At 37.6% G+C, this 265,742-nt stretch overlaps 2 protein-coding genes and 1 pseudogene across 3 annotated transcripts; 2 read left to right on the forward strand and 1 right to left on the reverse strand.

Moving 5' to 3' along the window:
• Positions 1-30,495: 30,495 nt before the first annotated feature.
• Positions 30,496-31,023, reverse strand: LOC101536847 (programmed cell death protein 5). Its single transcript, XM_004608473.2, has one exon. It carries the CDS (start codon positions 31,000-31,002, stop codon positions 30,622-30,624), a length of 381 nt encoding a protein of 126 aa, XP_004608530.2. The 5' UTR covers positions 31,003-31,023; the 3' UTR covers positions 30,496-30,621.
• Positions 31,024-70,277: 39,254 nt separating this feature from the next.
• On the forward strand, positions 70,278-213,357 carry RNF180 (ring finger protein 180). Of its 2 annotated transcripts, none has more exons than XM_055147164.1 (7): positions 70,278-70,530; positions 98,099-98,233; positions 115,307-115,399; positions 118,110-119,069; positions 173,510-173,735; positions 185,129-185,254; positions 212,303-213,357. In XM_055147164.1, exons 2-7 carry the CDS (start codon positions 98,099-98,101, stop codon positions 212,500-212,502), a joined length of 1,740 nt encoding a protein of 579 aa, XP_055003139.1. In that variant the 5' UTR covers positions 70,278-70,530; the 3' UTR covers positions 212,503-213,357. The 2 variants fall into 2 exon arrangements, with proteins under 2 accessions (XP_055003139.1, XP_055003142.1); XM_055147167.1 differs by lacking the exon at positions 70,278-70,530 and adding an exon at positions 70,722-70,841.
• LOC129400827 (60S ribosomal protein L36a-like) lies at positions 195,813-196,155 on the forward strand (annotated as a pseudogene).
• Positions 213,358-265,742: the final 52,385 nt, after the last annotated feature.

Below are 265,742 nucleotides of genomic sequence, written 5' to 3' on the forward strand. Positions count from 1 at the left end.
GGGAATACACTGAGGACATTGGTAGTAGAAAGTGTGCACTGGTGGAGGGATGGGTGTTCAATTATTGTACAGCTGAATCTCAAACATGAAAGCTTTGTAACTATCTCACGGTGATTCATAAAAAAAAAAAGGAATGTGGAATTCATGCCCAATTCAATCTGCTTAATCAATGGCTGAATAAATAGCAGTACTCTTACACAAAAAATAAAAAAGAAAGAAGACTATACAGTTAATATGTACACAGGCTTTATCATGAAAAACAGGCATCAAAAGCACTTTATTTAAAAGTTACAAAAACCATTGATTAAAACATAAGGAAATGTGACTTTTAAATTGACTTGTGTAACAAAAAGTCCATTTAATTTCAATGTTTAAGGAGGGCTGTTGTTTCCTTCATAGTTATTTTAATAATCATAGCATGAGGTTGCAAGGACCACAGAGAGTGCACAAATAACAGTTCAAACCTTTCCTCTGGGGTAGTATAAACCTTTCCTCTGGGGTAGTATAAGTAGGGCAGAATATAATCAATCCACTAGATGTTCCTCAAAATAACTGTTCTACTTATTGGCTCTAAAGCCACTTACTGGGCATAAATGCCATTATTAGAGACAAATCCGTTCTTCCCTAATTAAGAGAAAGATAACATGGTAACTAAAATTAAAAAAACTAATGTCTGGTATCAACTGTTCCTCTTAGAGCATCTTGTGATAGAGATAAATAAAAAGAGTTCTTCATTCTTTCCATTTACTTCTTACTTTAACTCTCTTTTAATGTTTCTTGTGGATGGCAAAATAAGAAAACAGGTTTTCCTGAGATCAAAAGACTGAATAACAGAATGAACTATTGATGCATTTCAGATGAATGATCGTAGCTAAAAGTAGAAGTTAGCTGATAAAGTATTGACAAAGATAATGAAAATAAATGTGAGAGTACTTTATAAAGTTTAAGTACAAATGTAATAGAACATTGTTGTAATCATTAAACTGGGAGACTCCAAATGGGGAAAACTAGAAACTTTATGGACCTCACTCTAAATAGATAAACTAGCTCTTTTTTTTTTTTAACAGTACCTTAAAATTCTTTCATTCTTGTATGTTGAATAAGACTATTTTGAAGTGGAAAAAAAAATCTGACCTTCCCAGACTTATTTTCAGCTATGTTCATTCTTAAGATTCCATTTTCTGAAAACAATGTACAAACAAGGTGGCCTCACAAAATGAGCATCATCTAAATATCCACGGTTAGAGGACTGAGTAGTAAAAGAAACCGATAAAACAGAAGGTGACTCACAGTTTTCTCTCGCCTCTCCTTATTTTCTCTCTCACTGTCTGACACCATCAACTATGTATGCCCCTAAATCAATTGCTTGCCCCAGTGTGGTAGTGGAGAAAGAACAACATTCAACTCTGAGTCACAGTTTTACCCCTGTGTAATGGCATGCCAAACAAATCACTTGTCCTTCTGTGACCTCAGTGTCTCATCCCAAAGTAAAATGCTGCTTCTCATCACCCAACAGAGAAAAATTACCAAGTGTCCTGTAGTCACTGATGTTTGGATTAGAAAATCTTCATATTAACCTATCAGGTCTGAGACCTTAGGAAACCATTTTTTCAGAAACATCTCATTTTAAAACTTCATAAGGCAAACTAAAGGACAAGGCAATGCAAGAAATACTTGTATCACTTGTCATCCTGTTGGTCTTTGATTTGCTCAAGTGGGCGCCAGTGACATCTCCACTTGTCCCTGTCTCATGCTAGTGTAGCCTAATGATATCTGCTTGCTCCAGGAACAGGAAGAGCCTCAAATTGTTCATTCAGGGTTTTGACGAAGAAGTCTGACCATCTCCTTGGTGAGCGGCCACGTGTTCTTTCAATGACCAGTGGAATCCAGTCGGTAACAGCTCTAGTCCAGCGGTCATCTCTGAATCGCATTACGTGTCCAGCCCATCTGATTTTTTGATGCCTTGGCAAATGAGACAGCATCCCTGATTCTTGACCGTTGACAGAGGTCGGACTTCCGGATTCCTTCTCTCACTTGCATTCATATTTTTCATATTTTTAATTATTCGTAAAATTAGTGTAAGAACTGTTAAGGCTAACACCTTCTTACTCCTTTATAGGATGCTATGGCACAAATCAAGAAAGTAAATAAAGTAAGATAATCCTTTGCAAATAAAATAAATCAAGGTGGTTAACTTTCAAGTCAATAGAATTCATTCGATATATAATGATTTTTAACTATGATTTAGGAATGCCAACTATGGGATCTTTGGGAATAAAAGAGGTTCTTTGCTTCACATACCAAGAGTAATCTCTTCCTCTTACCCAATTACTATGTAAGACAAGCAAGAATAATAAAAACTAGTGGGTCTGAGGAAGTTGACCTGTGGCCAAAGGTATTCTGCCATTATCTTGAGGAGAGAGCAGGTCTGATAATTAGTGAGAGAGGATGAAGAACTGAAGGAGAATGGAGGGAGATGGATGTGGGGGTGATTTGGGGGTTCTTTCCATTTTCAATTGGTTGAAGAATGTTGAGTCCACACAGACTGAAGCCGCAGGCCTTCTAGCTGCTGTTTGCATACTACTTTAGGAAGCTGAGTCAGCAGCCCCAAAGGACACCTGCAAAGGTGGGCAGAATTACTTTCAGACTTGAATTTGTGGAGAGGCCTTTGGGCAGCCATTCCCCCTTAGTAGGATGCTGTTTTCCCGACTCTAGAGACTCCATGTGCTGATTTCAGAAAACCAAGGACAGGTGATAAAAATGAAAACTCACAAAAGAAAATGCAATCAGGTGAAAGAAAACAATTAGGGTTTGAATGTTTGTTGCCTCTCCCAATGTATATATTAAAATTCTACCTTCCCAAAGTAAAGGAGCTTAAAAAAGGAGGGATTTGAGGAGATGCTGAAGTTAGGCAGGTAACAGCTTCTTGAATAGCATTGATGTTCTTATAAAAGATATCCCACAGAGTTGAAAGATAATACAAGGAGTTAAAGTGTTTGCTTTGCATGCAGCTGAACTGCTTCAATCCACAGTATCACATTTGGACCCCTGAGCACCACTGGGTGTGATCACTGAGCACAGAAGCTTGTAATAAGCCCTGAAAACAGTCAAGATATGTCCTAAATAACCCACTCCTCCCCTACCAAGAAGAAATTCCATGGTTGTATGATGAGAAGATATTATATGATATTCAAATGATAGAAATAATAAAAAACTAAACACATTTATTCAAAAGTTTTTTAATTCTCAAAAGTTCCTCAAAAACTGTCTAACATAAATTGACAAAACTGAAAACAAAAGTTAAAGTCAACAGAGAGGAATAACCCCATTGCCACTATTTTTTTCCATGTAGTTCTCAGTGTTTCAAGATAAAACAGTAAGACAAAACTGAAATGCTTAATTTATATATGGAATGAATAGATAAATGCATATCTATTGCCATATCATCTTCTAAGTAACAGGAAACACAGTAGGCTCTTATAAACAGTCTACAGTGAGTCCTCGATGTTATCAATAGAATCCTGGAAACTGCTACTTTAAGCAAAACAGTTTAAGGAGACTAGGATTGCTGTTGTCATAAGTATTACAACAATATGTTAAAATTATTCATTATTCAAGAACCATCTATAATATAATTTTGAAATAATTTGGTACAATAATTTGACTAAGCATAAACTAAATTAGTAAAAAATACAAAATTCACTCTATACTAATAATTAGTAGCACTGTAGCACTGTTGTCCCGTAGTTCATCAATTTGCTCAAGCAGGCACCAGTAACATCTCCATTGTGAGACTTGTTGTAACTGTTTTTGGCATATCAAATACACCACAGGTAGCTTGCCAGGATCTTTCATGCAGGCAGGATACTCTCGGTAGCTTGCTGGGCTCTCTGAGTGGGATGAAGGAATCGAACCCAGGTCGGCCGCGTGCAAGGCAAACTCCCTACCTGCTGTGCTATCACTCCAGTCCTAATAATTACCTATTTAAAATTTACTGATGGATTGGTTGGTTGATGGTTGGTGATCGACTCAGTGTTGGCATTCTCAAACCTTGTCTATTGAGGTAGAAGGTAAAACCTCCATATTTAGTGTTCTCCCTAACATATCCCTAAGATCAAGCTAATGAAACAGGTGCAAGAATTAATCAGGAATCTAGACAAACCTACCACCCAGAAAATAAAAATCTATCACCTCTAGAAGACATCAACTCCAGACAGGATTTTAAGAGATACTGTTTTTACACTCAGAATGCATAGCCCCAGAGTTAACTGCACAAACTTTTTGACACTGAGTCAGATCGTTATAAGATGCATCAAAACAAAAACTTTTGAGAATAGACATTTTAAGAAACATGAAAACAGTGAGGTTTTCACTTTCCAGAGATTAAGAAGCATTTTAACACTACTGAATGGTACACTTAAAAATGTTTATTTACGATGGTAACTTTTATGTGATACTTTAAACCACAATAAAATAAAGCTTTGCAATATCACAATTTTTGCTTAGTAAGATTTCCTGAGATAAAATTGGGGTTCTCTTAGTAAGAAATAGGGACCCTCTGCTCCTAAAGACTATGATCAAGAGGTCTTCTAACCCATTTTGGCACCCAGAGTGGCTTCTTGCAGAAATGCATCTAGACTGCGAACTGAGCTACATCCTTGTGCCGCCCGGGGAGGGACTTTCCCTCTCTGCACTGTTTTTCTGAGCGGAAAATGGTGGCGGTGGTAGCATCCACGTGGCAAGAGCCACCCTCTAAGACCCCCAACCCAGAGGTAGAACTTTTTAGTGACGTAGCCTGTAGGTGGTCCTGGGAGGGTGGACATTACTGGCACACCTTCCGCCCAGATAAGATCCGGAGCTGCGGTGCGAGAAACGGACCCTCTGCTCCTAAAGACTATGATCTGAGAGGTCTTCTAACCCATTTTGCACCCAGAGTGGCTTCTTGCTGAAATGCATCTAGACTATGAACTGAGCTAAAATATTAGAAACCTAAAACTGCACGGCCACTGTTGCAGCCACGCAAACTCAGAGTCTTCACTCTCAGCAATGAAAAGAAATTATTAAATGATGCCTTTTCAGCAGGCCTGATTGTTGGGGGAAAATTCCAAACCATAATAGTGAGATCCCTATTGAAATATTGAATGTATTCAAAGTATAGAGAGAATAAAGTGAAGATCATTAGCTACTTAGGTGGGGGATGGGGGGGTGGGGTGTATATTGGGGTTCTTGGTGGTGGAACATGTGCACTGGTGAAGGGATGGGGGTTTAATCAGTATATGATTGAGACTTAAACCTGAAAGCTTTGTAATTTTTCTCACGATGATTCAATAAAATAAAAACTTTTAAAAAAAAGAAAGAATATAATAATCTTTAAAATAGAAAATCAGTAATTTTAAGGTGGAATAGTCTCCCTAAGCAGTACAAGAAAGCCAAGCATGACACTTTTGGCTATATAAACAATTTTGTATGAAATGAATCTATATATAAATTCTAAAAAAGTAAACTTTAAAAATGAATATTGGCATCATGTAAGAGAAAAATTATTTAGTATTTCTAAATATCTCAGAGTTTTGGCAAAAATTGTGGATCATTACAAACAAATGATTTACCCCATGTAAAAGCAAGCAAGGAATTAAAATCCATGGGGAGGTAGAGGCAGAGATTTGAGGTATTTATGAGTAATTGGCCAGTGTTAAGGATTGCTAACTTCCAACAGAAGCAATGAAAATATCATGAAGGAGATTATCTTTCTCTTTCATAGCCTTGGAAGAAATTAACCCTGCTAATACCTTGATTTCAAACTTCCAGTCTAGAGGAATGCTAGAAAATAAATTTCTGTGGTTTTAAACCTCATAGCATTTGTGGTACTTTGTTAATGGTGACCCTTAGAAATGATGGAATGGCGACGTATTTGTTTCTGATTAATGCAATTACTAGAAAGCACAGTGGGTAGGGTGTTTGCCTTGACCGTGGCCAACACAGGTACAATTCTTCCATCCCTCTCGGAGAGTTCAGCAAGTTACCAAGAGTATCTCGCCCGCACGGCAGAGCCTGGCAAGCTACCTGTGGCATATTCAATATGCCAAAAACAGTAATAAGTCTCACAATGGAGACGATACTGGTGCCTACTTGAGCAAATCGATGAACAATGGGACAACAGTGCTACTAGAATATTTAAATGCATCTGAGAGATAGATATATTCAATGCTTTTTCTCTCATTTATATTTTTAAAAGTCCAGTGCTCAAAAAAAAAAGACAAAACAAAGATTCTTGATGGCTTACTTTCTTTGTAACTTCTTATTTAGAACTCTATGAGCAGACCTTTTGTAAACCTCCATTTTATAAGAAAAATTAAAGATCACCAAGAAAATAACTCTCAAAGCACTGCTTCAATTTTTTAGCAACATGGAATCTTATTACTAAAAATTATTGTAAACTGTTTTCTGATTGTATGATTTAATTCTGCTAGGTACAATTGTTTGGTGTATACATGAGGCACTGTGCTTGAGTCTCAGGAATATAACTAGCCAGTCTCTGGCCTTAAGCGACTTACAAGCTAATGGAGAACACATCATATCCTATAGTAGGGATAAAAATAAGTGAAGGGAGAATAGTTATGGCAGGTTTTGGACAGTATTTTAGGGTAGGTTCTCCCCTGAAGAAAGCAAAATCTACCTTTGTGTAAAAACACAAAAAAGAAAAAGAAGGGGGCGAGGAGTACCTCAACACACTGGACACAGGGCAGTGGTGCTGACTCTCCCACCACCCGCGTTCGGTAGTCTCCAGCCGTTTCCCCCACCCCGGAGAAGTTGATGGCGATCATGAGGCAGGCGAAGGAAGGAACGGAGGCAAGCTGGTTGGTCTCAATCGCAGTTTATTCCCATCTCCTCTCCATCCACTCCCGCCTCTCTCTCTCTGCTTCTCCCTCCCCCATTCTCATTCTCTGGATCTCCCCTGGAACTCACCAGCCCCCGTATACAGCCACCTTAAATTCCCCCCCCCCATACAGCCACCTTAAATCCCCCCCCATCCAGCGCTGGGGCTTATGCATAGGTGTGGTTACAATCAATAGGGGGTAAAATTCTATCCCTTAGGGGATGCTTTTACTAGGATAGAATCTCTTTCAGCAGGACATCCACCCAAGAGGGGAATCCCATGGGTGTATTTCTCCTCTCTTTGTCCAACTAACATATAAGTATTCATATTATAAATCATTTTGTATGGACATAGCAAGAGATGCATTAAGCTTATAGAATTGCTCTCCTGGGGTCACCTTGATCTCAGACTACAGTGCTCAGGGCAAGTTAGTCTTTCCTAGCCCTAGCAGGGTCCTAGTCTCGTCGTTGCTTTTGGATCATGACATGACATATCCGTGACCAAGCTCTTAACATATAGTTAAGCATTAGGCGCTTTGGCCAAGCCCATCTTGATATCAGGGTAGCACATAATTCACCGCTTGCCCTGGGTCCGTCCTGTCCCTCGTCGGGACCCTGCTTTTGGGGGTGCTAGGAAGTAAGGGCAGCTGAGGCTTAAGTCGAGAAAGCAGATGCCCGGGAGTGAACAATATTTGAAGTCAATTAAATCCCATGTTACCAAAGCATATTAATAAATGTCTTTCTTTGTCCATACAAAAAGGATATTGTTTTAAAGTAAACTATTCAAAAGACATGAGAGGAGAAAGACAATATTAACTTACAATACAAGTACACTGTACTAGCAAGGTCTGACCTTACAAATTAACAGAGTTTGATTAGAGGAAGAGCAGATAAACTGGTAGAAGTGGTTACAGATAAACAAAGGAATGGGAGTGACTCCGGAGCACTTTGATGGGCATGACTGATATACCAAAGTTCCTAGTGGCAAGGGGAGCAGGACAAACCAATGTAGTCTAGAATTGTTTAGAGATTATTACCAAATAAACCCAAACTCTGTGGCATGGGAGAAAGGACAAGCCAATGATATCCAACAACCTTGAAACTCAAAAATAAAGAGCAGGGGTAGGAGACATAGTACATGGGTTACGGTACTTGCCTTGCATGCAGCTGATGCTAGTCAATCCAGAGCACCACATATAGTCTCCTAATCACCACCAGGAGTGATTCCTAAGCACAGATTGGAAATAAGCCTTGACTTTTCAAAAGCCAAACTAAAATCAAATAAAGAACAAAGAAGCAAGTGGACTTGGCTACATTCCGAACAAATGTGCTCTTAGGGTAGGGTCAGGCCAAGAAATTACTTGAGTTTACAAAAAAAAGCCCTCTCGTGCTAGTGACAGAGACAGAAGCCAAACAGGTGGGTGAGATCAGGAATATGGCCATTACTGAAAGGAATCCCCTGCTATGGAAGGTCACAAGGGAGGACTAGGTGGTGCCTGATAACTTGGATAAACTAGGCCCTGTGGGATCAGGACACCAGAAAATGATCATCTCAGCATATCTCCTCTGTTTTAATGCCCCACATTTTTGGACCATAATAAAAGCTTACCCACCCACCTTTGTTAAAAAGGTATGAAAGGAGAAAAGCTTCAGTCTTTTTTTTTTTAATCCTACGTTAGGAGAACCCTCCCATAATCTGGGGGCTTCCCCATATTCTTTTTCTCTCCATGCCTTTCCTTAAATAAAGTCTTTGACTCAATTTAGTTATTTGCTCTCCTGTCCCTAACTTTCAGCTTTGACTGATTGAGGATAGAACCTGAACATCTGCACCTGCTACAAGATCACCTGGATTTAAGAACTCCAGCCACACACACACACACACACACACACACACACACACAAACACACCAGCTAATACAAAAATGAGGGGGCGGAGAGATAATTCAGTGGGCACGGTGTTTGTCTTTCATGCAGTCAACTCAGGTTCAGTTTCTGGCACCACATATTGTCCCCTGAACCCTGCCGGAAATGTCCCTGATGTGCAGAGCCAGGATTAGTCCCAAGTAACACTGGGTGCAACCCAATAATAATTTAAAAATATTGAAAAGATAAAAAAAGACCATCAAAGACCATCTGCTCCCTCCACCTTGCAACAATCTAGCAAGAGGTGGCAGGAAAGCCAGATTTCCTCCCCTAGGCTCTCTCCTTCCCACTTCACATAAAGCACCTGGGGAACCCTCTCCTCTGACCTGAGGGTAAGAAGGGCAGGTGGAGAGTCAGAGTTTACTCATTGTCATCATCATCATCCCATTGATCATTGAATTTCTCGAGCGGTCTCATAACGTCTCCATTTGTCCTAGCCCTGAGAGTTTAGAAGCCTCTCTTTACACGTCCTTTCCAATGGTGTCACATTGGAGGCTCTTTCAGAGTCAGGGGAATGAGACCCATCATTGTTATTGGTTTTGGCATATGAATACAACACAGGGAGTTTGCAAGGCTCTCCCATGTGGGCAGGAAACTCTTGGTAGCTTGCTATAAAATGTCACTTTCGGGAGCTTGGTTTTATAGTCTCTGGATGTTGGCCATTGGTGAGATTACACAGGGCACGGAGGCAGTCCCTGGGTGTGACCGCCTAGCTACTGGAAAATGGGAATTCTGGGTGGAGGAGGCCCAGCCCCGATCCGAGCAGGCTTGGAGATCTCAGCCCCGGGTCCCACACACCTGGGTTCCTCTGCCAGTTCCTTCATGTGTGAGGCTCCTCTGAACATGTGGAGAGGGGCCTTGAGCATGGCTGTGACTAGGCTCCGGAGGTCTTTGGCTTCGGGGTCTCTGCAGGGGTTTCAGTTTCCATCCCCACCCCAAGCAGAACCCCCGCAGAGTTTACTACTGGCAACAAAAATTGAAGTTATTTTCCAAAGAATATAGACAAAGTATGTGTGTGGAGAATGGGTGGGGAGTAGATGTGATCTGGGAAATGGTGGATAAAGCCTAAAAATCAACACCAAGAACCTTCTGGTAGAGAAGATACAAATGAAGGGAGTGGCAAGGAAATCCTCCAAGGATTGCTGCACTATGAAAACCAGAGACAGGCCCTGGAAACCTGAATGGTTCACAGTAGGAAACACTCCTAAATGGTCACAGTAAATAAGAATTAGAAAGTGGGACGGGCTGTGGGTAAGACACTTGCCTTGCATGCAGCCAACACAGGTTCAATCCCTAGCACTATATATGGCTTCTGAGCCCTGCCAGGAGTGATCCCTGGGGGCAGTCAGGACTGTGAACCCTAATCCAGGTGTGGCCCAAAAACAAAACAAAACAAAAAAAATTGGATAGTGTTTTGAGGATTAAGCAAGGAAGCATTGGCTCACCGCCCTGGGAAAAACAGGTTTAGTGGTTTGTGTATCTAGAAACCAGATTACTGAGGGCCAAGTCAAGAAGCCACAGGTTCAGTTTTAACCCAGAAAGGAGGGGAGACAGGTGAGCCACTGACTCTCAGCAAGGGCAGTGTGTCGTTTTGAAGGTAGATCAGTTAATGACTACTTTGAAACAGGAGGGAGTAAAGTGTGAGAGATGAGAGGTAATACTGAATTTTCAGGAGACGTGTCAATGATTGTATGGTATTGAAACTTTAGTCTTCCCATTTGTTTGTTTAAAACATTGTCATCTGAGTCTGCCAAAGTCATTTCTAAGTGGGAAGTCGAAGAAAGGAAAGAAGGCTTAATCCTGAACATTCGACAGTGACAGAAGCAGGTCTACAAGCTTTGTGAGATATATGAGATAGATTTAAATCATGTCTGGGCTGTGCAGCCTCGCATCAAATAAGAACCTACAATTGAAAGTAGTTGTAGTTAAAATGAAGTGTCCTGCTTCCTGCTAACAGACTTTTTTAGGAGCAATACCCCAAATTACCACCAGGTGGGGATAATATCACAAAAAGATCACTTGTCTCCACTACCATCACAAATTAAACACGTGGTACCATGTGAGAATACAAAGTGAGCTCCAAAGGACCCGTGACGCTCCTTATTTTCCCAGCACAAAAGAGGTTTCCTTTTTTATTTTTCAAAACAATGAGAAACAATTATAAGTCGTGGAACTGAATTTGTCGAAAAATTATGAATGTTAAACAGAATAATTATGAATGTTTTTTTCTTTTCATCCAAAATTATTGGAAATTTGTCACACAGTACTTTACGAATATTGAACATATAAATAAAAAGGGAATGTAACATAATTGCCTTCTCCCATACATTTATTTCAAAATGTTAACTAGAAATTAAAAAACAATTCTAAGGCTGGAGCGATAGCACAGCGGGTAGGGCAGGTGGCCGACCCAGGTTCGATTCCTCTGTCCCTCTCCAAGAGTCCAGCAAGCTACCGAGAGTATCCTCCTGCCCACATGGCAGAGCCTGGAAAGCTACCCGTGGCATATTCGATATGCCAAAATCAGTAACAACAAGTCTCACACAACAAGTCTCACAATGGAGATGTTACTGGTGCCCGCTCGAGCAAATTTATGAACAATAGAACGACAGTGCTACAGTGTTATTCTGATCATGCTGGTATCACTGGACCATGGTTCTAGGTTGTTTGCACATCTATGGCATGTATGAATTTGTTACTTATATTTTACAAACAAAAAAGTTTCTCTGTTACAATTACTGCTACTCTGAAAATACTTTAATAAAGCAATTTTAATCTTTAATTTTTGCATAAAACTGAGTTGTACTTTTAAAAACAAGACTTTGATTTGACTTGGGAGGAAGAAACAGTAGTAATAAAGTTCTGAGGAGCATGTTTTCTGTCCATCTCATCTAATGTAGTGATGTTGTTGAGTAGGAGTGCCTGCAGCACTCATCTGAGCCATGTCCATGTGGCAAGCCTCCACTGACATTTCTGCAACTAGAGCTAATAATGTGACTTACCAGCCCTTGTGATTATTAATCCGATTGCAAGATGCACCTCAGTAACAGCCATCAGGGAACTTTAAAAAGAAACTAAATATTCACAGGTCCTGAGGTTAATTGGCAAGCTCAAGAGCTAGCAAAAGCAATTGATATTCAGTAATGTCACAGGTAAGGGGGTGTGGGGGGTTGGGGGGAAGCAGAGCCCGGGCCTGAGTCTTCTCCTTTACCAGAGCATGACACTGAGATGTCTAAGATTTGGTGGGGGGAGGGGTCTTCTCTTTATGGTAAATTTAAAACCCATAAGCTGGAATTAGAGTGTGGGAGGGGGAGGAAGCAGAATCATTCAAGCCATTGTTAGGGCTTTCTTTAAGAGGAACCTTTCTTAGGGTGAGGTGACCTGTTTTCTTATCTACCTGATTTGCTAGTAGCTATGTTTTCACAGCTAATTCATTTATTCAGGATGCATGTCTTTGATATGGATGAGTCATCGAAAGCTTAATATTAGACAATTATATCACAGGTTACTTATTTAGGAAGATTCGTTTGAGGGGGGAGTTGTGTATTTTCTGCCTTGTCTAAACAATTTATGTATGGCTTAGTTTAGGCAAATTGCTTTGGGCCTTATAAAAGTTTTAAAGACTGATAATCATTTTATAGGTTTGCTGTTTGGGTGGGTGGGTGGATAGGTATTTGGAAGCTGGTAAGTTGATTTTTCCTAGTCAGTCTCAGGACTTCAGATCAGGAACGGGGAAACTTTTTTATGTCAAAGTCCATTTGGATATTTATAACATTATTCTTGGGCCATAAAATATAGGCAAATGGGCCAGTGAGAAGGATATCTTATAATGTACCAGGGCCAAACCACATGATTTCATGGGCCTTATATGGCCCACAGGCATGACATTACCCAGTCCTGTTTAATAAAACAATTTTGTATATTTTTGAGAGAAAAAATTCTAGAGATACTCTGATTAAGTAACAGGAGAATCTGGGTATTATTGCCTTGAAATTTTATGTATTAAAAAGCAATTTTCTGGCAAAAGCATTGCCAAAACAAACAGAAATAACCTTTTTCAGATAATTTAAAAGATTTAGGAACAATATTTTTAAAATAAATTAATTTCCCAATATCCTTTTAGAGTTTAGGGAAACAATAAATATTTTCTAATTAATGTTTATAAGCCTGGTCTTGTTAACAACTAAATTTTTATAATTATAGAATTTAGGATTTTCTCATTAAGCATTTTGCCATGTATAGTGATAACTGAGAAGTTAAAAGACACATTTCATGTGGTTGGAAATCCCGCTTGGGAAGGGAAATGTGTGCTGGAAGTAGACTAGAGATTGAACACAATGGCCACTCAATAGCCCTATTGCAAACCACAACACCCAACTGGAGAGTGAGAAAGATCAAAAGGGAATACCCTGCCACAGAAGCAGGGTGGGGTGGGGGGGAGATAGGTTTAGGGGGGGAGGGATACTGGGTTTATTAGTGGTGGAGAATGGGCACTGGTGGAGGGATGTGTTTGTGAACATTGTATGAGGGAAAAACAAGTTCTAAAATGTGTGAATCTGTATCTGTACCCGCATGGTGATTCACTAATTAAAGAATAAAATAAAAAATAATAAATAAATAAATAAATAAATTCTTCCTTATACATAGTATTTAATATTGACCCCTAGATTAACTGAGTCCTACTTGAAATTCCCAAAATTAAAGCTCTAAATTTCAAAAAAAAAAAAAAGACAGATTTTATTTAATTATTGGGATCTATTGTGGGGAAAAGGTGTTTCCTTTTGCTTTTCAACATGAATCTCTGTTTTAAGTACTGCAATTCCAAATATTGAAAGGTACAGTTGTAAAAGATTATAAAAAAAAACAAAATAAATAAAACTTCGCTAAATTAGTCTTTTGACAATACCTTTCATAGCATGATGGCTTATCTTTGACAATAGAGTATGAAATGTCCATGTTCCAGGAAATGGAGAGAGGAGGGAAGAAGGAATAAAGAATGCCTGTGTGTCCTGCAAACCTCTCATCTAAAATAAAGCACAGACTATTATCTGGGTCAACTGACATTCTGCTTTGCTTGATCAAACACAGCAATTATGAGGCAATGGTTAATGAGTCTACTGCCAGTCAACTGGTGGACATTTTATTACATCTAGTTTGTAAACAGAGTACAATTATATCAAAGTAAGGGTTAGAATGTGGCTTTAATTTTACTAATTTAACGAATTATTTGGAGGTTTTGATTTGAATTTGTTTTGTTTTATTTATTTATTTATTTATTTTTGTTTTGTTTTTGTGTTATCCCAGCAGTGCTGGATTTACTACTGGCTCTATGCTCAGGGATCATTCCTGGTGGAACTTAGAGGACTATATGTGGTGCCAGAGTTAAAGCCTGTGCAAAGTGCCTCACCTGTTGTACTATCTCTCCAGCCTTTTGTTTTTTAAAAAATCTTTATTTGAAGCTAGCGTACACTCAGTAAACACTGCCCTATAGACACTATATCCACACCATGCAGGTTGTAATATGTATGAAACTTTAAATATCTATGAAAACACTTATACTGACCAGATGATATTTAAATTAACTCTCACTCTCAATGATAGGCCTAAAGCAGTCATCTTCAACCCTGAATTTTTACCTTTTATTTTTCACTTTTTAGCATCTGTTAGTAAATGTCTTCTTCCCAAGCCAGAGGGATAAAGAAATGAAATTCCTCTGGAAAAATATATCACCACCCGTGGTATTCAAAAGCACCAGCATTGTAATGTTTGGCTTCTATGTGTCACTTGAAGTAACTCTGATGTTCTCACACTAGCTGAAATGTTGGCACTTCTGCACCATGCATGTAGATGAAACAATTCCCTAAAGAATTCAGGCAAAAGATCAGCTTTGTTTTATTTGTCAGATACATGCTCTGGGGCTATGGATTTTTAGGGGTGTTACCATAAAACCATGTCTAAACCACCTTATGTTCTATTCAATGTGCTTTAAATGTTATATTCTGTAGAATATCCTCTTGAGGGGAAGGAACAATCAAAGCAGTCTAATTCTATACCATTTAATCAAGGGATTAATTACTTGTATTTAAATTTGTAGATAATTGAATGGAGAGAAAAACTTGCAGTCATTTAAAGTCAGCTGGCAGGGAAAGCACAGATGGGGGATTTGCATAGTGTCAAGAGGCTTCATGAGTAGAAACAGCTGCAATGCATTTTAACAGCCAACGGAAACTTAACAGAAAAGTCTTATTCTACAACTTGAGGCTTTTTTTTGTCTTATATTCTGACATATTCGAGAGAATATGTCAGAACTACACATTAGTGTATTAAGTGAATGCAATATTAGAAATGACAGCATGAATTGCAGCATTGATTTCTAATGCTTATATATTACCTATATTATATATTGCTTGTATATAACTAGAGCACTGTAGCACTGTCACCCCGTTGTTCATCGATTTGCTCGAGCGGCCAACAGTAACGTCTCCATTGTGAGACTTATTGTTACTGTTTTTGGCATACCGAATATGCCACGGGTAGCTTGCCAGTATATAACTATATAAGTATTTATATTGAACACAAAGATGAATTAGTGGAAAAATAGAAAAACAAATTGTGCCTAACCACACATAATCACCAGATATTACAGATAAAAATCAATGCTGTAATTCATGCTGTAATTTCTAATGTTGCATTCACTTATGTTTATCTAACTCCCATATTTTCTAAAATCACTACTGTTGTTATCTCAATTTTCTTTCCTTTTAAAATTGAGGATAACGTACATTTTAAAAATGAGTTTGACAGGACCAGAGAAATAGTACAGTGCATAAAGCAGACAGCCTACCTGGGTTCAATCCATGGCACTCCCTGAGGCCCATCAGAAGTTAATCCAGAAATAAGCACTAAGCATACACTATGTGTGTCCCTTGCCCCCCAACAAATGAGTTTGATAAATGCATGCAAGGTATAAAACATTTATCATCCCCCAAAGTTCCCTCATTTCCCTTTCTAGAAAGGTTCCCTTTCCAGAACAATCTCCAGAGGCAACTACTTTTCTGACTTCTATAACTACTCTGGTTTTAAACTACATAAATATCAAGTAATGCATGATATGTTCTTTCATGTCTAGTTTACTTTGTGAAAAGTAATGTTTTTGAGATTTATCCATTGTATAGCATATATTAAACTATGTGTGTTTAGGCACAATTTTTTTTAATTTTTCCACTAATTCATCTTCACGTTATTTCTAATTTTGAGTTACTGTTATTAGTTAGTGCACTTTCTATTTGTTGTGTTACTAGCCTTGAACAAATATTTTTGTGAACATGTGTGATCTCATTTCTCTTGAGCTAGATAGAAATTGTTGATCCATACTTGCTCATTTCATTGTATAGGAAATTGCCAGACATTTTCCCAAAGTAGTTGCACCATTTAACATTCCCACCAATGATGCATAAGAATTCCGGTTGTTCCACATCATCATCTTTTAAAAATTTATCTGTGCTTATGGGTGTGTAGTGCTATTTCATTTTGCTTTGAATTTATATTTCACTGATGAATAATGATGTTGAGCAAATTACTACTAGCTTACTAATCATTTGTATTCTTCCATTGTTAAGGATCCATTATTAAACATCTTTTACCTGTTTTAGTTGATGCTGTTTATATTATGGTTACTATTATATTAAGGGTTATTAAAATTATGACAATAAACTTTTTGTCAGAGATAAATGACTATTTTCTTCCTGTGGGTGAAATGGCTGCTCATTATGTTACTGAAATGTTTTTTACAGTGGTTTTTTTTTTTTTTTTGTATTGAGGTAACATTGGCTTACAAGACTGCTTAAGATTTTAGGAGTATTATCTTACAATTTTTATAAATAATATAATACCATACTGCCTCTATCAACAAAGTGCCAATACATCTATGTCTCAATCCATTTTATCCCCGACCTGGCTCCTGCTCTGATCACCTCAGTTCTCCAGTCTGGACCTGAAAACTTTGTTTTGTTTTGTCTCTTCCCTTGGTTTGCTTCTCTGCATTTCATGTATGAGTAAGTTAGTCCGGTATTTATCTTTCTATTAATAGAAATTAATTTACTACCTCAATTAAAGTTGCAAAACTTGTAAACATCTATGAATCCTAGTGGGAGAAACTCAAGTCTAGAAAAATTCGTTCAACTTTGTGAATTGTTTGCCTGTGTACCTGTCTGTACTTTGAAAATTCTATAATGTTTATAAGAAACTAGTATTAATAAAGCTACAAAATCACACACACAGAGAAATTAAAATTTTAATGAGACCAATTTTTTCTTTTTATTTTTTTTTCTTTTTATTTTATTTTATTTTGCTTTTGGGGTCACATCTGGTGATGCACAGGGGTTACTCCTGGCTCTGCACTCAGGAATCACTCCTGGTGGTGCTTAGGGGACCATATGGGGTGCTGGGAATCGAACCCGGGTCGACTGCGTGCAAGGCAAACGCCCTACCCACTGTACTATCGCTCCAGCCCCAGTTTTTTCTTTTTAGAATGAATATTTTTTCAACATTCTGTTTAAAAAAACTTCACCTACACCAAAGAAACAATGCTATCATTCTATATTTTAGCATATAATATTTTTAGATTTAAGTTTTATGATTTAGTTATCCATTTCAAAGTATTTTTCTTTATTGAATATCATGCCAGATACTACACACACTTGATCTTAGCCAAATGGCCAAGAAACAACAAGTCTCACAATCGAGACATTACTGGTACCAGCTCAAGCAAATCGATGAACAAAGGGATGACATTGACAGTGATAGTGACAGTGCCAGATAAAAAATACTTTCCAAAAAGATTAGTTGTTTTAGAATGAATCATTAAGGGGGAAAAATACTTTCCTTCATTGCAGTACTTCCATGCCTTTGTCATAACTAACAATTTAACTGTGGCATGAGACTATTTCAACATTTTCTTTTCTGTTTCACTGATTTATTTGTATCTTTAATCCACACTGAGACTTGTTTTTCTTTCAGAACTTATTTTTTCTTTAAAAAGTGTAGTACCATTTGCTCCTGGCTTTCATTACTTCTGATCAACAGTAGTAATATATGTTCTTTGTATAGAATCTTTGAAAATTTCCCTTTTTATCTTTGATACTCAGTAATGTGCCTCGCAATAATTTTTAATATATATCCTAGTCAGAATTTGTCTTGCACATGTAGGTTGATCATTTTATTAAACTTGGAGAATTTTACCATTATTTTTCAGATATTTACTTCAGTCTCTCTTTATCTCTCACTGTCTCTCCACTTCTGTTTTTGTCTCTTCCTCTCATACTTTGGATAGTCAAGTTTCAGGATGTAGAACCTGGTAAAATGGTACACAAACACTGAGTATTTTCATTTTTCTGTTTTTTTTTTCTTTTCTGCTTCTTCCAGTGTTTTAGTTTGAACAATTTTTATCATCTGTGAATTTTCTGGTGCTTTTTCTACAGTGTCTAATGTATGTTCAAAGTATATTCCAGAAAACTTTTATTTCAGGTACCATATTTTTTTCAGTATTGTTCATTTGGTCTATACTACAGTATCCTTTTCCACGAGATCCCCACCTATTCTATTATTGTGGCTATGTTCTTATTTAAATCCTCTAGCATACTTTAATAACTATTTTAAAGTCTTGTAAAACATCTTTAACATGTGTCATCTTTGGTTCTATCTCTGTAGATTATCTTTCTGGTTACTGATTATTTTTGCTTTTCACTGTGTACAAACATTTTGGGTGGCTGATATATTTTTGAAAATTTCAATACACTTACATCACTTGAATGTGACATTAGGGTTGAGATTTATTGTCATGTAGCAAGATCAACTTGATCCTTCTGAGACTTGATTTTAAGTTTTGTTAGCATATTGAGTATTCCAGGACAGAATAATCCTCTTCTAAAATGTAGTGTTTCTGGGAAATCAATGGTATGTCTAAGATTAAAAATGGCATCTCTATGCTGTCCTACCACAAAATCTCCCAACACAGCATAGTATACCTGCTTTTTTTTTCCCTTTGTCTCATTGAGTCTTTCTCTGACTTTACATAGCCAAGTATTTCATCAAATATTTAAGAAGTAATCTCTGAATTTGAGTCCCTATTCATATTTATACATCTTATTTGAATCATTCCTTCTACTCAAATCTCCTGTCCAAAATTCCACTTGTCCAAGTTGTTCCAAGCACAATCTGTTTCTTCTTTTCAACTAGATTATTGGATTTTGGGTTCTGCCTGCAACTACCACAGTTTAGAAAGTGGTCCCAAGCAGAGAGATGGTATAAATACACAATGTATTTTCTTTCTCTCAAGAACTGCACTGACTAATGTCCAGTGCTCTGAAACAGAACTTTTGTATATTGTTTCATTATTAGTGACCTCTTATTTTCTAGTTCTCCCTCTTAGAGAATCTGGCAAGCTACCAAGAATATCCTGCCCACACGGCAGAGCCTGGCAAGCTCCCCATGGCTTATTCATATGCCAAAAATGTAACAATGATGGGTCTCATTCCCTTGACCCTGAAAGAGCCTCCAATGCGTCACCATTGGGAAGGATGAGTAAAGAGAGGCTGATAAAATCAAATGGAGACATTACTGGCGCCCGCTTGAGCAAATCGATGAACAATGGAATGAGAGTGATACAGTGATACAGTGATGATTATTTATTGTGGAAGGGTCTGTATAATGACTATTATTAGGTCACATTTGGAATCAGAAGTCCTTTTATTTTTTTAAGTTGAGGAAACAAAGAAAGATTAAATAACTCCTAGAGTTTGGCAGTCCCAGCATCTGAATTTATTCCAGCTCCAAAGTCTTACAGAAAGCTTGAAATAGTGTTTGGGAATTTTCTAAAGTTGAAAATGAAAAAAATATGTACGTGATACACTATTGGTAGATATGCTATGTGCTTAATGACAAAGAAATGGAATGTGGTGTTATGTAATTGGCAAGCACAGCTATACTTTAGTCCCTTTCCTAGTCAAAGAGGTTTTTATAAAATGCAACAGTACAGTTTTATTGCTTTTCTAACCTTGTTGACAGTAAATCCATGAATCCAACTATACTCACTAAATACCAGTCCTCTCCAAAAAATAAAAATAATAATAAATAATAATAATAATCCAACTAGAGGCTTTTTTGAGGAACTATCCCAACTGTATTATTTATATCTTTGATATCATTTATCCTGCTTACTGGTCTAGAAATAAATCATAATGGAAGCAGTTTCGGACAAGTTGATGCTATTTTTTTTTCAGTCTTGTATCCTTTTTTTTATGGCCTTATATATCCAGAATCAAAGTAATATGTTTAATTCTTTTGTAAATCATTTCTTTCACAAATTTCTAATTAGATTTTTCGAATTTAAACAGATCAGAGATACTTTCTATAATAAAGTCCAAGTTATGAAAAGTTTCCAGTTGTTCAGGGGTGGGAGTGATAATGCAGCAGGTAGGGCACCAGCCTTGCACGCGGCTGACCAGGGTCCAATTCCATATGGTTCTCTGAGCCTCCCAGGAGTGATCCCTGAGTGTAAAGCCAGGAGTAAGCCCTGAGTACCAGGTGTGGCCCTCAACCTACAAAAAAAAGTTTCCAGGTGTACTGCTCACAGTAATATTAGTGTTTCTTTCAATGAGACATCACAAATAAAATTGGTTGACGTTTCCCTCCTAAGAATTTAAATTTTTATTTTGTCTCAGAATTCTTAAACCCTATAAATCCACATTTTTATTGCTAAATTGTAGGTCATTTCCTTGATTTATCAGTTATGAATAAATACATATTTAAAAGAGATTTTACGTGTTCCAGAAGTTTCCCTCAAAAAAATTCAATATTTTCTTCAAGGTAATCTATGACAATACATATTGTATCAACCGTTTTTTAAAGAAAACTAAGTTGATAACCTTAACATAATCCAAACTCTGCAAATAGTATTCCTAGCCTTAATGAGAATAATGAAGATTATAATTATAAACTCACAAAGGACATAACTGTTTTCTGTTTTCAACACCATTTGTTACATGCCTTTTGTAGATAAAGTAGAGAGTATTTACTTTATTCATTAACTCTAACTGAAAAGAGACAATGTGTAATGTAATAAAGTTAAATAGAAAAAACCTTGGTCAGGGGCATAAACATCAGATAATTGACTCATTTTTCAAGTTTAAGGAAGTCAAGTTTTAAGTGTGATGAAATATAGAATCGTGTGTTGAAGTGCTTTCCTCCCCTCCCCCCACCACATAAATGTCTTTCTTGGAACAATACAATTACTATACCACAGCTCATTGAACTAGGAATTTTCAGAAAATATGGCATATCCAGTTCTATACCTAATGATTAATCATATTCTCTATACTTAATTTGAACTAAGAGATTCGACTACATGACAACTGTGCAATTAGTTTGTGCAATTGAATTCAATGTATGTAGTACTAGCCTGAGAAAGTTACTTTGAACTATATGAATGCTAACCACCAAATAAAGAAAACAGCTTGATAGTGGAAAGTAGGAAGTAAAGTATTATCTTAGGAACAGCAGAAGGAAGTAATCAAAGGATCTGTAAAATATGGGTGAAGATACAATGGCTTGCCATTTCCCAATTCCTGATTTCACAAACCTAACCATACTTTATTTTTCATTTTTTTTTTAATTTATACATTGCTGGTTCACATGACTGAATGTGCTTTAAGGGTACAATTTTATACCTCTTCTAAATATATGTTACCACAACATATCTATCCTCTACCAATATTCCTCTACCAAAATCTCGTATTGGACCCCATTTATATGTTTACTGCTATGCGTCTCTGTGTACCACATATGTGCGAAATCATCTGGTATTTATTTTACTATTTCTCAGTTCATTTGACATGACCCCTCCCAGGTCCTTTCAAGTGATCACAGAGACAAAATTTTATTTTTTTTCTTACAGTTGAATAGTATTACATGGTGTCTATAAATTTTCTCTAAGATTCTCAATCACTTCAATCTGATTGCTCACTAAAAAAGAAAGAACAAGCTGACATAAACTTAAAAGTATAAACATGATGACATAATTGGGTAAGAAATAAGCAGTTATCTTTTATTACTTTGCTGATAACACTGAGTAGCTACTGGTGCTTGCGAATTAACAGAATCAAACAGAACACAAAAAATAGGAGGTAAAATCTGCATTTTGCTTGGCGCGGGGTAGGGGGACTTGTCATTCTTTCTTTCAGGCTTGGAGTATCAATGTCAATGTATCAAAAATAACCAAGACCTGCTCTGACATCCAACATTGCTACAAATTCATATTTGGGAACTTGGGGGTTGGGGCCCCAGCAATCCCTAGTATAATAAAAAACAGCCATGCCAGTGATGGGCATTGCTCAAGACTAAGAATCAAAGAATTAAATGTATGCTTCTTTTGTGAAGGTAACCTCAACCCCAGTGAAGCAAAGGGAAACTCATTAAATACTAATGCTAATGACCCATTTAAAGAAGGCAGATTGGTTGCCGAGATGAGCAGCTCTAATGCCGTGTGCATTTTTCCTGCAACAAGAACTGAAGAGGTAAATGCCATTATATTCCATGCATTTATAATTAAGATGGCACAGTTTACTGCCTCTGAATGGTAGACTGATTGAGGTTAGTATTCTATTTGCAGAGTTTATAGAATAGGAAATGATCTTAATTTTTACCTGATATACTTCTGTAGGAAAGTATAGTCCATCATGACATCTGCTGGTGCAACAGACCTAACATAATATGACAGAGAAGCAGGAACAAGAGCCCAATAGCCATATCTAACCTCTTTGTTAAGCTGCCCTAGATTTGTTCAAGTTCATGGCCACGTAGAGCTCAGAGTTCAGGAAGTGTTGATTTGTTTCTTCCTTAGGGATGCTAAGTTCCCTGCCAAGTTGAAGAGATGAAATTAGTGATTAGAATATAAAGTAAGTTAAATTAGAAGCCAGACACATAAAAACTATCAAAATCCAGTGGAAAGACCTAAAATACATTGAAGAGTATCCCTACCTTCAAATAAAGAACTTTTATTTATTTGGTATTATTAGTCACTTAAAAATTGGCCACTAAATTTTATTATTTATAACAAATAGGACAGTCATGAGTACTCAGATACTGAGTTTAGTTAACAAATGTCAATTCCTATCCTCATGGTGGCCACTTGTTAGTTTTTTATTGTTATTGTTAAAATTCCAATACATTATAAAACTTGTATTTTACACATGAATTAGTATTTTATATATGTATTTTACATATGAATTTTACATATGAATTAGCTCTGCTATCTATCATTATGGGCTGGAGTGATAGCACAGCGGTAGGGCATTCGCCTTTCATGTGGCCGACCCGTGTTGATTCCTCCGCCCCTCTCGGAGAGCCCGGCAAGCTACCGAGAGTATCACGCCTGCATGGCAGAGCCTGGAAAGCTACTCGTGGCATATTGGATTTGCCAAAAACAGTAACAAATAAGTCTCACAATCAAGAGATGTTATTGGTCCCCGCTCGAACAAATCGATGAGCAATGGGATGACAGTGACATCTATCATTATAGTCCTATTCAGAATAATACTTATTAGTAAATATTGATAAATAAAACTTGTTTTATGTACCTAGTTTGTGGAACAATTTTCAAATAATTAAAACATGTAGCAAATAGTTCGGATGAGCCTCACACATGAAGGAACCAGCAGAGGAACCCAGGTGTGCAGGACCCGGGGCCGAGATCTCCAAGGCTGCTCGGATTGGGACTGAGCCTTTTCCACCCAAATCCCCCATTTTCCAGTAGCTAGGCAGTCACACCCAGAAACTGCGCCCGTGTAATCCCATCAACAGCCAACATCCAGAGACTATAAAACCAAGCTCCCAGAAGTGACATCTAATAGCCTAGTTCTCCCTCTTGGAGAACTTGACAAGCTACCCAGAGTCTATTGCCCACACGGGAGAGCTTGGCAAGCTCCCCATGGTGTATTCATATCCCAAATACAGTAACAGATATATACATACCTTTCAGAGAGCCTGGCAAGCTACCCGTGGCATATTCGATATTCCAAAAACAGTAAGGATAGGTCTCATTCCCCTGACCCTGAAAGAGCCTCCAATCATTGGGAAAGACACGTAAGGAGAGGCTGCTAAAATCTCAGGGCTGAGTGTAACAGAGACGTTACTGGTGTCCACTTGAGTAAATTGATGAACAACAGGATGATAGTGATATAGTGATACAGCAAATAGTTGTGTGTATATCAGATGTATAAAAGTTTAGTCCCAGTTTTGTTGTTGGATCATAACCACGATCATTTCTTGTGCTTATACTTAAGCATAAATAGTATCAATTTAAATATTTTAACTAGTATCAATTACAATCACCAGTTGCATAATTTTGAGCAAACTAAGTTTTTTGTACCTCAGTTTATCCTTTGTGAAATCGGGACAATAATAGTATTCCTGCATAATAAATTTGAATAGTATCTGACACAGAGTAAACTCTATGAAGAGTGAGTAATAGCATCAGTTAAATGCCAGAAAATTTGCCACATATTTTTTTTCTAAAAAAATATATAGGAAAATGTGAAACTAATGTCTTTATAGTCTCTGAAGATATACTTTTGGATAAAATAAAAATATAAGGTTAAATGACTCTTCAAGGAAGTATAATTTCTTAAAAACCAAATCACAAACATTTTAAGGAAAAGATTTATATGAAAGATAAAAAACCTTTGCTGCAATTTTCAGAATTATGCATCCATATATTACTAGTTAACTGAATAAACATGTAAAATATTTTTCAAGTAAAATTTTTAAATATAGCGACTTCTCTTTATAAAAATGATAAAAATAACAGAAAGTTAGGCCTATAGAACACAATGTAATGGGCAAATTATATGCATTCTTTGTGATTCATAGGACTGTCACTAGAGCTTGACACTACTAGCTCACATAACAGGGCATTTGTAAATCCCTACATTTTCTTGCTTAATAACAAAGCCCTCAGGGAATCCACTTGCTCCAATCTCATCTGTAGTCTCGAGTCTACATCAGAGTTGTATAAGCCAGTGGCTATGTGTCACCTCAACATAATCATCTGGAAACCTGCTAGAAAAAGCAAATTTATGTGTTCAGTGCCAGATCCAGTGAATCAGAAACTTTAAAGGCTGGGGGATGGTGGAAACTGTTTTAACAAGTCCTTGAGGTGAATCTAATACATAACTGATTTGAGACTACTGCCTTAAGCCAATTTCATCATCTAATATCCCTTATAAAACACAGTTCAATGATAAAAACCCAAGCAAATATATGTAAGGAGAAATCTGAGAGGACTGTACAAAACTTTTTTCTCATAAAGAGGAAGCTTTTAGAAAAACAAGCCCCTCTCTTGTTTGTGAATATTTTTATGTTTGCAATACATGCATTGTGGAAGCTATCTTGAGCCATTGTGGAAATGAGCCTACAAAGAACATGTTGAATGCAGCAAAACAAGAAGGTGGAAGGAGTCTAGAGCTTGGTGATATTTATCCACCAATTTACCAAAAAAATGAAACTGACTCATCCCCAGACTTCTTGTTCTGGGTAATATGTCCCATTAATTGATCATTCATCTCAAATTGGGAGTTTCCAACAACTAAAATCAATAACATCTTAAGCAATATCATGTAATTTCACCATAATCAAACTAAAGCTCTGTTAGATGAAATTACTTTCACAAATTAAATATTTAAAACTATTATAATATAGACCCTGAGTGTGGAAAGGTCAGACTGCAGCTGAATCCCACGAAGACAATGTTCATGAGAAATGGACTAGTTCCTGATGTTCTATTTGCCCTCAATGGAACAAACATCTCTGAATGCAGTAGTTATGTGTATCTAGGGAGAGAACTCAACATGACGAACGACCTGGCACCTGAACTGAGCAGGAGGAAGAGAGCAGTGTGGAACACGTTCAAAAGCATCAAAGAAGTGGTTAAGAGGACAAAGAACCTCCAGCTCCGGGCACATCTTTTCGACTCCACCCTTCTTCCTGCACTAACATACGTCTCAGAAACCTGGGCCCTATGAAAACAAGATGAGAACACTATTGCTATTTGGATATCCCAAAGAGGAATCCAAAGAGCTATGCTTAGGGTATTACATTTCACTCAAGTGAGAAAAAGTATCCGGAATTCTGACCTCCATCAATGATCAGGGATGCTGCCTCATTTGCCAAGGCATTGAAAATCAGATGGGGTGGACACATAATGCGATTTAGAGATGACCGCTGGACTAGAGCTATTACAGGCTGGATTCCACAGGATGTCAAAAGAACACATGGCTGCCCACCTATGAGATGGTCGGACTTCTTCATCAAGACCCCGAGTGAATGGTTTGAGGCTCATCGTGTTCCTGGGGCAAGCAGATGCCATTGGACTACACTAGCACATGACAGGGACAAATGGGGATGTTACTGTTGCCCGTTTGAACAAATCGATGAACAACAAGATGACAAGTGATACAAGTGATAATACAGCAGACCTGTGGGCATGAGTCTGCATAACTTGGGAAAGGGATGGAAGCAAAGATAAAGAGATACAGAAGTTAGGCATAGCCTAAAATGCGTGTGAGAAAAATGGGACCTAAGTAATCCAGATGTATAAATCAACAGGGTTTCAAGTTATATTGTTTTATAGGGAATGGGTTGTGGAGGACTAGTTTATATAATCTGGGCCTATAACAATAAAAGTTTGCAACATGGCTTTAACAAGGGAGAAAATATTCAACTGTATTACATACTAGACATTTATTCTCACTTAGAGGACTAATACTAAACACCCAATTTTCAGAGACAATGACTATTGGCAGTAAAAATAATGTAGCATGATTCAGAGACTAAAAAATAATAATTCCACAAAATTTTAACTAAGAAAAGATTAGCACTGTAGCACTCTCATCCCATTGTTCACCGATCTGCTTGAGCGGACACCAGTAATGTGTCCATTGTGAGACTTGTTGTTACTGTTTTTGGCATATTGAATACGCTACGGGTAGCTTGCCAGGGTCTGCTGAGCGGGCAGGATACTCTCCGTAACTTGCTGGGTTCTTCGAGAGGGATGGAGGAATTGAACCCGGGTCTGGCTACATGCAATGCAAACGCCTTACCCACTGTGCTGTCACTCCAGTCCAAGAAAAGATTAAGGCACAAAAATCTAATTATTTTTAAAGACTAAAATTTTAGGGACAATTTATAGAAACTGAATTAAATTTATGTAAACATAATTTTTGCTTATTTTTCAAAAAAATTATGAAGTAATGTATCTCGAGGTATGGACTGGCTCCAGGTCTCTAACACTAAGGATCTATTCCTCTTTACCCCAAGACTCTGTGTTTTGGGGGACTACCTTCATTTGTAGTACCTTGAGGGACTACCTTCATTTGGGGGATGCTCCAAGCTTATAAACCTTGGAATCTTAGAAATTCCAAAATGTGGACTGCTTCTCTTTTTTTTAGTGTTTTCTTTTTTATTAAAACTTTGATACAGAATTCAACTCAATTAATTTAAAATACTTACTAGGACCAAAATAATCACTGTGGCCAAGGGAATGCAATTTACTGAACAAAAGGGTCTCTATTATATAGACCCCCCAGAGGGTGGGGAAAGAAACATTTCACCCATGATTAACCACATCATTGGAGAACAGATTGAAGATAATTTCCCAATGGAAGTATATTATTATGAGAAAAAAAGGAAACTGAATCCTGGGAAGACACAAACTGATATGACCACCTTAAACATTGATGCTGGCAAGTACCATTGATGACTCACACTTAAATGGTGCTTCATTAAAACAAATTGCAGCACCTGCATCAACATGTTAATAATTCCTGTGTCCAAATAATTTGAATCTTTGAAAAATTAAAAACCAATCTAGCTTATTCTGTAAGTTTTCACTTGATCACTGTATCACTGTCATCCTGTTGTTCATCGATTTGGTCGAGCAGGCACCAGTAACGTCTCCATTGTGAGACTTGTTACTGTTTTTGACATATCGAATAAGCCATGGGTAGCTTGCCAGGCTCTGCCATGTGGGTGGGATACTCTCGGTAGCTTGCCGGGCTCTCCGAGAGGGACAGAGGAATTGAACTCATGTCGGCCGTGTGCAAGCAAAATGCCCTACCCACTGTGCTATCGCTCCAGCCCCCAATTTATATCATTTGATTTAATAAGAATTATTTATCGACATATCTGAGAAACATAGCTGGGGATGATAGGGAGTTTTGTCTATACCAGGCAGTAATCAGAAACTATTATTCGCTCTGAGATTAGAAAATATTTTGGATGGTCTTTGGAGCATTATTTGAGGTTTTGAAGATGGAATCAGAGTCAGCCACACTCATGGCAAAGATCTTAACACCTGTTAAGATTCTGAACCTATGAAACATTTTTAATCAACTCAAAAATAAAATTTATAGCCCTTAAAGCTATATATAATGATGACAAAAATTTAAACTTCATCACAAAGGGAGGCTATCCTGGTTTGAAATATTTCCAGGTCAAAGTCAAATGATCAAGTTCAAATTATAAAATACAGGGAATTTCCCAAAGAAATTGAGCAATTGAGCAGAACGGTATAGATGAACTCTAAGGTCCTTCCAACTAGAAGTCCAAAATATAGTCTACTTCATAAGAATTCTAGGTGAAAATTGCTCCATTAAGTAATTTTGAAAACTAAAGTGATATTTCTGAAAGCCCTCTGTCTGACTTATAAAGAGACTTGATAACAATGTTTTTTTATTCTGCTCTTCAGTTCCTCTGGGAACTAGAGAAAAGGACATTATAAAAAGTAATGGCTAGTGATTAGAGTTTTTAAATAGCAATTACTGCAAATGAGAGTTAATAGCATGTAATAGCACTACTGGAAGAGCAGTAAGGTTGACCCATCACTTGACAAGGAAAAAATCAGGACGAGAGATATAACACCACAGTACATATGACATCACAGAAATACCAAATACAAATACTTATCTAAACAAGAGGAAGATATAAAGAACTCTAAATAGGTGCATACTGGTGCAAGTTTAGAGTTAGATGTTGTTAAAAGAAATTGCTTTGAATCAGTAAACATGTTGTTTTAAACATTGATTCATAAAAATTATTTCTTTTCAATTAAGTGAATTGAGTGAAACTTCATAAACCATCTACAGATTCTATTTTGATGGCTTTAACAATGCTTCAAGAAGAGAAATTGGCTCCCTCTTATGCACATAATCCTCCCCCATCAGTCAGCAGATAGACAAGGGGCGGATAGCCAGTCTGCACCTGTTCAAATATACTTAGCTGAGACAAATATAGCTAAGTCTAATCAATAGTCTAAGTGGATCAAAAGTCTTCCATGTAAGAAAGAAAGTGAAATGAAGCTTATTTAAACAACTGTTAATAAGCTCTCCCATAAAACTTTTCCCCCATAATCTTAACTTTCTTCTTTAAAACTAAATAAGAAATTGGACTATATTTGATACTATTCCAAGACTGGGCAAAAGAATATCTGAACTTTTTAAAAATATGTATAAAATTAATGTCTATATTTGCTTAGGGACAATGTTCCACTGTTTCCACCAGGCTTTCTTTCCTTTTTAACTTGCATAAGTTTTTTGGGGGGGTTACAATTATTTATACAAGTATTAATAGTAATGTTTCAGGCATACAGTGTTTCAACACCCCACCCACCACCAAAGCGTCAGCATCTCTCTACCAATATCTCTAGGGCCCTGCCACCTGTGTCTGAATATGCATACTTAGCAAATTCAGTTCATCTGGATTGATTCAGGGTCTTTTACTATCGGCCATTTTTTGTTCACTTACTGTGTTTATGTTTCACATATGAGAGAGGCTCTTCTGCATGGTTTTTTTCCCTCTAATTCACTTTGTCCAGACTAATATTCTGTATTTTCATCCACATATCAGAAAACTTCAGGACTTAATCTTTTATTATAGCCGAATAATATTCCATCATGTACCGCAGTTTCTTAATCCACTCATTCATTCTTGGGAATTTGGGTTGTTTCCAGATCACAGCTATTGTGAATAGTGCCTCAAGGAACATAGGCATTCTCAAATCTACATTGTTAGTGGCCTTGGGGTAGATTCCAATAAGTAGAATAGTTGAGTCATATGAAAGTTCAACTTATTTATTTATGTTTGTTATAGGTGAGATGGTTATAACACTGTTAGCTTCCATAGTTTTGATATTCTTAGCTACTGGACCTTCACCACTGCAAGAGTGCTCAAGACTCAACTGCTGGACTTCTCCCTGGCACAACCCTTGACCACTAGAGGTCACTGGGCCTATAGGGAATACCCCAGGTCCTGACTTCTCTGGGAACTGGGCTGTTGCCAGGGGAACCTGACATTTCTAAAAATAACTTTAATTAATTGACCTTGATTTGCCAATGGCCAATGGTGTGAGACGTGGGAAACAGACATCTTTGGGTGTCTGAGTACTTCAACCTTGCCTTAGAGCATCAAGGACAGTTCTCCAGCAGCTTCTTCCTAGTCAAAACAGTACCCTGCCTCCCTCTGCCACCTGCTCATTAATGCTCAGAAGCATTCTCCCTCAGCCTCAATGGTTAAAGGCAATTTAACCATTGCCTTTCTTTTTTTTTTTCATTCGGCAACTATGCCTAAATTATTTTGTTTTCCATAACAAGTTTATTCTTTTTAAAGGCATATACACAGTAAACAAAGTAAACATTTAATTAGATTGGGACTTCTGCCAAGTATTATTTGTCCTCAAATTGCTCCATTAAGGTCCAGTCTCTAAATATTTTAAGTTCAGTAATCGTCGTCATCTTCATCAGAGTCCATTACTTTTCTTCTGTTGAATTTAATTGTTGTTTTCTTTTCTGTTTGTTGACTAACTTTTTCAAGGATTTCTATTAAACCTTGTTCTGAAAGCTTCCAGCTTAGCTGTCCATATCTTGCCATCTGTATGAGGTAATTCTCTACAGCTTTAGATTTTTCAGGTTTTACAAGTGCTGAATTACTTAACTGGGCCCGGGCTGACTGATCCAGAACTTGGGCTAACATATTGTTTCTCATTTCTGCTTCCCTGTGCTTTGCTTCCTGCTGGGCTGCATCTCCGGGATCCCTGTGCGTGGCCTGCAGCTCGGCCATCCGATGCTTCCTCAGCGCCTCCAGCTCCTCGTCTGCCATGGCCGGGGGTCCAGCGCTCCCACCCACACTGGCCCCGGGGCCCTGCCGCGCCCCGGCCGTCCCATTGCCTTTCTTAATAAACTTTGTCATATGACTACAAGTCTATGGACCATGTGGGTGGCTATGTCTCAGCGAAGCTGTGCGTGAGTCTTTAAGCATCTGTTGCCCTAGATGATGGACTGTCTCCTCATTCCTGGGGTCCCCATAGTCATGAGATAATTACATTCACCTCTTGAAGAGCCTGGCAAGCTACCAAGGATATTCTGCCCATATGGCAGAGCCTGACTAGCTACCCGTGACATATTCAATATGCCAAAAACAGTAACAACAATGTGTTCTTCATTTTTCTGGAGCAAGCAGACACCATTGGGTTACACTAGCACATGACAGGGACGAATGGAGACATTACTGGCACGTGGTCGAGCAATCGATGAGCAATGGGATGACAGTGATACAGTGATACCACTGTCCTCATATTATTTCTAATTTGCCTTTTGCTACTTCCTCTCCTCAATTCCTTCAGTGCTTGGTAATCTCAGGTTTGCAATTAAAGACCAGGGACTTTTGTTCACCCAACACATTTTAAAAATAAATAGAATCACCAAATGACTTAAGTAATCCCTGTGACATGTGATTAGCTTTTGAAGTACATACACTGAATTCTATGTGAACAGCAATGTTCCTCTTAAGCATGAGAAAAAGAGAAAAGAAAATTGAAGTTAGTTACAGCCATAGATTCCGGAATCTATGCTTGGATTTTAACAGGAAGTCTGTGCACACTTCCACTCAACATAGACAAACTAGAAGCATCTTCCATTTCAGACTCGGATGATAGAGGTGGTTTGAATTGCTACTGGACTACCACAGAACATTATAGACCACTTCAACTATTTTAAAATTTGGAAATATGATTTAAATTATCTAGAGTAGACATAAAAAGTAAGTGATACAGTGACTATATATTAATTAGTTAAAATATTGTAAGGTATAAGTTTGTTAGCATTTCTATACAGGGTGAGTCAATCCGCAAGGCTACAGAAGAACAAGTAGACACACTACAGTGAGAGGCAAAAGTTTGAAACTATGAAATAACTTCAGAGCATCTACAAATTTATGATGTTTCGCTAAATTTTCTGAAGCTAGAGTTCTTTTTCTATTTTTCTTTTTGCTTTTCAGTCACATTGATAGTACCTGGCCATAATGCCCCATCTTAGTGTTTAGAGGGCCAGGATGTGCTAAGGCTCAAACCCAGGACTCCTATATGCTAAGAATGTGCCCCAGCCCTCTGAGCTATCTCCTCAGCTCTGAGTTTAATTAGTTTTTTTTAAATTAAGTTCATGATTATCATGCTATCTCCTCAGCTCTGAGCTTAATCAGTTTTTTTAATTAAGTTCATGATTATTATTAGGAAAATGACTAGGAATGAAAATTAATCTACCATTAAGAAAAGTACTTTTTTTAAATCACAGAAACAGTGGCATTGATCAGCCCATTATTAGCCTGCAGGAAAGAAAATTTCTGCTCCACCTGTGAAGTTGGTGAGACCCCAACCCTCCCTCCTCTCTCTTAACCTCTGAGTTGAGTTTTTAGGCTACACCCTAGAGGTACTGGGTTGCTTTTGTTGGTGTTGGTGGAATTATGAGATGCTAAGAACAATTCACACATCAAAGTAACATCTTCCCTATAACAAAATAAATGAGTTTTCAAGACTAGTTACACTGGTGTAGGCTGAAAACTATCAGAAAACTTCTTCCTCAATAGACTTGTCATTCTTGGGAAATAGAGACTAAAAAAAATGATGACTCACACTTTGATAAATTGTCCATTGAACACAGTGACCTTCACTGATGTCACTGTGAGCTTCATCCAAGAGGAACGAATGTTACTGGACCCCACTCAGAAAAACTTCTACAGAAATGTGATGCTGGCAACCTACCAGAACCTGACAATAGTAGGGTATGATAACTTAAACCCATTGTGTCTCTTGATTGTAAGGGGACTTGAGGACAGTAAAAAAAGATGTCCATACAGGCAGGTGGAAAAAAAAACAGAGACTCTGGAAGAACTTGAGGATTAACACCCAAGACCAACCTGGTTAGATTGCTAAACAGGAACATATGCTGTCTGGCTAGTAATCTGCTCCCCATGTCTCAGAGCCTTATAAAGAGCTTATGACTAGACACACCACTGACCTGCATAGAGGTGAAGTTCCTGTCCCCTTGCAGGTCATGTTGGAAGTCACAAAATATGCAAGATCAAACCTTAAAAAAAAATCACAGAAAAAAATGTTGTTTCTGAAGCAATAGGATCTGAGGACATGTTTCTGAGTGATCTCTGCATTCCTGCATGTTTCAGCAGTACTTACGTCCTTTCAAAATATGAGCAACTTGTGAATGCAGCTGTTTTCTATATATCATGAACATGACTTCATTAAAATATTTTCCAGTAAATGATTTAATATAAATTTTCCTTAGGGAATCATTTGGGAATGAACTTCATCCTATTCTGTATATGTAGGTTTTGCTTTTATTTTAACTTTTAGCTAAATTCCAAATTCTATTCCCAACTAATAAGTGATTATCATTTTCTCCATGATTATTTTTATTCTCTTCGCTCCACAAGCCCTAAGGTCCTTGCCTTCTGTTCCTGCCTGTAACTGCCTGTGTTTCTTCCCCACAATGCATCAGATACCTATCACCTTCCTCCTTGTGGGCCTTCAGTTCCAAAGGGATTGAGGTTGTATTTTTTACTTTCTTTCCATATAGAGATACCATATTCCTTTCCATGCCAGATTTTCCAGGGACACTAAGAAACTTATCGCTCTCAACTCCAGAATCTCTCTCATTGCACAGTATTTAACAATGCTTCCTCTAGACTATATTTGATCATTTTTGTATTTTGTTATTATTCATTTTACTTATCAAAACAAACATCTATAAATGTTAATATTAAGTGAACTGAGCCTGATCATTGAAACCCCTGTGGTAGGGTATATTTTCTTTTCTTTTTTTGGGGGGGTCACACCCAGCAATGCACGGGGGTTACTCCTGGCTTTGCACTCAGGAATTACTCCTGGTGGTGCTTGGGGGATCATAGGGGATGCTGGGAATCAAACCCAGGTGGGCTATATACAAAGCAAACATCCTATCTGCTATACTAGCACTCCAGCCCCATAAGGTATGTTTTCTTATCCTTAATATGTACCAATGATACTATATTTGATTTAGTAATCAAACACTAAGAAATTTAGAATTATCCAAAATCATTGATCCTTTTATGCAGCTGTTAGTGCACTGCTTATTTTCTTAGGTAGCTGATTATTCTATTTGTTTTTGGTTTTTCTTAGTTTTAAAACTTTGGTGTATTATGAAGAAAGTTTATATGTTTCTTAAGGTGGTTAAAAGCAAGAACATACTATTCGATCGTGTTATTTTTATCTTCTTTTTTTTTGCATTTCTTTTATTTTCTTTTCCCATTTTAAAGTAGCTGCAAAGTTAAGAAAAGACTGGTGATAATACCTGAATGTGCTATTCTGTAACTTCTTTCTCTCTTGTTTTTGGGCCACACCAAGTGGCCGTGCTCATAGCTTATCTGCTCAAGAGTACCATATGGGGGCCCCAGGGATGGGTATAGACTAGGCAAATGCCCTACCCACTGTACTATGTCTCTGGCCCCCAGCTTCTTAAAAAAAAATTTTTTTTTTACTTTCCCATTTTCAATGCTGATTTTTAATGACCTTATTTTGTTTGAACAAGACATGTTCTGTTTCTATTTAATATTTGTTCATAGACCTCTAATTTAGTGATTTGTTTGCTGCCTACTGAAATGATGTTTCATTCTTTGTCTGAAATTTCAAGCTGGTTTGCACTCCTTGTAGTTAAGCTGCCAACTTCTTACCTGCTTTGGCTCAGTTCCCCTCTGCCTCTGAAAGCAGCATCATTGTCTCCCCTCACCTCTGGGAACTGTGTTTACTCTGAATCTCAACTTCAAATGGAATTACCCTAATGACTTTTTAGTATAACACTGCCCAAATATTAGGCAGCATCACCATTTCTGTACCATTATTCTCTCCTAGTTCTTGCCTATTTATCTTCTGGTAGAAACAGCCATGACAGAAGAAATAAATTAGCAGAAATACCTGAAGGTTGAGTGCAGGACAAGGAGGCACCTTTGTGGAAGAGAGACTACTCCTTAGTTTTCTAAGTGATTCAGATCTTGGGTCTCTGATTCCAGATGACAATACTAAAGGAAGCATCAACTACCTATATTTTAGTTAGACTATATTCCCTGAACAAGAAACTAGGTGTTTCATAAAAATAACTAAATATTATGTCACAAGTTGATCTTAGTGTATTAATGTAATGAGAATTTATCTCTTTTTTTATCTCTTTTACCAGAAATTTGGGAGGAATGCAGAGAGCTTTCCTCCCAAAATGTAATTCCTCCAGCAATGTAATTGAAGCTTCTAGACAGAAACTGAATTAAATAAGACTTTTTCTTATGAAAGCTTATCTTCTCAAGGTGCCTTTGAATTTTAATCCCTTTTTCTCAAGCACAAATTATTTTTCTGAATTTTGTGTTATTCATGAACCTGATTATTATACATGGCAGACTGCGTTTTCCAAAGGTGGTCATAAAAAATATCTCTCATCTCATGCTTTCTGAAAATATGACCTTAATATTTACCACAACCAAAACAGGAACTGATTTATTAACACCCTTGAAACTAGATAAGATCATAGTGGATTTTTTTAATCTAGTTACTTTTCTTGTTGTTTGTGTTTATTTTTTATTTGTTTGTCAAAGTGTCAGGGATTGAATCCAGAACTTCACAAAAAGATGGGTAGAATAACTGTTGAGGCATAGCCTTTCTTTCTTTCTTCTTCTTCTTCTTCTTCTTCTTCTTTTTTTTTTTTTTTTTTTGCTTTTTGGGTCACACCCGGAGATGCACAGGGGTTACTCCTGGCTCATGCACTTAGGAATTACTCCTGGCGGTACTCGGGGGATCATATGGGATGCTGAGAATTGAACCCGGCTTGACGGAGTACAAGGCAAACGCCCTACCTGCTGAGCTATCACTCCAGTCCCCTAAGACATAGCCTTTCTTAACTTGGCACTTATACTACTCATTTTTTGAAAAACTTTCTTTTGACATGCTCAGTCTGGAAACTATTTTTATGAGAAACCAGAACTACAAGGAGAGATTAAGTGTAGTTGACCTAAGGCAGAAACACCCACTGAACTCCCAGTCCCCAGGAGTCATGAAATTACAATTACTATGGTACACCTAGAATACGATCTGCACAGCTGAGATGAATCACTTCACAAACTAGGAGGAAAAACCCTGTGTTTAAATCATCATGGTTTGGAATGATTTTTTTGGTGGAAGAGATAGCACAAACAATATATTAAATGGAAATGGATCCTTTTAAACTGTTTTACTTTCTTCAAACTAGTTTTAAATTAATTTGATAATAACTTTTGGAAAAACATCTATTAGGCTTAACATAGCTTCTAGATTAGGAATAAATTTCGTTTTCATGGTCATTCCCTTATCCAATAATAAGATATTCCGGTCTAATACCATTAGAAAGATAAATTTTGGAATCTTAAAAACTTTTTTCCCCATATTAACTAATAGTAGTAGAGTTTTTTTAAAAAAATACTATGAGAACACACTGAATAGGAACATTCTTCTTTCATATAGCAACTGATTTAACATTTAACAGTGCTTGTTTAAATGGTGATATAAAAGTGTGTATGTGAGAGAGAGATATTAGTTTTCTAGGATAGATATCATTGCAAATTGGCAACTTATAAATTTATAATGTGACACAATATAAATTTTCCTCTTACAATCTAGAAGCCATAAATCTAAAATCAAGGGACTGTAGATAGAGACATACTTCCTCCAAAATTTCTAGAGGAAAATCCTTCCTTGCCTTGCTTCATGAGTGAAGGGGAGAAGGCAGATGGATTAGAGAAGGGATCGCTAAGAAAATGATGGCTGGAGGAACCAGTTGGAATGGGAAATGCATTACGAAAGTAGATAATGGAACAAACACGATGGATGACCTTTCAGTGTCTGTGTTGCAAGCCATATGCCCAAAAGTAGAGAGAGAGTACGGGGAAAATAGTCAGCCATGGAAGCAGGGGGAGGGTGGGAAAGGAGTGGTATACCCGGGATATTGGTGGTGGAGAATGTGCACTGGTGGAGGGATGAGTGTTTGATCATTGTGAGATTGTAACCCAACCATGAAAGCTTGTAACTATCTCACAGTTATTCAATAAAAAATAAAATAAAACAGAAAACAAAAATCCTTTCTTGTCTTTTCCAGCTTCTGGGTAATGCTTGCATTCCTTAGCTTGTTAAGATCTTAATCTCTGCTTTTGTCTTCATGTTTCCTTTTCACTCTTTTTGTGACTTTTCTATATACTCGTCTGTCTCTACTCATAATCCAGGATTGCTTCTCATCTTTAGATCCTGAACTTAAATACACCTGTAAACATCCATTCCGCATATTGAATAACCTTCTTAGCTTCTAGGGATTTGACATGAGTATATTTGGGAGGACAAATGGGGAAGAGGTGGTGTGATAAAAAGTCCTTATCACACTGAAGTTCACTGTATCACTGTCATCTCGTTGTTCATTGATTTACTTGAGTGGGCACCAGTAACGTCCCTAGTCGTCCCAGCCCTGAGATTTTAGCAGCCTCTCCTTACTCATTTTTCCCAATGATTGGAGTCTTTTCTCAGGGTCAGAGGAATGAGATCTGTAATTGTTACTGTATTTAGCATATCAAACATGCCACAGGGAGCTTGCCAGGCTCTTCCATGTGGGCAGGATACTCTCGAGAGATATAGCTATAGCTATAGATATAGATATAAATCCCTTTATGATGATATGTTGCACAGCTGCGTGTCCAGGAATATGTTCACTCATGCACGAGGCTTGGCCCAAGCATGTGGAAAGCAGCCTGGAGTGTGGCCGTAGTGTGGTAGTGGAGGTCGGCTTCCAGGACTGGGTCCCCTGGGGTGGGGAGGACTCTCACCCGCCCCCCTCTGGGCACCCCTGGTGCAGAGTCCAGTACCATGGTTATGGGGGCCTGGGGGCCTCATTTTATGCTCCCTTCTGGGAGACACAGCTGTGAGTTCTGGAGGGTGGCCGATGAGGAGATTATCTGGCACCGGCAGGAGGTGGCTTATGGATGTGACCCCTGGGTCAAGGGAGATTGGGGGAAGCAGGCAGAGGATCTCTGCTCCCAGGTCCTGTTGAGCCCAGAGTCCAAGATCACAAAGTTCCACATTACCTGGATTTCGTGGAACTTCGCTCATGCATGAGGCTCAAGCGTGTGGAAAGCGGCCTGGGGTTAAAGGGAAGTTAACACACTGAGGTTAAAGGGAAGATAAACAAAGTTTATAATTACAAAACAAGTAAATCAGCTCATTGCTTAAAAGTTTCAAAAACAGATGGTAGTTTATGCTGCAGTACAAATTCTCCCATAAGATTGATGATCACATGGGGGACCCTCATTGGATCTGCCTTCTGTTCAATTGTTGTGATCACTGAATATTAGTGAGACAGTAATGGTAAAAAAAAAAAACTTACTGTGAGAGCAATATAGACTGACTGAGTTCTTGTAAATATATTCAAATCAATTTAAAGTCAGAATGACATAAATACTAACAAGGTTAAATTTATTAAACAAAAAAGAGTAACTTTTTTTGTCATATCATTTTAGAATTTCCCTTGGCAAACTGCTTACACTGACCACAGTTGGTATTTTATCATTTTTTGAATTTTGATCATCTTCCGCATAAAACTACCATAGATATATTATTATTATTATTATTATTATTATTTTTTTGCTTTTTGGGTCACACCCAGCGATGCTCAGGGGGTTACTCCTGGCTTTGCACTCAGGAATTACTCCTGGCAGTGTTTGGGGGACCATATGGGATGCCGGGGATCGAACCCGGGTCGGCCGCGTGCAAGGCAAACGCCCTACCCGCTGTGCTATCGCTCCGGCCCCATAGATATATTATTTATATCCTTGGCTTGAACTCTGGTTTTGTTTTATTTTGTTTTAATTCAGGGTGGTAGGGAAATGGGGGCTTCTTTGCTTATTTTATTTTTCTGCTGCCCTGTTAAACTACTTCTTTTGGTTTAAAAAAAACATGTTTTTAAAATGCAGAGAAATCTATATGCACATATATACATACACACACAAAAAAAAGAAAGAGAATTTTAAGTTTAGATATTAGAATTGTCTGTTGAGCAACAAAATTATTTTATGGATAGCTCAGCATAGGAAGTTAATTGTTGATTCTCGTCTCAAACTTTACACAAGTTTAATCAATTGAATTTGTCAGCAGACCACCATGGCTACTTTCTCTCTCTCTCTCTCTCTCTCTCTCTCTCTCTCTCTCTCTCTCTGTCCTCTCCCATCCTGATAGGACTCTGAGATGATGGTATGATGGTATAAACTGCCCCCAGCTACTTATTAAGCTCCTACAAGGCCTACAAGATCATTCCAAAGACACACACATACACATCTCGGAACTGAGCAGCTTGCTGCAGAGATCTCTCCAGACCCTAATTATTAAAATTTTAGAATTCCTAGGGCACGAGGTCACTTTCACGTCCGCGTGACATTATATGCTATTCATAACAGGCAATAGAAAATAAATTGTCTAGCATTGCCTTTTCGGCAAGTTTGACTGGTGTTGAAATATTGAATGTAATCATGGTAGAGAGAGTATTGTGGAAATTGTGTACCACACGGGCAGGGGAGGGTTGAAATGGGGGCAGGGTGGGGGATGCTGGGGATTTTGATGGTGAAAGATGTGCACTGGTGAAGGGATGGGTGATTGATCGTTGTGTGACCAAGGCTCAAACATGAAAGCTTTGTGGCTGTATCTCACGGTTAATCAATAAAAAAGAAAAAAAAGAAAACAACCTATAGCTCATACAGTTTTTTTTTGAGGGGTATCCATATCCTGCTATTTTGGGGGCTTCTCTGGGCAAGGTCTGGCATGCATAGTATAAGTACTAGTCATTAAAGCTATTTTCCTAAACCCAAGATCAGTTATCTTTAAGCCTTTGAGGTTCATAACAGTAATAAGTTCTGTTACCCAAAGAAGCAAAATGACATGAAGCAAAACTTGCTCTTCTTTTTTTTTTTTTTGCTTTTTGGGTCACACCCAGAGATGCTCAGGGGTTACTCCTGGCTTTGCACTCAGGAATTACTCCTGGCAGTGCTTGGGGGACCATATGGGATGCCGGGGATCGAACCCGGGTTGGCCGCGTGCAAAGCAAACGCCCTACCCGCTGTGCTATTGCTCTGGCCCCAAAAACTTGCTCTTCTAATAAGTCTCAAGACGATCCATGAAAGCTCTCCATGCAGCTGACCCAAGTTTGATCCTGGGCACTGCACACGGTCTCCTTAGTAGAGCCAGGGATGATCCCTGAGCACAGAGCCAGAAATAAGTCCTGGTGTGTCCCCTCCCCAAGCCCCTCAAAATAAACGAAATTGTGCACATATCAAATGTGAATTAAATTAACTCTCCAAAACCATTCACTCTCAAGTCATTTTCCAAAAGAAGCCAATCTGTCATTTACTTCATCCAAGGAATTCCTAGGTATTGACAAATAGAAGCATCATAATATGAGGTTGGAAATATAATGCAGGAAGTAAGGCATTTGTCTTGCAAGTGCCTGACTCTGGTGGTCTAATCCCTGGCACTGCTTATGTTTCCCCAAGCACTATCAGGAGTGAGCCCTCAGCACCATTGCATTTCCCCACCCCTCCACCCAAAAATTGTTATCACATTATATGACATTCTTGTTCATTTGTTTTTGGCCATACCCAATGTTACTCAAAGCTTAATCCTGGCTCTGCACTCAGGGATCACTTTTGGTGATCAGAAGCAGAGTGTTGAACATTCTAAGAAAAAATCAGAAGGAAAAACTAGAAAATAGAAACACATATAGAGCATAAAAATAAAAAATGTCTGGCAAAACTGTTCATAGATTGGATATATCCTAGGAAAGAAACAGTGACCATGGATATTGATCAAATGGTAGTATATTTAGGGCTAGGTCTAAAAGATCAAGCCTGCTTAAGTGCCCAGAAGGCATTTTTTTCAACCACCCAGTAATGTCAGAGATAAGCATCACTTTTAATCGAAAGAACAGGATGGAGTAAGATAGTCAAACATGGCATTTGTTATCAGGAACTTCATGCTCACTCCCCTTTCATCCATTTCATAACAGGATATCTGGATCAACTATTACGCATTTGTAATAGTTGAAAATGTTCTTTCTTAGTTGAAATATTCTCTCACAATATGTGTTTGTATTACATAATTTACATAATTGTGGGTTTAATATTCAGGCTCCAGGGAGAGAATAAATGATGGGGTGTCTTCTTATTAACTCTGAAATTCCATCTTTGCCCGTATTTATAAAGAAATCCTGCAGGGCATTGTTATATACAGTGCTCTCCAGCACAAGGGAGAGAGAGATGTGAGAATAAGTGAGAAGGTGAGCAGCAGGAGACCCAGGGTAAGGGGTAGACTGAGGCTTAGGGACTAAAGAGCCATGAATATTACAGTATCAGGACAATCTTAAGAAGTTTTTGCATCAAATAAAGCAAGAAACTGGGGACAAAGTGTTTGGAAAATTGTTAGCATGAGTTCAGGGATGAGAAATTAAAATTCCCTGTGAAGAATTTACATATACATGGATTGTTGAGCTGAGAAAATATATGACAATAAAAAATGTAATATTAATTAATGAAAGTTTACAATCTGGTACATTTTCATATAACAGAAACAGAAGGTTTTATAATACACTTAAATAAATTCAGAGCATATATTGTTACTTGTTAATATGGCTATATGAAAGACTATGGAAATAGAATCAATTTTTATCAACTATGGATGGCTTTACCCTTCCCTGAAGATTAGAGAAGATATCTAAACCAAAGTCCAGACTTTGATCTAAAGGTATGTCTTGACCTGCATTCTATTAGCAATTTGCTTTTATTTGCACAAGAAATTCTGGCACTAAATTTAGGGGCAAAAGGTTAGTAAGGTCAGCATGCAACTGATCCAAGTTTGATCCTGGGCACTGCAGGGAGTATCATTAGCAGAGCCAGGAATGATCCCTGAGCACAGAGCCAGGAGAAAGTCCTGGTGTGTCTTCCCCACCAAGCCCTCAAATAAACAAACAAACAAAAAAAGTTCTGGCACCTAATTTGTGTATATATATATATATGAAATACAAATAGAATTAACTCTCCAAAACCATTCACTATCAAGTCATCTTCCAAAAGAAGCCAATCTGTCATATACCTCATCCAAGGAATTCCTAATTATTGATAAATAAAAACAGCACAATATGAGGTTGGAGATATAATACAGGAATTAAGGCATTTGTCTTGCAAGTGCCTGACTCTGGTGGTCTAATCCCTGGCACTGCTTATGTTTCCCCAAGTACTATCAGGAGTGAGCCTCAGCAACACTATGTTTGCCCCCCCCCAAAAAATGGTTTATCACATTATATGATATTCTTTTTAAAAATTTTTTTTGTTTTAGGTCACACCCAATGTTGCTCAGGGTTTACTCCTGGCTCTGAACTGAGGGATCACTTTTGGTGGGGCTTGCAGGACCATATGGGGTGCCAGTTATCAAACCTAGTTTGGCAGTGTGTAAGGCAAGCACCCTACCTGCTATACTATCCCTACCTGCTATACTATTTCTCTGGCCCCTATAAGATATTCTTATTTATAAAACAATCTCCTGGTACACAATTGAAGAGCAGTGCTACAATATTTTTCTTCACTGGAAACATCTCATAGGAATTATTGCCAAGATCTTTAAAAAGGAAAAATACTTTTGTCATCTAATCTGATTTTGTTTTACAGCATTCCACTAAATTCCTTTCTTGAATGCTTCAACTACAACATCCCTTTAGTGCATTCATAGGACCACCAACTATTTATCCTGCAATTCTTTATTGGGTGTGGGGTGTGTGAATGCAGTGGGGGTGCTGGGCCATACCTGGTGATGTTCATGCACTATGTCTAAGTCTACACTTAGGAATTATTTCTGACAGTGCTCAGGGGTCCATATGGGGTGCCAGAAATGAAACCTATGTTGGCTACATGCAAGTCAAGAGCTGTACCTACTGTACTATCTCTCCAGCATCACCACTCCTTGCTTTTTCACTCTGCCTTCTTAGATTTTTATTTTTGAATTTATGTATTATTTACTTATTTGGGGCTTAGAATCACCTGTGGTAGAGCTCTAAGGAACAGCCAGGGATCAGTCAGGGACAGTCTCATGCCCAGCAATTCTTAATGATGAATTTTTAACATACTTATCCCCAAAATATTATATTTCCCTTCATTTCAATGACTTAATAAGAAATTTCTCATCTTGTTTTTTGTTGGTTTTCTAAAATTTATAAATTGGAGAAACTATTTAAATTAACCATATCACACAGTATCCAAGAAGTTTTCAAATTTTGGTGTGTTTCATTTTCCTGTGTTGCCTGGACAAAAAATATTTTTCCCTGAGACAATCTATCTCGTTAGTACATCTCTTTCAAGACTCCTACTACAATGCTTTGAAAAAAAATTCTGATGAAGCAGAAAACTTTACAAGTTGCAAATCTTAGACTTGGTTAAGAAATCTATTCAATCCTTACCTTTCACTCTAATGAAAATAATATATCAAAGGGACAGTGGAGGAGAAATAGGATCATTAAACCTCAATGTGAATCAAAAGATATGAAGTATGCAGTATTCATATGCACAACCAGAAGCATTGACTGATGAGAACAAAAGATGATGAGAGATGATATCTGAAACAAATGTTGCTGAAGTAACTCAGGAGATTTAACTGAGTGGTCATTCTTCATTTAATTCTCTAACAGAGGATGTAGAGTGGAAAGTGAAGATGAAAAATCATCTGGTTTTATTAAACACCTTCCTAAAGATAATATTGAATATGTAGCATAATATTAAATATTATCAAATATTAGAGAGGTCATCAGGTGTTCGCAATAAACTGGCAGTGATTTTGAAGGCTACGCAAGCTACCCGTGGTATATTCGATATGCCAAAAACAGTAAAAACAAGTCTCACAATGGAGACGTAACTGGTTCCCACTCGAGCAAATCGATGAGCAATGGGATGACAGTGATACAATGATACAGTGATGCATAAAGTTTGAGATACTGTTTAGATACTGACTTAAAACCTATACTACCCAAAAATGGAACAGAATGCTCATGTAAGTTATTTTAAAATGATGTTTCAAAAATAGATACTGTAAAACAATAACAAGCCAATAAGACATAATAAAATTTGCTGCATAAATCAGTTGTTCCAAAGGCAGAAATTCTGAGAAACTTGCAATAATAAAGAAAGCATAATGGGTGGGGGGCTGGGGAGGTGGGGGGAATGGGGGAGGTATATCGTGATTCTTGGTGGTGGAATATGTGCACTGGTGAAGGGATGGGTGTTTGAGCATTGTATAACTGATACTTTAACCTGAAAGCTTTGTAACTTTCCACATGGTGAATCAATAAAAGAATTAAAAAAAAAAAAAGAAAGCATAAGAAGGAACACCTGATTCCTATCTGACACTGGTCTGGTTCTTAGTTTCTTCATACCCATCATCGTGGTGTTATTAGACTATACATTCATAAAGACATTTTAAACTTAAAAATTCCATAACCCTATACAACACACACTAAAATTAATATTTATGTAGGGTTTTATAGAAATTTATAGTAACTTCTTAAAATAACTCTGTAAGAACTATTCTTTACAATTTATTACTGAGGAAATGCAATTGAATGGAATAAATTGATGAAGATTACTGAGGTTTGAATGCTCATAATAAGAGCAGAGATAAAATTTGAACTGAAACTCACTGAGGTTAAATGCCTATTCTCCTCACTGCATCATTCTGCTTACCAAAAAATCTCTAAATAATATTTTATATTGGACCAGTTATATGGTACAGGGATTATGGTTCTTGCCTTAAACACAGAAGACTCTGATTCTATCTCTTGCACCACACATGGTTCCCCAAGCACAGAGAGAAATGATCCCTGACCGTAGAGCCATGAGTAAGTACTGAGTGTCACTGGCCCAACCCTTCCCCCACCTAAATAATAATTTGACATCCTACTTAGGAGGACTTAGGTGATCTGTATCATGCTAAAACTATATATATATATATTGTTTAGCCCTTCAGATTAGGAACACATGATTGATCCTTTAACTTTACTGAGAGGATATAAGCTTTTGTATGGCAGCTCCTCCAAAATTTTACTTACCAGAACATTTTCCCTTTTCTCAAAACAACCATATTTTGCTTTTGCTCTTAAATTTCTACTGCTGAAAAATGTACAAGTTCCAGAAGATTTGAAGATAAATCTTACAACTGCCTAGAATACTTTACATAAATTCCCTTCAGCCTCATATTTGAAGGCTGCCTCCCATTCTCTCTATACCACTCTATATTCTCTCTATACCAGCTACACTGGCCCCTTTTCAGTCCTTTGTAATAAGCTCATACCTGGCATAGGAGCTTTGCACTACACAATTCTCTTGTTCTGGAAAGATTTTTTTTTTTTGCTATAAAATCTATGTACCTTCATATCTCAATGATGTCATATACATAAAATATTATTAAACAATAAAGACAATGAATAATGTATCCTGGGAGAAAGCCAAAGAAGACTTCCCAAATGTCCTGAACTTCTAGTCTAATTCATAAAGCTGAGTCAAGGGCAAAAAGCACTCCAGGCAATGGAAATTTAAGGGCAACGAAACAGAGAGGTACTGTCGAGCCCAAAGTTGAAGAATAGTGGGAAGGAGATAAAATTGTATAAACTGAGTGGATCAGTTTACAAAGGGCTAACAAAGTTAAGTTATAATCTATTGCCTTCAACTTTACATTAGAAACTTTAAAAACTGAAAAATAGGGAATTATTGAAAAAAGATATTGGTCCCCAGTGCAAAGTTTCTGATTCACCAGTCAGGTGATTCTGATTCACCAGGTCAGTCCATGAAGTCTATTGATTCCAGATATTACTGAGGTTATTTGTCCAGGGATTTTCAGAACCATTGCACTAAACCGTATCACTCAATTTAAATATAGTTATTCAAAGAAATTTGACTCCAAAAATTAATCTAAGAATCATTATATTTGTCTTGGGTATTTTTTAAATCCAAATAACCTTCTATTTTTTGTTTTATTTATTTATTTATTTATTTATTTATTTATTTATTTATTTATTTATTTATTTATTTATTTATGGCTTTCACCCGGCAATGCACAGGGTTACTTCTGGCTATGCACTTAAGAATTACTCCTGGTGGAGCTTAGGGGACCAAATGGGATGCTGAGAGTCAAACCTGGGTTGGCTGTGTGCAAGGCAAATGCTTTATCCACTGTACTACAGCTCCAGCTCTTATCTCGGGTATATTTTTAGCAGCCAACATAACGTGGGCTGCAAATTAATTTCCTGTGTTTTATTTCCTTTGTATAAAAATAAGGTAAATTAAGCCAAAAACCTCTCACATTGCCTCCAGTTCTACACTATTACATGATTAAAAACTTGCCTCTTAATTATATTTTATAGAGGTTTTCATTACTTTGTAAATTTGGGGGTAAAAATAAGGAGAGAAGTCTCTAACAGATTTGTTGGCTTAAAATAGTAATTATATTCATTGCTAATGAAAAGTGATTAGATTATCATATAAAAGACAGATGTATGGGACTGGGGCAGTTGCTCAATGGCATATAATACACCATGTATGTGTAAGCCACTGGGTTTTATCCCAGACACATATACACACAGACACATATGCCTAAAATTGATGGTCATAAATAAAATATAATGAAGATAATATTAGTTCATTACTAATTAATAGTATTATAAATGCTGCTTTACAATATTGTAAATAGTTTAATAAACAATTTTGAATTTTAAATATTTAACAACTCAAGTTTTTGCACTGTCCTTCTACATGATTTTCTTTATTTGAAACATAATCCTGTTGTTATTTTCCTTTTACAAACACCTTAAACAAACTTCTTTATGAAAAGCCATCTTATTAGCTAAGATTCCCATGGTGAGATAAATTTTAAACTACCACACAAACAGTATATAATGTTCAGAATCTATGTAATATTCATGAATGGTCATTTTCTTCCTAGAAGCAAAATCAAAAGATGTTTGTAATGATTTTACAAAAAAAATAGTTTTTTTCTAAAGTTTTATTCTTATTACATTTTAAGGTTAAAAGATTGTTTTTGATATTTTTATCTTACGGATTATATATTGGGAATAAAAAGTAATCATTTACTTTTGCTCCATTGATTTGCTACCCAATTAATGTGTTCTACAAAATTATATCAGTCACACTAAACTGATCACAATACTCTAAACAAATATCAATTTTATCATAATGTAGGACTGGAGCAATAGCACAGAGGGTAGGGCATTTACCTTGCATGCGGCTGACCCAGGTTTGATTCCTCCGTCCCTCTCAGAGAGCCCGGCAAGCTACCAAGAGTATCTTGCCCACTCGGCAGAGCCTGGCAAGCTACCCATGGCGTATTCAATATGCCAAAAACAGTAACAACAAGTCTGACAATAGAGACATTTCGAGCAAATCGATGAACAATGGGACAACAGTGCTACAGTGCTACAGTTTAAATTGGAGAAACTGAATAATGGGCTGGGTTAGTGGTTATGTGTAGGACAAAGCATGAAATAGTGTCCAGAAAAGTAGAATTATATTTAGAACTCAGAACTTCTAGAGAAAAATCTATCTTTTCATTAGCGAAATAGTTTGATCGGTTATTTTCTTTCTTTTGTCTCTCATGAATACCTGTTTTAATTTAATTAACAAGTATTCTGCTCTTTTAACATGCTTCCCCCATCAACATCATAAAATCACATACTTGAAAGAGTTTCTGATATTGAGGGTAAAATGCAAACTCTGGCAGTCTTACTAATTATAAGGAACACTCTGGAGTGAGAATTCTTTTTACACGAAAATAGAAAAATTATTGAAGTGACGTCAAAGGAGCTCTCTGTAATGGTAAGTTCTAGGAGTAGAGAGACTTAGATGAATTTAATGTCCTGAGCCAGAGCTCCAAGTTCAGTCTCTATCACTTTATCCTCTAACTTTTGTCTGTCTCTCTTCTCTCCTTATCCCACTACCCTCCTTCTCTCTTCCTCTCCTCTTTGGACTTTTCCTTGTGGTGATTCATGCATCTCTATTGCTGGGAGGTTTTATCCACACTGTGTGAACGTGACCATGGGATATTTGCTAACATGGTTGACCAAAAAGTTTCCTTCTCTATCTTTAATTAAAATGATAGTAATGGACCTACATTTTCTCTGGTCAGGTCATGTGCCATTAATTTAATCCAACCATTTTAGTTATGGGGATGTACTGTTATGATGGGCCCACTGCACACCACATCCCACCTTTATTCTGGTAAACATGGTCAGAAGGGAAGAAAGGAAGAAATGGTAATTCCTCACTGGATTGGGGAGAAGTCAAAGGGATACTTTCTAACACAGTTTATTTACTGCTGTTCTAATTACTATTATGAAATAACAATCCTGAGTGTTTTATTAATCAAAGCAAATACTGACCATGGAAAATGGTTGTCTTAGTTTATATTCACTGAACAAGTCTAGCAGAAATTCTATAGAAACCCTATAGTCATCCTCAGCAACTGTTCCAAAGGTAATGGTAGCTCCATGATGGAGCTTTCAGTACTAACTGTTGGCCATTCCCTTCACTCTTCCAAAACAGCATTCCAGTTCTTTCTACGACTCAACTTAGTAGAATTCTTCCAGTGCAATCTTACAGAGAAAGTCATACATACAATTTTGCTAACAATAATTTCAGGGACTTGCTCTAAGTATTCAAGACCTGATTTAGCGAAGTCAGCTAATGAAATATACAAGGTATCACTCCAGAGTGATATTTTTGGGCAATGTTGTACTCAGTCCCTGGATAGGATAGAGATGAGATCGGAGAAATGATATAATGGATAGTGTTATTTCCTTACATGGAACCAACAGGGTTCAATCCCTGGCACTCATATGATCCTCAGCCTCATTAGAAGTTATCTATGAGCACAGAGACAGGAGTAAGATCTGAGGACCTCCAGGTGTGGCCCCAAAACCAAAAAGGAAGAAAGAAATGGGACACCAATTTAGATCCATGGGTTCACAGAGCAACTTCTTCATCACTAAACAAATCCTAAAGCTACATGTTAAGTTTCACAGAAAACGTAGTCTATATCCAAGTTTCCAGAGGATTTTCTAAGAACCAGATTTGGATTCCATTTGTCTCCACATAGCTAAGCAGATTATAGTTTCTCAGCCAACGATTAACATATGTAATGAATTTATAAGAGAGAGTATTATAAACTAATGCTATTCTAGTAAACCCAGAATATTTCCAAACATTGTGTAATCCCTACTATGCAAACAACTTTTTTTTTTTTTTGCTTTTTGGGTCACACCCAGCGATGCTCAGGGGTTACTCCTGGCTTTGCACTCAGGAATTACTCCTGGCGGTGCTTGGGGGACCATATGGGATGCCAGGGATCGAACCCGGGTCGGCCGCGTGCAAGGCAAATGCCCTACCCACTGTGCTATCACTCCGGCCCCGCAAACAACTATTTTAAAGAAAAGATTATGGGTAATAATGCATGTGTAGATTTAATGCTTACACTTAAAGCCAAAATTTCATCTTTAAATTGAAACTGCAAAAGGTTGCCCTTTCCTATTAACAAAATAATGACAACAAAAGCAGAGAATTGATGGCTACTTGGGAGGTGTTGACAGATGACGGTGAGCTCAAGGACAACGAGGCATACTGCACATTACTATGACATGTTCAACAATGAGGTCAGATAGTCAGTTATTAATAGTAGTATTGAATCAAGGGCCTTTCTTGTTATTAAAATTTATCTAACATTCTGTTATCTCAAATTGGTTTTATGTTGCTTACTTATGACCTTCCGGTAGCTATTCTAGATGCGTTATCTGTGTATGTGCTATCTAGACATTTCAAAGACATATTCATTGATCAACAGAATGAAGGATAATTAGTTCATGTGACTCTAAACATAGTAATCTTTCTAGTTTATAAAACTGATTTTAACTTATAAAAAGACAAATCATTACAACAGACCTTTTAATTATTAAGAATGACTCATTACACAATAGCCCGCTTAGAAGCTGCTGCTTTCACAATTTCTTTGATAACATTCATATAATTCTACTAATACTCAATAATATCAAACTAGTTTATTATTACCAAACTTCTTTTTGTGTGGCACAACTTAATTTTCATTCTTTAGGACTCATTAGTGTATTAAGAACCTTAATAAATCTTAAACGTAACTGGTTTTTATACTTCCTGAATTTGGTGTCATTTTATTAAGAAGAAACACATTGAAATAATGGAAAGTACATTCAAGTTGCAACTTGCCCTCTTGGGATGGCCAATGACTAGTTCCACACTTTATGAAAAGCATATATTCCTTCTATGTGGTTTGTTTAATGACTATTGTACTTAGAAAGTTCTAAGAATTCCAACTACTACATCATTCTAATATCAATGAAATCAGAACATCTGTGAGTTAAAGTCCAAGTGCCCCAAAGTTTTTGGAACAGGAAAACTTTGCTAGGTGAAATAAGGTCCTTCAGTTCTAGGATTTCATTCCTATCACTTGCTATTTCTGTGATTTTCTCTAAATTTAGAGAAAAAAAAAATTAAGAAATAGTATTGTGTTAAGGCATTGTACTGTGTCAAAATATTAAGTAAAAAAATTAAAGGTCCAACAAAAGTTGAAGGATTTGTGTAAGAAACTGAACTTATTTATGATCTGTGGTATAGACGACCCTTCCATTAGATGCTAATGGCAGAATAAGTCCTCTTGATAAATGAATTGCTAGAATAGAGATAATTTTTATTTTGTATTGATCATTTCTGCCAGAAGATAAGTAGAGAAACTTCAAGAACAAAACTACACTACAGAAAGAAACTGTTGAATCAAGGGAATATTGAATTTACTATGTGGCACACATACTAAAATTACTTAAAGGGAAAATACAAAATTTTATTATTAATATCTTGTCAACATATCCCCATCTTATTATCCTGCTTGCTCTCATTTCTCCTTGTAGGAGGCAAGAAAGATGGTTCATCCAGGTATTGGTTCTGAAAGCTTTTGATTTTTTCAGTCAGAATTTTGTTCTTTAAATTAATATAGATAGAAGAGTGGTCAAATTAGTCTTGCTCAGGGTAATCAAGGACTTATGTGGATATATGTACTACTGGCAGGAAGAGATAGAATAATGGTTTTAAGACTATTTCATTAAAAAGCAAAACAAGTATTTTTAGAAATACACAAGTAGGACATAAAATACTGTTCAAAGAAATCCATACATACCTTTACCTATATTAACAGGTTGGCAGCAGTCAATTAGCGTAATGGAAGAATCTATGTACATTTCTTTCCTATGACTAAAGAAGAAATAAACCCAAATCAAAACTTTTATTTCATACCAACCAAGTTGTATAAAAGTCACTGTCATCCTGTTGTTCATCGATTTGTTCGAGCGAGCACCAGTAACGTCTCTCATTGAGAGACTTACTGTTACTGCTTTTGCCATATCCAATATGCATGGGTAGCTTGCCAGGCTCTGCTGCGTGGACTCGATACTCTTGGTAGCTTGCTGGGCTCTCTGAGAGGGGCTGAGGAATCAAACTCGGGTCAGCCTCATTAAAGGCGAAAGCCCAACCACTGTGCTATCGCTCCAGCCAGTATAAAAGTAAAAATAAAAATAATCACATTTATCTAGAAATTCCTTCAAGGTTTCATTTTAAGTCGTTACAGTGCCTGAGTACATTTATAGCAATAAATGCTTCTTAAATAAATTGACATAGTGAGAACATTTTTAAGGTATCTTTTACCACTCTGAACCATTTTTTGCTGTTTTCTCTAAATCTATAGGAAATTATTTAGGACATGTATCTGCACTATCCCTTTTCTACTATAGATATTTAAAGTTTAATTTACATATAATTAATATATAATAAGCTACTATCTCTAAAATGTAATCTTTGATAAGTTTTGGCATACATAAATACTTATTAAACTATTATCCATATAATATGTATGCCATAATTTTAAGGATGCCTTAATCCCTTTTAAGATTCTTCCCTTTTGCTTCTTCTAGACCTTCCTACCCTCTGTTCCTGACAAATGCTGATACACTTTATGCCATAAAGACCAGTATAAAAGTACAATCATGTAATGTTATTCTCTACATATGATTTCTTTCACTAAGCAAACTTATTTTGAGATTAACCTATGTTGTTAATATGCATCAGTACTCATTTCTTTTTCATTTTAAAACAGTGGTTTAGTATAAGAATATATATATTTTTATACTCTTGTTGATATTGCAAATATTCAAGTTATGCCATGAAAGCAAACAGTATTATCTTACTTGCTACTATGTCTTTAGCACCCCAAATAATTCCTGAAAACATATTCAAAGGGGGTTCAAGCTTAAACTATATCACTGTAACTCTATTGTATCTTAGATATGGAAGCAAAGTTCCCCAAAACAATTGAGTGCATAAAGTACATTTCTCCACTATAAGAAAAGTTATATCATTCAATTTTGCCATTTATTATAACTTTTACTATAACTACAAATTGAAATAAGTCAGAAGAATAATTACATATGTGTGTGTAGTATGACGAATAAGAAAAAAGTTCTCATACTTCATCACATGACATACATCAGTACATGGAAAAATCACTGGTGGGACCTTGCACCATTAAAGTTAGAGTCCTGTTCATACTTAAAGTGTTAATTTAAGTTTAGTAACAACTTCTGATGTAATTAATTAATTTGGTTTTTTTTTGCTGTTTGGGTCACACCCGGCAATGCACAGGGGTCATTCCTGGGTCATGCACTCAGGAATTACCCCTGGCGGTGCTCAGGGGACCATATGGGATGCTGGGATTCGAACCCGGGTTGGCCGCGTGCAAGGCAAACGCCCTACCCGCTGTGCTATCACTCCAACCCTATAATTAATTAATTTTACTTCAGCCAATAGAATAGTAACTCTCTACATCTCCAAAATGTGTATCATTACCCTTGATTTCTCCTTTGGTATATGTCCTTTAGTATATGTCTAATAGGCATCCCTATAGATATATTTTTTCTATTAATTTTTTATTTTAATTTTTTAACATTGAATCTCCATGTGATACACAGTTACAAAGCTGTTCACAATCATGTTTCAAACATATAGTGTTCCAACACCCATCCTTCTATTAGTGTACATTTCCCACTACCAAGGTCCTCAGTTTCCCTCCCATTCCCCCCCACCGCAGCCTGTCTCTAAGGCAGACACTTTCCTTGTCTCTCTCCTTTTCTTTCTCTCTCTGTCTCTTTCTCTGTGTCTGTTTGTCTGTCTGTCTGTCTCTCTCTCTCTTTCTCTCTCTCTCCTCTCTACTATCTCTCCCTCTCCACCCCCTCTTTTGGGCATTATGGTTTGCAACACAGATATTAGAGATTATCATGTTTGTTCCTTTACCTACTTTGAACATGCAGTTCTTTAGATGTTTTAAGAATTTTTGTCGACCTTTGTCCTCCAAACTTCCCTATGCTATTCCCTATTCCCTATCTCAAAAAAATGGCAATTCTAACTATTTGTTTAATCATCTATTCATCAAGTCCATTTTTTCAAACCATTCACTCAATGAATCAACAAACTCCCTCTATTCAAAATATACTCAGAACTTGACTATATCTCACTACCTCCATTGTATCATGCTTGGTAAGTCACTATTATTCCTTATTTCCTAAGAAGTCATTTCTACAGTCTATGAATCATGTAATATTCAGAGTGGATTTACATCAATGCGACATTTCTTCTCTATTAAAAATTCTCCATTAGTTTTTACGTTAATCTAAAGATGCGATCTGAAAGTAGACTATAGACCGAACATGAAGGCCTCTCAATACCTCTATTGCAAACTACAACACCCAAAAGGGAATGCCCTGCCGCAGAGGCAGGGTGGGGTGGTGAGGGATGGGGTGGGGGTGGTGAGAGGATACTGGGATCATTGGTGGAGGAGAATGGGCACTGGTGGAGGGATGGGTAAACTATCACTGTATGCCTGAAGTGTAAACAATAAAGTTCATAAGTTTGTAACTGTACCTCACAGTGATTCACTGATAAATTTTTTTAAGTTATATAGAGACTTATGTATTGGTATATATATGTGTATATATTGGAGTTGCCTACCAGGACCTGTATTATCATTTTCCTCCAGCCCACCCATACTTAGCTCACTGTCCTTAGCTCTCCTGTTCCCCCACCCCTAGACATTTTGCTCCAATGCTGCAGCCATGCTGACTTTCTCAGTGCTCCTCAAACATACTGACTTCCTGCTTCATTATTTATTATTCTCTTTGCTATTTAGGTCCCAGAGAGATCTTCCCTAAATTTACCTAAAATGTGGATGACCAATTCCCCTTTACAACCCTTTTTGTATAATTCTGGATTGAACATGTTTTGCCTATTTATAATTTGCCTATCTTCTCCTGACTCAAGGAGACACACATTTCCATATCACTCACTGCTGTATCCCCAGTGATTGATATCTCTGGCACACAGATAATGCTCAATAAATGTTATTTCATTGTTTTAATAAATTATGTAGCTTCTTATTTTATACTAGCATTTGAAAAAGCATGCAATTAGGTAACACATTTCCAGAATTTATTAAACAAATATTTGCTGAGCATTAGAACCAGAAGGGGGCAGCAAAACGTCACTGGTTTAGCAACTAGACACCATGCTAGGTCAGCAATCAGGAAACAACAGATGAACACTAGCCTGACAAACTACCTGGCAGTCTGAGCTGAAGAGGGTGAGGACTGAGACTGTGTAAGGAATGTGTCCTCAGGACAAGTACTGTGCTACAAGAAGCAGGGAGAACATCGGAAGAGAGGAAGACAACTCCTGCACAGGATAATGAGACCCTTACTGAGCATCCATGGTGTAAACAGGGAATGTGATCACAAGATAATCCAATCAAGTGGCAAGAAAATTAAGCAAATTATCCCATCATTCGAAGGCAGACCTGTTGGTCTTGGCCACCAGGAGATACTCCTCTCAATTACTAACTTGCTTATCTTTACAGTTTGTGTTCAAAACACATCTGCCTCTAGGAAGACAGGTGGGTTGCTTTAAATTCTAAATTACCTTGTACAGGTTCCAGCAAGTGTGGTACCTCTTTGCTGAAGGCCATCTTTCTTCTAGTCTTGAACTGTTCTAAATCTAATACTTAGTTAATATAAACAAGAATGCCAAATGTCCATGTCCAGGTTGCTGCCAAAGAAAACCAATTTTTGCTGTCTCTGAATCACTAGGCAAGTTAAAATTTTAATCACAAATGATCAGAAAAAACAGAGGCTTTCCCCAACCATGCATTCAAATTCTCTTATTCACTGATTAAGATACCATCATTCCTTCCATTTAAAAATGCTTTTTAGAAATTAAGAAATTAATTTTAAGAATGCATATCATATTGAACCATCACAAAATTCATCTTATTTTTTTCCCTCTTTTAATGTGGTCACTAGAAAACTGCATCTATCAGGGCTGTAGCAATAGCTACAGGTAAGGTATCTGCCTTGCATGCAAGCACCCCAGGTGTAATACCCGGCACCCCCTATGATCTCCTACATATACCAGGACTGGTCTCTGAGCACAGAGCCAGGAATAATCCCTGAGCACCCCCAGAAGAAAGACACATACATCTTACATTATATTTCTATACCATGATGCTGATCTAGAGTCCCACTTCTCAAAACTGTAATCTCTATCATAAAGGTATCACTCCAGAAGTTCTTGAAAATATAAATTTATTGTTGTTTTGGAGTCACAGACGTTCCATTCAAGAATTATCCTGACTCTGTTCAAGGCATCATTCATGGCAAGGCACAGGGGTCCCATATGCTTGCTGGAAAGCAAATCCAGATAGGCTGCATGCCAGGCAAGCACCTTACCTACTGTACTATCTTTACAGCATAGAAAAATAGACTTAGAATCTGCATGTTCTAAAACATCATTTTGTTTACACATTAAGGCTTGAAATGCAATGATCTATATCGTGACCAGCAATCATCACCCACTCTTTTCATTAATAGGGTATAATTTTAAAACAGTTTGCAGCTTTACATTACATGCTTGTCATTCCCATTAAAATGACTGATGTATAGAGCCAGGATAAGCTTTCTATTGACCCAATTGCACTGACTTAAGGAAATTGTTTACTCACTTTCTCCTGTTCTTCCCTGTCCTTGAGCTACCCATAACCCAGCCCTAACTCTGCCTAAATATTATATCGCCATAGACTCATAGGATGCATGAAGTAGCCGATGGCTTTACAGCTTCATTGCCAGGGGATCTGAGCAAATATTTCTATTTAACTCATTTACTCAAGAAGTAACCTCAGGATAAGATTGGTAAGAGAAGAATAAAAGGGTAGTGAGAAAAATACAAAGCAAGGATATAGCCTTTGTATAAGACTAGCTCTACCGTAATACTACAGGTACGATCTGGAGCCCAAATTACACTATTGTTCCCACATTAAGGTAAATGTCATCCTGAATTCAGGTCACAGCTTTTATGCTGGGTGACTTCCTTTTAACCTATTGTTGGTAGAAAGCAACACCTAACTTACCTTAGACCTACTGAATGGAGCATACCTCAGTCTTGAAAGATAATTGTGTTGATCATGGACACCACTGGCTGCAGTCAAACCCATTGTGCAATTGAAATTTGCCTGCTTTTCATATTAAGTCTACTTTATGTAAGTACAGGTTGTCTAGGATTCTAGTTGGACACAATTTCTGGAAAATTTATGAAAAGATTTTTTTTAAATAAAATTTACTTCTATTTACTCAGACTTAAGACCAAATCTCATCTCTTCTGCCTTTCCCAACACATGAAGGAAAGAAAGAAGGAGAGAAAGAAAGAAAGAAAGAAAGAAAGAAAGAAAGAAAGAAAGAAAGAAAGAAAGAAAGAAAGAAAGAAAAAAAGAAAGAAAAAAGAATGAACTTCTGCTAGTCTAGGTGGCCTTCCTGTAAACGTGACCCAAAACTTTATCCCATGTAGTTTCCAGGTCATGAATACTCTATTGATTATTTATGATTATAACTGGGCACAGGTGTATATATATATTTGTGTACATATATATCTATATATATCTATATATATATATATATTCTTTTTGGGTGACACCCAGTGTTGCACAGGGGTTACTCCTGGCTCTGCAATCAGAAATTACTCCTGGTGGTGCTTGGGAGGGACCATATGGGATGCTGGGAATGGAACCTGCGTTGACCACATGCAAGGCAAACACCCTATTCGCTGTGTTATTGCTCTTGCCGGAGCACAGGCATATTTTTAAAAGCTCCTATAGATCATCAGACCACCAAACATCCCCACTCTTTCTTTATTATATAGCAGCATACCTTCATCTTCCTGATCAGTAACCTTTACCCACACACCAAGCTCTTTCCTTCTTTGTCATCTGTTATGGAGATACAAATATAACAGAAGTTGCAAACTCAAATTTAGTACAACTCTTGCTTTGCTTCTCTGGGAACAACAGTCACCAAACCCATGAAGCCTAAGGTTAATACTCTAAGTGAGTCACTTGGGATGTGACTTCCACTTCAACTGATTTCCCAGTTCTCAGGATAACACTCCTACCAGGGCACTCACTTCGATGTAAGAGCCATGCAAGGATTGAGAGTTCACTCTTTTCTGAATTTCTGCTATTATTACAATTTGGGTCCGAGTCTTGGTTCAACATAACATTCTGCTGAATGCAGAACATAAAGGTCACTTTATTATTTTTATTTTTAATTTTTTATTAATGAATCACCGTGAGGTACAGTTACAGACTTACAACTTTTTGTGCTTGTGTTTCAGTCATACAATGCTTGAGTACCCATCCCTCCACCAGTGCCCATTTTCCACCACCGATGATGCCAATATCCCTCCCACTCCCCCGTCCTCTCCCCTACCTCACCCCACCTCTGTGGCAGCACATTCCCTTTTGTTCTCTCTCTCCTTTTGGGTGTTGTGGTTTGCAATAGAGGAATTGGGTGGCCATTGTGTTTGATCCAGAGTTCATTTTCAGGCCGCATCTCCCATCCTGAGCGGGTCCTCCAACCACACTTTACCTGTTGTTCCCTTCTCTATCTGAGCAGCCTTTTCCTCCTGCGTGTGAGGCCAGCTTCCAACCCGTGGAACTAACCTTCTGGTACTTATCTCTACTATTCTTGGGTGCTAGTCTCCCATTCTGTTACTTTATATTCCACAGATGAGTGCAATCTTTCTATGTCTCTCTCTATTTTTGACTCATCTCACTTAGCATGATACTTTCCATGTTGGCCCACTTATATGCAAAGGTCATGACCATCTTTTCTTGCCTAACTGCGATTGTGAGTACTTTCAGTACTATGTTGAACAGAAGTGGTGAGAGTGGGCATCCTTGTATTGTTCCTGATCTTAGAGGGAAGGCCATTAGTTTTTCTCCATTGAGGATAATGCTTGCCATGGGTTTGTGGTAGATGGCTTTGACTATTTTGAGGAAGTTCCTTCTAAACCCATTTTGGTGAGAGTTTTCATCATAAATGGGTGTTGGATCTTGTCAAATGCTTTCTCTACATCTATTGAAATGATCATGTAGTTTTTATCTTTACTTTTGTTGATAAGAAGGATTATGTTGATTGATTTCCGAATGTTAAACCATCCTTGCATCCCCAGTATGAATCCCACTTGGTCGTGGTGTATGATCTTTTTGATGAGTTGTTAGATTCTATTTGCTAATATTTTGTTGAGGATCTTTTCATCCTTGTTCATCATACATATTGGCCTGTAGTTTTCCTTGTTAGAGGTGTCTTTGTTTGCTTTTGGTAATAGGGAGATATGTGCCTCATAGAAACTGTTTGGGAGAGTTCCTGTTTCTTCAATTTTCTGGAAAAGCTTGAGGAGAACCGGCAACAGGTCCTCTTTAAATGTTTGGAAGAATTCGCTAGTGAATCCATCTGGGCCTGGGCTTTTGTTTTTGGGAAGACTTGATTACAGTTTCAATTTCCGTAAGGGTCACTTTAAATACTTTCCAAAAGATACCTTTTGGAAAGATACCTTTACTATTTGTTTTAAATTGCTGATTAATAGATGTGAGTTTTGTCTTCTCCATTATAATTAGTGGTATTTTTAAAAATACTACAATGTTGTTTCTCAAATTAATTTTACCTCATTGTTCAATCTCACTGACACTGTTTCAGTAGCAGATAATTCCCTTTATACCCATATCCTATTCCAGTTCACCAGGGTGAACTAAATAAAGTTGTAGCAGTTGTTTGACTGCTACGTACCAGGGATTATCAAACTCAGCTTACCATCTGTGCTAGCATACTTGTTAATTTATAATTCCAGTTAACCACGGAAACCCATCCAAAACGAACTTCTTAGATTCACAAAATGCCAGAACTCAAGATGCTTCCCACTTCATTGTCCCCAAATAAAACTTGATATACAGTCTTGTTCAAATGATTTTTGCTAAGTGCTCTGAGCAGAGAGAGAATAGGAAACAAGGTTGAGGGAGAAACAAACTCACTTTAGTTTAACTCCACAGTGGGCATTCTGAATCACAACAAATTAGAGCCCAGAACAGATCCCACTGAGGTAAGACAAGGACCTGCTTCCATAAGGCAATCGAATTGGGCTGTGGCCAGCCCTGCCCTAGATTGGAAATTGGGGTGTGGTCTGCATAATCTTCCCCACAAGCTGGCTCCTATTTCCCTGAGGCCTTTCTTTAGAAGAAAACAGCTGTAAGTTTTTATCAATCAACACAGGAGCCAAGAGAAGACTAGTCCATAAGCAGGGCCTAGGAAGTTTCCAACAACATTTATAGTCTTAAGAATTAGCTAAACGGGGCTGCAAGGTGAATGTTCAAAGGACTGGAGCCCTTTATAGCATGTGGGAGTCCATGATGAATCCCAAGTACCACCAGAAGTGCTCCATCCAAGCTGGCTAGATCAATGATTTTTAAACTTTTTTTACTTCCTCTGTATCACATATTTCTATAAAAGTGATTGAAATTTCCAAATTTTCTCCACAGAAAAAAAATAGATGACCATGCATAGACACTTGTGTACAACAGGAGATTGACATAAAAGTTCATTATGACCCAAAGAATTTAAGAAACTGGCCTATAATTTATGCTGTAAATTGGAGAAGCTCTGACTTGGATGAAGGGACAGAAAACTGACACTTGAAACAGCAAGACATTATTACTATTACTGTGATTATTATGTGGTGTCAGGGATGGAATCCACAGCTTCAAGTGTGCAAAGCAAGTGCTCTACCATTGAGCTACATTCCTGGCAAGCAATAAGATTTTTATGACATTTTAAATAATATTTTATACATGCTTGTGGTATGGTAATAACAAGATAGCAGAAAAGTTCCCTATGAAAGAACTTACAGACGTCAAAGTCCCAACTACATGATCCTCAACATATGTTATGTTTGGGAAATGGGGATAAGATAACCTAACGTATAGCAATGGTTCAGAAATGTCTTTTATTAAACCAAAGCACAAGTCTTTTTTTTTCTCTTTTGTCTCATTAACAGTATCTAAAGTATGGGGTCAGAGAGACACTCAGCATGCTGGGGCATATGCTTCGAGTGCAGGATCCCTGGGATCCATCTGCAGCTCTGAGCACAGTGAGGAAGAGCCCCCAAGTACAGTCAAATGTCCCCCAAAATCAAACAACAAAAGAAGTATAAAGTATAATGAAAGTTTATAATGTTTTTAAGAATGCTTATACATTTTAAATTCTCTATTTTCTCATACATGATATTCTCTACAATATTACACTGTAGTTACTATATGTTAAGGAAAGAAAGCTTTGATTTTAAAAACTTTTTAAATAGGCCTCCTTTATAATAGAAGCTATTGACTAGTCCTTTTAAAATGTCTTTTAGTTCTCAACTTACAACTTTGGAAGTCACAGGGAAAGATATATAGGTACATATACATATATATACAGATATACATAACTGTATCACTGTCATTCTGTTGTTCATCAATTTACTCAAGTGGTCACCAGTAACATCTCTATTCCTCCCAGCCCTGATATTTTAGTAGCCTCTCCTTACTCGTCTTTCCCAACAATTGGAGGCTCTTTCAGGGTCAGAAGAACAAGACCAATCGTTACTGTTTTTGGTATATCGAATACACAATGGATAGCTTGCCAGGCTCTGCCTGTGCGGGCGGGATACTCTCAGTAGCTTGCCGGGCTCTCCAAGAGGTATGTCTGAACTCCATCAGATATGGCGTGGTAATTATGGAAAATGGGTAGGAAGTGTCTTATAATGTGTTGTGAGGCCGTGAAGCGGAAGTGTGGCCCCGGAAAGTGGCCCGGAGCTTGGCGGCAGTTGGGTAGTGGAGGTCGGCTGCCTGCTGGAGCTGGGTCCCTTGGGTGGGGGTGGGGGTAGGGGTGGGGGGTTCTCACCCAACCCCCTCTGGGGCACCCCGAGTGAAAACAGCCTGGCATGGAGTCTCACATTTTTATACACCCTCTTTTAGGAAGAAACAGGCCAGTTATACTAGATTGAAGTCCACGAAATTGCTGCTTTTGGCCACTATTTTGTTCACGAAAATAGTCACTTCCCCTGAATCAATCTAGGAGTAATCATAGGGAGGTCTAGAATTCTCAATATGGTTTTCTATACTCAGTTTTCAACTTAAATGGAGATGAGGAATAAATTGAGAAAATACAGCACCTATCATATTCTCCATAAATATCTGTTGAACCTTCAAGTGTGAGAATTCCAGTGATCTTGAAGGTCTTTTGTCTGTCTTACATAGGTTAGGGACAAACTTTCTTGGCCGGGTCGATGCCACTTAACACTGTGAAATTTAATTTCAGTAAGCCTGAAATAATCAAGACTCCATTTGATTTATTTGAGACCTTTGGGATTTAAAATTTTCTTGTATGCTATAAATCCTTGAAATAAATAGTCACCTATTTTTAACAGAATGAATTTGAGGGAAAGCATTGATAATTGTAGTTTCAGAGTGAGTATTTGAAACCAAGGAAAACTTGGATCTGATTCTAGCATTTAAAATTATACATTTGTGAGGCTGGATAGATAACTTACCTAGCACATGGCCAATCCCAATTTAATCTCCAGCACCCCAGTTGGGTACCCAAAACCCATTAGGAGTGATCCCTGAGCACAGAACCTGGAAGAAGCCCTGATCACAGCTGGGTGTGGCCCCAAAACCAAATAAGTAAATAACTAAATTTATACATTTGAACTAGGAATGTAGCTCAGTGATAAAATACATGCTTCACATGTAGGAGACCCTGAGTTCAATACCTGGCACTTAAAGATACATATTAAATTTTGACTTTCTAAAAGTCATACATAAAATAACAGTATTTCTATATACATATCCTACATACACATTCAACTCTAAATTTTATGGACTTACATACCTCATGTCTGTCCTTCACTTTGCCATTGAGTGTGTTTAAGTATATAAAGTGATAATAAGCTCTATTTTCTCTAGCACATTATTGAAAAGAGCTCAAACAAAAGAAAACTGTTCTGTCAAAAGATGCTTTGGGAGGTTGAGTTTCACATTATGCGGTTTTGAAATAGGCACTTAGAAATATGCTTTGGTTGTCTGCCACTGGTTACTCACAGCACATAAGAGCATAGCTACAGAAAAGGGAAGAAAAAGTAACATTGCATACTGAAGGAATCTTTATAGAGCAATGGCCGTGTCACAGCTGAAATCTCTGTGAGAAACATGGGCTTTTTGGAAGCTGTTGTGCCATTTATATGGGCTTTATATACTCCATATTTTGCCACTAAAAGAGCATCCTCTAGATAGGCCCACTTTCTTTATAGTGATAATACTATTCTGCATTATGATGACCTGCATAGATAATAATTCTATCATAATTTCTTAGTATTCCACTGAACAGCTATTTAAAAAAAGGTACTGTTTGTTGAAAGGGTCTAACTCATGGTAATATTCAATATATATTAGTTTTCCTTCCATATAAGAAAAGAATCCCCTGAAATTAGAAAACAATTTAAATTAAAAAATTAATTTTTTGTGATTTCAAAATTATAAATTATTTGCACTTAGATCCAGGATATGAGTCTTCCTTGGACTCTTTTAAAATTGCAATGATATTGCAAAAAATGACCCTTTATATTCTAGGAATATGGGCACATTTTATAAGTAATTTTATTCTTTAATTCCAGCTAAAAGTAATGGGAATATCTGAAAAAATTTAATTTGAAACAAATTTTTGCCATATTTCTAAAGAAATAAATACAGGGACTGGAACAATAGTCCAGTGGGTAGGGCATTCGCCTTGCATGCAGCTGATTTGGGTTCAATCCCCAGCATCACATATGGTACCCCAAGCACCGTCAGGAGTAATTTCTGAGTACAGAGCCAGGAGTAACAATGCTGGGTGTTACCCAAAAAGCAAAAAAAAAAAAAAAAAACAGACTGACTTTATTATTAATCTAAATTCATACTTTAGAAAATTACTTAATTACTATATTCAGTAAAAAGTCTTCAAATGGATGCATAAAAACAGTGATAAAATAATTTAATGAGGTTCTTTAATTCTAAAAATACCCTACCTACTTTAACATAAAATGACAGTTCACTAAATATGGCTTCATTTTTTCTTGAGATTTGCTTTATAATCCTGAGATAACAATTTTATGTCAAATTGAAAACTGACCTAGATGAATTTTATCATTCCTAAATACATGTTTTAGTAAATTGCAATATCCTGTTTCAAAGAAGTATGAAAGAGTTCCAAGTCTCTTCTTGAATTCTTTAAAAATTACTTTGTTATTAAGGCAATAAGACATACTAGTAGTAGTGTTCATGTTTATGCTTTTCATGTACAGTTACTGCACCTCTCCAACAGTGACAAAAACCCTTTACCACTGTTCTTATGTAGCTGCTATCCTATAACAGCCCCCTCACACACACACACAGAGATTTGGGCAAATCATGGTTCATCCCTCAAACTTTTGCCTGGATTCTTTCCTTTGTCTGTAATGCTCTTAACTTTTTCTTTCACCAAATTGTCCACTATTCCTTCTTTACATATACCTCAGTCATTACTTCCTTTGTGAAACTTCCATGTATTCCCAGAGTTAGCAAAATTCTCTAGATATGTTCTTTCATTCTGCCTTGGTAGCACTTAGCAATTAAACTTTTTCACCTTAGTTTTGTTTTTGACTGTTTCCTACATTAAACTGAAACTACAAGACAGGTAGGCATCATTTTATTATAATTTACCCTGGGATTTCAGCACATTATTGTAGCACATTATTTGTCATTTAGCAGTTGTCTATTATATGTATGTTTAATAGGGGGGAAAAAAGGTAAAATAGATGTAAACTTTGTATTTTGTTCAAAATCTTAATGAATCGGAAAATATTGGATTTGAGTTTATGACAAGCTAATTATAAGCAAATAATATGGTTGCCTGGAGAAATGTACTGCAATCCTTTATTTCTTTTCAAAATATATAATGCAATGGTGTAGGGAGAATACCGATCTTATGCACTCTGCACTATGTAGCTATGACGTCATTGTACTTGCTGGTCCAGGAATGCTCAAGTCCTCATACATCCAAATCACTTTCCCTTATTTCTTTCATAATCTCCACTCAAATATCATGGCATCACTCGATTCTCTCAGAAATAAACACCCTTAAAATAGAATTTTTCAAGAAAGGCTTATGAACACAGGACACTATTTTCAGAAGTGTAGCTAGAGATGAAGCACAAAAGGTAGTGCAGTAACTTAGCACTCATCACCCGTAGATCTAAAAGGACAAGAGGTATTCATTACAGGAACCAGAAGGGAAGTGAGAGTCTCATAGTGAATCCAGCCTGAAAAGGCTCTGAGCTTTTGATTCAGAAATACAATCAACTGCGCATTCTCAATGCCTAACAAGTGAATAAATATAGTTACCTCACTTTCCCTCTAGATTCTTAACTCTGGATTCCCAACGGCTTAACTTAAACAGAAGGCAAATGATCCAAAAACCATTCATTTTTCAAGCTCTCCTAAGATAGAGATGAGGAAGAACATGTGAAAAAAGTCCGTTTCAGAGGTGAGACTGGGGTGGGTGTCCAGTGTATAAGGCCTGAGAAATCATGTTATCTGGTTCTAATATATGACAGGACAGACATGTATGCTTCTTTCTGATTCCTTGAATTGTATGACTTGAAAACAATGTAATAAATATACAATTGACCCTTAGAAGGAAAAAGGTTCCCCTACTTCTGAATAGAAGATAACTAGCATGGCCACCTCAGTAAGGCCTTTCATTATTTTAAATTATTATTTAAAACACTATTTTAAATTATTACCCTACACCTATTTTTTAAAGATCCTATTTCTCTTCACTGCTTAGGTCTCTTTCTCCATAGTCTTTATTACTCTTTATCATGGTGTACATTTTACTTTTCTCTTTGTTCTCTTTCCTCATAAGGACAAAAGCCCTAGGGTAAGAATTTTTTATTTCTTCCTTGGTTTAAGGAGCCACACCCGGATTTGCTTAGAGTTGATCTTTATGGTACTTGGGGAGTTCTGCTGTCTCTGGATTAATCCTGGGGCTGCCTTATGCCAGGCAGGCACTCTGGGCCCTTTAAGAGACTTCACCAGTCTTATAGGACAAGAACTTTTATCTGTCTTATTCACCCTGTATCTTTCTACAAGAGTTCTACCACACATTTGTTCAATAAAATTCTCTTGCGTGAAAAAAAGCATAGGCCCTAAGTTTTACACTTTTAGGTGTCTATTAAATATTAGAGGAGAGCTCTATGATTGAAGGGTCTGACCAATATATGTCATAAATGGTTGGAGGTTCTGATCACATAGCCTGGAAAGAAATGTGAAAGCGGTTACAAAATCAATAAAGGCCTAACTCTTCAAGATTAGACCCATAAAATAAACTTAATCTATTAAGTTTTCAGTATCAAGATAAAATTAAGGTAATAGATAAAATATTATTAAGTAAGAAGACTTGGGGTTAATAAAATAATTTGGTTAATTAGAGCTCATCCATTAACAAAAACTATAGGAATTAACCTTGTTCAAGAGTGAATGTCTCATTGCTGAAAGATCCCTCATCTGAATGAACATCTATCTTCTCTTAGGTGTTCTGTGAAAGCAGCTGCTGAATTGGATTGGAATTAAGTTCTCCAAGGAATGTAGAAAATATACATTTTGACTAGTAACTAAATGTTTGCAACAGCATTCAATGCCAACCAAAGTCAAGGCAAAATTGAATATGAGTGTCAGAATGAAGCCAAAGTATTGTTTTAAAATATTACTGTGAAGTTAGGGTTAAATTATAGTTATTTCAAAAGTTTAGCATCAAAACACAACCATTACTCCACTTAGTAGTATAGCTAATAGTTGCTTATGGGTTGCTTATGTGGTCACTGCATTGTACATTTAAGATATTAAATGCTCACCTTCAAATGAGGTTGGTAACCGTGTAAGAGCTGTTTAATAGAAAGCTGTCACTATCACTGTCATCCCATTGCTTATCGATTTGCTCGAGTGGGCACCAGTGACGTCTCTATTGTGAGACTTGTTACTGTTTTTGGCATATCGAATACCCCATGGGTAGCTTGCCAGGCTCTGTCATATGGGCGAGATACTCTCGGTAGCTTGCAGGGCTCCCCGAGAGGGATGGAGGAATTGAACTCAGGTCAGCCGAGTACAAAGTACCCTAGCCACTGTGCTATTGCTCCAGTCCAGAAAGCTGTCATTAGTTATTAATCTATAATAATAACCAACCGAGATGATCGCCTCTTAACTTTCTGTCCTCAAATATTTTATTGGTAATGGTTAAATTTTGATGATAATCCCAAACACACATTCTTTAACTGAACAAAATGCTGCCCTGAGATAGACTTAGGAAATAGACTTTTGTAGCCCTAGTATCCCTCTCCCACTACCACTGCATTCTTTTTGTATGAAATACTTTACTCGGCCAATCTGAGAGAATATTTTTTCCTTTTTCTTTCTTTTTTTAAAATTTATTTATTTTTTAGAAAATTATTTTTTCTTGAATTGTGTATCTGGTGACATAGCAAAATGGTCCATCTAATTTGTTTTCAAGATTTAAAAAAAATTCTCCAAAATTACATGCTACTCACTATTTGACATTTGGTCCTCAAAATACTGAGACAGCCACTAAAAATGAGTTCTTATTCAAGTCTGGACTTGAGTTCAGATCTAGATCTGGATTGGATGGGCAGAGCTAAATTTTTATATGCAGCCCAAGTTTTCAAGATCAGTTTTAAAATTCTATTTCTTTGTTTTCACAGATAAGGGAACAGTTTCACATAGACGAAGTCATTTGACCAGAAGCAACACATTGTTAATGAAAGATTTAGGCTTAATTCTTCCATCAGAATGGCATTCATATTGTTCCACTGAGCATATTTCAAATGATAAAAATTATACTACTTACTCTAAAGTCTATGTTTATAGATGTTCTAGAACTTTGATCTATAATGTGTCTAGAACTTTGTCCTATGATTAATACCCTGTCAAAAACAAGTTTCAAACCATAATTTTTAAAAAACTATTGACATGGGTTTGTTTAATAGTAAAGTTAATGGAAAGAATAAATCCCCTCATTAAAGGATAGAAGTTACAGTCACTCTGAATATTAGAGAATATGAGACAGACAGAGAATATGGACTGGAGTAATAGCACAGCGGGTAAGGTGTTTGCCTTGTACTCGGTCGACCTGGGTTTGATTCCTCTGTCCCTCTCAGAGAGCCCGGCAAGCTACCGAGAGTATCCCACCCGCAAGACAGAGCCTGGCAATCTACTCATGGTGTATTCGATATGCCAAAGACAATAACAGCAAGTTTCACAATGAAGACATTACTGGTGCCTGCTTGAGCAAGTTGATGAGACAGATATGTAAAATAGCATTTTACTAGTCTGATCTTATTTTTAAATTTCATGTTCACAGTGCCCAAGGTCATAAAATTACGGAACACTGCCATCTTGGCTTTTTTTCAGGGAAAACAATATATGTAACAGATTCAGACTTTGATGATGCCAGAGAGTGAGCTATAATGAGAAATATTACAATATTTAAGAGGTTACATTTGTTTGAATTGCTTTGGGAAGGCAGCATATATAAATGATGGCTGTTTGCTTTTTCTTTCATCTCCCTCTTTTTATTTTTCTAATAACAATGATCACTTCCACAAAATGTTTCAATTTTGAAAACAAACAACTGACAACTAGCACTGGAAGATGAAAGGGATAACATTTCTGAAACCCATACTACATAGGCAGTGTAAGAGAAATGAATAAGTTATACAAACTTAATTTGAATTAATAACTTTCAAAAAACAACTCTTAGGTGAGGAACAGCAGACACTACTTTGGGGTAGTTACTTTACTCATCTAAAATTAACCATTTACAAGAAAAGTTAGTGGTATAAATGTTCACTGTCATCCTGTTGCTCATCGATTTGTTGGAGCGGGCACCAGTAACGTCTCTCATTGAGAGGCTTATTGTTACTGTTTTTGGCATATCCAATACGCACGGGTAGCTTGCCAGGCTCTTCCAAGCGGGCTCCATATTCTCGGTAACTTGCCGGGCTCTCCCAGAGGGGCGAGGAATAGAACACTGGTCAGCCGCGTAAAAGGCGAACGCACAACTGCTGTGCTATCGCTCCAGCCCATAAATGTTCATTATATATACATATATACACATATATACATATGTATATGGACTGGAGCGATAGCACAGTGGGTAGGACATTTGCCTTGCACGTAACAGACCTGGGTTCGATTCCTCTGTCCCTCTCCGAGAGCCGGGCAAGCAACCCGAGTTGTATTTGATATGTCAAAAATAGTAACAACAAAGTCTCACAACGGAGAGGTCTTGAGCAAATCCATGAACAGCGAGGCTGGATGACAGTGCTATAGTGCTAATCTTGAATTGCTAACTAGCAGGATTTATCATCCTGCTAGTTAGCAATTTATCATCATCCCAGGGAGAATGTTCATTTTGCCATACCTTTATCTAACACTAGACTTCTTTCTTCGCAATCACTGACTGGAACACTTCTTCTTATTGTTTTAAACTGTATTTATATCATTAATGATACAGCATGTGGCGGGGGAGGCGTTTGGGACACACAGGTGGTGTCTGGGAGCCTAACCCTGGCTTCATGCTTAGGGTTCAGGGTCACTCAAGGTAGTACTGGTGTGTGTATGTGTGTGGGGGGGCATTTAGCCCTTCAGCCTTGAAGGACTAGCTTTTTAGGGAGGGGGGGAGATTGGGTTGGTTTTTGGTGTTTGGTTCCCACCCAGCTGTGCCCAGGGCCTACTCCAGATTCTGGTTCAGGAATCATTCCTGGGGGCTTTGCGAGGTTGCTGGGGATCAAACACGGGTAACCCAACATGCAAGGCAAGAGCCATCCCGGGTTGTACCTTTTCTCTGACCCCAAAAGACCGATTCATTATTCAGTCTCCTGATATCGATTTTCTTTGCTCCAAATTGGGGAGTTTATGAGCGACCTATCCGCGTTGACCAAGTTCCCCGTCGTTTCCCGAACAAGCACCCGTGGGGCCGACCGCAGGCATCACCCCGGCTAGCATCTGTAATTTGCCTAGAGTCAAGCACAGTCAAGCACGCCTCGGCGGTGCATCCCAGGCGCGCCCGGGTGGGACGAGGAGCACCCAAGGTAAGCGAGCAAGTCCGCGAGCAGGAGAAAAAGCAAAAAAACAAAAAACAAAAAACTTCATCCTCTACAGGGGTTCTCGGTGGGAGGATTCTCCGGCGTGGAGCAGGGTGTGTGTGTCGGGGGAGACGGGTGGGTTCTCGCCCACCGAGCAGGTGAACTCCTGGAGGCGGGGCGCGCCGAGGCGAGGGGCGAGCAAGTTTCCCACGGCGTCTCGGGGCCCCGCGAGCGCGCGCGAGGTCAGCGCGGGGCGCCGCCCACACCCGCCCACCGGAACCGCGGCCGCGGCGAGGCGGGAGAGCTCGGGGCGCCGGCTCTCCTAGGCCGAAACTCCGGCCCCCCGGGCTCGGGGCTGCCCGCGCCAACCCGAGCGCTTTCCGCGGGGTTTGGCTCCTGTCGCTTCCCGTCTCCTCGACCCCGCATCGCCGCCGCCGCCGCCGCCGCCGCCGCCGCCGCCGCCGGAGCCGCGGCGCCTCCTCAGAGCCCGGCTGCTGGCGGCGGGGCGGGCCGGGAGGGGGCGCGGAGGGAGCCGGCGGCTCCGGGACGCGAACGCAGGTGAGGAAGGAGCGGCGCTGAGGCGGGGAGGCTGGGGAGCCCCGCGGGGCGCGGCGGCGGCGGCGGCGTCTCGGCCACGGGCTCGGCCCCGGCCCCGGCCCCGGCCCGCTCAGGCCCTGCCGTCCGCGGCTCGGGCCCCGCTGCCCCGGCGCTCCCGCGACGGCCGCTCCGAGCCCGGCCCGACCCCACCCCGCCCGCCTCCCGCCCCGGCCTCCGCTGACGCGGCGGCCGACGCTTCCCCCGGAGCACCTGAGGCTCTTCGCCGTGGCCTCGGGTGGAATTACGCGGCCGTGGAAACGCGAGCCCCGGCGGTGAGGCTCGGAGACTCGGGGGCGCGGGGAAGGGCCGGGCGGCAGCCCCGGGGAGGAGCGGGCGGGCGGGCGGGCGGGGGGCGCGGGGCGCGGGCTGCACGCCCTGAGGCCCGCGGGCGGCGGTGGCCCCGGGTCTGGCCCGCCACCCGGCCGGTGGCGAGCGCCGGCACACACCCCCTTCGGGGCCTCTTCCCCGGGCACCGACCCACTTTCTTTTGTCTGGCCCGTTTCGGTATCGCTCTTTCGGCGGCTTTTGTTGCCCCGTCGGGTCCGGAGGGTCCAGACTTTGTGCCAGGCAGATGTCAGGCGTGAGCTGGGAAAGGCGGCCGGGGCGGCGGCGGGGACAGGGTCCTGGGGGAGGGGAGGGGAGGGGAGTATTATTAGTGTCTGCACAAGCACCGCCGTGGGCACGCACTACCTTGTGCTGTGGGAGCTAGTACTCAATCTATTTTCATTATTATTTTTTTGGTAGCATCAAATAGTCCTGAGCGCACCCACGAGAGCATTAATTAGTTGACTTCAAAGCAGCATTGTGTGGGCCGGTGACTATTAAATTACCCTCATTTTATAGCCCAGACGGCTGAAGCACCCACAAAAGAAAAGTGATTATATCAAAACGAAGCTGTCAGCCCTCGTGGGAGCGCTGATTAGAACTTGTCTGCCGAGAGTTGTCCCCCGTCCAGTCATGCAACAAAATTGAACGCTTAAAAGAGAGCCAGTCTGATATTCATGAGAATTTTAAAAATTTACTCATTACTGATTTATTTAAGAGTTGAGGCCTTTCAGGCTTCTGGGACAGTTACTCTAAAAGTGCTACTTAGAAGGACAGAATGATTTCTGTTGTTACAGTAGGAGTAAGTGCATGAAGTTAGGAACAAATTCCTTTGTCTTTCATCTGTAAAAAACTTTAATCTCTTACAGAAATGTGAAGCCACTGGGATCTCAGAGATAACTTAGTGGTTGTCATAGCCGAGACTGTAATTAGCAAATAAATCTAGTGGGGTTTTTGAGCTACTGGTGTCTCTGAATATTGAGCAAGTTTTCTCATGCAAAAAACTTTTAAAATGTGATTAATGACTTTAATAGTTTTAATGAATATTAACCTGCATGTATGTGTGTTACAGTGTGTTTGTAAAGCTTCATCATTTTGCTGGTTTGTCAACTGTTTGCTTTTAGTTGATTTTGCTAATCATTTATTGTCTCATTTCACTCCCCTCTTTTTTCACTTACTTGGCTTTCCAAAGTTTTCCTTTACTCATAAATTCAAGGAAGAGTGTCTTTGAAAAACGAGCTTTATTTCTTGGTAAAATGATTTAACTGGAACTTTTGTTTTGGGGACATACCCTGAGGTGCTCAGGACTTACTTCTGACTCTTTGTTTAGGGGTCACTCCTGGCAGTGTTGTGGAACCTTATGTGGTGTCAGGGATCAAACCTGGGCCTGGTGCCTACAATTGGAACTTTTATGAGGAGAGATACTAACTTCACTAGGGGCCTACAGAGTCATGCACTCTCTGCCTCCACCCAACCTGTTGGCAGTTAGGTCTTTTCTTTGTTTTTGTTTTGGGGCTATACCCAGCTGTGCTCAGGACTTTACTCCTGACTCTCTGCTCTGGGATTACTCCTGGTGGTGCTCATGGGATAATTTGGGGTGCCAGGGATCAAACTGGTGAGCTGTGTGCAGGGCAAGCTCCGTACCCCACGTACTATCTCTCCAGGCCCCACTTTTATTTTTAAAGGCACTGGTCGTTTGAATTACTGCTTTAGATGCTGGAAACCAGTTTCAAAAATGCTGCTGCTTTCACGATCATTTTGAGTTTTTAAAATTTTCAGCTAGTTTACATAAACTAGCTTTTATAGGCACTTAGGGTTTTCTTTTTTAATGACAAAGTCGTGGGGGGAATGGGAGGGTCACACCTGGCTGGTCTCATGTGCTACCACCAGCTCTGTGCTGGCCATTGCCAATGATTGAATGCAGGCTTCGAATTAAATCACGTGCTCAGTCTGTTGAGGTGTTTCTCTTGCCTAATCAAAAAAATTATTAATTCAGTTTGAGTACCGACTTATTTGCTAAACTTGGCAGCATGATTTCATCATGGTTGCAAAAGCGGCCTACCTTTAAGATTTAACATGATCAAGGATATTTAAAAGATTACCCTGAAGATGAACTCATCAAAATATAAAATTTCTCTCTTCAAAAGAGTCATTAGCAAGTTGTTATATATGCAACAGAATTTCCTTATCACACCAATTACCAGATAATTCATCTTCTTCATTTCTGGGTTGTTTGAAAAATTTTGTATATAAGTGCCAGTCCATAGAAACTGTACTAGCAGTTAAGCAGGTATTTGTTTGGTCCCTAAAATCATCACCAAACAAGAGTTCTATCGCAAATATATTAAGTAGTTTTTTGAAGGAATTGTAATATAAGAAAAATTTTGTGCACTTTGTAGCTTAAGAAAATGGATAATACTGTGACTGCAAATGTATCCTTTCCATTGCATAATGTTCATAATATATAATCAGCGGTGGGGGGGTGCTGTCCTTTTGATATTCAAATGGAAAATCATTCCATTATTATTCAAATCTGTCAACTGATAATGGATTGCTTTTAGAGAAGTCACAAATTTTTAGATACAGACTATTGAAGTGACAAATTATCAATAGAAAACTAGCAGTTTTCCCTAAGCATAGAGCAAAGGTGAACAAATGTGATGGTATTCTCCTAATTAATGTTCCATTTCCATTGTACCCCCATCCATTTCTTCTGATCATCACTCTTCTCTGACCTTCATCATTGATTTCCATTGTGGGACAGAGAAAATATGGCTCATGAGGGAAGAAGGTGCAGGGAAGAGATTAAGGTTATTCATTACTTATTAGCATATTCTCAATTTGGAAAAATAGCTCATTGTTAAGGACAGTTTTTCAATTTGAAAAAATTAATCATTTTAAACGTTTTATCAAAACTAACCCAGCAAGTCACGGAGGCCCCAGTTAAATTTGGAACTGTAGCACTGTAACACTGTAGCACTGTTGCCCTGTTGTCCCGTTGTTCATCAATTTGCTTGAGCGGCCACTAGTAATGTCTCTATTATGAGACTTGTTACTGTTTTTGGCACATTGAATATGTCACGAGTAACTTGCCAGGCTCTGCCGTGCAAACGGGATACTCTAGGTAGCTTGCCAGACTCTCCCAGAGTGTAGGATAATATAGCCTCAGTAGTTTAGGTTTATTTGGTTACTCCCATTACAGTGCTCCTATTCCTCTTTGTTTATTTGTAGCTTCTTTCTTAGTGTTCTGTTGACTTGTAAATAATGTTTTTCTCTTCTCCTTGAGTCCTTTGCATACTTTATTCAGAGCAAGTCCTTTTTGTATGGACACAGGAATACTTAACAAATGCTATGCTTTTGTAACCTGGGAGTCATTTGACTCTACATGATATTTTCCTCCAGGGCATCTGTTCTCTTGACCTAAGCCTCAGCTGCCCTTACTTCCTAGCACCCCCAAAGCACGGTCCCCGACGTGGGACAAGAAGGACCCAGGGCAAGCGGTGAGTTGTGTGCTACCCTGGCACCGAGATGGGCCTGGCCAAAGTGCCTAGTGCTTAACTATAAGTTAAGAGCTTGATCATGGACAAATGTTGTCATGATCCAAACAGTGATAACTAGATTCGGACCCTGCTAGGGTGAGGAATGATTAATCTGGCCTGAGTGCTGTGGTCTGAGCCTGTGGCAAGATGTTGCCAGGAGAGCTGCCTTGCAAGCCTCAATGTATCCCTTGCTATGTCCATACAAAAATAACTAGTATTAAGATGTTAATAAGTTCCTGGACTAAGGAAAAGAAAAAAACCTTAAGAGTGAGGAAGGGCTTTGGAATGCCCTGCCCTCAGGAAGGGCTTTCTTATGTTGATTTTGCTACCTGGCGGGGTGTAGCCCAGAGGGCTAGGTGAGAGAGACAAGAAGGGAGAGAAGCCAAAAAGAAGCAGCAGTTGATCCAGAGAGAGGCCGGTGCTGGGAGTGCGGGAGATGAGAAAGATGGAAGATTGAATAAATGGTAACTAATCAGCAACCAGCTTGGTCCTCGTTCTTCCTTCGCCTGTCCTTGACCACTGGCCGTCCCGATCCGGTCCACACACTGCGGTTCCGGGGCACCGAACGCGGGCGGTGAGACACAGCAGCCCGGAGAGCTCGCGAGTGCACTCGCCCCTCGGCGAGCCTTAGTTTTTTACACCAGAGGAACGGAGGAATCGAACCTTGGTCGGCTGTGTGCAAGGCAAATAAATGCCCTACCCACTGTGCTGTCGCTCCAGCCCCAAAATTTGGGGCATAAAAATAAATGCCTACATCAGAAATGCTTATTTTGACACTGGTATAGAACACAGTGTACAAAATGAAATCCTACTGACCAAAGTTTGGTATCTTTGATAATTAAATAATAACTCATTAATTGACAATATGGCTTCCTTATTAAAATTTATGGATGTTTCTGCCTGAGAAATTGAAGATCCTGCTGTATTAAATTTTGTGTGTTGTGGAAGGAGGTTGGCCCACAACCTCTGATGCTCAGGGTATATTCCTGGCTCTGTGCTCAAGAGTGACCCCTGGTGGTGCTCTGGGGACCCGCAGTACTAGGGATTGAACAGGGTTGGTGCGTTGCAGGACTAGTGCCTTATCAGCCTGTACTATCTCTCCTATTATAAAATTTTGATAAATTTCTCTGTTGCAAGAAGAAATATTAGAGATTATTTTTAAATAACAGTACATATTTATAAAATGTAATTATAAAACATGACTGAATAGATGCATCAGGGATCAATCCCCTTACAGCACAACCAAAAATTATATATAAATCTGAAGCAACATGCATCATTTCATTACCATAAAACTGATTAACTCAAGCACCTGTATTTAAAAATTTTTTTTTTCATTTTTATATGACTCACCGTGAGGTACAATTACAGTTTTACAAATCTTAGTGATTTCGTTTCAGTCATACAATGATCGAGTACCCATCCCTCCACCAGTGCCCATTCTTTACCACCAATGATCCCAGTATCCCTCCCACCACCCCACCCCTTCCCCCCTACCCCACCCTGCCTTTTTGGCAGGGCATTCCCTTTTGCTTTCTCTCTCCTTTTGGATGTTGTGGTTTGCAATATAGGTATTGAGTGGCCATCATGTTCGGTCTATAGTGTACTTTCTGCTCACATCTCCCATCCAGAGCGGGTCCTCCAAGCACCCTTTACTTGGTGGTCCCTTCTCTATCTGAGCAGCCTTTTCCCCTAGCATATGAGACCGGCTTCCAAGCCGTGGAGCAATACTCTTGGTACACATCTCTACTATTCTTATGTGTAAGTTTTGCGTTCTTTTACTTTATATTCCACAAATGAGTGCAATCTTTCTATGTCTGTTCCTCTCTTTCTGACTCATTTTACTTAACATGATACTCTCCATGTTGATCCACTTACATGCAAATTTTATGACTTCATCCTTTCTAACAGCTGCATAGTATTCCATTGTGTAGATGTACCAAAGTTTCTTTAATCAGTCATCTGTTCTCAGGCACTCGGGTCTTTTCCAGATTCTGGCTATTGTAAACAGTGCTGCAATGAACATTTGAGTGCAGATGTCATTTCTACTATAATTTTGCATCTCCAGGATATATTCCCAGAAGTGGTATTGGTGGGTCAAAATGGGAGCTCAATTTCTAATTTTTTGAGAATTGTCCATATGGTTTTCCAAAAGCGTTGAACCAGTCAGCATTCTCACCATCAGTGAAGGAGAGTCCCTTTCCTTCACTGTTGGTGGGGACATACTCACCAAGTCTGGTTGCTTTTGTTCTTATGGATGTAGGTCAGTCTCTGGTGTGAGATGAGCTCTCATTGTTGTTTTGATCTGCATCTCCCTGATGATTTGTAATTGCTCCCTGATGATTGCTCCCTTTTTCATGTGCCTTTTGGCCATTCGGATTTCTTCTTTGAGAAAATTTCTGTTCATTTCATCACCCCAATTTTCTGATGAGGTTGGATGTTTTCTTCTTGTACAGTTCAACCAGTGCCTTGTATATCCTTGATATCAGCCCCATATCAGATAGCATTGGGTGAATATCCTTTCCCATTCTGTAGATTGTTTTTGTATTCTAGTCGCAGTATCTTTTGAGGTGCAGAAGCTTAGTTTAAGATAGTCCCACTTGTTTATCCCTGTTTCCACTTGTTTGGTCAGTGGTGCGCCATCTTTGAAGATACCTTTAGCTTCAGTGTCATGAAGGGTTTTGCCAACTTTGTCTTCAATGTACTTTATGGATTCTGGTCTGCTCTTGAAGTCTTTTAATCCATTCTGATCTGAGTTTTATGCAAGGTGTTAGGTAGAGGTCTCAGCCCATTTTTTTGCATGTAGCTGTCCAGTTTTGCCACCACCATTTGTTAAAGAGGCTTTCCTTAACTCCACTTCACATTTCTTGTTCCCTTATGAAAGATTAGATGTTCATACATTTTAGTGTGGGTGTAAGGATATTCTACCCTGTTCCATTGGTCTGCAACTCTGCCTTTGTTCCAGTACCATGCTGTTTTAATTATACCGCTTTGTTCTAGAGTTTAAGGTAGGGGAATGTGAAGCCTCCTATCTGCTTTTCCCCAAGATTTGCTTTAGATATTCATAGGGGGTTTGTAGTTCCATATGAACTTCAGGAGTGTTTGATCCATTTCTTTGAAGAATGTCATGGGTATCCTTAGAGGGATTGCATTGAATCTGTATAATGCTTTAGGGAGCATTGCTATTTTGACAGTGTTAATTCTCCCAATCCATGAGCAGAGGATATCTATCCATTTCCTCGTGTTCTCTTTTATTTTGTGAAGTAGTGTTTTGTAGTTTTCTTTGTACACCTCCTTAGTTAAGCTGATTCCAAGGTACTTGATTTTCTGAGGCATGATTGTGAATGGGATTGCTTTTTTCATGTTGCTTTCCTCACTTTCATTATTTGTGTATAGGAAAGCCATGGACTTTTGAGTATTAATTTTATACCCTGCAACTTTACTATACAGGTCTATAGTTTCTAGGAATTTCTTGGTAGAGGCTTTAGGGTTCTCTAAATCATTATCACGATCACTGTCATCCTGTTGTTTGTCGATTTTCTTAAGTGGGCACCAGTAACGTCTCTATTCCTCCCAGCCCTGAGATTTTAGCATCTTTTTACTCGTTTTTCCCAACGATTGGAGGCTCTTTCAGGGTCAGGGGAATGAGACCTATCGTTACTGTTTTTGGCATATTGAATATGACACGGGTAGTTTGCCAGGCTCTGCCCCTGCAGGTGGGATACTCTTGGTAGCTTGCCAGGCTCTCCCAGAGGGGATATATACTCTAAATGTAGTATCATATCGTCTGCAAATAGTGAGAGATTGATTTTTTTTCTTTCCTACCTGGATGCCCTTAATATCTTTTTTTGCCTATCCACTATTGCAAGTACTTCCAGCACTATATTGAACAGAAACGGTGAGAGTGAGAAGTCTTGTCTTGTCCCTGATCTTAGAGGAAAGGCTCATAGGTTTTCCCCATTGAGGATAATGCTTGCCATAGGCTTGTGATAGATAGCTTTGACTGTATTGAGGAAAGTTCCTTCTAAATCCATTTTGGTGAGAGTTTTCATCATAAACGGGTGCTGGATCTTGTCAAATGCTTTCTCTGCACCTATTGATGTGATCATATGGTTTTTATCTTTTTTTTGTTGATATGATGGATTATGTTGATTGATTTCTGAATTTTAAACCATCCTTGCATTCTGGGATGAATCCCACTTGGTCATAATGTATGATCTTTTTGATGAGTTGTTGGATTCTATTTGTCAAGCACTTGTATTTTTGACGATCAACAGCCCAAAGTTCATGGTGCTGGTAGAATAGAGAGGGAGGTTGGAATTCCAGCACAGTCTCATTAGTGGAGAGCCGTGGTAGCAAAAATTGGAGATCAGGCAGTTAGAGTAACAGTACTTTGAGGAGAACTAAAATCACCAGTATTTTTTTCACTAGGCAGAGGAGAATCATGTGGCCACTTGTATTGGGTACTATGACTGTTGGTCTAAACTTTAGTAAATGTAGCAACCATAGAATGGCAGTGTAAATCCAAGTTTTCTCTTTACCTTTGCTGATACAGGAAGGTAATAAGTGCCAATAAAATGAAGTTTCCTTGGGCTATGTAAACCTTCTCTACTGCTCAGAGCAGCAGAGAGACAACCTAACAGGAAAAGACTTTGGACTGTATTGATTGTGTCCAAGGAGGAAAAGGACAGGATATTGGGGTTCACAGATCTATGGGTCTCCAGTGACTGCCTACATAGAATAAAGAAATATTCACATAGCTGGCTGCCTGAATTCTGTGTCAAGATAAGATCCCATCAACTTTAGCAGGCATATCTTGGCAAGTAGAATCCCCTCCCTTTGCACCTTCAGAGCTAAGAAGTTGCCAGGACTTTGCAGATATGCTAGTCTTCAGAACTCCAGGGAGCTTCTTTGCAGAGGGGAATCAGATTCAAGCAGCTGTTGTGTACTTGGGTATTGCCTTTGGACATTGAATGTAGTGGTTGTAGCATGCATAGCCTGACAGGCAGAGGCCTCTCTCCACTTTGGAAATTCAGGAAAGCCTGTCTCCAGAGTAAGCTACCAACTGCAACAGATATGTGCAACTATGTTCTAGAGAAGGGAATAGAGACCACAGACAATAATTAAGTCAGAACAGGTATGGTTGTGAAGTGAGGGTATAGTGATAAATTTCATGGCCCTCATCTAGGGAAGCAATGTAAGAGTACCGCCAACTTAATAAACTCTCTGCCCCAACACATCTTAGGTCCTGTAAAACAAGATCTCAAATCTAGAGCCACAGTGTCTCCTACAGAAAAAAAGATACATAGGTCTCACCCCCCCAAACCCTAAAAATAAATTTAAATCCTGAGACATGAAAGGAAAAAAATCCTCAGAAATCAATTATATTGATACAGAAATAGGACGCCTAACAGGCAATTAATCTGAAATGGCTATTATGAATAAAAGCAACCAGATAAAGCAAATATACAAATATACAGTGAATACAAGATCAAAAATAAGAAAAATATAAGGATATACAGGGGCAGGAGTTGTTTTACAAATACATTGAAGTGCTAAAAAAATTCCAAACAGATATTCTTGGAATGAAAAACACAATGAGTGAATGTAAAACTTCCATGGAAAGGAAAGAAAACTCAATCTCAGAGTGAAGAATAATTAAAACTGAAGGCAGCATTCTAGTAATCAATCAAATGGAGGAATAGAAAGGAATAAGATTTAGGAGCTGTGAAGAAATTCTTTGAGACGTATCAGACTTCATTAAAATAGAAAGCTTGAGTGTAATGAGTATTACAGAAGAATACTCTTTCAGAGTATTTAATAATCTTTCAGAAGAAAGATCCCAGAAGAGAGGGGGAGAGAGAGAAAAGAGAGACAAGAGATATTGTTCAAATAAATAATAGCTGTTAACTTCCAAAACCTAAGGAAAGAAATAACTTTACCTAGAAAATATTCTCCTTCCAAGTCTAGGAGTTGGTAGAATACCTGGATTTCTCAATTAAATTCATGGTTTTTCCCTACTGTGTTTCTTTATATAACACCTATGAGAGAGACTATTCATAGTTCCTCTCTTTCAGACTAACTTCACTCAGCCCGATACTCTCTAGATCCATCCACATAGCAGCATATTGCATGCTTTTATCTTTTCTTAGTGCCAAATAGTATTCCATTGTATATATGTAGCATAATCTCTTTATCCAGTTATCTGTTCTTGGGTACCCAAGAAAAAACACAGGGATCAGAGAGATAGAATAATGGGTAATAGTGCTTGTCTGGCAAGTGGCTGACCTCGTTTGATTCCTTGTCCCTGTGCATTGCCAGGTGTGGGAAGGAAGGAAGAAGGGAAGGAAGGAAAATAAAGGAGAGGGGAGGGGTAGAAGGCATTTACATGAACAGGAATAATATAAAACGAGGAAGAATAGGACAGAATCTTTTAATCTGAAGATGGACGAGATGACCAGCACAGGAAGACTTCTCAGACATGTGATCACAGATACAATATGCATGATAGATATGAAACAAATATATGTGCCAAAGATATTTAGAAAAGAAAGAAGTTTAGAGAATCACCAGGGAAAACACTCTGAATGAAAAGGCACACAGAAACTCATAGAAAAGAAACACCAGAAACACAAACCCACTAGAAAACAGATAGAATTGCAATAATGACCTCCAGATATCAATAACCACCTTAATAGCAAATGAACTGAACTCACTAATCAAAAGACCAAGAGTGACTGTATAAATTTTAAAAAGCAGGATTCATTTATACTATGCACACAGGAAACTCATCAGCTCTAAAGACAGATTCCTGGAATAATGTATTTCAAGGACAACTAGAAGCTCCTCATATAAGGTATTTCAGGACAACTATAGAGAAAAAGGTCAGGGAATGTCTATATTCAAACCTAATAAACTACAGTTATGGTTTTCAGTATTTTTACCTGTCAGCTCATGCTTGCCTCTAGCTCAAGGATAACGCCTTGCAGTACAAAGGGGTAGCCTACATGAAACATTGGGAATTCCAGCTGGTTTTGACCATGTGCAAGGCAAGCAAGCACCTTGCCTCTGTACTATTTCTCTGGCCCCCATAACAGCATTTACAAAAGCCAAGGATCTGGAAACAGTCTACCTGCTGTACAACAGATATGTGCTTAAATAAGTTGTGCACGTATGGAATAGAGTATTGCTCAACTGTGAAGAGTGTGAAGGATGTTGCAGTTTGCTGAAACTTGGATGGAATTGAAAAAGGTGCTGCTCAGTGAATGAAGTGAGACAGAAAACGATGAAGACCAGATGATCTTACTGATGTAGAGACTAAAGAAATAAAGCAATGAATACATAATTACCAATAGAAACAACTATGAAACAGTGGAACTGAGGTCTGAGGATGATAATGGGTTGGGGGAAGGGGAAAAGGACCTTGGGTTAGTGGTGAGAGGGAACATGGTACTCATAGTGGGCATGGTATAGCAGCATCACAATTATAAAAATGATAGTATTGTGGGGAAAAAAGTGAAAAATAGCTCTTTTTGGTTTGTTTTGGAACTACACCAGGCTGTACTCAGGGCGTAGGGCTTACTTTTGACTCTGCACTTAGGGATCTTTCCTGACACACTGGGGGAGCCAGCCATGTAATGTGCTGCTGATCAAACCTGGGTTGGCTGTGTGCAAGGCAGGCACTGTACTGTCTCTGGCCCTGGCAAACACATCAAAAATAGATAAAATTAATGTAAAAAATCTAACAAGATGTCTGCTCTCATGATCTTTGTTTAACATAGTTTTAGGAATACTGGACAGAACAATTACTCAAGAAGATTACAGATTGGACAAAAGGAATAAAACTATTACTATTTACAGATGACAATAATGTATACAGAACACTAGCACAGTTTAAAAGTATAAAAGTATAATTCAATACAAGTATGTAGCAGGATCAATTCACTTGTATCACTTGTCATCCTGTTGATCTTCGATTTGCTCGAGCAGGCGCTAGTAACGTCTCCATTCGTCCCTGTCGCGTGCTAGTGTAGCCCAATGGTATCTGCTCACTCCAGGAACACGAAGAGTCTCAAACCATTTGTTCAGGGTTTTGACGAAGAAGTCTGACCATCTCATAGGTGGACGGCCATGTGGTCTTTTGACATACCTTGGAATCCAGTCGGTAATAGCGCTAGTCCAGCGGTCATCTCTTTATCGTATTACATGTCCGGGCCATCCATGTAGCAGGATATAAAACTATAATAGCATCTGTCGTATTTCAAATATTCAGATTTGTAAAGGAAAGAGAACATTACCTCATTTACAACTGCATCAAAAAAAGTAATGCATCTGGAAGTACGTGTAGAAAGGAGGCAAAGGAATGATGCACTTGGAATAACACATTGTTAAAAATAGAAGAAATGAAGAAATGTGAAGATATTTTTATATTCATATATTTATATTGATCACTAAGTGTGGCCTCAAAGCAAAGACAAAGATACATCCTATTAGAATTTTTCAAGGAAATAGAACAAAAATTCTAAAATTTGTAAGGAATGATAAAGACCACAAATAGCCAAACCAACCGATGCTGAATGAAAGAAGATGGAGATACTTTGGTCCCTGACTTTTCAACTTGGACAGCTACAGTGTGTGTGTGTGTGTGTGTGTGTGTGTGTGTGTGTGTGTGTGTGTGTGTGTGTGTGTATGTGGTGAAAGAGATGAAGAATGTTTTGATTAGTTATATAAGCCTGTTTTGTTCTGTGTTTATTTCATAAAAGTGACACCTTATTTTTAGTTCAATTTAATTACTGATGTAACTCAAGGACTTTTTTATGATTCTATATTTCCTATGAAACACTTCTCTACTTTGAGGTGTTAGCTGTTATTGTATTCTTAAATACATCTTTCAGTTCTTTATTTTTTCATATTTTGTGTATTTCTTGTAATGCACAGATGAAAAATATAAGCGAACAGCCACTGGCAAACCTTTTACCATTTCGACCTAGTTATTTTTCTGGATCAGAATTTCTCATTTTTCTCCTTGAGCCGTTTTCATAAATCAGTGGTTTTCAGTGTTGGTATATGTGGTTTAAATATAGATATATAATTATTCAAATAGGTTTAGATTATACTAACACATTATTCTTTTAAAAATCAGTCACATAATCCAGATACACAGTGAGAATCACTCATGCAGATTACTATTTGACCTAAAGATTTTAAGTTATATATTTGCATGTGTGCATGTGTGTATATATATATGTGTGTATGTATACATATATCTTTATGTATATATGTGTATTTAAGCATATTAATAAAATGCTCTCTTATGTGAATTTTAAATGTTTCGGAGTTTTTAACCCTTCAGGTTGAGAAATGCTTGTGATACAGAATAAAATACATGTGATATCCATATTGTAGATAAGACAAATAACATATTGTAAAAAATTATAAAATATTTTAACATACAATATACAGAATAATATAAGGATATTCATGTTCTACCATTTTGTCTTATAAAATATTAACAATTTTCTCAGGTTTTTTAAAAAAGAGAGAAAGCTTTCACAAAAACTTAAGCTCTTTTAGATTTGTCCTATTGGTTACCATTATTCTAAGCCTGTTCTCATACTTAGTCATATTTTTACTTTTGCTACATATACATACATCAGTAAGCAAGATAAAACATTGTTTCAAAAACTTTAACTTTTAATCTGTTACAGCCATTTGTATAACATTCTTAAATGTATATATTTCTGTGGACTGCTAAGTGTGTTCAATATGCATTTACTTCTAAATACATAAACCTTTATTAACTTGAATTGCTGTAACAGAATACTACATAGTATTCCCTTGAATGCATGAACAGAAACTTATTTGGTGGGTTTCCAATTGATGAACATTTGGGTCATTTTCAGTTTCTTGCTATTACTGCGAAGTGTTTCTAAAAATGGACGTGTCTGTATGATAAAATATTTTCTAATACATACAGAAACCTGAAGTAGAACTGCAATTTTATGGAAACACATGTCTGTCTTATTAAATCTTGCCAAGTTGCTTTAATTATACCTCACCATTTTGGTTTGTGAAATTTTTTATTGTTGTCAGATTTTAAAGATTTTTCCAGTGTAATAGGTGTGAAATGATTTCTTATTTTTATTTTCCTGATTTCTGGTGATATTGAACACTTTTCATATTTGTGTTCATAGGTGATTCTTTTTTGAAAATTGCATTTTTACATTAAATTTTAAGCTTTCTATTAGATACTTGTGTATAAAAAACTTGTAGAATTGTATTAATCCTTTGTAATATTGAAGATTTTTATGGCTATGATTTATCTTTTAAATTTTATTTTATTAGTCTATTTAAAATTATATGAATATTTTGAATTTATTCTCTTCTTTGTGATTTGGGACCATTTTGACCTGCATTAACCACAACTGTGGTTTCCTAATGTTCATAACTCTTAATCTCTGATAATTCTTTAAGGTGGTAAGGGATAAATAGAGGAAGAAATAAACATCTCTATGGTTTAATACTGAAGTATACATGAAATGATTATCTGACACTGTAAAAGAATTTCTCAGTTCAAAATTGGGATCTAAATACCTTTTCTCATTTTTCATTAACTTCCTGTGAAGATACAGAATAAACTCACCACTAAACTAAAAATCAGAAGACACTAAAAATATTTGAAGGTTGCCTTGAACATGTGACTCTCTAAATCTGACTTGAAAATCTACATTTTCTCTGAATACTGCCATTGCATAGCCCTGGTGGCCCTGGAGACCCTCCAGCTGTGGGTTCTCCAACAGTTGTTTTATTGTTTGTTTGTTTTGTTTTTAATTTAAAGGGTGAGAGATGCCCTTAATTAAGCAATGGTTATTGTTTGATGGGAATGTCTTTTCATTTGCTTCTGCATTGATTTATTGTCCTTTTGCCTCAGGATTCATGTGGACTGCCTGAAAATAAAGACTAAGAGTCTTTTCTCCCTACTCCGCCCCAGTCCCCACTTCATCAGTTCCCTCCTCTACCAACCAGGAAATTAGGAAGACATTCTTCTATATCCCTTGGACACTGTTCTGTTAAGTGAGAGCTACTGAATTTTCATTCACTTTTATTCCACTCTTCTTCCCCAGAAAATTCTAGGATACCACTAAGCAAAATATATTGGGTTTGGGATGGGTGTTACAGAGTATTGGAGACTTGAGACACCAAATGAACAGCAATAATTGCACTTATGTTTTTTTTTCCTGGATTATGTCATTTTATCTCCCAGGATACTGAATAAAGGACAGTAAAGGTGTTGTTTGGAACAGAATAGAGAACAAAGAATCAGGTGGTGAAGGCCTGTTAGAGAAAGGGAAACCAGAATGAGTGCTTTGAATAGCAGCAAATCCTATCTTGGATCTCAGCAGGTGGGATGATCTCAGCAGAAAAATTGGGCAGGGGAGTTTCCTTACCTTGAGTGTTTTTACACTAACTCTGTGTAGATCTCTTCATGATTGAAATTATAGGTTAAAAAATATGGTAATAATAATAATAAAGAACCCTAAAATGAAACCTCTAAAATACTGCAGGACAAAGGAAGATTTGTTATTAAGAGGAGTTTTAATATTTAATTTGAAAGGTGTATCAATTATAATATATACATATATACGCATAAATATATCTCAGATTGTACTTCAGGGATGCTGCAAATAGTGAGCATCTAACCCTTCTTTGAGGGAAATATATAACTGATGTTCCTGAAATTATGTGACTGACAAAGATTTAAACTGTCAAGAAATTTCACAAATTGAATAAACCTAATTTTCACTAGAGTATTTTACAACTGATGTTAAAAAGTTTGTTGTGAAACTATGAATGTTATTTTACTAAGAGTCACAACTGAGTAGTGCATCAAGTCTAGAAACACTTAAAGAAAGCAATCTGAGTATTCATAGCACGTAAGAACTTTAAGTGGAAAATCAGAAGAAACTGATGGAACAGTGGAACTTGTTTTAGAATTATAAGCATTAATGCATTTTGGGGCGATTCATGCAGAAGGATTGTATAGAACAGTTGTCTGCCAGTGTGATACTTATGGTTTATATGGTTTATGGTTTATATTATTTTTATGGTTTATGTTATCCTGTAAGATCAAGAGAACTGAGTAGATGTAGCTTGTAAAGTGCATTACTGTATGCAGGAGAACTGAGTTTAATCAATTAGTCTCTGGCACTGCAAACAAACAACAAAAAGCAAACCAAACAAAACAAAAGAATAAATGATAGTAAACTCAGTATGTTATATTATGCCTACTGTACTTTGGAGAAATGGGGCAAAGTACCAAAGACAAGCAAATGTTAATGCTAAACCGGCTGCCAGACTAGGTATGAGGAGACTGCAGAATTTTTGTTTTTTTTTAAATTTAATTGGAATCTGTTTTATTTTTATAATGGCTATGGGAACTTCTTCAGATACTACCCCCAAACTGATCAAGACAAAGTGTAAATCTGGAACCTGGAGCTAGTTTCTGCTTTTAGCTCTTCCTTCTGCTTTTCTTACCATAGTTAACTTAAGATGCCCGTATGTAAAGGAGGACAGTAGATGAGAATCCTTTCATCATTGCAACATCAAACTCTATAGAAGCTTCAGTCTACCTTATTCCTCTTGTCCTTAGAAACTTTTATACTTCAGAAAATGAGAACTGCCACACAGAAGGTGGGAGTAGTTTGGGAACATTGCTACCTTTTCTGGGCCTCAGTTTCCTCATCTACAAAGTAGAGTTAACAGTCATTACCTCATAGGAGTGTCTTGATGATTAAAGGAGTTAATGCTACTTAATAAGTACTTTACTCAAAAATAGTAGCTAGTATTTAAAATAATATCAGACTTTTGACTTAATGGCTTCTGTGTAGGCATTTCAGTTGGAAAATATGGAAAACATGCCATGTTCTGAACTATTGCTACTTCAAAAAGGTATTAATCTCTGGTGGGTAGCTTTATATAGAGAATAAATAACTTGAACACATTTTATAACATACATCCATCAAACCACATATGATAACATGAAACAAAGATCATCGTCTATAGTGGAGTCGCTAAAAAGTCTACCTAAAATATCTTTATGAGGCTAGTGAAACTGGCTTCATTTGGTGGTGTTTCTAAATTTATCCTGGTGATGCCAATTAACTATGCCCTGAATATAGGAGTGCAAGGAAAGAATGACTTTTTTGCATATGCTTGCTTGCTTGTTTGCTCATTTATTTGATAAGTGTTTAACACTGTGCTAGCTACAGTAAATTAAACTCCAGCAGTTTGCAACTCAGCAAGGAAGACAGATAAAATAAGTAATTAAAATGCCCCTAAGGACAACTGAAATGTCGTTGGAGGAAAGTAAGGTTAAAGAAGACCCCCCCCCCCAGTTCCTACTCCCTTGATTTGCAAAAAGAACTTTAAACTGAGATTTGCCATTCATGAGAGTCTAGAAGCTGTTAGGAAGGATTCCTGTTTCTTAGTTTTATGAAACAGTTTGAAAAATGTAGAGAGTAAGTCTTGTGAAGATTTGGTCAAACTCAAAATTGAACCCAGGGATTTTTTTTCCCATGGGGAATCTTTTTTTTTTTTCCTTTTTTGGGTCACACCTGGAAATGCACAGGGCTTATCTCCTGGCTTTGCACTCAGGAGTACTTCTGGCGGTGCTCAGGGGACCATATGGGATGCTGGGAATCGAACCCGGATTGGCCTCGTGCAAGGCAAACGCCCTACCCGCTGTGCTATTGCTCCAGTCCCTCATGGGGAATCTTTTAATTGCTGTTTTTTTCCTTTCTTTTAGCATTAACTGCTTTCCTTTCTTGTGATTGTTGTACTCCTTTCCCCCCCCCACACACACACTTCCTCCTGTTTGAGAGGTTGTATGATTATCAAGAGATCAGTATGCCAGAGGCAGAGCTATAGTCCAGTGGGTAGGGTGTTTGCCTTGCACGCAGCCACTCACCATTCAATCCCTGGCATTCCATATGGTCCCCCAAACACTGTCAGGAGTGATTCCTGAGCACAGAGCCAGGAACATTGCCTGGCATGACCCAAACACACAGGCACACAAACACACAAGGATAAAAAAAAAAAGGATTTGTCAGTAAATTATGTCAATGCCTGTCTCTTTCTTTATCATGAATACTATTTTGTCTGAGAAAAGTATGGCCATCCCTTGTTTTTTATCTACCATTAACTTATAGTAGTATTTTCCATCTTTTCACTTGAGTTTGTTTTTCACAAAAATTCAGGTGTGTTTCCTGTAAGAAGTAGAAGACTGGGTTTTGCTTCTTGATTAATCCAGCCTCCAACCCACCCTCTGCATCCCCACATTTTATCTTTTATTCAGTTCATTGATGTTTAGGAAGATGTCATGTGAAGGGTTTGTTGGAAGAGTTTGTCCCATATCTGTATGAGAATTTGCTCTTTGACATTTGTTTTGCATAGGAGGTCACTTAGTACTCCTTGAAGTGCTGGCTTGCAAATGTCTTAAATTGTTGATTAATCAAGAATGTTTTTATTCTTCTCTCCACTCTGAGCAATAATAGCCTTGCAGGGAATAGACCTATTAGTTGAAGGTTCCTTTCATTCGATTCTTTCATCTCTAAAATTTATTTTCTATTTTTACTGATTATATCCTGTGCCTTGTGCTCATGGTCATAATTTAGTTTTCTACTTCTTCCATTTTTTTGCTGAGACTTGTACTATTTTAAGTTCTTGCATCTGCTTCAATGAATTCTTTCATTTCCCCCCATTATTTTTCTATAAGTTTATTAAGTTCTCTTTCAGTTATTTTTTATTTTAGTGAACTTTGAGAGCTTGCTGTTCTGTAGACAACCTTGGAGCAGCTTCAAAAGTTCTAATTTACTTCAGTAATCACTTGTATTTCTGTTTGCATCTGTTGAAACAGCTGAATTCTTTAATTTTTCTTCTTTTTTTGGGAGGGGTTCACACCCTACAGTTCTAAGGGCTTACTCCTGGCTCTGCACATAGGGATCACACCTGGAGGGATGTGGGGCACCATACTTCGTGCCAGGAATTGAACCCAAGTTGGCTGTACCCTGCTTACCATATAGTTTCTCTGGCCCCTCATTTTTCAATTAGTTTTCGTGGGTATAAGGCTGGAGTTCTTAAATCCGGCTTGTTATAACAGATACAGGTAGTCAGGTTCTTGTCCTGAGTTTATCAGTCAGAACTGAAAGCTAGGGGTAAGAGAGTAAATGGACAGTTCACTTTAGGGAAAGGCAAAGGAGGCAATAAGAATGCAGGGAAACTCCCAGATCATGGATGGGGTCTCCTAAAGCAGGATTCTAAAGAAAGGCTGAAGCCCTTCCCCTTTTATATCTTTTTTAACAAAGGTGGGTGGGTGAACATTTCTTTACTATGGTCCAAGAATCTGGGCCATTAATAAAGGGGAGAGGATGCTAAGATGATTACCTTCTGATAGCTTGATCCAGTTGGACCTAGGTCAACCAAGTTATCAGGAATCACCTAGGCCTCTCTTGTAATGTTCCATATCAGGTGATTTCTTTTCTTAAGGGCCCTACTACTAGTTTTGCCCTACCTGTTTCCCCTTGTCTCTATCAGTCTCAGCACTAATCAGGGCTTCCCACTCATAGTATCAGTTTAGAGTTTATGGCATATTTACAGCAATTACTGCTGCATTCTGAGATTTTTTAGCAGGAATAGTAGGGACATAGTGGTATGGGGCCAAAGTCAACCTTCAAGGACTCATACAGGGAAGAGAGCATGTTGGGCTGGAGAAGCAGATCTAGTGGTGTGTGGTGATGGAGTTTCTGGTCAGGGAGGAAGGAGGTGGGGTTAACACAGCACTTTGAAATCATTTCCATTGTGCTGGGTGAGCAGCAATGGGAAAAGGGAAACTCTGGGCCAATGAGCAAGTTGGGACTTGGCCTAGATTTTTTTTAGGTCGCATTTTCTTATTGTTTATAGAGTATATGAGATGAAATTTTTTTCTGCTCCTCAGATTTCTGACTTCAGTCTGTTAAAGATAGAGATTTCCCCCTTGGTTTTGCTTTTGAAAGAGTTTGTCCTCAGAATGTAATACATTTTCCCCTTTTGTCCCATCCTTTCAGGATTCTGTAATTTTCTGAACAAATGCTCGAAAACAGGGCTTGCTCAGAGTAGTTTCAAATAACTGGGACTAAAAGTTTTACTTGAAATAGTTTGCACAATAGGAGACTTCCGGACATGATAAGTTAAAAATCTATACTATATATACCTAGAGCTTCTCATGAAATGCTTCAATACATACTATGTGGATACATAGATAAGCACGTTGCAAAATAAAGCATCAGGAGTCGGAAAAAAAGCAAGAACGGGGAGCTTGGTAAGCACATGTAATAACTCTGGTGTGAGATAAACCTAATCTCGTATAACTACTTAAATTCTTTTTCATTGATTTCTCATTGGTTTACAACATGATGAAATTTCTGAGGTTTAGACCCACGTCTGTATATGTGTATACTTCTCACCATTCCCACCACCAGTGTTCCAGAAATATTACCACTGAACAAGTGTACTGTTTCGTCAAAGATTTTGGATATTATGTTATTATTATTATTATTACTTTTGCATCTCATCACATCTACAGCTTTAGCTAATGTGAGGTTTTTTTTTTTGCATGTTTAAAATAAGCTAGCTGCACCTATCATGGTAGATAGGTGAGGTGTGTTAAATGAATTTTAAACTTAAAATATTTTCAACTTAGGATGGATTTATTGCTACGTAACCCTATATAAGTAGAGGAAACCTAGATGCAGTCAGGTGCAAAGATATGTGAAGGGCTGTAAAGACTTGGGGTACTGCTTATGTCCTTTCTCTTAGGGGTTTGCAACTTGAGGAAGAATGAAGTCTACACATTACAATAATACCTGGTGGCATAGTGATATGAATAAAATACAAGCTTAATTAATAAATGAACTAGTCAAGGCTGTTCAGGAGATACAGCGCAAGTGCTGGAAGGCTTGCTTTTTTTCTTTTTGTCCATGGAGAGTAGTAAATAAAGCAAAGTTAATAAACTCAAGTGTTTTGGTTCCAGGTCCCTGCTTTATCTTTTAGAAGCTTTATCCTTCTATGTTTCCATTTTTTACTAGACTTGTGTATAGCCTGTGTATCTTAACAAAAAGTTTCTTTGTGTTACTACTTCTTTTGCCCAGAAGCAGAGCAGGTTTTGAAACCACATGATGTTCTTATCTTTGCTGACTCTCTCCTTTCTGAATCTTGTCTTTATTATGGATACTTGTCTCATCAAAAAGAATATAACTATGCAATAGAAACCATGAAGAGTTAGACAAACACTCTTTTAGTCAACTTTTGGTTAAGACCAGACTTCATATCAGGTTAACATTTTCACATAAATATGTTTTAGCTCTTACATTTAGTCTACTCAGAATTGTTATTTGTATCTTTAAGATTATTGCATTCTGAAGTTTCTCCAAATACACAGAGCAAGAGAGAAGGCAAAACATTCTCTGCTGAATGTGAAGCAACTCTGCCTTTTGCCATTGATTATTCTCTTCCTTGGAGTGAAGTTTATAGGGAGAGAACTCATATTGACTGACAAGTGAATGAATAGATAAGTTTAGAAATAACCTAGATTGCTAAAAAAGAAAAAATCCTTCAGATGATTAAACTCATTTCTTGAAACAGAAACTTGCGGACCTTTGATAATGATAGTTGGAATTGATCATTCTGGACGAGAACTGGATACTAGGAGGTAAAGTGATATGCATGCTATCCTTTCAGTAAAAGTATTGCAAACCACAATGTCTGAAATTTTTTAAAAAAAAGAGTGAAGAGAGAGAGAAAGGGGGGGTGTGAGAGTAACTGAGCACATTGGTGGTGGGAAATGTACACTGGTGAAGACATGGGTGTTGAAACATTGTATGACTGAAACTCAGTTATGAATAATTTTATAACTATCTCACCATGACTAAATTTAAAAAAACTGGTGGACTTACCACGTAATTTTTAAGGTTTCTGTACAAGCGTAAGTATACATTAGCCACTGTTGAAAAGCATATTTCAACTTTGTATCTCTATTGTGTCTTTATTTTTTTGAATTTTTAATTTTTTTTAATGTAGACAAAAGCCACAACTGTTGCTATAGTTCTAAAGTTGAAATTGATTAGATAGCAAAGCTCCAATATTGAAATCAATAAGTTTAAAAATCGATTTCTTATGTGAAAATTGTTGTATCTTACCACAGGCTAAGTCCTTATCTACAGATTCACTAAGCTGTTTGTTGTTACCTGAGCCTTCTGTGTTGTAAGGTTTTATTGTTTTTGTTGGTTGATTTTAGTTGACTGTTACTTTCCCATCAATTTGATGTACTCCTATTGGAATTTCAGAGAAATTTGGAGGTGTCTCATGGCCTTGTATGTCGCCATACATGGTCCAGTGACTTAAGGATCTATGATCTAGAACAATGAGTTGACGTGGGAGGTGGGGTGGCTGCCAGGGCATCTGGAAGTATGGAGGATAAGAGGAAGCTGCCCACCCCCAATCCAAAAAGACTCTAGCGTTCTCTGCCAGGAGATCTGAATTTTTTGCAGTTTGGTGTCTCTGCAGAGAGTTTCGTTAAAATAACTACATAATGAAGCGATGGAGTTGAGTCTACAGCGTGCTGCAGTGGTGGGGTGTGGATGTGGCTTCTGGGGCTTAAGCAGGGCCTCTTTGCCCATCCCACCCTCCTAAGGCTCCCCAGAGTTTTCAGTCAAGAGAGGTGGGACATCAGTATGTGTCTGGATTTTGGTTGCTTAACTTGCATCTCCTCAGAGATTTAGTAGTGAATTGGTACAGCAGGGCCAGTGGGTGGGTGAGTCAACATCACAATGACAGTGGGAGTGGGTGTGGCTGCAGGGACTTTTGTGATTGCTGGGTGGGATAGGGTGGGGGATGTGATTATATTTTTTTCTTATATTTTTCTCAAGTATGTGAGAAGTGAATATATAAATCTTATGTGCTATTTTATTTATCTTTAGAATGGATTTCAAAGATTGGTAAGAGAAATTACATACAGACAAAATTAAAATGGGCAAAAGTTACACAGTTTTTTAAAGATCATCAAAGTGTCAAAAAAATTAAAATAACTGCATTCATTCAGTTATTTTACCTGGATTGAATGACTGCAGTGAGCATTATATTTGTTCATTTGTAAAGAAAGTAAAGTGGAAAGCAGAAATTTCAAGAGCCAGAAGTATTTAACTTTGTAGTGTAAGAAGCTATGTGATAGTGTAGGAAGTACTTGCTGTGACTAGAATCAAATTTATATTACCTTTTTTCTTTACGGTTCTCTATCCATTACGCCATGCCCAAGAGTTCAGCAAAATCCAGGGAAAGTAGAGAAGTAAGAGAAAAAAAGTACATGAGGGGAACTGGAAGGTGCAAAGGTGTTTAAATTATTTCATACTTTTTTTTTTTCGATCAGCGAAATCTGTGTGTTACCAAGAAAAACGTTTGTCTATGTGAATACCAAAGTGTATACAGAACCACTTAAACATCTAGTTATGAGTTGACTTTAATGTGTTCAGACCCAGAAGAATGTAACATCAGTAATTTTTAATGAAGACAGAGGTCTCTGTCTCTCAATAATTTATGTTTTAGGCAATTTGGGAATTAATGGAAATTTCAATCATCATTTTAGTCATTGCAGCTACCAAGTCTAGAATTAGTAGAACTGATCATTTAGTAGTCACTGATCTTATCTTCTGCTTATACATACTAAGCATTTGATAGCCTTGACAAAGAGCGAAACCTAATGTGAGAGGTATCAAGCTACTATTCATTTAAAATAGAATATGCTTTAGAAATATATGTTAAAAATGGGCACTGGTGGAGGGATGGGTGTTTGATCATTGTATGACTAAAACTCAAACGTGAAAGTTTTCTAACTGTAACTCAGTGATTCAATTAAAAAACATGTTAAACACAAGCATATTAATGCCATAGGAATTGAATCATATATAAGAGCCCACTTTAATTTCTGCTTAATGTAAGTTTGCGGACAGATTTTGTGCCTCTTTTTGCTCTGAAAATTCAGGCATTTATATATAAAAACTTTAATGGACTATTTATTGTAGTGTTATTAATACTTATGTTGTTTGTTTCAGTTTGGTCATATTTTTATTTGAGTTGTTGAGTGGTCACAACACATTTCCATTGAGAATATTTAACATCAGTATGGGGAGCTGATACGGTATCAGTTTTACAAAATAATATTACTGTAACTTATTTGTAACAGAGTATTACATGCTCACTTGGACCTCACTTGTTCCAAAGTCCATTGCTATAAAATAATCTTAGATTAATTTCAGGGTTACTGTGTCCTACATAGCCAGACAGTTTCTCTTACATTAAGAAAAATTACTTTATTTTAATATGAATGGAATACACTTTTTATAGTGTTAAGTTTCAGTATACAATCTTTATTTGACTAATTCTGTTTGATCTTAAAGGTTACAGATACAGCTTGGTGAGTTTAAGCAAAATAAAAAGTATACATGCATTTTTTATTTATTCCCCGAGGGCATGAACAACATATTTCTCAGCCTGTAGTAGAAACTTGCTATTCTGAAAGTCCTTTTCTCTGATTTTAGCAGCCATTCCTATAAAAATCTTACTGTACATCCCTAAAGTTTTGTTAATCTAAACAGCAAAGGTATATGTAAAATAAGAATTTTTCAATTTTTCTTAGTAATTTTGCAACAAAGTATGACTGGCAGCTCATTTGCCTGTACAGACATCGTACCTTTTTTATACAAGTACATATAAGGTGAAAGGGGTGCTAATGAAATTAAGGAGAGCTTCAGTAATGAAAAACGATATGTCAAGCAAAAGGACAGGGGAATTACAAATTAAGATATTGATGGTCATAGAGGATGGAGCTTAAATAGAGTATTAGACTGGGATAAGATGGGTTCTGAGGATGAGTCGAGAGCTAGATTAACTGCAAGAGCAACCCACTGAGACTTCCCTTATAGATTTCATGTATTCTTCCTTTAAGTTCCTTTAACACAACGTCTATCTTCCTCTCACAATACTTACAGTCTTGGCATTTTAGTTCATTGTTTATGGGTAGTTAGTTCATTAGTTCATTTCTGTCTTTATCATGACTGAAAGATCAGCTGGGAACTGTTTATTTAATGGGATTTTCCAAAGATTCCCATCCCTAACTTTTCTCCCCATCTTTTAAGTCAGAATTTCTGGGAGTAGGGCATAACCTAACTACTTTTTGTTTGTTTTGTTGGGGGCACACCAGGCTGTCATGGGGCTTCTTCCTGGCTCTGTGCTCAGGGATCAATTCTGGGCAGGAGGTGCATATGGAGTGCTGGGGATTGAACTCTGGTTGGCCATATGGAAGGCAAGCACCCTATCTTTGTAGTAGGAGCTCCAACCTCCCTATCTTTTAAAAGCTTCCCAAGTGATCATAAAGAAATGTGCTAGGAAATTATCTAGGTCATAATGAACACTTCATTGTATGGCATAATTACTGGTCAGCAAATGTGCATTGGACATTTTTTTTTATATTTTTATTTTATCACCATGTGGAAAGTTACAAAGTTCTCAGGGTTATGTCTCAGTTATAAAATATTCAAACACCATCCCTTCACCAGTGCCCATATTCTACCACCAAAATCCCCAGTATACCCCCCGCCCACGCCCCCCAACCCCAACTGTATAACTGATGAATTTCACTTCATTTTCTCTTTACCTTGATTACGTTCCATATTTCAACTCAAAACTCACTATTGTTGTTGGAGTTTCCCCCCAAGAAAGACAGCCCTACTAAGGAAGCATTTGATAATTAACTTTCCATTAAAAGATTGTATGTTTTCAGTTTTTAGAAAAGGTTGCGCGGCTGCATTAGTGGCCGCGCGGTTTGGATGTGTCCCAGTCCCTCATCTGGGAGCTGTCTTAGTTGCTGCTCAGTGTCGCCGGGGCTCCATCTGAAGAAGGTGTGCTAGCTGTACCTCCTCCGTCTGGATACCCAGTGTTGCTGGCCCCGATTCGGGTCCAGAGCATTGTCCGGGACTGCATTGGACATGTGAAAATTGAAAAAGTGATAAACTAAAATTAGTGTAACCTAATAAATACTCCCCCCCCCTTCAAAATGCACACACCTTTTTTGTTTGTTTTGCCATACCCAGCTCTGCTGAGGGCTTACTCCTGACCTGGCTTTGCTCTTAGGGATTACTTTTGACATGGTTCAGGGGACTATATGGGATTCTAGGGATTGAACCAGGGAAAGCCACATGCAAGGCAAGCACCCTGCCCACTGTGCTATTTGGCCCCAATATTGCCTTTTTCTTTGAACAATGGACAGCTACTAGGCAAATTATTAGATACACTATCTATTATGAGATTTGTGATTTGTGAGATCCATTGCTTATTAGTATAAAACGGTAATCTTGGGGCTGGAGCAATAGCACAGCGGGTAGGGCGTTTGCCTTGCACGTGGCCGACTCGGGTTCGATTCCCAGCATCCCATATGGTCCCCTGAGCACCGCCAGGGGTGACTCCTGAGTGCAGAGCCAGGAGTAACCCCTGTGCATCGCCGGGTGTGACCCAAAAACCAAAAACAAACGAACAAACAAACAGTTATTCTTAAGTGGTCCAGCGCAAAGGATTAGTAAAAAATAGAAGATTTTAAAAGGACTACTGGACCAGAGAAGGTAGTGCATCAGGTTAGGTGCTTGCCTTACATGTGGTCAACCTGGGTTCAGTCCCTGGTACATGGGCCCCTGAACCTCCCAGCAGTGGTCCCCTGAGCCCTCAGTGATCCCTTAGCACTGCCAGATGATCCCAAAACCAAAAAGTAAATAAATAAAATACAAATAAAACCCAGTTGCACATACTCAGTTGGAGCCAGAACAATAATACAGCAAGTAGTGTACTTGCCTTGCATATGACCAACTTGGATTCTATTCTTGGCACACCATATGGTTCCTCTATCAACTCAGGAGTAATTTCTGAGCATCACCAGGTATGGCCCCTAAAACAAAAGTTAATAATTAAAAAAATTAAAATAGGCTACAAAAGGTAAGGATAGTCTTTAAGTCTTAGACACTATGTGTGTATGTGTATAAAATTATATATAAAGATGTAGTAAAGTTACCTATTCCACTGAGTATAATATAAAAAAATTATTGAATCAGGGCAAAAGATTTTTGCTATCAATTTAAAGTGCTTCCTGTTTTCACAGAATTATCTATAACTCTATAAATCTTTATTTAATATTTAATTTGGTGACTATTCTAAGCATACTATTTACAAAACTAGGCCTTGTTCTTTGTTATGACCTTTTAAGATTATTGTAGTAAGTTAATGACTCTTTTAATAGTTGTCATTTGGCACTTTTATTCAGAGACAGATGGAAAGAAATCAACATAAATTTTTCTGCAAAAATAAACTAAGTTTATGGTCCCAAACACAGCAGCAGCGTCACAGTTAGGTGAAAATTAAAATCACACATACAGTTTGAGAAGTGTCCTGTTTTAAGACATGACACACTCCTAAGTACTTCAGTAAATGCTAGGTATAGACCTTCTGCTACACACATAGCTAATGCATGCTCATGATTTTTTTTATCATGTTATGACACAGTTTAACACTCTAAAAGTGCATTATATTTTCCGCAGATGAAAAGAAGTGAAGGATTGATAACGAAAACTCATAATCAAGAAGAAATAAGTGTTCTTCGTTGTTGGAAATGTAGAAAATCTATAGCAAGCTCTGGCTGTCTCATGAAATATCTTGGGAGTCAGACACTAACGGTGAGTACTGCTAACTTCAGTCTAGTTTTCCAGAGTGAGGATTCGGTGGCTCCCCCTCACGGGTACACAGGTGCACAGGTGCATCTGTTTGTTTCTACCCCTGACTTAACCTTTATATTACTTGACCTACTAAAAATACTTCAAAGTAGTGTTCAAAAGGAATTTCACTTTCCACAGTTTTCTTTTTTTCTTTTCTTCTTTCAGTATTCATTTGTGTACTAGGAGAGGTTCATGCATAAGTTATTTGGGGGAAGCTTTTCATGCTGTGCTTAAGAGGCCTGGGAGCCACTCCCATGATATTTGACCAACCAGGTGAGGATCAGTTCTTGAATCAGAAGATATAGCAGTGCTTCGACCCAATAGTGCTGAGGGTCACCAGCGATCCCAAATAGTGCTCAGAGCCTCTAGGGATGCTTCTAGCAGGACTTAGGTGGCATTTGGTGCTAGGGATTGAGCTCTGGTCTTCCTGTGTCCTTCATCCATGACCTATCTCCTGGCCCCTTATTTAATTACAAGTTAATGAGACTTGGGGTTGGAGTGATAGTACAGTAGTATGGCACTTGCCTTGCATGGGCTGACCCAGATTTGATGACTGGCCTTGCCAGGAATGACTATAGAGCCAGGAGTAAGTCCTGGGTACTGCCAGGTGTGCCCAAAAAGTAAAAAAAAAAAAAAAAATTAATGAAATAAGAAAGCCTGAACAGTAATTCAAAGCCTTTACTTGGTCTTTCTGATTACAAAAAAGGTTTTGAAATCATATAGACAACTTCTAACTTCTAGGAGCAATATGAAGGAAACAGTATAAAGAGGTGTGTCTAGATTTTGCGTCTAGAAAATTCATGGATTTTCCAGGGTATTCTTTTCTTTTTCTTCTTTTTCTTCTTTGTCTTTTTGGGTCACACCTAGCAGTGCTCAGAGCTTACTCCTGACTCTGCTCTTTCCTGTGAGGCTTGGAGGACCATGTGGGGTGACAGGACCAAACCCAGGTCAGCTGTGTGGAAGGCAAATGCTCTACCTGCTATTGCTCTAGTCCTCCAGGGAATTCTTCATTCAATAGTGTCTATAATCATTATTTTCTTTCCATTGTTTGAGAGACGCACTCAGCTTTTGCTTGTTTATTTTTTGACTTTTTCAATTTTGATCATAATTTCTTTCCATTCTTGGAGGGATGGGTAACAGATCATTGTATGACTGAAACACAAAAATGAACATTTGTAAGTATGTAACAGTACCTCACAGTAATTCACTAATAAAAATTTTTAAAAAAAATTTCATTCCATTCTTTTTTTAAAAATGTTATTGAATCACTGTGAGAAAGTTACAAGCTTTCATGTTTGGGTTACAATCACACAATGATCAAACATCCATCCCTCCACCAGTGTACATTTTTCCCCACCAATATTCCTGGTATACCCATCCCTTCACACCCTCCCCCTGCCACGATGGCAGACAATATTCCCCATACTCTCTCTTTACTTTTGGGCATTATGGCTTGCAACAGACACTGAGAGGTCATCATGTTTGGTTCATTATCTAGTTTCGACACACATCTCCCATCCCGACTGATTCCTCCAGCCATCATTTTCTTAGTGATCCCTTCTCTATTCCATCTGCCTTCTTCCCTCCGCTCATGAAGCAGACTTCCAGTTATGGGGCAATCCTTCTGGCCCTTATATCTACTGCCCATGGGTGTAAGCCTCATGTGATGTTATTCTATACTCCACAGATGAGTCCAGTCCATCTATATCTGTCCCTTTCTTTCTGACTAATTTCACTTAGCATGATACTTTCCCTGTCTATCCCTTTATAAGCAAATTTCATGAGTTCATCTCTCCTAACAGCCGCATAGTATTCCATTGTGTAGATGTACCAAAGTTTCTTGAACCAGTCATCTGTTCTAGGGCACTTGGGTTGTTTCCAGATTCTGGCTATTTTGAACAGTGCTGCAATTAACATATAGGTATAGATGTCATTTCTACTGTGCTCTTTTGCATCCTCGGTATATATTCCCAGAGTGGTATTGTGAAGTCATGTGGAAGCTCAATTTCTAGTTTTTGAAGGACTGTCCATATTGTTTTCCAGAAAGGCTGGATCAGTCGGCATTCCCATCAACACTGAAGGAGTTTCCCTTTTCCCCCACATCCACGCCAGCACTGGTTGCTTTTGTTCTTTTGAATGTGTGCCAGTCTCTGTGGTGTGAAATGGTATCTCATTGTTGTTTTGATTTGCATCTCCCTGATGAGTAGTGATGTGGAGCATATTTTCATGTGCCTTTTGGCCATTTGTATTTCTTTTATGAGGAAGCTTCTGTTCCTTCCTTCTCCCCATTTTTCATGGGGTTGGAGTTTTTTTCTTGTACGATTCTACTAGTGTCTTATATCCTGGATATTAATCTCTTATCAAATGGGTATTGGGTAAATATTCTTTCCCATTCTGTGGGCTCTTTCTGTATTTTGGTCACTGTTTCTTTTGAAGTGCAGAAGCTTCTTAGTTTGATGTAGTCCCATTTGTTATGTTTGCTTCCACTTGCATGGTCAGTGCTGTTTCATCCTTAAAGATGCTTTTAGCTTCAATGTCATGGAGAGTTCTGCCTGCATTTTCCTCTATGTACCTTATAGATTTATGTCTGATATTGAGGTTTTTACTCCACTTTGATCTGACTTTTGTGCCTGACATTAGACAGAGGTCAGAGTTCATTTTTTTGCAGGTAGCTATCCAATTTTCCCAGTACCACTTGTTGAAGAGGCTTTCCTTGTTCCACTTCACATTACTTGCTCCTTTTTCAAAGATTAAGTGGTCACATGTTTGGGGGTTTGTAACAGGATATTCAACTCTGTTCCATTGGTCTGCAGGTCTGTTTTTAGCCCAATACCATGCTGTTTTAATTACTACTGCTTTGTAGTAGAGTTTGAAGTTGGGGAAGGTGACACCTCATCTTCTTTTCCCCAAGTATTGCTTTAGCTATTCGTGGGGGTTTATTGTTCCATATGAATTTCAGGAGTGTTTTGTCTATTTCTTTGAAAAATGTCATGGCTGTCCTGATAGGGACTGCATTAAATTTGTGTAGTGCTTTGGGCAGTATTGCCATTTTGATCATGTTAATTCTCCCTATCCATGAGCAGGGGATTTGTCTCCATTTCCTAGTGTCCTCTTTTATTTCTTGAGGTAGTGTTTTGTAATTTTCCTTGTATAAGTTCCTTCACCTCTTTGGTTAAGCTGATTCCAGAGTACTTGATTTTCTGAGATACTATTGTGAATGGGATTGATTTTTTTTAATGTCTCTTTCTTCTCTTTTATTATTTGTGTATAAGAAAGCCGTGGACTTTTGGGTATTGATTTTGTAGCCTGCCACTTTAGTATATTGACCTATTGTTTCTAGGAGCTTTTCTGTAGAGTCTTTAGGGTTTTCCAGTATAGTATCATATTGTCTGCAAATAGTGATAACTTGATCTCTTCCTTTCCTATCTGTATGCTGTTGATATCGTTTTTTTATCTAACGGCTATGGTCAGGATTTCCAGTGCTACATAGGAGTGTCAAAAATGGGCAGCCTTGTAGTGTGCCCCATTTTCGAGAGAAGGTTTTTAATTTTTCCCTATTGAGAATGATACTTGCCATGAGATTGTGGTCAATAGCTTTGACTATATTGAGGAAAGTTCCGTCGATGCCCATTTTGCTGAGAGTTTTCATCATTAATGGGTGCTGGATCTTGTCAAATGCTTTCTCTGCATCCATTGATAGTATAATATGGTTTTTATTATTTCTCTTACTGATGTGATAAATTATGTTGATTTACTTGCAAATGTTAAACCATCCTTGTGTCCCTGGGATGAATCCTACTTGGTCATGGTGTATGATCTTTTTGATGAGTCGTTAGATTCTATTTGCTAATATTTTGTTGAGGATCTTTACGTCTTTGTTCATCAGGGATATCAGTCTGTAATTCTCTTTCTTTGTGGTATCTTTGTCTGCTTTTGGTATCAGGGTGATATTTGCTTCATAGAAAGTGTTTGGAAGTGTTCTGTGATACTTCAATTTCCTGGAAAAGCTTAAAGTGGATTGGGAGTAAGTCTTCTTTAAAAGTTTGGAAGTATTCACTAGTGAATCCATCTGGGCCAGGACTTTTGTGCTTGGGGCGACTTTTTATTACTGTTTCAATTTCCTTGACGGTGATAGGTCTGTTCAGGTATTCCAGGTCTTCTTGGTTCAGCCTTGGGAGGCTATAGGAATCTAGGAATTTATCCATTTCCTTGAGGATTTTGTGTTTTATGGCATAAAGATTCTCAAAGTAATCTTTGAGGATCCTTTGAATTTCTCTAGTTTCTGTTGTAATGTCCCCTTTTTCATTTCTGATCTGGTTTATTAAGGTTTTCTCTCCCTTTTTTTGTGAGTCTTGCTAGGGTCTTATCGATCTTGTTTATTTTCTCATAGAACCAGCTCTTGGTTTCATTGATCTTTCGGATTGATTTTTGGGTTTCCATCTCGTTGATTTCTGCTCTGAGTTTTATTATTTCCTTCCTCCGGTTGGCATTGGGCTCCTTTTGTTGGTCATTCTCCAAGCTCTTAAGCTGTGAGGTTAGTTTACTAATGTGGGCCCGCTCCTCTTTTCTGAGGAATGCTTGTAGAGCTATAAACTTTCCTCTTAATACAGCTCTTTCTGTGTCCCATAAGTTATGGTAACTTGTGTCCTCATTTTCGTTCATTTCCAGGAATCTTTTGATTTCCTCTTTGATTCTTATATTACTCCTCTTGGCTTCATCACGATCTTCACTTGGCCATCTGTTTCTGGATTGTCAGTCTCTTTTCCATTTTCTGTTCTTTTCTAGAGAATCGCTGGACTTTAGCTTTGAGCAGACTGATTCTATCCTCAGCAGCTGTTACTCTGCTGCTGAGGCCTTCCACTGAGTTTTTTAATTCGCCTACCAAGTTTTTCAGGTCTGACATTTCTGTATGTAATTTTGTTTACATTTTCCACATTTCTACCTTCAGATTCTCTTGTATTTTATTGGCATTGCTTTCCATTGTTTCTTTTAGCTCCCTAAGCATCCTCACTAGCTCCCTTCTAAATCCCTTGTCAGAGAGGTTCTCTAATACTTCACTGCTGTTGGGGTCTTCTGGGCTAGCCTCTTCAATAAGTAAGCTTGGTGGGGTTCTGTGTTGCTTTACCAGTGTGACCTATCTGGCTTAACCCTTCACACTCACTGTTACTATTCTGCTTATGATGCACTATTAATTGAGGTGGGCTTAATGAATTCTTGGCTAATGTGTTTCTGGTGGTTAAGCTAACCTGGTGAAAGTTCCAACTAAGAGGGTAACTTATAGTTATTATGGGATATGGAGGGGGGAGAATAACTCGTGGCCACCTTAGTGGCTGTGGCTCCGGGAAGGAGCAAGGGCCAGTACCTGAATGGAATGAGCAGAGGGTGCCCGAAACGTTGCAGCTTGGGGTGTACCACAGTGTGTCTCAATTCCCGTCCTCCAGACATCAAGGATGAAAACCAGCCACCATGGGGTATGGTCAGAACCGCAGCTCTAGGAAGGAGCCCTGACACGGGCCGGATTCCTGGATGGGATGAGCAGAGGGTTCCCGGAACATTGCAGCTTGGGGTGCGCACGTGGTGTGCCTCAATTCCTGTCCCCCGTGGACCAAGGATGAAAACTGGCTTTCCTGGGGTCTGGTTAGAATCGCAGCTCCAGGAAGGAGCCCTGACACAGCTGGATACCTGGATGGAATGACAATTTCTTTCCATTCTTACGAAGTATCAGATTTAATTGGTTATAGTAGGTGACTTCAGTTGTATGATACTTCATGCAGATATGTTTTGATGACTATTTTAATTAGGATAGAAACTTTTAACATATTATTGGACTTAATTTATGTAGTATAAAAAATTAAGTCCTGAGCACACTGGGCCTGGCTCCAAAAACAAAAATAAATGAGTAAATAAATAAACAGACTCTGAATACTCTTTTACTAAGCAGTGAGCTACACTGGTTTAGACTGAAGGTCCCGTAGTTTGTGCTTTTAAGTCACACTCTCTGTTGCTTTTGTTCCTCTCTCAGAATGTCGTGCAGTTTCACATCTTCTTAACAGAATGGCCAATCTTATTTACCTGAAGACTACCCACTCTTAATTTATTAAAAATATTTTTAATGAGCAAGGAGATTTCAGACACTGTTTTATTATATATCATAATGGATGGGAAGAAAATGATATACAATTGAAAAAATTCTGCTCTTATATGAACTTAAAACTTTGGTTGAAAATAGGCCAACAAGTAAAGCCTGATTTGATGAGTCCAGTAACAGAGAAATGCAAATAAATTACCATCTGCCTAGATTTCTCACAGAATACTTTCTAGAGGAGAAAACATAGGGGAATATATATATATATATATATATATATATATGCATTAAAAAATACTTTAAAAATGTGGTTGTTTTGATTTTTATTTGATTTTCAGTTTTGGAGAATAGTTGGATACTTAATATGAAGCTTAAGGTATAATTTTTTTCTATCACAAGAATATGACGTATTAATCTGTGATTACCGTGGCAACTATAAATACAGTTGAATATTGATTTCATCATTATTTTGGGTGCCTTCACCTTTTTCACTTATTCTGCTATTTTTGTTATCTTCGTGAAATCTTTCTTTTCATAATTATATTTTTTTTTAATAAATCACATCTTTGTTGTCAGTTACACTTATTTTTATGTTTTCTTTCATAATATCAAGATATATGTTTTCTATACTTAAATCTTGCCACAAACTGGAACAATTTTGTTTCTTCACAAAATTTTAAGTTGTAGTCCTGACCATTGATGTGACTATATCTGGAGATATGTCTTTAAGAGATAATTAAGGTTAAATGGGGTTTAAGGTTTAAACCCTAATTGTACAGAACTTTAACCTTATGAAAGGGGAAAGAGGGGGTTGAGAGAAAGTATACAGTGATTAAGGTGCTTGCCTTGCATGTAGCTGGCCTTGTTCAAATGGTCTCCCAAGCACTTCAGGAGTGCCCCTTTGCACAGCCAGGAGTAAACCCTGAGAAATATTGGTTCTGCTCCTACCGCTCCTAAAACACACACACACACACACACACACACACACACACACACACACACATGCACACGCACACGCACACAAAAAGAATTAGAGGCATTCTGGAGGAATAAATAAAGGAGGAATTTATTAGAGGAATAAATAAATGCCTGCTCCATAAGCTAACCCTACATATTTTGTTAAGGCAGCCTGAACATACTAAGATACAGGTCCTGTAATTTGTATGATAATTCATATTAGAGCAGAGGAGTGATATTTTAACAAATTAGCCAAGGAAATGTTATTGCTAACATTGGAAATGCCAGGTGTTAAAACATCTTTTGGAATATTATATATTAAAATGTTTATGTCAATTTTATGCATTTAACCTTTCTGATTAGCTAAAAATCTTAAAGATCATTAAGTGGAAAGCAGTAATGCATAAAATTAGAAAATTAAAAATTAAATGATCTCATACACTGAAGGACCCACCAACTAAAAACATTCTTCCCCTTTAAAACCAATCGCAGTGCTTTAGCTCCCCCTGCTGCTTGAATTTATCATTTCATTTACAGTCATTTTATCAAGTTTTCTGACAGCATTAAGTGAAATTACTTTCTTTGCATGTAGTAAATCTGAGCATAAAAATTATGTATATGAATGTTTCTTAAAGTCCTAATAAGAGTTTTAATTTTCACTTTGGTTTGTTTTTGAGAGTGTAATCTTTTGTGACTACATTCAGGACTATAAATTCCCCAAGCCAAATTGCTCCCAGTTTGATTATTCATATTAAAATACATCTAAGGCTAGGGATGTGATGCAAATTGCAGAGAACATGCTTGATATGTGTGAGGCCCTAGTTTTATGCCTGGTATCATAGGGCCAGGCACAGTGAGGCTTAACCCCCATAAGTAAAAAATTTTACCTATGACAACTTGTATTATGACAAATATATTTGTGTGATTTTGCATAGAAATTAAGTTACTATAAGCTTATAGTATATATTCTATTTTATCTATAAAATTGTTTGGAGTAGATGAATACTCATTTTCTCCTAAGACTCCTAAAAGTACTGAATATTTGGTAAAAGGAAATGACAGTATAAACAGTGATGCAGTGCATGAATTCTGAAACAAAACCATCTGCATGAAAGCCCTCACTTTTCTGCTTTTTCTGACGTTTGGACAAGTAACTTGTAAGTCAGTGAAAATCTTATTTATTTTCCATATTTGTGGAAAAGTAAAAATCCTGAAGTCGGCAGTGCAAATGTTTGTAACCTTGTAAATGTAAGAAGTGTGCTGAAAAACCTCTTCATCTACCTAGAACTTGTTTATTCTCTGAGTGTTCATGAACGATGTCTAGACATGTCCTGAGACATAGTGCAGTGGTTAGGACCTTTCACATCACTGACATGGGTTCAACCCCAAATGATCTAAGTGATCCCTGACAGTAGAGTCAAGAGTATCCTATGAGGCGCCCCGGATGAGGGCAGGTGAGAGCCCTCCCCACCCCAAGGGACCCATCCCCAGCAGCCAAAAAGATCCAAAACTCAACCGCCACCTTTCTTCCAGCTGCTCTCCACTTGCTCAGGCTGAGTGAACCTATTCCTGGATCGAGGAGCCGCATTTGTGGCTGTGTGTGACACTTCATACCACATACCCTACCCATACTCTAAGAGTACCACGCCACATTTGATGGGGTTCAAAGTTGGAGGCAACCAATCTTAGAGGGAAATATTTTTGTTTACAGATATATAATTTTTTTTAAAGATGTATATATACAGGAATAGCACAATGGGTAAGGCGTTTGCCTTGCACACAGCCGACCTGGATTCCATTCCTCGTCCCTCTTGGAGAGCCCGGCAAGCTACTGAGAGTATCCTGACCACATGTCAGAGCCTACCAAGCTACCTGTGGTGTATTTGATATGCCAAAAACTGTAACAACAAGTCTCATAATAGAGATGTTACTGGTGCCTGCTTGAGCAAATCGATGAACAATGGGACAACAGTGCTACAGACAGTGCTTTCATTTTAAGATGAAGTATTTAGATAAAATTCTACAGCTAAAATTCTATAGCTGATTTTTTTTTCTTTTTGGGACACACCTGGCCATGCACAGGGGTTACTCTTGGCTCTGCATTCAGGAATTACTACTGGCGATGCTCAGGGGACCATGTGGGATGCTGGGAATTGAACCCGGGCAGGCCTCGTGCAAGGCAAACGCCCTACCCTCTGTGCTATTGTTCCAGCCCCCCTATAGCTAATTTTAAACATTATTTTAAAGATAAATTTGTAGGCCTTACCTTGCATGCAGCAACACTGGTTCTGTCCTTGGCACCACCTGTTGATCCCCTGAGCTTCACCAGTTAGGACCCAACACCCCTACTTAAAATGGACAATTTACTTGTTGTTGTGTTTTGGTTTTATTTGTTTTTTGTGTGCAACCCAGCAGTGCTTAGTGGTTATCTCTGGCTCTACACTCAAGAATTGCCCCTAATGGTGCTCAGGGGACCATATGGGATGCTGGGGTTTGATTTGGGGTCAGTGTTTATAAAGCAAACACCCTAACTACGGTACTGTTGCTCAGGTCACAGGACAATTGTTATACAAGAATGTTTTCAGTTTGATACATACCAAGAAAAAAAAAAGATCAAGGAATAGGAAGAGCTTAAGTGGAAGTGTCCTGAATAATGTTCTCATTCTATACGGGCTATAATAAATAAAAGATGAATCTTGTAAACAAAAGAACACCTACTAAGGGGGGAGGTGTTCAATAAGCCAACAGAAGACATAAAAGTAATCTTAAAAAATAAACTACTCAGGAAAAAGTTTAAAAAAAAAACCCAAAAACCTGAAGACAACATGAGGCATATAGGAAGTAAATATCTGGTTTGATGCAAACATATTTATATTATGTGTAAGCTAAATTCTAAATTTTGACATTAGAGAATATCAGAGTGAATAGTTATGTTCTTCATCACTATGCTTTTATTAGTGTTATTTATGTTAGCTCATCTTGTTCAATTAGGACAGTCACTTCAGAAAACTTGTAACTTCTCTGTATTTCCCTGGAGGCTAATTAGTTAAGTTTCTTCTTTCTGGACCATATAGAAATATTTAGTATAACTGTTAACTTCTCTTAACAGACCCACATTACCAAGATTAGAGAAAGTTTAACTGGCAACTGTTTTCTGCTTTCCCATGCTTAGTATCTATCTTCTTGACTGCCCAAGTTTAAGCAAGTATTTTGTCCTTGAATGTTGTAGATTTGGCCGTCTCCATGTGCCTATCCCTTGTAGTTATAACCATGGCTCCAGCAAAGTCCCAGCTTCTCCCTCAGTGCTAGAGTATTTTTGTTTTTGGAGGTACTCATTCATGCCCCTAGTATCACATTATTTGTTGCCTTTCCCCAAGTAAGTTTTTTTTTTTCTATTAGAATGAAAGGATGAAGGATCTGCATGGAATCTTATTTGGCTGTCTTCCTTTTTCCCAGAACATAATATGCCATGTTGGAATTTTGATGTGATACCAAATGTTTGAATTTCATATTGTTGAAAGTTGTGCTTAGATTCCTTTTAAAGTTTTTGTGCTTTGTTCTGTCTAGCAGATATTTGTAGCTATGTTTGATAACCTCAAGGCTAGCTTTTAGGTTCATTTTGGGCAAGTTTCAAGTAGCTATGTTTGATAACCTCAAGGCTAGCTTTTAGGTTCATTTTGGGCAAGTTTCAAGTATTCATTATTTTTATGTTACTTTAAGCCCTTCTCCTCTGGTATGACCCCTTTGAGTCTCTATTGAATACTGTTTATAATGAATCATTTTCCTTGGGGCTGGATGGAACATAATGATTTCTGACCCTGTGTGAGCTCCTGGAATTGTTTAACTTGTGTTATTTTATAATTGTTCTTCTTAGAGCATTCTCCTGGACTTTTACTCTGAGCATGACCATTTTGAAATTTGATCAAAGATTCAAATGGACCCATATGCAGACTCTTGTATCTCATTTTTTTTACTTTTTCTTTTTTATTCTTTTGAGAACCATGTCCTTCAGAGTTTAGCTTGCTTGAATGTATGTACAATCTAATACCAGTTTCTGATTAGGTTTTCTTTTCATTCATGGGGTATTTTTGTTGCAGTTTTTTTCTTATTAATGCATACACTTGCATACACTTGAGCAGTTTATATAATATATTCTAATATAAACCTAGTATTTTTAGGATAAAACTTTGTACAGAATAGGCCTATTCAGATTTTTCTATTTAACTTTGTTATTGTTACTCTTACTAAATTTTATATTTATAGGCTTTACCTTTTTCATATATACACTAGTATTAGTACAGAATTTTTTTTAAAAGTTTTATTTATTACAAAGAAGACATAATAATCACTATACTAAGGTCCAAGTACAAAATAGAATTTAATGCAATGTATTTTAGATGCTAGAGTTGAAAACTTATTTGTATAAGTGAAAATAGGTATTAAACTATATTATATTAAATGATTTGAATTTGTATAGGTTAAAAATAGCATAACAGTATCACAAATTGACTGTTACTGATTTAAATTTTCTGATAATTCTATTTGCCATTCCTTTAAGTTTTGTTGGGGCAAAAATGTGAAATATATTTGTTTTATGTCTGCCAAGGCCAGACTAGGGAATGGAAGGGAATTTGGGGACATTGTAAAAGGAAGGGTACTAATGATGGATTTGGTGTTGGGCATTGCATGTCTGAAGCAACTATATTATGAACAATGTTGTAAATTATGGTATCTTAATAGAAAACTTAAGAAAACATTTTTAAAGTTGTTCAGGATATGTTAGGTCTATTCTTCCTAAATATACTTTGTTAATTGCATTCAGGAAGAAAGTATGTCTACAGGCTCAATTTGTCATCTAATTTCTTGCAGAAATCACAGTGCTCTGCTGCATGTTATGTCACTTTCTGAAAATGAGGTTTCTGAATCCTCCTTACCCCCATTTCTTAGTTGTGTATGACAAGAAATAATCCCAAGCTCTTATTCCTTCATAGAACTAAGCAGAATTTCTTCTTCTTTTTTTTTTCTCTTTTGCTTGTTTTTTTTTAGGAATGTTTATTGAGACATTGTGATTTACAAAGCTGTTCATAATATACTAGGTTCAGACATACAACATTCCAGCACCAATTCCACCACCCACCATTGTCCCCTTCCATCTGCCAATATCCTAAGGTTCAACCCATGCCTGCCCCCTTGGCAGGCATATAACACATTTATTTCATATTACGTGGTACAATAAAACTTAAAGGAATGACAAACAGAAAATCAATAAAAATAATTTTTTGTGATCATTATTTGTTATATGCTTTTAACCTTTCTTGATCTAGTAGAGGACAACCATATGTGCCTTTAGTGACTGCCACACTCAATGCCACATGACGGGAAGTTTCTCCTGTTCTTTTTATTTTTCTTTTAATGAATCACTGTGAGGTACAGTTACAGATTTGCAAATTTTTGTATTTATATTTCAGTCATACAGTGTTCGAGTTCCCATTCCTCCACCAGTGCCCATTCTCCACCACCAATGATCCCAGTTTCCCTCCCCCGCTCCCCCCCAGCCCTGCCTCTGTGGCAGGGCATTCCCTTTTGACTCTCTCTCTCTCCTTTTGGGTGTTGTGGTTTGTGATAGAGGTTTTGAGTGGCCATCATTCAGTCTATAGTTTGCTTTCAGCATGCTTCTTCCATCCGAGTGGGCCCTCCAAGCACTCTTTACTTGGTGTTCCCTTCTCTATCTGAGCTGCCTTCCCTCCCCAGCATGTGAGGCCGGCTTCCGACTGTGGAGCAATCTTCCTGGTACTCATTTCTACTATTCTTGGGTGTAAGTTTCCCATTCTGTTTCTTTATATTCCACAAATGAGTACAATCTTTCTGTGTCTGTCCCTCTCTTTCTGACTCATTTCACTGAACATGATACTCTCCATGTTGATCTACTTATATGCAAATTTCATGACTTCGTCCTTTCTAACAGCTACATTATTCCATTGTGTAGACATACCAAAGTTCCTTTAACCAGTCATCTATTTTCAAAGGGCACTCGTGTTTTGTTCAGATTCTGGCTATTGTAAACAGTGCTGCAGTGAACATACAGGTGCAGATGTTATTTCTACTATATACTTTTTATTATCTCCGGGATGGGCTGGAGCACAGTGGTAGGGTGTTCGCCTTTCATGCAGCCGAACCGTGTTCGATTCCTCTGCCCATCTCGGAGAGCCCAACAAGCTACTGAGAGTATTGCGCCCACACGGCAGAGCCTGGCAAGCTACCCGTGGCATATTGGATATGCCAAAAACAGTAACAATAAGTCTCACAATGAGAGACGTTACTGGTGCCCGCTCGAACAAATCCATGAGCAACGGGATGACAGTGACAGTGATCTCCGGGATATATTCTCAGAAGTGGTATTGCTGGGTCAAATGGGAGCTCAATTTCTAATTTTTTGAGAATCATCCATACAGTTTTCTAAAAGGGTTGAACCAGTCGCCATTCCCACCATCAGTGAAGGAGGGTCCCTTTCTCTCCACATCCTCACCAACTCCAGTTGCTTTTGTTCTTTTGGATGTGGGCCAGTCTCTGCAGTGTGAGATGATATCTTATTGTTGTTTTGATCTGCATCTCCTTGATGATTAGTGATGAAGAGCAGTTTTTCATGTGCCTTTTGGCCATTCAGATTTCTTCTTTGAGAAAGTTTCTGTTTTTGTTTTTGTTTTTTTTTTTCCATTTTGGGTCACACCCAGCGATGCACAGGGGTTACTCCTGGCTCTGCACTCAGGAATTACTCCGGGCAGTGCTCAGGGGACCGTATGGAATGCTGGGAATCAAACCTGGGTTGGCCTTGTACAAGGCAAATGCCCTACCCACTGTACTATTGCTCCAGCCCCATTTCTGTTCATTTCATCATCCCATTTTCTGATGGGATTGGATGTTCTCTTCTTGTAGAGTTCGACCTGTGCCTTGTGTATCCTTGATATCAGACCCTTATCTGATGGGTGAATGGGTGAATGGGTATTGGGTGAATATCCTTTCCCAATATGTAGATTGGGAAAATCTACAAAGAACAATCTGTAGATTGTTTTTGTATTCTGGTCACGGTATCTTTTGAGGTGCAGGAGCTTTTTTGATTAAGGTAATTCCATTTATTTATATCTGTTTCCATTTATTTGGTCTTTGGCATGTCATCTTTGAAGATACCTTTAATTTAAGTGTCATGGAGGGTTTGGCCAACCTTGTCGTCAGTGTACCTTATGGATTCTGGTCTGATGTTGAGGTCTAATCCATTTTGATCTGACTTTTGTGCATGGTGTTAGGTAGAGGTCTGAGCCCATTTTTTGCATGTAGCTGTTCAGTTTTGCGAGCACCATTTGTTAAAGAGGCTTTCCTTGCTCCATTTCACATTTCTTGCTCCTTTATCAAAGATTAGATGATCATATATTTGAGGGTGTGTGTTAAGGATATTCTACCCTGTTCCATTGGTCTGTGACTCTGCCTTTGTTCCAGTACCATGCTGTTTTAATTATAACCTAAGCAGAATCTCTTAGTTAATATTTTTCTTGTTTATAAGATGCCTTTTTTCTTTATCTTCAAAATAAAAAGATTCTTTAAAAGTAATTGGATTAAATTATTTGATTATTAAGCTAATTTGTAGTTTTCTTTGTGTTTATATTATTTGGATACCTTGTAAGCCTCTTGAGTCTATAGGCTTATTATTTTTCCAATTTTGGACAATTTGGCCATGATTTATTCACTTTTTGACTTTGCTTTATTGATATATATTAGATATTTCCTATAGACCATTAATATTTTGCTCCATTTTTGATGTTCTTAATTTTTTTCATTATTTTCATTTCTACATATTTATGTTCACTGATACTTCTACAGTACCTTATCTGCAATTAAATGAAAAATTTTATTTCAGATAGCTTTTATGTCTAGGTAATACTCTAATATTTGTCTTAACTTCTCTTTTCTGTATGCTCATATTTCCCCCTCTAATACTTGAACATAATAGCTTGTTTAGTATCTTAGTCTGATTATTCAGTCATCCCTTTTTTTCTTATATGTTTCTGTTGATCAGTTTTTCTCCTAATCAGGGTCACATATTTTTCCCTTGGATATAATTTAACCATTTTCTTTTATATTATTTAGTTTATTGAGTAGGTAATACTGTTTTTCTTTAATTACTTTTAGTAGGCATACAAGTTGTGATTGAATTTCATTTTTTGGAGGCTTATTTTTAATTTTGTTGACTTGCCTTTTAGTACTCTTTTCTTTGGGATTGATTTAGCTCTCCTCTCAAGTCATCTCTTAAAAAATATAATCTCTTAAAAAATATGTCAGATGTTCATTAAGAACTGTTTGTACTTTATGAAATTTGAACATCTTCCCAGACTTGCTGTGACTCTATATGAATGATTATGTAACAACTCACTATGAGATACTTTTTTGTTGGTAAATTTCCTTTAATTGGTTACCTTATATCTGACACTACATGTGTTTGTATTTGATATTCAACCAAAGATTCAATGGAATATCTACATATTTACGGGACTTCTGTTGGTTGAGTGTATAATATACTGTAAATTCTAGGTTTCATGCCTAAAGACTCCAGTCTACAAATTATCAGCAAGTCTATTTTGATCTACTTAGTTTCTTCCTTCTTTCATTAAGATACTGAGAATTCTTCCAGGAAGAGATCCAGGGGATTGTTTGCTTTACCTCACTTTTCTTTCAAGGATTACAGCCCTATTTTCTTTCGTCCAATGTCTTAAAATAATTCTTTAATATGCTTTACAAGGGTTATTAATTGCAGTGGTGAGAATAGTTCTAGTAACCACGTTTGCCAGCACTGTCAGAATCAGAAGTAATCATTTTATTTAAATCAATTTTAAAATGCAATTTTAATTATATATATATTTTTTGGGAATCCATAAGATGGTCTTTATTAAGAAGCCTTCTGGTTTTGATAGGCCTTCTGCTCTTTTTGACACTTTTTACTTAAAGGCACATGGAATATTTGTGAAATAAGAAAGGACCAAACAAAGCCGGTAAACATAAAAAGTTATGTATTACAATTATTAAAAATTATGTGTCCAGTAGAAATTTCTTAAGTGGGCTACTTACAAGATTTATCTTTCATTAGAACTGATGAAACCAGTGTCAGAAACCTTGAGTGTGAAATTAATTGTTTTTTTCGAACTGCCTACACAGTTAAAAATAGTGGTGACAGAGATGTCTGGGAAACAGGTAAGTAGAGTTTTCTCATGGGAGCAGTAACCCCGTGGTTTGCCAGTAATACAAGTATAATTTTTTAATCTATCCTTTGCATTAAAGCAGATGTAGAAATGTAAAAGTTACCTTTGACTAATTCTCCTAGTCTTGGTTGACTTCCTTTCTTAAAATTTATCAGGTGTTATCAATGTACAGGCATAGCACCAATTGCGTATACTTTCTATTTGTGTGTGTGTGCACATGATTTCATAGAAAAATCATAGTTCTTAGGTTGCATTTTTAAAGCTAGTGTGTCTCTTTTGACATTTTTGTTGTACTTATACTGCTGGAATTTAGTCAGAGGTTTTCCAGGTTTCTATATAATTGCTCCTCTTCTCTGTCCTCTTCTATTTTCCCTAGGAAAGGGAGTAAAACTCTTATTCTGTCAGTAGGAGAATCCTGGTAAAATCATAGATTGAGTTCAGTGAGAGTTGTGAATAGCATTTTTTCTCAGAAAAATAATAATAAGCCTCCAGATTTATTTTGTTTTTTCAGTAACTACTTAGTTATAAGTTTTTATTTGATGAATTTAATGAAATGGAAGCTTTTAAAAAGTCACAGACTTCTGAAAAAACAAGTTTGTCTTTGGGGAGGGTTAATTAAATGAGAAGAATGCATTGTTTTTCCTTATTATTAAAAATGGGTTTGTATTTTTGTGTTTAACACAAACATGAAATTTAAGAAATAAAGTTTGAACTGGCAATGACTAATAATTTATACATGTATAATAGGATATACATGATTCTGCTGATGAAACTATTTGTCCTGTGTGGCACATGAATGTAGAAGCCCTTCCAGAATGGATAAACTGCCTAATAAAAAAAGTAAGTTATATAATTTCTGAATGAAGTGAGAAATACATTACCTTCAGAATGTTTCTATCTTAATTTTAGAACATTTTTTTCTGTTTACATTGTATCAAGAACAGTGAGGTTCAACAGTATCTTACCTTTGATTTCATTGATTACTGGCTTCTTAGTTATTGCAGTAGTTCACCAGATACTTTTCTACCTCAACTTCTGAACTGCTTTCTTTAATGTTCTTCCTGGGGATAGTTGCCTTTTCTCTCACATCTGTAGATCTTTACTTTCAATGAGACTTTGCAGACCCAAGTTATAAATTCCCTCTCCTGCTATTATCGCCTGTATGCATCCTTCCCCCTTTCTGTTTTATATACCTTTTATTTTTGCACAAAATCAATAAGTAATATACTGCACTTGGAAATGTGTGTTAATATATATATGAAATATTAAAGTGTATATTGTTATACAAAGACATATGTATATACTTATATAAACTATCACCCCACACACATGCATATGGCTTAACTGTATTGCTAATTTTATATTTCTGTATTAGAATATAAAGTCCATCAAGTTGGGGATTTTTTTCTCCATTTTATTGAAATACTGTGATTTGTAATACCATTAATGATCTCTTCATGCATACATTGTTCCAACACCATACCTATGAGAAAAATCAGGGATTTTATTTCTGTTATAATTACATATCCCTAGCACTTACAACAGCACTTACTGAGTACCTGGAATATCAAGTAGATACCTTTCATGCATATATAAAGTAAACCAGAAACCTGATAACTCTTATTGGCACAATTAAAACCAAAAGATGCCATGTGGGAGGTTGGAGAAATAGTACAGAGGAGTGGATCTTGCCTTACACATAGCCAACCCAGTGTCTTCCCCAGTACTCCACATGGTCCTCTGAGCACCACTAGGAGTCTTGGTCCCTAAGTGCTGGGTGTGGACCTCCCACCAAACAAAATGATATATTCTTAAGGAATCTTAATGAAATAATTTAAGAGTAAGAAATTATCTTTATATGCTACCAGTGCTGGGCTGGAGCGATAGCACAGAAGGTAGGGTGTTTGCCTTGCACACGGCTGACCCGGGTTCAATTCCTCCGCTCTTCTCGGAGAGCCCGGCAAACTACCAACTTGCCCGCACGGCAGAGCCTGGCAAGCTACTCGTGGTGTATTTGATATGCCAAAAACAATGACAACAAGTCTCACAATGGAGATGTTACTGGTGCCCACTTGAGCAAATTGATGGGCAGTGGGGTGACAGCGATACAGTGATGCTACTAGTGCATAGTGCCAGAAATAATTTAAGGTAAGAAATTATCTTTATATGCTGCCTCCCACCAAACAAAAAGATACCATATATATACACATGTGTGTATATATATATATGTGTATATATATATATATATATATATTTTTGCTTTTTGGGTCACACCCCGAGATGCACAGGGGTTACTCCTGGCGGTATTCAGGAGACCGTATGGGATGCTGGGAATTGAACCCAGGTTGGCAGTGTGCAAGGAAAACGCCCTACCTGCTGTGCTATCATTCCAGCCCCAAGATACCATATTTTTAAGGAATTTTAATTAAATAATTTAAGAGTAAGAAATTATCTTTATATGCTACCTCCCACAAAACAAAACGATACCATTTTTTTTTTTTTTTTTTTTTTTTTTTTTGCTTTTTGGGTCACACTTGGCAATGCACAGGAGTTACTCTTGGCTCTGCACTCAGGAATTACTCCTGGCGCTGCTCAGGGGACCATATGGGATGCTGGGAATCGAACCCAGGTCAGCTGCGTGCAAGGCAAACGCCCTACCCACTGTGCTATCACTCCAGCCCCGCGATACCATATTTTTAAGGAATCTTAATAAAATAACTTAAGAGTAAGAATTTGTCTTTATATGCTATCAGTATATTTTCATAATTCAGAACACCCAAGTCATAGAAAGTATAAGTAATGTGATATTGAAAAAAGATTCACTTTTCTCTGCTGACTAGCTTACTGTTTTTTTTTTTTTTGGCTAAAAAATAACATTTGATAGATATTCTGTGCATTCATTCACACATTGTAATGATTTCTTGGGAAAATGCCAGTGTGCTGCTAGTAAAAGTTACTGCACTTTACAAAATGTATTGAGACCCTGCAGCTATTCTACTATCTGTGTTCAAGTTCATTGTTATTTTTTACTCTGAGTGTAAAAAGTACACTGTTATATAGGTAACCAGTGTCCTTTGGCTGTATGTAGAAAGGCAGAGAGAGCTTTATTTTGTCGGTTGAGTAAAGTCCCCTTCCACAGTGCTTGGTATGCAAGAAGTGTATCAAAACAGACACTTTTCTGTGAAATTTTACTTGCAAATTAAGCTCTGTAGACTGATTTGCTTCCTGGTTTCATAGTGTATTTTTCTTTTCATTAATCCTGCTGTATTCATATTTAACCTGTTGTTAAACTTAAAAAGTGTCTTTTAAAATTTTTTAGGAGTATTGTTTAAATGGTTTTGATGTGCATTGTTACTATTCTAGAACTTTGGAGCTGCTTATCCTTATTAGAAGGCTTGTTTCCATTTGCTGTTCTGTCTACTAATCAGAAACAGAAAGCTAGCCTTTTCTGTGTCATAGAAAATTTTCATGTGTTTGACATTTGAAAAATTCCCTTTGGTTACTTTACAATGAAAGCATTGTTTTTATTATTTTCCTTTATTACCTGTAGGCTCAATGGACAGTTGGAAAACTGAATTGCCCTTTTTGTGGGGCCCGCTTAGGGGGCTTTAATTTTGTCAGCACTCCAAAATGTTCCTGTGGCCAGCTTGCAGCTGTACATCTCTCCAAGAGGCGGACCGATTATCAACTCACATGGGCAGGCCAACTAATGAGTCCATCGCTGAAATACTTGTCACATCCTAGAGTTCAGTTAGGTTGTGACAAGGAAGCTCTGCTTACAGTTGGTGCCTCCAGAAACAGAAATCACGGGCTTTTAAACATGGCCCTAAATAATAATGGCCCTGGAAGATTAACAGAAGCACTCTGTCTGGAGGTACGATCAACTTATTTTGAGATGAAGAACGAAAACCTGCTCTTCAAAGCGTCAGATCCAAAATACCAGCTTTTTGTTCCCCAGCTTGTGACTGGCAAATGCACTACAAGAGCTTTTCACAGAAAATCACATAGTTTGGACCTGAACATCAGTGAAAAACTGACTTTATTACCTACTTTGTATGAAATACATAGTAAGACCACTGCCTATCCTAGGCTAAATGAAACGCAGCCTATTGACCTTTCAGGCTTGCCTTTACAATCTAATAGTAAAAATGGCTGTTCCTGTCAGATTTCATCCAGTTTTGATCCTAATATGCTGCTACAAAGATTTTCAGTGGCTCCCTGTGAAACCCAGACACAAAGAGGGGAATTTCAGTGTGGTCTAGAAGCTTCTACAGTGTATTCTGATCATTCTAGTTCTAACAGCCTGACTTTCCTGATGGACCTACCGTCAGCTAGCAGGAGCATGCTGGAGGCTTCGGACCAGGAAGACCGCCTCTCCCCTTTGGACTTCCTGCACTCGAGCAGTTTTTCATTGGGGGCCATTAACCAGAGGCTCAATAAGAGAGAAAGGAGCAAGTTAAAGAATCTGAGAAGGAAGCAACGAAGGCGTGAAAGATGGCTGCAGAAGCAGGTAACTGAGTTTACTAATAATTGTATATTATAAATGTTGGCATTTGATATTGGAGAGAGATGGAATTAAATATGTATATTATATTTTTAATAATTTTTGAAATGATACTTATTTTTAGGTAAGCTTAAACATAAAGCTGTTATACGTGACATGCATAAACAATTTTGTCTTTCTACTCATATATTTTAAGTGTCCTTTTGTTAAGTTTTATCCAATTCTTGAGACCAGATTGCCATATATATATATATATATATATATATACATTTAAAATTTAATCATGTTGGAATCATCAGTGATTTTTATATTATTTCAAACTGAATTGAAGCCAAAAGTGTCTCTAAGTTCAATCAAGTTATAAGATCATTTACTTTTATCATATTTTAGCTCAGATGGATATTTACCTATATTTAATCATAAAGTGCCTATATGATTCAGTTATGATTTACTGTGCAAAACTCAGAAAAATCATTCAAAGAAAAATTGACCCTTTCACTTTTTAGGATGTCATTCTCTTGTTTAACCTGTTCCTGTACCCATAATGATATCTATAATGATATGCTTAAGGGCATGGTATATGAAGGAATTGAGCAATAAATGTTTGGTGCCAGGAAAGAAATTTATTCTAGAACATGAAAATTTGGAAATTTGAGTATTAGTGTATTCCTATATAAATTTATTTTCCAAACTGTCTTATTTACTTATCTAATAATTGATAATGTTGGATATTAATAATGTCCTCAAAGAAAAAATTTATTAGAAAAGCATTCTATGTATCCAGAAAAGTACAACTTGACATAAAACAGCTAAGTGAACTGATTATTGTCTGTGATCTTAGTCATGAATAATTTTGCAGCTTTATAAATGCTGAATAAAATTACAGCATTGTATTAATGTACTTTTTTGTATTTTGGTTAGTTAGATAATTATAATTGAAAGCATTTATTATATTTTGGATTACAAGAGATTCTGGTTTAGTTTATTTGCAGATGATGGTATGATGTGGCCTCAAAACAAATGCGACAAATTAAAATGTTTTACCATCATTATATTATACTTCATAGTTAAATATTCTACTGAAAATTTGGTTTAAATTTAGATAAGTTAGATAAATTAGATAATCATATTGACTGTGTCAGAAAGAATACATAATGTGGAGGACTATACATTAACAAACGGAAATATAAAAGGAGAATGAAAATTATATTTGCTCTATATATAAATTTGTGCAGGTATCATGTTTGCAGTTTTAAAAATGTGTTTAATGTGCTGTACATTTCTGAGAATCTCAACTACGTTCTTTTCCATTTTCTAATATATACTCTTGTTTTATACAGTTTTAGCTAAGGAGGGCCATAAGTTAATCTTTAATTTTGGATGATACTACCTTAGCTAATTGGTCAGAATGAAGGCATTTTTATTAAACCAGTGGTAGGTCAATATAGGGAGTGACAGTGATACCTTAATAGGTTTGATTGATTGCACAGAAACTACAGGCACACAAATACTCACTGAGTCCTTAAGAAGGGTGGAGGGAAGGTAATAATATAGAAATCATAGTTAATAATTTGAGTACATATCATAGAGTTGGAAGGAAGAGAAATAGGGTTTTTTTAAAAAAAATTTATTAGAGAATCACTGTGATGTACAGTTACACACTTATGAACTTTTGTGTTTGCATTTCACTCATACAATGATCGTTTACCCATCCCTCCACTAGTGCCCTTTCAGGAAGAGAAATAGTTTTTAATAGTTAATTTTACTAATTCAGCCTAAAAGACAATCTGGAGGAAGGGTTAATTTTTCAAGTAAATTACTGGTCTTACTAGCCAACTATTTTCATTTTTATTTAAAATTATTTTTTAAAAAATTGCTAAAATGCATTCTTAGAGTACCAAACTTGTGATAATGATTTTCTTATAGGTCCTGCTCCTTACTTAGTGAGGACAGTAAGCATTATTGAAGGTATAAATAAACCTTTTCTACTATTAGTTACAGTTTTCTGTCACTGTCACTATCATCGATTTACTCAAGTGGGCGCCAGTAATGTCACCATTCATCCCAGCCCTGAGATTTTAGCAGCCTCTCCTTACTCATTTTTCCCAATGATTGGAGGCTCTTTTCAGGGTCAGGGGAATGAGACCTTTTATTGTTACTGTATTTGGCATATCGAATACGCCATGGGGCGCTTGCCATGCTCTCCAAGAGGCATACATATTTTCATATATAGTTTTACAGATTTAAAATAACTCAGTGAAAAACTATAGATTTCTCACTGTCACTTCACATTTTTAAATTTTAATGTTTAATTGAGAGAGCTTGTTTAAAGGTTCTAGCAGGAGAGTGCAACTACTCGTATACCCTCGACTGAAGACCAATCCATCTCTATTTGGGGAAGCTTCAACCGAGCACACAGCTTCCGGAGGGACACACATGGAGCGGTGAGGGAGGAAGGGGACACCCGCCTAGCCAGCCAGATCATCCGAATCAACCCTGGTGATCCATGGGGTGACAGCTGTCACAGCCAGATCGCCCTCACATCCTCTTCCATCCAGACCCCCCATTTTCCAGTAGCTAGGCTGTCACACCCAGAAACTGCCCCTGGCGCCATGTAATTCCATCAACGGCCAACATCCAGACTGTAAAACGAAGCTCCCAGAAGCCTCATTCTTATAGCCTAGTTCTCCCTTTCAGAGTACCTGGCAAGCTACTGAGAGTTTCCTGCCCTCATGAGAGAGCCTGGCAAATTCCCTGTGGTGTATTCATATGCCTAAACCAGTAACAATGATGGGTCTCATTCCCTTGACCCTGAAAGAGCCTCGAGTGCGGCACCGTTGGGAAGGACGAGTAAAGAGAGTCTTCTAAAATCTCAGGGCTAGGACGAATGGAGACGTTACGTAGAGCACTCGAGAAAATCGGCGATCAACGGGATATGATAATGATGATGAAGATGATGAATGTTTAATTGCAAATTTGACTTTATTGTCTGACAGATATGTGACATAGTTTGTGACAAACTGTGATAAAAATATTAATGACATTATAAGAGGATGTTAAAAACTTTAGGAGTTCTAAACTGTCACTCCCTATATTAACCTACCACTGGTCTAATAAAAATGCCTTCATTCTGACCAACTAGCTAAGGTAGTATCTTCCAAAATTAAACATTATCTTATGGTCCTCCTTAGCTAAAAAAGACAGAGTATACATTAGAAAATGGAGAAGAACATAGTTGAGGTTCTCAGAAATGTAGAGCACATTTTTAAACACATTTTTAAAACTGCAAACATGATACCTGCACATATAGAGCAAGTATAATTTTCATTCTTTTTTTAAATTTCCATTTGTTAATTAGGAATATAAAATATATTGATATTGAAAGAGAAAGTGCAGCCAAGTTTTGTTGTTTTTGTTTAACAAATGTTAATTGGGCATCTGATTTATGGAAAGACAGCGCTGAGCTTATTTCAAACAGAACTTTTATTCAGTATAATCTTTCTGGTTTTGTTTTTAATTATTTTAATTTTAATTATTGTGTAATAAATTTGATTTGTTCCTGATAGATGACTCTGTGATTTAACATGTATATAGATTCAAATAATATCTATCACAGTAGAAATATAACTGTAAAGGTTCCATCACCCTAATTTTATAATTATGCCTTGGTTGTATGGTCACACCCTCATCCCAGTCTTAATTTTTGGCAGCCATTGCTCTGTTCTCCATTACTTTAGTTTTATCCCACTTTAAATAATGTTACAGAATAGTATAATTTTTAAAAATACTTTAAAAACTGATTTCTTTTACTCAGCACAATAGTAAATTGTCCATGAGATTCATTGAAGTTGTTACATAGGTCTATAGTTTCTTTTTTATTACTCATTAACATTCTGTTATGTGACTTAATCACAATTTTTGTGTTCTCATGAAGTATAAATTAGGTGTTCCAATTTTGGGCAAGTCTGAATAGGACTTTATAAACATTTATGTCAGGTTTTTGTGGTAAGTTTTCATGTCTCTAGAGTAAATATTTAGCAACAGGATTGCTGAATCAGATGGTGAGTGTACCATAAGTTTAACTCTTTAAGAAGCTCAAATTGTTTTCCATTATGAAAATTCCATTTTCTGTTACTCCATGTAAAAATTGGTAGTTTCAATATTTTTAATTATTTCATTTAGTAAGTACTAGTATTATCACTTTGTGCTTTAAATTTGCATTGTCATAGTGACAATAAACATTTTTCATGTGCTTGTTCTACTTTTTTATATTCTTTAGTTAAGTGTTTATATTTTGTTTAATTTATTCATATATTTTCATCATTTTAATTAGATTGTGTTTATGTTGAGTTTTAAGAATTCTCTAGGGGCTGGAGCAATAGTACAGCAGGTAGGGTGTTTGCCTTGCATGAGGCCACTCTGGGTTTGATTCCCAGCATCCCATATGTTCCCCCGAGCACCACCAGGAGTGATTCAGCCCTGAGTGATTCAGCCCTGAGCATCACCAGGTGTGACCCAAAAAGCCAAAAAAAAAAAAAAAACCCCAAAAAACCAATTCCTTATAAACTTTAGATATCTCCTCATTAGATATTTAATTAATTATGATTTTGTCCTACTCTGTCCCTTAACTTTATTTTCTTAACATTTTTTCTCTATAAGAGTGATCATTTAATTTTGAGAAAGTCTAATTTCTCAGAAAAATCACATGACTCTTCTTCAGATATCATATACAATAAGAACTCTTTGCCTAATCTTAGGTTATTGTTTTTTCTTCAGGAATTTTTTCTAAAATATTTATGATTTTAAGTTTAACATAAGATTGATTCCTTTTGAGTTGTTTTAATATGCTGTGAGGTTTAGATTCTTTCATTGTTTTGCATAGAAATATGTGATTGTTTCAGCACAATTTGTTCAAAACATTTTTTTCATTGAAATATTTTTTTAGCTTTGCCAATAATCCGTTCGCATTTCTAGCTTGTATCCTCTGCCTCTCTCCCTTTAACTATAGCCATATAACCCTTTTTACCAGTTATTGGAACATAAAATATTCATCCTGGTTCTTCTTTTTTCAAAATTTTTCAAAATCTACTCTTCTTTTTCAAAATTGTTTTAGTTATTCTAGGTTCTTTGCCTTTTCCATATCCAATTTAAAATCAAATGACTATGTTAACAAAAAATCCTGTTAATGAATTTTGCTACAGTTATTTTCAGTCTTTATACATATTTGCCAAGAATTTTTGCATTCATGAACATATGTCTCTTCTTTTATCTAAGAATTCTTTTGTTTATTTTATCAGTATTTTGCACTTTGTAGTATTTACAATTTTGCCAGATTTATAAAAATATTAAATTTTTGTATTATTGTTGATTTAAAAAATTTAAACATAATATCTTAATTTTATTTTCCTACCATTTCAGTGAATTACTTTTGCGAACATTCACATCATGTTACAGAGTATATCATGAACATTCTCCATTGACTTAATGCCACTATTGATAGCATTTCAGTATTTTTAAAAAGAGGAATAAATATAATGTCCACAATTATACACCTCTTATGTACTCATTTCCTAATGCTTATGTCACAAAGCTTCACGTGTATATTAAAATAAAATAATAGTGTTGCTATATATTTTGAGAGATTACAGCCTGACATAGGTACTCCTGAGACAAATTCAAAGTGTTGACAGGGCTCCTTTCTGGTGATCTTAAAGACATCCTTGTTTTTCCATCTTGTCCTCTTTCTACAAATGGCATGAATGTACTCTGACTCCTGTGTCACATCTTCTCTTTGGCTTATTTTAAAATCTTTATAAATTACATGGATCAGCTTAGCCTAAAACAATGTGGTTTTTCTTTCTTCTTTTCCTTTTCTTTTTCCTTTTCTTTTCTTTTCTTTTCTTTTCTTTTCTTTTCTTTTCTTTTCTTTTCTTTTCTTTTAATAAAATAGTGTTTTTTAGGGGCAGGAGTGATTGTACAGTGGGCAGGGAGTTTGCCATGTATGCAGCCAACCCAAGTTCTGTCCCTGACACCTCAGATGGTCTGCTGAGCCCACCAGGACTAAGCTGGGAGTAAGCTTAGATCACTGCTGGGTATGGCCCTCAAACAAAAATGTTTTATTTAGAGAAATATATGTATATGGAGAGAGCAAGAGGAAAGAAAGGGAGAGAGAGAGAGAGGGAGGGAGAGGGGAGGAGAGGAAAGTTCTGTCTCACATCTCTAAAAGTGAGACAGAAGTTGCTGAGAATACATATCTCAGGTCAAATGCAGGCAAATCTCCAAGATAGATGTGCACCCAGCATGCAAAGGTGGTCTTACAGTAGTTTCTTTTGCCAAACTGCTGTATCTGGAAGGGAAGAGTCTTGGATTCTTGACAAAGTAAACTCTTTAACATAATAAAATCTGCAGTCTTTTTTTTTTTTCTTGTAAGGTAGTATATTCAGGCCAGAGAAATAATAGGGATTAAGGCCGTTGGCTTTTCCCTGACCATGGTTCAACCTCTGTTACAGCACCTGGTCCTCAAGCACCATGATGAGTGATCCAGCAGTACAGAGTAAGTCCCTCTCCCCCACCCCGGCACAACTGGGTGTGGCCTCTAAAGCCGAGAGGAGAGAGGGAAGAAGGGAGGGAGAGAAGGGAGAGAGGAAAAGAGAGAGAGAGAGAGAGAGAGAGAGAGAGAGAGAGGCAGAGAAGAGAGGGCTGAGGGGAGAGGGGAAAGAGGAGAGAGAGAATGAGCACGTATTTTTAAATTTCAGGGATTGGGATATTTTTACTTTTTGGAGAACCCTTATTTTGCTGACCACATGTTTATACTGGGTATTTTTTTCCCAGTGATTTACTAGATCTTACATTATTCCCCTCCCCCCAACCCCATTTTATTTAAACTTTGGTTTACAAAGTTGTTCATGATTTGTTACAGGCATTCAGTATTCCAACACTAATCCCACCACCACTGTCACCTTCCTTCTACCTCTGACTCCAATTTCCCAACCATTCCTAAGGCCTGTCCCTATAGCAGGCCCCCAAGTTTATTTTTTATTGCTTTTAGTCACTAAATGGCAAATGGAATTTTTTTAGTGTTTTTTTTTATATTTTATTGAATCACTGTGAGATAGTTAAAAGCTTTCATGTTTGAGTTACAGTCATACAAGATCAAACACCCATCCCTCCACCAGTGCATATTTTTCCACCACCAGTCTCCTCAGTATACTCCCCCTTTCCCATCCTCTACCCTCCGCCTGCTCCATGGCACACAATTTCCCCATACTATCTCTCAACTTTTGGGAATTATGGTTTGCAATACAGATACTGAGAGGTTATCATGTTTGGTCCTTTATCTACTTTCAGCACACATCTTCCATCCCGACTGATCCCTCCAACCATCATTTTCTTAGTGATCCCTTCTCTATTTCAGCTACCTTCTATCCCCGCTCATGAGGGAGGCTTCCAACTATGGAGCAGTCTTCCTGGCCCTTGTGTCTACTGTCCTTGGGTGTCAGTCTTATGTTGTTTCATACTCCACAAATGAGTGCAGTCCTTCTATGTCTGTCCCTCTCTTTTCTGACTCATTTCACTTAGCATGGTACTTTCCATGTCTATCCACTTATAAGCAAATTTCATGAGTTCATCTTTCCTGATAGCTGCATAGTATTCCATTGTGTAGGTGTACCAAAGTTTCTTTGACCAGTCATCTGTTCTCAGGCACTTGGATTGTTTTCAGATTTTGGCCATTGTGAACAGTGCTGCAATGAACATATAGGTACAGATATCATTTTTACTGTGGTTGTTTTGCACCCTCGGGACATATTCCCAGAAGTGATATTGCGGGGTCATTTGGAAGCTCAATTTCTGGTTTTTGAAGGAATGTTCATATTGTTTTCCAGAAAGGCTGGACCAGTCGGCATTCCCACCAACAGTGAAAGAGCATCCCTTTTTCCCCACATCCATGCCAGCACTGGTTGCTTTTGTTCTTTTGAATATGTGCCAGTCTCCGTGGTGTGAGATGATATCTCATTGTTGTTTGGATTTGCATTTTCCTGATGATCAGCGATGTGGAGTATTTTTTCATGTGCCTTTTGGCCAGGCAAATGGGATTATTAAAAAATACTTCAGTAAAAGAAAGTATGTGAAAATTCCTTTGTTTCATCTTTAAGACATTGAATTTCTGTCTGAGGGTATTGTGGCAGGTTAAGCCTTCTTTGTTAATGTTTTTGTTAGTCAAGATTAGTTGGCTTCTACTTTATATTTCTGGTGTGCTCTTACTGTTACCAACATGCTCTGAGAGGTTGTTATTGTAGAGTTTGGAGATGTTGAAGCTGTAAGCTCTAGAAAACCCAGAATATTTAATTGGGTAGTCTTCTAGAAGCATGGAAGCAGGTCTTTGGGTTTGAGTGCGGTTGTGTAGGCTTTGGTAGGGTGGGAATTTGGCCAGAACCCTCTCATGATCACCCCAGAGGTCTCAGTTGGGGACTCTTTGTCTTGAGAAATTTTTGTAGCTACTTTATCTCTTTCATGATTTATTTGAGTCTCTGGAATAGGGTCCATAGAAGAGCTTACATGACTGCAGTGATGAGATTTAGGTGTGGCTGCCGGGGCTTCAGATTATTTCTAGCATAACAGCTTTATGGATGGAGTAATTGTGGAGCAGAATGGTTAAATTTATGTTGGTGGGCCCCACGGGTGGCTTATGTGATGCAGGGAGGAGAAAGACAGTCACTTTCTTCCAATACGGCTCTGTCATGCCCTGGGCTCTTGTCTCATCTCAAAGAAAAGAATTTCACTGGTGCTGGGAAATGTACACTGGTGGACAGATGGGTGTTGGAACACTGTATGACTGAAATCCAGTCATGAACAGCTGTAGAAGGGTCTACTTCACAGTGATTCAATAAAAAAGTTAGAAAAAGAATTTCAGGAGAGGTGAGCAGTAAAGTAAAACATTTTATTTGGAGATTTTTTGAAGGGGAGGAGGGAGAAAAAAGTGGGAGGGAGAGTAATGCGATCAAGGAAGAATTCAGGCTTCTCCAAGAGGGTGGAGAGAGCTTCAGTTCACATCACAGCATAGACATGAAAGCATGAAAGTACACATCTCAAGAGGGGACATACCGGCTACACATGTGCTCGGGCGCTGCATGTGCTTGGCCACGTGGGCCCAAGCAGCACATGGGCTCGGGCAGCATATGCACTCTCTTACTCTCTTCCAGGTGGCTTTTATAGGATTTCTCCAACCTGCCACTGCGTGGGGCTTCTACCTAGGTAAAAGTCCATTGTAAGGAGATTGCCTGCTGAGGGGGTAGGCTTGGGAGTGGTGATGGTCTTCTTTCCTAGCCTTTTTTCTGCTGGAGCTTCTCTGGGCCTGTTGCTGGTGCTGAGGGGGTAGGGTTGGGAGTGGTGATGGTCTTCTTTCCTAGCCTTTTGTTTCTGCTGGAGCTTCTCTGGGCCTGTTGCTGGTGCCAGGTGAGGGTCTTATCAGGCCTTAGTTGGCTTTCGCAACTTCAAGACTATTACTTACTGGGAAATTTACTGCCATTACCTTGAGAGAGGGCCTTCTCTATATGCCTGCCTGCCTGCCTGCCTGCCTGCCTGCCTGCCTGCCTGCCTGCCTGCATCAAAATCACTTCCCTAGACTTACAAGTCTAATGCATGATAAATCTTGATCCCGATCCCTAAGTTCATGTTCAGAAGTTTTAGTCATAATTTTCCTTCTCAGAAAACATTTTAGTATTAGACACTTGTATTCACTAATTCTTACAAGTTAATTCACTCTTTGCCAAAATTTGTGCTAAATACTGTGATATAGCAATGAATACAATATATCCTTCACATCAGTAACCTTTGAGTAAATAAGGAAGACAACAGCTGAACATTAGTGATTCTTTTTATAAGATATATTTTTTAGAAATGCCACGTTATAGTGAATTAGATACAGTGGTTTATTTAATTCAGCATTTCTTTAGCCAGGACTTTGAGATGTAACTTAGAACCCCAGAGTAGTCATGAAGTCATGCACTTAATTGGGAGAATGTAAGAAGATTGTGCAGAACAAGAAGACTGAATACAGAAATGAGAGGAGAAATGTTTCAACACTTAAGAATATGGTACATGATGTGAGGGCAGTCTGGCTGCAACATTCATTATCCTATTGATCAGAGTTGATTCTGTTGACCTGGCTGGCTAGACAGGTCTCTGCTTTCTCACCACTCCTTGTGTGTCCCTCCAGAAAGTGTACATTTGGTTGAAGAGGACTTTCCTGAGTAGAAATGGAACAGTCTTGAATTGGTTGATTAGATATACAAGTAGCTGTGCTCCCTGCTAAAACCTCCAAACAAGCTCTCAAGAATTATGATGTAGTAGTCAGAGATATATTTAATTCTGAGGCTATTATGTAGCAGCTGAAGAGTTCTAAGTATTATCAGACCAGGCTCACAGTAGGAACTCAGCAAATAATTTCTGAATGGATGAATTGAACAACTAAATGATGTGTCCATGTTTTAGACAGGGCAAATGCTTTAAGAGTAGAGATTATCAGTGCTTCTTCACTCTGGTTGCAAGTTGAATTCCCCTCAGGAGCTTCTAAAAATGTAAATACTCAGATTCTATTGATTATACTTTGGTAGTATTGATTATACTTTTGTATGGCCCTTTTTAAATATATGTATATAGTGTGTTTATATATATGTACACAACTGATTCAAATGTATGACCTGTGTTAAGAATTATTTGAAAGAATAGATACCAATTAAATAAAAAGTGATCAGGAAGTGAGTTGATGACAAAGTTGATTTCACAGGTGTAAAATTAACTCATTCTAATGAATGCTACTTAGTAAAGACAAAAGACGATAACCAGCTTGAGGAAAATTAGATCAGTGTTTCCTGAAGTGGCCAATACACGACTCTGGTGAGGCGAGGCCTGGGGTGGCCCAAAGGGGCAGGCATAGTCTCAGGTGCAATTGTGGAGCATTTTCTGTTTATTTGCTTAAGGAGTGGAGATTTTCAGGGAAGCTCCAAGTAATAGATTTATTTTCTGTAAAGGGGTGGTAGGCTAAATAGGTTTGGGAACCTCTAAGTTAGATGAAGAATTGGTCTGGAAATCTATGCATTTGTGACCCTTTCTGGACTGTTGCGTTGTAAAGATACTAAGAACTATCATGTTTTCTAACACCAGAGGGAGCCAAATTTCCTTTTGTAGCAAAACAAAATCATTTCAACAAAGAATTTTCTGTATTGGGGCAGAATATGGAATATGGTATCTTTTCATTCTTGGCATAAAAAAGTAAGGCAGTAATGGTTTATGTGAGGGAATTTACAGAATAGTAAAACCTTCCCTGTCATCAGCTCAAAATCAATCAGTGCTTTCTCTAAGCTGCCTTTCAACACTGTTAATGTTTGCCGGAGGGAATAAAACAGCTACTGTGGGATAGTGCTTGTGATAAGTCATTTTGAAGAATTATACACACTCCATGGACTGGAGCGATAGTGCAGCGGGTAGCGTGTTTGCCTTGTACGTGGCCGACCCAGGTTCAATTCTTCTGCCCCTCTCTGAGAGCCTGGCAAGCTACCAAGAGTACCCTGCCTGCATGGCAGAGCTTGGCAAGCTACCTGTGGCATATTCGATATGCCAAAAACAGTAACAAAAGGTCTCACAATGGAGACGTTACTGGTGCCCGCTCAAGCAAATCGATGAGCAGTGGGATGACAGTGCTATACACATTCCATATTTTCCAGTTTTAAGTTTCATGTGGTACATGTTATTTTTCTGGAAAGAGATGTGTTTCCTGAATTCAGGTTAAAGTCAATGGCGAATATTATACCTTTCTGTGGACTGGATTGCTGGCAGACGGGCATGATACGATGTAAACTAATATAGCATACATACTTTGGTATTTTTCAGAATTTTGTCGACTGGCATTTGGTAAGATATCTAGCCCAACTTAATTGTTTGAAATTTTCCAGAATAATCTCTTTATTTAACAATTTGCAACACATCTCTACTATTTTACATAACATAGTATAGATTCTGCATATTAGCATTTTTGGAGGAAATAGGGAATTATTCTGCTGTCTACAAATTATTTTTAGTGGGAACTATGAGGTTGAGTCAATCATGAGAATGTTATAAAAAAAATTAAGGTCATTGTAGCATTTAAAGTACTGCATAATTTAAGTTAATTATATTCAAATCAGTTGCTGATCTCTTGATTCATAGAATACCAAAATTAATTAATATCTTTATCATACACATTTATATAATTTAATGGAATAGTAGAAGTATATCTGAAGGAAAATGCTTTTTTCCATTAAGTAAGTTGACATACCTGAAGATCATACTACTCTAGCCCAAACCATAATATGGTAGAATTCACATTAAATGCTATCATATCTAGACGGACTCTTCAGCAGGTGAGACTTCACTGAGAGCTACCAATAGGCCAAACAGAAAAGTTCAGACAGAAAAGTTCAGGAAGAAAAGGGGAAACTAGTTTGAAGAGATGGAAGTGGAGTATGGGGCCAGGGAGTGGAGAGTATATCAGTGTAGGGCCAGAGAAAGAATCAGAGATTTACAAGAGTGTCCTAAGTTTATGCTATAGGACTCATTTCCTGAGAATATTGTGAACAGGCCAGCATATAATGTTCAGGGCACTTTAGAGGGTAATAGACCAGGCCTTCCACTATTTTTGTGCTTGTGACGTTTTGTCTGAGAAATGCAAGACGAGAGAATGTGCCAGAGACACCTTGGATTTAGTACACACTTAATTTTGGATTTAGTTTTGTATTCAGAAGCCTACATTGCCAGATTTTTTTTTTGATCGCCTGCTGTTGCGCCCCCCTCTTCCCATATTTACATCAGTGTTTCTCAGCCTTTTTCTGATTGTGGCTGCCTTCCAACTTTGTTTCATTCCTAAGGCCTCCATATCCAACTGGTTGGCTCCCTAGCAAGTCTCATTCTATTTCTCCCACCTTATTTATCTTATTTTTAACTTGTTGCCTCTACGAATATTCTAGGGTTATGGGGTGCCATTTGGCCTGGTTTAAGGAAAACTGAGTTACATGATCCCATCTGGGGCTATGACCCTCAATTTAAGATTCAGGGAATAGATCATGGTCCTAGTTATAGCTAAACTAAATACGTGAACCCAGATTTTGAGTTCATTTATAATTCCTTCCATTGTAAGCTGTATTGCTCTGTTCTTAGAGCTTCAAAGTATATTTTGCATATATTGGGATGATTAAAATAAGAGCAACAATTTATGTTTTGAGTATAAGGTACAATAAATTTCATCAGAGTTTTTTTCACCGTACAGGATTGTTCAAAGCAGCTTTATTTGTAAATACATAGTGCAAAGGAATAATCAAGCATTGATCCATGTAACAATCTCTATGAATCTCAAGGGAACTGTGTTGATGAAAGTCTTCAAAGGTCACACATAATAGGAAATCAATGCTTGCATAATATTTTGAGATTAACATTAGAGATGAAGAACGAATGAATAAATGGTTTCTAAGGTTGTCCAGATTGGTGGGTACCTTTGAGGCCAGTACAGAATAGCTTTTGGCAAGGGAATAAACTTTTTGGGGACACATCCAGTAGTACTGAGGGCTTCTTGCTCTCTACCCAGGGATCACTTCTGGCAGGGGCTGGGAGACCATATGAAGCGCTGGGAATCACATTTGGAGTTTATTTCAGAGCACTCCAAATTCTCTTAACCTATAAATTTGGTTTGACGCATTAATAGATTGAAACCTGTAGTTTGGAAAATGATGCTTTGAAATTGTTGATGAATTTTGACTGTGACTCTTCATCTTTGAGTCAGTATCTCCTGCTTCTCCTAAATATGAGTCAGTCACTTGGCAAATATTAATATCCTTTGATGTGCCTGCTGCTGTTGCTGATTTTTTCCTGAGCATCCACAACATTATTTCGCAGTAGGATCATTGCAAAACACTAGACAGCACAAAATAAACAAGTATTTCAAGGGGGGAATTCAATACAAGGTGTTGGACAAGTCTTTGATATGGGTCATGTATTATTGTAGGCAGTGAAGATATGAAAGTGAATTAAACACAACTTTTTCTTTGGAAATCCTGGTCCATGGAAGGAGAGTAAAATGAAAGAGTAAAATGAAAATAAAGTGTAAGTTGCGGGGAATATTATGATGCATTGTGTGGGCACACAGGAAGAAATGATCAGTTCTACCTGAAAGACTGCAAATGTTTCAGGGGGGAGATAATACTTGAACTGAGTCTGGTATAATGAGTAGGATTTATGTTGGAAGGTAAAAGGTTTTTTTCTGAGTATAAAGAGGTAAACAACAGTTCAGTCAGTAAGGCTGCTGGAAAGAAAAATGCAGATATAATAGTCTGGTCCTTTCTTTGAACTTGTATATTTCAGTGTGACTAATAAGAGACTAGTAGGCTGGTGGGATGAGACGAGTGGTCTGGTACTAGGAAATCAGAAAGTGGAATATTAGATTATCTGGTAAGACACTGTAGAAACAGAGGGAAGCATAAGACATATGACAGAGGAGTTAAGGTAGAACTTTAGAAGTCTTCTACTAAAGACGCTTATTTCAAATATATATATACATGTATATATTTACATGTGTATATGTATATATGTATATATTTGCATGTGTATATGTATATGTATATATGTATATATATACATGTATATATTACCCAAACGTTTATTAATTGATTCTCCATAGTTCATCCATGAAGTTTATTTCCAGGATAACTGTCTTTGCCAAATTATAAGGTTTTGGCTGTGTTTTATATTATTAATAAAATGTTTCTATTACTTGTTCCTAAAAGGATTTGAGTCATATAAAAATACATAGGAAATAACATTTCCAAATGAAGAATTTTTGGAAAGGATTAGAAGAATAGCAAAAATAAGATGATGTTATTAGTAAAGTTAGTACACAGAATTTATATAGCCTCTGAGAGGAAAATGACTAGAAACATAATTCGTGATTCATGGTAATTATGCCAATAAAGTAAAAATTGTTCAGGAAAATGATATTTGTGGTACTTCTGAGAAATTATTTCCTTTAAGCCCCTAATAAAAACAGATATTTGGAGTAGTGTACTATGTCTTCAGCAGATTTCCTTATAGTAAGCAGGAAAATAAATTTTGGAGAACTGTTTCTGTTACATACCTTAATGTAAGCTTAATAGTCTCATGCAAGATACGCTAGGAAACAGGATGCCATGAAAGTGTATAGTTTTCTCTCACTTATTCATTGATTCATTTATTTAGGGAGTGTTTGAGTAGTTATATAGGCTGTATGCTAAATACTGGTAATATAGTGAAAAAGTGATGCTTTACAATTAATGAGCACTGATTAACACCAATGAGAAAAATGTGCCAAGCAGAGAATGCCAGAGAGTTCAAAACTTCCTTCCTTCCTTCCTTCCTTCCTTCCTTCCTTCCTTCCTTCCTTCCTTCCTTCCTTCCTTCCTTCCTTCCCCCCCTCCTTCTCCCTCCCTCTCTCTCTCTTTTTCTCTCTCTCTCTCTCTCTCCCCCCCACACACACCCCTACAAGCGCATGCATGCACGAGTGCATATATTTTAATTGGGGGGCCAAATCTGGTGGTGCTCAGAGTTACTTCTAGCTCTGTATTCAGGAATTACTCCTGGTGGGCTTGGGAACCACATGGGCGATCAGGAATAATCCCATATATCCTATATCCTACTGGTCCCCAAGGGCTTCTCTGAGTCTATAGAGAATCAAAATTGGATATAACCAGAAATCCTAAGCACAGCTGGATGTGACCCCAAAACAAAGTAAAATAAAAGGCTTCCAAAAAAATCTCCCTAAAATCAAGAAGATAGAAATTGTATCATATATCCTTTTAGACCAACAGTTCTTTGAAAATGGAAAATAATCACAAGCAGAAATAGGGGGGTGGTAAACACTTGGAAATTAAATTACTAAGCAACCAGTGGGTCAAAGAGGAAATCACAGAGGGAGTAAAGATTCTTAAATCAAATGAGAACAAAGGCACAAGCTACCAAAACATATGAAACACAGCAAAAACGGTGTTAAGATGGAAGGCAATGCAGGTATTCATTAGGAAGTAAGAGAGGGCCCAAATATATTTCCATATAATACAACTTAAGAATCTAGAAAGACCAACAAAGGGAACCCAAAGCAAACAAAAGGATGGAAATATAGATATAAAATTTACAGCAGAAATCAGTGAAATGGAAACTAAAAAACAAGTTATGAAATCAAGCCAGGAGCTAGTTCTTTGAAAGAATAAACAAAACTAACAAACCATTGGTGAGACTCACAAAGATAAATTCTAATAAATGAAGAAGAAGTAAGGACTCATATTACATCAGATAAAAATACAAAGGATCACCAAGGATTTCTAGGGAAATCTTTATGCCATGAAACTGGAGAACCTAAAGGAAGTGGATAAAGTTTTGGTCTTTTATAACAATTGAAAGCTGAATCAAGAGGAAATAGAACACATGAGAGATCAATTACTATCAAAGCAAATTAAATTATTACAAATGTCTCCCCCAAACAAAAGCCTAGGCCCAGATGGGTTTACTAGCAATTTCTTCCATACTTTTAGAGAGGACATTCAATCCTTTCATGGTGTTTCTAGATAGTTGATTAAACAGGAACCCTCCCAAAGAGTTTTTATGAGTCAAATATTACCATGATATCAAAAGCAGAGACATCACTAGAAATAATATATAGGCATATATCTTTGATGAATATAGATACAGAGATTCTCAACAAAGTATTAGCAAACTGAATTTGACAGTCACAAAGGTCACAAACCTTATCAGTAAGATTTATCCGTGGAATGCAAGGATGGTTTAATATATGCAAGTTAACATAATACACCATATTGATATAAGAAAAATAGAAATTATATGATCAGGTATAGATGTAGAGAAAGCACTTGACAGAATCTTATACCTGTTTATGATAAAACTGAATAAAATAAGGATAGATGTATCTTTCCTCAGTATAATTAAAGTCGTTTACCACACAAATCCATAACAAACACCATGCTTAGTAGTGAAAATCTGAAACCTTCCAAGATCAGGCAAAAGACAAGGTTGCCACTCTCATCATTTTTATGCATCATAATAGTGGAAGTCTGTGCCATAACAGGCAAGAAAATAATATCAGGGTTTCTATATTGAAAAAGAAGTTAATCTATCACATTTGCGGATGCCACAATACTAAGAAAACTCAAAATTAATAAAAATGTCCTAGAAACAATAAACTTATATAGTAAAGTGTCAGGCTAAAAAAAGCATGCAGAAACTCATGGCTATCTACATATCTTCATGCATATCTATATGCAAGCAATGAAATGGAAGAGGGATAATTGGCATATCTACATTCAGGCAATGAAATGGAAGAGGGAGAATTTTTTTTAATCCCATTCACAGTTGTGCTTCAAAAGTAAAGTACCTGGAAATCAGCCTAAACAAAACAGTCTTTCACACAGAAAACTCTAAGTCAATACTAAGAGAAATTTAAAATGACAAAGACACAGGGAAGTAGAAACACATTCTCAGTTCATGAATTGGAATGGTCAGTGTTGTTAAAATGATAACCCTAACCATACCACTATGTAGATTCATGCATTCCCAATCAAAATGCCCATGACAGTTTTGAAAGACACAGACCAAATGCTTTTGAAGCTCATGTGGAGTAATAAAACTTCCTGAATAGCCAAAGTAATACTCGAGGGAAAAGATGGGAATCTTCTCTTTCCCCACCTTTAAATCATAAATCTATAGTATCAAGACAGTGTGGTGCTTAAATAAACATAGACTCTTAGACCAATGCAGTAGGCTTGAGAGATCAGAAACAAATCCTTAGCTATATGGACAGCTCATTTGGCACAAAGGAACAAAGAGTATGAAGTGGAGCAAGGAAAGCCTATTTAACAACTAGTGATAGGGGGCTGGAGCGATAGCACAGCAGGTAGGGCGTTCGATTCCCAGCATCCCATATGGTCCCCTGAGCACCGCCAAGGGTAATTCCTGAGTGCAGAGCCAGGAGTGACCCCTGTGCATCGCCAGGTGTGACCCAAAAAGCAAAAAATAAAAGAACAAAACTAGTGATGGGAAAACTGATCAGGTACATATAAAAAATATCAGACCCTCTTCTCACATCATGCACCAAATTTATAAATTACGTTGAGGAAAACGTGGACAAAACCCTTCATATCACTGAATCTATAGCATCTTCAGTAATTCAGTGGGAAAAAAGGTAAACAAAAGGGACTACATCAAATTAAGAAGCTTTTGCACTACAAAAGAATCAGTAACCAAACTAGAAAACCAACCCTATAGACAGGAGGAATATTTTCACTTATCTGAAAAAAATTGAATATTCAAGATACATAAAGCAATTGTAAAACTGAGCAGCAAGAAAAAAAAACATTGAAAAATGGGCAGAAATTTCCTCAGCAGAGACATATAGATGTCCAGTAGGTATATGGAAAAAAATGCTCTGAGTCCCTTATTGTAAGAGAATTGCAAGTTGAAACAAGATATTGCCTTACACCAGTGAAAATGACACACATCACTAAAACAACCAGTGCTGGTGTGGATGTGGAAAACACCTTTGTGGAAAACAATATGGACTCTACTTAAAAAAAAAACAACAACATAAGAATTGAACTTCCAATCACCCAGAAATTCCACTTCTTGGTATATATCCAAAAGACCCAAAAATCTCTAATCAGAAAAGATGCCTGTACTTTAATGTTCAGTGCAAGACTGTTCACAATAGTCAAAGTCTGGATACAGCCCAAGTGTCCAAGAACAGATAACTGGATAAAGAAACTATGGCACCTATACATAGTGAAATATTACTCAGCTATAAGAAAAGATGAAAGCATGCAATTTACTGCAACATGGATCTGGGGAGTATCATGCTAAGTGAAGCTAGCAGTAGTTGGACAGATACAGATTGATCTCTCTCGTATGAAGTATAAAGAGTATGAAGTATAAAGTATAAAAGGCATAGTAAGGAAATAGCAAATATTGAAAGGTAATAGAATGTGAGAACTGTTGTATAGAACTGAGAATAGTGGGGGATGAGAGCAGTGGGTTAGTTGGGAGACTGAGGGGACTGGAACAATGATGGTGAAGGGAAGGGAGATATTGATGGAGGCTGTGGTGTTGGAATTATATCCATGAAATCCTATGACTAATAGTATTATAAATAATGAGTATCGTAAATATTCGATTCTGTTGAGACTGAAGCAGTCATCAAAGCCCTAGCGAAACAGGGCGTTCAAACTCAGTATATAAAAATCCTCCACGAGCTGTATTGTGGATTCACCACCAGGATCTCACCATTATACAAGGAAATGATCATTGATGTAAAGAGAGGGGTTTGGCAGGGTGATACCACTTCACCGAAATTCTTCAATGCCACCCTCGAGAACATCATGCAACCACTGGAATGGGAAGTAATTGGAGTGAAGATAGACGGTCGGCAATTATACCACCTCCGCTTTGCTGATGACATCGTTCTCATAACACCAGAAATTAGCCAAGCGGCACAAATGCTGGCGATTTCGACCATGAATGTGGAAAGGTCGGTTTACAGCTGAATCTCAACAAGACGATGCTCATGAAAAACGAACTAGTCCCTGAAGCTCCATTTGCTCTCAATGAAACAAACATCTCCAAATGCAGCAGCTATGTGTACCTGGGTTGAGAAATCAACATGAGGAACGACTTGGCGCTAGAACTCTGCAGGAGGAAGAGAGCAGTGTGGAATGCCTTCAAGAGCGTCGAAGAAGTGGTTAAGAGGATGAAGAACCTCCAACTCTGGGCACATCTTTTTGATTCCACCGTTCTTCCTGCAGTAACATATGCCTCAGAGACCTGGGCCCTACACAAACAGGATGAGAACACTGTTCGGATATCCCAAAGAGGAATCGAAAGAGCTATGCTAGGAGTATCACATCTCACTCAAGTGAGAGAAGGAATCTGGAGTTCTGACCTCCTTCGACGGTCAAGAATCAGGGATACTGTTTCATTTACCAATGCGTTAAAAATCATATGGGCCGGTCATATAATGCGATTCAGAGACGACCGCTGGACTAGAGCTGTTACCGACTGGATTCCATGGGACATCAGAAGACCATGTGGCTTCCCACCAACTAGATGGTCAGATTTCTTCATCAAATCCCTGAATGAACAGTTTGAGGCTCTTCCTATTCCTGGAGCAAGGAGATATCATTGGGCTGCACTAGCATGAGACAGGGACAAATGATTACGTTACTGGCACCTGCTCGAGCATGTCGAAGATCAGTGGGACGACAAGTGATACAAGTGATACAAGTGATCATAAATAGTATAACTTACTAGTATTAGTAAATTATTATTATAAATTAGTATTTATTTAATAATATCATAAATACATTACTAATAGTATAATAATAGTAGTATAAATTTTAGAAATCTTCCTCAATGAACTCTTCCTTAACTAATCATATTCATATATACATCTTAAGGATCATACATCATGACATACATTAAGTGGGATTTATTCCACAAATGCAAGGATAATTCACATACACAAATCAGTTCATCTAAATGTACCATATTAACAAAAGAACAGATTAAAAGTGACATGATCATCTGAACATATTAAAAATTTTGACAAGATTCAAAATGCTTTTATAATAAAAACTCAAAAAAGTGGGGATTTAAGAAGCATACCTCAACACAGTTAAATACATAAACAACAAACATCATACTTAATGTGAAAAAAATGAAAGCATTTCCTCACAGATCAGGCCCAAGACAAGGATGCCTTTTCTCATCTCTTTTGTTCAACATGATATTGGAAGTCCTTACCATAGTAAGTAAGCAAGTGAAAGAAGTAAAAGAGACCCAATTAAAAGAAGAAAAACTATATCACTGTAGGTGGCATAGAGAATCCTAATACTTGTCATTGCACCTTTAAATAATAGAAGATACATTTTTTTTTGTTTTTGTTTTTTTGGGTCACACCTGGCGATGCACAGGGGTTACTCCTGGCTCTGCACTCAGGAATCACCCCCGCCGGTGCTCAGGGGACCATATTGGATGCTGGGATTTGAACCCTAGTCGGCCGCGTGCAAGGCAAACGCCCTACCCGCTATGCTATCACTCCAGCCCCCTAGAAGATACATTTTAAGGGTTTAAGGAGGTCATATAAAATTTAAAAAAAAAAAACAAGTAATGAGTGGTACTTTGAAGCCTAAAGAGAGACAATACCAATGGAACAGGGTTGAATATCCTGACACACACCCTCAAATGTATGATCATCTAATCTATGATAAGGGAGCAAGAACTGTGAAGTGGAACAAGGAACGCCTCTTCAACAAATGATGCTGGCAAAACTGGACAGCTACATGCAAAAAATGGGCTCAGATCTCTACCTAACACCATGTACAAAAGTCAGGTTAAAGTAGATTAAAGATCTCAACATCAGATTAGAACTCATAGGGTACATGGAAGACAAGATTGGCAAAACCCTCAAAGACATTGAAGGTAAAGGTATTCTCAAAGATGACATGCCACTGGCCAAGCAAGTGAAAACAGAGATAAGCAAATGGGACTGTCTTAAACTCAGAAGCTTCTGCACCTCAAAGAAACAGTGACCAAAATACAAAGAGTCTACAGAATAAAAAAGGATATTCATCCAATACTCATCTGATATGGGGTTGATATCAAGGATATACAAGGCACTGGTTGACCTCTACAAGAAGAAAACGTCCAACCCCATCAGAAAATGGGGGGTGGAAATGAACAGAAATTTTCTTAAAGAAGAAATCTGAATGGCTAAAAGATACATGAGAAAATGCTCTACATCACTAATCATCAGGGAGATGCATATTAAAAACAACAATGAGACACCATTTCACACCACAGAGAGGGTTCACATACAAAAGAACAAAGGCAACCGGTGTTGGCATGGATGTGGGGAGAAAGGGACTCTCACTGCTGGTGAGAATGCTGACTGGTTCAGCCCTTTTGAAAACAATATAGACGATTCTCAAAAAATTAGAAATTGAGCTCCCATTTGACCAAGCAATACCACTCCTGGAAATATAATGCATTTGTATGTTCATTGCAGCACTGTTTACAATAGCCAAACTCTGAAAAAAACCAGAGTGCCCCAAAACAGATGACTGGTTAAAGAAACTTTGGTACATCTACACAATAGAATACTGTGCAGCTGTTAGAAAAGATGAAGTCATGGAATTTGTATATAAGTGGATCAACATGGAAAATATCATGTTAAGTGAAATGAATCAGAAAGAGAGAGACAGACAGAAAGATCACACTGATCTGTGGAATATAAAGTAACAGAGTGGGAGACTAACACCCAAAAGTAGTAGAGATTAGGACCAGGAGGTATGCCCTACAGCTTAGAAACTGGCCTCACATACTGGGGGAAAGGGCAGCTGAGATAGAGCAGGGAACACCTACCTAGTAGAGAATGTTGGGAGGATCCACTCGGGTTGAAAGATACATGCAGAAAGTAGACTATAGACCGAACATGATGGCCACTCATACCTCTGTTGCAAACTACAACACCCAAAAGGAGAGAGAACAAAAGGGAATGCCCTGCTGAAGAGGCAGGTGGGGTGGTAGGAGGGATACTGGGAACATTGGTGGAGGAGAATGGGCACTGGTGGAGGGATGGGTAAATGATCACTGTATAACTGAAATGCAAACATGAAAGTTCATAAGTTTGTAACTGTACCTCACGGTGATTCACTAATAAAAAATTAAAACAATTTTTTAACATAATAAAAATTTTAAAATGAGAGGCAACATTTAAAATTTTATTTTATAAGGTGATTCACAATATTTGATAACAGTTAATATTAAGACACCAATCCCACCACCATTACACCTTCCCACCACCAAATTTGGGATGTTTCCATCCCAAGCCCTGTCCCAAAGCACAACCAAAATGATATATTTTGTATTGTCTGTTATGGAAAAGCACTGAAAAATACTACAAAAATATATCCATAGAGGAGACAGTGTGAAGATTGTTCTATTTTGGCAGGGGCCATTAAGACATTCTTTAGAATATCACTAACATGTTGTTAAAGGTTGAATGATGTGAGCTTTCGTATATATATATATATATATATATATATATATATATATATTTCCCTGTATGATCTGTTGTCTATTATTTGGATCCCATCAAATGTGGTATGGTCCTTATAGAGAATGGGTAGGGAGTGTTTTATGATGTGTCACGGGGCTGTAAATGTGTTCAGGTCCGGGAATACGTTCACTCGTATATATAGAAGACTCGACCCGACCATGTGGGCAATGGCCTTGAGAGCAATGGCGGTTGGGTTCTGGAGGTTTTCGCTGCCAGAGCTGGGTCCCTTGGGGTGGGGAGGGCTCTCACCTGCCTCCCTCTGGGGTGCCCCAGGGGAAATAGCCTGGGAGGAGTCTGGTCCTTGGAGAACAAGCTAGTCAATTTTTAAGTATTACTCTTTAATGTTTAACAACACAGCTTAAGTTTAGTTCTATATCTCACAGTTTAGCCCTATATTGTTTACCAGTTTCTTAGAGACTCAGTCCTTTATCTTATTTTTAACACAAACTCATAATTTGTTTTTCAAAATTAATTTTTTGTCATTTTATTTTATAGTAATAAGGTTTCTGTTTTTATTATAAAAATTTAAACATTAAAAATAATCATAACTGATCATCTTATTTGGAGCAATAATTAACTTATTTTTAATATGCTTACCTCATTATAGACTCACATGCGTAGTTTTATAAAAATAAAACATAAATGTCTGAATATAGTATCTCTATCTGCTTCTGTTATGTAATGTAAAATACTTGTAGAGTTTGATTTAGAAAATCAGTTGAGTGTTTTGTTCTTGCCCTATATGTGATATTTGTCTTCATTTTGTTTGTAGAAATTATAGAGATATTTTACCAAAAAAGTATAATTCTGCATAGCGCTTTTTTTTTTTTTGCATAGCACTTTTTAAAAATAACACATCCAGAAGTGTTGGGTTGGGCAGAAGTCTGTGGCAAACTCCCAGTGATGCTCATTCCCAGTGACATGATAAGATCACACTTGAAGCAGAGTAGGGCATGAAGTGCAGCGGTGAAGGAAAGTTGACAGTGGTGGTAGAATTGGTGTTGTAATATTTTCCTAAAACTCGGCTATAGATAACTTTTTAAATCACAATTCTTTAATTAAATCTTCAAAAAATTTTCAAAACTGTTGAATGGCTATTTGGGAACAACAGTTTCAAGAACTATTTCTCTGCTATCTGGATTAGTTGCCGGAGTTAGTGTTTTGAGTTCTTAGATCGGAAGCTATAACAGGCTTCTAGAGCTGGTTGTTACTGATTTTATATCTGATTTCTATTTTATATATCATCTGGCTATTGTTCATATGTATATTCATTTTATCAATTACCTTTTCAACCACAAGATTAATATAGAATCTTCTTATCATGCATTGTAGGTAGTGTCTTTGCTACTTTATAATATATGCAGTATTTTTTAGATTTTTAATTGCTTCATGTAAAAATATAAAAAAACAAATGTATGTATTCTGTTACTAATGTATATATTGAAACAGTATTTTGATATTTTTCTGGTAGTTGGTGGTTAGGTACATAAAGTAAACAAAAATTAGAAGACATTTCATCAGGGGTACCACGATTAAAATTTCTTTATATTATTGCCAAATTTAGGGCAATATTAATAAAATGATTTTTGCAGTATGATAAAGAAAAGTACATGTAGTTTGGTTTTTGGTTTTATTTTAGCCACCATGATTTACAGTTTTATAGTACTGTCAATATAGTGATTCATACATACAACATTCCAACACCAGGTCCACCACCAGAGCCTCAGTTTCCCTTCACTTTGTCTCTGGATTTTCTCCACTCCACCTGCATACAATCTCCTTTCCATCCCCATCCTACTCTCTTCTGCCTGCTAAATTCCATTCTGTAGACCAAATCTTAGATTCCATTGCCTTGGGACTTTTGTTATTTCAGCACTGAGTTTTAATATGACACATATGAGGAAGATTGTTCTCCTTTGTTTTGGGTTTTGTTTGGGGTCACACCCAGCTCTGTCCAGGGATTGATTCTAGCTCTGTATTCAGGGATTGATCGCTACTAGTGTGCTGTGGGTGCAATATGGAGTGTGGAGATCATACCTGAGTCAGCTGCATGCAAGGCAAATGTCCTACACTCTGTACAATTGCTCCAGCCTGAGGGAGATAATTCTATATCTGTCTCTGCTAATAGCTGGTCATTTTTCTATGATTATTTTGGTTAATTTTTTTTTTTTGCCTTTTGATCTTTAGTTTATAGGAGACCAGATGTGTATTACAGAGTTGTTTTATATGCAGCAAATGCCCTTTGATGTTTGCCTGGGAATGTTGGTTTTTTTTTATCATTTCTTAAAATCTGATTTATAATCTTGCGGAGTAGAGGATTTTTGGTTGAAAGTTCTTTTCACTTAGTTCTTTGGATACACCAATCTATTATGTTCTTAAGCAAGAGCAAAAACTTGTAGAGTTTGATTTAGGAAATCAATCGAATGTTTTGTTCTTGCCCTATGCATGATATTTGTCTTCATTTTGTTTGTTTTAATAGTCTATGTCTCTTTGGTTCTTGTCATTTTGATTATAGTGTGCCTTGGGGTTGTTAGGTTTGTGTTTATTTTATTTGGTACTATACAAGTCTTCTCCAGATTGGGAAAATTCTCAGCTGTTACTTCTTCAGCCAGCTGTTCTTACCATTTTATTTCCTGTCCAGGAATTTCTGTGACTAAATTTGTTTTTTTTTCTGTTATCTAAAATAGCACTTGGATTTCTATTTCATCTTTTTCTCATTCTCTTTTCTTAAGGGCATTGTGTACCTCGTATTTGAGGTCACTGGTTAATTTTTGACCTCTGTTGCTGAGACTGCGACTGTATTCTTTAGCTTCTTTGTTTCTGCTGTAGTGAGTTCATTCATTTTTTTTCTTTGCATGAAGCTTGCTTCAGACTTATTCTCTATTCTAATAGTTGTTTCTGTAAACTTAGAGAGTATTGTTCTAAAATATTCTTTAGGAAGTTTAGATGTAATTGAGGATATTCCCAGAATTTGTTGCCACCTCTGTTGATATTGCTGAATTCTTCCATTTGTTTTTTTTTTCCTTTTAGTGTCTTTTTGTTTTTGTTTTTTGTTTTTCATAGTCTCTGGTGCTATTAGCAGAAAGCTTCAATGTAATACTTGAGAGACCTGGCTGGTAGTAGAGTGTGTAGGCAGAACATACCCCACCTTTTCCCTTGGAAGTTACACAGACACAGACACACACACACACACACACACACACACACACACACACACACACACATGAGTGTCATTCAAATGACAGTCAACATATAGGCATGGAATTTCCGGTGATTCTACTCAGGGCTTCCTTGTCCTTTGTTTTGAAAATATTGGCTGAAGGACATTTACACTGCTTAGCAAGTGACTGTAGGATAGGCATCCTACATTTGGCCAAACCACAGTGTACCCATGCAACTTCTTGAGACTTCCCGCTCCTTTGGTCCACAGGTGCTGTTGGGGGGATACTCATGTGCCTCAGTGGATGATTGAAGGTTAGATATAACCACCCAGCCCCATGTCGCACCAGACTACAGTGTTCCTGCTCAGGACTTACTTCCCTTTGTTCTGGGAGAAATGACTGCGGGGGATGCTTGAGCAGCTTTGCCATTGTTTTTATTATTTCTTCTAGTATTGTTTGCACATAGCAAAATTAAACAAAATGTTGACTTCGTAACATTTATTCTATTGATTCTGTATGTGTTTATCAAGTCTTAAGAATTTTCTTTGCATGTTATCATGTGATTTTCAAATAGTTTAATTTCTTTTCAGTTTCAAATCCCTTTAATTTCTATTTTTGTATCTAATATAGCTAGAACTCCCAATAGTATGTTGAATAATTGTAGTAAAAGTGAGCATCCTTGCCTTGAACCTAACGTTAGGGGGATGCTTTCATTCCCCCTCTCCCCCACCTCCTCCCACTACAAACACACATTGAGTATGATGTTAGCTTTGTGTCTGCTGTTTATGGCTTTCACTATATTGAGATAAGATTCTTTTACCCTTTTTGGTGAGAGGTATTTTTTGTTTGTTTTGCTATGAAGAGGAGTTGAATCTTGTCAAATTCTCTCGCTTTATCTCTTGATGCGATCATATGATTTTTAGCTGTTCTTTTGTTGATACAATGATTCACATATATTGAGATACATAGTGAACCAATTTACAAATAGTTTGTTGAGGATCTTTGTTTCTGTGTTCATTGGAGTTATTGGTCTATAATTTTTATTTTTTGGTAATGTTTTTACTTTGGTGTTAGGGTAATACTAGCCTTGTAGAAGTTGTTAATAGGGATTCCTATTTCTACAGTTTTCTGGACGAGCTTAGGAAAGATGGGTATTAGCTTCTCTTTGAAGTTTTGGCAGGGTTCTTTGCCTTTTTATTTTAAAAAAAAATGAGTATTTCTGCAGAACTCATAAGCCACGAGTGTCTTAACTATTGCTTGTCTGAAAATATTTTATAACTCCTTCAAAAATAGGTCAAACTTCACAGCATAGAGGATTCTTGATCAGAAGTTGTTTTCATATATGATGGTGCTCATTTCTTGTAGAACTTCATTTGTGAAATACATTCTGAGCCTTTTCAGTGGGTTTTTGGGGGGGTGGGAAGGGAACTAAGGGGGAGTTTGGGGCCAAACCCAGTGGTTCTTAGGTTTATCACCTGACTCTGCTCAAGGATCATAACTGGCAGTGCACAGGAGACCGCTATGGTGCCAGTATTGAACTGGAGTCAGCCAGATTTAAGGCAAGCATTAAGTCCTTGTACTGTCTCTTTAATCTAGCTTCAATCTGAATCTTTTAGGGGTTTCTTAATATGTGAGTCCTCACTTCTCTTGTGCTGCCCTTAGAAGTCTATCCCATTAGATTTTACCCTTTTGTTGATAATACATCTTCATTTTTGTGTTTTTACCTGAAACTCTTTGGGCTTCCTGAATCATGTTTCCTTTCTCGGTTTTGTAAATTCTTGGCTATTAGTTTGTTAATAGTCTAATACACTTTAAATAGTAGGTACAGTGTGATTTCCCCTCTCTCTATACCCTTCCCCCTCAATTTGATGCATTATAAAATATATATTTTCCTTATTTTATTTTTGCTTTTTCTTTCCAGTATCCATATTCTCTAATAAGTGAATAATAATTTTCCCCAAAATAGGTTGGAGTTCATTGTAACACCTTAATATATGTCAATGCTTTGCATAACAAAAATGATGTGTTAGTGGTTGCCAAAGAGACTATTGATGGTTGTTAAATTGAAAATTGAGGGTTATATTTCAGTCTCAAAGTGGTGTAAGGGTTTAATTAACTAGAGCAATTATGATAAAAGTATCCTTTTTCCTTATAAAGTTAGTAGCATTATACTGTATATGTGTGATATGTGATCAAATGAGTAATTTGTTGTTATGTGAACTTGTCTAGAATACTATAGGTGACTAACAGTCAGGAACATATAATGCCTCACTAAAAAGCTTTATCACTCAGTAACTGTGTGTTGCTGGTGAAAATTGGCATATTTTATTTCTGAATATGTTCCTAGAGTATGCTGAGCTGTTAAATGCAATTTGTCTTGTCACCATATCTGAAATCTTAAAATCTCTGAATTTTGAAATATATCTAAGAATTCTACTAATAGTATGTGATTTATAGTCAAAATTTTTATCTCTTTCATACTTTGAACATGGTTTCTTACAGGGCTTGGGGTTATTTGTATTTGGTTTTTAGTTTTTTATTTGCACCTGTGTGACATAGACATTTTAGGCAGACTTGTACAGTTTATGAATACTCTCTTTTTAAAAACTCTTCAAATGCATAATGAGAACAGATATATTTCTTGTTAACAATGGACAAGAAATTAATTAAACTGAATGTTTCCAAAAAAAATTGTGATATAACTTGTGCTTTCTTATTAAGTCATTAAACAGAAGCATCTAATTGTTACTATGAAATCATCCAAACAATGAGTATAAAAAAAGTACTTGGTTGTATCTACGATAACTTGTAATACAATATAAAAATAACTCTTGATTTCTGTTGGTGACAAAGTTAGTGTTGAAATCCATCTCCTGGGATCATCATTGAGTTGATTCAAGTAGAGATTAGAGATTAAATATGTAGTTTATTTTCCCATAATGATTCATAAACAGCCCCCAACTCACTATCTATTCATGAATAATAGTTCCAAATCTTTTTTACAGGGCCGGAGCAATAGTACAGCAGGGAGGGCATTTGCTTGCATGCTGCCAACCCGGGTTCAGTCCCCAGCACTCCATATAATTTCCCAAGCACTGCCAAATGTAATTCCTGAGTTCAGAACCCATAGTAACCCCTGAGCATCACTGGGTATGAACCAAAAAGCCAAACATAATAATAATAAAATTTAAATTAAAAAAGATCTTTCTAACAAAAGCAACCGCTGTTGGAGAGGATGTGGGGAGAAAGGGACCCTTCTACACTGCTGGTGGGAATGCCGACTGGTCCGGCCCCTTTGGAAAACAATAGGGACGCTTCTCAAAAAATTAGAAATTGAGCTTCCATTTGATCCAGCAATACCACTTCTGGGAATATATCCTGGAGAAACAAAAAAGTATAGTTGAAATGACATCTGCACTTATATGTTCATCGAGGCACTGTTTACAATAGCCAGAATCTGGAAAAAAGCCCGAGAACAGATGACTGGTTAAAGAAACTTTGGTACATCTATACAACAATGGAATACTATGCAGCTGTTAGAAAAAGATGAAGTCACGAACTTTGCGTATAAGTGGATCAACATGGAAAGTATCATGCTAAGTGAAATGAGCCAGAAAGAGAGGGACAGACATAGAAAGATTGCACTCATCTGTGGCATATAAAATAACAGAGTAGGAGACTAATACCCAAGAATAGTAGTATATAATACCAGGAGGTTGGCTCCATAGCTTGGAAGCTGGCCTCACACGCTGGGGAAAAGTCATCCCAGATAGAGAAGGGAACACCAAGTAAAATGTGATTGGAGATCCCGCGCGGGAAGGGAGATGCATGCTGAAAGTAGACTAGAGACTGAACATGATGGCCACTCAATACCCCTATTGGAAACTACAACACCCAAAAGGAGAGAGAGGGAACAAATTGGAATGCCCTGCCACAGAGACGGGGTGGGGTGGGGGGATGGAATTGGGGGGTGGGAGGGATACTGGGTTCATTGGTGGTGGAAAATGGACACTTGTGGAGGGATGGACTCTCGAACATTGCATAAGGGAAAAACAAACACGAAAATGTGTGAATCTGTAACTGTACCCTCACTGTGACTCACTAATTAAAAAATAAGTCATTGTCATACTATTGTCATCCCATTGTTCATCGATTTGTTCAAGCGGGCACCAGTAACGTCTCTCATTGAGAGACTTATTGTTACTGTTTTTGGCATATCCAATACGCATGGGTAGCTTGCCAGGCTCTGCCGTGAGGGCTCCATACTCTTGGTAGCTTGCCGGGCTCTCCAAGAGGGGCAGAGGAATTGAACACAAAGATCTTTCTTACAAACACTATTTAATATAAATTTATTTAACTGTTACTTCTTATTTTGTTGATCCCATTCAAGCCATGCTAGCATTATTTTCTTTAGTTTTGGGGATCCGTAACAATACTCAGGATTCCAGACATCATTATTGGTAATCCTCAGCCTGAAAGTGCAGGTGGGAGATGATACTCGGCAGCATTTGGAAGGCCATGGAGTACTGAGTATTGAACTCAGTACCTTAAGATATTACCTACAATCTCGATGGCCCAGCAACTAGCATTATTTTAACAGTTCCTACCTTAATTTGAATTTCATCATACACTAGACTAGTATCTTTTTATAGGTTGAATTGTACTGATTTTTATAGTTTATCCTCTTCCAGCTGCATTATAAATTAAGAAGGAATGAAAAATTTGCTTTTGTCTTTGTTCTTCGTTAAAGTGTGCATGCCAGTGCACCCTTCTGCCTTTCTTATTATAAATTCCCAAATATCTTAGATGAAGAGAATATATGTGGAGACCAAAAACCTCTCTGTGTTAAATGTCTGCTGACATTTAACATTGACATTTCTGGTACTACCATCAGAGTTAATTTTTAACTTTTAAATTAATAGCATTTTATACATTAAACAGAGAAGCATATCAAAATAATATTTTTAAATTTTCAACTTCTGAATCATCTTGTTTCAAAATAATAATATGCTTTTATTTCCTTCCTAAAAACAAATGAACCAAAAACAGTACTTACTTTTGTTCATTTTTTTAGTGTTACAAAAACTCTTATTTTGACTGCAGCAGTGAATATGGAAACATGTCCTGCTTTTAGTCCCTCTTAATTTCTGTTAGTTATATGCAGAACTGACAGCTCGTTCATCAACACGCCTCTGTAGCATGAGCCATTCTCTAAAACATAGTACAGTATGAATCTCTTCTATCTAGAACTGCCAACTCATATTCATCCATTATTATTCCTTCTAATATCTCTACCATTACCATTTGTTCAGTATGTTCACCCAAATTGATGAGTCTTGTTCATGGCTTCACTTCTACTATTCTTTCTTATGTGCCCATTTGCTCTTTAATAGAGATTATCTTTCCCTTCCTTGCGGGATGATTTCAAGCAACCCTTTCAGTGACACATTGTTAAATTAACTCCATCCTACTCTAGTCACTTTTTGGACATGTCTTTACTATTTTTATGCTGTCTTCACTTATATATTCCCCCCATTGGAAAGGATCACACCTCTCTGTCACAAATTTTAAGAGGAAATGCGTGGCGGTTTTGTTCTCCCTAAAGTTTCCCTTGTGATGGGCTGTCATTGCTAGTGGCAGCCCACGTGTGGCAAACTTGAGTTACCTTATCTGTGTTTCCTTATGCCTCATAGAGTACCGCTATCTCCTTTTAGTAATCCTGTGTGCCCAGGTAAATGCCTGAAAATGATTTGTTCCTTTCTAGTAGATGTGAAAAGTCTTATTGAGAAAAACCTAACTGATGGCCTTGATGTATTATCCTAAAGTAAATTGCTTTTTAAATAAACTGTGTTTAAACTGTGGAACATCAGAGTAAATCACATTAACTATTGCAAATTGTAATTGTTCACCTCTGATTTTGATTTATTTTTAATTTTTAATTTTTAAAATTTATTTATTTTCTTTTTGGGTCACACCCAGCAATGCACAGGGGTTACTCCTGGCTCAGCACTCAGGAATTACTCCTGGTGGTGCTCAGGGGACCATATGGGATACAGGGAATCAAACCTGGGCTGGTCGTGTGCAAGGCAAATGCCCTACCCACTGTGCTATCACTCCAGCCCCAGATTTGTTTTTTAAATAGAACTGTTTTTCCATTGACATACAAATGGTTTGGGTAAATATGTGAAATCATTACCTACTTTGAAGACTTTAAAACTTAGTGGTACCATCAAGTTTCTGCTTTTGCAGGCATTCATTGCGGAAAACACTGGGTATTTGGTATCTGCCTAAAACCCAGGGGCTAAGAAAATATGCTTACTATTTCAACACACTGGCAAGAGTTTTCTCCTCTTTTTTTCTCTTCTTCCCAAGATCGCCACACATACACACACACACACACACACAAACACAATACCCCCTCCCCACAACACCACACACACTCAACCCTGACTTCCTTAGTGCCTTTTAAAAAGAAAATATATATACATATGTATTTAACAGAAGGACAAAAATGTCTTTGTTTTTGTTTGCTTTTTGTTTTTTGTGTCACACCTGGCAATGCAATGCTCAGGAGTTGCTCCTGCCTCTGCACTCAGGTATCATTCCTGTTGGTGCTTGGGGGTACCATATGAGATGCTGAGAACCCAATCCAGGTTGGCTGCATGCAAGGCAAATGCCCTATTCGTTGTACTATCACTCTAGCCCCCCAAAATGTTCCTTTGACTAAATGGGCAAACTATTACATTTGTCTAGTTTTTTTTTTCCAAAGTGAAGAAGAGCTTCAAAGTGAAAGCTTCACTTTGAAAAAAAAAATCGATACAGAGTCTCTTGCCCCTGCACCTGACTGTCTTCACCGGGGCCCTTTGGAGAGGGTGGATTGAGTCTACCTCCCAGCCCGAGCAGAGCCCCAGTAGCCGAAGACCTCCAGAACTCAGCCACAGTTATGCTCAAGGCCATTCTCCACATGCTCAGATGAGCCTCACACATAAAGGAACCGGCAGAGGAACCCAGGTGTGTGGGACCCAGGGCTGAGATCTCCAAGCCTGCTCGGATTGGGACTGGGCCTCCTCCACCCAGATCCCCCATTTTCCAGTAGCTAGGCTGTCACACCCACAAACTGCCCCCCTGGCACCGTGTAATCCCATCAACAGCCACCATCCAGGACTATATAACCAAGCTCCCCGAAGCCTAGTTCTCCTTCTCGGAGAACCTGGCAAGCTACCGAGAGCTTCCTGCCCACACGGGAGAGCCTGACAAGCACCCTGTGGCGTATTCATATGCCAAATACAGTAAGAATGATAGGTCTCATTCTCCTGACCTTGAAATAGCCTCTAATGTGGCACCATTGGGAAGGACTAGTAAAGAGAGACTTCTAAAATCTCAGGGCTAAGATGAGTGGAAACGTTACTGGGCCTGCTCGAGCAAATCGACGATCAACGGGATGATGGTGATAGTGATAGTGATTTTTTTTTCATCACGTTTTAGAAAGTAATATTGAAAACTAGCCCTGCCTGACTGAGAAGTTAAATGGTAGACATTGTTAGTGCCAGGTTTTACACCACCAAAGCAAATAGTGTGTATCCCTTTCTCTCCAATTTGGCCGTAAATAGCTTGTCAAGCAAGAGAGAATTTAATTGAGTACAGGTACTTTTCATTTCCATTTATGCTCATTTACCCAGTTAGCAAACTACTGCAAAAATCTTTTTTATCCACAGATTTAAAGTTAAAGTCTGTGTGGTCTTAGTGGGGTCATTTATTTAATATGTTCTTGTCAGGATTACTGGATACTTCATATACTTATATCTTCATTATTATTGTAAGTCTGTGTGATAGATGGTATTATTCTCATTATGGAGATACGTAAACTGAAACTCAGAGAGATTAAATAATTTTCAAACAGAATAAAAAAACAACTTAAGTGGTAAAATTAGGAATTCGGTTGGCCAGAGAGATGATTAAGAAGACTGGAAAACAGACTTTGCCTGCAGGTGCCTCAGGTTCAATCCCGAATTCCCCATGCCTGGGCATATTAAGAAACCAAGTGCCACTCTCACTAGCCGCAGTGCACCCTGGGTGTGCATATTTAAATTTTGTTAGAAGATAAATGTACATGATTTTGAAGAAAATAATTTCCTGGGAGAGCTTCAAGTTCACACATATGGCAACTGACTTTTTGTTGTTGTTGTTGTTGTTAGTCTTGTACCATAGAGAATTCTGCTGATACACTTATACATACTTCTTTACATTGTATAAGTATAATTTTGATCCTTCTGGAGTTGAAACAAAAATATACTTGAGTTCAAGAAATGACATGTTTCATGTAACTGGTCTTGTACACCAGTGCATTAATCTGAAATAAAGAATTAATACATGAATTAGAGAGTGTAAAGATTAAACACCCAAGTAACTGCTACAGAGTATGACCCAGATTCAAGGAAACTGTATGAATATGTGTTGTATTTGCTGCCATCTTGACTATGCCGAACATAACTTTAAATTTGATAAATGTATACATTGGTTTTAAATATTAGTAATTTGTCTTCATATTTTTATAACAGAAATATAGAAATTTTTTCATTGCACTGGTTGCTACTGTTATTCATTTACTAGATTTTAAGTGCATATTTTGTACATGGCTTTCATGAGAAAATATAATGATGAAAGAAGGAACATGTTCCTTGACTTTATTGAAGTTATTTTATGGAGGAGACACATAAAATCAATGTTAAATTCATTTTTGTGATAAATTCTAGGAAGAAGAGATTCAAAAAATGAGAATCACCTAATGCTGAATTAAGACTTACAGTTTCACAACTGGATGTTTTGAGATTAAGTACCAGAGTTTTTCTTTGCTTTTCTAAAACTACCCAGTTGGGAATAAATGGCACTTTATAAATTACCTTGCATGTATACACACAGTAAACAAAAGTCAAAAAAACATAATATTATCAGTGATCATTTGGCTATCAATATTAAATGTGCTATAAGGTTTTATTTCCTGCATAATATGGGATTCAATATTCTTAAGTCAGAACAATAATTTACTCTATGGCTGGACTACTTAACCATGCTATTCATGAGTAGGCATGGCTGAAATACTTCAGATTTGTTACGGGTTGATCTTGAATTAATTTTTAGTGGTTGTACATTCAGAAATCTTTGTTACCATATTTTTTCTTAAGCCCTACATTTAGTTTTGTGACTCCATAGGTTCAAGATTTTAAGAAGCTAGACTCTGTATAATCAGCCTGTATTTAAAATGAAGCTTCAATGTCTCAGTAGGCTGCTGCAACAGAAAGACCATGGACAAGTGCATTAAACATGCATTTATTTCCCATGTCTCTAGAGACTGGGAAGTTCAAGATCAAGGTGCTAGCAGATGGAGTATCTGCAGAGAACCTGCCTCCTGAATTATAGAAGGCTATGTTCTAATTATACTGTCAAATGTTGGCAAAAGCAAGGGAACTTTCTGGGTCAGTGTTTCCCAAAATGAACGATACTAGAATGATAACTGATAGCCTCTGGTGCAACTAGAGGTACTTTCTGTTCATTAGTTTAAAGAAGGTGTATTTCTAGGGATTATTGAGCTATCTGTGTTGGGGGGAGGGGCGGTGTTTTTGTATTTTTCTGAACAGGACCAAATAAGTTTGGAAACTCCATTCTGGGGTCTCTTTTATAGTGGCACAAATTTCATTAATGAATGTTCCATCATGGTGTTTTTTGTTTTATTTTTTTTTTAATTGTATTGAATCACCATGAGATAGTTACAGGCTTTCATGTTTGGGTTACAATCACACAATGATCAAACACCCATCCCTCCACCAGTGCACATTCCCCACCACCAATATCTCCTTTCCCACCTTCCCCCTGCCTCCAGGGCAGACAATATTCCCCATACTCTCTCTCTACTTTTGAGCATTATGACTTGCAGACTTGCAGCACAGACACTAAGAGGTCATCATGTTTGGTCCATTATCTACTTTCGCCACACATCTCCCATCCGACTGATTCCTCCAGCCATCATTTTGGTGATCCCTTCTCTATTCCATCTGCCTTCTCCCCTCCGCTCATGAAGCAGGCTTACAGCTATGGGGCAGTCCTCCTGGCCCTTGTATCTATCTACTGTTCTTGGGTGTCAGCCTCATGTATGTTATTCTATACTCCACAAATAAGTGCAGTCCTTCTATGTCTGTCCCTCTTTTTCTGACTCATTTCACTTAGCATGATACTCTCCATGTCTATACATTGATAAGCAAATTTCATGACTTCATTTCTCCTAATAGCTGCATAGTATTCCATTGTGTAGATGTACCAAAGTTTCTTTTTTTTATTTATTTATTTATTTTTTTTTTATTGTGGAAAGTTACAAAGTTACAAAGTTTTCAGGTTTACCAAAGTTTCTTGAACCAGTCATCTGTTCTAGGGCACTTGGGTTGTTTCCAGATTTTGGCTATTGTGAACAGCGCTGCAATGAACATATCGGTACAGATGTCATTTATACTGTGCTTTTTTGCATCCTTGGGATATAGTTCCAGAAGTGGTATTGTGGGGTCATGTGGAAGGGCAATTTCTAGTTTTTGAAGGAGTGTCCATGTTGTTTTCCAGAAAGGCTGGACCAGTCAGCATTCCCACCAACAGTGAAAGAGCATCCCTTTTCCCCCACATCCATGCCAGCACTGGTTGCTATTCTTTTAAATGTGTGCCAGTCTCTGTGGTGTGACATGATATCTCATTGTTGTTTTGATTTCTATGAATCAAATATCTCCCTGATATGAAAAACAGAGATACCACAAAGAAAATTACAGACCGATATCCCTAATGAACACAGACTCAAAGATCCTCAACAAAATATTAGCCAATATAATTCAACGACTCATCAAAAAGTTCCATCATGTTTTCAGTACCTCCCTAAGACTCCTCTAAATACCATCGCACTGGGAGTTAAGGCTTCAGCATTTGAATTTGAAAGGAATTGGACAGACATTCAGTCCTTAGCAAATACACTATTTTCTGTGACACTTCAAATTTTAATTCAGAATATCATACATAGTATCATGGCTTAAAAAATTGAATTAAATATTATAAATGTGAATTGAAATTTTTTTGATATTTAAGAATTGGGATAAAGCCTGTCCCTGGTGCTTTCTTTTTTGTTTGACAATCACTGTAAGGAACATAAATATCCCCTAAGTTTAAAGCACTATTTTGTAGGACCAGATTGTCCTACTTTCTTCCTATTATAGTTACCTATCCAAAAGGCTTATTCCTGGAGGGGAAGTTAAAAGTAGGACAGTACACAGCGGATACAGTAGAGCGAATAAATGTGACTTCCCATTATCACATGTTGCTGACTTAGCCTACAGAGACACATGTCTTAAGATAATTTTTTCTTATAACTTTTATTGAAAATAATAATAGTTATTAGTTGTGATTCTAAAGGAGCAATTTCCAAGGTGGTCTTTCTTCCTTATTGTGATTCAAACAAAGGTAAATTTCACATATGTTCTCAGGAACATTGCCAGGGTTACAGCACCAAGTTCCCCAGCTATAATTCTTCCTCATTCCCCCCAGTCAAAAAGTGGATATCAGAGTTCAGGTACATTTAGAGTGTAGGGATGATAGAATAAACCAGAGATAAGGAATTTTAAAACTATTTGTAGACATTGATAATTTATTAATTATAAATTAATATTATTTCTTATATCTCATTCGTTCAGTCAATACTAGTGGGGTGACTGCTGCATAGAAGGCAGTGTGTTTGGCACAGACTTTAAGTCCTCTGTGAATGGCCTGTATTCATCAAACTCCTATTCATAAAAATGTATAATTAAGACATTAGTGTACTGAGAATTACATGTTGCTTTGAGAGCATATTTGTGGGGGAATTGAATTTTAATTTAATTTTAATTTCAATTTTTCATATTCTAGATTAAGAAGTTAGGAAAGGTATACATGAAAGTGTCTTTATAGCCAATAGTTGAAGTAGAAGTTAATCAGATATTCTAGATGATTGAAAGCAAGGCATCTTGCTTCTAGAGATTCAAGGCATCCAAGATCCTGAAGCACATTTAAAGAAGTAAAAGGATAGACTGGAGTTTAGAGTGCAGAAGCAGAGGGTTAGTGATAAAGCTGGTGAGGTTGGAGTTGCGTAAGTGTGACCATGCCATACATGTTGGTTCTGTGACCCAAAAGCAGTATTAAGGATTGGGAGGTTCTTAACAAATGTAGCATGGTAAGTTTGGTCAAAGGTCCAGAAAGAAGTAAACTAGTTAAGGTTGATGCTTTGTATGCAGTTAACCCCAGTTAGATCTTCAGTATGTTAAGATCCTCATCGCCACATATATCCCTGGAGGTTCCCAAACACCACAGAGGGCCTGGATAATCCCTGGCACGCCACGACCTGAACAACACTGCCCTCACTTTGAACACTGGCTAAATTGATGAATTCTCTGGAAGAGGACCCGTTTCCAGCCCCTTATCTCCAACCCCCAGAGCACCATTTGAGAGGTCCTCCAAACAATAAAAAGAGTGGTTGAAAATTATTTTGCAAAGTGTACAATAATTGTTAGATGTAAAATTAGATATAAGGATAATGCTTAGAAAGGCTTAAGGAAGTCTCTAGTTTTTCACAGACAAGCTGTTCCATGTATTTAACAATGTTTTCCAATTTTTCCCTCTTTAATGTTGCATTTTTATATTTACAAGCTCCATTTAGATTCTGAAAAGTATCTTTTTAATTATATTTTATCATATATTGTTCTTGCCTTATTGGTTATATTTCTCTTTTAAAATTTTATTCATAATACTTTAAAATTATTTGTTGTATATTTCTCAGTTATTAAAGTTCTTCAAAATTGAATTCTTCCATTCACATATCTGCTTATACTTTTACATTGACAATTTGTTTTCTGAAACAGTAATTTTTGACTGATTTCTCTTCAGTGGGAATTGTTTTTTTATGAATCTCAGATTAACTAAATTGTATAAATAATTCCTTAAAGCCAGTTTTGTTTTTGATTTTGCTATGGTTATATACTTTTCAATATGACAGAACTTGTGTTATTACGTTATTTTTCTTTATTCAGAATTTCTTATCTCCTTGTGTAGTATTAATTTGGTCCTCACACCCACAAATATCCATGTTTGGAGAAATGGTGTCATTTTGCTTACAACTTATCTAGAGAATCTCACTTCTAGATGACTGTGTTCTCAGACTAAACAACCTTTCTAGCTCACTGTTATGTTAATGCCTATAGTTGTTGTTTTTTTTATTTCCCATCCAATATCCTCAACATATGTTAAGTTTTTGAACACTTTAACATTGTATATTTATATATACTGAACTTTTTACAGTACCCTCAACCAACGCAAATATTATGACTAGTTGAATGTGCATATGATGAATTTACGTTTTTTTAACAATAAAGTATTTTTTAATTAAGGCTATACTTTAATGTTTTAAAATAATGTTATTGTATACATACTAGAGTATAGTATTGTATAAACAAATTTTATGTGTACTGGGAATAGAAAATTATGTGACTGACTTTATTGCTATATTCACTTTATGGTGGTCTACAACCAAATCTGCCTTATTTGTTTAGTTGTGCCTTTAGTTAGCACTAAAGAGGGAATTCATGAGTGGGCTTGGCTTCCCATATTGAGAATAAGTCTTCTTGTTGCAACAAAAAACATTTTCAGATTTTCTTTTTGTTTTGTTTTGTTTTTTTTGTATGGTTTTAAGGCCAAACCTGTTTTACTGCAGGGATATTCCTGGCTTTGTGTTCAGGAATGACTACTGGTGGTGCTTAGGGGACCATAAATGGTGCTAAGGGTTTGAACCAAGGTTCTGACCACTGCAGCCATCTGCAGTGCCTCACCTTCTATACACACAAGTGTCTCACCTTCTGTACTCTCTCTCTGCCCCCTCTGGTTGTTTCTTAAAATATATTTTTGGTGACTAAACTCAAAGCTAGCATATTGTTAGGATTCCAAAGTTGTCATATTTATAATGTTTTGTGCAATTTTAAAGTCGTTTTCTGAGACTTAGAAATACAGATTTTATAACAATGAAATTTATAAAAATACACATTTCTTTAGAAATTGTAAATGAAAACAATATGGAATAGTATGTCCATATATTAAAATTACTTGCATATAGTGTTCCTCCATCACTGATATCTTCTAATACATTTTAGTTTCTTTCCTGGGGCATAACATGTATTTTGTTTCAGGAATATGAAAAATGCAAAGGAAGAGTAATGTAGGCTTAATTCAGAAGTATGTGAAGTAGTTAAAAGATGTAGTGAAATTATGGTAAAGGGAAGAATTTGTTCTAGAAATGAGTCATAATCCATTAAGTAAGATATTCAAGCAATGTAATTTTCATTATTTCAAATTAAATTATTTGTAATAAGTATATAATGAATATTTGTTGAGTGACTGAGTGAATTTAAATTCTGTTTTTGTCCATGTTTCTATTTGAGGCTAAAAGCTAATTCATAATCAGTACAGGCTACTTTGTCTCCATTCCTCCATTGGTCTTTGTTCTAAATTTTTAGAGCCTTAAAAATTTTTAGCATATTGGCAGATAAGGTGGAGCTGTCTTTCAGGTCACTGTACTTAATTCCTTGTTTTGACTGAAAGATCTTGTCTGTTGCAAGCCAAGGCAATTCCATCCTCTGCTTGTCTCTTATCTAAGCTTGAGAAAATTCTGAAAACTTGTTTCCTTAGACTATACTCTGAAGATTGGAAATTATAGACTTCCCTACTGTCAGATCTTTTATCTAACTTTGAGATTTTCCATTCAGACCATCAACCTGCCAGTTTTAAGCTGATGCAAATACGTTGCAAAACATTCTCTTAGAAATCTACCAGATTCTTGCCCCAACCCTGTATAAGCCTTATTTAGTAAGTGTTGAACAGTTAAAAGATCTTTCATATCATTTAAATTCTATGACCATAATTTGAATTTTGCGTATCAAATGTCAAAAATTAATCATTTGTTTTATTTGTGGGCTACATCTGGCAGTGCTTACTTCTGCTTTACTCCTGGCAGGGCTTAGGGGACCACTTGGGGTGCAAGGGGTGTATTATTTCTTGCCAACTGGGATGGGCAATTCAAATGCTCGGAACCCACAAGAGTTTAAGCAGAGAAAAGGCAAGCCAAAAAGAAAGAGATAAGCTGAAACATAAGATATGAGATCATCCTATTTGTATAAAATATGAGTTATCTAGGCTTAAAAAAAGAGGAAAAGAGATCACTGCTAACTTATGGAGATATTCATAATAAAGTGAAAAAAAAGTGACAGCAGAGTATTTCGATGCACATATGCTTTTATTTTGTATGAGCCAAGGCAAGGTTTGAAAGTATTCAGCAGTATTGCCTCAAGAGTGGTTGCATCTGGAAAGTAGGTTGATAAAGAGGCTCAGTGTGGTTTTCTCTGTAAGTAACAGAAATACATAAATGGTAAAAGCTTGATAGTTTAGTGTCATTACCCCTTTATATGATACTCCTAATGAAAAGTTTTTCCATCAAGGATAGAGACTTTGTTTCCCTTCTTTCCTCTTACACAGATTTACACAGATCTAAATTACTGGTTTCATTTTCTTCAAGGAAGGAAAAGGGGACATGTCAAATATTTCTACCTAATTCATCAGAAAATTCAAAGCTTTCCTGGAAACGTTCAGCATACTTCTTCTTGTGTCTCATTTGCCAAAGCTGGGGCAACTCTAAATAGAAGAAAGTCTAGAAAATAACTATTTGGGATTTCTGGATTCTATAAGAGAAACTATATCTCACTGCCAAAAGTTGGACCAACTCTAGCTGCAAGAAAACACAAGTTGGTTAGAGAGATAGTAAAGCAGGTAAGGCTTGTACGTGGCTAACCCAAGTTCAGTCCCAGGCATCCTGCATGATCCCCCACCACCTCCAAGAGTAATAATTCCTAAGTGCAGAACGGGGAGTAACCCTTGAGCATTGCCAGATGTGTGCCCCTCCCCCCCAAGAAAAAACCCCATAGGTCTTTTTGAATTCTACAACACAGAATCATTCTTTTTTTTAAAAAAAAAAAATTTATTAGTGAATCACTGTGAGGTATAGTTACAAGCTTATGAACTTTCATGTTTGCATTTCAGTCATACAGTGATCATTTATTCTTATAAAATAGAGGATCCATAGGAAAAAAACATTATTCAGTAGTGTCTATCACAATTTATTCTGTCTTTACAAGTTACTATATTGTTTCATTTTTTGCCAGTCTCTGCCTTTAAAATAAAGCTTGCCAGATCCAAAGTTGCCATCTGCCAACCAACTGGCCTTTCAGAGGAAAAGTGTGTCATGTGAGAAAAGAAAAAAAGAATATGGAGACAGAACACCCATTTTTAATATAGTGACCTTATCCAAAAATTAGTTTGCTCAATAAATCGATTTATTCAATTTTTAAATCCTTTAATGTTGGATCTAGGTTTCTCTGGACTGAAAATGAGGATGAAAATTTCTCTTCCCTCTAAGACAGGCATAATTGTATTCCAGATTCCATTTAAAAAGATCTGCCCTGTAGCTTTGTAGAACTGTATGGATCATGAAAGAGAATACAAAGAGCAGACAGGATGATAATGGCTGAACTTAGGCAGTTACAATGGGAAGAGTGAAAGGATCTAAAACACAGAACATATAATTATGATTTTATAGGAATTGATTGTGATGAGATGTTCAAAAAAAAAAAGGTTTGAAAAGGAGTGCTAAAAAGATAAAAAAATCTAAAATGATTGCTGAATTTCTTCCTTGGGCAAGTAACTATTAGGTTGTTATAATATTTATTAAGAGGTACAGTGCAGACTTAAGGAAATCTTATTTACTCTTGAATATTTTATGGTTTTCTATGCCTGGATAAAATACATCCATAAAAAGATGTATATCTATAAATTAATGTAAGATGTATATCTATAAATATATTATCTTAAGATGTGGGATCTGAACTAAAACTAGAGTTTATTGAGCAATCTGCATGACAGTGACTAGGACATTAAAGCTAAAAATGAGATTGATCAAGGAGTACATGGATTTCTAGAAAAGAAAAAATTCAAATCTGGACACTATAAATACCAGGTGATGTTTCATAGATAGTCAAATGAAGACATTTGCATAAAAGAAACAAAGATAGAAGTTAAAAGGGGATTCAATTCAAGTTGCATTCTTGGAAAAAACAACTTAGAAGAGAAGATACTGACTGACAATACTAAATGCTGCAGAATTCTGAAGTAGAAAGAGTACTAAACATAGAATGTTGACTGTGACAGTTGGGTCATAGGTAACTTTTAACTGGATGACAGTTAGTAGTGGATAGTGGGAAAGAATAGAGAGAAATAATATTTTCTATCCAGGAAATAAGTAATTATAGCTAGATGTAAATATAGTACACAAGAGATATAGAATCTTGTTGTTTTGCTTTCTTGGCCACTCCAACTGTGCTCAGCTTTTTCTCCTTTCTCTGCACTGAGGGATCACGCCCGGAGTGATGAGGGGACCATGTGGAATGCTGGGAATTGAACCAGAGTTGGCCAGGTGCAAGGCACGCCCCTGTACTAATCTCTTCGCCCTGTGAGAGGTGTTTTGTTTTGTTATGCTGGGAATGAAACCCAACCCTTCATATATAGAGCTTGTATATGTGAAGGCAGTTGCTGACATTGCCTTCATGAAGAGGTTTTTCTGTTTCTTTTGATAAAAGAGATTTGTTGTGCTTTTGTTTCTTTAAGTGACTATGTGGAAAGAGAAGATAATCTTAATTTTCTTTTAGAAAAAAGAAATTTAATTTAACGTCATTTTCCTACATAGGAAAAAGGTCTAGGATACCAATATTTAAATATTGTTTATTTCACCAATAAGTGATTGTCATTTAAATCACTAAGAAGTTATTATTCTGGCTAATGAATAACTTTTATTTTCAGTTTGTATTTTTCTATATTTTAAATTTTTCAATAACTAATGTTCAGTGAGACTTTAAAACATATTTTAGACCACCTAGAGGTATCTTGACTCCTGCTACATTCTGTTGATAAGTTAATAAAGAATTGACTGAATTCTTCTCAAACTCATGTGTAGTCTTATATTGACAGGTAATCTTATCTTTCACAGTCCATTCAGCTAAAATCTGTTTGGTTCCTACACAACAAGTACATTATTTCCTACTCAGATTTTACATTCTAGCTGGGAGACAAAACAATAGACATAGTAAATAAGTAAAATTAAATACTAGAAATTGATATATTAGGAGTTAATAGATGTCATGGTTTAAAGCTTGAGGAATTATCAGAAAGTGAGGGAGGTAATTTATGGTGGTAAGTAGGAGTAATCACCGAGACTATTTAATATGTTACTGAAAACATGAGAATTGATGCAACAGAAGGTGAGAAATATATCTGGAAACATAAAAAGACAGAACATTAAATGTGAAGACCTTGAGGCAGGCGTAGGGATCAAAAGTAAGCATATGACCAGTAAGAAGATTATTGTAGCAGGATCGTGTATAAATGGTTGTAGGAGGAAGATGAGGTCTGTGTAGTATCAGTAGATAGGAAGGATCATGCAGGAACTATAATGGTCATTGCAAAGTCTATAGTCTGAGGTTTTTGTTTTTGTGAGCTTACATATCTGAGCAATTTTGTGATATGATGTCTTAACAGTCCATCTAATTTATGTTAAGAATAAACTAGGAAATCTAAAGGAAGTAAAGAGAATTACCATGGGGAAGCCGGGGCTTTACTCATACAGGAAAAATACAGTTGTGCTTTGAATGGAATAGTGAACTCTATAATAGGAAAAGATGCATAAAAAGCAAAGCAAGCAAGAAAGTTTTTATTAAAAAGAAAAAGAAAAAAACTAGAACAGTATTAAATTTTATGAACCTAGTATAGAGAAGCCGCTTAGAGTTTGGGCTTTGAAGTTAAGCAGAGCTGCAGATTAAGTATGTTATCTTTATCCTTCACTTTTACCCAGTCACTCAGCGAGTCTCAGTTTTCTGAACTGCACAGTGTGAATTGACTTAATGTGCACATAATACAATACTTCAAGTATACTGGGAGTTTAAAGAACAGACATTTATTTTTTACAGATCTGCAGGCCACAAAGTCCAGCAGAATTCATCCCATCACCTCCTCTTTACTTACAGACAATGACCCTCTTGCTATGCCCACATGTCCTTTCTTAAACGACTACACATGGAGAGGGTATGGAAAAAGAGACAGTATATCCAGTATTCTACATTTTTCAAGATTACTAGCCTCATTGTGAGAGTCCCACCCTCCTGACCTCATTTGAGCCTGATTACTTCCAAAGGACTCCCACCTCCAAATATCATCACATCAAAGGTTATGATTTCAGCATGTGATTTGTTTTTCCAGCAGGGAAGCAGTGATACAAATCAGCTCATATTAAGTAAAATAGTGTCTTATGAGAATTAAATTTTAAGATTTATACGAAAACTTCACTCTTTTTATGGGGGTGGGGGGCCGCATCTGGGCTGTTCCCGGCTCTGCTCTGGAGTGACACCTGGTGATGCTTGGGAAGCTTTGGGTTCTGCTGTCTGCGAGGCAGGAACCTTTCTGTACTACTCTCTGGATGATTAGCTCTGTAGCGCGCATAGTAAATACTATTGTTTCCTTAGAAGAAAATTGGTATAATTTTTTGATGCTGCCATAATTTGTTACTTTGGAATCATTTGGTATAGATATAGGCAATGTTGGTCATTGTGTGCCCAGCTTAGCTTCAGTTGTATATGAGTCTTACCTAAGCTTATTGATTTAAGTGGTACCGGTTGTCCTATAATGAAGAAAGGCCTATTGAACTTTCTTTCCTCTGGCCTTCTTAATTTCTAGTCATGTTTTAGTTTGGACTTAAACTCTAAATCACTTAACTCATTTCCTCAGTAACTTTGTAACATTTTTCACTTCTTTTTTTTCTAGGTATGAGACTGTTACCTTGCCCCTACATTGTTCACATCAAATGCAGAGAATCCCTTAAATGCTTGAGTACCATGAAATCTTACGGCTGTTGTTCCTATGTCACTGTCACTGTCATCCCATTGCTCATCGATTGCTCGAGTGGGCAACAATAACGTCTTCATTTATCCCTGTCAAGGCATCTGTTCGCTCCAGGAACACGAAGAGCACGTTGTTGTTACTGTTACTGTTGTTGGCATATCAAATACATCATGAGTAGCTTGCCAGACTCTGCCATGAGGGCGGGATATCCTCAGTAGTTTGCCAGGCTCTCTGAGAGCGATGGAGGCTTTTGGGGTAGCCTCTAATTGTCCTTACAGGACCTTACAGGCTCCAGGAAAAATTATGTCGCTCTCTTCCGGGAGCTTTGTTTCAGACTATGGATCTTGACCATTGATGAGATTACATGGGGGGTGAGGGCAGTTTGTGGGTGTGACTGTCAAGCTACTGGAAAACTGGGGATCTGGGTGGAGGAGGCCCAGTCCTGATCAGATCAGACTTGGAGTTCTCAGCCACTGGTCCCACATACATGGGTTCCTCTGCCGGTTCCTTCATGGCTGAGGCTTGTCCAAGCATGTGGAGAGTGGCCTTGAGCATGGCTGTGGCTGATTTCTGGAGGTTTTCGGCTGCCAGGGCTCTGCTTGGGGCGGGAGGGAAACTCAACCCGCCCCCACCTCCGAGGGGGCCCCAGTAAAGAGAGCCTGGCATAGGGGCAGGAGATAGTTCATATGTAACCTTTTTAATAGTCATATGTTCCTAGGTTAGTTTAAAATTTTCTTTAGTACTATAATTTGCATAGTTAGCTATCTTTTTGAGGAAATGTTCAACAGTTGAAATCCTGGCCCACAGAGTCTCTAATTCAGGTCAGGATTATATCATGTCTGGTAGGAAGCTTGCCACAAGTGCTGGGGGAGTGCACTTAGGACAGAGAAGGGACCACTATGACGCCGATATGATCACTCTTAATACTGAAAGGCGGTAAAGTGATGTACAGGATACCCATTCAGTAAAAGTGTTGCAAACCACAGTGCCTAAAAAGAAAAATGAAGGGCGGGGAGAGAGAGAGAAAGAGAGAGAGAGAGTGTGAGAGAGAGGGAGGGATGGAGGGTGGGAAGGAGGTTAGAGAGAGCAAAAACGTATCTGCCCTAGAGGCAAGCTGGGAGTGGGAGTGCAGGAGGGAAATTGGGAACACTGGTGAAGAGATGGGTGCCGGAACATTGTATATCTGGAACCAAATCATGAACAACTTTATGTAATTCATGGCGATGCAATTAAAAAATAAACTAAAAAAATATATATTATGTCTGCCTCTCAACTGGTATCAAGTCAGAAAAAAAAGTATTTAAATGTTTTCATGAGTAATATCCACAGTGTTGGTTCAAATTTTTATTTTTCAGTTAATTTAATTTGAGCGGCATAAAAAAGGAAAACCAGGTTAAGAACAGGTGAATAATGATCTAATTCACTTTTGTTCAGAGATCATAAAATAAGCTGTTTTTGCAAGTAACAGTATTATCACCAAAATAATGATTTATGTAGAGCCACTTGAATTTTTAATGCCTTTTATTCTTTATAAATCAGACACTTGAAGGATTCAGATGAGACTGAATTCAGACTAGACTGTTCTGAATTGTATGAATTTTTATAACATAATCTACTCAGGTAATTCCTGGTTACCACAAAGTAAGATACATGACCTCTATTTTTTATAAGAACAGTCTGATTAAAAAATAATTATAATATTTTTATTACATTGCATTGAATCATATAAATTCTTCCAGCATTACTTTTTACTCAAATGAAATAACTGCCTTTCACCTGGATAATTAGAGCAGGAAATAAAGGGAATAGTAAGTGCATTGTTCATTCTGTATGCACACATTCATTAGTGAAATATTTTAATTTGCATAAAATAGAATAATAGATACCTTTAGGTAAGAAGGAGTCTGATTACAAATATTCCAAATGCATAAGCAGAAACCAATATGAAAAAAAACAAGTTGCCATTTGTAATCATAAACTCTTTTAACAATAGTAAAAATATATGTGAAAGTGTGATTAGTAAATGTCTTTAAAAAGTTGGACTGGTTATATAAGGCCCCCCCCTTTTTTTTAGCAAAATGAGTCAGACATTAACAGACCGTCTATTAAATCTTATTATATCAGGACTCAAATGTAGCTTAAAGGTCACTTAATTCCTATCCTGCATTTCACAAATGATGACAGTTGAAATAGCTTAACACCAGATCATAGTTGTTAATGGTAAGGCAATTGGAAATTCTAATCCTGAAACTTTTCTACAGTGTTATAAAGCCTCAAAGTTTTGATAACATAGTATTATTTCCCTTAGCAAATTTTTTTTTAAAGAAGCATCATTTATTTGACATCCTGATAATGAGACTTATAAAAATCCTAGGCAGAAGCTCAGGAATCTTTATTTTATTACACAAGTTACCAAAAAAAAAATATGGTAAGAGCTGGAGAGGTAGCACAGCATGGCATGAACCTGACCTCAATTCAGTCCCTCATTCCACATGGCCTCGCAGGCAATCCCTGGTGAGGACCTAATTTTGATCCAGGAGCATCCCAGGGGCGGTCAGCAGTTCATTCTTTTTTTAAACAAATTTTTAAAATTTTATTGAATCACCAGTTCATTCTTGGGCCCAGCACTGACCCTCCAGCCCTGTTGTCTGAGTATCACAGTGAGTGTCCCAATGCCTGCAATGATCACTTTTTTGAGACAGATAAATCTTTTCATCAGAGTTATGAGAATGTCCATATTTCCTATTTAAGCTATAACTGACTCATTTATTCAGAACAAGCTTAACTTCTGCTATGTGCTAAGCATTATTATTTTGTTTTCTTTAGTTTTATAGCATGACTTAAATGACAGTTAAAAATCATAGTGATTTACTCAAATAAGGAGTGGTTTACCAATGGAATAAAAATAAAAGTGACCAACTATACTGAGAAAAAGTAAAAGTATTGTAAGTATCATGTTTATCTATACTAGTTATATTTCTCTTCAAGAAACAAATCTGTAATTAGATAGGATAAAGTATGTAGGATGAAAGCAAATGTTAAATATAGAACATAAGTCATCATGACCAAATGCAGGAAATATAAGATGGAAAAGAAACAGTTGTTTGTAAAGATACTGGCTTCCACTACCTATCACAGCTTAGGAAAAGGTTCATAGGTTGATTGTTCTCTCTTTCTCTCTCTTCCTCTCTCTCTCTGTTTTTCTCTCTCCTCTCTCTCTCACTCTTTCTCTCTCTCATATGGTGTTAAATAATGGTCTGATTTTGTTCTGTTTTTGGAGGGTGGGAGGGCACACCCAGTAGTGCTCAGGGCTTGCATTGGCTCTGCATTAAGGAATCACTTCTGGTGGGCTTGGAGGACCAAACGGAATTCTGGGGATTGAACCCAGGTTAGTCACGTGCATGGCAAGCACCATACCCACTGTACGATCACTCTGGCCCTGGTCTCATTTTGTTCTTATGCAGCTTTCCCAGCAACATTTTATTTTTACCTGATGAATCACTTTCATGTATCTTCACTTATTTCTATTGAAGCAACATTTGTTTACAAAAAATGTTTTTGTTCTAGGGATAAAGTCTACCAAACTACACCCACCACCCAGTTATCAGTATTTCTCCACTACAGTTCATTCATTGAACCTTTTCAGGATACATCACCACTACCACCCAACCCACCACATTAGTAGCCTTAATTCTGTGGTTACAATCTAAATATTTGCTTTTATTGGACATTTTAATCTTCCTTAGCTAAATTTCTTTACATACTACATTGGAGTGAAACCATCCAAGATTTATCTTTCTGTATTAAAAATTAATTTTTATTAAAAACACCGTGATTCACAAAGTTGTTCATTATACAGTTGTTTCAAGCATTTAGTGTCCCAACACCACCAGTGTGACCTTCCTTCCACCAATATCTGCAGTTTCTCTCCCAACCCCAAACTTCCCCCTTAGGCATATATAAAATTTATTATATATTGCTTACTCCAACAAAACTTTAAGGAATGATATAAATAGAATGATCTGAAAATGAGTTAGTAAGGGCCAATTTGTGATTGCTATATGATTTTGACCTATGTAAATAAGAAAATTAAAACCATTTAAGAAAATATAATGTCTTCCTATTTACATATTATTGGATAACTTTGGGTTGTTCTTGTTCCTCCCGCAGGGAGCTTAGGTTTATTCAGCTACTCCCACTGAGGAACACCCAATTCCATCAAGCACTAATAATCCTATATTGCTTTTTTCTTTCCTTTATGTTATTTGCATGGCTTATTCAGCAATGTCCTTTGTATAGACACAGGAAGACAGTTCATGCTATGCTTTGTAACATGGGAGTTAATTGACTCCCAATAGTATTTGCTCCTGAGCATCCATAATAATTACTTAAGCCTGACTTGACTTTACTTCCTAAAACCCCCCAAAGGAAGGTCCCGACAAGGGACTTGATGGACCCAGGGCAAGCTATAAGCTACTCTGGCATCGAAAGGGGATAAGCTAAGCACCATAAGTATAAGTTAAGAGCATGGTCATGGAACAAACCTTATCATGACCCAAAAAGAAGTAACTGAGTAAGAACCCTGCTGGAGGTAGGAAAGACTAACCTTGCCTGAGGACTGTGGTGTGGAATATTTGGCGAGATGACCCCAAGAAGAGCCAACTTTTCAGCTTAATATAGCTCTTACTTGTGTTCATACAAAATGACTAGAAATATTATAAGAAATAAATTTACTATGATTGTTTAAATGGATTACTAGCTGAGAAACAGAGAAAGTAATATACCCTAGGAATCCCACCCTGGAGTGGATCTTTTAGTATTCTGGAGTGCTGAACTCTCAGATTTTGTCCTTGCATTAATCTCCTAGAACTTCCCCTGAAGGAGTGGCTTTACAAAGTTATGATAATGTTCAACCCCACCTACATGTACCCTCCCCCTTTATGAGTTCTGTATAACTGTGCTGTAAGGGGTAAGAGGAGACTAGAGGAGGACTAGAAAGAGGAGGACTATGAGGAGTAGAATGATGAAACTATGATGACTGGGACTGTGACCAAAACTACGTCTATGATTGTGCTGTAAGGGGAGAGACTGGACTACGCCGGGGAGGAGAGAGAAATAAACTACCAACCAGCCTGGAGACCTGTTTTCCATTCCATACAGCGCCATGGGCCAGGCAGGGGATTGGCTCTTGGCCACCAAGCGCTCAAGTCCCCCATATACTTTCTCTTGAAACTCAAGACATATAAATTTTCAATTCTGGAACCTAAAGTATATTACATTAAATTTTATTTTATACTTGGATCTCATGGTAATAATCATATCTCACCTGTCATTAAAAACTTTTAAAGCAGTTCTACATTAATATATTTTAGAGTTTACATGCAAGCTACCAAGAGTATCTCACCCGCACGGCAGAGCTTGGCAAGCTACCTGTGGCATATTTGATATGCCAAAAACAGTAACAAGTCTTACAATGGAGACGTTACTGATGCCCACTCGAGCAAATCGATGAGCAATGGGATGACAGTGACAGTGACATGGAATAGGTAAAGCCTACAAATGTGAATTTTCCCCCTACACTTTATGTAAATACTATGGTTTACGAAGTTGTTCATGATGATTTGTTACAAGCATTCAGTACCCCAATACCAGTCCCACCACCATGACACCTTTTCTCCACCACTGACTACAACTTTCTCAACCACACCTTTAGGCTGCCCTGTAGCAGGCCCTCAATTTATTTATTTATTTATTTTTGCTTTTTGGGTCACACCTGGTGATGCACAGGGGTTACTCCTGGCTTTGCACTCAGGTGCTCGGGGGACCATATAGGATTCTGGGAATCAAACCCGGGTTGGCTGGCCAGTGCAAGGCAAACGCCCTACCCGCTGTGCTCTTGCTCCAGCCCCGAAGCCCTCAATTTATTTTATCAGTAATTTTTCTAACAGAATGATCAATGTTTCCTTAGAAAAAAATTAGTGTAAATTATTGTATTTCACCATGGAAACATTAAATCTTTGTATGATAAATTATAAAGATAATGTTGCAGGTTAAGCCAGTGTTTATGTTTTGTTAATCTAGATTGGTTGCCTTCTACATTATATCCCATTCAATCTGGTGTTCTATGATTAGATTTATTAGGGCAGTAGAGATTAAGATGTTTTGCGACCACGAATTGCGGCTTTGCTCCAGAAAATTCAGAATTTTTAAAAGGTTGTACATCTGGACTTAAATTTATAACTGGGTATTGGCTTTAGGGTGTGGGCTAAGTTTATAACTGGGTGTTGGCTTTAGGGTGACTGCTGGGGCTCCTGAGGTACTTGAAATTGGAGGGGAAGTAGCCTATCCCAACTCCAAGAAAAGCCTGGAGATTTCAGTTCACAAAACTCACATACCTGATTTTTTCAACATTTCTGGGTGAGGCTCACTTCTAAGACTGTGGAGTCCAGGGGCCTGGTGACAATTTTGGAATCTCCAGTATTTGTCTTTCTTTTTTCTCATTCTTTTCACATCTTACTCTTCATCACATCTTAACTCTTTTCACTCCAGTTCCTTCCTTTAGTAATATTAAGTCTGCCTAGATTGACCTATTAATCAGTTACTTAGAATATTTTATTATTTGTATTATAGGACTCTATATGTAAATGACTAGAATGTAAAATGTGTGAATTAAGCTATTGAAAATCATTTCATCTTTCTTTTGGTGTCTTAGAGGTCACCTTGGGGTCTTACAATAACTCTTGCTTTTTATTTTATTTGATTTTTGGTTTTGGGGCCACACTACCTGTGCTCAGGGCTTACTTCTGACTTTGTTCAGGGATCAGTTCTGGAAGACTCAGGAGACCATGTGGGGTGTTGGGGATTGTACTAGGCTCAGTTGTGTTCAAGGCAAGTATTTTATCAGCAGTTGCAGAAAAAAGTTGCCAGCAAACAAACAGTGTCATCTGGCTAAGTTAAATGATAGGTTACCTAGTAGGAAGATATTTCTGTATTCTCAAAGTTCTGTTTGCTTCATTTATGCAATGTTACACTTCATGTAACTTACAAATATTTATTTAAAACCAAGGCCCAATCAAATAATTGTTAATCTCCTTTTTTTTTTTTTTTTAGCAAACACTGAGGTGAGGAGAAAAAAATATATATACCTTGTAAATTCCCATTATGCTTCAGTGGACTGAGACCAGGCCTTGTTTGAATAAATGTCTCTCAAGGTTATAATTAAAAATTACATATTTTTCAGAAAAACATCCAAAAACTACAGGGCCTGTGAATGACAAAAGAACAGATTAGAGTGTTGGGGAAAGGATGACTGTGATTGACACTTATTGAATACTTACTATGACCAAGTACTTTGATATATGGATTTGATATATTGATATATGGATTTTTATATGGATTAATTTGTGCAACAGCTTTACATATGAGAAAATTATGAAGTTAACTAGTAGGATCTTGGTTACCAGATCATGGACTACTAACTTTTGAGCTGCTTCTCTCCTGAATATCTCTAAATAACCTCTTAATTATTTCTTTGGAGAAGAAGGATCCTCATAAGATTTCTCAATTGACCCTAGAATTGTTGCAAGTTTCTTTATTTTGTCTACCTCCTGATCTACCTTAAACTTTTTCTTTTTTATTGACATTGGACTCCAGTAAGGTACAATACATGCAATAAACAATGAATGTTTGATGTACTGTATAAGAATGAATTATATATCTGACACTCTATATACTTGAGAAATCAGCTGATTTTCTTTGTTGAAAGTGGGTTATCTTTAATATAATACTGATGGTGGTATATATGTCTAAGACCAACTTGACTGATGCTGGTTAACATTTAAAATTATGTAAAAATGCCTAAAATAATTTAAAATTTTGAGTGTTTCATGTATGTTTGCAGCTTCCTCTTATTTTGTAAAGTATTTTTGTCAATTTGAATATGTCTCAGAAACAGTAGTATAGTACCACCAATAGGATATTTTCATCATTTTAATGAATTATACCGTCTTTTAAGAAAACCAGTATTATACTTAAAATGAACAAAATTTCCTTTTGCTTATGTTTTGCAGACTTTGAACAATGAAATGAGTACAGATGATGACAATGAATATGCAGAAGAAAAAGAAAGCTACATTTGTGCAGTGTGTCTGGATGTTTATTTCAACCCATACATGTGTTACCCTTGCCACCACATCTTTTGTGAGCCCTGCTTACGAACTCTGGCCAAAGACAATCCTGCAAGCACTCCCTGCCCATTATGTCGAACAATTATTTCTAGGGTCTTTTTTCAGACAGGTAAACCATTCTGTTGAATTAGTAATGTGATTGCCTTACTATTCTGACTGCCTCTTTTTCTAACTCCAAAGATACAGTAGAAATTTAAAAGAGAATTGAAACCATGTACAACACAGTTTTAACTATGTAGTTTGTAAAGCAGTCCTTGCATTTCTTGAAGCTGAGCTTAAATAGAATCATAACTGAGAATAGGTTCTCATCTCTAACCCTTACCTACAAGAATAACATCTCTTCTAAAATTAGGTGTTCTATCTTTACTTGAACATTTACAATACCAAGAACATTACATTAAATTTTTGTTTCCGTTCTAACCCTTTTATTTTTAATTTTTCAATTTTGTTTTCATAAAGTTATTCACACTAATTGATTACATTCAATATTTCAACACCAGTCCCACCACCACTACACCTTTGCAGCACCATTTTTTGAATTTTCCCACCACCACTCAACCCTGCCCCAAATTTTACATAACTGGGGTCTAGAGACATCTCTGTAGCATGTTGCTCTCTTCCGAGATTCATTTGTGAGTAGATCAATTACATTAAAATTTAAAGCAGCCTTATTCAGTATTTACTCATCATATGTTTACAACTGCTACTTATTTTTTGTCCTTGTTATTTCTCTGGCATCTCCAAAGATAAATCTTTTAATATTTTAGGACAGCCATTTTACTTTTTTCTCTAAACTTCAAATCTTCCCAGCTTTCTTGTTCTTTATTAAAATATTTCTTTTTGAACAAGAGAGTAAATTGGAGCAAGAGTTTCTTTACCTAATTTTCATGTTTATATGTAATATGCAGTTTATAAAACTTGTGAATGGATAAACCAAAAACTGTTGATTATGGAACTTAGAGACAGGCTTCAGAGAATGGGAAGAATGATAGAGTTAAGAAGGTTATTTTTTGAGTGCACTTTTGTGAGTTAAACACTACAGGGAAAAACTTGTGTCTCCACATCTTCATGTAATAATGGAAAAGCCATATAATCATAGAGTTCACATCAAAATATATACTTCACTTGGGGCTGGAGAGATGGCACAGTGGGTAAGGTGCTTGCTTTGCATGCAGCCAACCTGGGTTTGATCCCCAGTATACTGTATAGTGTCCTGAGCACTGCCAGGAGTTACTCCTGAATGCAGAGCCAGGAATAACCCCTGAGCATCTCCAGGTTAATAAAAAAAGTATATACTTCATTAATAAGAAAACAGAAAAAAAATGCACATTTTCCTTTCCTTAAGTAAAATATAAGGACCTGCTTGCATGGAATAACCAGGTTATTAAAATAAGTTTACAGTACCTTAATAAAACTTTTTCATGAAGGCTTTCAAACTGATTTATAAGGTAATAAAACAGTGAAGAGAAATATTTGCCTACATGATCTGCTCAATGCATAATTGAAGCAGATTACGGGACTAAACAGAGACAGAGAAAAAAGGAACATGCCAAACACAAGTGACTCTAGCAAATAGAAAAATTGGTTGGAGACACTAGACTGTCATCAGTATTACCGGGCAGATTAGTTACTCTACATTTTGTGGGAAGAGTAAGTAAGGCATAGAAGTAGAAGGAAATAATTCCACAAGAGAAACGTATTAAAAATTCGATGGTTTATAGTAAAATCAGAAAAAAGAGGTGTGTGTGTGTGTGTGTGTGTGCGCACGTGTGTGTTTGCATGTGCATGCATGTGTGTAATGTGCATGTATGCATGTATTGTAAGAAACATGCTTTTTCCCTCCCCAGTTTTTGAGGTACCACAATTTAAAATACTATTGATAATTTCATGGATTATCCATCTGAGGAATTTTTGCCTGGTGTTTTGTTTTGTTTTGTTTTGTTTTGTTTATTGAATCACCGTGAGATAGTTACAGGCTTTCATGTTTGGGTTACAATCTCACAATGATCAAACACCCATCAGTCCACCAATGCACATTCCCCACCACCAATATCCTGGGTATATCCCCCCTCTCCCATGCTCCCCCTGCCTCTAAGGCAGACAATATTCCCCATACTCTCTCTCTACTTTTGGGCATTATGACTTGCAGCACAGACACTGAGAGGTTATCATGTTTGGTCCATTATCTACTTTTGGCATACATCTTTCATCCCAACTGATTCCTCCAGCCATCATTTTCTTGGTGATCCCTTCTCTATTCTGTCTGCATTCTCTCCTCCACTAATGAAGCAGGCTCACAGCTATGGGGCAGTCCTCCTGGCCCTTGTATCTGTCTACAGTTCTTGGGTGTCAGCCTCATGTATGTTATTCTGTACTCCACAAATGAGTGCAGTCTTTCTATGTCTGTCCCTCTTTTTCTGACTCATTTCACTTAGCATGATACTCTCCATGTCTATCCATTGATAAGCAAATTTCATGACTTCATCTCTCCTAACAGCTGCATAGTATTCCGTTGTGTGGATGTACCAAAGTTTCTTGAACCAGTCATCTGTTCTAGGGAACTTGGGTTGTTTCCATATTTTGGCTATTGTGAACAGTGCAGCAATGAATATATAGGTACAGACGTCATTTCTACTGTGCTCTTTTGTGTCCTCAGGATATATTCCCAGAAGTGGTATTGAAGGGTCATATGGAAGCTCAATTTCTAGTTTTTGAAGGACTGTCCATATTGTTTTCCAGAAAGGCTGGACCAGTCGGCATTCCCACCAACAGTGAAAGAGCGTCCCTTTTTCCCCACATCCACGCCAGCACTGGTTGCTATTGTTCTTTTGAATGTGTGCCAGTCTCTGTGGTGTGAGATGATATCTCATTGTTGTTTTGATTTGCATCTCCTTGATGACTAGGGATGTGGAGAATTTTTCCATGTGCCTTTTGGCCATTTGTATTTCTGTTTTTTTTTTTTTATTGAATCACTGTGAGACAAAGTTACAGACTTACAAGTTTTCATGCTTCCGTTTCAGTCATACAATGATCGAATGCCCAGCCCTCCACCAGTGCTCATTTTCCACCACCAATGACCCCAGCATCCCTCCCACCACCCTGTCCCTTCCACCTCACCCTGCCTCTGTGGCAGGACATTCCCATTTGCTCACTCTCTTTTTGGGTGTTGTGGTTTGCTACAGAGGTATTAAGTAGACATCTTGTTCGGTCTATAGTCTATTTTCAGCCTGTATCTCCCATCCCTGGTGGGCCCGCCTAGCACCCTTTGCTTGGTGATCCCTTCTCTATCAGAGCTGCTTCTTCACGTGGCGTGTGAGGTCAGCTTCCAAGCTGTGGAGTCATCCTCTTGATACTTATCTCTACTATTCTTGTGTGCACTCATTTGTAGAATATAAAATAACAGAATGGGACACATTTGTATTTCTTTTTTGAAGAAATTTCTGTTCATTTTTTCTCCCCATTTTTTGATGGGGTTGAATGTTTTTTCCTTATACAATTCTACAAGTGTCTTGTATATCCTGGATATTAATCCCTTATCAGATGGGTATTGGGTAAATATTCTTTCCCATTCTGTGGGATCTTTCTGTATTTTGGTCACTGTTTCTTTTGAAGTGCAGAAGCTTCTTAGTTTGATGTAGTCCCATTTGTTTATGTTTGCTTCCACTTGGATTGTCAGTGCTGTTTCGTCCTTAAAGATGCTTTTAGCTTCAATGTCATGGAGAGTTGTGCCTACATTTTCTTCTATGAACCTTATAGATTCATGTCTGATGTTGAGGTCTTTAATCCACTTTGATCTGACTTTTGTGCCTGGCATTAGACAAAGGTCAGAGTTCATTTTTTTTGCAGGTAGCTATCCACTTTTCCAGGCACCACTTGTTGAAGAGGATTTTCTTGTTCTACTTTGCATTTCTTGCTCCTTTGTCAAAGATTAAGTGGCCATATATTTGGGGGTTTGTGACAGGATATTCAACTCTATTCCATTGGTCTGAAGGTGTGTTTTTATCCCAATACCATGCTGTTTTAATTACTACTGCTTTGTAGTAGAGTTTAAAGTTGGGGAAGGTGACGCCACCCATCTTCTTTTTCCCAAGGATTGCTTTAGCTATTTGTGGAGGTTTATTGTTCCATATAAATTTCAGGACTGTTTTGTCTATTTCTTTAAAAAATGTCATGGGTATCCTGATAGGGACTGCATTAAATGTGTATAGTGCTTTGGGTAGTATTGCCATTTTGATCATGTTAATTCTCCCTATCCATGAGCAGGGGATTATCTCCATTTCCTAGTGTCCTCCTTTATTTCTTGAAGTAGTGTTTTGTAATTTTCCTTGTATAGGTCCTTCACCTCTTTGGTTAAGCTGATTCCAAGTTACTTAATTTTCTGACGTACTATTGTGAATGGGATTTTTTTTAATGTCTCTTTCTTCTCTTTCATTATTTGTATATAAGAAAGCCATGGACTTTTGGGTGTTGATTTTGTAGCCTGCCACTTTACTATATTGACTTACTGTTTCTAGGAGCTTTTCTGTAGAGTCTTTAGGGTTTTCCAAGCATAGTATCATATCGTCTTCAAAGAGTGATAACTTGATCCCTTCCTTTCCTATCTGTATGCCCTTGATATCTTTTTCTTGTCTAACTGCTATTTTTGCCTGGTGTTTTGGAGTGAACAAAAAGAGACATCCAAGTTAAAACTTCTTTTGGATCTTGTCTCTGCTATCTCTGATGATCTCTGACTAGCTATACAAGAAAGCATTTACTGAAGGCCTGTTTTGATCTGTTCAGGATTTTTACTTTCTCCTCTAGATTTAGGAGGTTAATATGCTTCTAGAAATTCAGCCATTTATTTAAGGCATGCCATCTTGAAAAGTTAGATAATAACATCTCATTATCTTTTGTATTTTTGAGGGGTTTGTTATAATAGCCTAAATTTTACAATCATCGTTTCTTCCCTTTTTTCTTCAACTGCAACAAGAGTTTTCACCTAAACCCTTCTATTCCCTAACCCTAATCCTAATTTTCTTCCTAACACTAACCCATAATAAGATAGCCCTTTCTTAATACACAAAACTAGCATTCTTGTGCATTTTTCAGCTTTATATTATCTTTCTACACTTTCATTTTTGATGATGAACACAAAAAATCACCTGAAACTTCCACAAATCTCAGCCTTACTGTATCCTGATGCTATCATTATACTTAGCCGAACCTACACAGAGAAAAAACCTAATATCTCAAGTATTATAATTTATCCCCTTACATCTGTGATCCAATTAACTTTTTTGTTTATTCCTTGTGAATTTAGCTAAGGGTTCATCTGTCTTATTTATTCATTCATAGGCCCAGCTACTGGTTTCATTGACCCTTTGTACTGTTATACTTCTGCTCTAGTTTTTGTTCCTCCCTTCTACTAATTTTGGATTTTTTGGCTTGTTTCTTTTCTAGATTCTTAAGATTCTTTTTTTTTTTTATGGGGCCAGAGTGATAATACAGTATTATGGCATTTGCCTGGCACGAGACCAACCCAGGGTTCAATCTCTGGCATCTCGTATGGTCCCCCGAGCAATGCCAGGAGTAATTAATTCCTCAGTGCAGAGCCAGGAGTAACCCCTGAGCATCACCAGGTGTGACCCTCCTCCCCCAAAAGAAGGTTTGGGTCTTTTTTTTAGGGCGTTTATTTCAGTTAATTTTCCTTTCCTAATGAAGGCCTGTACTGCTATGAATTTTCGTCTTAGTACTGCCTTTGCTGTGTCCTATGGCTTCTGGTTGGTTGGTTTCTTTGCTCTCATTCATTTTGAGGAATCCTTATTTCTTTTTTGATTTTCTCTATGATCCCGTTGTTATTTAGCATCTTTTTTTTTTTTTTTTTTTTTTTTTTTTTGCTTTTTGGGTCACACCCGGCAATGCACAGGGGTCATTCCTGGCTCATGCACTCAGGAATTACCCCTGGCGGTGCTCAGGGGACCATATGGGATGCTGGGATTCGAACCTGGGTCGGCCACGTGCAAGGCAAACGCCCTACCCGCTGTGCTATCGCTCCAGCCCCAGCATCATATTTTTTTTTAAGTTTCCAAGTGTTGGAGATTTTCCTCATCTTTTTAAGGTTAATTTAAACTTCATAACATTGTGATCTAATATAATATTTTATACTATTTCTATTTTTATGACTTTATATGTGTTTATATTGTATCCTAGTATATGGTTGATTCTGGAGAATGATCCATGAGCAGTAGAGAAAAATATTTATTCAGCTTTTAAGGCTGGAAATCTCTATCAGTTAATCCCAGCTCTTCTACTTCCTTATTTAGGGCTCTTGTTTATTTATTAATATTCTGTCTGGTTGATCTGTACAATTGAAAAAGTAGGTTGTTGAAGTCTCCACTACTGTTCCATTTTCATTGGCATACATTTTTAGGTCTGTGAGCTTTATCTTTTTAAATTTTGCTGCCCTTTATTAGGTACGTATATATACATATGTGTGTATACACACACACACACACACACACACATATATATATATATATATTCTTAAGAGTCAAGGCCTCTTAATTTGTTGATCTCTTAACCAGGATATAATTACCATTCTAATCTCTTACTACTATTTTTTAGCTTGAATGCCATTTTATCTGATACAAGTATAGCTGCTCCTGTTTTCATTCTCCTACCATTAACTTGTCTTCTATCCTTCTACTTGGAACCTGTGTTTATTTCTCATGAATTCAGCTGTGTTTCCTATAAGCAGAAGTAACTTAAGTTTTGTTTCCAGTTCCATCCAGTCATTATGTGCCTTTTTTATGATGGAGTTCAGTCCTCTGACACTCAGAAATATTATTGATATGCAGGAATGTGTTGCCATTTTTGTATGTGGCATTTGGTTGTTTTTTACGATTAGCAATTTTATTCTTACAAGCTGCCTTTTAGTAATTCTCACAGAGTTGGTTTAGATGTTGCAGATGTCAACAGCTCTTAATGTTTTTAATCCCTCCTTTGAATCTATCTGTTAACTTTGCTGGGTAGAAAACTTGAGGTTGAAGATTTTTTTCATTGGTACTTTGAATATATCATTCCATTCCCTCTTGATGTATGATTTTATATAAGAGATATATTGTGATTTTTATATTTTCCTTTATATATGAGATTTTGCTTCTCTCTTGATACTTTAAGTAGTCTGTGTCTCTCTTTGATTCTTGTCATTTTGATTACAGTGTGCATTCATGTGGTTCTGTTGAAGTATTTTTTAGTTTAGTACTATTTAGGATACTCTAATCTTCTAATCTTTACAGAAGGCCTACTTTCAGAGACTAGGAAAATTCTGAGCTATTATTTTTTCCACCAGTCATTTATTACATTTGTGTTTTTCCTCTCCTTGTATTCCTGTAGTTCAGAGATTATACTTCTTCCTATTGTCCATTGTTGTATTTTTTCTTCCATTTTAAAATTTATTTGATTTGATTTTTCATTTTTGTTGATGGCTTGTATTTTGTCCTCAATTTCACTGATAGGTTTTTGGCACTGAGAGTTCTGTTGTTGTGACTTGCTATTATACTATTGTATTCTTTAGCTCATTCAGATCCATTTGTATGAATTATTTTTTGTTTGATTTTTAGACTATACTCAGTGTTGTTCAGAGCTTACTCCTGGTTCTTTCCTCAGAGATCACTCCTGGAAATTCTCAGGGAATCATCTGTGGTACCAGTGACTGACCAGGATCAGCTGCATCAAAATAAGCTCCTTTCCCCCAGTTCTATCTTCCCATAGTACTGAATATGAATTCTTTTATATTCTGAATCTTATTCTCCCGTTGCTTTAATTTCTCTTCTAGTGCTTCTTTAATTTCCATTAATATTTTATGGAATGTTTTTTTAAGGTCCTCCTTGGCCAGAATCAGGGATTTCAGTACATTTGAGGACTTAACTGGATTTTTGTACCTGTCTGCTAGGACAGCTGAATTCCTTTTTCCTCATTATTCTTAAAAGTTTTGTGGATTCCGACTATGGAGCTTCAGGTTCCAGAAGATCTGAGGGTTGATCTAATATGTTTTTCTACTACCAGACTGCTGTGTAAGCCTCTGTTGCTTTCTGTTTCCACTTCCTTGTAAAGCATTTTAGCTGGACAGGTAATAGCAGGGACTTTTTATTAGGGATATGCTGATACTAAAGTGAGAACCTGTGGGTTCCCAGTAGCCCTTAGAATGTGTGAGTTGAGTGAAGAATAGCTGTGCAAAGCTGCATGGTTCCTGGTGGGTGTTGTCACTGGGGGTGGGGCAGGAAGCTCGTCTAGTTCCAAACTTCAGTAATCACATTCCTTGATTGGTTGTCCAAGCAGATCTATAGAAATCTGCTTGTGTGGAAAACCTGGGTTGGTGGTACCAAGGGTTTTCCCAGAGCACCTGCATGGAGGTGGAAAGCTGTAGAATTTTTCTCCAACTTAACCCTGAACTATGTATCCAAGTATGGTAGAAACTCAAGATATCAAGCTGGAGTGATAGTAATCAAGTAGTATGTGGTTGCCTTGTACGTGGCCAACCTGTGTTGATCCCCAGCACTCCATGTGGTCCCCAAATCTCGCCAAGACTAATTCCTGAGCATAGAGCCAATAGTAAGCCCTGAGTACAGCTGGGTGTCTCCCCCACCCCCCAGAAAAAAAACCCTCAAGATATTATTTACATTTTGGGGGGTAATATCACATAAAAATTCTGTGTTTTTTCTGGAACTGCCACATTTTACTAAATATCACATTTTAATTGACACCACAATCTCTTCAAGATAATCATATTTTTCTTTCTCTTGCATATTCACTAATATGAGGTACACATTATATCTAGTACATTATAGTATGTATTATAAGAAGCATCTGCTCCCTAACAAATAAGGTTAGTAGGGAAAGAATAGGGTGATTTTCATCACCTTGGTCTACCTTGAAGCTTTTCTTAGTGCTTCTTTTAGGTAATAATTTTAGAACAGAAAAGAGTTAAGATAATTTCATCTAAATCTGACAGCAGTTACCCAAGTAGTCTCTTGGAAAGCACAGACTCCTAGGTCACATCCACATCAATTCTACTTTAATATATCTGAGAAACATCCTAGAATTTGTCTTTTTAACAAGGGTTCTCAGTGATTTTCATGCTTAGCCATACTGCAGACAAACATTTCAGAATCTCTGATCTAATAAAAAGCCATGCAGACAGAAATTATGTTTTATTCATTTCTATATTTCTAACTAGACCAGAAAAGTGCCAGCTATGTAGCTGGTACAAAATAAATGTTTGCAAGAGCTGGGTAAAAACTGTATAAATAAAATTTGTGGATGTTCCCAGTTAAGCATTTCTTGGGGGATAGAGATATAGTCCAGCATGTAAAATACTTGCCTTGCAGGAAGCCAGCCTGAGTTCAATTCCCCTGCACCACATATGGACTTCCCCACTCCCAAGCACCCACAGGAGTGATCTGAGCACAGAACCAGGAGTAAGTCCTTAGCCTCACCAGGTGTGGCCCCAAAACAAAAAACTAACCCCCCGAAAGAAAAGAAGCAGCAGTATTTCTTCCACCAGTTAGTTGGCTCCTGGATTTCCTTTCCCAAAGACTTTTCAGATCAAGTGTAGTAAATTAAATATTCATAATATTCAATATCATAAGACTGTCATAAACACAGGAGTTTATGACAAAATCTCACTATGTACTTTTTTTTATTGAATCACAGTGAGATACACAGTTACAAAGTTGTTCATGGTTGGGTTTCAGTCATATAATGTCCCAACTCCCGTTCCTTCTCCAGTGTACATTTCCCACCACCAAGATCCCCAGTACCCCACTACCCCATCACCATCACCATGGCAGGCAGGCACTTCTCTTCTTTTCAATAAAATGATATTTCTGTTCAAAATTTTCTAAGCATTTTTCTCCTTTGGCACATTAATTTATATTTGTTATATAGGTTTTATTTGGGGGCCCTATCTGGCAAGGCTACTTTTGGTTGCTTGGAGGAGCATGTGATTCCAGAGATTCACATGAACCCAGAACTCCTCTACATGCAGAACTTATGCTCCCATCTTTTGAACTGTCTCCATAGATTGTGACTTAAATTTTTTTAAGTGTATTGTGTGACAGTTTCTTGAAGTTAAGAAACAGAAGTACCATTAGATGCTATTTTCATCCAATCTCTAGGAAGCGTTTGGTTTGAAGTCAGTTGTCAGACTCCACCATTAGCACAGGATGTGTTTTACTGGTAGAGCACATGGCTCACAGTGGAGGTACCAGGTCTAATTCCCAATATACTATATAAGAAAGGAAACAAAGGAAACTTTTTTTAAAGCACTCAATTATTGAATGGTTTACAATCTCCACTTTCATCTGGTATACTAGAGTTCAACTATACTTGCAAGTAAAATTTCAGTATAAGAGAGTGTAGGGCAGTGTCTTCTCACCATTTATCTGTGTTTTAGAACTTAGCTGATAAAAAGATATGACATCGACATCGGGGGCTGCAGTGATAGCACAGCGGGTAGGGCATTTGCCTTGCACGCAGCCGACCCCGGTTTGAATCCCAGCATTCCATATGGTCCCCTGAGCACCGCCAGGGGTAATTCCTGAGTGCATGAGCCAGGAGTGACCCCTGTGCATCACCGGGTGTGACCCAAAAAGAGAAAAAAAATACGGCATCTGAATCAAAGATAGGGTAACTAATACACTAGTCTTTTTAAATTTAGAGAATGCTAATTGGTTCCTGATCAATGATCATTATATTGAATATAATGACTCATGGAAAACAAGTGCCTAGAAAAGAAGTTATCCATTTTTTGACTCATATAATAAATCTGCAATAACACCACATAAATGATGTAGGGTAATTTATAAATCCTTATCTAAAAGAAAGGGTAGAAAATTGCAATTATAAAAACTAAAAGGTTAAATATGTTTTGCAAGCCTCTAAGGGTCAGCCAACACTATGCTCGAAATATTTTTAAAATTGCATCAAAACAAGTAATTATTATAAATAAAAATTTCCATGTAATCATAATATACATATAGTTAATGAACTACTATATATAGGTAATAAGTCTGTCTGATGTGACATCAAAGTATGAATCATCAATGGTATATCCAATAGGATGCCCAAGTGTTAGTCACTGGTGATGCACACCAACATCAATGTGTTAAAAGAGATCTAGGAGATAGTTAAATAGCTCAAAGGACTAGATTTCATGCTTTTATGTTTTAAGCCTTGAGATCAGTCCCCAGTTTTACATAGCTTCCCCACTACAATTGGGGTCCCCCTGATGGGCCCCAGTGCAACTGGACTCCATACCACTTTCTGGGACAAAACGGTGAACCCTCAGGCCTGAGCTGATAGGCTAAGTATCAGATGTACATGCTCCCAAGTCCATCTGGAGAGGCAAACAAATATTTAGAAGAAAAAAAAATCAGATGTTATAAAAATACTACGGCAATAATTATGTTTGTACCAGTTTAAACAAGTGTGTAAAAATATTTTTTTTTTGCTTTACTTTAGAACTGAATAATGCCACAAAAACATCGTTTACTAAAGAATATTTGAAAATAAAACAAAGCTTTCAGAAATCCAGCTCTGCAAAATGGCCCTTACCAAGCTGCAGAAAAGCATTTCATCTTTTTGGAGGTAAGAAAAATAATAGAGAAAAATAGAGAAAACGAGAGAGGGAGAGAGAGGTCTGGTAACTTTGTTCAAAGTTTGTCTCTTCATATATATTTATATATTACATAAATATACTTGTGTGTTCACATTTACACAAAAAAGTACCGCTTTTACTTTCCTAAATTCCATGTACAACCATTATAACCTTAATGAAATTTCAATAGTGAAGTTATATCACCAGTGGTGGTCTTGCTAGGATAAAATCCCTATTTTTGTTTTTAATAGTTAATGTATATGTACATTCAGTTTCAGGTATCTACAAATACATACCTGAAACTAAATGAGCATATATGCTGCAGTGTGGTGTATACATAATAGTAGTTTAGTGTAGTGTAATAGTAGTATGGTATAATAATACATATCTGAAACTGAATGTGCATTTATGCTGTAGTGTAATGTTATTTCAATAAATAGCAAAGATTTTTTCATCTATATCTTCAAGATATTTAGAAAATTTTAAGTTTTCAGCTATAAATTATGCACATATCTTCTATTGAAATTTTTATAATGATGAACTTGAAACAGTGCTCATTAAATTTTTGTATGTTTGAATTGACAATAAAGTTTTCTTATTTTACCATATATTTTACCACATTGGCATATCTAATGTAATTTTTAGTATTTACCTCATTTCAAATTTTCTCAAAATACATCGTTTTCCCATTAGAATTTTTTAATGGAGGGCTGGAGCAATAGCACAGTGGGTACGGCATTTGCCTTGCACACAGCTGACCCGGGTTCGATTCCCAGCATCCCATATGGTCCCCCGAGCACAGCCAGGAGTAATTTCTGAGCGCATGAGCCAGGAGTAACCTCTGTACATCGCCAGGTGTGACCCAAAAAGCAAAAAAAAAAAAAAAAAGAATTTTTTTAATGGAATCAGGTTACTTGAGATAATAACGCAGTGGGTAGGGCATTCGCCTTACATCCGACCGACCCGGGTTCAATTCCTCAGCCCCTCTCGGAGAGCCTATCAAGCTACGGAGAGTATCTCACCAGCACAGCAGAGCCTAACAAGCTACCCGTGGCGTATTCGATATACAAAAATAGTAACAACAAGTCTCACAATGGAGACATTACTGGTGCCCGCTCGAGCAAATCGATGAGCAGTGGGATGACAGTGACAGTGACTGCTTTTCAGAGGTACATTTGATGCCTCTTCAAAGTATATGTAACTAAGGTCTCTTTTTAACATATATTTTTCTGTCATAAAAATATTAGAAGCATTTCATTTTTGTTGTTGTTTGTTTGTTTTTGTTTGGGGGCCACACCCAGCGATGCTCAGGGGTTACTCCTGGCTCTGCTCTCAGGAATTGCTTTTGGCAGTGCTCAGGGGACCATATGGGATGCTGGGGATTGAACCCTGGTTGGCTGCTTGCAAAGAAATCTCCTTACTTCTCTTGAGCCCCTAGAAACCTTTCTGTACTGATCAGTATCAAGTAAGTATCATGTTAAGTGTCTCCTTGTTGAAAACTTAAGGTATACATATGAAGAAAATAAAGACTGTATACTGAGTAAATTTGAGAGGAACTCAGAATTAAATTACTTTGTCTTCATGTCAGTGATGTTAAATATGTAATATATCTCAAAGTAACATATTTGATAAGTGCTACTATAATTTACACTTGATAAATGTAAAACAACCATTTTACATTTTTTTCCTCAAATTTTGGATAAAGTAGGAAGTGATAAAGCCTTGGTAGAATGTCTCAGAATCCATAGTACATTAGAAATACCAGATCCTGCTTTCAGGTGTAATTAGTTTTATGATCCCAGGGATGCAATAGAAAAATCCCCCTTTATTTCTGTGAAATAGCAATATTTATATCTGTCTTACCTAATTAATATTGTGATTATAAAAATCATTTGAGTTCATATAAAAATCACATTTCAAATAATAACTTATTGCATACCTTTTTCACCTTGCAAATTGTTGTTTTTGTAATGATAACTATACAATATAAACTTAAAGTATAATTTTATCTTTTAAAAGATATCATCTACAGTAAAAACTAAGGAGATTTAGGGGAAAATAATAATTTGTCATAGCACGAATTACTACTGTGCTTTACTGTATTTCACCAAATAATCACCATCACTGCATAATAGTTGCATCCTGTTTTTAAGTAATACAAGTTTTTGAAAAAAAAAGAGCTTGACCTAATGGTCACACCCCACTTTTTGTTAAAAAAATTTTTTTGACATAAAATCTGCAATTATTATGCAGTAGAATACATTAGGCGGTTTTAGTATTTACCCCTTATGATATCTAGTTGGCAGTACTTACATATGGACAAAGTTCAGTGAACTTTGATCTTCAGGAAAATGAAGATTCTACATAGAAGACTGCTAAGATCAGTACAGCAAAAGAGACCAGAAAGATTTGTAAGCAAAGCCTGTAGAGTTGAAGCAAAACTAACTGCTTTAAAATGCCTATTGTTTATAGAAAGTAGTTCAAGAACAAATATAAGTTAATACAGATTTAGATAAGAAAATACATAAACATAAGTACCAATATTATATATAGTAGCTGTTAAATCTCACTACAGAATTGATTTTGAAACATTTTTAAAAAAATAGCACATTTAACCCAAGTTATAATGTGAAATGAAAATAAGAAACTAAATCTTTAAAAATTTGGGGCTGTAGCGATAGCACAGCGGGTAGGGCGTTTGCCTTGCACGCGGCTAACCCGGGTTCGAATCCCAGCATCCCATATTGTCCCCTGAGCACCTCCAGGGGTAATTCCTGAGTGAAGAGCCATGAGTAACCCCTGTGCATCGCCGGGTGTGACCCAAAAACCAAAAAAAAAAAATGTATGCAAAAGAAGAAAACACAAAAAAAAAAGAAAAAAAAAAGAAGAAAACACATTTGTAGTATAAATGAGTGTTTCCCAAAGTGGGTAAGACCTTCTCTTTGTGAACACTAGAATTATCTTTGGGGATGGTAGTAGCCTCAAATGCAATTTGGGGATACTTTTTGTTCATTCTTTAAAAAAAAAAGAAACATATCCAGGAAAAGTCAAGTCATTCATTTTTCCATAATGGAAGCAGTAAATTTTGTGGTCAATTTTCAAGTTGAATGTGACAGTCCAGCATTCAGTTTTAAAATAAATTTATGATGTATTAGATGTATATGTCTAATTTATATACCAGTTTTATATAACTTTATAAATGTAAAAATTTCTGTCAAGAAGGATCATAAGTAGAAAGAGTTTTAAGAAGACCTGGTATAATTTAGCTACTTTTAAAGATTCTTTTTTATCCTACTTTCTACCCTACACCCATATTTTTAAAAGAATGAACTACCTTTCCTATAACCCCACAGTTTCTTCATCTTTTTATATTCTGAGGTACTGAAGCTATAATTTAAATACTTCTTTGTGATTTCATCTTATTTGTCCTCCCTATAGAGTCCCACAGATCTTAACTTTTTATAAGTTTTTATGGAGGAGGTTCAAAGTAGTTTTATTATACAATGTAATTTAAGAAATTATTACTATCAGGAGCTCAGCTGAGCTGAGCAATTGCTGAGCTGTCAGGCTCAGCCAAAAAGGAAAGAGGTGAGCCTTTAGTTAACTACTTGGTGCAATGGTTGAAGCAAGAATTTAAAACCAGAGGAAATGTTGACTCACCCTGTTTCTGTTTTATTTATTGCACTGGATGGCCAGAGGGCAAGGTCTTGTGAATCAACACAGATGTGGGGGCTCACTATTGAAGGAAGCATAAACCGAAGGTTCCAGTGTTTTTATTGACCTTGGGGCTTGACACTTTGACTGCCAGTGTTTTTATTGACCTTGGGGCTTGACACTTTGACTGCAACTCTTTCAGAAATTATAATGCACAGACTGTACATATGGTGTGGAAAAGGTAGTTCTCTCTACCTTGCCAGATACGGCTCTGAAATTTATTATTTACAAGCCTGAAAAATCACACATAAGATTTTTGTCACAAACTGGATTGCTCAGTTATAGAATTACTGAAGTCCCTAATCGTTTTATTAGAATGTTGCTATTTCTCCTAAGTGTTATAATGTATGTATACAAGCATACAATTGTATACAAAATTGTATTTAATGTGGCTTGTTTTTTAATTTATAACTATAACAGTTCAGTATCGATTTAGATATAACTGTATATGTACATTCCACATTGCTTTATCATTCAGCATTTTTAGTTTCCTAGCTTCATTCATTTGGATTAGTACAGTCACAGTCATGTATTCTTACTGCTACATTACTTTTGATTTATTATTTGTTGGAATGTTGCATGATTTCTCCATCCTGTAGTTGATGAGCAGTTGTCCAGCATTAAAAACAGTGTTGCTGCAAGCATTATTTTCTGATTTCTGAAAGGACTAGAGTTCCTATAGAATAGATAGGTACTTGTTGCAAACTGCTGTGTCATAGGAAAAAAATAGTATTTAACTTATACTTTAAATGATTATACTGATTAATCCAGTATGTGTGTGTGTTTGTGTTCGTGTATGTGTGCATTACACTTGGTATTTTTGATACTTTATCTTTTTCCAGCCTGGTAGGCATAAAGTGGTATCTCATTGAAGTTTTCATTTCTTTAATTAGAAATAAAATTTCATTTATTTAAGTACGGAATGAAATTTCACTTGTTTAAGTACAGAATGGATATGAAACATAGCTTTTATGTTTCTGTTGGCCACTGAATTTCTTTATCTGTGAAGTGCCTACTTGGGTGTTTTGTCTATTTTTTTTTTTGCAATCTTTTTAGGTTACACCCAGCGATGCTCAGGGGTTACTCCTGGCTTTGCACTCAGGAATTGCTCCTGGCAGTGCTTGGGGGACCATATGGGATGCCAGGGATCGAACTCGGGTCGGCTGCGTGCAAGGCAAATGCCCTACCCGCTGTGCTATCGCTCCGGCCCTGGGAGTTTTGTCTCTTTTTTTATTGTATTTTCTATTGATTTTCAAGAGTTTTAAAACATTCCATGATAATATGATTGGCAAGTATATTCTCCCAATTGTGATTTTTTTGTTTGTTTTTTTGCGTTTTGGGTCATACCTGGCAATGCACAGGGGTTCCTCCTGGCTCTAAACTCAGGAATTATTCCTGGTGGTGCTGAGGGGACCATATGGGATGCTGGGAATCAAACCCACGTCAGCCGCATGCAAGGCAAATGTCCTGCCCGCTGTGTTATCGCTCCAGCCCCTCAATTGTGATTTTTGTCTTATTATTTTTGTTATATCTTGTAATGGCTTTTAGTTCTTTATTTTTTGTATTTGGTGCATTAAGAAATTACTTGCCAGGGACATTTTCTATATATTTTTTTAAAAAATAGTTTGAAGATCTTTGGAATTTATTTTACATTGTTTTTTTTGGGTTTAGGGGGATGGAGGTTGTGTGTCTTATTTGGTTGCTTTGTTGTAAGAGTCACTTACTTTGAGATTTCCTCCCCCTACCCGCCTCCCCATACTCATTTTTTTTTCGAGCTACTATGTATTGGGGAAAAATTGTTATTCAAAGACAAAAGTAGAAATATACTTCATGCTCATGAATTGGAAGAATCAACCATTGTTAAACATTATACTTAAATGATTCGGTGCAGTTCCTTTCAGATCCCCTGTAAAAAATACAAAAGCGCACGCAGAAGGGGTGATGTGATGTGTGTGTTGTTTGTGAGCTCTCAGGGCGGCTCTCTCTCTTTCTCTTTCTCTCTCCCTTTCTCTCTCTCTCTTTGATGCTCTCGAACCACTGTGTATGGACCAGATTGGGATGGCTTCTCCTTCTGCTCTGCTTCTATGTGTGCCGCTGTGCTCTCTTCTGTCTGTCTCTCTATCTCTTTCTCTGTCTCTATAGTCCCTCCTCTGGTCTCTTCCGACCTCTCTCTGTCTCTGCTTCTGTGTCTTCTCTCTCTTCTGTGTCTTCTTCCTCGATTCTGTCTTCTCTCTTGCTTCTATGTCTTCCCTCTTGCTTCTGTGTCTTCTCTCCCACTTCTATGTCTTCTGTCTCCTCTTCCCTTACAGTCTTAGTTTATTTTTTTAAGAAATATTTTATTGAATCACCGTGAAAAAAAGAATGAAAAATAATTACAAAGCTTTCAGGTTTAAATCACAGTCAAATACTGATTAACCCCCCATCCCTTCACCAGTGCACATGTTCCACCACCAAGAACCCCAATACACCCCCCTCCCACCCCACCCCCCATCTAAGTAGCTAATGATATTCCCTTTATTCTCTATAAACTTTAAGTACATTCCGTATTTCCACACAGAACTCACTATTATTGATTGGAAATTTTCCCCAACAATCAGGCCTGCGGAATAGGCATCATCTAATAATTTCCCTTCATTGTTGAGAGTGAAGACTTTGAGTCCTCGCGGCCGCTATCACGGCTGCGCGGTTTTGGGTTTCTAATATTTTAGCTCAGTTCACAGTCAAAATGGATGGCTGCAAGAATCCGCTCTGGTGCCAAAATGGGTTAGGAGACCTCAGGATCACAGTCTTTAGGCGAGGAGGGTCTGCTCGTGCCGCGGCTCCGGGTCATCTCTGGGCGGAAGGCGCGCTGGGAACGCACCCCTCCCAGGGCTACCTACGGGCTACATCACTAAAGAAAGTCCTACCTCCTGGTGGAGGGGTCTTAGAGGGTGGCTCTCACCACGTGGCTGCTGCCGCTGCCGCCATTTTCGCTCAGAAAAATGGGGTGGAGAGGGAAAAATCCCTCCCCGGGCTGCACGAGGTTGTAGCTCAGTTCACAGTCAAAATGCATGGCTCAAGCATCCGCTCTGGTGCCAAAATGAGTTAGGAGACCTCAGGATCACAGTCTTTAGGCGCGGAGGGTCTGCTCGTGCCACGGCTCCGGGTCATCTCTGGGCGGAAGGCCTACAGTCTTAGTTTATATAGCAGTCACGTGGGGTGGTGACACAAAGGTGGGTTGAACATTAACAAATCAACAAAGAGGGGTAAGACTATTTCTCCAGGAGAATAGCAAGCTCTCATCTAAGGATATTACTCCAGATTGCTAGGAGATCCACTTAAGGGCAGAATCCCATTGAGGGTGTGTCACTTTCTTCTTTCCTCAGCTAGTAATCCACTTAATTAGTTGTAGTAAACCTACTAATATTTCTAGCAATGTCATTCTTTATGAGCACAGTAAGAGATATATCAAACTTAAAGTTTGGTTCTTCCTGAGGATATTCACTATATATATTCCAGACCACAGTCCTCAGGCCAGGTTAGTCTTCCTAACACCAGCAGGGTCCTTGTCTCCTCGTTACTTTTGGATCATGACAGCATTTGTCTATGACCTTGTTCTCAACTTATAGTTGAGTATTGTGGCACTTTGGCCTGACCCATTTTGATGCCAGGGTAGCTTACAGCTTGCCCTGGGTCCATTCAGTCCCTCATTGGGACCCTGCTTTTGGGGTGCTAGGAACTAAGGGCAACTGAGTTGAGAAAGCAGATGCCCAAGAGTAAATATTACTGGAGTCAATCAACTCCCAAGTTACAAAGCATAATATTAACTGTCTTCCTGTGTCCATACAGAAGGACATTGCTTTAAGGTAAAGTAAGTTCCCTGTGGCAAGGTTGTAAACGGACAAACCCAATGTTATCCTACAATACCCCAGTGGTATTCTTTTAGAAAATAGAACAAACATTACTGAAATTTATGTAGACATGCACTAAAAAACAGATTCATAAAGAAATTGAGTCATTACATTCCCTGACTTAAAACTATCTGACAAATACAGCAATCAAAATGTTATAGTATTTGGTACAGAAACTGACACAGATCTATGGGATTAAACTGAGAAGTAAGAAACAAATGCATATGTAAATGAACAATTAATTTACAACGTTCTTCCTGCACTAATATACGCCTCAGAGACCTGGGCCCTATGCGAACAGGATGAGAACGTTATTCAGGTATCCCAAAGAGGAATGGAAAGAGCCATGCTAGGAGTATCACGTTTCACTCAAGTGAGAGAATGAATCCAGAGTTCCAACCTCTGTCGAAGATCAAGAATCAGGGAAGCTGTCTCATTTGCTCGAAAATCTGATGAGCCTGACATGTAATGCAATTCAGAGATGACCGCTGGACTAGACTGTTACTAACTGGATTCCTCGGGACATCAAGAGACCACAGGGCCGTCCACCAATGCGATGGTCAGACTTTTTCGTCAAAACCCTGAATGAATGATTTGAGGCTCTTCTTGTTCCTGGAGCAAGCAGATATCATTGGGCTACACTCGCACGTGACAGGGACAAATGGAAATGTTACTGGCGCCTGCTCGAGCAAATCAAAGATCAACAGGATGACAAGTTGCAAGTGACAACAAAGGGACCAAGAAAAATGGTGAAGAAAGGGAAGTCACTTCCAAATAGTGCTAGGAAAACTCAACAGCCATTGGATACAAATAAAAAGGAACTAGTCCAGTGGTCTTCAACCCTTGGTCAATGGATAGATAAAGGTGCAGAAAGGCTGAAAACTGTTCTATCATCTTGGTTATAAATGCCAGTCTGCTGGTATAAAAGTTTGAAGAATGGCAAAGTATGCCATTACCTCACACTATCTACAAAATTAATTGAAAAAATTATCATGTGTCCTCTGTACAGTGGAGACATTACTGGTGCCTGCTCGAGCAAATCGATGAGCAATGGGATGACAGTGATACAGTGAACATGTGTCCTCATTATGTATGAAATATAAATAAATAAATCAAGGAAACACAAAAATTTAATTAAACTCTTGGATTCTGACCTCACAGTCAAGGTTACCAGCAGGGAATGCACTGTGTAGACTGGCACACATAAAAAATAAACTAAAACAAATCATCAAGAATTGGGCTTATATATGACCCAGCAATTCCACTTCTGAATATTTGCCACAAAGGCCAAAAACAGTATTCAGAAAGCACACTTGCACTCCTATATTCATTGCAGTACTAATAACCAAAATCTGGAAATAACCCAAGTGTTTAAGAATAGATGACTGGATTTTTAAAACTGTGGTATTTATTCACAGTGCAGTACTACTTGGCTATAGTACCGATGAAAGCATGCAACCTGGCGAGCCTCTGTAGCCTTTGCACTTCGTGTCCTGTGCCTTAGGTTCGTATTTATTCTGGTGTTTCTCAGGTTAGAGTAGCTTCCCTTACCTCTGATCTTGTCACAGCTTCACTCTTGTCAGTTGGACCACTGTTGTGAAACTGTCAGTTATCTACTGCTATTACCCTTTCCAGATGGGCTAAGACTGTAAGACTCTAAGGGAGGTGCCTGTTGTTTCAGGTCTGGTGTAGCTTTGAGCTTGTCAGAGTTGCAGTTAGGAGCCTCTTGAACAGGTGGCTGCCAACCAGAGTAGAGCAGCCACACGGCTTCTGTATGGAGTCCAAGAAGTACTCGTTCCTTTCCAACACAGCAGGTTCTGCTACAAATTTGAATTTCTCTAAATCATTTGTGTTAAACACCTTCCCATCTTAAGTGGGTATTTTAATATAGGCTACTTGCAAGTTCCTTTTCTCTTTCAATTTCTACTTCTCCCTTGCCCCTTAGCTTTAAACTTTTTATTCAGTGTTTTCCAGTGGTAAAGTATTCTCCAGCAGATTTTCTCAGTAAGGCCCTTGCAGGGTGATATATTTAACTCCATTTTCATTCATTCTTTGTGTAAATAACCCAGGAAAAATCACAGATTTAGTCCATCTTGGCTTCCACGCTCAAAAACTGACAACTGAGAAGGTGGACATTAAGGGAATTAATCCTTCATTTCATTTCTGGGAGCCCTCCTGTCCATTTATCCTGTTGTGTAATACTGGAGGGCATTGTACCCTTGTGGGTGATAGTGAATACTCACTGCTGGCACACAGAGGTAGGCAAGGCAAATACAGGTGTTCAATGATGAGTCTAGGCCTAAGAAATGACTGTTATTCTTGATGGTAAATAAAAGATTATACCTTTTATTTTAGAGTTTCAGAAAGCTTCAAAAGTTAGAGCAGTTACAGCCACATCATATTTGGCGTGATGTGGCAAAAGAAGTTGTAGGAATGTCATCTCAGTTTAGTACTGAAATTATAGCGATTTAATTTAATAATCAACTACAAAGGTAAAATTGGCAGATGAACAGCTCATATTAAAAAGATGTATCGAATCTGATTTAGGGGCAGAATTAATCTGCTGTATTATCGTATTCTAAATTTTAGAACTCCTGGAGTGACCTCTCATACTCGACACCACTGAAGTTCCAAGCTTAGGGGCGGGGGTGGGTCACAACTTGTATGGTAATGGGAAGGTGCAATGGTAGTGGGATTGGTGTTTGAATATAAAATGTAATGAAATATTGTGAACAATTTTATGAAAATAAAATAAAATTTTGAAAAAAATAGAACATGCCAAAGGGGAAAAAACACAGAACCCAGAGGAACAGCAGGGTTGGGCACAGGTCCAACTTACTGTGTCTGACATCAGTAATTTCTTCTTGTGAGAAGGAAAGCCATAGTTCTCAGTGACAAAATGAGAACAAGAATGACAGATTAAAAAATAAGATTGAAAAATCAGATGATACAAAATGTATCGAACGTACCAAACGTACCGAAAACCCGCCAGACTTTTTGTAAGAAATGTGGCAACCATTTCAGCCCCACAAAGTCACACAGTACAAGAAGAGCAAGGATTCTCTGTATGCCTAGGAAGAGCATCGTCATGACAGGAAGCGAGTGGTTGCGGAGGTCAGACTAAGCCTATTTTCCGGGAAAAGGCTAAAACTACAAAGAAGATTGTGTTGAGACTTGAATGCATCAAGCCCACCTGCAGTTCTAAGAGAATGCTGGCCATTAAGAGATGCAAGCATTTTGAACTGGGAGGCGATAAAAAGAGAAGGGGACAAGTGATCCAATTCTGAGCTTCATCTTTTATTATGAAGACAGAAATCCTGGGCTGTGTTAGACTGATGGAACAATTCGTGTTTTAAGAGGGAAATTAAGTAGTGTCATGAATAAACTCCCTGAGAGGAAATTTGCTTGAAAAAAATATGAATCTGTGAAATGAAAGATTATATGAATTAAAATTACATATATGGGAGATGTCCCGCAGCAAAGGGAATATTTCCATTTATTCGTTTCACTAGGAATGATTTCTAAGTCTGGGTAGTATTTGAGGATTAGTCTTTCCATAGGCAGAGGAATCTACTAGGAAAGAATAAATCAGAAGCAGTTTTTGATAGCCAGATGGACTGACATGTAGAATTGGAAGTATTACAAGCATTTGATCAGCTTTCTCCAAGAGGCATATGCTGAGGGAGGTGTTAACATAGAAGCTAATTAGTTATCCCAGAAAACTACAATGAAATATACAGTCTCACCATTCTGGAGTCATAATTTAGAGAGGGACCTGTAACAAATAATCCTCCTTTAACTGTTCCCTTAAAGTTGGGGTATTTAATATTAATATTTTTAAATATTTTAAACCAGTGAAGGATTGAAGACTTGATCAAGGAAATACCTTTTACATATTTACATATGAGAAAAACTAAAAAGAAAACTCTTAATAAATAAAATTAATTTATTGTGTTAAATATAATATTTATTGATGGATTAAAGAGATGGTGTCTCTAGTCTCAATAATTTCTGAGTGACGCTTTCCTCAATATTCAGATGTAAATTATTTGAAAGAATTCAGATATAAATAATTTTGAAGTCTGGGCCATTTCCAACCAAGAATACTCATACTACCTGTCGTGCCATACAAAAAGAACAAATTATTAATAATTTGCTTTCCTTCATCTAACTTATTGATTAGATAATTATTTGACATTACCTTATTACTGACCAAATCCATCCTTTAATTTATGAACTGTTATTATAAGCATACATAAATCTTAGAAATTTTAGATTAAAAACTATGAAGTAGTTTGTGTTCTGATTTTCTTTTGAGAAGAGTGGTCATATTTGCACAGATAAGTATGTTTTAAAACAACATGAAATAACTAGATTCTGGGAAAATGTTACAGTTCAGTATCATTTATTCCTTAGGGAAACTAAAATGTAAACTGTTCAGACTTATTTCAACAAGTGAGTTCTTAGTTTGATGATGCAAACAAAAACAAAAATAATTTACAAGAAAGATAGCGATCTGTATTTATAGTCAGTTCAGAATTTTAGAAATTTGGCCTTCTAGAACAAATAAATTACAAAGTTAAACAGTTATTATGAAACAAAATTTTATCTCATATTGGAAAATTCTAAGCATCTCAAGAGATGAAAAGAAAATGTTTTTGCATGGAAAAAAGATGAGCTGGGGTTTTGTTTTGATTTTGTAAATCCAAATAATTACAGGTACTCGTTTCTATTATTTTACACCTACTACTTTAAATGAATCGTATTGTCCTGGCCCTCTCCAAGTTCAATTAAAGGAGAACCTCTAGTGATAGATCTCAGATATCAATTGTACTTAGAGTTTTTGTTGTTGTTGGTTTTAGTCACCATGATTCACAGTACTATTGATGATAGGGTTTTCTACAAAGTGTTCTAACACCACAGTGTCTGTGAGAGTGCAGCTTTCTTCCACTATTTTCTCAGGATCCCTCCTCAGTTCTCCTCTCTCCCCACACTGGCAGTTTCCAGCTAATGTACCAAGATTGAGATAAATTGCTCTAGAAGCTTCTACGATTAGTAACTAGGAGAATAGAAATGTGAATTATAAATAGAATTATAAATAGAAATTATAAATAGAATTATAAATAGAAATACTCTGAAATGTACTCTTACATGTTCTTTGCCTTATAGACAGTAAATAGCTAAATTATAAATCATGAACTTATAAGACAATATAATCAATAAATAAGGCAATGAATGACATTTGTCTTATAGGGAACTAAAGTTATCTCTGATACAGTGTGTTGATGATTTAAGAAAGCACAGAATTTGTTTGTTTGAGGTATCAAATACAAGTTCAATTGAAACGTACAGATTTAACAAACCCTTCAGTAATTGCGCAAATTAGAATTTAGTAATATGAAGAGAACATCTATGAGTAAATACTTTGGAAGGTAGGAGACCATAATTGTGTTGTACTTCCTTATTGCTACTACTTGACTTTTTTTCTGTAAAAAAATGTAAAGCATCTATTATATTTTTAGAATGTCCATCTTATCTAAAATGATTGACGGATTCAGCTTAATTCCTTTGAAAATGTCTAAGACTTTTTCCAAAAAAGAACAAAAATTCCAGAATATGTATGGATATGTGTGGACAGCAACAACAAAAAATCCTGAATTATTAAAGTAGCTTTGAGAGAAAAGAAGATAAAATGGAGGCATCATACTCTTTGACTTCAAATTATGTTACAAAGGAATAGTAATTAAAACAGTATGATACTAGAACAAACGCATACACACAAACCAATGGATTTGATCAGAAATGCCAGAATAAATCCACACATACATGTCCAAAATCCACACATGCATGTATATCTGAAATACTACAGAGCTGTTAAAGCCATATAATGGAGAAAGGAAATCCTCTACAGCAAATAGTGTTGGGTAAGCTGGGCATGGAAAGAAAAAGAATGGAAGAAGGAAGGGGTATTGAAGGAGAGAAGAAAAGAGGAAGGACACTATTTGACACCATACACAAAAATTGACTTATAATGGATTTAAAACATGTATATAAAACATAAAGCAAAAAAACACGTGGAGGAAAACATTGCAGATGAACTCCAGGAACTCAGCATCAGAGATGTGTTTGGGATCTCAGCTGCCTTGGCAGGGAAGCAAAAACAAGAGAGACAATGAAACATCTCCAATTATATATGTGACTTAAAGATAGGAAATCATTTTTGCTATAACTTTACTTGTCATCTGTCTTCTTATTAAATACTGTCAAAAGTAAAATTTTATCAGGAATTACTTGTGATAAAAACTTCTTATAATTTACACTCATATGTGTTACATACTGCAATGTTTAAAAGCCATTGTGCTATACATTATATTCCTAATATTCTGTAACTGACAGTTTGTACCTTTTGCCTACTCCTTTGTTTTCCCTCCTCCCAGTTCCACTTCCTGATAACTACAGGAAGTAGTTTTTTTTTCCTTTCAAATTTTTTAATTTCACATATATAAAGTTACATAGTATTCTACCTTACTTATTTAATACCGTAATGCTCTCAAAATATATTCCTGTTGCAGATAACAAATGTTCCTCATTTTTATGACAGCCTAAGATCTCATTATGTGCTTATGTAATTATTTTAGTCTTTCATCCATTGATGGGCAATTGTGTTGTTTCTATGTCTGTGATACTAATAATAATGCTGTTGTGAACATGTGGGAAAAGATACCTTTTCAAATAAATACTTTGTTTCTTTGGGGATATTCCCAGATATGGTATTGTTGGATCATATGTGAATTCTGTTTTTCCTATTGTGAGAATCCTACATACTAGCTTTGATCCTGTTATACAAATTCTTTTTTTTATTAGTTTTTGGGGCACACCCAGAAGAGTACTGTGGGTCTTCTCCTGGCTTATTACTTGGGCATCACTACTGATGTCGGTGGGCCCCACGGGTGACTTACTCGAAACGGGGAGGAGAAAGACGGTCACTTTCTCTCCAACCGCCTCTAACGCCCGGGACCCAGGGTTACTGGGTTCTTGTCTCGATCGCGGAAAAGAATTTCAGGAGTAGACAAGCAGTAAAGTAGCAGATTTTATTTTAGAGGGTCTTAGAGAAGGAGGAAGGGATAAGTGGAAAAGAAAAACCAGTAGGAGTAATGTGCTCAAGAAAGAACGCGGGCTTCTCCGAAGATGGAGAGAGCTCTACACACATCCTAGCACTGGACACGAAAGCATGAAAGTACACATCTCAAGGGGGGAGATGCGGGCAACACATGTGCTTGGGCACCACATGTGCTCGGCCACGTGGGCACAAGCAGCACATGGGCTCAGGCAGCATATGCGCGCACTTCCTTTGTTCAAGGTGTCTTTTATAGGTTCTCTTCAACCTGCCCCCATGTGGGGCTTCTTCCCAGGTAAAAGTCCGTTGCTAAGGAGGTTACCAGGGAGGCTGGGTCTTCTTTTAGGCTGGATCACATTTTAATCAGATTAAGTGAGAGGTCGATAGAATTCCAGAAACTTCATGGGGAGGGGTCCGACCTCCTCAGTCTGCTGAAGGTCTTATCAGGTCTGTTTCTGTATCCACAAGGTGGGTCAGTCTCAGGATTCTCCTTCCCAAGAGACTTTGTTAATCTGTTTTATTGCCAAGGGCCTTTCCCTATCTACCTGCCTACATCACTACTAGTGATTCTTGGGGGACCTGCAGTGACAGATCTCCTAGACAACATGCCATGTACATAGCCCTTTGACCTATCTCTCTGGCCCCTGCTGTACAAATTGACAATTCTGTCCTACAAGTGTACTAAGGGTTTTATTTTCTCTACAATAATATATTTTATTTAATATATTTTATCTTTTGTCTTTTAGTATTATTTGCTTTGGGGATATCCCAGATGTGCTCAGGGACTCAGAGCTCTAGGTTCACTCCTGCTGAACTCAGGAACCGTATGGGGTGCCAAAGATTGAACTTCACTGGCCATGTGCAATGCAAGCACCCTCCTCGCTGTACTATGTCTCTGCCCCCACCTTTGTCATTTTCAGTGATGACCATTCTAGCAGATAAGTGAACCTCTGTAGGATAACAGCCATAGGTAGTTTAGGTTTATGGGTTACTCCCATGACAGTGCTCCCATTCCTCTGTATTTATTTGTAACTTCTTTTTTTGTGTTCTGTTGACTTGTAAATATTGTTGTTCTCTTCTCCTTGAGTCCTTTGCACAGTTCATTCAGAGTCATTTCCTTTTGTATGGGCACAGGAAGACTGTAGCAAATGCTATGCTTTGTAAACTGGGAGTCATTTGACTACATGATATTTTCCTCCTGAGCATCTGTTCTCGAGACCTAAGCTTCAGCTGCCCTTACTTCCTAGCTAGCACCCCCAAAAGCAGAGTCCCTATGAGAGACGGAACGGACCCGGAGCAAGCGGTGAGTTATGTGCTACCCTGGCATCGAGATGGGCCTGGCCAAAGTGCCTAATGCTTAACTATAAGTTAAGAGCTTGGTCATAGACAAATGCTGTCATGATCCAAAAAGCAGTAACTAGATTTAGACCCTGCTAGGATTAGGAATGATTAATCTGGCCTGAGTGCTGTAGTCTGAGTCTGCAAGATGTTGAGCTGCCCTACAAGCCTCAATGTATCTCTTACTGCATCTATACAAAAGTAACTAGTATTGAGATATTGATGGGGTTTTTGGACTGAGGAAAGGAGAAAAACCCCCTTAAGAAGTATTTTGCCAGTGGGCAGTCAGGAAGGGCTTTGGAATGCCCCTAGGTGGTGTTTCCTTTGAACCTGGTGGGCCCTCAGGAAGGGCTTTCTTATGTTGATTTTGCTACCTGACTGTTTGTAGCCCAGAGCCCAAGGTGGAGAGAGACAAGGAAGGGGAGAATCCAGAGAGCGATAATGGAGGAGTGAGGAGTTAGGAAGAAAGGGTGCCTGAGATGAGAGACAGAAGATGGAATAAACGGTAATGGTAACTAATCGGCATCCTTGGCCAACAGCCATCCTGATCCAGCCCATACACAGCAGCTCCAGAGCACCAAACGCATGTGGTGAGACAGAGCCACCTGGAGAACCCTCAAACACATGCCCTTCGGCATGCTTAGTTTTTTACAAACCTCTATTTTGTTTCAATTTATATCTCACTAATGATTAACAGTGTTGAAAGTCTTTCATATTCCTGTGGCCAGGGACATTAACTGTTCAGGATTTGGGTGGGTTTTTCTTTATCTATTTTTAATGAAATGTTTAGGTTTTTTGCTGTTGAGACGTGTAATTTCATTTATACATTTAAATATCATCCCCTTGTCACATATATATATATATATATATATATATATATGGTTTCATTTTTTTCTCATTTTATTGTCTTCACTTTGGTGATTATTTCTTTCTTTATGCACAAAACTGTTTGATTTAATATGTTTGTTTTCTCTTTGGTAGTTTGTGCTTTAGGTATCATGTCAAAAAAATTTTGAAACCCATGTCAAGCACCTTTATTTCCTGTATTTTTATAGGAATGTTATGGTTTCAGGTGTTATATTTGTTTTTAATTCTCTCTCTCTCTCTCTCTCTCTCTCTCTCTCTCTCTCTCTCTCTCTCTCTCTCTCTTGCTCTCTCTCCTCTCTTTCCTTATTGTGTAAGTTAGGTATCTAATTTATTCCTTGTGAATTCCTTATGTCCATGTGAACATAAAATTTTGTGAAGGTCAAATAAAGGCATAAAGCACTGTAGCACTGTCATCCCATTGTTCATCGATTTGCTCTTGCAGGCACCAGTAACGTCTCCATTGTGAGACTTATTACTGTTTTTAGCTTATCGAATAAACCACGGGTAGCTTGCCAGGCTCTGCCATGCGGGTGGGATACTCTTCATAGCTTGCTGGGCTCTCCAAGAGGGACGGAGAAATCGAACCCGGGTCAGTCGCATGCAAGGCAAACACCCTACCCGCTGTGCTATCGCTCTAGTCCATAAATACAAGATAAAAATTACAGTACTCATCTGTGTCAAAACCATAATGTCCAAAAGTAGAGTATAGGGGAAATTGTCTGCCATAGAGGCAGAGGGAGGGTTGGGTTGGGGGCGGGCGCAGATACTGGGGACATTGGTGGTAGAGAATGTGCACTGGTGGAGGGATGGGTGTTTGATCATTGTATGACTGACACTCAAACATAAAAGCTTTATAACTGCATCTCACGGTGATGCAATAAAAATTTTTTTTAATTACAGAAATCTTTAAAAAAAATCACAGTTCTCTATCCCTTATTAAAATAGCTTTTAGCAGTCCACAAAAACACTAGCAAACTGATCTTAGCAGCTTGCTAAGAGACTTATATGCTATTTCATTTGTCTATGGAACTTGGGAGTATTAAATATAATTAAATTGATATAATATACCACATGAATATACTAAATGAAAGGGTGAAATAGATAACCATGATTAATTCATGAAACATATTTACAAAATAAAGCAACTTTTAATAAAAGAAACACCTAAGAAAACTAGGAACAGAAGAAAATTTTCTCCATCTAACAAATACTAACATTTATGAATAATTATAGCTAACATCAAACTCAATGCAAAAAACTGAAAGCTTTCTCTATAAGATAAAGAACAAAGCAAGGATTTTCTCTTTCACCACCACTGTTAAACATTATACTATAAAGTATACCAGAACAAGAAATTTTTGTCATCACAATTGAAAATAAATATGTATCTGTTACCTCCATCTCTACTAATTAAATGTATATGTAGAAAAATCACAAAACATCTAAAAAAAACTACTATAGCTAATAAATTCAGCAGAGTTACCTGTCTGAGATCAACTCCATAAAATAAATTGTATTCACAAACAGCAAATAATTGGAAAAGAATACTAAGAAAAATTTTAATTAAAATATTTTAGCTTAAAAAAGGAAATTAATTTTTAATATATTATTTTTTAAAACTTAGAAAGGGCTTGGGCCACACCCAGTGTTGCTTAGAAACTACTCCTTGCTCTGTGTTCAAAGGACCTTGTGGGACCAGCAGTCAAACCTGGAACTCAATCTGCAAAGCATGCTTTTCATGCTCTCAGCAACTTGTACTCTTTCTCTACCCCTGGGGACATTTTTAAGCAAGGATATAGTAGATTTATATACTTAAGAGTAAAAGATCATTGCTGAAAAAAAATTAAGGACTACTTAAATTAATTGAAAGATATCTGATATTGATAGAAGACCGTATCTTCACTACCCCCCCCAAGGTATCTGATGCAAGATAATTCCTATGAAAATATTTCACAAAGTTACATACAGAAACCTTTTGATGAAATAGAATAAAGTTATTTTGTAAATCAGGGAACTCTTGAATGAACAAGGAAATAATGAAAATAAGAAGGATAGGAAATTGGGGAATTGATGTTAACTGGTCTTCCAGTTTCTTTGTGGTAATGGGAAAAAAAGTTGAAAATAGTGGTGATGATTGCATGAATTTTTTAAAGTAATAAGTGCCACTTAATTCCATAGTAAGAATGGCTTAGGGAGCAAATTTAATGTTAAATATTTTAATCATAGTTTTAAAATTCTTTAGAAGTTTATGGTACTTCTTACCTCTTTACAGAAACCAGACATTTTAAAACTACGTGATTTATCCTGATAATTTATACACTATTGAAGATTAAGTAATCAAAAGCAATTTTACTTGTTAAAATATTAAATTTCCAGTCTGGTACAGTTGACTCTGGAATCCTCAGAATGTAAGAGATAAAGATGAAATTTAAAATCTATTTTGCATTAACTTTTCAAGTATATTAACAGAATAACTCCATACCTATTTTTGCTAGTAAAAATACACTCCACCTCTGCTAAGACCTACTTATATCAATCAACTTTTGACACAATAAAATTCTTACGTAATATGATGAACACAGAGAAGTAAAACACAATACTTCAACCTTTTGTCTGTCCCATCACACATGAAGGATAGGGCATACCTTTTAAATCTGGATTTCAGAGTTCTCTGAATTAACCTCTGAATATATTTTTTCATAAGGACTAAATGTATTTCAAACACATTCATAATATTTACTGATGAAAATATACCTGAAAGACTTGATTTTGGACATTCTCAAAAATACTAATGATTCTATTACTGCCTTTACTTATATCCCCCCCTCATCCATCCATCTAACAGAAAACATGTTGGATACTTGCTGTAAACACTCTGTAAGTTACTTAAGTCACAAAAATAAGTAAGAATTGTTGATAGTCTTTTTTGTCTCTGAAAGAATACTCAGAATAATAGAACCTATTCTTTGGTTTCCATCAAGATAAATTTGAACTAAATACTTTGGGGGGAACGTTAGTGTCATGTTTGCTAGAATATAAAAAGTCAGAGGTAAAATTGATTCTACAAAGTAGAACTTAGGAAGAAGCAGAAGTACCAATTAGAGATTCTGGAAAGCCTGTTCTTTGTATTCTTTCTAAACTAGATAGTGACTTAAAGATTTTCTTCACAGTATCTTTTCAGTCTATGATTTCGTACAATTACTCTCTTCAAGAAGTTTTTTGTTTTCTGCAGTCCTGGGCATCAGACCCACAGCCTCACACTTGTGAGGTTTGCATTATGCATTATGCTGAGACATATCCTGGGCCCTATCTAAGAACATTTTTCTCTTTTATTCCTGTTAGAAAACATCTTATTCTCAACTTACATGGTCATGACCCTTTTTTTTAAATAGTTTTTAAAGTTACCTGAGCATTTTATGTCACAATTTATAGGAACATTGAATCTGTTTTTTTCTCTGAGGCCCTTTAGTATTCTGCCCTACATCTTCCTAAACCTTAGGACCCAGGAAAGCAGAGCTTGTTTCAGAGGAAATAAAAAAAGTACTTCAGTACTTGATCTCAAAAATGGTCGACCCAGAAACACATAGTATTTTTGTTGGATAGTCATTTTGCTTGTCAAGTCTAATGGCAATGCCTAAGTTCTAAGGAAGTATAAATAAACCCTGTGCACAGAAGAATATCTGTGAAGTGCCTTAAAACATACCGCTTTGAAAGTTAGTAAACTGAAATTTTTAATCCAGTTTTTTTGAGAACAGAGATAGAAGTGATTATGTTGTACAAAAGTTACCAGAATTGAAGACAGGTTCAAGATAAGGCCATAGGAAGACCCTGAACTCACCTCCCTTGAATACAGCAAGTCTACCAACACATTTCCTCTGACAGAATGGAAGAAAACCAGTCACTTCATAACAGAGATACAGAAACCATATTGGAATGAGGAGTGGCAATACACAATACACAGTGCACATGGCAATGCACAATCCAGAGTGATAACACAAATATGGAACTTCTCACTGAGGAGAATGAGCTTTATATCCCTAATCAGGCCTTCCAACCCTTGAAACCTGCACAGGCAAGACACACCCCCAAAAGTACCAGGTTTTCAGGGCTGGAAAGGATAGGGCTGATGCTTGTTTTACATACAGCCATCCTGGGCAATCTTCAGTACCCCAAATAGTCCCCTGAACCACGCCAGGAGTGATCCCTGAGTGCAGAGCCAGCAATAAGCCCTGAGCACTGCCAGGTGTGGCTCCCAAACAAAAACAAATAGAAAAATGCCAGGTTCACCAGGCCCATGGTGAACTCTTGAATTCAGGCAGCGTATTATTTGCCATAGGGTATATTTTTTTTAAAAAAATGCATTTAATAAATTTCCTAGACATAGTATCAAGGAGATTTATTAATGTTAGGTCTTAGAAAATCTGTACAGGGCAGTTACTTACTGGTAAGGAAACAGATTAGTAATTAAAAACTTCCAGCAAAGCCAAGGATCAACTGGTTTCACTTGCAGAAGTGGTGACTTCTGCAAAACATTAAAAGATGATTGCTTCATGGGCCTTAACTACCCTTCTGTCCATTTTAATGATTCCTTTATATATCTGTTGTTTCTTTTTTCCATTTGTTTCCATTTGCCTTTTCATTTGGATGATTTTCCATGGTGAATTTCTCTGTTACACCACTTTGTCTATACATGTCTGTTTATGTGTTTTTTCTATGTTGTTGCCATAAGAATTATATCAATCTTTATGTTTCTAATGGTTTTTTATGTGCTGGCATTTATTGATGATCTTTAGACTAAACAAAGTCTGTTCTTTTCTTCCTCCCCTTTAATGTTCTGTATTGTTAACTTTTATCTGCTTATATGTCTGATTACTATTTATGTCAGCATGCTTGATGTTTGATGTTTTTTTCCCCTCTTCATTTTCTTTTCCTGTATGAACACTTACATTCTTAAATATTTTAATGAAGGTCTGGGATAAAATCCATTAGCTTTTGTTTATCTGGGGAAGTCTTTATTTCTTCACCATACTTGAATGTCAGTTGTGTTGAGTAGAACTTTCTTGGTTGTAATTTTTGTCTTTTAGCATTATGTATATGTCATTCTACTGTTTCCTAACTTGAAGGTTTCTGCGAGAAATCTAGTGACATCCTGATCAAGGTTACTTATATTACTTTTGATTTTTTTCCTTAGCACCCTATAATATGTCTTTGGCATTTTAGACATTTGACTGTTCTCTTAGCTTCCTGGACTTCTATAATTAGTTCTTTCCTTAAAGACTTGTAAGTTTCCAAATATTATTTCTATGTTAAGGCAAACTGTTCTTTCTCTCTCACCTCTGGTCTTTCATTATCCTGATATTACCTCTTCTGGTGAAGTGTGGTATTTCTCAAAGGTTTCTTACTTTCCCTTATTCTTATTTTTCTCTTCTCTTCCGCTTCAGTTATTATTGAGCTATTATATTGTTTCACGCCTTCCCTATTTAGCTTATTTTTTCTTTCCATTAGCCTTTTTATTTAATTTAAATTGATGTTTATATGCAACATCTCTCTAGAGTTTTTGTAATGGCTTCAATATCTATTGATAAACTCCTCTTTGTTCCTGAACTTCTTTTCCTCTTTCATTGCTTCAGTGTATTCACTGTCCATTTCATAATTCATGGTTTTATATACATTATTTAAAATTCATTCTCAGACTCAGCGTTGCTGTGACTTTGAAATTACGTTTTTTTGTCACTGAATTTATCTTTAAATCAAACAATTGCTTTGATTTTCCACTAGAAGGCACTGTACATCTTAATTTAAGAATGTGTTTTCTAGACTAAGAAATGTAAGCCAAATAGGGTTAATCCCTATAGCTACTGAGAGTATCCCACCTGCACAGCAGAGCCTGGCAAGCTACCCGTGGCATATTTGACATGCCAAAAACAGTAACAAGTCTCACAATGGAGACGTTAGTGGTGCCCGCTCGAGCAAATCAGTGAACAATGGGATGACAGTGACAGTAACAGTGACAGCTGTCCTGAGCAAGGAAGACCAACCTGTGAAATTCCTCACTATTCCTTTTCCTTTCGTGATCAGATTCTCTCTCTGAACTCAATATATTCTTTCTTTGGTTCAGCTCAGGTCGCTACTGTAATTGGTAATGTTCTCTGTCAATGACTTGCCTGGATTTCCAGTGAAAGAAAGAGCATCAGTTTTTCTGCATTTTGCTTTATAACCCTCTTCAGAGGCAGAATTAGAGAATGCGTTTTTGTAGCATAAGACCCTGATGACTGCAGGTGCTTATTACTGATAGATTAGGGGATAGGAGATGTCCCCTGCCATGTTGTGTCTGCTGAAATGGCTTGCACTTATCTAACTAAATTTCACTGCCTTATAGGTATGTGGTTTCTTCTCTCCTCTGAAGTCCCCTATTCTTTAAAAACTCATTTTTTTAAAAAAGCTAATATTAAGTAGCAATGATAATTATCCACCTTACTATAAAAACATTGCTGAGATAGCTGTCCTAGAATAAGGTCATCTTGTAGTGTTCAGAGTTGGAAATTTTATAGCACTGTAGCACTGTCCTCCCATTGTGAGACTTGTTACTGTTTTCGAATGCGCCATGGGTAGCTTGCCAGGCTCTGCCGTGCAGGTGGGATACTCTTGGTAGCTTGCCGGGCTCTCCAAGAAGGATGAAGGACTCAAACCCAGGTTGGCCGCATGCAAGGCAAAAATGCCCTACCCGCTGTGCTATCGCTCCAGTCCAGAAATTTTGTAGTCTAATATATATATTTTTTCTGCCTTTTCTTCTTTCTACCAGTAAAGGAAACTAATAATGTTTTCATAAGGGATGAAGGTTTGAGGCCACACCCTGCAGTGCTCAGGGTTTAATCCTGGCTCCGCACTATGGATTACTCCTGTCAGGCTCAGTGGACCGTATGTGATGCCAGGGATAGAACTGTGTGCAAGGCAATGCTCTACCCACTGTGGAAACTAGTGTTACTGAAGTCAATTTTAGAGTGAAGAGGGTATTGTCATTGATTATACCTGAACAACCAATAAACTGGGATGGCCCTGAATAAACGTGCATGTATCACAATCATCCTATTCTTAATACTTCACGTTTTGCCATATCTGTGCTCACTTTTGTTTTCTGCAGCTATACTTATAGAATAGTTTCTTTATCATTATTTCTTTGAATCAAACTACGGAAAACTTTGAATCTAAAGAATTCAAGACCTGTATATATCCTTTTGAACAAAGAAGTTGCATTTTTTAAAATCACATTTATTAAGTTTCCAAAAACACTGTTGCCTATTCTCTACCCTACATTTGTGAAAAGGTTTTTGAAAAGGTATATGAACTACTTTGGGAATATTTGTTATTTGTGTGTTGGGATAACTTCTGTATGTGAGAAATTCTTCCTCTTTCTGCCATATACATATACATACAGAAAGGCCTTAAAATACTGTTTAGAAAACAGTGGTGTGGTGGTATTAAAAATCTGTTGGTAATAGAACTCCCTAAGTATGATCTCCTTAAGTGTAAAGCCCAAAAGTTAGATGCAAGGTGGATCTAACATTGGAATATGGAGAGATAACATTTTGTATATTATGCTTATCTAAACAGAGAAAAATTTAAGCTTTACTAGTATTACGACTGGCACGGGCATTCTCTCTTAGAAATTATGATGTTATATAATGTTAGTTCAAGGTAAAATCTGACAGCACAGAAAGATTGACTTCCTTAATTTGTTTTTCATGTGAGACAATATATTGAAGTTTACATATGCTAACTTACATGGATTTTTGGATTATATTAACTAGTTTGAGCTAAAGTGTATCACTATATCACTGTATCACTGTCATCCCATTGTTCATCGATTTGCTCGAGCGGGCACCAGTAATGTCTCCGTTGTGAGACTTGTTACTGTTTTTAGCATATCGAATATGCCATGGATAGCTTGCGAGGCTCTGCTGTGCGGGCAGGATACTCTCCATAGCTTGCTGGGCTCTCCAAGAGGGACAGAGGAATCGAACCTGGATCAGCCTCGTGCAAGGCAAACGCCCTACCCGCTGTGCTATTGCTCCAGCTCTAGGTAAAGTGACAGCACAAAGAAGAGACTTAAACAAGAATATTATATGATTGAAGATTATATTACAAAACAAAAAAAGAGTTGAGATAGCATTCTAATACAAACATTTTATAAACTATGAAAATGAATTATAATATGACAGAAGTCCAGGATTTTAATTTAAATTTATTAAACCTCTGAAATATAGCTCTCAATTTTTTTCTGAAATATCACTTCAGCTCATCTTTTTAAATTTCACATCATGAATTTATAAAGTAAATATATCTTACAAATAAACACTTATATGAAATTTTAATAAAAATGCTGAAGACACTAGTAATGAAAAACTTCAAGTTTATTGATTGGAAGAGATAATATTTGATGTCCATACTACACAAAGCAATATAGGGTTTGATGCAATTAATAACAAAATGCCAGTGAATGCAAACCACAATGCTCAAAAGGAGAGAGAGAGAAAGAGAGAGAGATTAAGAGAGAGAGTGAGAGCACCTGCTGTACAAGCAGGCTAGGGGCAGGGGAGGTGATGGGAGGGAAACTGGGGACACTGGTGCTGGGAAATGTACACTGGTGGAGGGATGGGTGTTGGAACACTGTATGACTGAAACCAAATTATGAACAGCTTTGTAAAGATCTAGCTCACAGTGATTCAATCATAAAAAAACTTTTTTAAAAAAATGCCAGTGGAATCATATATAGAGAAAAAAAATCCTAATACCTTTGAGGGGCAATGAATGATCTCTAATAGCCAAAGCATTCTTTTATTTGTTTGTGCTTTGGGGCCACACCCTGCGGTGCTCAGTGCTTACTCCTGACTCAGTGATCACTCCTGGCAGGGATCAGGGGGTCATACAGAGTGCTGGGGATTGAACGCAACTGCCACCTGCATACAAGGCAAGCACTTTACCCACTATATCATCTCTCCAGCCCCCAGCGAAAACGCAGTCGTAAGAGAGATTTTCCAGGTATTCTACCACTGCAGTTCCCAGCCTCCATGTTATCTTTGAACCCTAGCATTGAACATTACGACCTCGTTGGCTTTGGATCATAGGGAGTGCCCTCTGAGCACTACTTAACAAATCCTCAGAATAGCTTCATATGGAATTTTGCTAAACTGTATGAACAAAATTTTTAAAATAAAGTTGTTCATAATCAGAAGTTTTAATAAAAATTTTTACCATAGTTGCCAAAATAACACAATGAAATTTAAATTTGAAAGTTTTCTTATATGAAAATAATTATATTTGATGTAGGTTTAGGGCTGGAGCGATCGCTCAGCGGTTGGGCTTTCGCCTTTCACTAGGCCAACCTGTGTTCGATTCCTTCGCCCCTCTCAGAGAGCCCCGCAAGCTACTGAGAGTATGGAGCCCGCACGGCAGAGCCTGGCAAGCTACCTGTGTGTATTGAATATGCCAAAAACAGTAACAATAAGTCTCTCAATGAGAGACATTACTGGTGCCCGCTCGAACAAATCGATGAGCAATGGGATGACAGTGACAGTGATGCAGGTTTATAAATTATGTGATTAGATTATAAGTGGTAAACCTTGTGCACAGAAAGATCAAATAACTTTTTCTTTAAGTAAGTCACAGAACATGGATAACCATTCCATACCCCATGCTATTTGCTGATTTTGCTGTCTCAGCCCTTAAAATCCCTTACTGAACAAGACTTGGGTAGTTTCTTAACAATGAAGAAAACCTTAGCACTGCACTATAGGACTGTCATCCTGTTGTTCATCGATTTTCTCGAGTGGGCACCAATAACGTTTCCATTGTCAGACTTGTTACTGTTTTTGGCATATCCAATATGCCACAGGTAGCTTGCCAGGCTCTGCCATGCAGGCAGGATGCTCTCAGTAGCTTGCTGGGCTCTCCAAGAGGGACGGAGGAATCAAACCTTGGAAGAAAACCTTACCAAGAATAAAACATACTTCTTAGGAAAGTCAAGATACTCTTTTTTCATAGTAGCTGTGTTCAAAATGCAGTACTTTTTCTATTCTAAAGAGCTTTAAAATATATGTTGATACACCTTCTAGGTTTCCACAGACGTGCAGCTCCAGTTACAAGAAGGCAGTTCCCACATGGTGCACATAGGATGGATTACCTGCACTTTGAGGATGATAGCCGCGGATGGTGGTTTGACATGGATATGGTGATCATCTATATTTACTCAGTGAACTGGGTCATTGGGTTTATTGTTTTCTGCTTTCTTTGCTATTTTTTCTTTCCGTTTTAGGAATTTTCATACCTTACTACAGTTGAACAATCATAAACAATATAGTTGGCAATTGCCTAAACATTTATAAAATGTGCTTCGAAGTTTTTATAATGTTGCATTATATAAATTGTTGGTGTCTATAATCTAAGAATAATGGACTTATTTATTAATGTTTCCTTGTAACAAACTAAACTTTATTCAAGAGCTAATCTATTTAGAGCACTTAGCAAAAGTGCACTATTAATTTCATAGTTACTGGTTTAGGATTTGTGGGCTCTAATTTTACAGTGTCATTTTACAATGTCATTTTTATACTTACCTTGATTGTAGGGACTGAGGTTTTTTTCCTCCACTTAAAAATAGTTAAGGCATAAAGTGAAATGATACACTTGGTACATAGTACCTTTATTGACAAAATATTTAGTCAATCACCACTATTCTCAGGCAATGCATTAATTGCAGATTCTTATTAGTGCATTAAAGATAAACCATATTCTCTGGGAACTAATCTAGCAGGGTATATTCAGTTTTAATTTCCAATTATCTTTACTTATGTCCCATTTTGTTACCAAGAAAACTTACTATCCTTTTCTTACAGTCTAATAATAGCTTTAGTAAAACATTTTTCATTATTACAAAACCAGAATAGTATTTACAAAAATAACAGTAAGCATCACCATTAGACACTTAGGGACATATACTAATACTTTTTGAATTGCAGGATAACTCACCTGAAGAAATTAATTTACTGATTTTCAGTAGTCTAAAGGATCAGTGCATGCAAAATCACCAAAATGTATTTAGTGATTCATTAAACTAGGAGGCTGTCAAATATACTGTAAATGTGCAATAAAGAGTGACTTTTAAATTTTTTATTGTTATTAATTTATTTAATGAATGTCTGGAATAAAATTATTAAATAAATTTATGATTAATAGAAAATATTAAAATCATTTTTATTATTATAGTAATCCTTAAAATATTTTTCCTTTTGGGGAAAAAAAAGGATATCTGAATTATCCCTGTAAGAGCAAGGAGTTGGAGCAGTATCCCATTTTTAAAACATTTTAATTTTATTTTTTATTTATATAATTCCTTTACAATATTATAGAATTCCAGGGGCATAACATAATGCACCTCTACATGTCTGTCTCTCATCCAGATCCACCAGTGAAGTTCCAGTGCTATTGCATCACCAAAAAGACCCCTTCACCTGTCCTTCTGTTCACCCAGCCCATCCCTTTACTAATGACCTTAATTTTCACCAACTCTAAGATTAAATTCTGTTGTTTTCTTACCAGCACCTTCACTTTAATTATTTATATTCTACTTTTGAGTTAAAAACCTGACAATTTGTATTTTACTTTCTTACCTATTTCACTTAGCACTCTTCAAGTCCTATCCAATTGAATATATCCAAATGTTATGTTTTTATTTTTTAACAAAAGAAATATTTCATTTATATGTTGCACCAGTCAAATGTCGATGGACATTTAAGTCAATTTTGTGTTTTGACTATAATGAATAGTATTACTATGAATATAAAACTACAAATATCTCTTCTAATTAATGTTTTCATGTTCCTCAGATAATGCTTAGGAACGATATTACCGAACCATATGGTATTTATATTTTTTTATTTTTAAAGACATTTTATAATACTTTTACTGTAAAGTATATTCAAGAATATACCAGCTACATTTTCTCAAGTATAAGACAGAAATTAATGTTTCTCTTTGATTCCTGAGACCCTGTCTTTTGGAGGACCCAGTGCCTTGCCATGTCTATGATGCTCGCCTTGAGGATACCAACATAAAGGATATTTTGTTAAATTGTTCTATCATAGGTCCTTGCTCTAAGGATTCACTTCTTTTTATTATCTGGTTTTGAGCACTTAATCATATTTCTTCATTATTATGCACACAATCTGTTAAGAAATAGGTTTTGTGTGTTCATACAGAATGTCCACAGAAGGCTGGTAGCATCAGATGTCAAAGCAAGGTTGACTTTGTTTAGATCAGAAATAAATATTTCAAAACAGTTTTGCTTGATGTCACCCATTTTTAATTCTGCTAGTGCCATGGTGAATTCAGAAACTATTTTCATCCCTTGACAGCTGCTCACTACAAACTTGCCATAATGTCTCCTACATTTTTTAATTTTTAAAGAATTTTTATACTTTTTTTTATAGACTATATTAGTTTACATTTTCACTAACAGTATAATTTGTTTTTCTCCAAATCCTCACCAGAATTTCTTATCTCTTTGGTGCATATCAGATCTCTGATACATGCCTATCTTATCATTATTGGGTGATATCTTACTGTCATTTTGATTTGCATATCCCTAATAATAAATGATGTTATATCTATAGGCCACCTCTATGTTTTCTTTGAAGAAGTGCCCATTCATGTCTTTTGGCCATTTTTTGATTGTTTTACTTGGGTTGGTAGGTGTGCTTGTGTGTGTATGTATGTGTGTGTGTATCATGAATATCAACCACTTGTATAAATGATGTACAAATTTTTTTGACAATTGCTAGATTACCTTTTTCTTATGGTTTTTTACCTGTCATTTCTTTAACTTTCATTATAAAAAGTAGAAGCTTTTTGTATCTGTTTGTTCCTGCTTTAGTTTCCCTTGCCAGTGGAGTTATGTCCAAATACATTTGTTTGATCCTTGCATGTGAACTAGTCTTTTCCCATAGTACTACACATCCTTGATTGCCAAAGCATTAATCCATTTTGGAGCTGAAGCAATACACAGCGGGTAGGGCATTTGCCTTGCACACAGTTGACCCGGGTTCAATTCCCAGCATTCCATATGGTCCCCCGAACACCGCCAGGAGTAATTCCTGAGTGCATGAGCCAGGAGTAACCCCTGTGCATAGCCGGGTGTGACCCCAAAAAAGAAAAAAAAAGCTTTAATCCATTTTAAGTAAAATTTAGTAATTTTTTTAAGTGTAAGATAGTTTCTCTCTCTCTCTCTCTCTCTCTCTCTCTCTCTCTCTCTCTCTCTCTCTCTCTCTCTCTCCCTCCCTCTCTCTCTTTTCAAAATCTGGCTGTACAATTTTTCTAACATTACTTATTGAAGAGATTTTTCTTTCTCCACTGTATCATTTTGGTTCCTTTGTTATAGATTAAATCTACATATATCTGTGTGCTATTCCTGGACTCTCTATTCCATTGGTTTGTATGCCTGCTTTTGTTCCAGTATAGTACATTTTTAATTATTGTTCATTTCTATATAATATACCTTAAAGTAAGAGAGCATACTGCCTCCATTTATTTCTTTCATTTGATAAATTATTAGATATTTGGGGAAGTTACTTATTCCATACAACTTTTATAATTGATTTTTCTATTTCTTGGGGGGAAATGCCATTAATGGGACCTGAGCAATAGTATGGCAATTTGGGCACTTGTGTTGCATGTGGCCAACTCAGGGTTGATCCCTGGTACCCCTTTTGTTCCCCAACCCCTCCAAGAGTGATACCAGAGCACAGAGCCAAGAATAAGTCGTGAGCACTATTGGATGTGGCAAAATAAAGCCCAGGGGAGAAAAAATATAAGAAAAATGCCATTAGTATAGTAATGTGAATTGTAGTAAATCCCTAAATTGCTTTAAGTAACATAGAATTTTAATAAAGTTTATTCCTCCAGTTCAGAACTAACTGTTTTCCATTTCTCTGTTTTCTTCTGCTTTACCACTCCCTGATGAGCTCAGTAAGATAAATAATAATAATAATAAAAGAACTCTATAAAAATAAAGGAAAATGACAAAAAATACAGAGGATCATAAGTGACTGTTATAGAACATCTAGAAGCTATTGGACAACCTAGAGAAATGAATACTTCCTTCCAAGACTGAACTAGGAACAAGTAGCTCAACAGAGAAATTAAATGTATACAAGTATACAGTTATACAGTTATCTGGGGCCAGAGCGATAATACAGCAGATAGGGCATTTGCTTTGCATGCAGCCAACCAGGGTTCAACCTTTGGCATCCTTTATGGTCCCCTGAACTCCTCCAGAAGTAATTTCTGAGTGCAGAGCCAGTGCTACGGTACCCTGAACGTCACTAGGAGTGACCCAAAAGGCAAAAAAAAAAACAAAGAAAAACAAAAAGTACATAATTGCCAGCCTCCCTAACAATTAAAGCACAACACCAGATACGTTCACCAGAACCTCCTCTAAAACTTTCTAAGAGCTACACTCTCCAAAAAAAAAAAAAATTGAAGTAGGGGAATATGGAATTTGAATATGGTCTCGGGGTAACAAAGAAATTTGTAAGAATGGGGAGAAGAGGGAAGAATCAAGTTTCCCAAGTTTTTAATTTACTTATAAAACTACAATAATCAGGACTGTGATATCGCATTTAAGGAGGGACATATAGATCACTGAAATATAATTAATACTCCAAAAACAAATCCTCACATTTATGGTAAACTAATTTTAGACAAGGGTTCCAAGACAATATAATGAAAGAAAAAAGCATTTTCAATAAATTGCCCTGGATAATCTAGATGTCCACTCATAAAATAGGCCGCCCCGTTATTATGCCACATACAAAAATTAATCTGGATTAGAGACCCAAAGATAAAAGTAAAGATAACTATAAATTATTGAAAGATAATATATGCATAACTCTTTATTATTCTACTTTGTCTTCTCAGATAGGGCAGTAAATGCAAAGAAAAAAATCAGACTTGGGGGCTGGAGTGATAGCACAGCGGGTAGGGCGTTTGCCTTGCACGCGGCCGACCCGGGTTCGATTCCCAGCATCCCATATGGTCCCCTGAGCACCGCCAGGGGTAATTCCTGAGTGCAGAGCCAGGAGTGACCCTTGTGCATCGCCAGGTGTGACCCAAAAAGCAAAAAAAAAAAAAAAAATCAGACTTAAAAACTTGTTAGCTCCAAAGAATACCATCTCCACAAAACATATGAAAATGTCTGCAAAGTATATCTCTTGTAACAGACATATCTAAATAAAAATGACTACTATACCTCAGTAATAAAAAGATAACTTAGTTTTTGAAAGGGCAAAGAATATGAGTAGACATTTCTCCAAAGACAATATGCAAATTACCAGTAAGTGCAAGAAAAAGTGACATGAATAACCACTAAGGAATTACTGATCAAAAACCACAGTGAAATACAAGTTCACATTCATTAGAAAGACTGTTATCAAAAGCATATGATCAGGTTTTGGGGAATAGTTACATGACTTGAGAGCCTGCACCACATGCATAAAGCCACAAGGTCAGTCCTTGGTGGTGCCATATGTACTGAGCACTATATTGGTGGTTCCGCTGGCTAAGATCCGAAGTGTCACAAGCAGTTTCTACCTGCACCATAGCCAGGTGTGTTACAGCACACGTCAGGTAGGACTCTGACCCCCCAGTGAGCCCCAACGCCTAGAATTCAAGCAATGCAACGTGATATGCAACACCCAGCAAGTACCACAACTGAATGCAAGCACCAGAGCCAGATGTGTGTTTGTGACCTACAGTCATTGATTGCCAACAGTAAAAGGAGATGGGGTAAGTGGAGACAACACTCATTGCAAGAAGTGGAGAAATTAATCCCTCATAAACAACGGTAGGTAGGAAATGTAGATTGGTTTAGTCACTAGGGAAAGCATTGAGGCAGTTTCGCAAAAGGTTTATGTGGAATAACTATGTGATGTAGTGGTTTAATTCCTAAGGACATTTCTAAGAAAAATTAAAACATATGTTCAAACACTTGTGTGTGCATTTTCATAGAAATATACTCATAATCACTGTAACACTGTCATCCTGTTGCTTATCAATTTGTTCGAGCGGGCACCAGTAACGTCTCTCATTGAGAGACTTATTGTTACTGTTTTTGGCATATCCAATACACACGGGTAGCTTGCCAGGCTCTGCCGTGCGGGCTCCATACTCTTAGTAGCTTGCCAGGCTCTCCGAGAGGGGCAGAGGAATCGAACACGGGTTGGCCACGTAAAACACGAAAACCCAACCGCTGTGCAATCGCTCCAGCCCGTATTCATAATAAAAACCAGAAAAACTCAAATATCCATTAACTGATGAATAATAAATGTGTCCTTATCCACAGAAGGGAATATTAGCAATAAAAACAAAAGTCTTGATGTATCTTTCAAAGTAGATGAAACTTGAAATAAGCTAAATGAACGAATTCGATTAAATGGTCACATATTGCACGATTCAATTTATACAAAATGTACAAAAAAAAATCTGGTGAGAGAAAATAAATTTTTGGTTTCTTTGAGCCGTTGAGCAAGAGAGTCTCTTGCCTGCACGCCTGGCAGTCTTCCCCGGGCCCCCCCGCCCCCAGAAGGGATGGGCTCTCACTTCCCTCCCTGCCCCAAGCAGAACTCCCAGCAGCCAAAGACCACTGGAACCTAGCCAGAGCCATGCTCAAGGCCCCTCTTCACACGTTCGGACAAGCCTCACGCATGAAGGTACTGGCAGAGGAACCCAGGTATGTGTAATCCCATCAACGTCCAACATCCAGAGACTTAAAACCAAGCTCCCAGATATTTTACAACTTACTTTTCCTTCTGGGAGAAACTCACAAGCTGCTGAGAGCTTCCTGCCCACATGGGACTGCCTGGCAAGCTTCCCACGGTGTATCTATATGCCAAAGCCAATAACCAGCTGAATCTCATTCCCCTGACCCTAAAGAGCCTCCAGTGCGGCATCATTGGGAAGGCCGAGTAGAGAGAGGCTTCTAAAATCTCAGGGATAGTACAAATGTGGAGGTTACTGAGACCGCTCCAGGAACTCAACAATCAACGGGATTTCGTGTGATTAGTGAGCCTAATGGTAAGGTTGGGATACTAGGGGAAAAAGAGAGGAAATAGAGACAGACTGTAGTGGTTCCTGGATTTCTTTTTCAGGTGATGACAGTGTTTTTAAATTGTGGTTTAAAGCAAAAATAAAAAAAAAAACCTGGAAGAACACAACAAAATAACTCTTTGGCACTGAAAACTCTTGTGGTTTACCAGAGAGAAAGTGGGAATGGAATGGAATGGGTGAGTAGAGGAAGTCATTTTGATAGTGTGATGGAGCTTGGCTAATGGTTATGGTGAGACATATACACATGCAGGGGTGTGAAGAAGTGCACCTGTAATTTTATAGTACTACAGAACAGGCAAAGCAATACATTTTGTTTTTTATTTTTATTTTTGGTTCTAGTTACACAATTCTATAAACATCCAGGAAAATACTGAGTGGATTGATTGTATGGTATGTGAATGATCTCTCAAATCTTTTTTCCAACAAAACTTAGCTTGTTCAACATTTTGTAAAAGCAACAGATTTTTTTTTACGCTTTCTTGATGATGGTTCTCACAGATTTCCTAAAACTATACAGTGTAATTTTTATAGACTAATATTTTGCCAATCTCAGCTTAGTAAAAATTAACTGGAGATATTTCAAAATAACAACCTAGTATTAAATGCTAACATTTGAAGTATTTTAATTTAAAAATATTAGCATTTTTAATTTTTTTAATTGAATCATCGTGAGATACACAGTTTAAATATGCTCTGCTTAATATTTAAAATGCTGGTTGACTTTCGGTTGACCTTGTGACCACTCATATTTAAACTATTTTCAATTCCATTATACAAAAAAAGAAATGAATACATATAAGTTAGTACAAACCTATACAGAAATCCCCCACCTAAAGCTGAGCATTTGTAAGCTTCATTTTCAAATGTTTTAAGCAGTTCTTGTATTTTAAGCAACTCAAACCAATCTGCTATGGGAAGGACAAGCAGGAGATCATACGAAGTGAAATTCGCCTCTAGGCATATTCAACTAAATCAGAGAGGGCCTACAGTCATTTATTATGTACAAATTCACTTGGTTTCTTCTATAAAGTATCCTTCCCTACTCCTTTATGACTCAGTGTTCTGATTGAAATGTCATTTTTTTCATTCCATAGCCCATAATTCTGGTCCCTTGTCTAAGTTTATTTCCATCTTAATTATGTAATTATGTCTAGCATATTCTTTTTTTTAAGATGTTACTTTCATGCTAGCCATCATTTTCTCTTTAATTACAGAATATTAGAACTGAAATGTCAACTAGCGCTTTCCCTGCTTTCTGACAGGATCATGCCTAGGACAGCCAGAAGCAAAAATCATTTATTTTTTAAAGATTTCCACAGGGAGAAGCTCCAAAGATTTCCTACGGAAATGGTTCTAAGATTTAACAGATCTCACTTTAGGGAATGTTTACACAGATGAGACTAAATTATTCATGTGGAAGTTTAAGATCATTTGTATTTTCCGTGAAAATGTAATTCAGACAGGTTTGTTGGTAGGATGGAAAATGATGTCAATTATAGCTTTTTGATTTTTTATTGTTTTGGTTTTTTTTTTTTATTGTGGGGCCACACCTGACTCCTGGCTTTGTACTTGGAGTTACTCCTGGTGGTGCTGGAAGATTATATGTGTTGCTGAGGATCAAATCCAAGTCAGACACATACAAGGCATGGATCTTACTGTCTGTACTATCTCTTTGACCCCATATTTTAACATTTTGAACTGATAAACAGGCATCTAGTTACTTTAATAGGCATTTAAAGTGTCTTATGTAACAATGTGAGGTCCAAAAATGAATTTATCTTGCATTTTCTGTAGATTCTTTGTGTCTTATAATCTGTAACCAAAAATAGGCTAGAATTAGATTTCCCATATACACTACAAGATTTCTTTTACCACTTCCTTTTACTGCACAAATAAGAATGGAATATTGGTAAAAGCAAAAACTTTAAATAAAATACTTTAATTCGTTGCTTCTCACAGAACCAAGGTTTAAATTAATGCATATCAAATTTAAAATAGGTAAACAAGGCCACATCTTAATTCAAAATATCATCCTAAAACAAACTCAGATTTTTCTGAGCATGCAGTTTTTCTTTTTTAATCAACCACCCAATTCTGAATGCTGTATCAAAGTAGAACAGAAAATATAGGTCTGATCCCCTGGTATGAAAGGAAACTGGATTTCCAACACCAGTCAGACTTTGCATGTAAAATAAAAGTCTAATACTATAAAATTTGAAAACCTTAAAGTCATTTTTAAAGTATGATCGTTTCTTTTTTCTTTAAATAGGGGCCACCCCTAGCAGAACCTCAGCCAGCAGTATTCTGTTAGGGAGACAAGTCCAGGAATCAAACACAGGTTTAAGCACATGCCAAACATAGATTTTACCACTTGAGGCATATGCCCAACCTATAATTGATCACTGTCTAAAAATTAAGTAATAATGATATTACAGTAATTATATTAAGTAGTGCTGAATTGGCACAAATAGTTTCCAACATTGTATTCATTATCAAATTTCCAAGTTTCTCATATTTTATTGCATCGTTTTATGGCCATCTAATTCCATATCAATTGGACAGAGAATTTCTAACACATTCTAAAAGGAAAAATATCTACTACCATCATTTCTCTTTCTTGTAAAGTTTGTTTCTCTTGGTTAATTTTTTATCTCCAGCTCAAAATCAAATAACTTATTAAAAACTTTCCCCTCTAGATATCAAAGTACTAAAGTGATATAAAAATACTACATATTTCAGTAATGATTTACTTTTCAAAGTCATATGGGGAGTGTTGTCATAGATTTTAAGAGCCTCCTATATCTTCCAGATCAAGAAAATTGTTACTAAGAAGATTTTAGGGGCTGGAGCAATAGCACAGCGGGTAGGGCATTTGCTTGCACAGAGCTGACCCAGGTTCGATTCCCAGCATCCCATATGGTCCCCTGAGCACCACCAGGGGTGATTCCTGAGTGCAGAGCCAGGAGTAACCCCTGTGCATTGCCAGGTGTGACCCAAAAAAAAGCAAAAAAAAAAAGATTTTAATATTTCTGACACCAAGTTGATCCAGACATAAAACCATTAATACTGGGGTCAAACTTAGGGCAGTTCCACCTTGTGGAATTCATTCAGCAGTTAAAAGAGACCAGATAGAGATATATATTCAGCATGTATCATATTTCCTATTTGCTCTTGCAAATGTAACACCCATATTCATACATCAATGCCATTTGTGATGTGTATGGCAACCTAGCAGAAAATACAAGCCTGAAGATCACACACATATGGAATAGTGTAAGCTATCTGATTATAAACTATTTAAAGTGTTATTTCAGTAGAAATAAAAGGAAAATGGAGCTCATTTTTATTGTGAACTGATTATAAAATTCACCTGTTATTTTGTTTATCCAGTGCTGCTTTAAATTAAGTAGTGATTCTGTCTGAGGTACATGTAAGCCCTTTATTATTTTTCTCCCTTTCATCAGCATTCCCATCATTCAAGAAAAAAATTCAGAATTTTGAGTGTTGACAAAATATTCTCATAAACAGAACCACGGGGGCTAAGGTGTGGCTGACTCTGGTTTGGTCCCTACCACCACATGGCCTCCCAGCACTGCCGGAAGTAACTCAAGTCACTCAGGTGAATTAAAAATAGCATTCAGGCATCTTTGGGTGTGGTCCAGCCCCTCTCCAAACAAATAAATCCAATTACTAAATTAGGTATAAATTCTTATTCACAAAACCAAAATTTGTAACTTGAATATGAAATTAAAATTGATAAAGTAAAACTAGCATTAATTAATATAATACATATGGGATTTGCTATGTTCATTTTTTAGTAGATACTGTTAAGTACGGTCTGTTTGATAACCAGCATGTATTTTACTAAAAATATAAGTAGTATTTACCTACCTCTACGTTTTGGGTAAAATCATTTACTGTTGCTTTAATATGTGGATATTCTTTCAAATAATTTCAAATGCTCGATTTTTCAAATACATATAGGAACGTTGCACCAATTAGTTTTTGGGGAGTGCTCAGGAAGCCCAAGTGCCCTTTCCAGGAATGTTTAATCAACCCAACTATTGGTTCAGTTCTAGGAGCTGAAGATGTAGTGCTGCTCACATGCCAGGAATTACCTTAGAAACTCCAGCAGCACTCAGGATCAGTCCAGAGTCATAACTGGCAGTGCTCAGAGATCTCTGTGACTGTATCCGGTGATGCTGGAGAGAGGGGTATGCGTGGTGCCAAGGATAGAACTGAGACTGTTTCTTTCAAATCATGTCTTAACCCATGTACTGTCCTTTTAGTCCTCCAACTAATCATTGATTTTTCTCAGTTTTTTTTACTTTTTTTTTTTTTTTTTTTTTTTTTCTTTTTGGGTCACACCTGGCGATGCACAGGGGTTACTCCTGGCTCATGCACTCAGGAATCACCCCTGGCGGTGCTCAGGGGACCATATGGGATGCTGGGATTCGAACCCGGGTCGGCTGGGTGCAAGGCAAACGCCCTACCCGCTGTGCTATCGCTCCAGCCCCTCTCAGTTTTTTTTAAAACCATATCCAATTTTGACAAGTTTCTCACCATTTAGATCCCATATTCATAGTCATGGCCCTCTAGAATCAAATTATTGTTTGATTCTTATTGTTTGGGCCAAGTCATGTATCATTCCCCCATTTTATGAGTTATTGCAAGGACAAGATCTGTTTTTCTACTTCTTTCACTTTTGCTATTTGGTGAGAATTTAGCATAGTTTTTATAATTCACATTTGGCTAAATGTAGCCAAAGTATCTAGTCATGCCCCCTATTATTCCTGACCTGATTTTTATATTGTTCCAATTAACTTTTTTTAACTACCCCTTGCCTAAGGGATTCAGAATAGATAAATAAGTCAGAATTACTCAGAAATAAAGCAAACTGCATTTGTTTCATATACTTTTCTAAAGTATTCACACGGGGGGGCTGGAGCGATAGCACAGTGGGTACGGCATTTGCCTTGCACGCGGCCGACCCGGGTTTGGTTCCCAGCATCCCATATGGTTGGTCCCATGAGCACCACCAGGGAGTAATTCCTGAATGAGCCAGGAGTAACCCCTGTGCATCGCTGGGTGTGACCCAAAAAACAAAAAAATAAAGTATTCACACCAAAATCCAATTCAGGGTTTCCTTGAAGTTTAAAAAGTAATTTATAATAATTATATTATATTTTATATTAAAATAACAGTATAGTTCTCCAAATAGTAATTTTCTATAATTGTTGTTCTATGTGTTAAGAACATGCATTTTATTACATATTGCACTTGTTTCAACTTTGACTTACAAATGATAAAACTTATAAAATTTTTTATTTTATACAATTTCTATGTATAATCCAGATAGAACCTCATTGTGAAAGAAATTCAAAAGTAAATTCAAAAGTAGTATAGAAAAACTACCTTACAACATGGGGGAAATGCAGTGATAGGACTAATCATGGATTAATAATGTTTAAAGTTAGTTTTTAATCAGTAGCATGATTTTGCTTCATAAAAAATTATTCTTAATCAAAATTTTTTTAAAATTATTATAATGAGTGTCTAAGAGATACCCTGATATAGTTCTATACTTTCTGAAATAGATTTGCACTCTGTAAAGTTATGATTCTAAAATCAAAGTGAGTCTTTTTTGAAATTACTAATATGTACTTCAACAAAAATAAGCCTGTGCTGGGTACCTTTGTAAATTTTAAAATGTCTAGTAATAGTAATATTTTCACTGAGTTAATTTCTTATCACTTAATATTTTAATTACCATTTTATACAAAGAAAAACATGAAGTTTATCAGTCCTATTCATGTGCATTTAACAATCAGCATGCTTCATGAAGCCAGTACTCACAAAATAAAAAACTTAGTTTTGCTTATGTTGAAATTGTGTTAGAAGATGACATCAATACATATGTATTTTTTTCTTTCGGGGTCACACCCATCGATGCTCAGGGGTTACTCCTGGCTCTGCGTCAGGAATTACTCCTTGAGGTGCTCGGGGGACCATATGGGATGCCGGGGATCAAACCCAGGTTGGCCACATGCAAGGAAAATGCCCTACCCGCTGTACTGTCACTCCAGCCCCATGTCTGTATTTTTTTATGGTAGATATTTATGACTTGCTTTGCTTTTTCATATTCTTAGAAAATTCCATAATTAAATTAGTTGAAATTCTGTCACATCTCTCTTCCTTAAGCATTTCTTGGGAAAATTCTTCAGTAGAACCCTTAGCAAGTTGAAGAACAACTTGGTATTCACTGTAATTCTTTGATGCCCACAAATCTTAGAAGATTTTACAGTAGAATTAATAATAAAATTAAAGGAAACTATTGGGCCACAAATATGGCTCAAGCAGTAGAGCACAGGTCTTACAAGTTCCATTTCTGTATCACATGCCCTTCCTCTCAGCATCTCACCACTGGGTGTAGCTCTGGTACGCCTTCCCCCACAAAGAAAGGATTAAAAAGTATGAATTTGGCATAGTAGAAACAAAATAAGACTTTGCATTTTGGGTGATAGTGAAATACTAATGTTAATCAAGTGTAACAAACCACTGTGGTAGAAAATACCCATCTGTTGGGGGCAGCAAGTATATCAGAAATTTCTGTAGCTTCCTAATAATTTTCTTTGAGCTTAAAACAGCTCTTAAAAATACTATTAAATAAACAAAAATGCAGTAAAGAAGCTGAAGTCTGGTACTTTGTCAGTAAGATCACAATTTTGTTCAGTAATATCAACAATATGAGTAATTTCATCTAAAAGAAAGTGAACTGCAATTTCCTCCTTTATTACCATGGCCTAATAATTGAACTTGCACACCACCATGGATGACTTATGTTGTAACTCAGTTTAATATGATGACCATAAAAATAATGAAGATCATGAAAATGAACCCTTTCATTTACATGCTTAACAGTTCTTCTGAAATTTTTCTATGTGTCAGGTTTTATTCCTGGTGTTATAGTTTGGGCATCTGTAACATAAAATGTTCCACCATCATAGAATGAAGAGAGATGCATAATGATCTATTAAATATACCTTCTATAGAAACTAATAAATGCAATGGAAAGTCAGAGAAAGTGCCAGAGTAGAGAGGATAATTCAAGAGCATCTCCAGGAGAAGCTGCAACACAAAATAAATGACATCAAGTGAACATGTGAAATTAACTTCCAGCGATGAGAGCAAGAGTCACATATCTCAGGCTAGTATAACTGAGAGGAGGGGAGGGTAACAAATGGCTGAAGCTGAGTGACAAGGCAGTAACAGATAAAATCAAAATAATAATGGGGAGTTAGATCAGATAGAGTCTGGTTGACCGTAGAAGATTGGCTATTACACTGAGTAAGTTCAGAAGACAGGAATTCTATAGTTTATAAATATTAAAAGATAATATCTGACATTTGGAAAACTTTCCCTGGTGATAATAGATTCTGAAGGCAGTAGTAGCAGCAGCAGAAACAGGTAAGAAGGTATTATAGGCCTGAGGAAATAGCTCAAAAGCTACAGAATATGTTTGAAAGCAGGAGCCCCAGGTCAGTTACCAGCAGAAAGTAAGTCCCAACACTACGTGTTGGACTCCCCCACCTGCCCCAGCCCCCAAAACGGTGGTATTGTGATAATACATAGAACAGATAGCTTGGAGCATGGTCAGTGAGTGGAAGTGGCAAACAGCAGGCAGGTTCTGGAAACTTTTGGAAGGCACAATCAATGCAAGTCTGCTGTCAGACTGGCTTGGAGGTATGAGAGAAAGAAATCATGAGTTGCTCCTGATACTTTTTTACTTAAGCAACTGGAAGATGAGGAAGATGACCATGAACTACAAAGGGCACAGCTACAGAGAAAGCATTTTTAAAAGGATCAATCAAGTTAACTTAGGGCCTATTAAATATCAAAGTCTAGATGTCAAGCAGTTAATCCTACCTGTGTTTGAGGTGAGATGTCCAGGTTGAAAATATAACTTCTGAGTCACCAAATAGGATTTGAAACCAGAAATTTGGGTGAGATCACCAAGGGAGTACATACGGACAAAGACAGGAACCAAGAGCTAACTCCTGTGATGTTCCAACAATTAAAGGTCATAGAGATGAAAAACTGCCAACAAAAGACATAAAAGAACAACAAGCAGAGTGAACAAGTATAACATGATATGAAAATCAAGAAAAGAGAGGATTCCCGGGAAAAGGGGTAGACATCTCCATTAAATGCTGCTAAGTTGAGATGAGAACTGAGAAGCAACCGTTGGCTTTATGGAGATCACATTGAAAAGAGCCTGCCTAAGATGCAAGCTGAAAGTAGACTATAGACTGAACATGAAGGCCACTCAATACCTCTACTGTAAACTACAACACCCAAAAGGAGCGAGAACAAAAGGAAATGTGTGGAGGCAGGGTGGGGTGGTGGGGGGTGGGATGGGGTTGGTGAGAGGGATACTGGGATCAATGGTGGAGGAGAATTGGCACTGGTGGAGGGATGGGTAAACGATCACTGTATGAGTGAAATGCAAACACAAAAGTTCATAAGTTTATAACTGTACCTCATAGTGATTCACTAATAAAAACATTTTTTAAAAAAGAACATGCCAATATGCGTATGTTTAAATGTGTTCATTTTTCTTTCATTTTGTAATTCGGGTACATACACACCAAGGAAAGTATTCCTGCCTTAGTAAATAATAGTTCTCTGTAGGAAGCAGACATACTCTGACTTCTTCTGGACCATTATTTACTAAATTGTATTCTATGCATTTTTTTTGGAGATTGGAGCATTATATAAGATCAATTAGTTAGGAAAACAGTGGGTTAAGTTACAGTTAAAACACTTTATTCATCAATTTCTCTCCATATGAAAAACTATTAAAATATATTATACTCTATAATAACATACATCTTTAAGTTAAAATCTCTAACCAGTGAATACACTCATAAATTGTTTTTGCAAAATCATTTGAAAATAGTAAGTATACAAGGAGAGGGTCTGGGCCACATATGTGGTTCTTAGGTTCTCCTGACTGCTCAGGAATCATTCCTGGTGGTGGTTGCAGAACCAAGTGCAATGCCAAGGATAAAACCTAGGTCACTGCATGCCAAGCAGGCACCTTAACACCGGTACTATTTCTCCAGCCCCGGGAGCAGAGACGATTTTATACAGAACACTCCATAGTAATAATTTTTTTTAAAAAATGCAATATTCTATTTCCTTGAACACAAAGGAGAATCAAAATTACAGTTTAAGCTATTCTATGTAAATTTTATTTTTAATTATTTCAGTACTAAAATTTACCCAATCCCAACAATATGCCAAGTCCTTAAATACAATCCACTTTCAGAAGCCTCATGCTGCCAAAAAAAAGTCACTTTAACAAGATTTGTTTTATTTAGACATCAAACTTTTTCCTAAAGTAAAGATTTTAGTTCACTTTAGGTACCAAGTTAGCTGTCACAAATTAAAAATTATACATAAATGCTAAGTTTAAATTTTAAGGTGTGATTTTTTCAGATGTGTAGGTTATTATTGCCTCTTTGACTGGGCCCCTGAAAGTTTGATCTGTGTGCCTGGGCACCTCAGCCCTTAATGTCTCATCACTTTCATTAAAAAACATAACATTACCCAACCATACTTAAAAGCAGAAACCAACAACCAACTCTTTGGAAAAGTCTAATTCAAGATCAAAAAGCACATACCATGTCACTACCTTCACATATTGATATTTTCTGAAGTAACTGTTTCTTTGTCATTGTTGGGTTTGTTTTTTTGAGGCAAAATGTTCTTATTGAAAGAAATTTACTTGGATGTGAAGAGAGAGAAAAAGAGAAACACATGTTTAAGAGAGAACAGGTCTTTCTCTGGAGTCCACAAAAGATGAAGTAACTGTTTTTACTTCCTTAGACAGAGAGTGTGAAACTTCATTCCCTCCAAACCTACAGGGCATAAACTCGATTCTAACTCCAATTCCCCATCTTCATTTTGCATATGAGCCTTCTCGTCACAACACTTATAAAAGAAAAATAATTCAAAAGTAAATCTTACCAGGCAAGGAACAGTAATCTTAAGAAACTTTCCTCTGCAGAGATTTAAATTTTGAGAAAATATCTCAACAAGAATTAAAAAGACGAAAAGAAGGCCACTAAGCAGGATATTTTTTTAATGGAGGAAAAAGTGAGATAAGAGGAAATGACTAGTGTGTGTAATAATACTCCCTCTGAAACAGGGAGGAAATTAAAATCTATATTCAAATTTGTTTATATACACAGAATTTTTGAGAGAAACCTAAAAACTAAAAAGAAAGTTTACTTGAGGTGAGCATTAACTAAGCAGCAAGACAAAGAATAAGAAAATAGATTTTTCACTCTATAATGAATAGGATTTGGATGCTAAACCTTTTGAATAATTTACTTATGTGATGAGGGGGCTAGGAATATAGTAGAGCATATAGATGCTTGTTATGCAAATGGACAGCCAGGGAATGATCCCTGGCATCCCATATAAACCTCACCAGAATAATCTCTGAATGCAGATTATTCTGTGTGACCCCAAAACAAAATGAAACAAAAACAAAAAAGAAAAAGTTAAAATTACTAATATCTTGTGAAAATGCTAATCGAGCTTTTCAATGGAGCAGTTTGTTTCACAGAACATAGATTATTATCAAGAATTTTTAGGTCATATCTGTCATTACTAAGCCTATAGCTGATTTTTGTCTCTCTACGTGTTTCAGTAATCAAGAGGAGCTGAGACTGTGTTCAAGTGATAGAGCATGTGCTTTGTATGTGCAGGGCTCTGGGTTTGATCCCCGGCACCACACGGTCCCCTGAGCACTGACTGGTGTAACCATGGTCTTCTCTGCAGAATTTCAGGAGTACTTCCCTGTTGCCCCAATAAAAAAATAATGAGCTACTGACACTGTCATATTCAAGTTCAATTCTGAAATACATTGACATATAATCATTGTTGATTCCACTTGTTTCATTATATATTTCAGAACTGAAGAGATATTTTTATTTAAGTATCTTTGGTAAAAACACAAAGCAATGTATTTTAAGGTGCACATCTTAAAAACCTTCAAGAAATTTGATCATGGCAATGTATCCTTCCTTATGGTCAGAAATCATGTATTTATAGTACATTTAGTAGATATTTAATTATTATTTGGATCAGTGGGGAAAAGATCTCACACAATCATGTGAGTCTTCTAATTATCAAAAGCTCTTCAAAAGTTTTATATCTGTGTTTTAATGAATAAAATTATAGTTTTTAATGAATAAAATTACGGTTTTTACTTTGAGACAGTCTATCATTTCAAAATAAAATGTTACTTAATTTCATCAGTTTGGAAATACCAAATCCCAGTAAAATGAATTATCAACCAATATCTCATAGATATAAATGTGAACAAAGAAATTTAACACAACAAATCAAACCTTGTGCCCCACTATCAGCTGCAAAAAAAAAAATCTTAAAGAAAATGTCACTTTTTTTTTTTTTTTTTGCCTTTTGGGTCACATCTAGCAGTGTACAGGGGTTACTTCTGGCTTTGCACTCGGAAATTACTCCTGGCAGTGCTCAGGGGACGATATGGGATTCTGGGAATCAAATCTAGGTCAGCTGTGTGCAAGGCAAATACCCTACCTGCTGAACTATTGCTCCAGCCCCAGAAAATACCACTTTTAAGTATGGGTATAATATAGGCAAAGTCAAAATTCTAACTATTTTCAGACTTTGGACTATACTTTTTTTTTAAAAAATCACTGTATCACTGTCATCCTGTTGATCAATGATTTGCTCGAGTTGTAACGTCTCCATTCGTCCTCGCCCTGAGATTTTAGCAGCCTCTCTTTACTCGTCCATCCTAATGGTGCCGCATTAGAGGCTCTTCAGGGTCAGGGGAATGAGACCCATCATTGATACTGTAATTGGCATATGAATATGCCACGGGGAGTTTGCCAGGCTCTCTCGTGTGGGCAGGAAACTCGGGTAGCTTGCCAGGTTCTCCAAGAGGGAGAACTAGGCTAAGTTTCTGGTAAGGAATGTAAATCTTTTTTTCAGGTGACCAGGACATCTGGGGGTCACCAAGTCCAGGATAAATGGAGAGTAAGGGATTGAACAGATGGCACATGCAGCAGAAATCTTTATGTTTTCATGCAAAGAACAAAATTCACAAAGATTCCATGCAAACAATCTCCAGAACCATGCCTCAGCATCATTTTATCTCACCTGTTAATCCCAAGATCAGCATTAGACTCCAAACAAAGACCTGGAGGAGCTGTGAGCAGAGAGAGGACAAACCTCCAGCCCTGACCTGGGAAGTCCCTGCCTTAGACCCAATAATGTCCTGATGGCAGGCACCTTCCCACATCACGTCTCAGCCCCACTTACGGGAGACACTTCCAGATGCTCCATCCTCTCCTGGAGTTGCATAGCAGGCTGGAATTCTGGCTGTCTGTCAGGACAGGAGTGATGGGTTCCGTGTACATGGGAAGATATTGCAGCCCTGAGATCTGGGACTCCTCCTTGGGTCCAAAGGAAGGCCGTTATGGGCCCAGGAAGGGGCTGCCTCCTAGGCCAGGAGCTCCTTTGATTAAGCACCCCTGAGCTTCAAGGCTGCCCACAGCAACCACAGCCCCCAAGGTGGTTCCACCATGGGGGCAGCCACAGGGACTCAGTATGAACAAACATTTAGTCTCATTCTGCTCAAAAAATTATCATGCATGCCTGTGTTATCTGTGTGTGTATGTTTCAATTTTGGGGTCACCACAGGCAGTGCTCATGGCTTATTTGAACTTGACACTCAAGGATCACTCCTGTTGTGGCTTGGGGGACTGTTTGGAGTTCCGAGAATTGAACCTGGATTGGCCTTGTGCAAGGTAAGAGCCCTCCCCACAGTACTACCACTCCAGCCCTTTCAAAATAAATTTCTTTCCAACACAGCAGGAGTGATCCCTAAACAAACATTACCTCCTCCCAAAAACCCAACTACCAGGGATTGGTGTTTGAATATTAAACGTAATCAAATATAGTAAACTATATTATAAAATTAAAAAATTTAAAAATACAACTACCTTACTTTAAAATAAACCCTTTACACACAATATTCACCCCAATATCCAGGGGTCACCTGGTCAGCTGATGAAGAGTTGAGAGATGCTTTACAACTTGACTTGAGGGAGCAGAAATTCTTTATCAGGAAAGACACAAAGTGGGGCCAGAGAGACAGTTAAGAGAATACGGCACTTGGGGCTGGAGCAATAGCACAGTAGGTAGGGCATTTGCCTTGCACACAGCCAATCCGGGTTTGATTCCCAGCATCCAATATGGTCCCCTGAGCACCACCAGGAGTAATTCCTGAGTGCATGAGCCAGAAGTAACCCCTGTGCATCGCCAAGTGTGACCCAAAAGAGCAAGAGAGAGAGAGAGAGAGAGAGAGAGAGAGAGAGAGAGAGAGAGAATATGGTGCTTTCCTTAGTGACAATGATCAATCCTTGGCATCCTACATGAAACCATGATCACTGGTGGAAACAGTTTCTCTGGGTAGCACCTGGAGTAACCTCTGGGGAACTACAGGTGTGCCCACAGCCCCCCCAAAAAACAACCAAAAATACCCCCTGCCCGCGGTCTGGGGCTCCCTCGGAAGCCCCCTGCCCTGCCTGCCATGTCTGAGCCATCTCGCCCACCGGCCCTGACCACTCCCTCTTTCCCAGGTAATTGAAATTTCCCTTTGGAGACCCGCCCAACGTGGAGAAGCCCTCCCCTTGCCCCCTGCCCGCAGTCTGGGGCTCCCTCAGAAGCGCCTTCCCCCCTCCGCCCCCGCCTGAGACGTCTGAGCCATCTCGCCCACCGGCCCTCATCCCTCCCTCTTTCCCAGGTTAGGGGCGTGTCATCACGTCAGGGGGCGTAGTCTCAAAAGTGGGTGTGGCCTCTTTCTGGAACAGTGGCCGCTTATGCGGCTGCAGTTGTTTATCCCATTCTATGCATTGTTCTTTGGCCACAATCGATATATATAATCTATTCCTCTGAAGAATACCCTGGTCATCTTAGTCACTACATGTTAACAGTCAACTAGCCTAGCCTAGCCTAGCCTAATTTCACAAAAACTGTCAGTGAACACATCAAGCTGCACATAAAGTCCTTTGTGAAAAGATCATAGCCCCACGTCTTCAGTTAAGGCCCCTCTCAAGCTAAGGAGAGCGCCTAATAGTAAAACCCATAACAACATGAAGAAACAGCGAAAATCCCCACCACCAGGAGAGATGGAAGGGAGGATCTCAGTAACCTCAGCAGCGACTTCCCAGAAATACAACCTCCTCTCGGATAAAGAATTCAGAGAGGAAATCATCAAGATGGTTGATGAACTCAAAGTTACTATGGAACGAACATCCAATAAATTAAGGGAGGATATGGATGCAGCATTGGAACGGTCCACCAAGATAATCCAGGAAGAAATGAGAGCAGAGATTTCAAAGCTATGAACAGAAGTGACACAATTAAAAGAATCAGTGGATGAAATCAAAAACTCAGTAAGAGCCCTCAATAGTAGAATGACTACAGCCGAAGACAGAATCAGTGAGCTTGAAGACAAACTGCAGAAAGCATATAGGCAACAACAAATAATGGCAAAAGACCTCAAAATGACTCTGGAGTGAATTAGAGTCCTAGGGGATGACCTCAGGAGAAACAACATAAGAATCATTGGAGTACCAGAAGCACAGGGAACCAATCCCAATGAAAAAACAACCAAAAATAGAGAAGTATATATTCATATACAAACCCCAGCCACATTCCTCCTGGCAGCTGCCAATGAAAAATACGGGTTTCAACAGGGTCACTCGTCATTGGAGGCTGAGGAGCTGCCCCTCAAAGTGATTTGGTAGCTTTACATACGCATGTCTACACCAAAAGCTGCAGGATAGGGCTGTGCACAACCCCTTGTTGGGAGGTTTGGGAAGGTCAAGGCCTCTGCCATCAGCAGGTCCAGCACCCCAAGACATGCAGCCCTCCTTGCTCAGCTCCGCACCCAGGCAACGTTGCCCCATCACCGAGCTGGAGGCGAAGATGCCCCCCAAAATCTCACACTCACACCCAAGACCCCTGTGCCACGCTAAGTCCTCCCACTGCAACCACCAAAGCTCCACATCCGCCTAAATCCTCCCGGGCAAGTCAGACCTCAAGAAACGACTGGACATGGGTGGGGGGAGTGAAAAACAACCATGAAAGTGCCCCCCCAAACTGGCACGGCCCCATCAGTCACAGTACGGGGACTGGAGGTGAGAGATACTCACCTCCTGCCACAAATTGGCCTTCAGAGTCCCCCTATGATAGTGAAGTACCACTTTGTCCCTTACACCCGTGCCCATAGGAGGCCTGATCCACTTGACATCGTCAGAAAGGAAAAGTGCACCTGGAAGACTCCCGTCTGTGACGTCATCCATTTCAGCAAGGAGCCTTAAAGTGCCAGATTCCAAGTGTAGACAGGCCATTATGCCAGCCCAGGTGAATTGGTGCAAGGGGGATGGGATCTGATAAATGACAGAGACACTCTGGAGGGGCCGGTCACAGAGTTCAGGGCAGCAAGTTCAGGCAAAGTCCTTTGATCCTGTACTGGTCAAACACAGGACCAGTGCTTCCACACACATCCATCATAAAAACAGAAGCAGGTTGATTTAAGGTAAAACGGGCAAGTAGGTTGTGAATGGCTCATGGGACAATGCGTTTCTTGGGGAGTAATAAAAATACTATCAGTAAATTATGTGACTGCTACTTCAATCAAAAACTCATTTTGATTTATCTTTTAATTTTCCCAACATTTTTGCAGTGCAATATAATACATGAAGTGCAATATACAGGCCTTAGGTTATCTTTGCAAACCATTTTACTAATATATATGCTGGTTCATCTTAGACTCGCTATCTTGATCTGTGTGCCAACCTCTCCAGATTGCATCAATAGGCCCTCTTACCTCCTTGGATTCTGAATTATTGCTGAATTAAACCAGTGATAGACACAGGCAAAAGTTTGAGAGGAAAGAGTAAAAGAATGATAATAGGGTCAAAATACAAATTCCCCTGTCTTCCTTTATCTGAGTCAATGTAGATTGACTGCAACTTTCTCTTGAAGGCCATGGTTTCTACCAGCAAATATTTTCATGAAATCTGTCCTTTCCTTTTCAGGCTTAGAGAGGCTTCTGTACCCCAATTCTAGTATTGTCTAACAGATATAAGGCAAGCATACAGGTAAACATTTTCTAATAGTAACTTTCAGATAAACATGTAATTAATTTTAATATATATTATTTATTTTAATTTATTTTAAAACCTTACCAATGAGTATAGATTAGCTATACTTACTAATAAATTATTAACTATGTCCACTAATAAGTCATTACATGTCCCTAAACTGTTATGACTGGATATAGATCCCTATTATTATCAGCCTCCATCCGTATTCCCTAAGTACAATACAGAAAAATAGTATCCACACCATTACTGTCTCATTAAACTATCATAAATAACCTTAGTTCAGATATCTTTTCCCCCTTATCTATTCATCTTAATAAGAACAACTAAATGTCAGTACATACTTCTATCTGACTGGCACTGTACATTCACTTTGTATATAATATATAACATATTTATGATAATGTACTTAATTCTTACAAATACCCTCTGAAATAGGTACCCCTTACTGTCCGTATTTTACAACATGAGCTATGAGAGATTAATCACTTGTTTGCAAGATTGCTTAATCGATGCCAGGAAAGAAATGCATGAGTGGGAAAGCAGGCCCAGCACCACTTACAGGACGTACAACTTGTATGGTCTTCGATTTCTCACCCAGCATCTGGATGAGAAGAGAAAAGGTGACCAGACTCGGCTCTGTGCCTGCTGTCTGGGTGGGCACAAAAGGCAGAAAAGGCAACAGGCCAGGCGCCAAGACTATGGAAGAGGGAGCCAAGACCTCCATCTACTTGGCCCTCCTGCATCCAGTTGCTACCGAGACAGAGATCAAAATGGTTAGCCAGTTAGGACTGACTGAGTCACACAAAATTGCTGAAGGTGGGTATTGGGGCTTGGTGCTTACTAAATGTTTGTAGAATGAAAAACAACAACAACAACAACAACAAAACCCGAATTCAGTTCCAACTTTTGACTACAATTTTTTTTAATTTACTGAACAATCTTCTAATTGACTCCCATTGTACTATTTCAGAGTCTGTACAGTAATAAATAGGGTTATTCAACTTGTCTTATATCAAATAACCTAAAATTTATGTTAATTACTTTACTTTATAAATTTGAAATAACAGTAAAACGGGACAGCTTAAAAATTATATGAATAGCTTAAACAATATAAGCTTTCCTTAAAATAACTAGAAATTGAGTTCCTGTATGACCCAGCAATGCCACTTCTTTTTTTTTTAATTTTATTGATTCATCGTGAGATATAGTTACAAGCTTTCATGTTTGAGTTACAATCACACAGTGATCAAACACCCATCCCTCCACCAGTGCATATTCCTCACCACCAATATCCCCAGCATACCCCCCACTTTTCCCACCCTCTTCGACCTCCATGGCAGACAATATTCCCCATACTCTCTCTCTACTTTGGGGCATTATGGTTTGCAATGCAGATACTGAGAGGTTATCATGTTTGGTCCTTTATCTACTTTTGGTACACATCTTCCAATCCTGACCGATTCCTCCAACTATCATTTTCTTAGTGATCCCTTCTCTATTCCAGCTGTCCTCTCCCCGCCCGAGCATGAAGCAGGCTTCCAACTGTGGAGCATTCTTCCTGATCCTTATATCTACCGTCCTTGGATGTCGATCTTGCATTATGTTATTTTATACTCCACAAATGAGTACAGTACTTCTATATGTGTCCTTCTTTCTGACTCATTTCACATAGCGTGATACTCTCCTTGTCTATCCACTTATAAGTAAATTTTATGACTTTATCTCTCCTAACAGCTGAACAATGCCACTTCTGGGAAGATATACTTGGGGCCCCAAAACACAGAAAATATGCTGTCTGCACTTCTGTGTTCATTACATCACTATCCATAATAGCCAGGATCTGGAAACAACCTGAGTGCCAGAGGACAGACGAGTGAAGAAAGAAACTACACACTGGAATACTATGCAGCCATCAGGAAAACTGAAGTAATGAAATTTGCTTATTTTGAACATGGAGACAGATTATCTTGCTGAGTGAAGCGAGTCAAAAGGAGAAACACAGGCATAAAATGATTGCACTAATCTGTGTAATATTTTTTTTAAAAAAAAGCATAAATAATGCCCATAGACAGTAGACACCAGGGCCAAGAGAACTGGTTCATGTATGAAAGCTTGCCCCAAGTCAAAGAGCAGGGGGAGGGCATTTAGGATAGAGAAGCGACAGTTAAAAAAATGATCACTCTGGACAAGATCTGAATACTGAACATAGGTAAAGGTATATGCATGATAACCTGCTCGGTACCTGTAATGCCAAAAGGATGGGGGGAAGAGAGAGAGAAATGGGCGAGAGAGAGAGAGAGAGAGAGAGAGAGAGAGAGAGAGAGAGAGAGAGAGAGAGAGAGAGAGAGAGAGAGAGAGCTTTTACCATGGAGGCAGGCTGGAGAAGGAGTGGGGGGAGGGAGACATTGGTAATGGGAAATGTAAATTGGTGAAGGCCTGAGGGTTGGGACATTGTATGACTGAAACCCAATCGTGAGCTACTTTGTGACTGTGTATATCAGGGTGATCCAATTTTTCCAAAATGCAAAATGTACTCCTTATTTATTTAAATAGGGAGTCTTATGTTTTTCTTTTATCATTGTGCTTAAAACTGAAGAATTTAGCACTTGCCACTAAAAATCAAAAATAGATTCAGGAAACTGAAGTTCACAGCTGTTGAAGATTATTGTATATGCCATAATTTTATGCCTTTATCAAAAACAAAGAAAAGATTTTAAATAGTAACATGATTTATCTTAAAATTAGAATTAAAATGCAAGTATGAGAACATAAAAAATGCTTTAAATAAGATCATTTCCTATAACCAAAATTTCTCACCTCTTCTGAGTACATTTTTATTCTGTAAAAAAGGACAAAAATTTTTCTTAAATTAAGCAGATTTTTAATATTTATCTTAGAAGATGTCCTAAAATCACAATTTGAAATTAAAAAAAAAAAACAGCTGAAAAGCATTCAAAATACTTATCCTTAAGTATAAATTATGTCACCAGAGAGCAAAATGTAAGAAGATTTTGTCAAACATCTTACAAAATTATTTTTATTGCCTCAAGCTTGTTATAAAATTATTTCTCTCTGCAGCCTTATAATCTAACATTTCAATAATAAACAAACCTTCTCTTCCTCATTACCAAATATTTCTTACACCCTCTTAATTCTGATATCTTTTCAATGAAATTAAAACTCACCATGAGGAAATATTTACTATGCTAGTACTTTCCAGTAGTAATTATCCTTGGTTCCCCACAATAACCAGAATTTGGAGGAACCAGAATTCTCCACTCCCCTGGGGGAAGGAGAGAAGAGCATTCCCCAGTGCCAATTTTACACAGGATAAAAAGACCCCTCCTTTTCAAGCTTTAGAGTATCTGAATCCACTACTCTCTAAGCCAGTTTGTTCTGTGTCATATGTGATGACAACCTCAGTTTTAAACATGTATAGTGGATTTGGTTTTCTGTTTTAACATCTACCTGGATGATTCATTTAATACCTTCCTCTATGGAAACTACTACGGACTATCAAGAGACTTTCCTAGCTTACACCTTTCCCTTTGTACCATGTTCTGACATCATCTTAATAATTTTGACACCCATTTAGCGGGATCCTCTACTTCAGTGACTGTCTCTAGTCCGTCAGTACATGTGCTGAGTCTATTCACCATCTCTTAGAATAACTTTCCTTCTGAAGTTCATTTTCAAGAGCTGGTCTAAAGCTAAACCAAAGCTGGTCCATGAATTCTTTGTTACTTGTCCTTGAGGTAGGAAGTTTCCACCATAATGTTTAAATAGTCACATCAATGGAAACTTTGTTTAATTCAAGTGATACTATCTCCCTTGGCATTATCCATCCTTTCATATCTTAGTATGGCTCTCAATATTAATAATTTGATGCTTCTAAGGCAGTATTTTTTTGGTCATCAGCTAAGAATAACCATTTCTGCTTCTTCCCTATCTCTCATGCTTCTGATATCACTGTATTAATGTCATCCTGTTGCTCATTGATTTGCTCAAGCGGGCACCAGTAACGTCTTCATTGTGAAACTTGTTATTACTGTTTTTGGCATATTGAATATGCCACAGGTAGCTTGCCAGGCTCTGCTGTGCGGGCAAGATACTCTTGGTAGCTTGCCAGGCTCTCTGAGAGGGGCGAAGGAATCGAACCCGGCTCGGCCGCATGCAAGGCAAATGCCCTACCGTTTTGCTATCACTCCGGCCCATGCTTCTGATATAATCTAGCTAAAGTTCACTTCTTTCAAAGTATTAGCACCACCACCACCACTATAAGCTACACTTGCAATTTCTCCCCTGTGCTTACATAATATCAAAGGCATATCTATATTCTATCACTTTCCATATTCATATCATTATTGTTAGAACTAAATAACTCTGTGAATCACTTGATGTTATTTCTCACTTATTTTTACGTCTCATCTTTTAGTATATTATCTGCTGTGGATAAATGTCTTATGAATAAATAAATTTCTATTTTATCCAAACTTCATTGTCTCTATTGCAATTTTAGATTATCTTTCTTGTAAAATAAAATTTAAAAAATAAAAGAAAATTAACTAGAATTTCCAGGTTTTACTTGGAAAATTTTATGATCACACTATAGTTCTCCTCTCAGTACCTATCAACCATCCATCTGCAGTCAATTTTTCAGCCATTGCCATTTTTTTCCCCATTACCTTCTATTGCCTTCTAGATCTTGCTCTCTCAATTAGAACTCCCTCTTTCTTTGTACTGTTTCCTTGTTCTTGGCTTAGAAACATATTCAAGACATTTTTAACAACTGGCTTAACTTACTAGCTACATCTGTCCTTGCCTTAGCTACCCAACTACAGCTCTTACTGCATTTATAGACAGTTTTTTCAAACTAGTCTACCTTCAAATATATCACATGCAATCTGGAATCTACTCTTGCTATTCTAATTAAACGGTTGTGGGAAATGTTACCAACTTTTTCATCCCCACATAAAATTTGCCACTAATTTTAGTGGACTCTCTGTCTTAAAGTCTCTTTCATGTCCACTAAATTCTCTTTCATCTGATCAGGTCCTTATCTTTGGCATCCTGAAAGTAACACCTCACTGTTCTACCTACCTTTAGTTTGCCCTGTTTCTAATCACTACTTTTTATTTCTGTTTAAGTACAGTTTGTTATATGTATCATTTTAGAGCATAAAGATTTTCAGATTATCTAGTTATATATAAATAGAGCTCTTTTGTAAACCGATTTTTAACAATTAAAGTTCTGTAATTTACAATACTGTTACTAGTGGTTCCCGATACACATAATTCCAATACCACACCCATCACCAATGGACCCACCCCTCTCCCCAAAGGACCCCAATGCCCATCCCTCTAACTCTTCCCTTTCCAACTCAATCATTCGGATCAGCTCTTCTTTTGTGTTGCCTTTGGCCCCTTGTTTCTCCACTACTGTGCATCTTTAGGTCCCACATATGAGAGAGATCATTCTTTATCCCCTTCTTTCTGATGGATTTCATTTAGTATAATATATTCTAATTCTATCTACATCTCTGCAAATTGCATGATTTTTGTCTTTTCGTGGATCTGACTAGTATTTTATTGTTTACCACTACTTCTTGAGCCATTTGCCTATAGTTGCGCATTTGGGTTGTTTCTGTATCTTCCCAAAGAAGATATACAGATGGCAAATGACCATATGGAAAAGTGCACATGAGCACTCATAATTGGAGAAATATAAATCTAACTCTAAATTGTTTTAGGGGTCAAAGACATCTTTAAGAAGCTGGTACTGGAGAAATTTTGGAAGATAGTGGAATAAGGAGAACCATGTTTACACCCACCTGTAATCACTGCAAAATCTACATCAGAACTTGGGTTAATCACAGAAATTTATCTGAACCCCCTACAAACAAGGAATAGGATTACTACCAGATAGATTAGAACCTGAGGGAAAGCTTTTCTAAAAAAAAAAAAAAAAAAAACCCGCAGAACAAGGATCTGGAGTCAGAATGGGATTGCTTGTCCTTTCTTTTTTCATTTTAGGTTTTTGAATCACACCTGGCTGTGCTCAGGAATCATTTCTGGCAGTGCTTGGGACCATATGTGCTTCTGTAGGTCAGCCCAGGGTCAGTGGTGTACAATGCAGTGCCAGGTCTAACCCGGGAATCCCACAAGCAAAGCATGTGTGCAGCACAACTCTTCAACCCTGAATTTATTCCTAGCAACAGATCCTGAAAGTGAATTCCTCGAGTTAGCTCCACCCAGCTGCATTAGCTGGGGACTGAAAATACTTGCATAAGTCCAATAAACAGAGCTGGTCCCTCTCTGACTATCTCTGACTGCCAGCAAGCTGGCTACAAAGGTACAATCAGAAAAACATCCTGTGGAATTCTAAAAGCAGAGCCAGTTACAGGGCAGCCCCAGTTTTCTGCTATGATTCCTCTATTGTCTGTTGTCCCATACACTAAATTCCTCTTAAGTCTTCCTCGCAGAATGGTCCCTAAGCAATGGGGCCAACTATCCTTCAGATTCTGCTAATCTCGGTGCACAGATAGCTCAAGGCACTGGAGATATTGAAACAGGTTTGTTAAAACTAGGTGCACAGTTGCCCCCAGGCACTTGAACTCGTGGTCTTCACCATCCATGCCCATTCATGCACATAAGAACTTGATGCATCGATTCCCCAGAGCAACTTCAATCTTGTTCCCCAGGTTAGTCCCCAGACCTACTTGAAAGTGTCACAGAATGGCCGTGGGCACTTGTGGCTTCATGCCCTGGCCACCGTGCCGGCCTGATCAAACCTGGTGCCAGGCAACGCATGTGCTCAAATTCCAGGTTACTACCAAGTTCTACTCAAACATGCTGCACAGGCTCCCTTAATATCCATGATTTCAAACCTTTGGTTGCAGCTTAGATCCATTCCAACTTGGTGCCTCAGGTGTTAGCACACACTCATGATCTCGCACTCAGCTCCTCATGGTAGAGCTATGTTGCTTCCAGGTACTGCTAACACGAATCCTCCAGTAACTACCAGGTCTCCTCAGGGCTATGCCTGCTGTCCGTCTCTGAAGATGTCATTCTTAACCCCGGTCGGTGTCCAGTTTCTCTGAACTTCAGGGCCACAGCTGCTACTGAGCACTAGCGGCTCAATGTGAATTCTGGAGCACAATCCCGGCCCTCTCAACCTCCAGGCTACAGCTTCCGCAGAGCACAGTGACTGCAAGGTTGCAGTGACCATGGGGACCACACAAACTGATTGCACAGTCACTGTGTGGACTTTGTGACCATGAAACCCTGATTGCCACTGCTGCCAACTCAAACTTGAACCGTTCTCCTGAGCCTTCACATAGCATCAGGCATCCGGATGAAATGGAGGGACTCACCTGCACAGATTAATGAAGAAGCCCCCAAACAGAGATCTTACTAAACTCCCTGATGAAGACTTCAAAACAGTAAGCCCAGTGAGGCTCACTTTAATGACAAAATCAATGGGAAAGAACTTCATCAAGGAGGAAGTATCAGAAATCATTGAGCACTCTAAATACATGGAAACAGTGAATAAATACACTAGATGAGCTAGGCATTTGAACTAAAAGATCAAATCACAGTAGCAGTTTTCTGCCAGGTGGAAAGTATCTTGCTGAGTGAGGTTAGCCAGATGGGAGGGACAGAAGCAGAATGACCTGTCATATGTAGAGTACATAAAAGAAACAGAGTAAGAAAATAACAAATGCCCAAAGGCAACAGAAGCTGAGAACTGGTCTACAGAACTGAGTTTATGGGTGGGGAGTGGAAACCAAGACCTTAGGGGCATCTGGTGGGGGGGCGTGGTGTTTCCACCCTACCAGTAACTGTGTCATAAATCATGATACTTAAAAAAAATAAAAGATCAAATCAGTAAGCTCGAGAATAGGTAGAACAGAGGTTCTCAAATGTATCCAACATACTGCCCTCTTTTTCAGAAAAACAACAACAACAACAACAACAACAACAAGAAAAGTAATTTAATTTCCCTCACCCCCACCAAGGGGTCAGTGTCCTCCTGGAAACCTACTTTTTCAAAAGTAAATAGGAAGTACTCTCCCTCCCCACCACACTATACCCCCCACCCAGTTTCATTAAAGGTTACTACTATCTCCTACATAATTCTAGTTCCCTTGGAATGCGGCTGTATCACCCACCTTGGGAAACACTGAGGTAGAGTTAAATAACATGAACAAAAAACATTTTAAGCTTTTAGAAAAACAGTTGAAGAAAATTATGGCTATTAAACAGACTCTTCAGGAAATACTGAAGGATTTTCTGTCAAAGGAAAAGAAACTGCACAATAGTATTTGATTATCATAGTTCAGGTGGTTATGATGATGTTAAAGTTTATGGTATTTGTATGCAAAATTACCACACCTTACCATCAGCAAAATGACCAGGACCTCCCCCACTGCCCTACATCCCTTCTAGAGTGCTCTTTTTTCTCCCCTTCCCCACTCCCCACTGCTTGGTAACTGGTTTTATATCCCAATGCCCAAAGTTTGTCATTTTGTCACTTACTACTATCTAGTCTCTTGTTTTGACTTTTTATATTCCACAGATGAGTGAGAGCATCTAGTATTTGTCCTCACTCTGACTCGTTTTACTTAACATGGTACATCCAGTTCCATCCACACTGAAGCAAATACTTGATTCCATCTTTTCCTACAGCTGCATAGTATTCCATTGTGTATACATGCCACAACATCTTGATCCATTCATTCATAGTTGGACATTTGGGTTGTTTCCATATCCTCGCTATTGTACTAAGCACTGCAATGAACAAAAGTAGTCATATATCCTTTTCAATTAACATTTTAATGTTTTGGGGATAGAAGCCAAGAAGTGATGTCGCTGGGTCCTACTGGAGTTACAGTCTTACTTTTTTGAAGTACTGCTTTCTATAGAAGTTGAACCAGCTAACATTCCTGCCTGTGTCATTTGGTTGAGGATGAATTAAGTTCCTTTCTTACTACTTCTATACCAACACTGGTTATTTGCAGTCCTTTTTATATATGCCATTCTCACTGGTGTGAGATAGTATTTCATTACTTTGAGTTACATTTCTCTGAAAATAAGTGATGATGAGCATCTTTTCATATACCTACTAGCTATCATTGTCTTTGAGGAAATGTTTGTTCATCTCCTCCCAATTTTGGATGTCATTTTTGGATTTCTCTTTGCTGTTGTATTTTGTGAATGCTTTATAAGTCTTGAAGTGTAACTCTTTATCTAATGTACTGTGTGCAGTAGGAGTGTCTTTTAACTCCAACTAAATTTTTTTTGCCATGGAAAAACATAGTCCCATTTGTCTATTTTTGTTGCCGTTGTCTTTGCCTCTGAATTCAAATCATTAAGGCACCTCTGAAGTCCATTGTTAAAGAGATTTTCCTTAATCAATTTTTTTTTTCAGTGTGGGGAGGTGCGGGTCATATTCAACTGTGCTGAGGATCACCTCTAGTGGTGCTTGGGTGGGAAGCGGGAGTGGGAGTCGTTCGTGGTGCCAGGAATTGAACTAGGTCAACTGTATTCAAAGCAAGTGCCCTATTCACTGTACTATCTCTCATGCCCCAGAAGTGGTAAGATTCTTATAAAATGGAGCTTGAGAGGTAGTACTGTAACTAGGGTGCTTGCTGTGCACGCAGCTGACTCAGGTCCAGTTTCTGGCATCCCATATGAACCCCCGAGTCCCTGTAGGAGTAATTCTTGAGTGCAAAGCCTGGAGTAAGTCCACCAGATAGGGCAAAATAATTCTTATTAAATGTGGAAAGAAGGACAAGTAATATTAGGACTTGGGATGAACTTGATAACTAAATGCTTTGAGTCTTCAACACAGTGGAAAAGTTCAGTTTGACCCCAAGTTTTGATTAAACATATTACAGATAGGTCCAGAGCTCAGGTTTCAAGAGAAGGTTTTCTATTCAACTTCTGCAGACATTTATGGCAGGAAGCTACTTCAGCCCTGCCTCTAACAGCTCCTTTGTGCAGGAGGAAGCTATCACAGTGGCCCCTGACAACACAGGAGAAAGTCTGAGTGTTCTCAAAGCATCTTTGCCGGGTGCCACTTTTCAGAATGAGGCCCAAGAAAGAGCCCCGGAGGCACTGACACCCACATGTTCAGCTTTGAAGAACTCAGAGGGCCTGGATGCTGGTGGTTCATGCCTGGCACTTGGTAAGTGGCATCCAGCTCAGACTTCTCCCCACACTCATCTGCATCTGCTTCTAAATAGGCCAGGGCCACCTGGGCTTGGGTGAGGTGGCCACAGGCTGTTCAGGTCCTACGGGAAGCTTGTGCACTGGTTTTCTTCTCTCTCCTAGAAGAGTCAAGAGGGCTCGGAGCAGCAGGGCTCCTGACTCAGAAGCGCAGCCAAAGCTCATTGCTTTAAATATCACAGGGCACGTATCTTTGTGAACCTCGCATATGAACCTCTTCTCTACAGACTTTTCCCTCTACAGGAAAAGAGGCCATCCCTGAATAAGTCTTTAAATAAATCCTTTTTGTGACATCTACTTCCATGGTGCTCACTTCCCCCATCCCTTCTCCTTTCCCTCTTCGTAATTAAAAGCCCCTATTCCAGGCAAGCTGGAGTTAAAATGAACCCCAGGGAGAAAGTCCTTGACGGCAGTAATCCTGTATGCCTTCATCTCCTCTGGTCCTGTTTTCTGCAGTCCTTGCTATTATACGGGAGGCCTTTTCTTACCTCTGCCATGATCATAAAATAAACATTAATTTTTTGCAGTTCCAATGATCAAACCAGTGGTTTTACACATGCAAGACAAGGGCTCTACCCTTAGCTACATCCCTGGACCTCTGCCATGACCTTAATGTGCCTTTCCTTTCTTCATTTTTACTTAGGATTTAGATACCTCATGATGCTTTCTGATTTATCACATGGCTCATTGGTTGTAGATTCAATCATATCTAATGTGGTTAGATATGACTGAATATGATTAGATATGGAAATACTTTCTTCTGTCGTACGAGTTCTGATTAATCCTTGTGAGGGAAAATAAAGGATGAGCATACTTGTATTGAATTATATTTTATGGAATTAGCATGAAGATGATGCAACACAGTTCATCAATAAGGTACACCCAAATGGTGCAACGCTTGTGATATTGCCCATTAGTCAACTGCTTAATTGAACCTGGATTAAATGGATATATCTAGAAGAATACAAAGTACCATTTGATAGAATAAGGAACATTATAGATGTGAAGAACAAAGAAATTTAAAGGGTGGCCAAAACTCTATCCTTCCAATAGCTGAGAGCTTTGAAATATTAAATATTAAAAAACATTTAACAGATATATTGTACAAAGAAAGCTTCTCCATTTACAGTATGAAGCTAATAAAATCATGACCCCAAAGCCAGGTAGTAATAGTAGTAAGAGCAGAATTTATATATATTATATTCATATTTTATATGAGTATTCCAAAATGAGTATATATAAATCAATTTATTCATATAAAATTAATTTTTAAGTAATTTTAAAAATATTTACTTAAATATTTATTTAAAATAAAATTAAAATAACTATTTCTTATTAAAAATCAGTAATGCACAACAAATAAAGTTGTTTAGCATTTCTCCCAAGGATGTCTGGTTCAACATCAGAATAATCAGTGTAATTTATTATATACATATTATGAAATATAAAGCTAAAAGGTTTATGCCAAATGTTGCAAAAAATTCTTTGATGCAGCTAAGCAGTAGTTATTATTAAAATTTTATTTTTATTGGGACTGGAGTGATAGCACATTGGGTAAGGCATTTGCCTTGCACGCGGCTGACCCAGGTTCGATTCCTCTGTCCCTCTCAGAGAGCCTGGCAAACTACCGAGAGTATCTCGCCCGCACAGCAGAGCCTGGCAAGCTATCCGTGATGTATTTGATATTCCAAAAACAGTAATAAGTCTCACAATGGAGACGTTACTGGTGCCTACTCAAGCAAATCGATGAGCAACGGGATGACAGTGATACAGTGATATTTTTATTGGGGCTGGAGCAATATTATAACAGGTAGGGAGCTTGCCTTTTAAGTGGGTTACCTGAGTTCACTCCCCAGCATCCCATAAGGTTTCCCATGCACTGCCAGGAGTAATTCCTGAGCGCAGAGCCAGAAATGACCCCTGGAACTGCTTGAATGGCTCAAAGAGAAAAAAAAATTGATTTTGAAAATGCAAAAAGGAATAGAGGCTAGAGAAAAAGCACAGGACTAAGGCACTTCCCTTTCATGCAGTCCACATTGATTTGATCCTGGTACCATGTATGGTCCTCTAAGTACTACCAGAAATAGTCCTTGAGCACAGAAGCAGGAGTAAGGCCTGGGCACCAATGGGTGTGACCCAAGAGCAACAAAATATGTAAGGAATTTAAATTTCATTTCTTGAGAACATAACAACAAATTTTATAGTATGACAAATGTTCCCCATAAATAAGAAAACTCTGGCCTCTTTTTAGAGGACTGTTTTACAGAATCCTGAAAAAATACCAATAAGAAAAATACTACAGATAAGGAGGTATGGAACAAAGGAAGGAATGGAAGCATGAAAAGAGTTCCAGGGAGAAAGTAATTACTGTAACTGTAGCGCAGCAGAGCATGAAAATAAATGACAAACCCACATGATCACTTTGGCCAATAGAAAAATGCCTCTGCATGTTCTCAACAAATGAGAAATAGATGTGAGCTTCTTCAACTTAATTAGGAACACCTTTATAAAACCTAAAGTTAATACTATTAACTTTATTATTGATGGTAAAAAGTGTGAATGCTTTCTTCCCTAAAATTTAGAACAAACAAACATGCTCACATTTACCAATTCTATCTAACATTAAAATAAGTGTTCTTTTTTTTCCTGAATGTACCATTTTATTTTTTTTTAATTTAATAGTTTGTTTTTAATTAGTGAGTCAACGTGAGGGTACAGTTACAGATTTATACATTTTTGTGCTCATGTTTCTCCCTTACAAAGTTTGATAACCCATCCCTTCACCAGTGCCCATTCTCCACCACCAGTAAACCCAACATCCCTCCCCACCTCCCCAGTCCCGTCTCCCCCCACCCCACACTGCCACTATGGCAGGGTATTCCCTTTTGTTCTCTCTCTCTGATTAGGTGTTGTGGTTTGCAATAAAGGTGTTGAGTGGCCATTGTGTTCAGTCTCTAGTCTATATTGGGCCCGCATCATCTTTCCCCCACATGACCTCCAATCACATTTTACTTGGTGTTCCCTTCTCTGAGTTGCCCAGAATGAGAGACCAGCCTCCAAGCCATGGAGACAACCTCCTGGTACTTATAAAATAAGTGTTCTTTTCAGTGCAATTACACACACAAAAAAGAAATAAATGCATCTAGATTAAAGAAAAAACCCAAAGCTTTCTGTATTTGTATATATATATACTTTTAATGCAAAAATTCTAAAGAAGTCACATAGCCACAAAAAAATATTTGAACTAATAAAAGTGTTGTATGTTTTCCTTAGATGTTCATCCAAATCTGAGGAAAATATGTGTATAAAAATATTTATTTCTTTATACTATAAAAAATAAATCTGTAAATAAAATTAATAAAAAAGTTCAAAGGATGGATGTGTGGCTCAGCAGTAGAGGAGATCCTAGTACAAAAAAAAAACAAAATTATTTAGGAGTAAATTTAACTCCTAAATGTTAAATTATGCACCAAAATGTCACCAAACATAGCTGAGAAAAATTAAAATAGATCTAAATAAATTGAAAGGATATTCTATATTAAGGAATAGAATACTTAATATTATTGATATTAATCTCTTTAAGGGCTGGAGCGATAGCACAGTGGGTAGAGCATTTGCTTTGCACTCGGCCAACCTGGGTTCAATTCCTTCGTCCCTCTTGGAGAGCCCAGCAAGCTACCAAGAGTATCTCACAGGCACAGAAGAGCCTGGCAAGCTACCCATGACGTATTCAATATGCCAAAAGCAGTAACAACAAGTCTCACAATGGAGATGTTACTGGTGCCTGCTCGAGCAAAATTGATGAGCAACAGGATGACAGTGCTACAGTGCTAATCTCTTTAAATTGATCAATAGAATCAATATATTTATTTCCTATCCAAATCCAGATTCTTTTTTAAGAACTTGACGAATAAGAGAGTAAAGGGTTAAGGTGCTTACCTAGCTTACAGACGACTTCAATTTGATCTCCAGAACTACATATGGTTCCCTGGGCATCACCAGGGTTCACTCCTGAGCATAGAGCCAGGAATAACTTCTTTTTTTCCATTTGAACAGTTAATTATTATTATCATTATTACTACTACTATTTTAATTTTTATTAGTGAATCACTGTGAGGTACAGTTACAAACTTATGAACTTTCATGTTTGCATTTTGTTTACATCCCTCCACCAGTGCCCATTCTCCTCCACCAATTTTCCCAGTATCCCTACCACCCTCCCATCCAATCCCCCTCACCCCACCCCACCTCTGTGGCAGGGCATTCCCTTTTGTTCTCTCTCCTTTTGGCTGTTATGGTTTGCAATAGAGTCACTGAGTGGCATCATGTTTGGTCTATAGGCTATTTTCAGCGCTCATCTCCTATCCCATGCGGGTCCTCAAACCACATTTTACCTGGTGTTCCATTCTCTATCTGAGCTACCCCTTCCTCCAGCGTGTGAGGACAGCTTCCAAGCCTTGGAGCCAACCTCCTGCTACTTATCTCTACTATTCTTGGGTATTAGTCTCCTATTCTGTTATTTTATATTCCACAGATGAGTGCAATCTTTCTATGTCTCTCTCTTTCCAGCCAGGAATAACTTCTGAGTACTTTTGGGTGTGACCCAGACAACCACTCCCCAAAGAAATTGACAAGCTGATTCTAAAATTTATTTGAACTGGGAAAGAACAAAAACTGCCAAAAATGCATAGAAAGAAGATCATTGCTTTTTAGTTCATTGAATGTAGTTTATTTTGATTCTATGAATATATTTATAATAGTGACTTTGAGCATTTGTAGGCATTATATATTGACCCATTTGTACTAGTAAGAATCACATAGTTCTATTTTTACACACCGAGAAATATCTGGGAACTAGACTTTACATGATAACATCATATAGTGGCACCTAATTCTGTTAGGTACCTGCAAACTGGTGACTTTTTTCTATTGTGTAATTCACTTGCCTAGGTTCAAATTGCTTATTTTGTCTTCTCTGTGTTATGCAACTATTGACATATCTTTTCTAACCTGGCGGTGTGCAGTTTCTTCTATATAAACCTGAAGCATGTTCTGTGCTGTGAAATTTCAAAGTTATCTAAAGATTTAGACAGTCATTACACTCCCTATTTTAGGGCTTCTCTTACAGCTTCCATGCTTGTAGGAAACTCCCTCTCAATTTTAAGCTAGTCGGATCTTAAAAGTCTGTTTTCTTTTCTGTACCTCCTGGAGTTTCCTTTATAGACACGGGTCGTTCAGCTGCCAAGCAGGAATTTAGGCAGTTTATATGCACAGTCTGTGTTCTTACTCTTTGTTAGTTCTTGTAAGAATCTCTCCTTTTATTTTGTTTTATTTTGTTTTGGGGGCCACACCTGGCAGTGGTTTTACTCTGACTCGGTTCAGGCGTCACTCCTGTGAGGCTCAGGGGACCATATTCAGTACCCAGGATCAAACTACCTTGCATGTGGTGAACCTGAGTTCAATCCCTTATACCATATATGGTCCCCTGAGCCCTGCCAAGAGTGATCCCTAAGTACAGAGCACTATCAGATGTGTAGATCACCTCAAAGTCAGTCCAATAAACCAAAACCAAAAAAATATTCTGTGTCCTGTCACCTATTTCCCTCAATGTTTCCACTTTATATGAACAGAATACTATCAAAGCCAAGAAACTGATATGGGTACAATGTTTGTACATAGGTCTGTTATTTCATTACATGTGCACTTCTATCTAATTAAACTTACAATCAAAACACAAAATTCTAAACAGTCAAATGACCGAGATGATGTAGCCAGTTGATATTAGCCATCCTTCCTCAATGCTTTTCCTTTTTCCCAGGTTGATATAGTAGCATAAAAATGAAGTCTCCATATTAGCATACGTATGAAAAGACTGCATTTGGAAATATTAGGTTCTAAGGGTACAAATAATGTCATTAGGACCCTATCTTTACCTCCCTCTGTGTTGATCCGTGCTTTGTCATACGTGCTTGTTTTTGTGGCAGAGAAGAGGTTTTAAGAAGTTTCTGGCTCCCACCATTTTCTGTTAGTGTTTCTGGAGAAGAGAGTTTGACCCTCTTTACCTTTGCCTCCAGTCTAAGTATTATGTGGACACTGAGTCATATCCTGACCTTGAGCCTCTCATTGTATCTGTTGGATGCTTTGATTGTCCAGATTTAGATAGAGGCCCTTCTTTGTGGTGTGGGAAGTGAGATGAAATAACTGTTGCATCGCATCCATCACCATCACCCCCAGAATCACAAAGTGAGGAAGATTGGTCCCTCCTAGAAGGAAGATAGATCAGATGGAAACAACAGTTACCACCCAAATCATTTTGGTCTGGATGATTTTGGAGAACCACTGCAGTGCAGCTTGTCTTGAAGAATCATCTCTTCGCAGGAATTAAACTTTGTCTTCTGCCAGGAAGATTCTCAGACTAAAATCTTGATTAAATGTAAAATCTGGCATTTATAATTAAGATTTCTTTCCTAAGAAATTTAATTTTCATTTCAAGTTAACACTTCTAGATCAAAGCTAATAATTCTCCTGCCAAGCCAATGGCTCTGGATTTTGTTGTTTCAGACAATGACCCTGCCATTATTCAGCTTCCTGTGTTTAATTCTGAAGATCATCTCAGGGCCTCCTTTCCCATCTGCACCTCCTCTTGAACCTTCCTTTGTAATAATTTTCACGACTCCCTCTCTCCTTTCCCCACTGCTACTTTTGAATTCTGGCCCTGTTACTTTATGGCAGTAGACGTCATATTCTAGTCACTACCTTATGCATTTTATACACTAATGCTAGATTAATCTCTAAGTATGGATAGATTTTCACTCTCAAAATCAAAATAATTTTACTCAATAGGCTATAGTCCAAAAGTCTTAGCCTATATATTAAAATCTATTATAATTTGGCTCCAACCCATTTTTACAATCTACTTGATTATTTTCTTACATAAACCCTTTAATCCAGCCAAATGGTGTACTTCTCATCTTCCATATATATCATGTGTATCTAAATTCCCCTCTTGTACTATTGCTCATACTAATTTCTTTGCTTTGTTTCTTTTTTATTAAAAAATCTTTTTAAGGAGTTAGAGAGATAGTACAGGGTGTAGGACACCTGTCTTACATGTGGCTGACCATATTTCGATCCCTGGCACTACCTATGGCCCCCACCCCCTGTGCACTACCAGGAGTGATCCCTGAGCACAGAGCTAGGAGTATGCCCTGAGCACTTCCAGGTGTGCCACTCCCAAAAACTACTTTTAATACCCACATTTTTTCTTTTAAAGTATTCTTGGAAAGTATCATGTTGAGTGAAATGAGTCAGAAAGAAAGAGACAGACATAGAAAGATTGCACTCATATGTGGAATATAATGTAACTGAGAAGTACAAGTTGGCAACGATGCAACTTCTGGCAGATATCTCTCTGGACTTAGTTACTAAAATACTAAATTACAGAAACCCAAAACTGAGAGGCCGCTAAGTGTGGTCACTTGACCTCATACCTCTTCATCCTCAGCAATGGAAAACAAATTATCTAATGCTTCCTTTTCAGCAGGTCTGACTTTAGGGGAGAGACTCTCCAAACAATAATAGTGAGTTTTGTTGAAATATTGTATGCAATCAAAGTGAAAGTAAAGTGAAATTTATTAGTTACACAGGCGGGGGGGGGGCTTAGGGTGGGGGGGCTAGGGGCGTGGGGGGGTTGGGGTGTGAAGGGGCGAGGTGGAGCTATACTGGGATTCTTGGTGGTGGAATATGAGCACTGGTGAAGGGATGGGTATTCGAGCATTGTATAACTGAGATTTAAACCTGAAAACTTTGTAACTTTCCACATGGTGACTCAATAAAAAATTAAAAAAAATATTCTTGACAATTCAATAATTGTCAGGCTCCCTCCACTATAAACACTCTAATCACTAGTTATGTAGCAACTAAATAATAATGAGCTTATGTCTACTTTTTTTGCCACCTTCCCTATTCCTCTATTTGCTGAGAGATTCACTCCCAACAGATTTCTCTCATGGATGATACAAGTATCTTTTGTGTTACTTGTCATTTTGGCTTCTTAGTACAGTAAGCTCCTCCGACGCACACATTTTCACCTCATTTACTTTTGTATTTCCATCAAACAGCACATAGCAGGTATATGAGTTATGTTTTTGAACAACAGAAACAACTCTATGAGTATTTGTGCTGCTAATATAAATATTTCAGTTTTGTCCTTTCCTTTGGACATGGCACAATGAACAGTTGTCCATCCATGATCAGTTCTCCTTGTTCCAGGTCTGTCTAAGCTCTTTTTCCCCTTTCTTGTCAGTCCATTCTCTTAGCTTCACAGATCCTCACAGTTGAGCAAGAGTTATAGCATTTAGGAATCAGCATTTTGCATCAATATTTGCATGGCTCTTAAAATGGAGTTCAATTTCTTGCATAGCCTGGAGCCCTGAAAACATAAAACATTCAATAAAAATTTTGTTGATGAGGATCTTAATGTATTGTATAAAACTGAAATGCTCAATTATTTTGTGTCTTATAATTAAGAATTGTCTAGTTGAGGCTAGGAAGATCACTCGAGGGAGTGAGGTACATGCTTTGCATTCAGGAACCCTAAGTTCGATCACTGGCACCGCATGGTCTCCCACGTGCCACTATGAGTGTACCCCCCAAAAAACTGTTTACAAAACATTCTTTACAATGTCTGTTCCTCAGTATCCCTGAACTAAGCCAAATTAAAACTTTTTCTCCAGATTCCGAGTACTTCCTACTCTGTTTGCTTAAGAGCTTTTCATAATTATAACTAGGTTAACAAGAATGATTAGTTTTTTTCTAGAAGAATTTATCAGCTCCCCTCAATGAATACACACACAAATAGTTAAAAATAACAAAAATCTTTCCATTTGAAATTTCCAGGCAAATCAAACTTTACTTCTATCTTATCTATTTTACATATCCAGACATGGTATAAGCTTGAACTATAAAGGTAACATAGATTATTAAAGCATTCAATTTTACAAATAGTAGTTAGAACCTCAGTTAAGTATAGTATTATATAATAAATATCATAAAGCTATTTTTACTCAATGAAGTCATAATTAGAGATCTTATTGAATAATTGAAATAACAAAGATGCTTTTGAATGTTTTTGAGGGAAGTAGAAAAGAAATAAATTATTTTTGCCTGGAAGGAAAAAAAACCTGAAAGATAACTTGTATGACACTTGAAGGAGGGGAGAATTCTGTAAATAGTATAGTGGCCTCCTTTTACCCACGGCCATTCAACAAATTCAACAGATCCATGGTACTAGAGATGGACTCAGGCTTGTTGTTGTTTTTTTTTTTAAAAAAAGCCAGAGGTACTGTGGCTGCATTTTCTGCCAAAGTGGAAGTCAGACACTCTCTCCTTCTGCCAGACTACCAGAACAGAGACATCAGATAAGTCCTTCCAACTTCCACATAAATGGAGAAAGGACAGAACGAGCCAGACAGAAGGGACTGGAATCCATCCTAGTCTAATGTGAAACCTTCATCTCGCCTTCCGCTGGAAGGGACTCTTATTCCCAATTCTCGCAGGGAGGAAAAACTCCAGATTCTTTGGAGTTAAAAGGCACTCACCCGACATTACTCTCCCAAATTCTCTAAGAGATGAAAGGACAGAGACTGAAGAGAGAGCCCAGGCGGTAGGGTGCTTATCTTGCACCTAACGAATCCAGGTTCAATCCCTGTACTTCATCTGGTCACCTGAGCCCTCCCTGATCCCTGAGCTCAGAGCACTACTAGGTGTGGCCCCAAATCAGACAAACAAAAGACTTAGCCACATTATCCTGTTGGTCGTGGTGGTGGTGGTGGTGGTTTTGTTTCTTTGATTTATTTTGTTTGCCACACCTGGCGGTTCTCGCTAGCCAGCAGTGCCTGGTGTATACCATCATTCTGAAAATCTTTTTATTTTAGCTCATTGATCTTACTTCAAGTCTGGCAACAAATGCTATTTATTTTTTACACTGTCTAAGGGAATTCAATTAAATTACATCAGGGAGATAGTTGAAATACACAAAAAAAGTGATGATCAGACTAGAGTTTTTTGGATTAACTAGAGCAGGTTACTGAGGGGATTTGTACAATTCTCTTCCAAAAGCAGCCTTGAAGAAAACCATAAACAAGGTTCTGGGCTTGTCTTCCTTGTGGGAGACTATTGCTTTTCACCCTCTGATGCATCAGAATTTCTGAAATCAATGCTTCAGTCTCCCAAACCAGTTATGGTGTTATTTTATAGCCCTTTATTTATGCAAAAGATGATTTTATTAACATGTCCAAAGGACCTAGATACTTTAAACTTGGACTTTATTTTCAATATTGAAATGAAATCAGCAACACTGAATTACTATTAAAGACTTGGAAAAATTGCCCAGACACTGCTCATTTGCAAGAAGTCAGTAAATTTCCGTTCATTTGCACATTGGACATCATTCTTTCCTCTTTCCTCTGATGCTTTCATTCTATAATTATGTCTTTTTTTCCCTTTCATGCAGCATCTGTCTTTGCTTAGCTACCAGTTCTCCCTTTCCTTTTCAAATATGTCTGTCCTTTGAAAGGAAAATACACATTTAACAGCCTCTATAATTCTCTAACAACGATCGTATCTTTAAATGTTTTCTTTCATTTTTTTCTTTTCTCTGTCTCTCTGTCTGTCTGTCTGTCTGTCTGTCTCTCTCTCTCTCTCTCTCTGCCCCCTGGTTTTTGGGTCACACACACAATGCTCAGGGCTTATTCCAGACTCTGTGCTCAGGAATTGCTCACGGCAGTGCTATGTACCAAATGATGTCCCAGACATGGCCATGGGCAAAGCAAACATCTTACCCCCTATACTAACTTCCTGGCAGACATCAGTCCTTTTCTTTGCATTCTTACTCTATACCTACCTGCTGCTTCCATTTTCTGAGGGGAAGGGCCGCACCTGACAGTGTTCAGTGGCTGCTCCTGGCTCTGTGCTCAGAGCACATGAAGACCTGAGGCTTGAACTGTGTCTTTTGCAATCAAGGCGTGCCATTAAGCAATGTCTCTGGTCCTTCTTCCACTTATCCTCATGGCTCATGTACAACTGTAGTTTTGTCTCTTCTATTCAATAGAGATACACAACTTTTTATAATTTCTACTTCTTGCCAAATGGTATTTTTCTAAGCTCTTTACTTCCTTCGTGCCTCTAAAGTCTCCTGCACCCCAGTCACCCCTTGAATGTCTTTGTCCTTTACTCAGAGACGCTGCATTGGAAAGAATCTTACGTCTTTCTAGCAGTCCTTCTGCCAACTCTGTTTTATCCCACCTCTTATCTGTTGTTTTGCCCCTGTATTTAATCATCCCTCTGCCTTTTTTTCTTTTCTACTTCGTCAAACCCATCTATCCTCAAGTCTTTATCAACCACATTTTGCTTCTGAGTTCTAAATTTACACTTCCAGACCAAAAGTGTTACATAGTTGAATTTTTTTTTTTTTTTTGCTTTTTGGGTCACACCCAGCTGTGCATGGGGGTTACTTCTGGCTCTGCACTCAGGAATTACCACTGGCGGTGCTCAGGGGACCATATGTGATGCTGGGAATTGAACCCGGGGTGGCCGCAAATGCCCTACCCGCTGTGCTATTGCTCCAGCCCACATAGTTGAATTTTTTTTATAGTCTAGACTCTTTGGATTGTAGTTTTGGATTGTAATTGTAATTATAATCCTTGGATTGTGATTTTTTTCAGACTAGGAAACTAACCTTGTACTTTTCTCTCTTTCCTTGAGTGGCATCACTACATGTTAGCAATATCAGTCTTGTCCCAGCACGGCACGGCAGAGCCTGGCAAGCTACCCATGGTGTATTTATATGCCAAAAACAGTAACAATAAGTCTCACAATGAGAGACATTACTGGTGCCCACTTGAACAAATCAATGAGCAACGGGATGCCAGTGCCAGTGACAGTGACAGTGACTGAGATTGTCTGCACCCTCTTGGAACTACCCCTTGTGAGCAGGAGTGCTGGGGTCATGATGGGTGGGAGTGTGTGGAAGGAATCATATTCTTCTAAAGAGATAAATCAGTTGTAATCTGGAAGAGAAACTGAGAGGCTCAGAGAAAAACGGTAACTTTAAGTTATAAGGTCAATTTGGCACAAATTTAAGAGTTTGATGAAGGTCTGTATGTGGGGAAACAGGTAGTTTCATAAACAGAATATAAATTACATGCGATTTTCTTCAGCAATTTTGAAAATAAATTTCAATGTGTCTCACAAATGTAAAGGCACACGCTCTATGACTCAGCAATTTTGGTTTTTCATATGAATGTATATATAATATATATTCTACAGTGAAGATGATACGCCTAAAGAATTTCATGCCAGCTCTGTGTTAATAATACAAAAATTAGCAGTCTAACTAGTGATAGTTTATACACTATGTTGTATCTATTATATTAAATACTATCTATAAGTACAAAATTGAAGTAGATGCAGAAATACAGATGTCTCTTGAAAGACATAGTATTAAGTAGAAAGAAAAAAGCCATTTTAGAATACACATATGCCATATTATTCCTAAAGAGCCATAGGCAACAGTAAAATACAACGTGTTTTTCCCCCCTACACAAGTATGTCATAGATCTACATAGCAAATCACTAAGAAGGATTATTTCTAGGGAGGCCAGAGAGGACTGAAAGTTGGGAAAGGACTTTAATCATTATCTCCGATGCATTGTTTTAGAAGAAGCCACTCTAAACTATTTTATTTGAGCCATCATGTGATCTTTATAAAGAGAGAACGATCGGGTGAGAAGGAGAAAGAAAGGCAGCAAAAAGGAATGAAAGAATAAAGCAAAGGTAGAGCATGGAACGGCTAATGGTGAGCCAGCCAGGAGACAGACAGGTCAAAGAAAAATTGTGGAATTGATTCAGCAGACACAGCTGTTCACATACTTTGTAGACTCAGAAGTGTCCTGAAGGGAACCAAACCCTGCCAGAAGGTGCCACTGCAGGCAGGGCTGATGGGGCCAGTAGAAGGAAATAGCACCCCACCCCCCAAACAGAGACAGACTTGTGTCTGAGGATGGTCAGGGGCAGATGAGGTATAGACTAGAGCACTGTTGATCTACAGAGAGATCTAATTAATTGGGAGAAGAACTCAGTAGAAATCATAGACAAGGCAAACAATAGTTGAACAATGAATGTAGTTCCTGGGTAAATGGAAAGAAAGACTCTAGAGAGCCAGAATAAATTCAGATTTCAGGGATCACATGCAATGTGTATTGTTTCCATGGAAGATTGAAATGCCTGTTGCTTTTTACCTTGGATAGTTTCTAATCAGTCCTGTTGTGAGGTTATGCTCTGATCTTAAAATCCCCTTAAATTCCTTCCTAATTCTTATCAGCACAGTCAGGTTCCTATTCTACTTAGGTTATTATAATAATCTAATCAATGGATTCACTATTTATTCATTCCATGAACTCCATATTTCATGCCAAATTAATTGTCTTAAGGCATGTCTTGCCTCTTATCAATAACAGGGGTTAACCTTTTGATCATGGGGTATTCCAGTTCAGCATCAGAATTCAATTCCTCTGTTTTGCTCTGAAAGGACTAAGAAACAGGAGCTATGTCATGCTTAGTTAACAGTAACTCCCATTCTACCCATTTCTTACATGGCTGTTCTTCAGAATATTACTTTTCAGCCTCCAAGTGTGCTCCTTCAAAAGTGTAAGAAGTTGGTGGAAGATATCAGGTTAGATATTATTGAGACATCTGCTTCACACTATAACCATAAATCATCTGCTTTGCATTATTCCAAGTAAAAATTTCTGCTTGTCATTTATTCTTTTCCTTCTCTCTTTAAAACAGAGTCATCAGGTCATTTATCCTCATATTATGATGACATTCATATTCACTTTCACAATAGCTCTCTGCCTTCTCACCAATTTATATCTGGCTCTTTATGCACTCCACACTGTGCCTTTGCACCTGCTACTAACCAACTCCTAAAGAGCCTTTCCAACTTCTCCACCTATGCAGAGCCTAAATAATGTTTAACACAGACTTCATCTTCTCTTTCTCTGTCATGTAGCCTTTTCCAAAACTTCAGCCTACAAAGTTTGATCCCATCTCAAATTCCTACAGTATTTTGATGTAAATAAATGCATCAAAAAAATAACACCACTATGGATTGTTTGCTCACATTGGTGTGGATATGTGTTTATACTCTCATTGTACATGTCCCAAAGGAAAAATCATTATTTAATTTTATTGTATCTTTTCTAGTCTTTAACATAGCATCTTGTTCACAGTGAACACTGAATAGTAGATAATGCATTGATTTGTTATAGCCTCAGTTGTACACAATGATTCTTTTTTTTTTTATTGAATGACTGTGAGACACACAGTTACAAATTGCTTCATGATTAGGTTTCAGTCTACAATAATCCAACACCTGTTCCAACACTGGTGCACATTTCCCACCCCCAGAGTCCCAGTTTCAGGACTCTTGCTTGATGACGATAGTAATTTAAGAGAAATTTTTGTTTCACCTAACAAGTTAGAGGTGTTATTAATCTTTAGCAAGGCAGGATCCATAAGTTCAAAGAACATCTTCTAGATCAATCTTTCTCCTTTTCATTTTTTATTTCCTTTTGTTTGAGTCTCTTGCCCTTGTGCATGGCTAGTCTTCCCAGGGGCCTCTTGGAGGGGGTGGGCCTCAGTTGCCCTCCCCACCCTGAACAGAGCTCCTGCATCCGAAGACCTCCAGAGCCTAGCCACAGTCATGCTCAAGGCCCCTCTCCACATGTTTGGACGAGCCTCACGAATGAAGATACTGGCAGAGGAACCCAGGTGTTTGGGACCTGGGGCTGAGACCTCCAAGCCTGCTCACATCAGGACTGGGCCTCTTCCGCCCAGATTCCCCGTTGTCCAGTAGCTAGGCGGTCACACCCAGGGACTACTCCCGGCGTCATGTAATCCCACCAACATCCAGAGACTATATAACCAAGCTCCAGCCACACAATATTTTATAGCCTAGTTCTCCCTCTTGGAGAACCTGGCAAGCTACTGAGAGTTTCCTGCCCCCATGGGAGAGCCTTGAAAACTCCCTGTGGGGTATTCATATACCAAAACCAGTAACAACGATGGGTCTCATTCCCCTGATCCTTCAATGAGACACCTTTGGAAAGGATGAGTAAAGAGAGGCTTCTAAATCTCAAGGTGGGCATGAATGGAGATGTTGCTGAGACTGCTCGAGAAATTTGACTATCAACGGAATGATGATGATGATGATGATGATGATGATGATGATGATTTGTTTGAGTCTCAGGTATTCTGTCCACCATGGACAGGCATGAGAAACTCCATGCACCCTAACTAAATGGAAAGAAAACAAGCCCTGAAATTTGGTTAAAATATATAATGTGGCCATTTAGTATAGGTAAAATAGTTCAATAACATCAGATGCAGGTGTTGTCTATAGAACAGTCATTTTGAAAAAGTCCCAAATCTAAAGAATATTGATCTCGCTTAGATCTTGTATCCTTAATGAAACCAATCATTACAGCCATTAGAATACAATTTTCCTAAATACAGACCCTCAGATCAATGGAATAGAATTGAGAGCACAGAGGTAAATATATGGAAAGTTAATTTATGACAAAAGGGACTGGTGGTCAAAGTGGAACAGGAGGAGTTTTTTTAATAGATGGTGCTGGGAAAATTTGATGGATACATGCAAAGCATGAAATTAGATCTTGATCTTATGCTGCATATAAAGGTTAATTCAAAATTGACCAAAATCTTGTTATCTAAATTGTTTCTATAAAGTTCATTGAGAGAAACATCAGCAGGACTCTCCAAAGTCTTGACCTCCAAATAGTTTTCAGTGCTGCAATCTCATTGATAAAATAGAAGAAAAATAAACAAATGGTTACTATAACAAACTAAAAGACTTCAAAAGAAATTAAGCTTCAAATAAAAGACTTCCTACTGATTGGAATAAAAATATATGTATACCGTACATCAAATGACTAATACTTTTTAAAAGATATATAAAGCACTCTCAAAGCTCAACAACAAAATATCAATCCCATCAAAAAGTAGAGAAAAGAGATAAATGGACACTTCATTAAAGAAGATATCAAGACAGCCAAGAGGCATATGAAAAGATGCTCATCATGACTGATTACCAGGAAATGCAAATCAAATGTCAATGAGATATAATCTCACAGCAGCAAGAATAGTTCATATATCAAAAAGACCAAATGTAATAAGTGCTAGTGGAGAGATGGTGGAAAAGGAACACTTATTTTATTGCGGGTAGTATTCTTACATGGCTCAGCTTCTTTGTAAAATGGTTTGAACATTTTTCAAAAAATTAAAAACATAATTTCCATATAATCAAGGAATTTTACTCCTGGGAATATACCCCAAGAACCTACTTTAAGTCAAAACATTAAATCCAAATGACATATGCACACCTATGTTCATATAGCATTACTCACAGTACCCAAAATCTGGAAACAATTCAAGTGCCCCCAAACAGATGAGTGAATAAAGACATTGTGGTTGTGGTATGATTTGGAGTATGAAATATTATACAACTATGAAAAAGATGAAATTTTGCAGCATGCTACAATTTGGATGGAATTGGAGACTATCATTCTAAGTGAAGCAGTCAGAAATAAAGAACAAATACCCAATAATCTCACTCATATGTGGAGTGTAAATAAAACAAGAAAGGGATCAGAAGATCTCAATGAAAGCAAACCTTGAGACATGATCAACAAAACAGAGAATTGAGAATGCAAAATGGGAGGCAAGTAGAAGGAATCATCAAATGGATCTTCAAACACAAGTCAAAGGAATAGGTAAAGTAGCACTGCCACTGTGAAACAATGATTTCAATGCTATTACAAATTGCAATAACAACAAAAACAAAAGAAACCCAACTATTTTTATAATTAAAAAGGCTACATTTGGAGAAAAAAATGTAATATCTCTGTTGACAGGCCTTAGTCATAGGCCTATCAAAGAGCCAATGGACCAAAAGGACAATATTAATTTCTCAAAAGAAATTTTAGGTGTTATCATCAGAAATGGGAGAATAAAACCTGAGGTGGCAAAACAGTCAGTGCTACTGTACATCTACTAAACACCAAATGTAGAGGTTTTCCGTAAAAGTAATGGAGCCTGTACTTCAGCTCTTGCATGCATGGGCTGCTTCCAAGGCTCTGTATCTAATCTTGTATCCTAAATTTTGGAAATATTCCTAAATTATAAAAGTTTAGTATTAATAAAACTTGAAAATGTATCTAATAAAAGCATCAAAAACATTTAAAATTATTAAATTTTCCCAATATATTGTGTTTCCTCCTGTTCTCAGTGGAAATCCAATATCAGAGAGTTTATTAACTAAATTCTTCACAGTAACTAAATTCATTGACACCAATAAGGACTTGATATTTCCAATCCCAACTTCTCTCTATGTGTTTTTCTCTGCTTCTGCCACAGATTCACAAAGACAAGTTCTTTTTCAATTTTTTGCCCCTCCTTAAAATTTACCTCAGATGAAATCTTCCTCCCAGTCTCTCCTTTCATAAGAACTCAATCCAGCGTGAGATGTGCTCCTCTGGATTTCATTGTGGTTCTTGATAGCACCGATTTGAATAAATTTAACAGTGGCTCATACTCTCCTAAGCACATTCACCTTTTTAAAGTTTCAAATCAAAAGGAATTGTCTAAAATAGCCATAGAGAGAAGGTAAAGCATACTTCATATACTTATAAATGGGCCCATCATTGCAATTGTGCCAAAATTGAGCTCAGGTAACAAAAAAACTTCGTCCTCGTTCTTGGGATTTCCAGTTGCACTTCACCCTCTTATTTGGCAGCCAGACAGTCCTGGGAATGTAAATTCATGCTGTTTTGAATGTGGGGGAAGGCGAGGGAACTAAGCCTGCCTGCTGCTATTCTGATTACAGCATTTGTCCCTGAGAGAGACAGCTCTGGACTTGATGCTATTTTTTTCCCTTCTCAAGAAAATGACTTGGCCCATGTATCAGGGAAGGCCAAGGGACAACTACAAATGACAGTTTCCACTTAGTCCCTCTAGCAGTTTCCAAATCTATTTTCCTTTAGCCGTGACATTGAGTTTCACCGTTTATCCTTCCTCCATCCCACCCACTGCCAGAAAAATGGCATGGAAACAGAGTAGCAAAAATGTGTTGTCATTTTTTTTTTCTGCTCTTAATTTATTGCAATCGTCTCTAGGCAGAACAAGGGGGGGAGTAGAAACCAGATGGTTGTAGCTGGAGTAGAAACCTACTACTGAAGAGCTTGAAGACGCTCAAATCTGGTGGCAGTCATTATGGTCATGCAAGGAAGGGATAAAATATTTCCAGATGACTGAGCTCCACCATCTTGTCTTCTCCGGCCTATGTCTGCACATCCCAGTAGAGTCCTCTTTTTTTTATTATTATTATTCTCCTAAGCACCACCAATATTGGGGAACAGATTTCAAGTGTAGTAGAGGTGGAGAAAGTTACTGGGAGCAAAGAGGGTTTGTATTACAGGAGTTAGTTGCATCATGTTCAACTGATTCTGTTCTCTTCCCAATGCAATCACTGACCAAATTCCACTAAATCACCTGGCATGTTCCTTCACTTCTCTTCCACACACATGCAGACAGAGAACTGAGGCTGAGGGAGAGAAAAACAAATAGAGAGATAGCCAAGAATTATCCGCTCTTCTCTTCTGTATTTGGAACAACTTGATCAAATATCCTCTAAGTATTTAGAAAGGCCAAGGCCCAGGGCAGTCCTACCCTGGGCCTTGGCCTTTCTAAATACTTAGAGGATAGTTGCTCATCAGGTTGGGGGTGGGAGTTGATAACTTGCTTGACTCCCCTGCCCCTCCCACTCTTTGTATTAAAAAAAACTGACCTTTGATTTTTTTTGTCAAGTACTAAGTCAAGCTTATCTACTCAGATATTTATCAGTTGAGTTATTTTCTCCTCCATATAGTGTCATTTTCAACACTGTTTTCCTGGCTCTCAATTCAATTCAATTCTGATACTTACCCTCCAGCATTAGCATCAGACCTCACAGGCTAAGGACCCAGGCCCACAGGACTGCCCTCTCCGACAAGATACCATCCAACAGAGGCTGGGTCCCCAGGTAACCCACAGCTTCTATCTAACGTGATTATAAATTTGGAAATTCCCACATGTAATCACCTCATATTTGAAATGTACTGGAATGATTCATAGAACTTGGAGAAGTGCTTACTTATCCATTTATTAGGAATGATACAACTCAGGAATAGACAATGGAAGACAAAGAAATAGACAAAAGAATAGAAAAAGTTCAAATATAAGATATGAAAAAGAGGGTGCTGGCCTTCCATGTCTCCTGGGCATGCCATTTCCCCAGCAACCAATAGAATATATCTGCTGTTACCTACCCCAAAGCTTCCTGAACACCATCATTTAGGTCTTGTGGGGGAAGGGTCACACCTGGCAGTGCTCTGGGGCTATTCAGCTCTGTGTTCAGGACTCACCGCTGGTGGTGCTCAAGGGCCATAGCAGTGCCAGGAATCAAACTCAAACCAGGCTCACAGAAAGCAACTCTCCTGTCACCATTTAGGGCTGGTTTTTGTTTTGTTGTACTTTGACTTTTATGAATGTTTCATTACTTCTGCAAACTTGATCAAATCATTTGACTGTTCATGACTGACTTGATCCCTACCCCTTTACTGCCCCAGAAGTTGGAAGTTAGTCCAAACCTCTAATCAAGGCTCAGTCACGGATACAACCAGAAACTCATTCACCTATATTACTTGGGAACTTTCTAGGGTTTTAAGAGCTCTGTTCCTATAACTGTGAACTAAAGACAAATATCACTATTTTACTGTAGTTACTGGGAGCAAAGTATTACACTGTACCAGTCC

This window comes from Sorex araneus, chromosome 1 (assembly GCF_027595985.1).
Source record: "Sorex araneus isolate mSorAra2 chromosome 1, mSorAra2.pri, whole genome shotgun sequence".
NCBI lineage: Eukaryota > Metazoa > Chordata > Mammalia > Eulipotyphla > Soricidae > Sorex > Sorex araneus.

Coding starts and splice junctions, on each gene's coding strand:
- LOC101536847 (XM_004608473.2), bottom strand. CDS start 31,002: ATGGCAGACGAGGAGCTGGAGGCGCTGAGGAAGCATCGGATGGCCGAG.
- RNF180 (XM_055147164.1), top strand. CDS start 98,099: ATGAAAAGAAGTGAAGGATTGATAACGAAAACTCATAATCAAGAAGAA. Junction 98,234..115,306: donor TTGGGAGTCAGACACTAACG/GTGAGTACTGCT, acceptor CATGTATAATAG/GATATACATGATTCTGCTGA. Junction 115,400..118,109: donor TAAACTGCCTAATAAAAAAA/GTAAGTTATATA, acceptor TATTACCTGTAG/GCTCAATGGACAGTTGGAAA.